General features: G+C 38.5%; 2 protein-coding genes across 3 annotated transcripts in view; both read right to left on the reverse strand.

Moving 5' to 3' along the window:
• Positions 1 to 19852: 19852 nt before the first annotated feature.
• On the reverse strand, positions 19853 to 185638 carry VAV3 (vav guanine nucleotide exchange factor 3). Of its 2 annotated transcripts, none has more exons than XM_054073128.1 (27): positions 185374 to 185638; positions 155528 to 155644; positions 126898 to 126956; positions 125487 to 125552; positions 122393 to 122501; positions 118240 to 118332; positions 118071 to 118139; positions 114748 to 114851; positions 112677 to 112776; positions 111251 to 111346; positions 109513 to 109581; positions 107032 to 107118; positions 106500 to 106585; positions 105984 to 106116; positions 105559 to 105668; positions 88475 to 88576; positions 85942 to 86039; positions 77617 to 77639; positions 74616 to 74661; positions 52170 to 52306; positions 46331 to 46396; positions 41877 to 41911; positions 40054 to 40170; positions 39278 to 39365; positions 34711 to 34840; positions 23973 to 24124; positions 19853 to 22379 (listed from the first exon to the last, which is right to left on the reverse strand). In XM_054073128.1, exons 1-27 carry the CDS (start codon positions 185575 to 185577, stop codon positions 22338 to 22340), a joined length of 2538 nt encoding a protein of 845 aa, XP_053929103.1. In that variant the 5' UTR covers positions 185578 to 185638; the 3' UTR covers positions 19853 to 22337. The 2 variants fall into 2 exon arrangements, with proteins under 2 accessions (XP_053929103.1, XP_009554123.2); XM_009555828.2 differs by having other exon boundaries at positions 85939 to 86039.
• A 50409-nt stretch (positions 185639 to 236047) lies between these two features.
• SLC25A24 (solute carrier family 25 member 24) overlaps positions 236048 to 256097 on the reverse strand; it is a 21978-nt gene continuing 1928 nt past the window's right edge. The window contains exons 2-10 of the mRNA XM_009555827.2: positions 246904 to 247030; positions 246280 to 246367; positions 245683 to 245794; positions 243130 to 243288; positions 242628 to 242780; positions 241355 to 241462; positions 239673 to 239840; positions 238422 to 238572; positions 236048 to 237745 (exon numbers count right to left, since the gene is read on the reverse strand). Coding sequence (XP_009554122.1) covers positions 237567 to 237745; positions 238422 to 238572; positions 239673 to 239840; positions 241355 to 241462; positions 242628 to 242780; positions 243130 to 243288; positions 245683 to 245794; positions 246280 to 246367; positions 246904 to 247030 — 1245 coding nt within the window. The 3' untranslated portion in view covers positions 236048 to 237566. The remainder of the gene's footprint in view (positions 237746 to 238421; positions 238573 to 239672; positions 239841 to 241354; positions 241463 to 242627; positions 242781 to 243129; positions 243289 to 245682; positions 245795 to 246279; positions 246368 to 246903; positions 247031 to 256097) is intronic.

The raw sequence follows: 256097 nt of genomic DNA on the forward strand, positions 1-256097 counted from the left end.
ACATCTTATGAACTGATGTCTCTGTCAACTCTCACCCTGTGCCTGTACTGTAGTTACCTACATTATTTAAAAGCAAGAAAGAAAGGGATGCTGATCTGTGAGCCTGTATAGTGCAGAGTGGCCTCTTCATCACCTCTCAGCCAGGGACTGCAGGGATCACCACCAGCAGCACTATTTGAAGTGCAGGGAGAGCAAACACACAGACAGAGGGCAGGTGAAAGGGGCAGTAATATGGGCAGTAGAAATAATGGTTATCAGCAGGTCAAGAGGTGAAACAGGTATACTTTTCAAAAACATCACAAGCATCATTGACTAATGTAGAAATTTTTTAGTTTTCCCCCTAATTAAAATATTTTAGCTGCACACCACTACTCCTGACAGCAGGTCAGGTTGCTGATTAATGAGTCCTGCCTGCTTAATGTTTCTTTGCTAAATTAGAAGAGCTGTGAAGCAAGTCTTACAAATATTCAAAAAAACTCCAAAAGGACTGCCCCTCCCCAGTACAATCTTGAAAACACATCTTGTTTCTAGTAGACCTTAGAACTTTCTAGGCTTCTTACAAGAATGCCAAGCAAGTGGAGGTTGAAGGGGGAGTGGTGTTTATAAAGCTTTCTTCGAACTCTGTGTTGTTTGCTTTTTCAGACTCATTATTCACAAACCTCCACTCCCAGCTGAAGTCACTGGGGCCATTGACTCCAAAGACAACGGGTCAAACTCATTCTCGCATTCAGTGCACAGAACTAAGCACTATGCAGGCTTTCTACCTAATTGTTTCTTAGCACAAAACGGTGAGGGCTGAGAGTTCTAAATCATTCTAAGGAATGTAAGTATCGACGTCTTTGGACTTTAGAAAGAACTGATTCTGGCTTCTTCAGATGCCTTTAAAAATCCAAGATTTAATCATGATTTTCATCATTATTTTTACAAATACCAATATAATATATACACATGCACAGACACACGGGCAATGCCCCGAGTGTTGCCCCTTGCTCAGTTTAGCCTGACATCTTGTGGCTGTCAGGCACATAACACTCTGTTTAACCAAACATGAGGATACCATCCAGGTGCACATAAGCATACTATTGCTTAGATAAATTGAACAAATTCAAAATAGTTCTTGTGCTGTGCAAGACAATTATTTCACTTAATTAGACGGGATGTGGTGTCAGCATCATGTTCGGATAAGACCAGCTGGCAGAGGATTGTAAAAGAAAACCACAGTCACAAATAATGCAGAGCTTTGGTGAACTGGATTATAGCAGATACTATTTTACTCAAAAGTACACACCTATCTAATTTGAAATAAGAGTTGCCAGGATACCTGCAGTTTTTCTTCTGATATTGCCATGTTAAATATTACTTCGATTTTTGTCACAGGAGCAAAACCACTCCTGTTGCAAGAGCAGAACATTAATGACTCTACATGGCAGAAGGATGTCTTCTCAGGCAGGAAGAGAAATGACTGATGAAAGGAATGGGTTTGCCTAGACACAGCACAGGTATATGTGAGGCAGAGGGGAGAGGAGAAACATCCATCCTGTGTAATGCAGCTGCTTTTTCTTTTCCTAAAAAAGGTGGTCTATTGATTCATTTTCAAGACAAAAAAAACCCTTGAATCTCAAGGTAAGAAAAAGAGTCTTTCTTTTAGAAAGGTTTTCTGCACTGTCTCAAGAGGTTTGACACTCACCTCCCGTTCTCCTTTTTGGCATAGAGAAGAACAATCAAGCAATAACTGAGAAAATAATGTGTGCAGTTTGATTAGTTTCCTCACCAGATGTTCCCATATATATTCACATCTCCCTAACTCTCTTTCTCCAGCCAAGAGTGTGCACAGCTGGTACTTCTGTAGCAAACACCAAAGCTATTTAACAGAGCTATTAGCAGGGGGTTTACATTATGGATCTCCCACCCTTCTCTGGACGCCCCCTCCTTTTCCCATTGAAGAAAAGGCATCATCATGCTCATTGTCTTCCCAGAGACAGAAAAGGTTGCTGGAAAAATTTTTACTTCTCTGTTACACACCTGCCATTTCACCTCTTCCAGCCTATGATTTCCATTTCACTTTCTTGCTGGCACCATAAGGCACTGTAGCCATTCACTGACCAGCTCCAGGGTTTCATTCTTTGTGAAGAAGAATTGAATGGCAAACAACTTTTAAAAGAATTGCAACAGATAAGAACTGTTGATTTCTTGTTAATTGAGTTTCTAGGACCATAGATTTCAAGAAATGGCAACTACAAAGTTGCATCTCATTAATGTAGACATTAATGTGACTGAATTAACCTCAATGATGGACATGAGTGTCCCAGATGAAAAGAACAGTCGTGAATTCAGGCAAACTCCCCCAGGGCAAGAACTGGAGGGAAAGCCAGGCCCCACCTTTCAAATGGACTCATTATGGTAAATTCTAAATTCCTAAATCAGGTCCTGTTCATTTAAAAAAAAAAAAATTACTTAATACTTTGGACTTTATTCTAATTGAATCATAGAAAGGTTTGGGTTGGAAGGGACCTTTGAAGGTCATCTCTGGTTGCAAGTGAGAAGTTTACTGTAAGGTGCAAAAAGAAAAAATTCACTACATTTTCTTATGGTATTAAGAGAGATATCATAAGCTTATATGCATCTACATTTCTAGGAACTCAATATCTGTGCAAATATTGCACAGTGAATTTGTCTTCACAACTTGTGTCTTGTTGCAGAAGACACCTGTGGGATTCTTTCATGAAGGATTTATATTTTCTTGGTGTGAATTAAAGGTAATCTGAGGTGGCAACATGCTGGTGGGACCATTGCAGTAACAGCTGGGAAAAAAGATCATTCCTGTGTACCCACAGTGCCGTCCATGGGGATTTTTTTGCCACTACGTTCTCAGTCTGTGTACCTGAGGACCAGACTTTTTTACGTGGATGATCACTTGGAAAATAATGTTAAAAGAGACTGAAGAGTTGTCTGCTCTCCTAAATGGACCCTTTAAATGTTTAGGTGCCAGGTTAGCTAGGTTACCTTAGATAGCTAAAAGCATAAATAAGGACCACTGCTTTTAGAAGGCAAGGGATTGTGGGAACTAATCAGTAACATGTACATGATTTGAGAAGGAACAGTCTGTACCTTGAAGTCCCTGTTAAGAGACAAGTAAGACTAGATGAGTCCTGAGAACAGGTTGTCAAAGGACAACAGGCCCTGGGCAGGTACTGTGGGGAGGTAGGAAGGTGCACGCTGATGAAGTAGTCAGAAGGGTCTGGGATATGTTTGCCTCAGGCAGCATAGGGAGATGCAGAAAAGAAGATAAGCAAACCCAACTTCCCACTCTGAAAGGTACAAGCCTATAAACAGAGGATCTCTTCAGAACAAATAGGGTAGTGGGCATCATATAAGTCTTCTGAAGGCTTAAAGGGAAGTTATAAGTACAACTTGCTCTTATAATTAGATGTAGCTGGTTTGGACTTGAAATATCACACACTCTCCTGTGGTGCCTGCTACTCCAATATAGAAGTCTTGCATAAAACCAGGCAGAAAATTAAAAGGACTCACAAAGCAAAGTAAAATGATCCATTGCTTTCCTTCTCCTTGTTGAATGAGGTAAAGAAGAGCAAAGTAGCACAGAATTAAAGGCAAATTACACGGCTAACAATGTCTGTATACTAATCATTGAAAGCAGAATTAACAAACACAGGCATCTGTAGTGTGTGAAATGCCATCTCCTGAACTTTGGCGAGTTCTGCTACTGACTTCAAATGCAACCAGAAAATGTATCAAGTCAAACTCTGTAAGAAAGTGGAGGCCCACCTGTGCATTAAGGAGTAAGGAACATTAAATACTTCAGTCTTAAAACAAACAAATAAATCTTTGCCATGAGAATTTTTCTCTTCATAGGGAAATAAAATACATTTGCATCATACCAACACAGTAGCTTATTCCCCTTCCTCATGCACAGCTGATGCAAACTCCTACTCTTCAGAGAAAACACGTGGGCCCGTTTTTTAGCTCTATTAGTGGAACCTGATTTTTAAAGCTCCAAAGATACAGATATGACATGAGACTCCCAAACACACCTGAATATTCTAAAATTTGGCCCTTGGGTCCACTGGCAATGAAACAAGATGCAGGATGCTTTATCGTATTCCAAAACATTCTTGAAAGGTAACAAGTGAAAGCAAACAGAAGAGCAGGGTAGCAGGATCTAGCAAAGCAAAGGATATCTTGCACAAGCTGAAACTGTACAAGAAAATATCATTCAGCCTCATCCTCCCAATAATCAGGAAACTTTGTCATCACAAATGTTTACAGAAGCTATATGGCAACTAAATGCCTCCCCCTCACACCTCCTTCACCAAGCTCATTTCAGCTTCAGTTATACAACATGAACAAAAAAAGACTTCAATGAACCCAGAAGGGAGCAGATGTTAATTATAGCAAAATGGTAGCAAAGCCAAACTGAGATTTGGATTAGTTTGGTTTTGTATGATTAGTTCAGCACTTCCAAATAGCATAAACTACAGGGTATGCAAATCCTGACCACCTGACAAAGATACATGTAGACTTGCTCATCCTGTGTAACTGAATGTCACCTACGTAGTTATTAGCAATTGCCCTTAAGCTAATGCATCATATGTCTTTTTGACAAGAGTAATGGCTAGGTTCTGACAAAGAAAAATTGCCATTTCAATTGAAAATGTTAAGATTTAACCAAAATCAAACATGAAATTATTAGTGAAAAATGTAGAAGAGATGACAAAAGTGTATAACTTCATTAGAATTATCAGTAGCTTGAATGACCTTAATTTAGTTCTAATAAGCATTCAATGCAGTACAAGACAGGAAGCAGATGGAAATGGTAGTTATAGAGCTTTGAGATTAGGGTGCCCTCAGAGTCCAAGAAGCTTCAATGCTAACCAGAGAACAGCAGTGCTCCTAGGGAGTTCCCGTTCCCACGAAATCTAGGGTCTAATGGCCTAATTCTTTGGTTTTAAACTGATTGTAAACTGTCAAGCTATTGACAACACTCAAGCTACACAGTACCAAAATGGCCATGTCCTCTAGGGTCAGCTACTGCACTCCTCCAGCACACACTTTCTGGGCAGTAATGAAGAGGACTGCACATTAAGTATTGCAAGTCTCTCCTTTAAAACTTCAGACTTTTGCAGTATGCCATTGTCTCACTTTCAGCAACTTAAATTAGGCTCTCTAAATATTCCAATCAATTACTTTTTGATTTACTGCCTTCCATGGCATTTTCCTCTTTCATCTATTGGTGCACTTGACTTTTATTTCCCATGGGGACATTGCATGCTAGAATTATATGTCATTCTTTTAAAATGCGTTTTTCCTTCCAGTACAAGTGTAGGCTGTACCCTGTAGGGTGCCCCTGAAATAATCTCTTCTCTCTTCCATCCTAGCAGAGATTTTACCTCTCCAGCTAGCAGTTTTTCCCACCACAGCAATGATTAGAATATTGATCAAATGCTTCTCCTGAATCCCATCTCTATAGGACTGCACTAAGCATAATAAGTGAACAGAGTTAAACATATTCCAGCATGCATTTATGACATAGTAGTGTCTGATTTCCTACATTCAAATGCTCTGGTTGTAGTCCTTGTCTCCCTCTGAGGAATAACGGATACAAAAAATGAGTGGACTTTGTGGGTGCATCTGTAGTTCTGGGCAATCCAGACTTTGGGGTTGTTCTTTTTATGCTGCCCACTAATCATTGCCAAAGAAGTTAAAAGATTCTTGTGCGAGCTGTGGGGCCAGTGGGTGATGGAAATATCATTATAGCAGCTCTTCACAACCCACCGACATTTCCATCACCTTCCTGATCAACTGTTATTAGTTTTGCAGTAGCTGGAAACTTTGACGTTTTTCTAAAAGTGGATTTTAAAATATCCCTTTGCATTCTACCCGGCCTTCAAAATACTCTGTCATTCATGCCCATTGTTTTGTCATTGTTACTCACATAAACAATTTTTCTTGCACACAGAGTCCTCACCCCATCCCTCACAAATATTATGCTTTTTGTCAGCAACAGAATTCTCAAATTCTCTAAATTAATCAATTTCCAACATTGTTACGGAGAGAGAGACTTTAAAAAAGAAAAACCTTTAGTGACAATAATCTGTTCGCTACAAGTATCTATTTCTTCCTAATATATAAACATTGCAGAATATATCCTTAAGTCTAAATGTGATGTTACTTGTTCTTAAAGAACCAGAAACTAATAAGGAAACCATGCCTACACTGTATTGATAATTCACAAGGCCAAAGAAAGAGACAGGGTGGGGATTTTCTGAAATTTTAATTAAATCTAAGAGAATCAATAAAAGCATTTGTTTAGTTCTAGAACCTGTTTTTAGGTGATAATATCTTCACGCTGCTGTTTGTTTAGTTATATTAGAAATTACACGATCTGCTTAGCTGCAAAAAGACTATTGATTTGTATGTGAAACCAGTCAAAACTCCTGGCTGTTTACAAGAGATTCACAGTTACCGCAAACAGTGTCTGTAAAAGTCATCCAACTCCAGTTTGATGTATCAGCACGCCTCAGAGGAAGCAAGCTAAACAAATCAACAGTTCATACAGCATATAGAAACCACAAAGCCTCTTTGTCAGGTAAGAAACTTTCCACATCTGACAATATACATAATGGAGAAGAACACCTGCTTTTCAGCAGCTCCTAAGAGGAAGATTAGGGAAGGGGAAATAGGACAAGAGAAAATAGAAGAAATTTGATAAAGATGATCACTTCCCATTCAGGCAGCTTTCTGCTACACTGTCCTTTCTGTATTCCTACTAGGAGCTCTTAGGTTCATGCAGAATTCTTAAAATATGTAAACACTTACCTAGGTAGTAGTGACTAACTACAAACCAGCGAGCACTCCCAGATCCAAGGCACTCCAGGGAGCAGCACTCACTGGTCAAAAGTTTTTTGCCACTGAAAGAACAATAATCTGCCCTTGACCGCTTCTGCCCGTACTAGAGGAAGGAAACATTGTCAATGCAAGTGGAATCTTTGTCACAGCCATTAACCTCAAGGGTTTACAACTTTTTCTTTGTGGGATTTAAACAGAGCGTCTTAGAATGTTTGTTGACTGTTTCTGCAATACCCGCAAATTACAACTTCCCAGCAATATTTATCATGTCTTTAAAAGTGAGCATAGCCTTGCCTGACCCTACAGTAACTGCAGGATCATAAAGAAATCCTGGTTCCATTTAAGTCAGCAAATTGCCTGAGCACCTGTAGATTTCAATTGTCAAGTTTCCTACTTCTGTTCACCTGGTTACTGCATAACATTTCTACAAAGAGACCAAATATCTCTTTAACACTTGTAACTGCATGTTTTTCATTTTAGTATATTTGGATCGAGGTATAAGCTTCATTGGAACCTCCTGACTTTTGTTACACGTGGGACAGTTGCTGACTATCAATATTTTATTATTTTGAAAGTAGATAGATGAAGGATTGCTTTTAAAAAAACCAAACAACTCATAACACTAACATGTTTAGTCAGGATGACATTAGTGTCTCAATCTCAAGAATTCAAGAAGAGAGAGACAGAGCAGTCTCTCTTCAGCTAACAGAGCATTGTTGCCCTTTGGGTAAATTGTAACTGAATCCAACAAATGCGGAAATATTTGGGTTTCTTCTGCATTTACTGTTGGAATCAGAAACCCCAGGCAAATAATATTAAACAGGGAGAAGGCAGACACAATTAATGCTTCTCAAACTTTTTTCATCAGATGCTTCATCTTAGAGAGTTTTGTCAAAAATATCAGGCATCCAAATTCCAAACAACTGTTCTCAAAGCATTTCCTTTAATGAGTGACAGAACTGGGCAAAAGCAATAGATCTTGATTTTTGGTCTACTTCATTTCTGACACTCTAAGATTACTGTAGCTTTCAGATTCAGGCTTAGGAATGTTTAGCTCCCACTGCAGTAATTGAAGTTGGGGCTTCTGTGCAACTTTGGGGTTATGTCTTTAACCTCAGTTTTCATGCATGTGATATAAGGATCCTGACGTGTTCCTCCCTGTGCACTGAAGTTCAGTTCGCTTGAGATGCAGCTGGAATATAATTTTCCAGATTGTTATTTTATGTGATTGCCAGAGACTTACTCTAAGACATGTCCTCAGGCACCATTGTTGCTAAAACTGATGCAGCTGAATAATTCTGAGGAGCACATATCTTGACTGATCCATATGGCTCCAGTTTTCACCACTCTATGTCCTTTTTGACAATGTAAGGTCTAGAATTACAACTGCACTTATCAGTTTTGGTCAGGCTTCTGCCTCTTCTGAAATTGTTGACTATATTCTACATTACCCGTGATCTGTGATTCAGGCATTTTTTTCATCTTAGAAGCTTAAAGAAAATATTATTCCAGTGCTGTGCTAGAAAGTGTGATAGTGAATTCTGATACTGAGAGTAACCAGGTACATTTAAAGGATATTTCAGTTTAGAGTTTTCCTACTTCATACAACAAGCTTTTTTGTTGCACGATCAAAACAGATCATTTAAGTAGAAGAACTGTCAAAATACTTCGAAATAATATAGACCCTCTGGAAAGTTCTATTACTCAACAGAACATTAAAATGAGAACTCAGCTCCCTTTTACAACAAACCTCTCCCCAGCTTTACAAGAAGCCAAACCCAGCATGTCCTATGAACTGTTATGTAAGAAAAGATGGATTTGACAGATAGTGAATAAGGAAATGGCTGGGTGGTCTCACTTGGAGAGTTGTGGTCAATGGTTCAATATCCAAGTGGAGACCAGAGAAGAGTGGCGTTCCTCATGGGTCGGTATTGTGACCAGTGTTGTTTAACACCTTTTTCGGAGATATGGACAGTGGGATTGAGGGCACCCTCAGCAAGTTTGCCAATGACACCAACCTGTGTGGCACAGTCAACATGCTGGAGGGAAAGGTTGCCATCCAGAGGGACCTTAACAGGCTTGAGAGGCAGACCTGTGCGAACCTCATGAAGTTCAACAGGGCCAAGTGGAAGGTCCTGTCCCTGGGCTGGGGCAATCCCAAGCACAAATACAGGGTGGACAAAGAATGGATTGAGAGCAGCCCTGAAGAGAACGACTTGGGGGTACTGATGGATGAGAAGCTCAATAGGAGCCAACAGTGTGTGTCGCAGACAAGAAAGCCAACCACATCCCAGGCTGCATCAAAAGAAGTGTGAGCAGCACCTTGAGGAAGGTGATTTTGCCCCTCTACTCTGCTCTCATAAGACCTCACCCAGAGTACTGTGTTCAGTTCTCAAATCCTCAGCACAGAAAGGACATGACACGGATCTATTAGAGTAAGTCCAGAGGAGGGCTACCTCCCCTAGGAGGCCAGGCTGAGAGAGTTGGGGTTGTTTAAACCGGAGAAAAGAAGGCTCTGAGAGACCTGAGGGCAGTTTCCAGTACTTAAAGAGGGCCTGCAGGAAAGCTGGAGAGGAGCTCTTTATCAAGGAGCTCAGCGATAGGATGGGGGACAATGGTTTTAAGCCGAAAAGAGAGTAGGTTTAGATTAGTTATTAGGAATAAACTATTTACTGCGAGGGTGGTGAGGCACTGGCACAGGTTGCCCAGAGAAATCGTGGATGTCCCATCCCTGGAGCTGTTCAAGGCCAGGTTGGATGAGGCTTTGAGCAACTTTTTCCAGTGAAAATGTCTCTGCCCATGGCAGGGGAGCTGGAACTAGATAATTTTTAAGGTCCCTTCTGACCCAAACCATTCTATGATTCTAAGAAAATACCACCATTGTGTAGGAGACATGGCGATTCTATGGAATATTAATATTTTTCCAAATAAATTAATAAAAAAAAGTAATATCTACAAGAAATGCTCACTTTCAAAAAAACACTAGAAATGTTGGTTGTACTTGATTGTCTGTTTTGAAACTGACTTTGCTACATCCTGTATTCCATAGGGTTTCTTATATTTTATGTATACACCCCATATTGTTACTGTGCTGAAAAGTGTTCCAAGCTGCTTTAATATGTATATTTCAACAAGTGGAAGTTAATGCTCTACTAAGCATTTTTCACACTGACTATGTGAACAGAAAACATTAAATGCTTCTTGCACTGCTAAATATAATAAGAAACCACTGCCCAAGGTACTCCCTGTGAAAACTAAACACAGGTTGGCAAAAGCCATCTCTGGGTATTGCTTCCTAAAACACGGATGAGGCATTGACTTAGGCATTCTTTTGTTCATGTCATTAGAGGAGAGGAAGAAAGGAAACAAAACAAGCATAAGAAGCCAGGGAAGAAATACACAGACAGAGAAGAAAGCCACAAATGAGATTAAAAGGGTGAAGTATTTTTAAATAAAGCATTCACCAGAAACCTCAATCTCTGGAAATAAAACTAATTTTTGGTCAGAAAAATAAAAAAAATTGTATACTTTTTGTAAGTATACTGCCTGTACCGATGAAATACATTCTTTCTTCCTGCCTCCCTTTCTCTTTTTGCATTCTTCTCCTAAAAGGAATAAAATTCCAAATACTGGCTAACCACACAGATCACAAAGAATACTCTGTATACACATCTGAATGTAATGCAATCTTAACATGCAGAGACAGCTATAACTTCAGCGTCTAGATAACATATTTTTTAGAATTTATTAAAAAAATAATGTACAACTAGAGCAAATCCTAACGTTTTGCCAACTCTTTGAAGCCAAGGTGGAGCCACACAAGGACCCATTATGATCAGCTCCAAAATATGCAGCCATCATGACAAGAGATTCAACCAACACATCAAAGCTCAGGCTGATGCGTAGTGAACTACGTACATGATCCAAACACCAGTCACTTTAACAGGTTCTGGATTTTGAACCCAGTTTCATTTTGTGACTGGAGACAGGCCAAATTCCAATGACACAGGGAAGAACAAACACTGTCACAACGCACGCCAGTTGTTCTCCAGGCACATTGTGTTAGGTCACAGGTTAATCATTGTCACTTCATGCAGCCACACATCACACGGTCTATTAATTATTACTTAATGTCACTACACTACTAAATGGTTTGATGAATTCTATTAGTAATTAGAACTGCTTATGCAGTGACATTCAAATAAAACTTTTCACAGCACATTCCTGATGAAGAGCCAGAATGAGAAAATATCTAGGTTTATTAGTCTTACTGACTAGATGCATTTTATTTGGACCACAGCTGTTTTCTGTGCTTATTGATTTATTCCACTGATAACTACGAAATACTCCTAACAGTCCAAAAATTGCCTCATGTAAGACAAACCATTGCATCTCTTTATGCACAATTAAAATGGAGAGAAAAGAAGCTGTGCCAAAAGCTAACATCGTTATTAGCTATTAATCTAGAAAAAGTCAAATAAGAAAAAGATGCATTCAGACAGTAAGTAGAATTAATCTTAGCACTAGTATTCAATCATTTGATATTAAAAAAGATTGCATCCAAGTTGATAGCTTGTTTTACCATATATTGATAGCTCTTTTACAGGAAAAAAATTAATATTATAGTACTATTGCAAATTCTGCATGAGAAATAAACAAACTAGTTTTGTTTTATGAAAATATAGTCTCTGATGATTTGAGGGAAGTATGCTTGAAGCAAAGTCATCCCTTTGTCAGAGCTTTCATTTCCCATCTGTTTGGAACTAAGTAGAAAGACATGGTACCTGAGCTGCCTTCCTCGTTAACCTTCCCCAAAATCAATGCATATTTAAAAGTTTTGATTTTGACAACACTGCATACATTGCAGCACCTGTATGTTCTATCAAAAAGAAACTTATAAACTGTAATAATGCTGTTTAGCTTATGCTTCCCACCATGAATCAGCTCTTAAGACTGTGGGTTTACACCATTTTTATACTACTGTGAGCTAAATATGAGCCAATTGCATCTTCTGAAGAAACGATTTCAACTTGTAAACAATCAAACTCTTTGCATATTTAGCAGCCTGCTGGCTCTGTGTTGGATGTTCACCTTATTATCTTTCTCACATCTCTTCCTCTCTACGCTAATATAACATTTCTGTGGAGTTCTGACGAACACCAGGGGTTGATTGAAGCCCTGCGCAGCTGAAAGGCAATTACAGAAAGGTAGTACAACAGAAGCTCCAAAACAACATGTATCTTGGGCATCTTTAACCATATATAAACTATCCCTGACACACATTTAGCTAACCATACCTTAAATACCCGTTGTTGGAAGAACCCACAATTTTTCCAGGCAATTTTGCATGTAGGTAGCTTGATATTCAGAAAACTTCCCTAAAGACTAAGTTGCCTTGCTCCAGTTCAAGCGTTCTTTTTTTTTTCTTTTTTTCTTTTTTTCTGGTACTATTTACACTGACTACAGAGAACAGTTCAGAGTCTCTCAAATTGCATAAATCCTTTCACTTATTTGGATTATTACCACCACTCCATTTAGCCTGTTCTATAATTTGGTTCAAAGGTCTCTAGTTTCTTCACACTTCTTTATTAGCCTTTTCAGGAATATTTTCAACAAAACTGTATGTTATACAAAATTTATAACCCAAAGCTGGACAAAGTACTTCAGCTGAAGCATTACCAGAAATGAAATGAATGATTACTTCACATTTCATAGATGTTCCAATTACTATACGCCAAGACAGCATTTACATTCTTCACAGTAAAAATCTTTTAACTTATGTTCTGTCCATTATTTGCTTTTACTTTCCTCCCTCAGTCCTTTAATACAGTACTGCTGCTTAGCCAGAATTTGCCCAGTCTTAACTGGTTTAGACAATTTTTTTTCACCTATAAAATATACTTTCATGGATATTCTTATTTAATTGCATCCTCTTTTCTAAATTATCAATTTATCATTATCTGGGTGAGCCAAAATCCTGTCCTTCAGCCCACTCACAGCCCATGCTTGCACAACAGTATCTGAAAATATTTTAAATATATTTTCTAGACAAGAAAAAGTAGATTTTGTCAATAATTTGTCTGCTTGGATAAGGTCACATTTGAAAAAGTCATCCTTGAGGGCAGTATAAAACTAAACTCCCTATAGACAGACCCTCAGGGATCTGCAAGCGAAGAATGTGCAAGTAGAGAATCATTGCTTTTGGAAGCTTGTTTTTTCTAAAGCCATAAAGCCCTTTGGGTTAGGAGGCAAAAGAAATAAAGTGATCAGAAATCTTCTGCATACTTACATGAGTGTTTACTAGCATGCCCCCAAAGATATCAAATAAGTTTTATACATCTGTTCTCACTGTAGAAAACTGAGGGGTTGTAATCGGACTCTGGTGACAGGAAAAATAAGTCTTCATTCCCATGTTTGGCAAGAATGCAGAAAAATGAGGTACATTCCCCCCCAAGTGTGACCAAAGTTGCAAAGACTGAAAAGCCATACCTGGATTTCATTTAGATGTCTGTGCTGGTGTGCTTCCCACCCCACCTGCAAACCCAACCTTTTCCCACAACTCTGATCACGCGATAACCACCAGCAGCAGTTATGATCTGGTCTGATGGCTGCATCTGGCTCAAGGTGGATTTTGGGGGACAGACACAATTGTCACTGAAACTCTGAAATCTTAGCTAAGTGATATAAAAAATTGACTGCACATGTATAATTTTTTAGGCATAAACCGTTGACCAAGTCTGAGGCTAAGTCTGGATCCAAGGGCACCTGTACTCCTCTCTGAAAAGTTTAGAAAGCAAAGGGGTCCCTTCTGAACCTCATGACTCAATAGGAGGGTCTCCTGACAGTTTTGTATGACCCTGTCCTCTACACAGTAAGTAATCCGGTGCACTTGGTCATCATAGCTTGTTAAACCACTGTTGCAATTACTACCAACTTTGTGAAATTGCTGTTTATATCAATAAACATATTGCTGCTTCTCTGTAACAAGCAAAGTGCACCACTAACGCTTCATCTGCAACAACTGCTGAGGCTTGATTTTCCACAACTTCCTATCTGGAAAAAGTCAGTGACATAATGATTCGGAGAGCAATCTGCCTTCTAATCTTCTAATTCCTGTTTTTACCTGATTCAAATGCATATGCTTGCACTGTTACAAAATTTTGGCAAAAATAAATCTCTCTTTATAAAATAAAATATGACTAGAATACCTGCTATTGTATTCTCTACTTGGAATTCTTCTTGGGAAATAGAGCGGTTGATATAATAGGTAATGGAAGTCCCACCCTGTCCTACCTTTAACAATAAAAATTAATATTACCAAAACAAAAATCAGGCATGATTGTTTTTATGATCTGCCTGTCTGCATTTTTATTCTCTCCATGTTAATATATTCCCAATGATTTATGTACTCATGGGATCGGGCACGCTGACTTTTACCACACCTCAGCTGAATGTTGTAATAGTCTGTGACAGGCTGGGGGAAGGGAGGGCATAGGAGAAAAAGCCTCCCTTTCAGCGTTCTTTCAGCCAAAACACTCAAATTAGATGACACCAAAAAGTCACATCCAAAACATAACAGAATACGCAGTTCCAGGAAATTTAGTCCTTCATCCATCACAAACTCAAGGCAGTCACAGTTTAATGAAGCTATATCCAGAGATACATCAAACTGAGAGAATCAAACTGGCCTACAAATTCCTCTTAAGCATTACCCTCTCTTACATTGAAACAAAAAGTTTTCTATACCATCCTTATATTCTTAGTCTACCGTGAACAGTAAGGAACCAAAGGAGAAAGAATTCTAAAGCTGCTGTGTTCACACTGTATTTAACCAACGGCTTTTCTCAGATATCAACTTTAAATGACACTTGGCAGGAAATGGAAAGAAATCAAACTCGGGATTCAGAAACACTAACTATCTGGGAGAAGAGGTAGAAAAAGTGTTTGTAGATCACTTGCTGACTTACTAGGGCGGAGACTCCTGGCCCATTCTACATTATTAATAGCTCACAAGCTACAGGGACATTGGCTGTTAAACTACCAGAGAAAAAAATGTTCCTCCAATTATACATATTTCCATTAGACTTATGTATGAGTAAGAATTATAATCCTAGGAACAATATTGCATCTCCTGGAGGAAACCTTTTAATTGCTTTGGGAAAAATTATAACTAATTCAAAACAGATTTATAGAGTTATCCAGTAGACTGGGACCAAGTCCACAAGTCCTTGATTCCTCTACCTCATTATCAAAGTTCTTCCATGCCGAAGCATTGGAAAATTTCTCTTTCTAATCCAATGCTATCAAAAGATAATTAATATTTTGGTCAATCATTTAGAAAAGTTATCACAAGCCAGGTTGTTTCTAACACATAAGACATGGTATCAACTTTTTACTTAACGTTTTCTGATCTTTATTTCTGTTCTTCCTAAAGCTACGTATTATGCTATTAATATAAAAAAACAGTTCTGAAAGAAGCAAACCAGCCTCATGCCCCAGGGCAAACAACCACCTCCGAATCTGCCATTTGTTTTAACTTTGAGTTTAATTAAGGTCAGATTGCAATGTTTTAAAATGAACTTACATGCTTTCTGAAAAGCACATGACCAGGTAAAAAACTGTAACCCAGAAAAAGTCACCAATAACTCCAAGATTTCAGGAAGCTTATTAAATAAAATCTAACTTTACAGTCATGCAAGCAGCAGAGATCCTTGTAATGAATGGGCAGAATGCACTCCAGCACATCAGGAATTATAAAACTAAATTAGAAACCCAAATCTCATTTGCTCTAAAAACAAACGACTCTTTGTTCTTGAAAAGGAAGTTGCTAAGATAATGCAATGAATCACCCTTCTCCAGTCAATTTCTGATGCTTAACCCTTTCTATATTTCTATTAGCTAATTATACATGCATCATACCCTTCAGCATTTTATGAAAAAGTGGATATCACTAACATCTCATCTTTATGAAGGCTATATTACTCAAAACTACCCTTCTTCCATATAGTGGGCATCTAGGCAAGAACTAAAATTCCACGGCACATTTCAAGAAAGGCTAAGGATTGTATTAACTTATCTTAGATGAACATATCCCAAGATTCAAAGCTGTACACCAGTGATGATTGTACCTGAATTTGATGAGAACAGATACTACTTTGGAGTACTGTGCATCACATAGACACATAAAGAGAAAAAAAGGTCAGGTCTCAAGTTTTAGCAGCTCATAAGGGTGAGAGAGAGGTGCTGTCTAGAAAAAAGTAGGGCTTCTTTATATAAAATACTCAGACTCAGACCCTGAGTACTGTGCATCACATAGACACAGAGCATCTCTGCTGGTCATTTTACTTTTATGCCAGCTATGCTGGCTCTGGTCAAGGTGACATTAACTTTCTTCATATCGGCTGTTACAGTGCTGTGTTTTAGCTCTGCAACAAGTACAGTGCTGACAACACACTGACATTTTAGCTGTTGCTGAACAGTGTTGCATAGCATTGCTTCTCCGCTTCTTACTCTGTGCTGTCACCTCCAGTGAATAGAAGTTGGGAGGAGACACAACCAGGTAGATCACCCAAACTAACCAAAGAGATGTCATATAATGTCATGCTCAGCAATAAAACAGAGAGGAGGGAGTGCTTCCTCTATGACTCAAATAGAATAAGACATGCTCTCAGAACAAAAGAACTTGAGTTTCCGATAAAATAGTAATGTAAGCCTCTCAGCAGCCCAGTTTATAGCAAAGAAATAAGAGTTAAGTTACTGTAGTGTCAATACAGTTGGTGAAACTGCATGACAGTGCTATTGTATAAATTATATCTACCATTGCAGCTCTTTTTCCAAAGTGTTTGCAATATTGATTGTGAAATAGAAACATCTTTGCACCAAACACCAAAGTTAGCTGAACAAAGCCTGGGTCTGAGGCTGAGTATTTTATATAAAGAAGCCCTACTTATTTTCTAGACAGCACCTCTCTCTCGCCCTTATGAGCTGCTAAAACTTGAGACTTGACCTTTTCTTCCCTTTATAGAGCATCTAGAGTTTGCCTGTGAGGCAGATGAGAAGGGTATCCTGGTTGGCATAATTTTCATTGTTCAAGTTAGATTGTTTTCAAGCTGAGATTTTCAAATAAGCTTCCAAGCCTTACAACCGAAAAAATTATTCAGAACACAGTCACAGATGGTTCTTATGCCCTAATTATGTGTTTTCTCAATTTCTCACCCATTCAAGGACACACATCTCTCACATATAAGGGGAAGGAGAAGGTCTGTGATTGTTATATTGTTAACAAGAGAATTAATTGAGAAACGTTTGCATCTTGCATTACATGGGACTCTTATCTATGTGATATGTTCATGAAAAATTATGTCTGCATAGATGTGTAAATGCCTCATTAAGTTTAATAATTATCCATTAGAAGGGCAGTTCCACAAGAAGATCTCTATTACTGAAAAACAGGAGACACAATGAAAAAACATTGCAATTGTATCACTACTGACCTTGCTGAATTATTTCACCTATCCAGAAATATTTTTATAAACATATTAATAATGAATGTCATATTGTAAAAATGCATGAATAGGTAACATCATTAAAAGGTTATCAAGTAGCCCGTGAAATCAGACACAAACTATATTTTCAGATTTGAGCTTAATTCAATCTGAATTTGTATGTTAATCCACATATGACAGAGGGAGAAAGCAGAAGTGGAAGAAAAAGGACATTGCTATGAAATATGATACATAATGAGTATGTACAGGCTGAGGTACTTAATGCCTTCTTCGCCTCAGTCTTTAATAGCAAAGAAAGTTGTTCCTTCTGTTTACAAATCCAAGAGTTAGAGGGGCAGATTGAGGCTTCCGTGATCCAAGAGGAGGCGGTTAGAGACTTGCTTGCCCAGCTAGACTCCCACAAGTCTATGGGGCCGGATGGGATCCACCCAAGAGTATTGAAGGAGCTGGCGGATGTCCTTTCCAAACCCCTATCCATCATCTTCCAGAGGTCCTGGCTGACTGGGGAAGTTCCACTAGACTGGAGGCTGGCTGATGTTGTGCCCATATATAAGAAGGGTTGTAGAGAGGATCCGGGGAACTACAGGCCTGTCAGTCTCACCTCAGTGCCAGGGAAAGTCATGGAACAGGTAATCTTGAGTGCTATCATGAAGCACATGCAAGAGAACCGGGTGATCAGGCCCAGTCAACATGGGTTTACAAAAGGCAGATCTTGCCAAACTAACCTGATCACCTTCTATGACAAAGTGACTCAACTACTGGATGAGGGAAAGGCTGTGGATGTAGTCTTCTTGGACTTCAGTAAAGCTTTTGACACAGTTTCTCACAGCATTCTGCTTCAGAAACTGTCAGCCTCTGGCCTGGACAGGCGCACACTCTCCTGGGTTGAAAACTGGTTGGATGGCCGGGCCCAGAGAGTGGTGGGCAATGGAGTTAACTCCAGCTGGAGGCCAGTCACAAGTGGAGTTCCTCAGGGCTCAGTACTGGGTCCAGCTCTGTTCAATGTCTTTATCAATGACCTGGATGAAGGCATTGAGTGCACCCTCAGCAAGTTTGCAGATGACACTAAGCTGGGAGGAAGTGTCGACCTGCTGGAGGGTAGGGAGGCTCTGCAAAGGGATCTGAACAGGCTGGACTGCTGGGCCGAGACCAATGGGATGAGGTTCAACAAGGCCAAATGCCGGGTCCTGCACTTGGGGCACAACAACCCTATGCAGCGCTACAGACTGGGGGAAGAATGGCTGGAGAGCTGCACGGAAGAGAAGGACCTGGGGGTGCTGGTTGACAGCCGACTGAACATGAGCCAGCAGTGTGCCCAGGTGGCCAAGAAGGCCAACGGCATCTTGGCCTGTATCAGAAATGGGGTCACCAGCAGGTCCAGGGAGGTTATTCTCCCTCTGTACTCAGCACTGGTGAGACCGCACCTTGAATACTGTGTTCAGTTCTGGACCCCTCACCACAAGAAGGATGTTGAGGCTCTGGAGCGTGTCCAGAGAAGAGCAACAAAGCTGGTGAGGGGGCTGGAGAACAAGTCTTACAAGGAGCGGCTGAGAGAGCTGGGGTTGTTTAGCCTAGAGAAGAGAAGGCTGAGGGGAGACCTTATTACTCTCTACAACTACCTGAAAGGAGGTTGTGGAGAGGAGGGAGCTGGCCTCTTCTTCCAAGTGACAGAGGACAGGACAAGGAATGGCCTGAAGCTCCGTCAGGGGAGGTTCAGGTTGGATATCAGAAAAAAATTCTTCACAGTAAGAGTCATTGGGTACTGGCAGAGGCTGCCCAGGGAGGTGGTCGAGTCACCTTCCCTGGAGGTGTTTAAGGAACAGGTGGATGAAGTGCTTAGGGACATGGTTTAGGGAGTGTTAGGAATGGTTGGACTCGATGATCCAATGGGTCCTTTCCAACCTTGTGATTCTGTGTGATTCTGTGATAATGATACACATGCCCCATCCCTGGAGGTGTTCGAGGCCAGGTTGGATGGGGCCTTGGGCAGCCTGGTCTAGTGGGAGGTGTCCCTGCCCGTGGCAGGGGGGCTGGGTCTGGAACTGGATGATCTTTAAGGTCCCTCCCAACCCAAACTATTCTATGATTCTATGGTTCCATAAAAAGAAACTTTTAAAGAACAACTTTTCAATCAAAAAACTACAAGTATCATCTTTGAAAGACAAAAATCAACAGTAGACTGATGCCACAATGTTATCTATAGCTAAAAAGCAGAACAAAAATCTCCATCACCTTCCTGGATGTGGCAGAAGGCAAATTATCCCAGCAATAAAAAGCTCTCAAGCAAAGCTATACTATCCCATTTACACAGAAAGATCGATTTTACAGCAAAACAAGGATTATACAAACCTGGGAAACGAAACGAGAACGTTACCAGCTCCTGCTCACAGTGGAAGGTGGTTAGACAAAGGAAGCAGAACACTCATACGAGCCAACCACGCATTTTGACACATTGTTAAACAAAAAATTAACTAGTTTATTATATTTAACATATTTACAAAATAGTACAAATTAAAGTACTGTAAATCCATTATTGCATGACAACAAAACGTCCATACAGGCAAAAGCAGCACTGAAAAAGACACTCTAGAATATTTAGGAAGTCTTTGGTACTCAAAATATAGTTAAAGATGCAGCATTAACTTAATCAATACAGGGCATTAAACACGGACAATGATGTGTAGATTTATACCACAAAAGTAAGTTAAGCTATGGCTTTTGTTCTCAAAGGCCGATTACTGGACTCAGCAGTTGCTTGAAAGCTTTATGGAAACTTTAGGATGAAGAGACTACTCAAAATTATTATAAAACCACGTTGTTGAAAAAGACTGATGTATTTCTCAACTTGTATGAATTAAACTGCCTCTTCTCAGAGCCATATGACAGCAAAGCACTAAACACTTCACAGGCCCAGAGCCTATTCCTCTACCCCTTGAGCAGGCAAAACTGTGAAAGAATCAGCTTTGTCTGCTTAAGGAATATAGGATCAAGCTCACAATAGACAATAAAACTGCATGGCAAAACATGACCAAAGAAGGTATATGCTAGTCTACACTGCTGTACACACCATTTACAAAGTAAGTTTTATGCATAATCTACATATATACAAATGCTCTCAACTGTTCCATCAAGTAATGTACTCAACACAATCACAGTTTACATAATTTTGAGGTAAATCCTTGAAAAGTTAGAACATCAGCAGTGTTTCATCTGCAAGGCTGAATCTCAAGCAAAGGATTCTAATTAGAAGATCCTCTCTTTCACCTGTCCACACAGCAGTGTACGCTACGTGTAGCAGAGAGGTAATATGGTTGCAGAGACCAAGGAGATTATTGAAAATCCTCTGTGCTGTTCTTGGCTCTTCCTGATGACCAGGAGGCGGCCACAAAGAAGCAAAGAACACTGGGCACAGCCAAAAAGAATCTGAAATACGTACTAGCAGATTCTGCTCTGTGGATAAACAGAGATATTATGTTGCTTGTAGAGTGGGTAAAACTACCATGTGAAATCGTGCAGTGTCTGTGCACACTAACAGCAAGATGCCTACGTGAAAAGAGGACAGAGAAAGGCAAAAGAGAGGATATGGGTAAGGATGGATTAACTTTCTTGATTGGTCAATGTTAGCCTAGAAACAAAAGGCATTTAAAATCTTTATTTTCTTAGAAGTTTTTAAGCCAGGTTAGACACTAAGTGTTTGAAACTACACACAAAGACATCACCACATTTATTTCAGCTTAAAACTACAGCACTTCTGACCTTCCATAAATATACTAAAACACCGCCTCACCAAGGGGTGGACATCACTTTAGAACGGCTGATGCTTCAAGCTAGCTAACCTACACACATTTTTCCCTGGGGATGTTCTCAACACTGCAACAGGCCACTTGCTCCCTGAACTGCCATTAACATCCCAGGGAACACAAGAGGAAAGGGCCCAAAGAAGTCTGCAAGTTCCTTCTGCATTACCTTATAAGAGGTATAAATGGCAACAGTAACTCCTGTTAACTAGGAAAAGACAGCCTACAGTTGAAAGCATCAAAGTTCATCCAAACCAATCAAGAGGTTAAGATAAAGAGTTTTGTTCTTCACAAATGACATCATCCTGCATTAGTATATTCTCCTACAGAACAGGTCTACAGTATTTATTTAATGTTAATGCTGAGAATTTCAAATCTCGTCATGTCTCAGTTGCACTTTTATGGTCAGCTGCTTAAATAAAAAAATCTTACACAAAAAGGCTTGGGATGACAAAGAAAGGATCCCACAATTCCACTTTAAGGACACCTTTTCAAGCAATATGACCTCACTACACCTTTTTTAAAATGTTGTTTTTAAATAAACTGTTAGAAGATTCAGGCAGGACCTCAAAGTAGTCAGTAAACTAATTATATATGCATGAATGCGACTCATGTTTACTACATTCATATTTCCTTCAGAATGTTTTTGTGAGTGTAAAACTGTTTGTAAGGTGATAAGTAAAGTAGTTTGATGTTTCAAGACAAGTCTACTGACTATATTTATGCCCACTGGAATGAGTGAACTCTGTTTTCTGCATGCAGTGATAAGGAATAATAAGCCTTCATCTCCTTGTACCATCACAGATGTTAGCTAGAAGAAAAGAGACTTATTAAATATTCAGCCATAGCTAGTATTCATGGTGTAGTACACGGTGAAATGAAAAGGAGAATAAAGAAATTTGTTTTTCAGAGATCTTCCGGGAAGGTGGGGGTTGGACTTTGTACCGTTCCCTAGTGACGGCAAACCAGCAGGTTGTTTCTTGCACAGCTCTGGGCAAGGTAATAATCTGTCAGCAGAAACTTCTGTATAAATCCCAACATTAAGACTGAAAGGTTCACAGAGACAAAAATGCTGCTGTTTAAATACTTAACAAGACCAATAACACTTTGAAGATATTCAATTTTTAAAATCCCTGAAACTGCAGGTCAGCAGAGGAAAGTTTTTAATTCATTCATCCTCTTCAACATAAGTTGATGGAAACCAGCCCACCTAAAAAGGGAAAAAGCAGAACAAAAAAATACATGAGATGCACAGTTGTTTTTTTTTTAAATGTTGAACTAGGCAAAACAAGGATGGATCTGTTTAGTAAATATAAGATTACAGAGATCTGCCACAGTTAGGGTAAGCACAGTAAGCAGAAATATAACTTGGATATATGATGATTTGCAGACTAAATCCACCCCTACCCCCTTTTCCCTCCCACATCCTGCCTTCAGTCAGGTCTAGGGAATTCTGTTGCAAAGGAAACAGGGACCCATTTGATTGCATTTGATTTAAATTCCATTGACACCAACAGGAGTTTTAAATAAAACAGAACTAGAAGGCAGAGTCCAGTGTTTTACAGTTCATAAGTTATAATTCTAGCTCCATTCTGAAATTAATGATGTGTCAAATAAGGACTACACTAGACATACAGGGAAGCAATGTCATATATTTTTTATTGTCTTATCTATTTGCTTCATGTTTTTCACTCAGACTTCTTTATATCGAAACCAATTTAACACTCAAAGACCTCAAAACCAAACATAGAGCATGACTGGAAGGAATAACTGCATAAATTTCATTGTAGACTACCTTGACAAAATATCTCCAGAGGTGAGCTTAAGATTGCAAGTCTAGGCTGTAAAAGTAATCAGAAAGAATAACAGGCCGTCCTTTGGGATGTGGGTAGCTGCATTCCAATGAGATGCTGTTTTCTTCACGTGTGAAATGTATATAGCATGACTGCTATCTTTTCTGATTCTCCATTTCTTCTTGTTTAATTGACCATTTCACTTCAAGGTCATAACTAGGCTCATGCACATAAAAAAAAAAATGTTCCCGGAATTGTATAAAGTAGTAAATCTGGATATTACTTCAAGTGGACTTGCAAATTCCATCTCCAGCTCCCAGTCAATCCACCTTTCTTCCACCTTGCATTTGTTAACCCTGCATCTCAACCCATCAGACACAGAAACAGCAGCCTCAAATACTTCTGACTAATCTGCACTACAGAGCAGTACGCTAAGATTGAAACAATATAGTCTTTAGAAGTCAAAACTGAAAATTCCACACAAGTCTGAGTGAAGCGTAAAGTGACTTTGTAAAATTCCCTGCTAAACATGCCACTTCATACAGGCCACATTTTACTCAAAGCAGCAGGCGCCTATAAAAAAAGGTGGGTTATTCCATTGCATTATAGCCTGGCAGAAAGGTATGGAAATCATTCTGTGTTAAGTCGCTAAGCGCACTTTCACAGCACCAGCGCCTGAGCTATTCACCCCAAATACGTATGTGCACATACACAGTTCAAGAAAGTTCAGCTATGGCTGTACTATCACTCCTGGATATTTTCCAATCACATAATCTTGCCTAAATATTCAGCCTGGCAGGTCACATTAAATAATCAATTAATTTAGATGCTGGGAAAGCTGCCTGGCAAGAGTTCTGCCTGGTTCCTATGAAACAGCAATAAAAACATGTTGTATCTTGTGTATTTAAATATACAAGGTTTACAATGTAGGAACACGCCTTATTTTTTCACAAAATCACTGTCAGTGAAGATAGAAATGACAAAGGAAAACAAAAAAACAACCACCTTACCCTTCCATTTACTTCACCTCTCCACCAGCCATTCGCACTCATCTTTGTATAAATTTTTACAACATCCCCTTTCAATAAGGAGAGTTCTCTCATGTCTCTTGCACAGAAGTCATACCTGGCTATGGCAATGCCTATCACCTTCGGGCTTAGCACTGTAATGAAACAGACGTTGATATTATTATGATTTGTTAACTGAAGGCGTAAAGAGCAGTACTATAAAATACTAAAAAAAAAGATTTCACAACAACATACACTGGCATTTATTTTCAACAAACACAAAAACATCTGCACTGTGCAGGTCTAGGATGTTTAATAATAGGTGAATGGCATAAAAGTCGAAGGGGTTTCGTGATTTTTAATAGTTTTTATTTACAGAAAACATCAAACTAGATGAACCATAAATAAAATATTCCCCAACCAAAACTGCTAAACACATTTGAAATTATAGTATTTTTGTGCTTCAAAACAAAACTTGCTGCCAGTTAAATACATCAACATATTTTACAGGTCACTAGTTTCTTTCTGAAAGAATTATTAGCGTTTACAGTTGATTTAACTTTAAACCTTTAATGAAGCAAAACAAGCAGAATAAGGTGCTGTTCTTCCAAGAACAACTTCCAAGTTAAATATTAATGCACTTAAAATTGGGAGCTAAAACTTGCATGAGCAGAAGTAAAGAGTTTCAACAGGAAATTTGTATGGACCATTTGTTGCAATCTGCATGAATACTGGCTGATGTACATCTACTCTTTTAAGAAGTTTATTCTGTAAATCATCAACTAATTTCTTCCACAAAACTTTTTATGAAGAAAAAAAATCCTTCCAAACTTTTTGCTAAGTTTCAGTGAAATTAATACTTAAAAATTTTAAGCTACATTAGTATGCAAGCATTTAGTCAATATAAACCCCAGTCATTTTAAGCTGTGAAATATTGTTTTTTTTAAATAATGTGGGAAAAAGCCTCATTTCAAAAACCAGCTGCTCTCTCCCAAATAATTTCGTAGGAAATTATATTTTTAACTCTAATATAGAATGTCCAAACTTGCCAAAGAAACCCTCAACTTTTCCGATGAGAGGAAAGTGGGGATGGCGCCTCAGAGATAAAGGCCTTTGACTAAAGGCCTTTTCTTCTCAGAACCCTTTCCGGCCTCTTAGAAATTCCTAATATTTTTTAGGAAATCCCATTAAGATTATCATTCTAGCAACCCTTTCAACAATGTAATGCTAAAAGTTCATAGCTAGTTACCTTTAATTTAAATCAGGAAGACAAAATACAGTAAGTGAATCAGAAATTCTTAACAGTTTCAGCTCCGCTCATATTTAAGATTTCTTCTGACCTCACTGGGGACATTTCATAGAAACGGAGGGTTTTGTGTAATAATATTAAATATATGAAAATATTATATATAAAATATTTTTAGCTTACAGGGAGAATACAAACAATTTATTTTCAAGGAACAAAAATAACTATGTTTAAAATTATTATTAGATATATCACAAAAACAGAATGCCTAAAAACCATTTTGGTAACAGATGGCAGATATCACATCATTAAAGTTTAGTCCAACATTTCAGACTTCTTCTGTAGAGTATGCTTATCGCATACTTGATACAGAACCTACAGAATGCCATATAAAAGGGAATCAGCAGCTCAATTGATTGCTTATACTTACAATATGAGGATGTTGTAAAAATCTAGGGGATATATTAAGTATATTAAAGTTCAAACATAGTATTTTCCCTTCTACGCAAGGCAGATGCTACTTGTTTAGATGCTAACACAAATGTTATGTCCTATACCTTATCAGGATTTCAGTAATCAGTTTTACATGGAAAGAGCACATTATGGGCAGCAATTGTTTTGGAGAAACAAAAGAAACAAGAAAGAGCAGTTATTAATTCTAAGGTCAGTAACCACTTATAGGCGTGTAGCAATATCACTGGCGGATCTGAGGAAGCATCACAGAATGGATGGAGTGATTCTGGGAAGCGGAGTATCATTTCAGATTGTAGAAAGGAGATAAGGTGTCAAGGAAGACTATTACACAAGGCAAAGATTAACAGGCCTGGGAAAACATGGAAGAAAGTAGCAAAGGAGAGAAGAAATGCATGCAAGTGTAATAAAGAGGGAAAATATTGAGGAAAATTAGGATAGAAAAAGAAAGAGGGGCAGACTTGGAGGAAAAGAAGACTTGTAACTCTTTTTCAAGCTGTGAAACCAGAGAGGAAAAGGAGAAAGAAGCAAGAGAAACCAAAACCATCTATCTCCAAAAATCTTGAAGCAGAAAGTGGTATAATTTAGATTAATTTAGAAACGAAAATCCACATTTTCAAATAAAAATGACGCTCCTTATAGAAAATGTAAAAAAAAGGAAGCCAGATGAGTGATGGAATACAGGAAAATGAGACTGCTAATTTTGGAAAAATATTAGACATATCTGGTCATACAATCACAAAAGCAACTTGAGTTGAGACTTATCAGCCCTGAGATCCCAATCAGAGCTGTCCCAGAATAAACGAAATTTGAGGGAAGATAATCAGCATGTAGAAAAGATGTCTGTACAGATGTCAGAGAGAAGAAAGACTGAGTGAAGAACAGAAAGAGAAGACCTATACGGAGAACGAGGAAGGAGAGAGCAAAGACTGATAAAAACAAAGTGCCCAACAGGAGAAGGTGAATGAGAAAGGGGGGTGGGGAGGGGGTGAGAAAAAAGAAAATAAACTATTGAGAAAGCAGTATTAAATAAACCTTGTGTACTAGGAGGGAGATACTCAGAGGATTAACAGGAAATAGACTTTGAAATCTGAGGGAGGTGAGTAAAACATAGACGGGTGAATGAGAAAAATACGCTTTTGCTTAACCTAGCCTTTCCTTCTGTATGCAGGAGGAGAAGAAAGGACAGGGCTCCAATTCACACTGCAGTATGTTGGAAAAGTTTTTCATTGACAGTGAGATGGATGTGTTGCAAATGAGTTTTAATACTAGTTTGGGCCAATGATGAAGGAACTAGGGTGCAAACAAAAGAGGCTCCTTGTGATCACAGCACGCTGGTCTAGCTCAGGTTTCTGCCTGTGCTTAAATTCCACAAGGGTCAATGTATCATTATAAAAGCTGTGAGTACTTGTTTCTCCCTCCTTGTGGTATGGCCTCCTCATTATTCTGCAGCTATATGCCCTAAGGGTTGCTCTTAGCTTCCATACTCCTTGAAGTAACGTACATTTACCTGCACTGTTTAACCAAACCTCAGTTCTATTACACCAGCACGGGCAGAATCTCCTGTAGTGCTCAGTAGCCAGCTTAACCCTTCTCCCATGTTACCAGCTTCCGTATCAGCAGAACTAAGCCAGCTCTGAAAATCCTTTTGAAACTCGTAATATCACTACATAAGTATTTGCTCATTTAAAGTAAGCAAATTCTTTGGCTACTTTTAAAAGAGATTGTTTTACTAAGAATGTATGAAGTAACGCAGCCTATATATCAGAACATGAAATCCCAGTCAAATAGGCAGATAAAATTTAAATTAAGAATTACTAACCAATATTTCCCTTTAATATTTTGCACTTGTTTAAAGAAATACTTTGCACAGCATATCCTGATATGCAAGGCATTGAATTCTCCCTTATTGTTACAGTTACTTAAGAATTTTCTGATAAAGTAGTTTTTCATAGGATAAAAGGGATATAATTATAATTTGTTGAAACCATCTATGGGAATATTTGGGAAAGTGTAATAGGCTTAAAGCAACCCTGAGTCTTGAATGCTGTTCTGTCCCTGTAGGCCATTTCACAACTTTGTGTTCATGGAACAGATACCAATTTAAGTAAGAATACACTTCAGGATAAACTACTGAGCAGCTGAATGAAAGAAGTCATCTTCTATCCTCACCCAAAAGGACAGAAGCTCTCAGTATTTACCTACATTAAAGGGCCAAAACTTAAGTCCTTCGTATTCTCCAATTCAAATGAGGTGAGCACTTCAGGCATTCCAGTTGAATGTGATGACCACAGGGTAAATGGCTATATCAGAATGGCTTTCTATTCACCTTTCCTGCAGATCGTGTCCCTTTATATTAATAAACATTAACTGAAAAAGTGCCTTAAAGCTTGGATTCTCAGCCAATGTTGTGACTACTGAAAGGAAGCAAAAGTATCTGCCTCCAAAAGATCCATGTATAAGTACACAGAAATGGAAGAAACACACTCCAAAACACCGAACAACTGAGGGATAAAAGACAGCAGTATAGGACACTGAGATTGAAATCCCTGGCATAAATCAAGGGAGGGCTCATCAGAGAGACTCTCAGCAGAAATAACAACATAAGCCATTCTTCAACCTAGCTGCCATCTACGTCCTTTTCCCCTCTAGAAACTACAGAAAGCCTTATGCTTTCTCAGAGCACTAAGCAATTTGGATGAACCCTGCAGGACAGGTGTAAAACATATTGCCTGCTCAGATCTCCTAGTCAGATCTTGATTATGATTACACTGGCACTCATGTATGCTAGACACCTCCCCTTCCCTCGTGCCAAAGCCAGCATCGCCCCTGACTGGCACAACCTAGGCCAAGCCCACTGCCCACTGCACACTGAGCTGTGTCAGTGTAACGTCAGTGAATGCTGTGCTCTCAACAGCAGCAGCTCCTTCCATGTGTCCCTTGAAGGCAGCTACTTTCCTACAAGCAAAATTCTTCTTGAATTGTCCAGTGGTGCAGTTCACCACTCACTGAAGAACAGGTCTCAGAGACCAGAGCAAGTTATAGCCATACTGATGCACTAATTAAGACTACTGCTACTAATACGACAAGCATTTTTGAGCAGTCTCTTAGTTTGCATTTATTAAAGCCAGAGATGGTTGAGTGAGAGTAAAGAAAACAATATTTAGAAAATAGATGGGTAAAATTAACTAACAATGTTAATGCAAAATTTAAAGAAAGCATTTTCTACAAAAAATCCTACTGTATTCTAAAGTGATGCTGCAGTACAGTTTGCTGCAGGGATGGGACGAATTTTTTATACAAGCAGTGCCATGTTCCGGTTAGTGCATTTGAGCAAATACAGTAAAATATAAATAGCTCGTAGATGTCAATTACACAGCAAATTAATGGTCAATTGATCATTGATTGGATCTGCCGCAACTACTGAGCTTTGCAATACCTAGTCAAACTGCTTCTTGGAATATACACTTGTTCATAAGTTAAAGACTTTGTTTGGTCTTTTTTTACATGTCAAGAATAACATGTAATAGCTCATTTCTTTGAGTCAGAGAAGAACTGAAGTATTACATTCGTCCCTTCCCTCATCTGCTGCACACAGAAACAATAGAAGCGAATTTAGAAGAAATATAAAAGCAGTAAAGCAGTACCTGACCAGAAAGGAGTGGAGGAAGGGGGAACAAAGCTGTAGTCTGGAGGAGTTACAAAAGAAAACCCACAGAACAAAGAAGGGGCTTAGAGAAAGAAAGAGAAAAAAGAGAAAAGCAAAAGAACATTGAAATATTGGCACAAGATTTAAATAATAGTTTTTTAACTAAATAATTCATTGATAATAAGGAAACTAAAGTTCCCTACTAAGGATGTCTGGAAGGAAATTGACCATAATAACTAGAAAATTTGGATCTATAATTTAATTTTTAACAATTGCAATTTTCAAAGACTAAAGCAGAAAGAAGACACCCATTCAGGGTTTCACAGAAGCAAATCAAAACTGCAGACTCTTGCAAATATTTTCAAATTTAATAGAAATTTTTTTTCTTTAATTTTGTGAGCCCCACTTCTCAACAGCCCAAAAGCAGGAATTCATCCATACATAAGAATTCCTCTTGAGCCCAGAAGACTAGTCGTGAGACTAATGCCTGAATTAGGAATACAGCCTAACTACCTGTTGAACTGGGGTCTCATAATATGCACGGGGGAAAAGTGTGCATTTTACCCTGATAATCATTAACATCCATAGGAACTCCACAGCTAAACTACATCCTCTATGGCCCAAACAGCATTGCTCATCTTCGCAGTTTTCCCTGACTTGAGAGAAAACCCTTGAGCAAGCAAATAAAAAGTGTAAGTTTGGCCTAGGAAGAACTAACACATCATCCTGTAACAGCTTCCTCAGCTGTTAGTCCCTATAACAGCTTCCTCAGGTGAAAGGTTAGAGGTGCACTTGCTCTATTGACAACAAACCTAGGGTCAACACATTTTTAAATATAAAATTAGAGGAAACAAACTAAATATGATTCAAATGGAACTACAGTTTATTGACATATTCTCACATTTCCCCCCTCTTCTGAAGAGGCAATGAAGATGTACATAGTGTACAAAAATCTAATAAAGTTAGGACCCTCTGCACCAGCTATTATTTGGAAGGAAAATTCATCTTCAACTGGATAAACTATAATGGAACCTCTAAATTATACCTAATAATATCTATAATTACTGACCAAGAACGTTCCTTAAAAATGTAGTGGGGTTACATTCATCACATACAGCTTCTTCCCTGAATTTATTCTTGTTACTACACATGACACAAAACCTTTTTGCTTCAAAATCATTATTTGCAGGAATGACAACAACTATTTTACATAAGAAATTAATCAAGAATCCACGGTGGAGGTAATGATACAGTTTCATGCACCTTACCTGGATGAGAATAGATACATCTGTGACAATGAAACTAAAAGCATAAATAAAACAAACAAGACTGATATTGTTTTGCTAAAATAAAAAAACCAGCAGAAACCGACAGCAGTTCGGGTTCTTATCGCAAAGCAATACAAAAGAAACATACTCCAGGGCCTCTTGCATACTAGAAACTCCCTTCCAATCCTTCACAGTGATGATCCTTTCCCCATCACTAATACTAAATAGATTATCTGAGAATGCATGAGGTAACCTTAAAAATGTCTTTATACTGGAGCCAGTAGCCCCAGGTGAGAGTCCTCTGTGGACATGTGTTTCACAAACCAAATGGGCAACTTGACTGAAGAAGTGTGCCCATTCTTAGAGACAACTGCCTTTATTTCTACAGAAGTACAATTAAGGTATGCAAAAGTAGCACACAAGAATAAAAGCAAGTCAGGTGCTAAATAGGGTGCGGCTGGTCCTTTCCTGTCCATACAGTATCTTAACTTTTCAAGTATTATTCTGCCCGATATAACTGGAGGTTCGGTTTTATGTGTGAAGTCTGGACAACTAAACCTATGTGTGCAATGAAATCCTACTAGGTATCTACAGATAACTTGTCTATTTTTAAACAACATTGATAAGGGGGTTGAAGTTGGCTTTTAAGGAATAAGGCTGGCTTCTTTTGTTTCCTTAAGGGTTAGGGTGACATTTTCTTTTACTTCATTAACAGACACTTTTACACAGTTAATGCATTAATAGTAGAATGATGTGATATAACCACCTAATGTACCTATACCTAATCTACAGGGGATGAAAGCAGGCACTATTTGGCTTTGTGGTTTAGGCTAAATTGATGTCTAAATTCTATAAGGCTTCAGATTTCTCAATATGATCGTGCTTTGCATCAGCGGATTGCAATAAAGCACCAAAACCTATTTTATAGAAGAATGTCAAGTTTTCTTCCATTTTTGCCTTTATTTCATTAAATGGTTGATCACTCCCCTAATCTAAAGTAACAATAAGTATTTTTCTGTGTAGGAAAACAAAATTTGATCATAGTGTTTCTAGAAAAGCCTTGGGCTGAAAAATTTTGAAGGGAGAACGTACCATTTCCCCAAAAATCTTCCTAATTAACTTGAATTTCTCTACTGAGTAAAGTAAATGTGTGACAGCTTGTACAACCACACTAAAAGCCTACAATAAATATCAGAACAGCGTGGGTGACTTCTGCAAGACCAGGGGACTAACATGTAAAGTTCTAAAGTTCAAAGTGGGAAGCTAAATTAACTGTCTCCATAAAATGAGGATTTTTGTTCTAAAAATCTAGTAGGCTGAAGGGAGAATCTGATTCCCTGCAAATTTAAGCAATTACAAGATGATTTATTATGATTCATACAAGAAATTACAAGTAAACTGAAATGGCACTTGATTTTCTTTCCTTCAATGGATAAATGAAAATGCGACAATTACACAAAAAGGAATATAATCCTTTCTCGCATTGTTCTAGAAAGCTAAGTTAATTTGTCATTCAATTACACAGCAGCTCAAACTCTTTGGCAACAGAAAATTATAAAATCTTGTCAAATTCTACAGTAGTTCAACTCGTATGTTTTAGAAATACTTTTCCCACTTATTCAGCCAATTATATATGCCAAAAAACAGCTGTTTTGAACAAGAAGCTGATGCCTTTTCAAAAGATGACCACCAGGCACAGTCATGTGAATAGTATACTGCAAAATCTTGAGTTGAAACTCAAAACCTTCTTAAAATCAGCATCAAAGTGCCGAAGTCCATTGCATTACTAATTTCAGCTGCAGGCTTGTTAAAAACCAGTGTTACACTAAGTAGATGCACAACTGAAAAAAGAGGAAAAGTGCCTCTCTCTCACAAGTTGACTGGTCTGGCCTCTTTTCAACAACTATTCTTGTTGCACTCGGCTTAAGTGGGAAGAGGTCAAAAACATAGCTCTGTGCCCTCACTGAGGGCTGCGAAGTGAACTCAGATGTCCAACACTGCCTCATAACTTATTTGCTTCCTCTAATAAAAAAAAATGCAGCTCAAAGTTTACCAACTTCTTTGTAAATTCAGCCTAGTAGAGCTCACACAGCCTAAATATATAGTTATTCTAACATAAACTAACAGCATAGCTTTAAAACTGAGCGATATGAGTCACAGGTGCACTGTTATTCAGGGAAATTTTCCTTATTAAAGAAACAAAAAAAAGACAAACGAAAGAAAAAAAAAAACAAAACACACACACTTATGGAGACATGTTAACACTTTAAAAGAAAATTGTCAAATCCACTAAATGAAAGTGTCATCCGGAGTCAATCTAGGTAGACTGGCGTAACTGTGGATACCAATTGTTTTATATATATTTTTTTTTTACATATCTATTTTTATATATGTATATATTTATGTATATGTATTTATATATACATATATATTAGTCCAAGAATTGACAGTAGTTTTGACCAGCTTGGCCTTTGACAAAACCTGCCAGTTCCGACCAGCACAGTTTGTAACGTTAAACGTCTGATATTTACTGTAGTAGACATACACTTTCCTAACCCCTTGCCTAAAACGAGAGCATCCCATGATCATTTCTCTTGGTCTTCCGTCTACTGCCTGAAAGATCTTGTTGAAGGAGATGTTTCCTACTGTATGTGGACTCAAGGCTATACCATAAGTCTTGCATCTTGCAAAGCACAGAATGATTGAACTAATGCTCTTGCAGAATAATAAGCTGGTCAACAGTACAGGTACATTCTAACTGGCCAAAGAAGGGAAAGAACAGATTGATTCTGCTCACAGTCAATAATAACCAAAACAAAGCAAGGCATACCCTCTCAACAATTAGAAGCCTTAATGCTGTGAGAAGGTAAGGGATGAGGAAAGCATGAGAGATGACAAGAGGAAGACAGAAGCAAAGGGAGATCACAAGCTTGAGGAGAAAGAACAGGACAGATAAATTCACCGAGAACAGAGATACCGCATAGCAGAGACACAACAGTTCTGGGAAACAGAACAGAAATTGAAGGAATAAAGAGGAATTGGGAGATAGAGACAGAATAAATGACATGCACAGACACACACTGGTTTCTTAAAATCATCTATCCTAAATTACCTTCACTTTCATTAGGAGAGGAAGAAAGTCTCTAAAGTTATAGAAATGTTATGGAACAGAGCAAGCAAGTAAACAAAAGCTGACAAACACAGCAAATGAAAGTAACACAGCCAGCTTCATTATTGCAAAGACTAGACTTGATTCTATGTTTTTTCACAGCAGTCTTTATAGTCTTAAAATCCCCATCAATTTTAATTTTCCTTTTATTATCTGTTACAGTACAAAGACACAGCCATAGTCTGCAGAACTGCAAATCTAATATTTGCTCTTTGACAGAAACGTTATATACTTTCCAGAGGCCAGCCATGTGGTAGCATTTAGCATTAACACTGAACTTGTACGTGTCCTAAAAATCATACTAACTTCCTCTTAAGTTGTAATAGGTTAAATAAAGGATACCACATGCATTGTAAGTCTTCTCAGTTTATTTCTTTCTAACTTCAAAACATTTTAACCACTTTTTACACTGTACAATAGATCACTAACTTTCAGAAGCTTAGAGGCCTGTAAGAAACATTTCAGGTTAAAAGGCAGGCATAAAAATAATTATGATACAGTAAAACTAATGGGGCTTTTTGAGAAATTTTTGTGGTATTACTGAGATGCTACTTCACATGGCTACACTACAAGACTGATTTATTTAAATCCCTTTCTAAGGATTAGAAATTGTCACAGATATTATTAACACTTGTAGTTGCATGCATGCAAATGTCTGGAGAAAAAAAAGGCAGGACGCAATTTAATTTCTCACCACCATGCCTAATAGATTTTTGAATATCAAGGAGATTTTAAGTTTGGCAGCAAGACAAACTTGCTAGACATGTTTATAAACCTGCTGGCAGATCTGAATCTGCTTAGCTTCAAAAAATCCTAGCTAAAAGAATTACCATATTAATTGGTTATATGTCAAAAATGGAAAACGAAGACGTGCAAAGTACCTTGTCCTTTAATACTTATATCACAGAAAAGAAAATACAACAATTTATCCTACTCACAGTTGCCACCTGCTCTGTTACTCCTTTGTCCCACTGAATTTTCAGATTCTTTGTATGGAAATTGAAGAGTAGTATCCAAACTTCGAAATCCTTCTTTGAGAGAGTGGTGCTTATAGTATTCTACGAGTTCCTTCCAGAAAGGAAAAATATTATGTCACCGGAAATTGAAATCACACCCTTTTCAAAATTCTGGTACAGTCAATGAGAGCTTTATCATACAAGTAACCACATTTTATATTACAGCGTCCCATAGTACGTGTTTATTTTTAAAAAATCAAGTAACCTAAGCATTGTCTGCTTTCACATTGCCACTCACCTGGTGTTTGGGTTTTGTTGGGGCTTGGGGGGGTGGGGGAGTTGGTTTTGGTTTGTTTGGTTTTTTAAGTAAAACATTACTGTCAGAGTCAATGCTTATTATTCCTTTCAGCAGGGCTGCATGTGTATTTGATTTTCTGAAGATGGTAGAAGGCAAGGCCAGCTGCTTATTAGCTATGTAATGGTCACTGTCTTTGTTCTCCCAGATTTCTTTTGCAATGATAAGCGATGACTATCCACAAATGCATTTGTAAGTATATAGATCCAAAATAAAGCATACGGCTTACCATATAAATCAACAGCAATCTAATGAGCAGATTCATAAACCATGTAAAACTTTCAAGGCTCTGACATTAAAATTTGTGACAGTTTTGGCGCTTGTTTTTTTATTTTGGGTTTTGGTTTTTGGTTTTTTTTTTTCCAGATAGTGAACAATGACTGAAAAATCCAGCATTTCACGTTGTCCATGAGCCCATGTACATATATATAAACATACATACGCACGCACATATATGTATGTACACAGAGACAAATTCTATATGCATGCACAGATTTTATGTACATAGACACACACATATATGAAAATACAAAAAATTGGCTCAAATAGTTTACAGAACCAGTCAGTTAAGTGACTATTGTTTTAATTCTAAAGGCAGCAGCAACACCCATCAAAATACTGACAGTTCATGTTATTCCTCTGCAATCTTCAACCTCTGACATTGTCTCTTACATTTTAATTAGCCTAATAATAACAATATCAACAGTTTGCACACAGAGCCTAGAATAAGATTAAAAGTGATCGGTATCGAGACCAGTGTTAACATCTTCGTCAGTGACGTGGACAGATACAGGATGGGCAGCAAATGGATTGAGAGTAGCCTTAAATAAAAAGGACCTGGGGACATCAGTTGATGAGAAGCTCAACATGAGCTGGCAACATGTGCTTGCAGACCAGAAAGCCAACCATACCCTGGGCTGCGTCAAAAGAGTGCAAATAGCATGTGGAGCGAGGTCATTCTGCCCCTCTGCTCTGCTCTTGCACCTGGAGTACTGTGTTCAGTTCTAGAGCCCCCAACATAAGAAGGGCTTGGACCTGTTCGAGCAAGTCCAGAGGAGGGCCACAAAGATAACCAGAGGGCTATGAAGACAGGCTGAAAGAGTTAGGCCTTGAGAAGAGAAGGCTCCAGGGAGACCTTATAGCAGCCTTCCAGCACCTACAGCAGGATCTACGAGGAAGCTGGAGAGGGATTTTTACAAAGACATATACTGATAGGACAAGGGGTAATGGCATTAAGCTGAAAGAGGGTAGATTTCAATTAGATGTAAGGAAGAAAATGTGTACACTGCGAGGGTGGTGAGGTAGTGGAACAGGTCGCCTAGAGAAGCTGTGGATGCTCCATCCCTGGAAGCATTCAAGGCCATGTTGGATGAGGCTTTGAGCAACCTCATCTAGTGGAAAGGGTCCCTGCCAATGCCAGTGGGGTTGGAACTGGATGACCTTTAAGCTCCCTTCCAACCCAAACAATTCCATGATTCTGAATTGAACTTTGCTCCCCACACTGTGAGCTGTTGCATGTCTCTGAAGCTGCTTTTAAGGCACAGTCCAAAGCTGAGTAAAATCTACACCTGCTTTTAATAGTTCATAATTACAGACCTGCCAGGCACTCCAAGTAAACAGAAAGGCCAGGAGAATAAGAACTGCTTGGGCTTTGTTGTTTGATACCAGCACAGCACACAAGCTACAACATCAGCAACAAAATAGTCTGTCACACGTCCTCACCGAGTACCCAGACATACGAATTACCAAAGCAACACAGAGGGTGACTTGTAAATAAGCATTATTAAAAAAGTAGGATTTCTGAATTTCTGAAACTACTGATATCTTTTTGCACCACACAGGTTTGTAAGAATTATGCTCTTTGGTAAAGACAGTAAGAAAAGCTACCGGACAGATTTTATTTACTGGCAAAATAAACTAAACAGTTTGAAACTGAGAAAAAAATGACATTAGATCACAAAGAGTCAGTTGCTTTTAAAAGCTTGGGTTTTAATACCACTCTTCCATGAAAACTGTCGACAAAGCTTTAAAACATTCAGTGCGCAAATCACAGCAGCAAGCTCACAAAAGGATAAGTAAGGTAAGCAAGCCCTGCCAGCGTGGATGGGACTCCTCAGAAGTCAATCACTTTACCATGATTCACATCAGCAGCAGAGCTGACCTTTCATCGCACCTTGGCCTGCTTTACACACTCAGCATATTTTAATTATTCTTGTGAAAGTTTTTCAAATGTACCATGAAAACTACATACAAGAGCTGCTCTACTTTTGTTACCTCCAAGGTGACACAGAACACTGTCATTTGCAGATTGTTACTTTAGGTTTCCATGGCTGCTGGCTTTGTGTTTTTTCTGCTCCCAGTTCTACTCAGACTAGTTTTGTTCCTCTCTGCTTCCACACACTTTTACTTTTTCTCTTGCAGCTACCCATAACAAAGCAGTTGTTCCACAGCGTACGCAAACAATACAGACACTACCACTTGCCTATTTAACTCTCAAGGGCAGATTTCCTAATACCTAGCCTAAAACTGAGTTCTGAAATTACTTTTTCCTAATTGAATGTTAGCAAGGCTAATTGGTAGCTATAGGACTTTATGCTAGAAATTTCTTTTGTCCTCTCAATTCTTTGATGCAAGGCATATTCAATTTCTTCCTTTTTTATGCAAGTTTGTGTCCTGTGCTTGTACCTCTGATAATTCAGCTCTATTTTGAAACCTGCATCAATGCATTAAAAGGCATCGTTGCCATAAGAAAATAACTGGAAGCGTGTGACTCCAGCTCCCATGCTTTGTCAAGATCCTAAGAGTGCTCATACACTCCCATCAGTTTGCATTGAATTGTTTTTAGTGTTTGCAGACTACATAACCACTTCCTTCACGCATCTGAGGAAGACCATAATTTCTGTTGCTACCAGTGATAAGACCTCAGGGTCCCAGCCCTAACACTGAACTCTTCACTGGTCTTTAAGTGTCAAATGAACATATTAAGAGTGTAGAAACAGCTTGGTGCATTCTTCATCAGGCGAAGCATAGATTTCTGCTTGATTTTTTAGCACTTGTAGGATGCTCTTGATTTACAGAATATCAGTGGTTAAATTAAAATAATTTCTAAGGCTTCCTGATTTTAAAATTTCTCTCCCTTCTCTTGTTTTGCATCATCCTTCATTTTTATTTATCTTTTCAGAGTACTTGCATATGCATGCTGGAAGACTGCAGCATAAGTTTTAATCCAATTGATTGCACTCAATATGATATATTGAACGAGCTTCCTTTAACAATGCATCAGAAAATGCTTAAGCAGTAAAATTTTACACATTCACTAAGGTAATTTATTCAGACACCTTGTATTTATGAGTCTTCTCTGAGTAAAATGACCTATCAAGAAATTCTTTCAAATTAAAGTTCAAAAAAAGGCATTTCTTCCTAGTATAAGATGACTCTGACATAACATTGAAAACTCACTGATCTGGACAGTTACAATACCAAACTCTCATTTCTGGGAATGAACTATGCCTACAGTTGGAGTGAAAGTTAATGAGAGTGCCTATGCTTTGTGTGTCATTACTGTAGTTTGCCAGTGAGTGCTACCACAGAGTGAAAGGTCAAAGGAGCCACACAATTGCTGTAATCTAGAGTAGTTGATACTGACTCAGGATGACTGTTATTCCAACCAGGATTTCTGAGCTCATAGCAGTTTAGATAGCCCCATTCTCTAGCTGCACTTCTTTGCTTGGTGCACCAGGACCCGGAAAACCAGCCTCTCCCAAGATTCCTTTGGGCTCTCTGACACATCTGCACCCTCTGAACATCAATAGGCATCATTATATTCAGCAGTGCATGTGTATGTGTGCTGGGCTGGGAAGGAATGTTCACCTAACTACTTTTAGGGGTCATTACTATATACAGAGAAATATTTCTAAAGACATCAAATTCTCCGTTCAAGATTCAACCCAACACCATAGTGGCCCGATGCATGGGATTCAGATCCCTCCTCTGCATCACTGTGAGTGACACAAGTCCAGTCCTAAATATAAATGTGTAGTTTTTACCACCACTCAGAGCATAAAACAAATGTAAGAAATCCTATTAGCAGATATGGAGACCATTCAAATCTCTCACTCTCACAGCCTTCTATAATTTCACTAACAAGAGCACTACATATAAAATAGCACAGTTAAAAACCTAATCAACGCTTACCATTAAATTTTTAAATTTTCTATTTTCTGCAATGTGGAAAAAGCCATCTCTTGTTAAAATCTTGATGTGTTTTACTTCGTTATTGTACCTGTAGGCAATGAATAACTTATTAATATAAATGTGGTTTTAATCAGACACAATCAATAACTACCTGAGGCCATAACCCAGTAACACCACACAAATAAATTCTTAAGACAAAAATTTATATCTGTGCCAAAACAAAGTTGGCATATAATTAACCAAATATATTTAGTGAAGTGCAGCTGAAGAGGTAATCTGTATTCAGAAAAAGAGTCGCAGCTAACAGCTCATTCTAATTGGGAATTCCCATACATTTCTTACTTGTATATTCATATTGATAAGCAACATGAAAGCAAAGATGACTCTCAATAATTTGCATCCACAGAACTTATGAACACACATTTTACTGAAATGTCTGAGATGCAAAAGGCTTCAAGTTCTCACTGAAGTCAATGAGACATTCATTTCAGAGAAGCAGATCACATTAACTCCAAACACTTGCTTACACTTACCCAATGTACTGGACCACCATTTTTGTAGGCTCATTTACTAAACCAGCACTGAAAAAACATTGTTACTTCCCTATGATAAGTCCTGGTATTTTTGTCAGCAATTTCAGTTTTCCTATATCGACTCCCTTAAAGGCTATGTATGTTCATATAAATTGAAACAGGTTTTTACTTATTTATTTTAAATATTATCTAGACATAAATGAGAACAGGAAAACTTTCTGTAGGTGATCTTACTCCACTTACTTAATACTAATTGCATATTCTCCTGACTCCTTGGTCCTGTGCCGTACCAGGTAAGTGCTATTTACTCTGTTAATAAGTTCACTCTCTGCTTGCAATCTTTCCATTGCTCCTGCAAACCTGTAACAGAGAACAATAAAAATTGCCTACGTTTTTTTCAAAGCTACAAAGGTCTATAAAATAAGCAATGCAGAGGCCCAACATTGTGCACAAGATGGGGTCTTGACAATACATCAGTTACAACCGACCACCAGATCTTTGAATGAAGACTAAAGCATGAAAAAATTCCACACTGTGTGTGTGTGTGTGTGTGTGTGTGTGTGTGTGTGTGTGACAGGACGTGGAATTGTGGAATTCTTGATTAGAAAAGTACTGTGCATATGTTGAACACAATATTAAAAAGTACTAAAGCCTGAGCATTTGCTGAATGATTACTGGACTGAAGAGCACATAAGCCCACACGTTTTCTTGCGTCATGTTGCAGATGAAACAATAAAACAGTGGTCCACAACCTTTGAACCTCCCTGAGTTCTAGTGGGTTTTACCTTAAGAGTGGAGAATGAGCCACGAGTATTATATTAGGTCAAAACCAGACCTATACAAAAATTTGGAATTTATACAAACACACTATTTCATTTGGTTTCAGGAATGTTCATAACCTCTAAAGGCTAAGGTGTAACAGGCAGACTGAACATCGACAAGCAAGAAGAAAATTTCAGCCTAATATGTCCGAGTTTGAAAGACCTGATGCTAACAGCTGAAAGCTAGGACAAATAAACCAGCAATTCTACAGCCTGACTGCATAAGCAGATTTGTGTCCTTGTTCTGCCTTGCTGGTTTGGGTGGGACTTCATGAGAGGCTGTCAGGAGACATTTGTTGGCAAAACTAGAGTTTAAACTGTTAATTGAGGAAAATTACCTAGAGTCCAGGGAAACTGTGCTTATTTTACCACTTTAGAAAGCAGTCTAGAAACAGTCAACATCACAGACCTCTACTAGGTAAAATTTCACACTAATACATCACTAACAATGAGATGGAAGCTTTAAATAAAAAAAGTTACTTTATGAAACAGACAAGGGAATATGCATTTTCAAGCCCATCACAAAATACATGCCTTCTTACAACAAGCTTCAGCCTAAAGTAATTTTCATGTAAGTATTACAAATCCATAGAAGATAAAGTCCGATTCCAATGATATGATTTCTTCTAACAAAATTATAAATAGAGTAAATGCTAGAATTTAATTTAAAATACTGATTTTAAATATTAAACATTCTATTTGGCTTGTTGTGAAAAATCAATATTTGTTTAGATCCAATTCTCATTTCACTCTTGGCAAACTAGAAGAAATCAAAACTCAAGTCTAAATGACAAAGCATAAAACCAGTAAAAGAACAAAAGTGATGTTTATTCTGTTCTCTCAGAATCACCATAGTCTTTTGTTAGTGTTGTTAAAAGGAAATGCAGAACTATTCATGAGACGAGATATATTTAACATTATTCCTTCTCTTTATTCACTTAATACATTAAATCTACTTGCACGTTTCATATTATACTCATCTCTTCTTATTCTATTTCAGACCTCTGGGACTAAGGCTGCACAACTACAGACTTGTAATCAAAATGTCAAAATCATTAAGCACTTTATTATATCAGAAAATGCTTTTAGGGAATGTATAGTGTTGCTTTCCGAAACCATTACACAATGCCTTCTTCAGAAGCCTAGAAAGGCTAAACCAATATAAATTAAATTATAATAAACCCACTTGTCTTTCTATGACTGCTTCTTTCAAAGAGATTCTTGTAAGACTAGACAGGGACTCACCACAGTTGTGAAGAGTAGTCTACTGGTTTAGGAACCTAGGACATAAAAAGAACGAAGATCAGGATTTTTTTTTCTAATCAGAACAAGTTAGATAGAATTGATCTAATTGTCAATATCCAGATTAAACAAGTTAAAAGAAATAGACGATCTAATTAGTCTTTAAGTCTATTTTCTTTTGAAGGAAGTTATAATAAAAGGCAAATATTCTATACCATTCTGCAAGTAGTACAGAATATTTTAACTTCTTGTTGCTGTGACAGATATTTTAATTAATAGCATTGTTAGAAGTTTTTCTGGCAGTGCCTACATTCAAATTTCATGCATAAAATAGCCTAACACTACATATTGTTGAAAAATAGCATTAAAATGTGCCACAAATTTAGAGTAACATGTACAAAATTGACTTGATATATAGCCTTAGAAAGACTGTCTACTAGGAAATATAGTGTATAATCTTCTGAGAAAGTTGAGGATAATCCATGGATTGGGTTGTATTGACATCATTCATTCCTTTCTGTTGGACTTGGACTTTAATAAGCATAGAATTTGATACTCGCGCTCAATTTAAAAAATAAGAAACAATCAATTTGCAAAATGGACGTCATATGTATACATAAACATACGCATAGCTGACATTTAAACATGTACAAGACGCACAGTATTCCAATTCCCATGAAAATCAGCATTCCATCCTGACCTTCTCCCACTGATGTAGGATACCTGGGTACTACCCTAACTCTTCTACAAAAATTCGTGAAACTTGCACAGTGCTGAAAAAGTTATTTTACTGGAAACTTAGCATACATCTTGCAGAATTATAACCTAACACCATACATTCTTAGATAAGCAAGTGATTTTTTTTCTTGTCTTTCAGTAAAACTGAAGAATCCTTTATTATTTTCTGGAATCTAATAGGGAGAAAAATTACAGTAACATTCTTCTCACTTTTTTTTTTTTTATTTCTGATATATGGAACGTCTTCCAACTGAGACTTCTAAAACCAGATCAACTCAGGAAGATATTATTACACAGGCCTACAAACTTAGATTAATTGAAACTTAAATCAATTACAATTCTTGGTATCAACCAAGATCTCCTATCAAGTCTCTAGACCTCGAAATAAACTCCAGCAGCAGTATTGCTGAGATAGTAACAGGCAGGTTTTGGATGGAAAAAAGCAGAATAGGAAGCTATGAAGCAATTACTGAACCAGGGTATTGTAAACTAGATGACAGCAGACAGTCCAAGTTAAGGGATTGTACAGAGGAAGACGAAGCGTATTATCTTGCAAACTCCTCTAAAAAACACAGTCACTGGAATGTAAAATTACAAAACTGTTGGAACAAATAAGAATTGGTACAATTTCAGTATTTTAAGGCTCACATCTTCATGCTAAGAAGCCTCAACACTAGGGTTATATGATGCACTCACTCCAAACACTTCACTTAAAACTCTGGCTAAGCGTATTTAGCTAATTTCAGGACACTTTTATTGAGTAAGTTTTCAAAAAACTTAAATTAGAATTAAATTAGTAAACATCCTAACACCTCTTTCTCCATAAAAGTAAATAAAACTGCTCAAGTTTCTGTGATAGAATAGGGTTTTGGCTAACTTTAAACTTACCTAACATGTAAATTCCATCCCTGCACTGTTAAGATTCATTTCCATGAACGAAAATTTGCAGAGTTCACAAAGTCCCACTTTCTACCTTTGACATAACGGTCACTCAAACATCACCATTTCCTTGAATGCTTCTCAACCCAAGATTTTTATGATAAAATTCTGAATGTTACAGGACAACCCAAAATTTACTTTTTTTCTCTAAATAACAAAGCACACACTACTGTGGAACACCTGGAAGTTCTCTGGGATAAAATCATGGTTGTATGTTCAGCTTGTACAATAGTAAATCTACTGAGGTGTCAAAACTATCACCTAGTCTAGTTCTTGAGAGCGAAAACCAAAATCTGCATTACTCCCAAATAGCACAGACAAAGGGCTCTAATGGTATTTGTTGTGCTGGCAGTACAGAAACCCCTTTGAAGCGCAGGGGGCCACGTTCCACCACCGGCAGCAGCAGCGGCATTCCATATCCCTGCAGCTACTGCTGGGGTTACTCGAGCAACTCTTCTAATGGTGAGACATGGGACAAAATTAACAGATTATGAATATGCTCAGAAAGAACTCTTCTGAGAAATGTTTTAGTGAAGCAACCAGATGAGACAGTTCAAGGCCAACAAGGCACTTAACAGAGTCTTTACATGCTGAGAGATATTTCAATAATACATTTCATTTACAGAAGAACTGCACCTTTAATGATTTGTATTATACCCCACAGGACTAATTAAATAGTATGCATTCTATTAGCAGCAGGAGAAAGATGAATAGTTAAAAAACCCCAAACGTTCTTGATTTGTCAAGTAGTACCACTATGTTGGATAGGATATAAAAATTCAAAATTCTGTCCTTTGGAGAAGTTAAACAGTAGATCAGTAGTTCTTTTCATTAATTTTGAATAGATAGATATACGTATAACAAGTGTTGTTCAGTGTCATGTAACACAGTAATATCAAGTGTTATTCCAGAAGCTCTCAGCTCACACTATGTATCCAATGCCTCTTCATAAATCAGAAAACTGGAAGAAAGCTAGGAAGAGCCACATATTACTTCTATGGTGCAGCAAATGTCTGCTGACATGCACTAAGTATCACAAAGACGAAAAAATTGTTTATAGGGACATCCGTGAAAGATCTGGAATATAGATATTCTGGACCTCAGCAGTTTTCCATTCAATATTCAGTCCTAAAGCCTTTTGATGTATGTATTTTATGCCGTTTCTGGGCATTTTTACATCGACTGGTTGTAAAGACTGTTAGACTTAATAATAACAGTAAAAGTTATGGCATGTTTAAAATCTGATTGATGTTTCATTATCTTTAACTGCATCATTTGTCATAATAAGATGTTTATATTTTATCCTTCAAAGTTAACAGTGGTGAAACATCAATTTATCTTTTTGTTCTGATCACGACACCAGTTGGTAACATTTCATGAATAATATTTATTCATTCTGCAAAACTGTATTATTTTCAACACTTGTCCAAATAGTATATTTCTAAATTTAGCAGAAAGCTTTATCACTAGACAGCAATCACCACAATGCCTCAGTAACATTTTTCCTAACTTTGGACACCCCGGTTCCTCTGCTTTGGAAGTATAGCGGTGGTTCCTAAAATATTGCTACCGTTGCTGTCAATGACACTGTACAACGACTGACTGGGTGGCTCCAAGAACTTAAGGCCAATATACAGCAGGCACTGCCCATGTCCAGGACAGTGACACCATAGCACAGGGAATCCACAGTTTTTACAAGAAGCAAGGATTGAAGAAAGCTAAGTTTACAGAATATTTTCATCTTTACTCCAGATTTCTTGTCTCACCCAGTCTAACATACTTTGCACCTATAAATATTCTGTGCATCCCTCTTCAAACAAAATTCTGAAAATACAGGGTACTAAAGATGTCTCCGCATCTACTGATGTATTTATATTCTGTAGGATCACATGTATATTTCTTTTAGAAACTAATGGATAACGTAAGCCTTAACAGCATACCAAAATGCAGCCACTAACAGCTGATTCTACCTATTTCAAACAATTTAAGTGGCATATCTTGATTGCAGTAAAGAAAGCAATTCTACTAGTAACTCAAACTGTTGTGAATCAAGTTAAAAGAACTTAAAGCTGCTTTAAAGCAAAGTAAGGAATATGATGCACCACTGGTTTTATGGATTTACATCAATTAATTTCAAGGGGACATACAGTAATCTGAAGCACGGTGCTATAGAGGGCAGAGAATGAAGGAACAAGTATACATTATATTAACGCATCATCATGTCTGTATACAATTGAGTGCATATTATTACATAATTTTCCATATTGTGATCCTGAACTTTTCTAGACTGAGAACAATCCTGCGTGAAATAAAGGCTGGTGAAAACCTATAGAGAGGAGAAAAATCTATTGAGTAGGTCTGAATTGAAAATTTTATATTAGTTTTACTCTTACATATCTTTACCCTCACTACCTATTGGTGTAATCCCTCTCTCTAAATCAAAGTGACTGAGAAATAGATCAGAACCATAGTATTCCCACCTTGCTGCTAGGGAAGGAAGAAAGTGCACTTTCACATAAAATGTGTTTATTCTGTACTCTGGAAACTCTAAATTTGGACAGTTCAATTTCTTAACATTCCCAGAAGTTAAATACGCTTCTCAAACATGTGTTCTTGACATGTCTTATTTACACTCAATAAACAAAGGCATCAGAATGCCATATTTTAAGCAATATTGAGCATGAAATAATGAGATTTTCATAAGGCATAATAAACGAAGTGATAGTATGAACAAGGCAGTTCTTCTGTAAGATGACAAACAATTAAACAACTGTACTTACACACGGGCTAGGCTTTACTGCATCACTTGGGAAGAATCCAAGCTCTCCTGTTGTTAGATTCCTGCCCTAGAAAAAACAACATTTTCCATTTTTGATACATAATGGGAATTAATAGTAAATAATAATAGATGCATGGGGCTTTAGGACAATAAGAGTATAACAAGTAGTCTGTAAAATAAAATGTTGTTTTAATAAAGTGTTACTCAGCATTTAGGGGGGAGCTTGTTTTTTTTTTTGTTGTTTTTCTTTTAAATTTATATAATTCAGTAATAATTATATCTGATACACCTGAGAGCTCTAACAGATGAGATGCAAGAAGGGAACTAATAGCTTGGGCTATGATTCCCAGTTCTGTCAATGTCTGCTAGTGTCCGATATCTTCATCAACATTAATTATCTCCCTTCAAGTTACATCCTCCTCAGTTGGCACCACTCTAGTGAAAGCTGCCGCACTGCAACATTACAGCTCCCAAAAGCAGTGCACCACCATGCAGCAGCAGTCGCAGCAGCTGAGAAATCATGCTAAGTCCAATGGGAACTTATGGCTAATATTGCATCAACAAATTAACACACAAAGTTCTACAGTTGTTTCCATGAGTGATGCAAGTAATTTCAAATAGGCTGGGCACAAGAATTCTAACAATTACAAATTAACTCCAATATATTCACAACATGTCATAGATGTGCACACTAAACTGAGAGACCAGCTGGAGAAATGCATCCAGGATGGTCTATATTGAGCCTTGAATAGCAACACAACTGCTACCCCAAAAGCTGTGGGACCACAAAGTTGCTCTGGGTTTCTAAGGGCCAAAAGGGACAGACACTGTCTTACCCTCTTAAAGTGCAAAAAGGGACATAATTTTAAATGTTCAACAGTGTTTCATAATATTTGTAGTGCTTCCTCCTGTCATAATTACAGTCGGGATATTTACACGATTATCTCTTACTATTTTTCCAGAAAAGCATTTGCACAACTCGAAATCGAGAATGAAAGCTAGATTTGATTTGCAGACATTTAAACGCTTCAGCTTCCACAGAACTATGGCAAACTGAGCTGTTCTATGACCTGAAGTAAAAATTGAAAAAATAAAGCCACATAACAGCCACTGAAGAAAATGCAGCATGTACAGAAAGACTAGACCATGGGACAAATACGATGTAGAGCTAGCATTTCACTGCCTTACCTGGCCTAGATACTGCTAGCAGTACACAGGGATGTGTATTACAGCTTTAAAAGCCAACAGAGCAGCCAAGATCACCAGATTAGCTGTGGTCTGTATTGGTTAAATCATCATCACAACAAAGACATCATAATGTACATACATTCAGAACAAGGAAGCTGAACTACAATCCATAGGACATGCTGTAATGCATATCTGCACTTTGATTTTAAGTATTCTGTAGGCAACCAGTCAATGGCACTTGTGGGGAAAAAAAAGAATAATTGGGAGGACACTGAACATTCATTGAAATGAACTGATGAGAAACTACATCATCAGTGAATAGGCCTATAGGAGATACACAGCATCAAGAAATACTCTCTGCTCAAGCAACAACCCTACAATTACCTCAGATGTTAGCATTTGTTGGAACATGCTGTTCTTTGCAGCTGTGGGACAGATGTGTCGCTTTGTTGGACTAGGAGAGGCTACAAGTAAAGTATGCATTCTATGGACAGTACACCACAACAGAGGTGAAAGCAAGAGTAAAGTCATCACAGCAACAGACTCCCTCATCACAAAACAGCCCCTAGTACCATGACCAGTACAAACCCTTGCCTTGGCATTTTAAGCAATCACATGAACATAACAAGCACTGAGACAACACAAGAAAGGCTGTGTCTTCTGAAGACAAGCTTCACCTCAGGTAACTACAGATGGCTTTGATAGTTAAATAAAAGCAGATCCTTAAACAGAACAGAACAGCATTTGACTGCTTACACACTGCTGAAGGAAATAGCTCACACTAAAATGCCCTGCCAATAACGAGGCTCATACAAATAATTTGATAATGTCCTCAGAAGCCCAGGTTCATAGAATCATAGAATCACCAGGTTGGAAAGGACTCACTGGATCATTGAGTCCAACCATTCCTAACACTCCCTTAAACCATGTCCCTAAGCACTTCATCCACCCATTCCTTAAACACCTCCAAGGAAGGTGACTCGACTCCCACCCTGGGCAGCCTCTGCCAGTGCCCGATGACTCTTTCTGTGATGAATTTTTTTCTGATATCCAGCCTGAACCTTCCCTGGCGGAGCTTCAGGCCATTCCCCCTTGTCCTGTCCTCAGTCACTTGGGAGAAGAGGCCAGCTCCCTCCTCTCCACAACCTCCTTTCAGGTAGTTGTAGAGAGTAATAAGGTCTCCCCTCAGCCTCCTCCAGGCTAAACAACCCCAGCTCTCTCAGCCGCTCCTCATAAGACTTGTTCTCCAGCCCCCTCACCAGCTTCATTGCTCTTTTCCTTTAGAAATCCAGGCTTGGTGTAACTTATACACAAAATCATGACCTGTTGTCAGATGATGATTTCGAACACTAGGATCTATCCATCAACTCATTAACAGCAAAATTATTATGCCACCATTCTGCACTTCTAATAATCAATTCTTTCTCCTTTATTTTTCTTGCTTCCTAGTTGCTTATTCTTTGATGCATAAGCACTTCCCTGCACTGCCTTATAATGGCTTATGGTCATTACAAAAGCAGAAGCAAAGGACTGGACTGAACTAGTTTTAAAATATATGTTATGTATATACTATTACATTGTATTTCTAAATTATCATATTAAAATATACATTACATGTATGTGCGTATATGTGTGCATCCATATAAGAGCCAATTAAACTCTTCAATTAATTTATTTCAATGACAGCCTCAGCAAGACTAGAAGCTGATTCACAACCCGTGTCATGAGGGAGACTTTCTGAAGCCACTTGACATATTTACTCTAAATTTCTGGACTGCTGCCTATTACTTGGCTATGCAATATGCATAACTTCATTGGATGTGCACAGAACTAGAACTCCAGGACAGCTAAAACTTATGAATTATGATGTCCTTAACCCATTTTCATTTGTTTACTGCAAAGTGCCATAAAGAAAGGAAGGAGACAAACAAAACATTACAAACCAAATAACAACTCTAAAAGAAAAAAAAGGGAGACTTTTCAAAAGGCACTTATACAGTGCTGCCTCCCCAGTATTTCAATTTTATGTCATAAGTATATTTACAACATACTTAATGCCTTTTGGCTGTTTACAGCAGGACCACTAACTACTGAAGCATTAGCATTGCATCTGTAATACCTATTACTTGATACAGGTTTAATCTGCATCAAAGAAAAGCTGGTTTTGAAAAAGGAACGAATCAGTGCAGGAAATATCTGTATTCTTTTGGCATACTTGAGAAACATGACTGCCTGAGGATGGCAGGTAATTGCAAAGCAAACCTGTAAAACTAGAATTACATTATATCTTATGGTAGGCATTGCGGCACCCCTCTAAGTCTACCCTCAGGTTAAGCAAGTACCAATTCACTCAAACCAAACTCAGAAAAGGAAAGAAATATTCACATCTATAATAAAAATCTGACTACTTCAAAGCTTCACTACTACAGCTGAAACAAGGAGTAGCGCTCTGGTTAAGGGGCCTGAAATTTCCATTTAAAACATGCAAGTTGTCTCCCTTGTCCCCCTCCCAAGCCTCTCCTCCTTTACTTATTTCATTCTGCAACTGATGTTAGCAGCGCACCAGCTAGGCAAGAGCATGGCTCTCCTAGTCTTGCACCGTGACTGAGTAAAGGAAAGTAGTCACGGAAAAGTGGATCTACGAGTATCCACATAAGACCATCCTCCTCTTTATATGTGGCTGGGCATTTACTGAGGAGAGTGAAATAACTTGTGTCAGTATCAACCCCCCTGTATTACACATTCTCTTTGAAGAGAGCTTAGATTTTGATGATACCAGCAAAGAGGCAGAAAGGAAACTCGTGGAATTCAGACATGCTTATCTTTGCCGCCTTATTGTCTCTATGATTGCTCAATTTGCTTCTCAGAGAAGTATTTACCATAAAAAAAACCAAAACCCATACTTCTCCTGTTTTCCAGATTGCATAACAGATAGATTCATACGTATACATGGCCTTGAATTATTACACAACTTGCCACATGCATTGCTATATGATCAAACATTAACTTGGCAGAATTTTCATGTCTATCAAAACATATCTGATTGCATTTAAGCTATACCTTAAGCAATGCCTAGGAACTTGTGTTATCTATTTGATGAACCATAAAGAATGAAAGAGATAATATATACTTCAACCAAACATATTTCTCTATTACACACACTTGAATTTCTAAACTGAGCAACGGTCAGCTTAAAAATCCATTGTAATATTAGTCTTGCTGGGCAGCCATAAATTAATCTAAAAACTTTCTCGAATAAAACTTACAGATTTTAAAACAAATGGTGCTCCACAGGTTTTATTCTTAATATGCATTTTGAAATGCAGATGTCATTACAAGACTTATGAAAATCTGTATTAAGCAGCATGTGACTAGACAGCTTGTGAGAAAAAAAAAAATTCCTGACTGGTACTATTGGAGATGGCAATTTCCATTAAGACTCAAATCTACTACACAGGCTTTTGGGGAAAAGCCTCATGCACTTTCCAGTTTCTGCTGGTTAAACACAGTGAGATTCTAGCTAAGTTCTTTAGCATGATAAGTACTAATAACATGTAAGACAAAGTCCAGTAGATTGAGTTGATGGATATATATGAAAATAGCAACAGAAACGGTCCCACAAGGTGTCAACATTCTGGCTTGTACTGAGTGTACTAGTCAGATAAATACCTTCTAACCAGACCCAAATCAACAGCACGTTTAATGCTTCTCTGGATCAGAACTCAAGACCTTGCAGAACCAAGGCCTGCATATAAAACTATATAGGCCCAAATCTGCCAACCAACTTTGGGAAAAAAAATACTTTTAGTGATGTGAAATATCTATGGTCTGCTAAATAACAGGTTGGGGGATGGGGGTTGTTATTTGGTTGGGTTTATGTTGGGATTTTCTTTTAGAGGTGAGGGAGGGGGAAGGTTAGAATTTTGTTACATATTTTTAATACATAAAGCAATTCTATCGTTTATGACTTCCCTCAGTTAAATGTTGCTCAGGACGATGGAGTGTCATAGAACAGAGTTCACTGATTCAGTCTTGAAGAGTGTGGAGAAGATTCAGTCCTAACTGAAGCCAGCAAAAAATCCTACAACCAGACTCATGTAATCAACCAAGGAGCTTTTATAATTATATTCATTAATTTATTACAGCCTCCAAGAAAAAAGAATCGTGAAGACAAGCACAGGAAGACACATTCCGGACAACAAAACACATTCCAGACAATGACAGATGCTTCTCAGCTGCTGTTCCAGTAATATACTGAAAGTTTTTCAGCAAAACTGAGTTTTGCTGATATAGCTCTTAGTTCTGCTATGTTAGCAAAGCAGTGACTGAAAATTCACAGAACTTCGGTTTTTACGTGCCAAACGTTTTCCTTAACTCCCATAATTTCTCTAGATGAATTCCTACCACTGTCATGTTCTTGAAGATTTCTTTACGGGATTTTTGCTCTAAGGCTGCAAGAATGAAACTTTTCACAATACAGGAACTACTGACACTTTAGGAGTAAAAATGTTTGCATGACACATTTGTTTTTGAGTAAAACACAAAGATATTCTCTTTCTTTTCGAAAGGAAAATGTTACGAGAGTAAAATATCCATAAGAACTTAATATCTGGGTGTAATGGAACATAATAATTTACCAAATGATGCAATACCTGCCAAAATAAGCTATGTGCATCTCCTCTAATTAGTTCAATAGTGTCCCCAATCTGGATATGCAATGGTGGACCATCTTGTGTTGCTGGCTGAGGTATTCCATTGTAATTTCGAATTACTTGCATTTTTGGTAAACCTGAACAAAGAAACAAAAAGAAACAAACAAAACATAACTCAATATATATTTTTAATTAATGACAATTTAAAAATCCTGAAGACCACAGAAGCAATCAATCAACAAACAGACACTCTGCTTTTCATTTAAAAAACAACCAAAACAATAAAGGCACTAAGGCAATACCTTAATACTATCCCGCATCCAACCTAATAGAAAAGGACTACTTTGAAAGAACATTTTCACCCTCCCTTCCTCCTGGGGTAAAGTTGAGTTCATGTCTACTGAGGCTCTTTCCTCTACACATGCACTTCTGGCTCACCATAAGGTTCAGATATTAAGCCTACCTTTGTAGTTCAAGGCAAAAGTTCTGAACTAGTATTAAAGACACCAATACGGGTAATTTCGTCAGCTTTAGATCAGTATTACCAAAAAGCCTACTGCTGATGTGTACATGCCCAGGAGCATAACCTTCTAGGCTTCTCGTAAGTCTTTTTCTTCTTTTCTTTTTCTTTTTTTTTTAATTTACAGCTTCTTACAATATTTTGGATGCATGTAGCAAAGCCTGGATCAATTTAAACTTTCGCTGTCAAGACAAGAACTCTAGCTGCATACTAGTTTTTCCACATCAATACTGGCTGCATCTAGACAGCTCTGATTTTGTTGAGCTTTTTTTTTTTTTTATAAAAGGGAGCAATTTGCTTCTTGAGACACAAACTATTTTCCCCAAAGATTAGTGTCTCTGCTTGTTCAAAGAACTAAGTTAATGTTTTTAACTGCAGTTCAACAGCCCACCACAAACATGTAACAAATGTGGGGCAGAGGGCAGGATTACAGCCCCAAGAGAAAACCCTGGGTACTGCAACCCCACGTTCTATAATAGCATCGTTAAAGAAACAGTTAAAGCATTACAGACACTCAGTCCATAAGAGCATGCTGTGATATTATGTCTACTTGAAATCAAGTGATGTACCCACCTACTCCGTAACATAGTAAGAACTCAAAAGCTTTTAGAAAAGCATTTTTTTTTCTACTGTATACTGCCAAAGAAAGCACCACTTTAACAGATCTATTTTTATTTACTGTCCCTGGATCTTTAAATAAAATTTTATCTAATAATTTCCCTCTTTTTAACTGTGCATGGAATGTTAAAAAAAATTCTGCAATTAAGTGGGCATATCCATTTATAATCTTAACCAGAAAGCTTTTGGTTAAGTTAGATTGTGTACGAATGTATATTAATAAACACAAATAAGAGAGAAAGCATGCAAAGTCAAGGTAGCTGGGCTGCCATATTTAATTAGTTCTTGCCAGAGTCATCATTAACCTAATTATGACAACAAAGGGTCTACAAAAGACCTACTTCTTTAGCAAGATCACTACTGCAAATTAGGTGGCAAGAAATACTAATATCCATTATGTCCTTTATAAAACATGAAAGAGATCACCTTCAATAATTGCTGTTCTCTGTATTTAAGAAAAAATACTATTCCAAAGTGCTGAGGAAATGTTAAGCAAAGCAATACCAGCTCTTAAGTTACTCAAAACAAGTGACACCATAACTTTCACTACTTCTTCAAGTTATCTGGCATACTTAAAAAGAGCACCTAAGTATTAGCAAGACATTATTCCTCTTAGGATAAACACTAGACTTTGCTTTATTTCACAACTGAAAGCTGTCGTGCTTTCAGTGCTGATTCAGCAACACTTGTTGCATCTATTGCATGGCAAACAGAAGCAATGCTTCGTACAAGTACCTACTCAAAGCTCACAAGTTTGTCCTAATGCAAGAGGACAAAAATTTTATCACAATATAAATGACAGCTCTACATACGTGATAAACTAGAAACACGCACTCAGAGACATGCATGGAAGTTGAAGCAAATACATAAAACATTACTCATATTATGAAACCTTGTATTAGGTGATTTAGTTTATCACATTTGTAGTGTGTACAATATACTTTAAACACTACCTTTGTATTGATTTCATCAGAGGATAATCAAGAAATATTCTCACGCACTTTTCAGTGCAAATCCTGGGTTTTTTTGAAGATACTATACTTCTGAAATTAATCATAGAATCACTAGATTGGAAAGGACCCACTGGATCATCGAGTCCAATCATTCCAGCAATCCCTAAACCATGCCCCTCAGCACTTCATCCACTCGTCCCTTAAACACCTCCAAGGAAGGTGACTCAACTACTTTCCTGGGTTAATAATCATAAATGTTTAATAATCATAAACATATGTAAAATTACTTCTTATTTCTATTTTACTGGTAATTACAGTTTTTGGCAACCCTGAAAAATCAGGCCGAGAGAAGTGGGGGGGGGGAATCATGCTTTGTCAACTAGCAGAATTATTCAAGAGGTAACACAGAATTAATCATGTTAAAACATATTATGCCTAGAATACTTGGTATAATTCAATATCCTTAATTCCATAAAATCCTACAACAATTTTTATTAGAGAATTCCCTTGTCAGATACAATGTTGAAAGATTTTATCTAACACCTCTTGACATCACTAGAAATAATCCTATTCATTTAAATAGGCTTTCAGGTTAGGGTCTTAGTCTTAACAGAGCTCATTATCTTGCTTCAGATCCCTTCTTAAAACTTCTTTGCCATAATGCCTAAAGAAACTAAGACAACTACAGCGCTGATGTGCTACAGCTGCTTTCTACTATGGTGACCAACAAATCTTATTTTTCTACTGTAGTTTTACTATCTATTTTTATCTAATTGTTTTCATTGGTCTACTCAGGAGTTCTTTGTGCTCGGCATTGTCTGTTACGAATACATACAGCACAATGTATTCACATAATCACCAGACCTGCATAAACCAGCATCTGGAGTAAAAGGGATATATGGTTATATTGTGATTTCATGAATTACTGCATTATTTTCATTCAGCCACTGTAGTAATGATACTGTGTGCTAGCTTCAAGGCCACTGATCAAAGATATGTATATAAACAAGCAAAATTATTTTCTGGTGCTAATTATTTAAGCACACATTAGATTTGACTCAGATTCTGAAAAGAACTTTGTACCTTGAAGTACAACAACTGAAGGTAAATTCATTTTCCAACAACAGAAGTGCGAGTCACAGTGAATATATTCATTCGATATCAGCAATAGCAGACATGCGTCAGACAGCCTGTCCTGATCAAAGATACAAAAGCAGCAAACATGCAAACTAACGTGCTTAACTCACCATATGAAAATATCAAAAAGACCTGTCCATGTTACATGATTTTAAACATTTTTTTTTAAAATTCACTTTTACATACACAACAGATTAAATGAAAACTCCAAATCAATCAGATAATAAAGGGGGGGAAACAAAGCACTTCTCACAGAATTGCCTTTACATCATCATCAAGCACAGAAGAGATAAACAGGGTAAAGAAAAGTTCATAAATTGCAGTAGAGAGTCAAAACGCTCCAAACAGAATACACAACTTTCTTTTCACCATATAATTAGAGATTTCTTAACAGTAGCTCAGGAAGAGTTTAGCAGATTAACATTGAGATGATGTACGTTTCATTGGACGAAATCCGGCCAGCCCTTCACCTCCTAACCTATACAAAGTACACTGGGGTGTGATGGATCAAACTCCATCCACTGTTATTATAGGAACCAGTTCACACAGTCTTTCAGATTTTTAGCAAACTTATCCTAAACCTAACCTGTTTGTTCCCACAATATATTTTAGAACTTTATTCTCTGAGCATTTATAATCTTCTACTTTGTAAATTAGTTCATGGTCAATTTATGGCCATCTAGAGGCAGCAGTACGAATAGCTCTTTTCCTTGCCTACATTTATGTTCATAATGTAGTTATATAGAGCAATAATACCCCTTTTAACCTTAATTTTGCTAGGCTAAACTAGTCAAGTCCTCTTGGCCTCCTCTATGACAGATCAGTTCCCCCGAGACAGTGCACTAACTGCACTACTGAAGTTCAGACAGACAACACCTAGAATATTTTCCTCGTCTACCTCGAAATTTCTTTCTTAACTGGCACATGGATTCATCACAAAAATACTCATTAGGAATCCTGAGTACTTGCTGTAATATAATAATATGTACAAGAAAAAACAATACGTTACAGAAACCTGTAATGTTTTAAGTGTGATTATGGACTATTGGTGACAGAAACATTACAGAGACATTATGCATTAATGACTAAAATGCGAAATATTATAAGCATTAGACACATTCACATTTAGACATAACTACAGTCCTGAGAGTATCAGATAACTGCAGGAAATTTCTGGAAACTTATCTGGGACAAAAATGCTATTCATTAATATGCTTAAAGCAGATAAAGCTCCAACACAAAGGACAATGTCAGAATTTCAACCATACTTTACCATAATTAATGGCAAAAGTCGCATTGGTCTCCACGAGGTCAGATTCCCACATGACAAAGCTTTTGTCAGGAAACTTCCTAATTTAAAGATGCAAAACCAGCCAAGTAGTTTCCAACTTTGAAATAAAAAAGCAAACCAACCCAGTCATTCCATCAATAAAAAACTGAAATTTACTTCACATGAAAACCAGGAAAATGCCTGTATTCCTAGAAAAGTCTTCACAGTCAAACTCTGGGACACAGGTTGAACACAAATTTATGTCTAAATCGTAACTTATGGGAAAAGCAGAAAGCACGCTAGAGTCAGGGTTTACAAAATCTCAACTTGGCTACATTACAGAAAAAGAAAACCTCTTATAAGCCATATCATGCAATTGAGTATTTAATCTCATGAGATTAAATTTTAGAATTATAAATCTACATTTTAGAATTAACATAGTTTGTAATAAATTAGAACACCCACTATATATGAAACAATAGGGACATATAAATTACTTGTATTCCTTACAGCAGCTCTGAATTTATGTATGTCACTGAATGACCCTCCGAGTTTCACGCAGAGATTCAAAAAAGTTATTTTTTGCTAACAACATGCATAATGCATGCCCTGTGAGGACCTCTATCTGTCAAAACTGATTCCAGCACCTGTTATTTCCAAACAACACAGAATGCGGTTTACACCTTGGGCAGGGATCATTTTAACATACAGATTAATGACAGGGTTCATTTTAAAACAGATTAATGAGAGAGTATAGGAATCTAGGGTTCAAAGGCGAATTTGTGGATATACTATTAGCACCAAGGCACAAACCAGCTTTGTCTATATTAAGCATCCATTCCTAGTTAATCTGAGTCTTGAAAGACTTTCTTTTTCTCCAGGTAAAATATACCCTTGTCATCAAATATTTATAAACTGATCCAAAAATCACTAATATAATGGAAGAAAGCCTCCTGGCTTCATGAAACTTTTGACTCTGAAACAGAATTTAAGGCTATCTAACAAAGCCACATCTTCATGTTTCCAGAACCTCCATGCAATGAGATTTGCCCTTCCCATAGGAAATGACATGAAATCTCACTACTTCTGTCCTTTCTTTCACCGAAAGAGTGCTTTGGGTGCCTGTCTGGACACCCTGAACTTGCTCAAAATCTTTTTGCTTTATATTTTTGTAGCTACAAAACTAGGGAATGCAGCTCTGCTATGCAACAGACTGACATTCAGCGATCGATGTGCCTTCCATAGCAAAGACTAGAAGAAAGACTCCATCTCAAATCTCAGAGTAGATGCACCTCCAGACATCTACACCCTCCAAACAGGAAATGAGAGTGAAGTAGCCCACAGCATTCTCTCACTGGATTAAATGCCTGAACAGTGGCCTGGTGTCATGAATCATTTCAACCGTACAAACTCAATACATGAAGGCAAAAGAGACTTAGCGTTTAAATAAAAGTGAAGAAATCCAAAATTAGTATTTATACCACAGTAAGTAAAAGTTAGATTGTGAAGGTTTCAGAACAAGAAGCATAAATGCAGACAATAAAGTAATTAAAAAATATGACAAAAAAGAGGAAAACATATGGGTCGATAAGGACAGCAGTGTGACGAGCAGGTGGACCCTGCAGTTACACCCACCATCTGAGTATCCATGACATAAAACATGGCAGCCTTGCCATCTTTTTTAGCAAGATGCTGCTCCAGTACCAGTATTATTAAAAGTTTACGGGAAGGTCTGTTTTGAGCTTTGACTATAGGACAACAAAGTCCTTTGGCACTGTCTGTATGTTCTTCAAATCACCTCTGCTAGGTTCAGTGCTTAAAATTCCGGTTCCTTATTATTTATTGTAAAATGAACAGCAAACTGGTTTCTTCTCTCTTGCATTTATCAGAAGAGCTGCATCAATAGCTTTGTATAGTTACCGTCAAAGGCAAAGCTTGTCTAGAAGAATGACTTAACTGGTGAGGAGACAGAAGAAAAGCAATAATACATCATCTACTACAAAAAACCACTTGCATTCAGTATTCAGGACTGTCTATCAATGGGATGAAAGAAAACAGGTTGGTTTATTCTTTCTGCTCTTAGGCCAAGTATTTATGACACAAATTACAGAATTCACGTAGATGAAACATGTCAGCACAGTCTTTTAAGTGCACTCTTCAGAGTGGCAATGATTTAAATAATTACTATTGGACAAAATTACTACAATGAATAACTACATAGACATACGTCAAAGAAGATATTTTAATTGAACTGTTAATTCTCCTAGTCATAAGTTGTAATTTTTGTACGTCATCATAATTAGAAGTTCTAATTTTAGTTATGGCTTATAAGCCTTACATTCAGTCAAGATGACTGAAATGCTGACAGTGCCTAAGAATCAGCTTGGAATATTTCATTTTTCGTCTTCTCTTTAGCTGTTTTGTCTTTGCGTACTGTTCAGTAAAGTCTCAGTATTTTTCATATGACTAACTACAACCCCCGAGTTTTCTCCTTGACTCAATTTTATGTCAAAAAAAAAATCAGAAGGCTAAGTATTAAAAGTTACTGTAAGCCTTACTCAACTAACTGTTTAAGATACCTTTATAGGCAGAGGCTAAGTAGATCAGCCCTGGCAGGGCTTTCTTCCATAAAAAGAGAACTCACAAGCACCAGGGGGTGCAAAAGTCTTCACTATACCATAATTCAGATAGTAAATTTGTAATGCACTCCAAAGCACATCTGATAAACATTCACCTTCCTCTTCCACTTCCACAAAACCACAAGATTTAAAGACTGTCATCCTACAGGACAAATACAACTACTGAAGAATTTATTTTTTTACAGCCCGAGCCCTACTTTCCATTCCTATCCTCCCTCAACTGTTCCGACCATTATACCGCCTTAAAAACCTTCTTGAAGCAGCATTCCAGGTTCCCTCCAGTCCTTTACTACCCGTCATATCTTCTATAATTATTCAGAGACCAAATTTTTCCACTATTTCTCTTTAATGCTGCAAATATAAGCTGTATTCTTGGCAGAGACCTCAGTAAAAATGGTCAACCATCAACTAAAATGAAGATGTGTGGGAGGAAAAATCTGTCTGCTGGCAGTCTGATCAACAACTTGTTATCAGAAACAGAAAAACACCACAATTCAAGAAGTCCTTTTGCTTCTTCGGGTTTTGTAGATCTGATCATTAGCAAAGAGCTCCCCAACTAGTAGCTGTACCTCCATTTTCCAAATAAGATCCACATAGAACTTGGAACTACATTGCAGACCATAGCAGAGAGTTCATTACAGGGAAAATGAACAAGTTACCTACGTTACTTAATTTACATGCTGCCTTTTTGAAATTGTGTAACTTCTGAAATATTTCTACACAGATTATTTTTTTACACTACAGCAGTTCGTTATGCTTAAAAAACAATACATAGACAGACATCTTCCCTTGCTCTGAACATCAGTATTTGACTCAGCTCAAATGTTTTTTTTCAGCAAAGATATTTGAGGAGAACTCTGTCTTTATCCTTAAGGACAATATAAGCAGCATTAATAAAATTACCAGCATGGGAACATGGACAATCACTGAGGTGGAGTAGCAGCTTAAAGTTTTCAGATCTTCCAAGTCAAGGCCAAACTAATTGCTCAACTTAGTGCTCCTACAAATACAGCTAGCATTTACTTTGATCACAAATAAGCAATTTGGCTAAGAAAATTCAGAATCCAAACTGTAGTTTCAAAATTGAATTATTTATTCAGAAAAATAATTCTAACAGAAGGCATTTTCTTACTTAACTCCAAAAATCAAGGACATTTGGCACATCGTGACATTCATTTTAAGGAATCTGGAAGCTTGCCTCTGTGCAAGAAAAAAACAGGCACTGCAGAAATGCTTCTTAACAGCCATGTTTTTAAAATTAAGAAGAGAAAGCCATATGGGCTGCCTTTTGGGAAAAGAATAAACCTGTCATTATTCAGATGACCGATGACCATTTGTCTGTCATGCCCTTAAGGTTGGTTCTGCTCACAACTCTCAAGAGATTCTCTTGCCAGGTTTAAACTTATTTTTTGTTTCTCAAAACAGAACAGAAGGAGAAGAAACTGTGAAGGTTTTGGGAAGTCAGGGGACAAAATGTTAGAACAGCTCAAAAGCAACCTGAAAATTAGTTAAGTACACAGCAGAAAGAATCTACTGACATACAAATGCCAAGTCATTCCTGTTTGCACAGCAAACATTTTTCAGGAGCCATCCTGGGCATTATTCAAACATTCAATCATCTCTTTAGATACATATATTTGGGTTTGTACATCTATATGTAACTGCAGCAACAAAGGATCCCATTTTCAGTAAGTCAAGTACTAAGTACTAGAAAGATCAAGTACCATGAGCTCCAGCTTCACTTGTCTTTTTTTTTTTTAATATTTTTTAAGCTTAAGACAGAAACGTTAGCATATTAATTTAGAAAACCTGGACATGCCCTAGATAGGTAACTGTGGATTGCAAATTCAAGAAAGGATGTTTAAAATAATGGAAATTTCACGTGCCATTTCAACATCATGTCTCATTATTTATACTCAAAACCAGGCACTTTGCATTCAAAGCTTTGATGTCTGCGGTTTGTCCTCTCTCAACCAAAGAGCACTCTCTTCAGGACTGTCCTGCAAGAAAGCAGAAGGGAGCTACAAAGTTCACTGACTGTAACAGTCACAGCCGCATACATTGTGTGAAAAATTAAAGTGAAAACTGTTTTTCTTTCACTGACAGAGCTTGTTTCCTTCTCACTCCAAAAAAAAAGTACTAAGGACAAGCTCTAACGCTTTGTGGAATTTTAACTTCAAATGCCTGTTCGGGCAACCAATCCTTATTTGCAGCGACACAAAAAGCTGTCTTTGTGAGAGTAAGGCATTTTGGAACTGTCTAGATTGTGAAGAAACTCAGCACTTTGAACAAGCATTAGAAATGGCCGAGTGCTAAATGTCTTATTATGTGAATAAACAACAAAGAACAATCAGGATTCAAAATTACAATTTTCATTCATTTTGGCAAATCAATGAAATCTCATCATTTCAACGTAATCATCTCTACCAGGAGAACTGAGGATATAAATTTCAGAAGTAACATTGCCTCAAAACTAAGAAGCTCCATTATTTTCTTTAAAATTGAGAAAACTAGAGTTTTGGCATATGAATTTAAAAGTGTGGTACGTGAGGTGTTGCTTTTTATAAAAGCACAAAGTATGAAAATTAACCAGTGTTAATCATCACATCTTTTAATGTGGTGCCATAGCCAGGCATGGCATTCTAAAATGTGTATTTGTTCAAACAAGTACCTGCCCTGAGGAGCTTAACAACTTACATTGGGCAGATACTATAGATGAGCTATAAAGGTGTGTTCAGACAATAGTAGATCATGTGCAGCAAAAGGCTCTGAAAAACAGCGACAAATCTTGGAAGACAGATAAAAAAAACCCATTATTCCACAGAAGTAATGACTTTGAGCTATATTTTTAATATTACATTCTGCCCGTTCAGGAATGATTCTGCAGCCAGCGGTAAGAGGAAAATTGCTTGAGAACAAGAGCCCTGTTTTGGAAATCAAATTTAGTACTGTGAAATATCATTAATCTTGTGCAAGACCTAGGCATTTCTCTGTTGTTGAACATGCACAGACTGAATAATTCTGAAAAAGAGCTTGGTCAACTATATATAAATAAAAAAACTTTGTCCCTTCTAGAAAATATAGTGCAGTAGGAATATCAGAGTCAAATCTCACCTGCAGTGTGCCTGACAGCAGCTCTACCTTTCAACAAGTCTATTCAGCAGAAATGGAATTAGTCATCCTGCTGACTACACTACACACTTCAGTGTACAGACATTATGCACTAAAATAATAATCATGGACAGCAAGATGGTATTTGTGCACAAAATAACCCATGAAAACACACAGCTATGCCATCTAGAATCTTTAACAAGTCTCAAACAAAACTTTAAAATGTGCATTTCTGAAAATACGCTCAAATTTCATTCATCAGGCATTGCAAAAATGAAAACGAATTTCTCTTTCATGCAATTCCTTTTGTGCTCAGTGTTGACTAACACCATCTGCCTCAAAGAGAAAAGACCCTACTCTCTAGAAATAAATTCTTGGGCAAGAGAGGAATTTTGAACTATTACATAACATCAAGGGGAAGTGGCTGATGTCTGACAAAGCAGGCAGGTTCCTGCACATGACAGAAAGATCTTGCCTGCACGCACCCTCTTCGTAATGCTACATAATCCTTCAGCTTTTTAACTTAAAAATTCTTGTGATCTTCCTCTTTGAGCAATTTTTCTTTTCTGTGGCCTCTACGGCGATTATGGTAGATACTTCTTTTACTTCACCTATCCGCAAAAAAATTTCAAGCCGACAGAGACCTTCTTGGCATGGAAGCATCTGTAGATGGACATTGCCAAGAATTATGTCATTATATTAAGCAATGAAAAAACACCATGGCTTTTGCTGCAAAAAAAGTACTTTCAAAAAGTATGCCTACTGATTTCTGGTTTGTAGAGGTTACAGTAAATCACTTCCTTCTGGGAGAAGAGAGCAAAACTTGCTTTCATTACAAAATATTTGTATCATAAAAATAAAAAAGGATGAGTGCATATTTCACTGTTACCACCATGCAGTTAAAATTGTTTATCCCTTAATAATATACACTTGTGATTTTGTTTTTATGCTGCATACTTTGCACAGCTGAAGCATTGGCAATCTATGAAAATAACTTCTAGGAAATCTAAAAGGCATAGTCTTTTGTGATACCTCCATATTTTCCATTAAATTGTAGTATTCCAAGCCTCATTCAGGCTGACCTATCTATACACAGACATTCAGACCCTATTTTAAATATCCACTGAGTATAAACAAGTATATATACATTTACATATTATCTGCTGTCACTGTCTCCATTTAGAAGTTATCCTTTCTTTTCTAGCAGGATTGGCGTATTAAAAATTATGTTCTACTCTGATGCACTAAATTTTCTGCAAACTCCCTCCTCGTTTTATCAAGGAAGAATATTTTCAATTTTTAGTACTTTTTTTAAAATTGTATAAATATTAAATAGCTTAAATTTTTATGTTTACATATAAGTAAGTCTTAAATTTGAAGATGGATCACACGAGGAATAAATAATAAGCAGTAAAAGAATATCGTTTTAAAGATTAAAATGAAAACATACAATAAAACCATCCATGATCACTCGATCTTTGTTGCAAAGTCAAGAGGTCAAAATATCACAGGAAATAAAGATGGGAATCAAGTCCAGTCCCATGTCAACATGCCAGTTCAGCTATAATAATCAGGCTCCATCTTAAAATCTTTCTGTTTCTTTCCCTCCCCAACAAGAAACTTCTCACAGACTCATCTTCCCAACAGTGAAGGTTCTCCTATTTTCTGTTTCTAGTCTGAATGTGGATTATATACTCCCGGAAAAGTAGATAATTTCTTAGGACACAAACCGTACCTGAAAGCAATAAAGGATATAGGTTGATGTTCCATCTAAACCAGGGTAAGCGTATTCTGTCACACCCCTACTAACTATAAAGCCTCAGCACTGAGCTGACTGAGCAATCCAATCCAAAGGAAAATCACTTATTCTCCCACTGCCACCATCACCTCCCATGACCAGCTTTCCATTATCCTGCCGAAGCGACTTAGCCCTTTGGCTGGATAATCATTAGATTCAAAAGAATGGGCAGTGAGGGAACACCTGGGAGGGAAAAAGCACTGCATCTTGTGACAGCAGCCTGCAGTTACATCAAAGAATCACCAGAGATCAAACCGACACCAGCAGAACACACAGAGTTGACACTTTTTCCTCAAAATACCGCCCTGACAAAGACTACCCTTAGTGCACTTAAATCCCAAAATCAGCTCTTCGACCTTAGTCGAGCATTTGACGTTTCTCAGATGCCTGAGCCACGTGCCGCACCACGTACAACTACAGGATTGAAATTAACACCACCAGAAATGAGCAAATAACAAAACTAGCACATGATCCACAAGAGCAGTCAGGGAGTTAAGCCTCCATCACTAGTCATGTACTCTTTTCCTTTCAAGCCCTTCTCCTTTATTTAGCCTCTCTTCTCTATACAACCAAGATAAAATGGGGGAGGGGGAAACTATACGGCAATGTGTAGGGTTTTAGAGCTGAAGAAAAGAACAAAACAAACTACATTTAGTAATTGTAGAAGATGTAATGACGTTAAGTGAATTTCACTGTAGTAAAATAATCACTGCGAGGTGGAAGAAGAGGGGCGAGATGGAATTCTGGAAGGAAAGCTGTGCTCAGTACATGCAGCTTTTGTTGTTGTATCATAGTTTGTGTGATTCGTTGCTGTCAAACCCAATTACTAAAAAAAATCCAAGAGCAGTACACATGCTGTTTTATCATCTGAACTAAAAGTTGTAGTGCTGCATGCTCTCTCCTCTCTTCACATCTCCTATTCCAAATGGGTTGGTTAAAGAATAACTTCTAAGGTTAGTGGAACTGAGGAACATTTTCAAGGCATCAGATAATGAAGTTACTATTTAATTCCCTGTTAACACACTAAAGCTTAAGAAATGCAAATTATGCAAAGTGCAAGACTGAACATGTCTTCTATTTATTTGCAGGTCAGCAGGAGCAGCGATGAGAGCTGAACTCAAGCACTTTCTCTAAATCCCTTATGGAGATAATCCCCTCCCCCCCGATAAACCACATCAAAGGGTTAAAACAACTATGTTGAATTAATTGATTCTACTGAAGAATTAACCAGATCATTTTTTATACTGCTGTCACTGGAAACACTAAACACTAAAGATAAAATATGAAATGGCCAAGTTGTTTATTTGTGATCTGCAAACTATTTCCTAAAATAGCCTCAGTACCATAGAAATAGGAGGTTAAGCGTGAAACTAATCTTTTAAAGCAACTCAGTCGTAATCAGTAGATGTCCCAACATGGAAACCTGATGTTCATACAAAGCAGACTGGCCAAGCCTACTAGAAAAAAACACAATCTGCAAATATACAGATAAATATAATGTGAAGACTGAAAATACTTTTTGAAGGAAAGCTGGGGATATTGTATTTTTGGATATTCTTTGCAACAGACAATGAATACAGGAATCAAGATAATATATTAATACAGATTAGTGAAATAATTTTAACAGGACCCACTATGAAGCTGTCTTCCAGTTTTCAAAATATGAGAGACAAAGTTCTCCCCAGATAGATAAGCAGCAAAAGGTTTGATATAATATTTTTTTTTCACACAGAAGATGGTTTCCAAAAGGGTCACCCAAAGGAGTCCATGCTTGGACTTAAATTGTTCAAAAAATTAAAAACCAGTATGGAATTGGAGTAAAAGTGAATTAAGTCTTGCAGAAGGTGCAAAATTATTTCTTTAAAAAGAACATTACTTGCAAAAAATTGAAGGAGGATTTCATGAACTGGAGTGCCTGTACAGTAGCGTTACAAATCACAGAATAACTTGGGCTGCAGGAAACTTTGGAGGTCGGTCATAATTTCTTGTAAGCTGTAACAACAAATGCAAAGTAACATACGCCTTGAAGATTCATGCATGATGACGGACAAAACCAGCTACCATCATACACATAACAGTTCTTGGGTAATTGCTAAGTATTCTTAAAAATCAGTTCTTTAAGATCATAAACTAATCCTGCCGTGTATAAGAAATTCCTCAGAGCAGACCACAGAACTAGAAAGAATAACCACTTTTTGAGCTGACTATCCTTCTTGCAGACAACGCAAACAGGATGGTCAGATGTACAGAAAAGCTTCTATATAGGAAGAATTAAGGAGGTAATGGCTCTTCAGGATAGAAGAGTGATGACTGGGGGACTATGACAAAGAGAACTTATGAATGGCATAGACACAGCGACTCGAGAAAAAGTATTACTTCTTCATTTATCATTCACTTTCTTGATTCAAAAAAAACAGGTGGTGTCAAATTAATAGGTAGTAGTTTTAAAACAAACAAAAAGGAGTACTTTATTCACACAATTAATTATAAAAGTAACAGTTACAGGATGTTGTGAATGCCAATATTTTAGATTGGTTCAAAAAGTGGTAATGAAAATATGTGGAAGAAAAATGAAGATCTAAGAAACAAAACCACAAGGTACTGGGGAAAGTATCACAATATCTTATCCCATATTCCATCCTTTTAATTGACTACCGTTGAAAAAAACGATTCTGGGCTAGCTTGGACTGCAGCCTAACTCAGCCTCATCGTTCTCTTCTCTAGGAAGCTTAAAGAGGTGAGAAGATTACAAATTCTCCTGAAAAGCAGCATCAGTTTTCTCAGGCTCTTGCCTCTGGCCCCTTCAACCAAGCCATAAAACCTTCCTCAGGCAGAAGGCAGAGGCAGCTTCTCTTCTGTGAATTTTCAGCAGTCTTTATTCTCCCATGGGATGGCTGCTTTCAGTTTTACAATGTTTCCCAAATTCTCTGTGTGAGAATTACTTTGAAGTAGTGATCAAATACTGATTTAGTTAAATGAGTGAGCCACAAAAAAAGAAATCATATGCTTTAGAGTACTGTTAAAATTCAGCAACTTTTGACTATTTTTAATCATTCATTGCCTTATTATCTTTGTTTTGCCTTCTGAGAATGAGAGTACCCTAAAGATTAAAATCAGATATGAAAATAGATTGGTAAATGCAATACTCCTTTTGAAGATGAATGAGAGATTTATAAGTCCCAATAAAATTTAGCGAAATACTATGCAATTCCCTTCTACTTGCCGTAGTAACTAAAGGCAACTTTGGACCGTATGACTTCTGTATGTGCATTTGTTTCCTTTTTTAAAAAAAAATAGGGCTGCACTATTTCTGTGAGTGTGTGAAACGCAAAACAGTGCAGGAGGTTTTTATTGATCATACTTCTATGCTCATTTTGTCCACTTTTATGTTAATCTTTTCCTTTCTGCCTACCCTTGTAGTCATCTGTAAACAATGACATTTCGCTTATAACAGTCCATGTTGACAGTGCTTATATGCAGAAATAGAAAAGAGATATTGTAAGAATTTTAACCTACTCCACCTTGAAAATTATGCTAATATTTCCTGACCATGTCTTAAATTCCATTATTTCTCTAACAGAAAAATAAAATTTTAGTTGCTCAAGACAGTCCCAAAAACACATCCAATAACACACAAGAGCCTAAATTACTTAACTACAAACTAATCTTGCAGTCCAACCAGACAAGAATGAAAGTGTTTGACAAAATAAATGTATTTCACCCTTTGGCATCTAGGTCTTCTGATGTTTAATTAAAAGAAAAGGCTAAAGGCTATGTTCTTCTCTGAATGTTAGCTCGCTGCCGAGATGCCAAAGGGACAGGCACCTTCAAAATACCTCTCCCCAACAGGAATGTAAAAATAATTTTAATTTAAAATGTAACAACCCAACTAAAAATCATTAAACTGCATTTGAAATGCTTCATTGGAAGACAATACTCTGCTTTGCCTTCCAGAAATGCATTAGTGGAAAATTTCTTGGTGCAAAACATTAGACATGTTCTTTCTTGTATCTCAACAAAGATGAATTCATTATTTCAGGAATCAACAATAGCTGAGCATATGACATTAGTGCTGTAGTCAAAAAAAAAAAAAAAAAAAAAAGGCAAAGATCCTGAAGGTATATGCATTTTAAATAAATGTGAGATAAATCAATTTGATCTCACACAAATTAGGTCACACAATTCAGCGTATCTCCGAATTCACTGTTGCTGAGGTCCTTTTAACTGTTCCTAAGAATGTGGTAACCAATAAAGAAATTCACTGACTCGTCTCAAACCCCAACAACATCCCAGCAACATGATGTAAAACATGTCTAAACATGTCTATCAATACTACAAGCTGGTCAGGCGGCAGCTGCAATCCAGGACCTTGAAGGCCTCCAGAACATTCAGGATTACACAGCACATCAGCAGGCAGTACTGCCTCTATCCTGTAAGGAGTCTTCCTTCTACAGCAAGCACTCTCCCTGCTAAACTAGTTCTTACCTGAGATTCCCCTGGTTCATACAGATTCCTAGAAGCATGCACTGTATACTTCTTATACACCTTAAAAAAAATTTAAGATGCTGCGCAGGGAAGTAAAAAGCATCCGTAACCAAATATCCACCCCCTCAAGTTATATATATGCGTGTGTGTATGTATTGTCTGTATAATCAAAGCTCTGCTTTGGTTCTGTAGCCTAATACATTGCCATGTACAGAAGTCTTTAGTTACTTAGAAAATCTAACTCTCCAAAAACATTACAAAACCATCTCTAGGGAAAACACACAATTGTATATACTTCGTAATGATCATTAATTATTAGACACACTAGATGCTTGAGTGCCTTCAACTCTTTAAGCTAGTAATGTCTTTTTTCCTTTAAGCCATATAGGGCACATTTGTTAAGCCGTGGGCTGCATTTCTATCTATAACAGAAAATTACAAAAAGTAAATCAAAAGGACATAAATACATGGGTCATTCTGGTTAATCTGCGTGCAGCAAGTTTCCAGGTCTCATGGACAGTTAAAAGATGTGATAGATGTTTTAGTGCTATGAATATTAGGTTATTCCACACCAGTAAGCAGTGAGAAAAACCTCAAACTTGTCAAATAACAACTCTCTTTACTGGAGAAACTTTTGTAAAACATTTCTCTTTCCTCCAGTATTCCTTCTGGCTTTCCCTCACGTAATTTATGGTCAGCTGCTCCTTCATGTACACATTCACTCTGACCAGCCATTAAACCCCATGGTTACGTTTAACACAAACAGTATCTAAAGCTGAAAAGAATGTCTCACGTATGGTCTAGTACTTCAGTCTGTGCCGTCACGTCAACTCCCCCAGAAGCTTTTCATAGATATTTAAAACAGAAAGAAATAAGCCCGTGGGGAGTCTAAGCAAGGTCCTGGGGAAGATGCAGAAACGAATGGCTTGTAGTGGTTTGCTCTAATCAGTCTGAAAGGAAAGACAAGAACTATTAAAAGGGAATTGCTATTCATTCCTACATGTTTATTGACAGGGAAAATAATAAAATAACACTGCAGAATGTCTCAGAAAAACACAAATTGATATATTTCTTGATTCTAGACACAAACTCCTTTAACTAAAGGAAAAAACCTTGTTCTAATCCATCTCAATGAAGATTGTCATAATAAGGTGATACTACTAGCAATATCAGTCAGCTCCTCACGTCTCATGAGAAAAGTAAATACTGGGGAGCTTTAATACTGTCAGTTTTGGGGTTTTTTTGTAGATCTCATTCTGTGGCTTAAAACCAAGATAAATTCTTTTTCTCGACAATAATATTGACAGTCACTTTTTAATAGGACACCAGAGGTACAGCCAGAATCACCATTGCTAAAATGGAGATATAAATTCCTGAATGCCAGTTTTTCAGCACTGGGCTTCATGTTGCAGAAGGTTATCTTTTCTTATCCATGAAATTGGGTATTTTCTATACTGAGCTGAACAAAGACAATAGTCAATCAGGACTCACAAGGATTTGGTTGGAGAGTACGTAAGACAAGAAAATGCTTAAAATTCACAATTAAAGAGAGGAGTTTTATACATAACAAGTACATGCTTGTCGAAGAATTGTCTGGAGGTTGGAATATTCCAGCAATTGCATTTGGGTCAGATTTTGCTTTTGGCTGGGCATATAGTTGGAGTGGCACTGAAATGGAAATCAGAGTTAGATTTACCTATCCCAGAGCACATCATGTCAGAATTTGTTGAAATATCTCACAATCTAATGTACCTCATTCTTAACTGAAAAGGAAATTTAAACTGCCAACATTACACTACCTCCAAATGTTTACTAGATGCAACCATTACCACAATACACAGATATCTGAACATTGTTTCACTGCTTCGTAATCAAACACATATAACAAAGACACGACCTAGTTAAGACTCCACAATCCAATTTCAACAAAATATGAGTTATTATGTGCTTCATTTTCCACTATGTCTAATTAAACAAACATATCTCCAATGCCATGCTTCTCCCTGCAAAGATGATTTTTTTTTAAAAAAAAAAAAAGCAAGTGTATATACTTTAGGCCACAAACCCAGTTATTTCCTTCAGATCATTTTCTTTATAATCTGTGTAAAATTAATACTAGAGGATTACATCACAAAGTAAATACAGACTAGACACAGGAATACAAATATTTGAACTTTGAACAGGTTGAAAAACAGCTTTCCATAAGCTATTGCATTGCACACATTACTTGTTAATATCATGTGTCCCCCCAAAAAACCCTAGTCGATATTTTACTTTCTTTGAAGGGAAAAGACATTTTGGGTTCTGTCCCTCAGTTAAGAACTAAGGTTGTCTAAGCTTTAATCCATGCTTATAAAGAAATTAGCTACTTAAGAAGTCAGAACACATCTTTTCACTGATCAGATTTTGAGTTTAATCTGCAATGAATCTTGAATGTAGGGCTTCCAGCATTCTATTTTTACCAAGTTTATCCTTCTGATATGAAATACACTTTCACACTTCTGGAGATTAAACTTCCAATGTTTATATTAGCAGAAGTGTTTAGGGTAAAGCTAGTTTTAAAAACACCAAGCTGTGAATCTATCATATTTAGACTCTTTATATCATTAAAAAAAAAAAAAAGATACCAAACATACACTGTATTATTCCAATAACAAAAATCATTTTTACTCTATTAAAATACATTAAAAATATTTCTATTAAAAACATAGGTTGGATTGCATTATCCTTCTCAAGGAAACACACAAAGCCTTAGTTTATGCTCACAAATACACACATGAATGGTCCTTTTGTCATGGAAGTCAATACTGCAAATCACATGCTTAAAATGAAACAAATGCATGAGCGTTTTCATTACATTCTTCACACAAGGAAAAAAATGTTACATAATTATCACTCCATATGCCCATTTCAGGCAAAGCTGACACCAATCTTCTCAAATGCAACTAAGCAGAAATATGTTGTTCTACAATACCAGGCAAACTCTAGACCAAATTTTGCCTGGCTGCATATGCATTTGCAGGTTCATTCTCTCAATAGATTTTATTATCTGCTGATTAGTCCAAAGAAGGTTTATCTAAAACCAATCTCCCATAAATATTAGTAGATGGAACAATTCAGGCAGCTATCTGAGGCTGGACCACAGGCTGAAGTTGTAGTGCACAGCATAAAGAAAGGAAAAAGTCATATTTCCTTTAGCTTTCCAACTTGTTCTTCATTTGTGCAGTTTCTGCACACAATTCTTGTAACCAATTTTCAAAGTAAAACAAATTAACATGAACAACCTATTGCTTTTAGGGTACTTCATCTAGACAGATTCCTCTGTCAATGAGCTTTACTAGCAGAAGAGAAATTTCAATCCAGTGTCTTCACATAGTTTTGTTTAGATCATCCTTCTGCTCACACAACTTCTCACCAGACTTAAATGATTTTTCATTCAGAGCTAAGCTGTGTCAGTACAACTTGAATTTGTCTCTAACAAGCATAAAAAAAAGCACTGACTATGCTGTGCCTCTAATATTCATTATTCTTTACTAAAATAGCCAAACACAGACAACAGAAAGACACAAGACAGAACACGATGTTGAAAAGTTTGTGCTAGTATTTTGTGCAAGTACTTGCTGGCAGCCCAAAATAATGGTATTTACTGCTGATATCAATCTTCATCAATATTTAGATACCTCAGGTGCCTGATTCACAGTAAATGCTTGCTTTCCTAAACCTTTTCAGCACTGTAACACGCAACACAGGTAGAGGCAGCAAATTAAACCTCCTAAAGACAAATCAGTCTGGGCAGCAAACATTATTTTTCCTTCTCTTTTTTTAAAAAAAAAGAAAAAAACAAAAACAAGATGGCACATTAAGATTTAAATGTTACCTCTGACTTTACCTCTCTCATCAAAACCAGCACCATGGTGCTAGGATTTCCAGAGATTTATATGCCAGTGTTCTTCAAAAGATCTTAGGATCAATGCCTGAAATAACTGGTCTCTGACAAGTGCTGCTCTCTGGACAGCATCTTCTGTCTCTCAAGGCAATACGTAATCTGATGAGCAATATTACACAGAATATGTAAAAGAGATGCCAAGAGTTTACCAAAGATATTCATGTCTTTAAAAAGTCTTCTTCACCGCATTACAGCAGGACTCAGAATACATATGCTGACAAAATGCAAATAAAAATAGCTCACTGCATTTGAAAACTGACAAAGTAAATGTACAGAGCACATTAGGATGCAATATTTAATTATTAAAGTAAAATTTATAATGTTAGAAGCAATCTCTGGTTCTGCATTTCTACTGGCTTTCAAAAAACATAATGAGTTGAAGAACTTTATTCAATAAGACTACACCAAAAGCTCAAATGGACGGAGGCCGGGAGCAGAACCATATTTTAGGCATTGGTTTCATGCCGCTTCTAAACATCTACTTAATTCAATTACTCTGGCGAATTGAATGGCAGTTCATCTTCAACAAAAACTAATTTTAAAATATCCTTGTATATAAAGATCACGTAAATAATTCATTCAGACTTCAACAGCAAGTGAAACCACCAGTATATTCAAAAATTTCTCAAAGCTTTATTGCTTAACCTTTTAGGACTCTACACTACACAGCTAAGTTTAAAAGATCTGGACCAATAAGGACTATTCTGCAAGCAGACACTACACTTCACTACATGTACCACTGAATGGGAAGAACTCAAACAGGCCCACTTGGAAGAACTCTCATCCTCTCCTGTATTATTTAATGGATGTGCTTGGTGTTTCCCTCTCTGACTGTATTAATTTTCAAAGTTACAGGGTGCTGATTTTTTTTCTTTTTTCTTTAACGACTTCAGTCAACATGCAGAACAATTGAGGTGTACCATGAAGCAACTTTTTTTGCTAGGGGGAACAAAGTGACGATACGTGTTCCAAAACACGTCAAATGTACCTGAGCAGGAAAGGTGTGGTGTGCTTGAGCTAGTTACAACATTTAGACTTTCAGAGCCAAGGCAGCTGCAATGCTAGTGGCACAACCAGCATTCCTACTTTTTGAAAAGTGCTTAGCTCTGCCAGACTGTAATGTGGTGCATAGAGTTGCCATCCTGTTTAATGTTTGACTCCAACTATTCTCGGGTGTCCACATCTAGAAATATTTAATAATCGACAGTATAGTTTTATTCCAAATAATATCTGCATAACAAATCTCCAGTAATTAAACTATACAAGAAACATAAAGGACAGAAATGTAATTACTATAAAAAATGACACTAAAAATATCACAGTTACACTGAAAACTGTTGAGTATTTTATACAGACACATAATGAGTCTCAAGAGAAAATGTTCACCCACTTGAGTACAGAGTCTATAAGCAAGCATTTAATTTTCCTAAGGGTTGCTGCTGCCATGATTCCACAAAAATGCCTACTATAAACTAACAGAAAGAATTAAATCACTTTGAAATTCTACATAATACTGCGATGGGTTTACGCCTTTTAGAAAAGCAACTTATGTTCAACACAGCTAAGCACTGAGCACCACTATAGTAAAATGCTTGAAAACATCCACAGCATTGCAAATCAGAATCTAAGCTTTATGAGCAACTGTCTGCTTTTCATCACTTAGTTATTTCTTTTAAAACTGCAGAGGACATTAGGGTGAGCCACGTTAACCCAAAGCCCAGAGGCTTTCTGTTTTTCAGACAGAACTGAAGCACTGCTTAAAAGACGGGGAGGGGGGGGAAGAAAGAGTGCAACCAGCTGGGCTTATCTTTGAAATAACAGAGAAATCGCTTCAGATCTTCTCTACTTTAGCAATAAAGAAAGTTCTCAGCATTGCATGCATTACAATAGCATTCATAATGCAACTGAATAGAGTGATACAGCTTTGTCACTCTTTTTATTTAACTATTAAAAAAGTCACGACACAAACCTGGGTCCACGTGCCTTGAGTTTCTTCTGATTCCATTCGTTCGTTTCTGTATAGCAAAAATACAAATCCAGGATATGAACAAACATGTTTTCATGTAGGAACATTTCAGTCCTTTCATTACCACAATCTACTAGGCAAAGCTGGTTTTCTTATTTCCCCCAACCGCCACAATTATCTTTATCTTGAAGAAAAATCATACTTTGAAAATATTCTTAGCAAGAAAGACAATTTTTTTCATAATCCAGTTTATTCTGACACTAGGTTCAAAAGGTTCTTAGTCTCTAGAAAGTTTGTTCATACATAAACATCTTTTGATACAAAGAAAAAAATCTGAGTTTCAACCATTTACGAATAGGACGCTGCAAAAATATGCAGTTAAGCATTATCTCCCCCAGTAAAATGTCCACAAACACAAAAGTATCAAAGCTGCTTATGTTCTACCTTTAATGAGGTAGAAACTTTCACTATTCCTGATTTGTACTTAAGTAGCTAGAATTTCGTATGGAATTCTTAATTTTCTTATTTTCTAGTCAAGTACGTAAATATACTTAGTAACCTGCCTCCTCTTTCTTTTAAATTTGGATGAACCAGAGCTGTGTGAAATCAGAAACTCTCTAACAAGACTGAGACTTTTTTTCTTTTTTTTTAACGTATTTTATACACAAAGATACTTAACGTACAACCCCAAAAAAATGTCACATTAAATACTGCATATCTGTGTACTACTGATCGGCTTTTGCAAACTTGTTTTAACTGGTAGCTTGCATGATGGTTCATGCATTTATTTATTTTTTTAATCAAACCAAGCAGAGAAAAGCATGTTGCATAACAATGGTGACAATTAGGTTGCTCTGATTGACTTGCAGTTGATATAAGCTGATGCAGGACACACACAAAGGCAAGCCAGAAAGCAGTAACCTGAGGCACAACCAAATTACTAAACCCCGTGAGGAAGCTGGCAAAATGAAAAGCTTCTTTTAAAACAGCTTTCAAACTCATGAGTCTTTGGACATACTCTCTTTGTATCCCACAACTCGAATTAAAGAAAGGATGCAAGTTCATCCTGCTGCAGTGGAAAGAAGAAAAATGTAAAACTGCTGCTACAACGAAGGAAATATTGAATCAGAACAAAAGGCTCAATTATACCCTAGTTATTTTTTTTTAAATGGAGGTTGTATTGCTAATAAGAATTGATGCAGAGTGGTGAGTAACCACAGATTTGCACAAGAGAGGGGAAGGAGCAAGAGGGGGAAAAGCAAGCATGAAGGAATAAACAGAAATGTTTAACTGAAATAAAAAACAAATACAATAACTTATGGCTACATAAGTCACATACACCAAGAGACCAGATAGGAAACAATTTTAAGGAAATAATTCTTCAGATGTATAAGAACATACTCAGTATCCTTAAATTTATTGCAGTGCCAGCACATTACTTATTACATTATTGGAATGAGATCTAAATCCATGTTTTCCAAAATAATAAATCCTCATCTATGCCCGTTTCCTTCTGCACAGAGAACTAAAGCAGGCACTTGAGCAAGAACCTTGGTAAAAATGAAAACAATACTCGATCAACTCAACAGTCAATAGCAAATCAATATCTTCAGAGAGCTATTTTTTCCCACTCACAAAAGGGATTTATAAATCAAGCTCGTGGGTGAGAAGCCGAGGAGCAGGAGAGATTAACTACAACCAATATATATCTTTTCTTCACCCATCGTGTTCCCCGCAGCTGGCCTTACTGTGCTGGGCAGCCTGGTCCACGCGGCGCAGGCAGTGATCTGCTCACAGCTGCCCAGCACTGCCCAGCAGCTGCGGCACTGCGGGACTCCTACGCAAACAGACCGTGCTGTAGTTTCCTTATTTCAGTGCCTTTACTTCCCAGGTATTTCTAGGCAGACACAAAAAGCTGGGAAGCACATGGCAGCAGGCACAGCTGAGGAAGCAGTGAAGAGAGTGGGCAGGCAGCCACGGGCTGTGGTAGCATGGTCTTCTCCTCATCCACAGCCAGGGACCTAGCTAGCGGATGCTGAGGCTCTCCTCACCCAGCATCCACCAATGTCAGGGGTCACAGCAACACTGAAACAGCTCAGAGAGCATGGAGGTGCTCAGCCCTGCGCACAATCCCCCCCTGCACCCGTCACGTCAGCGATAACATCCTTCCAACTCCATCACCCATGTTAGTGACAGCACCGAACACGTACACACTTACGGAGAGAAGTAACGTACACACTCGTACATTGTTCCTAACCAGTGTGCCATTTAAGCAGTTAAATTACCATAAACTTCTGATCTAAGATAGACACTACAAACTAGTATACTCTGTGACTAGAGTGCTGCCTCTCTTTTGTCATAACAGGCACACAAAACACAACTTCCATGCCAGAGGAAAGGCACCGGAGCTGGCAAGAAAACAACCCAGGGCAGCTTGCAGCTGGCTTGGGCTGACAGCAAGGTACACTGTGCACCACGGCACCTCTGTCAGGGCCCATTTTACCATTCTCTTCAGATTATATAAAATCCATAACTACTGGATACCTCTGCAACTAAAGTCTTTTTACATGGAGAGGCAAACATTGCCCTGCCAATCCTTCACTGCCCTGCAGCTTGTCGTGGCAGAGATTGGTACAAAATAGATTCCTTTTAGCTCTAGTGCCAGATCTGGTCAAGGAATAATAAGGATCTAAGCATCAGCTGTGAAGCAATGTGTTTTCACCTGTAACTTAAAAAACACATGTCCACCTTTTTCAATTCTCAGCATTAAGACATAGCAACTGAAAATTGACTCACACTTCGAACAGAATACATGTATAGTTAATTACGAATACTTTGTTACTTATACAACTTCTATTTTCCCCCACTCTAAAGAAATCCTTTGTTAATCACAGAAGAAAAACCTACTTGCTCCAACAGGACATGCACCATGTAAATAAGCAGCTCATGTCACCAACAAAACAAACATCATATGCAAAGCAACAAAGGAAAACAAAATCCTTACCTCATGCTTCAGGTTCCCGTGCTCTGAAACATAAGTAAAAATGGGCATTATTGGCAATTATAAATTGTACGCTTTTTCTATAGCAATTTCAGTGTGTGCTGTGTTGCATTACGGCAAAGCCTGCCGCCTGCTCCCACTGGCTGATACCTGCAGCCGCCCGGGGCCGCGCCAGGTGCTGTTGTGCAAAGCCAGGCGCGCTCCCCTCCCCAGTCCCTGCCCTGCTGGGCAGTGCCCAGCCAACGCTCCTGCTTGCCTCTCACGCTGTGCTGCCCAACACCTGCCCCGCGGGCTGACCCACTACACTTCTTTAACTGTTGAAACATTTTAAAAGTACTTCATAAATCGGAAATTCAAAAGTTTTAGTGCTTCACTGCAAGCCAAGGTTACACTTTGTTTTGTTTCTGTCTTTTCATAACGTGCCAATGTATATTGAGATAAGATGTATTTGAAGCCTTTAGCTTCAAATTTTCTATATTTTGCATGTTTAATTCCAAGTCAGCATTGCTTTAATACACCATCAATGTAGTCATTGATGTTTTATTTGCTTCTTTCGCTATGAATTTTCTTGCAATATTTAAAATTAGGAAAAAAACCCACACCGTCCTGTGGGAGATCAGGACAGCTGCATCAAAACAGTAATACTTCTGTACACATACGCCACCACACATTACAAAAGACACAAAAATGGACATTTTTTTACATTTTTCTTTTAATGTGTAATCCCATACCAGGCATTTGGGTATGCTCTAGATTTTCTCTGGTGCCTTATCAAAGCACACAGAGCTGTATTTACCTGTGTGCACTCTCCAGGACTGCACACACTGTCGAAGCAAAGCACAAACTGCCCATGCCCAGTCTGTACTTTATCACATCTGAAAACTTTCACTGTTATATGTTGCGAGCAGTAAGCCATACGCACAATAAATCAACTAAAAAACTTTAACTGCTAGTAGATTTAGTTCTGCTAAAAAAACAATTACAATAAAGTGTGGGGGAAAAAAAAATCTTTGGCTTTCTAGCATTTTATGCAAAGACGATAAGGCATGCCGAGACCAAGCACACCAGCCAAGAACTCGGGGCTGGGCCAGGGAGGCACAGCCTGTTTACCACTGGCAGAGCTCTCTTCTCACATACGCTTTCAGTCACCTCTCTTACACAGCGCGCCAAAGATGCATCATATGGTCATCCACAGAAAACCCTTTTATTATAACCATTCCAAAAGTACTGATTTACATTTGTAGAGTGAACAAAAAGAAGAAAAATAAGCCCACCCCAAGGGAGGAGATGCAGGAAGACTATTAAGGTTTTCTGAGGAGCCTGAGGGCATTAGCTACCTAAGTTGTGCTGACATTCGATGTAATTTTGGTATTTACTTTCGCAATTTGACACAACTTTCAGAATTTCTGCCAAAATCTGAATAAAATCCCTTTTTTAATGTTTCATCTCAGCATTAGAATTTACTTCAAATGAAGGGAAGTCATTTATGTAAGTACTTGCAGGGCAGGGAGCAAAACTTGAAATCCAGACTCAGCATTTCAGTTTGGCATGTGTGGGGTTTTTTTTCAAGATGACCTATATTTAGGTCTCCAGATCTATTATCAAGAAAACAAAATGGAAATGTCATTCTGTCCTCCAACAGGAAAGAATGAATCTAATTTTTAATGGTTGTTGTTGAAGATTATTTTTACCTCTAGCAAATATCCCAAACCCAACAGGATGAATTAGTTCCATTTGGTGATTGCAGCACCCCAACACTTTTCAAAATAAACAAGAAACATTGATAATCTTTCAATAATTGGATTAAAGAAATCACTATTCAGTAAGGTAATAAGTACTGCTGATAATTCACATAAAATAAATTTCATGAAAAGGGAAGTGAAAGAATTGGATCACAAAGAAAGCCACAAACTTTGCCAACACTGGCGGACTGAAATGCCATTTGTAACTTCACTATTAACATTTCAGGAACAGAAAAATATTTAGTACCTTTATATTCATATTGAAGCCAATTTAAAAAATCAAACTTCTTCTTGTATTGTTATTTCATTACAGTTTAATTATTCCAGTATTTCAGAATATTCTATATTATGTGAATTGCTTCCTCTGAGAGATCTTTTTTCCAAATGTTACACAAGTACAAGACCAAAAAAAAAACTTATTTCTATTTTTAAAAAAAAAAAATGTTTGAGGATATCCGCCAGCAGATATTTTACACATAACTATTATAATTCAAGTTCCTGCTTATCACCAACGTGCCAAGGAAATTATCAATGGAGTGAGGTTTCAATTCTGACAGCAAGCTACTTTTACTGCCATAGTTCAGCACAATTTTTACTTTTTTCGTTTATTCACCGAGGCCGTGATACCATTGGGTCACATTTTTATAGTCACATTTTACTACAAAAGCAAGAGAAGTAGCAGATGGCCTCGATAAGTGAGGAAGGACAGACTGGAAAATGGGAATAAGCTGCTTCTCAGGAATGCAACAGAGCAGCTGGATACACATGCTAACTAAATGAAGAGTAAATGAAAAGGGTATGTAGTAAGCTACTCACCTTCCTGTTTCAAAAGAAAATTCAAAATATTTAAAATGCGGGAGCTATGAAGTAAGCCACTCTGGAGCTGTGGGACTACCTGCTCCCTCTTCCAGTCATTTAGCCAGTTATTGCGTAATGAGAAAAAAGCAAATCACGACCTAGAATTATCACAGTGTAGGTTTCTGCACAAAATATCAAGCCCTCTAAGTGACTTTTGTTCAGGCCGAGCAAAGATGGTTAGTTAAACAATGTTGCTCAACCTTTGTTGCAGTTAAATAGAAAGTGAGGTAACTCCAATGAACATTTTGGGGTTTGAGCATTTACTTGTCAACGCTCTTGACATGGTAGGTTTGGAGGAGAGCCAGCAATTTTGCAACTATTGATCAAGCCAGCAAAAAGGTAAACAGTGAAGGCTGCTGGCTTCTTTTTCGATGTCAAAAACACATCCTTTTTGTGAATAATTTCTAATTTGCTGGAGCAAATTATGTAATCATAAATAGCATGGACTGTATTATTGGGCATGCAGATTACCATATGAATGCAACCCTAACCTTTATCCATTCATATGGTAACATTTTCTTTCAAGTTCATCACACAATTGAAGAAACTCCTTTTCCACCTAAGAAAATGTAATACTTTTTCAAATGGAATTCTCTGAAGGAGAAAGGAATCATTCATAGGTTAACTAAAGATTACTATAAAAAAGCCTAGTTAAACGTTTTTCTAATCCACTTATGCCCTGAAGAATGATGCTTCTAACATTCCCTGGGAACAGCGATATAAAAAAGATTTTGTGGGTTTGGCACCGGATTTAAATAATTCAGAACATTTTCAGATTGTAGATGAAACTACAAAAATGGTTCTAATTGAAATATTCAATAGTCTGTGGAACCAGTAAACATTTGCCTGAGAATACTTAATTCAACATAATTGAACGGACTTGGAAAAATTCCAGTCTGGCAATAGGAATGGATTGTTAATTTTGTCGTTTTAGACTAGGAAGCAGACTGGAGTTCTGCAGTACGTTTTGGGCAGACTGATACTGCAGAAATTGCAAGGGCCACAGAACCACCTGTACAACAAAAGTGGGAATAACAAGAGAAACAGCTTCTCCGTTTGTCTTCTAGAGGTGTGTCCTACTTATGCTTGCTTACCAAAGGTCCCACTCTTAGCCATTCCCAAATATAAACTCTTCCAACTAGTGGGAAAGTGCCACCAGGCAAGTAAAATTGCCCTGTGCCTCAAAATGAAACATATGGAATGCAGTTGAGAAGCCAGAGGAGGTAGAGAGGGAAGAGAGGACCTCCACATCAGCCACTGGCAAGAACAACACTACAAATGTTCCTAAAAAATAGCTCTGTCAGAGAAATACATGCATACATATTTTGTAATCCTTGTTTCTAAGGATTTTGTAAGGCCTTGTGTTTAAGACTGTGCAATCAGATTTGAAGGAGTTCTTCAGAACATTAGCAAAATAAATAGGGGACGTGGAGGATTTCAAGTCACAGTAAGACTAAGTGATAGGGCATAATAAACGAAAAAAGTACAAAATACATGAAAATGCAAAGGACTGCTGGAACACGTACAGGGCAGCATTTCAGGGTAAAAATAAGTTAAATAAATGGCAGAAATGAGAACAGAAGACTTCAACTAGCACTGCAACTTTAGGGCAAAAAGGGCTGGAACAATAACAAAAAGCCCCAATGGCTAAATGCAGACATTTTCTTCTATTTATTAATTCAACTGATTAACTATCTTTTTCTGCTGCAACTTATACAGTCTGTTGAACTGCTCCTCTTTGAAGCAAAACATCTGAAGAGCTGGCATATGTTTGTGTATAAGGCATAGCATGGTAAAAACGCAATCTATCTTCAGATTTTGTCTATGCTTTTCTCATAAGTGTATCATCTAAATCTGACACTTATTAAATTTGTCTTTCTAAAGGTTTCATCTGTCTTTGGATGTCTCTCTTGAATTTTCACGAACTGCAGCTTGGAATGAAACAAACAGATCTAATCCACTCAGGGAGGTTCTCAGCATCATTTCAGAGAGGCTAGCAAAAACATCTGCTCACTGTTCTAAAAAGAAAACAAAATCTTAAACTGTACAAAACCATAAAATGCTGAAGAAAATTCAAATGTATTTAAGAAACCCAATAGTGTGCTTTTACTACAGTATTTTGAATTCTAGTCTTGTCTTTTCAAACAAACCTCTAGAAACAGCTCTATAGAATGAGAATAAAAATTATCTGATGAACAGAAGTTCAGCTTATGAAGAGGTAATACAAAAATTAAGGCTACTCAGTTCAGAGAATATACTAATAAGTGGTCATGAGAAGTTACAAAATAATTTATTGTATAGAAGCAGTCAGTCAAGATTTCCATTGACTCTTCTCACAAAAACCCACAAAGTCGCACATTGAATTCAAAGGGTAAAAAGGTCAAACATAACAGGGACAAGGCATGCAGCCTACAAAAAAAAAAAAAACCCAACAAAAAACAAAACCCAAGCAAAGACTTTACAGAACTCACTGTTCCAAAACTTTCAAAACACAGATATTTCTATGAAATCTTAGAATGTTAAAAATAAAAATAATACTACAAATCTCAGAACATTACAAATATAATAAGAAAGTTTAACATAATTAAGACAGTAGCATCATTCCTGGCATTGTCTACCACACAGAGGACTGCTGTGAAGCACGTGAAATCAACCAATACCAGATTAAACAGACCACACACGTATCATGGGATATATATTTTTTTTCCATGTCAGTGGCTGTAACTAATACCATATGACTGGGGAATAATAATGTCCAGTTTCCTAGAAGGATGGTTGTGTTTCATGTCCATTATACCCTGAGAAAAAAGCTGTAATAGTCCCCTGGAAACAGAAGAAATACATAGCGATACAATAAATGTTCCAGGCATTTTGCTACTATTGAAGCATTGCAGCTATACTCCACAATTTCTTAACTAATAGCACTCTTAAGCCACCTTTGCTAATTTCCCACAGGAGCAGCAAATTACACCACTAGAAAAATTAAATTTATCATAAATTAATTTATCTAAAGACTTCAAAGGGAAGAGCTTCAAAATTAAAACTATGTTAGAAGTTCAGGCATGTACAGCAAACTTTTTCCACAAAACGCAATAAAAAAGTTGCATTTTACGTAATAACTTTCTGACCTGCGCTACTTTAATAACATTTCATAACTTAGCAGGGATGGCAGATAACTTATGAGAGACCATTTCTCACCAAAAGTGAAAATATAGGTCCAGAAATTCAGCCATACTCAAGTGCACAAAGCAATATTTAAAAGAATCTTAATTGTCCCATCCCTTTCTAGACATTAGAGGGGAAGTAGAATATGGTAGAGCTCTTTAAACCTCTCCTTACTCTGTGCACAGTACGATGGGCAGCACTGCTCAATCAACAGTTCTTTCTTTAAAAAGGCAAATAAAAGGCGAAAATGGAAAACAGCAGAGAAAAATCTCAAGATTTCCCTTCCTACTCATTGGCTGAGGTCTCTCATCAGGTGGAGAGAAATACATTTTCAGCAAAGTGGGTAAAACCATTTGTCCTTTACGTAGTCATTCATAGAACAAGGGGAAGCATGACAAGAACTGTTAATTTAGGAAGGGGTTTTTTTGCAGCTATGATCTACTCTCAGAGCAAACCACAGCCCAGCACCTCCCATCATTCTGCCTCATGAGCAGGTGGAAGACCAACAACTCTTCCAGCTTGTACTAGATCTACAGAGTTCTGGGAGCCTTTGCTTAGAATGAAAATAGACTGAAAAAAAGAAAATGAAGTTTGAAGAGAAGACAGAGAGCAGATGGATGTAAGCTAAACATGTAACACAAAAGAGTATCTTAACAATTCAGTTGCTTCCAACTTGACTAAAGATTCTGATTTACTAAAATCAGAAAAATTATTTAAAGTACAATCCAAAATAACATTCTGTTCTTTTGAATCTGTAAAATGATAATTTATTCTACTTACAAAGAAGCAGAAATGTAATTTTTTTCCCCCCTATTTTGTTTTCTCTAGCAAGTGCACAGCATTACTTAAGTATATATGCAGGAAAACTGTTTATTTTCTTTAGGATATCCGTAGTAGGTTCTGTGAAAAACTTGGGTTCCAAAAAGGATTTCAATTAAAAACACTGTGATTCCTTGCACAGCATTCAGATCTACAAAGGTTACTTTTAAGAAGTCCAGACTTGGAGGAGAGCACAGATGATCTCCAACACAGGAAAGCAACTGAGAAAAAGTTTGCTGACTGCAGCAGAAGTCAGTGCCTGCCATCCTAATGACTTCAAGAAAGAATGAAGCAGGCAATTAGCACAGTGAGCCAAAGCCCAAACAGAAGTCAAGAAGTAATGCAAACAGGGACCAAGATAGAAACAAGCTTACACACCTTTGAAAGGAACAAAAAAGCTAGAACTAAAATCTTGAAGAAGCAGCTTAGTGAAGAGCAGTGGATGAAGTCACAATGCAGTTCAAGCAGTAGGAGAGAGATTATCTCTGCAATAGCATTTTACAAAGATTATCAACAGTAATGTCAAAAAGAAAATAACCCGATGGAGGAGGTTGCGGTATCTTATGTGAGATATGTGAGACATGAGAAACTTCACAAGCTGTTATGAAGTAATTCTGAATAGAAATTAACAGGTTTTAGAGAAGCCAGAAGAACAATTAATTAGAAACTTCCACAACACATATAACTACACTCCAGAAATCATCATGTGTTCCAATGGCTTTTCTCTTTCAAATGTATTCAAAAAACAGTAATTTAAATGCATTAATGTGGAGGGAAAATTGGTGGGGTAGGCAGTGGTGTCTGTTTGTCAGTTATGTCCTATCCCCTCCTCCTCCCCCCTCCCGCCCTCATCAACATGAAATCATCTCTAGAAAGAAGAAAGAATAGTTAAGAATCTGGACAGAGAGAAGTGTCCAAAACGACACTACGATTATGCGACTAGCTGGCTGGAGCATAACAAATTCACTGTCACCAATCAAACAGGTACAGGGAAAGAAAGGGGTCAAATGATAACAGCTAACATTTGGCATTAGCAGTGGGAAATATAGAAGATGTTGGAGAGTGAATTACAGATACGCTACTGGCCAGAAAGGGAAAAGGTCATCTGAGGGAGACCAAATGGTAGCTGAAGTCAAAAGAGTCCTTAAGGTCCCAAAGAGCAGTGGAAGTACAAAGTGACAGTGCCCAGGGAAGAAACTCCCAAAGTACAGCAATTGATTAAAATAAGAAGAAAAAATGGTCCTTAGATGTGGGAAATAGAGGGCCATCAATCACCTTTTTTGTGAGTATTGCGAGTGGACAGAAACCATGGAAACCAAAGAGATGAAAGAGGAAGCTGAGACAACACAAACAAACAGCTTTAGGAGCTGAGAAGAAAAAACAAAACTTGACATAGACAAAAAAGGATAAGAACAAGGATGATAGATTATACGCCGTATAGCAGGTGTTACATATGAGCAGTCTACGATTAAAATGAGAGCAATTCCTTGTTGTATACAACATTGACGAAGAAATTGGGTTTGACCTATAACAGTTCTCTCTTGCTTTCGAACATTTCAATTTAGTAGCTATAAAAATCCCTATGAATTCTAAACGCAATTCTAATTGTGCTTATAAACGGTAGTTTCACAAGTATGCATGTTACAATAAACACAAATTAGAGCTAAATTAAACCTTAATTATATCTAGCAAGTTTTATGTCCTAATTAAAAATGGTATTCTAACAATAAAAATGACTTACCACCTGAATTAGCTCTGCCACAATTGTCTAATCTTCCTAAACATTCTTTGTGTGCTCCAGCTCCACACTTAGAACATAAATAGCCTTGATAAAATGTTCCCCTGTAAAATAAAATTAGGTAGTGATACATTAGAGGTGATAAATTCCATGCATAAAGGAAATAAGAGACATGGCAGGAGGTATTAAAAGTCATTTGCTGTTCTACAAAGTGACATCCTCAATGGCTCAAGAAAAAGTGACAATTGACAAGCAGCTCCTCTGCTTTTTGTCACTACTATCCATTTAAAAAAAAATCAAAACCAGATAGTTCTTCTGCACTACTAGCAGAGTGACAACCTCCACTTCAAGTTAGCCCAAAGCAACTTTGACACAGTACGCTTGAAATCGTACCATTATGTATCTATCCTGCTACAGATTCATCTCAATGAGAACTTGCCTAGACAACATGAAGAATAAGATTCATTTCAAGAGAGTTGCAAGTGTGGATATATATTTAAGCATCAAGGAGTTTGTAGGCTATACTGCAAAAAATATTCTTGACTTTAATTTGTTCATTTAAAAAAGAAAGAAAAAAAGATAGGTAGATAGATACCAGGGTACACTTTAGTTAATATTCAGAACTGCTAACCAAGAAGTAATTTTCCTTACTCTAAATGTTCTCCAGTTCCCTTCAATGAATTGGAATCTGAATTTGAGTCTGAGGAAACCGATGTATTTTCAGACTTGTGCCTGGCTTTCCTCTTAGGAACAATTCACTGACTGGCTAACATAAAACCAGGTTTTTATATGTACCTCTGAGAAATTATACAAGTTCTATCTACTGATGTATCTGCTTACTCTTCACACTAGACTTGTCCATCTCTAAGATTATCCTGACCAGTTTGGAGTGATTATGCATCCTAGTCTAATGTCACACCTTCAGCTTCAACAAAAATCAGGTATCTCATGGAACACAGGAGTAAACAATTTAAACAAGGAAATGTAGAGCAACTTCTATTTACTACCACAATTCCTAGACTGTTAGTGATGAAATACATTTTTAATTGAATTCAGAAGCTCAGCATTTTTAAATATCAGAAACCACAACCTGAAAGACAAATATTTAAGTAAAAAGTACAGAAATATTTTAATGCAGTCTTCCATTTATATTTTTTTCCATATTGGTAAAAGTATAGGACATAGCATTATCCTTCACCACAGATGCTTTTAAGACTAGGATTTTATCCCCATTTAAAGATTAGGCACTAAGGTTCAGATTTTTTTTCAGGTATTCACACAGTAACTTACGTTTGAAGCTTTAAATGACAATCCATTTTAAAAAGCAATTTAGGCCCTTTATGATGCTGAGTCATAAAGCAGACTTTCAATACAGTTTAGATATTCAGGGACATGTCTATCTACCACAAGGCAGCACTTGGGGATACCCAAGCCATCTTTGAGCAAATTGGCATGCCTATGCAAAACAATGCAGCACCACGCGGACTTCGTCCTGAACGCAAGACAGCCGTTTCTCAGCAACAGCAGTTAGTCCAGTAACAGAGACACAATGACTCAACCACATTGCTTCAGATTCAGAAATTAGCCCTGCCATCTCCAAATTCAGTACGTCTGCACCACTCTTCATAGTCACTTAGACCTTACTGCATTGAGGGGGAGGAATAATCTCAAGAAAAACAATCTGTGAAAATCCAGGTCAATTTAACCATTCAAGATAAAGGTTGCTAAAGGAAAAAATACACAACAGGGAAGAATATACCTGAGGTTATTTAATTCCACGTTCTGCGCTTAACAAAAGCGCTGCCCATAATTTAAAAAAAAAAAAAAAAAAAAAAAAGGTAGCTCCTGAAAGAGAACCTAAATAATGAGTGAGAAAACACAGATGTGCAAGCATGTGCACGTTTGCACGTTTCAGAGTGAAGAGGCAGAAAGCGTGGCATTTCTTAGCTTAAGTCAGTCTTACAAATCCTTGTTCATGACAGCATTAGTTGTCCGCTAGCATTTATCTACCTTTACAACATCTATCTTCAATTTGCCTACGTATCTCTGATTCACAAATGCTTGTTAATGCCTCACTGTTATTCTCTGTCTCACAAAGCAATCTCCCCATATCAAACATTTATGAGCAGCAGCAGCACCTGATTTTCTGACAAAAATATTCCATCTCTTCTTGTGACTGGTAGTCTACAGCAACAGGACCCGTGGAGTAGCCATGGTAGTCAAAACTGTACAAAAGGGTTGTCATTTACCCTTGGATAAGAATTCCTGCATTAAATAAAGTAATTCTTGTAAAAGAATCATGATAAAGCAGCCTTCTGATAAACAAGGAGCATCTCCAGGTTTCGAGCTTTTAACAGCACTACTGCTACTATTTGGAAATGTGATTATAAAAACTTGCTAATACAAACAGAAATACTGCATAGGATTTCACGGCTTGTCTGCCTTGGACAAGTAACCCAGCTAGCCATGTATTTCCACATACTCCTTTGACCCAGATATTTCACCGAGGGAAAAAAAACACAAACCTTAAAAATCTTACCTCAGAAGCATCTGACAGACTTTGCAAGATGTCACACGACTAAAGGTATGCATTTTGAACTCATGAAAGCTCGTATCCGCATAGTCTGGCCGTATGTTCGACCTAAAAAAAAATTGTGAAAACCTGCTTTAAACCTATGACATCTAGAACATAATTCAGTGTTCACACACCATGAAATGAAATCTGAATTATGATATTATGCAGATGTGATCCTTAAAACACCCCACAACTACGGTAACTGTCACAATAACTAGAAAAATAAACCAGATTATGTTTGCTTCAATGTATTTATGCTTGTTCAAGTAACTAGGATCATATTATGGACCTAAAGAACATTCACTTTTTCATTCTCAAATATTTTTTTATGTGACTGTTCAAGGGAGAGCAGCTCACAGAGAACCACCACATTTGAAAACATAAGCCAAATTGGGACAGTTAGGTCACACTTATGCAGCAATAGACTGGATAACACAAGTGACTTCAAAAGCAATTAGAGAACTGTTTACTGGGGTTTGACTAGTCTTTCTTAAATGAGTTGCCTAATGCCTACAGCTGTTGCTACACAAACTTAATTTGACAAATAAAATCAAAGACCACTATTCACACTGTTTAGATACAATACACTATTGGCAGACTTAATTCCAGAGATCAAATTTATGCCCAAAGCACTGGTCTATTATTGTACCTGTCTTCTGTTTATCCTTGCTGTCAATCCCTTTTAAAAGCAGGAGTATAATTTAAAAACAACCCATTCATCATTTTCTTGCACTGGTGACTGCTGCAGGTTTACTCAAATTTTACTAAAGTAACCCATTTGATTTTCTTATATCATCTATCTCATTTCCAGGATGGGGGGGGGGAGAACAGGAAATCACCTTTTTTTTTTAACAAAATAAATCCATAACATCTCCAGACTAGCTTAACATTGTCAAAAGCAGTCACACTGAAATGCTAGGTGCATAGTTTAATATTAAACTGGAATGTGTCAGACAAGGATACTATATATAGTAAGGATTAATGTATTTTTAAATATAATTTATATGGAAGTGCTTAGGATTCCATAAATTTCTGTTATTTTTCTAGTAAAAACATAGGAATGCATGATGCATAGGAATTAAAATAGGGAAAAAAAACTGCGGGTAAGAACATAAGAATCTACAACACTCAAAGGAAAGACCAGAAGATAAGATTTTCCGACACACAAGATTAAAGTCATACATTTAAATTGGAGATACTTATTAGATAAGTTTCATTTTTACATACTATTAAAACTTCTAGACAGAAACCATGCAAGCATCAATCCCTCCAGGACTGAATGAAAAAGCTTATGAAAAAAACATTAAAGAATCTGTTTAAGTACCTAGTGTCAGAAAGGTCAGCCTTCTAATCCACCTGCTGAAAATGAATGTGCTGAAAATGAAACTGTACTCAAAAAGCAAATGGGATTTTGCTTTTATATTTGAAAATAACCTTACACTCAGTACTGTTTTAACTAGCTCACTAGCGTCTGTCTTTGTGCTCTGACATGCAAGATGTCCATACCACAACTCTTGCTAACTAATACAGGCACGAATACTACCCATTCACAGCAGGAGGGTACAGGTATCGGGACAAAATTCATCTCAAAGAAGTAAAGAAATTTTTAAACCAGGAAAATAACATCTTATTTTGGGGCTGTTAACTCTGCAGAGCAAGGCCTGTATTTCACAGCATGTTTGCCAAAGGGCTGCTAAAACATCTTAGGCTGCACAGTGAAGTACAGACAATCCCAAAAACTCCCCAGAACAAGTTACACTCCCAAGAAAAGCTGCTTTTCACTCACCATTTGGTTCAGACCAGAGTAGCTTGCAAAACCATGCCAAAAGTATCAGCCTAAAGTGCAAAGACTTCAGATTTGAAAGCATACAAAATTCATCCTAACAACCTGACCATTTTTCATGATCAAATCAAAGGGAAACACTCATTTAATTAGAACAGGATCAATCTTCAAAACTAATAAGCATAGTGGATGAAAAGAAAAAAAAATTACAATCTCATACAGACAGTTGTTTAAGACAACCATATGACTGTATAACTTCCTTTCGTAGGTAAAAATTCTCTTCCATTCTTCTCTCAGGCTATCTTCCACAAAGATTGAAATACATGAACTACTGAAAACATACCTCCTATTAACAGAACAAAGATGATACACTGTGTTCATCCTTCTTAATATTAAAAGTAATATTTGAGTTTCTTTATATTTTATAAAGCCACTCTGTTTCATTTTACAGTCCTTAATAGAAAAAGTTATTCTCGAGAGGAAAAAAAGCACAGTGCTAAAATGGCACTGTGAATGAAACTGTTGCCTTACAAAAGAGCTGTCACAAGGCCCTCCACCTTCTTCCAACATAAGTTGCTTTATTTCACCTATGGGCTAAACTATCAGATGATAATGTCCTAAACAAGACAGAAGATTTATCTATATAAACAGGCTTACAACTTCAGCTCTCTACTGTATGCTAAAATTTGGATACATTTCTCCTACTTGTCAAGTAGAAGAATACAAAACTAAACACATATAAAACAATACATACTTTAGAATACAATGCAAACCCTGTCCGCTATTACCTACAGGAGGACCTAGCTTGTTTCCAAGTACTACTCAGTTCTTAAGGATCACAAAAATATAAAAAGTGAATCCCTCCATTTCTTTAAACTCCACCAGGTTTTAGTTTAGTGATTATAAGATCCTAAAGATTGCTTCAATAAATTCTCTATCTAAAAACTTGTCTGTTCCTCACCCCCTACACATCTTTCACACTCTCTATCAACCCATTACTATCTAACTTCATGTCTTTCCTTGTTGGCTAAGACCAAGCTACCACAAAGATCTCCTAAAATAGCTTTTTTTTAAAGACATAAGCCTGAATAGCTCTTTTAGGGACACACAGTAACTATCCATAAACCAAGAGAACCTTTTAAATTTTTCTAGCCCTTCCACCACTCAAATGATATCATTTTTCTCCCTTTGTTGACAAAAGCCTCATCACCCCAAAGAAAAAGCCTAAAAATCCCTAACAACAAAAGTTTAATGAATGAAAGGAGACTCCACTGGAGTACATCACCCATAGATTGAATGAATCTGGAAGGGACTAGAGCCGCAGCATATTACAGAGGATCCTGTGCAGAGAGAAAGGAATCAACAAGAGAAGAAAACCCAACCTGCCGCGTGCTACTCCTTTTTGCTCAGACTTAAAAGATGGTTCCAAGCAGTTGTCTCAAAATGAACAATGTCACTGAGAAAAGCAACATTCAAGTCTTCTTTTCTCTCTTTCTTTTTATTTCTAATTAGTCATCCTCATTGTCTCAGGTTTGAGGTCAAACCGGAATAGGAAAACATCATGTGTTTTATTGCAGTTTACAAATCAAGACAATATATTCTCAAATTTGAGAGTCCATCACATTTCAAAAAGATCAGGATTTTGCCTATTCTTATGTTATCTCACTACCTTTTCATGAATGAAGCCTATAAAAAAAAAATCACATTTATGTGAAATTTGTTTCCAGTCATCAATATTCTGATAAAGGCAGGAGAAGAGTGTAAAATAAGAAATCGTATGTTTACTCTGAAGACAGAAGTGCATAGTGGAGACCAATACAGAAAGATAACTAAAGATACAACAAAAAAAAAACCTAGAAAATGCTACAGAGAAAAAAAATGTGTATTATGTACTGTATACTTTAAGATAGAATAAGGAAAGTTTTATAGAAAAATATACATTGCATTGCTAGCAGGACAGGAAAACATTCCAGTACCTGATCAGTCACCCCGCATTATGGAAAGTTCAGTTCTATAGTTACCTTACACACCACATCAGACAAGTCTGAGATAATCTGAGATGATGCACTGTAGCAGTATGTATCAAGTAGCAAGTCTTTAAATGTAAAGTCTGAAACTTAATGAATCTAGGTGTTTGATATTTTAGTTTTCAATATATTGCTTTTCAACAAATAAAAAATAATGCAAAAATAACCCAACTTGACACCACATAGGACCTTCCAACAAGAGATTAAGCACAACTCATACGTGACTGTCCAAGCCTAAAGATCACATGAACCATAGGATATTTTTTTTTCCCAAAAAACCTTTCGCACTGAATAGCATACACTATTTTTTGAGGTTTTAAATATAGTGAATAAAGCTGATAACTTCAACAGAAAAAAGCAGTGACAGCATAGCATATAACTTTTCATAGTGATGTCCATCCATAAAGAAGCTCTCAGTTCCAGCATTCAAGTCATACACTGATACCCTGAGAACGCAAGACCGGTAAAGAGAACATCTCATTCTTCTCAAATCTTCTTTTGCTTTCTACTTCCCAACCTGTAGGCATGTTCCAAGACGCACAAAAAATGGAAAATTAGGTCAGTATTAATTTTAAGCTTCATACTTAGAACATTTTCTTCTTCAGAAGGAAGATTTTTTTCCTGGGGGGCGGAAAAGGAACCCACACATGATTGTTATAAAAATTCAAACATATTGAAGCAATTCATGGCTAGCATTAGGAATATCAATTTAAGGTTCCTTCCTTAAATTGGCTTCCTTCCCCATCACAGTGGAACAGTCACCAGCCAAGCCCACCACAGTCCGCAACCCTTCCACAACAACTTCTATTATGGGGTGACCCAGGCTCACCACAAATGAAGTGTTTTATCCGTTCTCTGCTGTTGAACAACCTTGATGTGTGGCCAGAGCTGGAAGTCTCTCATATACCAGGAATACTTAATCTGAGATAAATACTGTCAGAGAACATGTTCCTCATTTTACAGTAAAACTCTGTCTCTTATTTTAACAAGCAATACGGAGAGGCAACAGTAGTTTCCCCTCCTCTCTTCTACTTTTCCCCAGGCTGTTTTAACTCCTACACCCAAGCAAAGACAAATGTCAGGATACAGAAACAGTGAATCTGTAATTAGGAAAAAAATTCCAATTCTCTCCTCAATTCAACAGCAGAGTTCTTGTAAAGGACAACCACAAGCGCACTCTCCTGCATAGTGCTGGCTACCCACAACCAGATTTCCTGCAGCCATACAGCAGCATCCCTGGGCTGCCTCTGAGCCTTTTGAGTAAAGCTTTCTCTTTCTAAGTTACTTGCAGAATATTAGTCCCACTGGGACCAATTCAGTGCTACACCACCAACCCAGAGACCCGCAGATGCTCGTCTTGCTAGTCTCTATCATTTGGGCTCACAATTCTTGTCGGCATCAGCCATCAGAGCCACTGTTCAAGTATGACCATCTTCAGTCAATCCTGCACCTCTGAACAGATCTTTTGTCTGTAAAGATTGCTGAGTTCAGTGCAGAAAACAGTTATTCAGGTATCTTTCTCAATTGCCCTTGATATCAGCAGACTTTGGAGCTCTCCCTTTCTGCTGACCTTATGCGTATGAAATATTCCCCTTTTAAAAATACTTTTCCATATTTTCAGTGCTGCTTCTTTGTATTGACTCTTAAGTCTCTGAAGAGAAAACTGATCAGAGGCCAACTCTGTCTTCAGCCATGCACACAATGCAACACCTTTATAAATGGTGTCAGAAAATGTCAGATTATCAACACTGCCCCACAAGTTTTTGCAGTCAGAATTCATTCTAGTAATAATCTTCGACTAGATCAATGGCACAGCTGCCAACAAAGTAATGCTATAGATAGCTCAAAATTATCCTGTCAGACAAGACATCTAGGCACCCCTTCCTATGCCTACAGAATAAGAAATAAATTCTCTCTACTATCCTACCTCAGAATCACAGAATCACAGAATCACAAGGTTGGAAAGGACCCATTGGATCATCGAGTCCAACCATTCCTAACACTCCCTAAACCATGTCCCTCAGCACTTCATCCACCCGTTCCTTAAACACCTCCAGGGAAGGCGACTCGACCACCTCCCTGGGCAGCTGTTCCAGTACCCAATGACTCTTACTGTGAAGAATTTTTTTCTGATATCCAACCTGAACCTCCCCTGACGGAGCTTCAGGCCATTCCCTCTAGTCCTGTCCTCTGTCACTCAGGAGAAGAGGCCAGCTCCCTCCTCTCCACAACCTCCTTTCAGGTAGTTGTAGAGAGTAATAAGGTCTCCCCTCAGCCTCCTCTTCTCCAGGCTAAACAACCCCAGCTCTCTCAGCCGCTCCTCAGAATACCAAAATAATTGTGCATATGAATAAAATGGAACAGTTTAAGCTACAGTTTTCTAACATTCTAAAGTGACTGGGATAACAGTTCAAAAAAAAGTAATTCTTAACTCTCAAGACACAAAAATGTAGCAATCAAAACACTAATACTTAAAGCAATGAATCTTGGCAATCCTGACATGCAACACTAAGTTCTATATCTCACTTTACAAAACAGAGCTTTGATTATCTTGGGTCTGCAGTGTTTCTAAGATGCACAGTGCAATGAAAAGTGTACATCATCAATATCAAGTACCTTAGATGGGATTTGTTACTGTCATTTCCTTACTTCTTCAAAACTGATGGGAAAAGATTATATCAAAATACATGTCTGAACAGCATGTTTCACAACATGTTGTAGTAAACGAATTATAACTTCTTCAATGAGTAAGGCACAAATATGCTTTCTATTACTCTCAGTTTAAACTTCCTCTACACAGTTAACCTTACAAAATAAAACAGCAGGAAAACTACTGAACTTTCAGCCCCAAAGCTCGCTCTCTCTTATCTCTCTACCAAATATGTGATTACTACAGATGTGTCTCAAGAAGAAATAAAAGGCTAAGAGATAGCTTACTATAACTCTTTCCTCCTGTTTTCCCATGTTGAGAATTAGCATATTAAAATCCCAGTCATCACTTCCAGAAAAGCCATATTTATGAAGATATAAAAAATTTAAAAAAACTTATTTCACAAATTTTTAGCTTTCAGAGTACATCCTCCCTTGGATGCTTTGCCCCCGGATGCGTCAATGTTAGCCTTACGGACCTGAAGAACTATTGTCTTGAGTTTGTTTCGCATGGACATATTACTGAAAGCCTACTGGCTGCCAATAAATCTAACAAAAATACAATAAACTAATAAAATAAAGTATTAAATCAATTAGATTAATTAAACTCTTATAGCAAGTTTAAATTTTAAATAGGAAATTAATGAAATGCAAATAACACTGCCTGTACTGAAAAAAAAATACACAGAAGAGAAGAAGTAGTATTATAAAAATGTAAAGAGTAGAAGCAACTAGAAGCTGCTGTCTTTGCTCCTGGTTATCGGTGTCAATCTCATAGCAGCAAGAAGGTATCCAGCAGCAGAAAGCACTAGAAGTCTACCATCTTGTGGCTTCATATTCTGCAGGGAGTTAAAGGAAAGAGAGTTTGGAGCATAGCACAAAGAAAAATTCTCCTCTTTCTTTTAGTCTACACTTATTATTACCTTTCATTATACCAGTTAGAAACTGCGGTTTAAATAACCTGCCTGCAAGGTCCACTGCTGTCCTCCACTAGTGACCCATTCTTCTGTCTTGCTTTATTTTGAGTGCCATTTCTTTTAATTGCTTCCTTGGCAGCTTTCCAATACTAGCTTGACTGCAGCAATCAAGACCTGAAAAGATTCCCCTCCTCCCTGGATCAAGGCCACTGAGGTGTTGCTTATACTTATTACAAACATTTCAATTAGTGTTGAAAAATTGCTTGTCTGGACTAATTAATTAACAACTCCAATTCTCCTTCCCAGACTTCAAGTATTTTTAAACTAAATGTATTTTTAAACTAAATTTATTTTTCCTGGAACCGTAAGGAAAAATGTATAGGAAGGGGGGCAAAAAAATCCACATCCCCCCAAAAAAAAACCAAAACCGAATCAAATAAACAAAAAAACCAAATGAAAACAAAACACCACCACCAACGAGAACGGAAAAATGTTTGATATTGCTCGGATATGTGCTCACCGTTTTTCCACACCAAAAAATACATAAATGTTTAATTGCAGGGACTGCGGCAGGTACAGGAAAATAAAGAACAAATGCATCTTGCACAGGGACACTTTACAAATGAATCAAGAAAGCTCCTTTAAAAAGTGAATTAGCTGCAAAACAAGCATGTGCTGACCTAGACACCATTGAGTAAATAATTTCTTCTGTTAAATACAGAGAAAGCAAAGACACTGTAAACACTGACTGAATTGAGCCATTCTGCTCAAGGGACTGATGATAAACTCACCTCACAAGCATCATTTAAGCCCAGAGATGCTCCTTCACATTGTCATAGTTCAGTGGGACTGAACTATGGAACAGCATAGTGCCCAGATAAGCTTTTGATAGTGCCCTGGAACAGCATGAAATGTCCAGACAAGCTTTTGGGTTGGGAGCAGGCTGTCCAGTAGAGTCACGGGTTCTGCGTAACAGAGAGTTGCCCTTCCTTTGGGGTTGACAGTTTCCCTCTAAAATGGAAAAACATGCTAGGAAGTCCTAATGATACTTCATATTCTTGGTTTCAACTCATTTTTGCAGAAATGCTCTTTGGGTCAGGTTTTGAAGACCTTTTTCCCACATCAGTCTCTTCAAAAAAATCAATCATGTCACAAGAAATCACACAGGGTTCAATGGCATGTAGATGTTGGCTAAATATCCCATAATTTTAGAAGCACATTGTATTTGAAACTGAACAGACATTTCAGTTGATTAAAAAAAACTGATTAAAACTTGGCTTTAGAGAGTAGTTCATGTACGTACACCCACCTGTGAGCTCAGAGGCATAAAAACAATAAGCAGATGCATGAAGTATCATGTAAGGAGTCTGCAATGAATTGCAACTGGTTTAAGTATCAAAAAAAAAAAAATGAAATACTATGAGGAGCTCTGATAAACCACAATACCTTGAACTCTCCTCAACTCTCAACCCCAATTCGGCCTTTGCATTTTCGAGCTGTTATTATTCTACACCCCATGATATGCTTCTAAGAAGTTAAAATGTTTCATACAGAAACGTTCAGCATTATGGACAGCCTCAGCACGAACTGCTGAAGAATATTTGAAGTGTATGTGACATGAAATTTGATGCTGTATTCATGCAGTATAGTCTATAAAGGAAAAGGCACAGGTTAATACCTACAAACACTGAAAATTTTCATTCCAGTTTTACTTACAGTACTGCTATTTTACACCACGGCAGAAAATATATCAATAAATCTAGATCTGCCATAAGTATTTGTAAGTTATTAATTGTTAACAGAAATTATTTATGAAGACTTCCTAAGTTAAAATACCCATTTTGTGCCAAAGTGACTTCCTTTCAAAATTTTAAGCACCTTAGAAGTTAGGCCATGGCAACTGGTACTAAGCATCTCAGAAAGTTTTGGAAAATTTAACTAGGTGATAAAATAGAGCTGACATTTATCACATATTCAAATGTTTTAAGTAATAAAATGGGCAGAAGAATTTAAAAGACTGAAAACCATTTATGTTACTGTCAAAAAAGACAAAAAGCTTTCAGCCAAACCTTGTATTTGTCCCCAGAGATGTTCAACCTCATTCCCTGCTCTGATATGCAGCAGATTTCTCTTAGAACCCAGTTCCCCAAAACCAGCCTTACATTTGCACTATCCTTTCTTCCCATGCTAAACGCTTTGGCTCTGTGCAACTACTACCATTTCAACTGATCACTTCATACAACATGCTGACATCTAACAGAAAGGCATTTGTGTAATAAAATAGCAAAATAAGAGTGCAGAGACAAAAATACAAATAAATGATGCTTTTTAAACATTTACCAGGATTTATTACTTATTGCAAAAAGGTGAAGAGAGAAAATGGGATTCTTAAGGAGTATTCTCACTAGGCACGGGCAATGCCATTTCACAAAGCATAAATTTCAGCTTCTTTTCTACTCTATCTTCTCAGGAGCAATGCTGATTACTTACAGCTAATTCATTTTCTCTGTTCCAGCTAGGCTGTTATATTTCAGAATCATCTTTGAAGATGCTATTTACTGAATTAATCAATCAATCAATTCTCCATATGTTAATACTCAGACATTCTGGTTTGTCACATCAAAGAGTCTTCATCAAGAAGACATGTTATATAATTAAATTAACCATATCACAAGTAAATTGTGCTTTTGATCAAGAACGCACAACTTCTAAGGCTTTGCCAGGAAATTTGCTTATTTGATCATATGACGAGTGGCTTTTTTGAGATCAAGGAATTTATCTTGTTAACTTTTTGCAAACGTACTGCATTGTTTCAAACAAGATGATGGCTTTCATTTTTCCTTATCAGCCTACTTCCCTGAAAAGCATGGAAGATGGACTGCTTTGAGCTAATCTGTTCCCGTATAACATATTTAAACATCATCTGATAGGAACAAAGCTCTGCCACACATCAGTATTTGTATATAAAAAGTATCAATACTTTAATATTCACAGGCTGAGTCTTATTTGTGAATGTTCTAAGTATTACAAATCAAGATTTACCAAGTTGCTTGCCTTGATAAGCTTTAAATATTTTATCATACATTTACACTTAACTGAAGACAAATGTTTATGTTTTGAGGTAAACAGCATAAAATTATAGGATGTATATAGCCATATATTTGTAAATTACCAAACAAACACCTAAACATCCTAAAGAAAAAAGTAGCAAAGATTGCAGTGAGAAACTAGGACACCTGTTCACATAGCCAAAGTATCAGGACAAACCCATAATGCAGCATTCCATGTTTAAAGACTAAAAATACATTAACAACTTGCACAGGGAAAAAAAAAAAACAGTATTTAGATGGTAGTACTTTATTTTTATGATGTAGCGTCACTACAAATCTATTTCTCTGAATTATAAGAAACACTCACTAATTTCCATAGTAATATACCTGACATGTTGAAAGGTAAGTCATAAAAACATACGGACTAGGAAACCTTTGATTTTTGTGAAGTAGAAAGCATAATATTGAAGTATATTTATCATCCACAAGTGTTTACACAGTGTTTTCATAAATTCTATTTTGCTTTCACATTCTAAGCCGTCCTTACACTGCACTCTAAATCATATGCAGAATCTTCGCGCAGTTCTTGCTGTGCCTGGAATAATCTAAAGAAAGTGCATAACTATAAATATGTTGTGAATGCTTGCTTATAACCCTGAAAAACATTTGGTCAAAACCAACCGGAGTCATAGCAAAGAACAGGCAACCATTCTTCTTTGGCAGACATGGACTTGGCATTCATTCCTGCAGTGCTGAAATATTTATACTGATGGAGGAGCCCAGGCAGACATGTTTGTTTATTACTCTGGTAACCTATGTGAGCTTGGTATAAGTGAAATACCTTTGCACTGAAAAATGTAGCAGATACCTAAGGCTTTTGAAGTGCTCTGATAAGAAAGCTTTAATTTAATATGTCCGTGTTCAATATGTCAGAGCTCAAATATTCTCTTAGAAGAAGTGCATTAATAATGCATATGCATTATCTGAGGGAACAGATCTATTTGAGCTGAATCTGACCAATGTCATTAGTCACAGAGTGCAATCAAATTTGGAAATATGTATGGTAACAGGTAAAAGAACACTTTTCACCTAGTTTTTTTCTTGTACTAGTTTTCTTGGAACTCTATCTACAATTTATGTAGCTTGCCTAATCTAAAATGTTGCACGCACACCTATCAGACTTGAGAATCCATGAGTCTTGGCATTATTTCCTTACAATCAGATGATGTGTTCTGCATCCCTGGAGGTACAGGGTGTGAATTTATGTCTAACTGAAACAGTAATTTTTCAAAAACATATTAGACTGTACCTGAGCTACTGCATAAACTCTGTGGAGACCTAAAACTAAAACCACTATTTTTTTTTTGAGGGCTATATGGCTTTCACGTCTGAAAATCTCTTTTATTTGGATTCTTTTTAAAAAAATCATATTAATTAAGTCTGTGCAATTAACACATACCGTAATAACTATAATGACTATGTGTTTTTCACTGATTTTTCAGGCATTACTAATTAGACATTGCAATTTCACTGACAATGTCAAAACAGAAACTATAATCGCTACTTCTGAAGGTGAAAATTTAGCTAACTACAATAAGAGAAGGCCTGTTTCTCTGCCTGCATGATGTTTTCATGCACTTCTGCGTTTGTGAAAGAGAGATGTTGAGTAAAGCCTCATTAAAAGGCGTGTTACAACACAGTTGCGTAAGACTTTGCAATATTAGTTCTGTGCATCTTGAAATCCAGCAGTATTAAACCCAAGCTGACAAGGCCTTGAGCAACCTAAGGCCTGTAGGACACTGAAGCAGACAATCGCCACATACCCCTTCCAACCTAAATTCTTCTGTGATTACATTTTAAATTGCTTATCTGTGCAATAGGTTCCTATCTAGGAACATATGCTGAAGCCAAGTTTGCTGATGGCCATTTTTAGAGTGGATTACAAGACACGATTGAGAAACCAGAGAAAAACTTAATTAAATTAGCAAACTGGACATCATGATGACAAAATAAATTCAGCACAAACCAGCATAAGATACGGCATGCAATATTACACTAATGGATTCAGATATTAAGATAAGTCAGTGGGAAAATATTATATCTGGCCTTTCACAGAAAAGGCCTCTGCCATTGTGAAGATGACAACACACACCTGCTCCACGCTCTACTGTGACCAAGAAACTAACTACACACAAAGAAATAATTAGTGGATAGAAGCAAATGTTTAGTGTTAACATGAGACAGCTGTAGTAATAACCAACATATTTTCTTCCAGTATTTATTCTATCGTCTCATGATGAAATACGAGAATTAAATTCATCACAGCAGTGATGAGAAAAAGCAGTTGCCACATAATAAGAAATTTAGCCTTATAATTTAGTCAGCTAAATAGTTCCAAATTAATGTAACTGAGGTTTTATATATGCATACAATAGAGGCAGACAACTACAACTTTGAAGGAGTTTTTTCTTTTAATAAAGAACAGTTAACATAGTGTCATTGACACATGTATTACTCAAATATTTTTTAAAATAAGCACTTTTGAAATAAGGAAAGCATCTGTAGGAGAGCTTTCTACAGGAAAACAAAAATACACCAATCAGCGTTCCTACCTTTTAGTGTAAGCTGAATAACACAGAAGTACCAAATATTTTATGCAATATGCAGGTATATTATGAAACATTATACATTTGTTCTGATTCTTGTAGGTGTTTTTAATATGGTAGAAAAGAGAGTAGACAGGACATGCTACTAGGAAATCTAACAAAATGATGTCTCATACGCACAATCATTTTTTTGAGGTTTTTAATGGCTCAGATGCAGCAAATAAACCATGCACTTTATCATATGGCTGACAAACTTTCACTTAATACATGATGACTCTAAATTGGCTAAGCAATTTGGTGCAGTAATTTGGCTGTACACTTCTATTAATATTATCGTGGATATGGAATTACTTTGCATTTAAACCACGTTCTTTGACATGCTAGATTAAATTTAAACCTTCCACATCTAGTACAGTAAAGTCTTTGTAGTACTACCTTTTAAAAGGTGCTTATTTACCCATACAGCTACAGGCTCATCCATTAATACGAACAGAGTTCAAAGAACAAAATAGCAACTGCTCACTCCTGCTGTTAAACACCACATCTCTTCCGAAGCCACAAGTGGTTATGCTTCCCCTTTCGTGCTTGCAAAAGTTCCATGCAAATCAGTGAGGGAACAGGCACACCAAAGAAGAACTCAGCCATTTGTGATACAATGGCCCTCATGAAAACATCCTCCATTGGCCTCTATTTCCTAGCTTTGTGAAAACCTCTCAAATTCATCAGATTTACAAGTCCAACCAAAGATTCAGCTTCAAGAGCTTGACTGCAATGTTAAATGCGCTGTCCCAGTGTCTTACTTTTTATTGTCATCTAGAAAATCCAGTACTCCCAAATAACCAGCAATTTTTAAGGTTATACACAATAAACTTGACCCAGCCTCAGCTGTGAAGATTGCCATGAATAGGTCAATAGCATCAAATTCAGTGCAGCCATGCCACAGTATCATTGCTGCTGAGGATGCAGTGTATGAACATCAATAACTCTCATGAAAACCTTAAGAAAAATAAAAATTGAAGGGCTTCAGTATTATATAATTTCAAAATAAAGCAACAGCCTGAGGAAAACAGTAAATACATACTGTAGCAGCTGAACTGCCATATGAATAAAAATAATTTTTTCAGTTTCTTATGACCAGCAACCCATCATCCCCAGCCTTCCTCATAACAACTCACATGTACCACAGTAACAACGGAGCTGGCTGAGAGGTAGAGTATTTTCACAGGTTTGTGAAACTAATTATCTAACAAACGAAAAGGCAACACCGGAAATTGCACTGGGATTTCACCCTTCTTTCCTTGATTTTCCTTATCAAGTATGCCTAATGTGTTCCTGCCCTCCAAATCCAAACCAAGTCCAGCCAGTAAAGCAGCATCCTCCTCTATTTCATACTTTATCAATAACATAAGCCTCCCATATCTCATCTCAATCACACCAGCATCTCAACAGGAGGTGCCTTTTCAGCAATATAACCATACCATCATTGTTGTTCATACACTGGTGTAAACACCTAAGCTCCTAAAAAAAATAAAAATGAAAACATAAGGCCTAGCTAACAATAAAACTGTTCTAGTGGTTAGTTTTTAAAATAAAAATAATAAGAGACATTCTAATTTGTTCTCCTTTTATGTTCTTGGATTGACTTCATACAGAGCACAATCCAAAAGGCAACAAAACTGCACCGATATTTCTGTCTGGAACTCAGTAAACAAAATCATTTTTGATAATCAAAAAAAGAATTTAATTTACTCCTTCAGCTGTGCTGGTTTTGCAGTCTCAGTAAAAGTTTCAAGTAATGATAAGTATTTTGCTGATAGAAGCAGCAATTATAATTGAGTATGATGAATAATCACATCATTTCAATCATGGCTTTTTTTCAGAGTAGAATCACACTAGAACAGATAACCTACATGGTAGGCAAAGAGACTCCTGAAAACAACAAATCAAACCAACTGACGAATTGTTGAAACACTTGGCTTAGTTTATTCCCAATAAACTCTTGTGCCTCAGCATGCATTAGAACATAATTACTGCTACATAACCAAGGTATGTTTTGAGAGAACTGTTGAGGGAAATACGCTATGAAGTCGAACTCATGTGTTGTGGAGTTGGAGGAAAGGCATAAAAACTTCAGAAAGCATAGAAGCTCCCCATTGTTTTCAGTACTAGTGGTTATATACGTAAGGGAGCAAACGCATTTCCCCATGCAGATAATGCCACCCTATATCATGCTGCACCTCAGCCCTGAATGCCAGCAACCCTGCTGCTCGAGTTGCTGTGCCTCTGCATTACAACCTTTAACCACACAGGAAGAGGTTAAACTAGAGGTATGGGTTTACAAGAAGGACAAACATCCATGCAAGACAAGGCTGACACCACCACTCATTTTCAATAACCAACACCATCTGCCCAAGAGGAAAGAGCAGCACATTAACTTGTCAATCCTTCAGGTCCCGTTTGTTCTGCTCACAGAGGGCAATGGACAGCAGTAAACCACTGTTCCCTAAGGAATGCTCACGAGCTGCTCATGAGCACTGGCTGCTGCTTAATGCTGGGCAAGGATATGCAGCTGCACTTACGCAGCACACGCACAGCGGTGGGGTGAGGGAGTCCTGCAACAAACCATAAGAATGTTTGTGAAGAACGGAACAGACACTCCTGGGAAAAAAATAGCTCTCCTATTGCTTTCTTCTTAGCTCCTTTGGCTGACTTTGGTTTGATTTGGTTAGAGATTTTTATTTTCCACTGGGACAGGATGCCTGAAGAGCGATCAATACATGCAATGCTAAAGCTTCTCATACATGTTTTGTCTATGTTTAAGTAAATATCAATAATGACATTACAGGAATTGCAGCAGGAAGTGCACAGGGCGGGGGGGGGGGGGGGGCAGGAAGATGCTAACTGCTCCACTTTCTGCAAACATAGAAATAAATAGTTCTTCTCATCTCCCACTATGCCACCCAGAGATTTCTGCCAAAACACGTATCATTTCAATAAAAATCAGCAAGATGGGAACCCTAGTGAGCAGACCTTATAATAACTGTCCAGCCCATGCTCTTCTCCCTAATGTTTTCATTAAAAAAAAAAATCAGCACACACTTTTTCTAAACCTTAGTATAATATATAGTTGATAAACAAGTTCATAAGAGATTTTCACTCACATCAGCTCATAACAGCCTTTTTTCCCCAATTAACAAACCTTTAGGTTCACATCCAAAACAACTTTACTAATGCTTTCTCTCCATTTTCATGTATGTCACTCTTCCTCACACCTCTTTTTTTTTTTTCACCATAAAGCAAGCATCATCCTGTCATCCAATTCCGTCATTCATGTATTAAATTTAATCAGAATACCCAAGGCATCAATAATCACGTTTGTCTTTCTGACAAGAATCAGACATGGAAATAAAGCTCATGCTGCATAACAATAATGTAATCTGCAGTCTTGCATCAGAACAACTTACTTCTGAAGAACTCTAAAGCAACCTCCTTTTTCAGTTGAAAATATATAAAGGAAATCAGCCTCATGAAACTAAATTTAATAAGCCAGCCAACTTTATCCAAATACTAAACAACAAAATAATTAAAACCCACTGGGAAAGAGTCCAGGATCCCCTCCGAAACCATCAGCATCACCTTTCAAAAAATATATTTCATCTATTTCAATTAATCAAAATAAAAATGGGAAGGGAAAAAAAATGTCACTATTATGTTGGATATTTATTGCTAAGAAAATTAATATTTCCCCTTTGTTGCTTAAGATAGCATTACTAAAGCAGTTCTAGCAGCTAAGTTGGAAACTAATACATAGCCTACAGTGCCCTCTTTCTTTTCCAACAGAAATTTCAGGGAAATATTCTGTTCATTAAGATGTCACTCAGCTGTTTCTCAGCCAAATAAAATAGATAACTAGGCTGTATTAAAAAAACCTAAACGTGAATGCAGTTCAGCATAATTCAAGTGATCTCCTTACACTGGTGATGAAAGTGATTCCACCTTAATAAAAATATACTTACAGAGCCATCTGAAATTGTTCAAGCCATTTTTTCTTCAAGTCCTTAGTTTTGCAATAAACTTCTAAACCATTTTGACCTTGGATATGAATGAGGTAGAAGCCATAAGACCACTGCACAAAAAGATTGGCAATACAGAGGTCACTAGTTATGAAGGAATGAAAGAAAAAAATAAAGAAGCATTTATATTTTCCTTTATTCTCTTACATTGGGAACACCAGGACCTCATTATTGTGTTCACTTACAAATGACTTACTCAAACATTTTAATTACATCAAAATAAACAACTTGGGATCCTTAAATATTCACTGCAGCTTATACTTAAAACATAAAACTGTAAATAAATTGTATATACACTTTGAACTCCTGCAAAATGTTGCAAATTGCTGCTAAAAATACGCATTTTATATGAATCCACAAATATTTACCTTTTTATTTTCTTTATCAGTAGTGGGGTTATTTGTAATTTTGTATTTCTGAAGATCTATTATTTCCTTCATTTCATAATTATCACCTCTCCGCTTGCAGACAATTACAGCTAGATCAAACAAGAAGATATGCCTATGAAAATACAATATAAAGATGGTTAAAAACACTCCAGAAAGGTAACACCCAAATTCTTATTTTGCACACCTTTGCCTATGGCACTTAAAACTTTGAAGGTGAACAACTATACTACTGAATACCAAAACAAAAACCACTGAACGTACTTTTGCTAGAGACTTCCTACTTGCAAGGGACTTAAGTGATCTCAGATGATCACGTAATAGCTAACTTCCCATGAATCACTTTAAAAATTCACTTGGTAAACAGTGGATGATGGGCTCTGTGAATGCAGAGTGAAAAGGAAAACACTCTCAAGAATCATCAAGCTGACCTCAAATCTAAAAAGAGCGATATTTTACAGGCTTCTTAATAACAAACACCAGAATTCATGCCATCACCTGTCTTGCCTCGCACGTTTGTCTAGTGTTGTTATCCTTATTTCCCCATCACCTTGAGGTCTTCCATACTGTAAGAGGGAATGATTCTGGAAGAGAAGAAACATGTATGATTCAATACATGTGCCAAGATGGTGACACATTCAAATGTTAGACCACTCTACTCCTTTTACCCCAAAATAAGGACTTTTCAGGCCTGAGAACAACAGTTTTTCCTCACTATCATCTACACTGAAAGCAATAAATTCTCAATCCATTCCATTTTTCTCTTCAAATAGGAAAAACTTGCCCATTATAAAAATGCTTGAGTCACCAGACAAATACAAACCTTTAACTATGCAAAGACATTTAACTACAGCTCCCACAAAATTGCAGATTTCTGTATTTAAATATTCATGTCATTCTAAGCCAAAGCATACTTTTATATTATCAAGAGTAGTATAATCTCATATGAAATGGGGAAAAAATACATCTATCTATACATTTGATCAAAAGTGATTTAAAAACTGTATAAATGAAAAAAAAAATCGCATACCAGATTCTCTATTGATAGTTGAAACTGTCTAATTTCACGCAGCGTTTCATTATCTCTCTTGACTTCATTTACATATTGAGCCAAGTCCTAGAGCACCAACAGAAAAAGGAAGGAGAAAAAAAATTACCATAACAGATCACTTACATATATTATTTTGTCGAATTTATTTCTAATTTTGTCTTAGACTTATCTGCATAGATAGTCACTTAAAAAAAAATAAAATCTTTAATGTTCAAGTACTATCAATATGCATGCCTAAATACAGAAGGAAAAAGCCTCTGCATATGTTCAACCATATTTACAACTTTCTTCAACTTATCTATTGAAACACAAATTTAGTAGCAAAAAAAGAGATGTGTAAAAAACTGTAAAAAATGTGCTGATATTTTTTCTGATTTTTGTTTATGTCTTACTTTCAAGATTAAAAATGGAAACATAATTTACGCAGCATACTGTTAAGAAAGCAGTCAACAACATCCAATATCTGAGCATAAGACAGAAGGTAAATAGAACATGTAGTAGTAAATTATGGAAGGCAGTTCAAAAGCACCATGTAAGGTGTAAATATAGGGGCTTATTAGGAGATAAGTAGTTACTGCACAGGTAGTAGGAGCTTGCTCTTACTGTTGCATAGCAGAGAGAGGCTTTTAATGGGATATACAAACATAAGTTGCACACTTGAGATCATTGTTATCCCCTCTACCAGAATACATACTGTACACATTTTACTAAAGCCTTTAAAACTCTTGGAACATGTTTGAGTAACAACGACAATTTGCTTTTCTGCTTATGGTTAGAGATGAGGAGTGAGCAGGAGTGGTAACTGGTAAGGTGCAGAGAGCAGCAGCTGGAAAAGCCATTTTGATCTTCACAACTTGTTTTTAGAGTATCCCCTCAGTATGGTCACAAATTTGGAGGGTGGGAGAAAGATAGATCATCTTCCTAGGACATTTGTAATCAAAATCTAAGAATAGCTGCAATAATTAAGATAGTTTCACAAATGACTCTGCAGAGGATACATTCACACCAGTCTTTTTTTTAAAAGAGTTAGAGTAGAATTAAATAACCCTTATTTTCTTGATACTAAAAGAAATCTGACAGCATAATCCCTACTAGAAGTTGCCTTCTGGGGGGCAGTGACATTTGTTGGCAGCTTTTATAAAGACCAATGTTGTACATTTACTTCTACTACACTGGCAGGGACTGTTATAAGAGGATGCAGTAAATCAGGAGGGAAACACTGCTGCAGACTTAAAGAGGCATGCTCATACCCAGGTGCTTTTTTTGGCGGGGAGGGGAAGGGTGGTATGGGGGGACTTTTATTTGGCTGGTTACATCCTGCCAACCAGCACATAACTGCCACAGCCACTCTGGCAAAAAATGCCTTAACTGATCTTTTATTTTTAGTCCAACAGCTACCAAGAAAAGCAACAAAGCAAGCCATCAAACAGGAAAGCAAAAGGGGGACAGGTAGGGGATAAAAATAGAGGGTTATTTTCCTAGCCAGTTAGCAGCAGCCAGGATGCACGGCTTGCCACTAGATGGAAGCAACACTATGTCATCCCATTTCAGGCATCTCCAATGGAGATTATCATGGTGGCTCTCTCCACATTCACTACACAAAACCAGATGACAAAAAAAGGGAAACAAAAAATATCATTTGTGAGCTGGCTAGTTTTCCACGCATTCAAGGCAGACAGTAACATAATATGAGACAGCTGTGTGTCCCAAAACTAACTTAGTCTGACTTCAGCATCTTCTGCAGACCATACAGACTACATCAGGAGTTACAACCTATGTTGTGTTGACTTCACACTCCTTCTCCACAAATGATAGAAAAACATTCAAAATTCCAGCACATGAATGTCAACTGAAGCAGAACTGTGCTTCATTTCCGAGGCTGTGCAGAGGAACACACAATATGTTATCTTAAACATAAGGCACTACAGCTATTCTATAAAGCGTTTGTTTGTACCACTTGTGAGAGAATATAAAGTGACAGATAGTCTACCTCCAGAAAGACACTACTTTCATAGGTAAAGCCACAGAGATCATATTAAGATGAAAGAACAAGCCTTGTAAAGAAAGATTACAGTCTTAATTAGAATTGACTTGCATTGACAGAAATATTCCTGAATTTCAGAAGTGAGACCACAATTATTGAAACAGCTGTTTCTCATCTCATTATATGACAGCAAATAATGTAGAAGTAAACTGAAATAAGGAAGTTTCATTACATAAATCTTCCACTTCAGAACTATAGTGAATTTATTTCCCAAACTCGGGCAAAGCACTTAATTATATAGTTGCCTTGACATACTCAACAAAGCTCACAGTGACTTATGAAAACATGTTTGATCTGCTGAACATTATTTGTATTGTTTGTATTGATGAACATTATCTCCTCTAGGAAATATAGTCCTGAGCTACCATTTCAACTGCCCACAAAGACATAAATAGTTCACTGCCATGAATACTTACCTTCATTGCATCAAGTGCCAGTTTCAGATTTGCCTTCTCCATAGGATCAGTAGTGTGCTTTACCAGCTCCTGTGGACAGAGCAGTTAAAACCTTACACCCACTGTCTGTCACTTTACAAATTCAAGTTGTCATTGCCTGTACTCATCCCCTCCACTCCTCCAAAAAAAAAAAAAAAAAAAAGAAAGAAAGAAAGAAAGAAAAAAACAAAACAGAAAATACAATCCAAGAATTCACATTTTCATCCCCAAAGTTAGCAGCCTATAACTGAGCGGGGACTACTGCAAACAGATAACTGGCAAGTGCTTGAGAATGATTGCTGTATAGCCTAACGCTAAATTTAGCCGATAACAAACCATCATTAGAAGTTAGTTCGGTCTGTCTAGTACTTAGAAGTTGCCTATCACATCATTACTGTATGTGTATACTGAAAGCACAGGTAAACACTTCAGTTCATTTGCACATTACTATACACTACAGGATCCTGCGCACTTGTCTGCGGAGAGGGAGGTATGCCGGCAATAAAAATCTCAGCTAAACTGTGCAACTGCTTAAAAGAAGTCATTGTCTCATTACACCTAAGATAAAGCTGACTCAGAAGACATATTTAAAACAAAAGTAAATGTTTAAAGACTTTTTTTAGCCGCTTCCCATATGGAAAATAAAGGAGCATTTTTGGTTTTATGAGATGAAAAAGTAACCTCTTGGGGAAACAGGTTATTTCTTCTTTATAATTTGAGAAGAGAATTATACATTTCAGCTAACATAATAACCTGCTGAAACCATAGGAAATGGAGGAATAAGTATTTATACTTCACATTACAACAATTTAGTCAAATTTTCTTTCCAAGTATATAACGTATTTGTTTCTTGTGCAACGTGTACATATAGTGTCACACATTAGACCATAGTGACATATTGTACATCATCTTTTCATAATACACAGGTTGATTATAAAATCATGGCTCAGCTCTCACACTTTTTTTAAAAAGCAACTGTACCAGTCATTGTTTTCTCCAATTTTCCATTGATCAAATTACTGATGATGCACTTATATAAATATTTCAAAAAAATTAATACTACAAAATGTATGTTGCTCTGCAGAGTCAAAATTATGCTTCACATTCAAGTAGTAGATCTTTTTAAAATGACATTTTACAAGCATCAGCAGGGCTGACAATGTAATATAGTAATCTATTTCTTCGCAGCTGAACTAATGAGTCTCCTGGCACAGCTATCAAATTAAATTTATAAGACCTTCCACCCTTATCACAGGACTAACTGCAAAAGCTAACGCTTTGTGGGCTATAACAAGAAGCATTTCCAAATAAATATGGCTTTATTGTGATTTACAACAGCACAGAAGCATCTTAAAAGTATGCTGTAAATATGGTCCAGTTTCCTCTTTGGGAGATAATGGTTCACATTTCAAAATACGATGATTATAGTTTAGTCCTACTAACCATTTTCAACAAACCAAGAATGAAAGGTTCAGACACTGAGGAAACAACTGTGGTTTATTCTTTTTTCTCCCAGATATTCTTCAGCTCTGAGGAACGATCTCTGTAAGAAAATTCGCTCTTGACTGGATTTTATTTCGTAACAAATCAGCTTCGAATCTATGGAAACATCAATCACTTCCCTTTGATAAAGACCTTTAGCTCTCTCTTTTTACAAGCTACTGATTATAAACAATCACAGTTTTGCTCTCAGTCTCCTTAAGATTCAAAAATAAAATACCTGGAGTAGTAGGTGATATTTTAGCACTCTCTGCATTGGAACCACTAAAAGATCCCGTAATGTAAATTTCCCGTTATTGGCCCTCTTGGAACATTCCTAGTTCAAAGCAGAAGAAAGAATAAGGCAAAAGAGTTAGAAAACAGAAAATATTCAAGTGATTTATATGAAAATACAGTGATGGGCCAAGCACCTATATTAAGTATGAAATAAAGAACATCAACAAAATGAAGGAAAATAGCTGATACGGCAAGAAGAGCTAAGCAAAAAAAAAAATAAGTCAGGGTCTCAACACTTGTTCTTAGGTATTTCAACAGCACGAGTAAGAGAAGAATAAATATCAGAAAGACAACAGAAATCATGTGTTCCGTTGAACTAAAAAAAAAAGACATTGCCTATAAGTACAGCAAAGGCAGCAAATATTACATCTATCTTCAAAAAAATCAAAAGATAACGTGAGAAACTACAGGCCAGTCGGTCTCACATCAGCCCCTGCAAAAATAATGGAGCATATCCTCTTGGAAGCAATTTCTGGGCATATGAAGTTGGTGACTGAGAATATCCAGCATGGATTTATCACAGGTAAATCAATGCTTGACCTACTTGACTACTTTCCATGATGAAATGGCTAGATATGTGAATGGGTAGGGAGATTCTACCTTGATTTTTCCAGGGCCTTCAAGATCCTCTCCCACAGCGTCCTGATACACAGGTAGGGATATTATGCGCTCCAGATGAATAAACTACTAGGTGTATGAAAAGCTGGCTAAATAATGTGACATATGTATATATAAAAAAAAGCAGGAACTAATGTTTCCTACACTGCCTGAGGGACAGCTGCAGGTAGAGCTCCTCAGGGGTCAATCCAGGGACCCCTCCCATTTAATATTTTTAGCAGGAACCTCACATGAAGGGAACAAGGATAAAGCTAAAATCCTTCACCTGGTACACACCAACCAGGAACGCACTGACCCTGAGAGCTGACTTGCTAGGGCACGGCTCTGCTGGAAAGGACTCAGGGGTCATAGCAGACAGCAAGCCCAGGGCTTGTTCAGCCTTCAGGTCCCTCCCAACCTGAGTGATTCTGCAACTCTGTTCTCAGCTTCGATGTCCCAATAAGCAAAAACATACAGCTGATGATCACTTTCTGAACAAAGTCCTAAACCTACTGATGTCAGCGCAAAAACTCCTCTCGCTTCACTGCCAGTACGTGTACCACAGCAGCTCACATTCATTTCATCAAAACATCCAAAAAAAAAAAAAAACCAAAAAAAAAAAACAGGAAGAGACAAACATTCACATATCAGTTCAGCCAGGATTTTTATTATAAAGTTTTTTACTTGGAAGAAAGCAAGGCAAATTCATAAGAAACACATGTGTTTTACATATATATACACATACACACGTGTGTGTTAAAACATACTGATACCTCTAACTTCAATTTAACATCTTCTTTTGTCTTAGAGATGTTGTCTAAGCATGATATTGCTATCTCCACTTGACTGCAGTATTGTCCGTAAATAACCAATCTAAATCAAAGCAAGAGATAAAGAATAAAAGGATCATTTGCTTATTTAAGAACAATTCTTGATCATTTTTCACAAATACAGCATTAACAATCTTACTTTCAAGAGGAGCAGTGCCTGAATAAGCAAGGATAGGATTTAACCACAGATTTCAGTGGGCAGCATGAATGCAAGGAAGAATATTCAGGAGAACACTATTTTGAACTACCTTCAAAATGTTGTAAAATAATTGCAATTTTCTTTAATGTTCACATGTATATGTCCCAATAAAAATAGGACTCGGTAAAAAGCAGCTTAACTGCCATTTAACAGAACAGTCTGTAGTATTTACAACACTAGTTTTCCAGCATTGTAATGAATAAAATCTGCAACGCAGGTTTAACAGGATCAATTACAGCTGTACTTTAAAGAACTTGTAGGTTATCCACACTGATCCACCTCAAACAGTTTCTACCCGGTTATATCCTGGGAGTTCTCAGATTAAAATAATTGTGTATAAGAACTCAAGACATCCTCAATAGTTGTCAAGGGCATTAATGCTTCTTGAAGGAGCCCAGTTTTATGACAGGAGTTTCTTAACCCTGCTTGGAGTGCTCCTTTCTGCCAGTCCCATTGCAAAGAGTCCTGCTTCCTTTCACCTTTTCATATATTTCCTCGAGGTGATTCTTTATGTATGCTTCAAACCCAATTTTTCTGGGCTCCCATGACCATGGGGTCTCCAAAATTCCTTTTTCCCTTGCCTAATCTTTACCATCCATTTTCATTCTTTTTTCACACTTACAGTGATGATATCAATTTGACCCTTAACATTTCTTATTACTTTTAATCACCACATGGTTTAAGACACAGTCTACCTCCATCCGTTTCCTTTTTTGTATAATATAAACCTGAGGTTTCTTCTCAGTGTCCTTTGTTCCCCTTTTAGCATGCATCTCAGCACTACTTTTGAAGGATAAGCATTTTCCAAAACAACTTCTTGCCCCCTAATTCTTCCCTACAGCAGCAGAAAGTCTAACAGCCTGGGAAATAACTATGTCCTGCTCCAACATAAAAGCTGAGGCATAGGGTCTCTGAAAGCAAGACTGTTTATGGGCAGTCTGGAACACCCTCCTCCCTTAGAAAACAACTCTCTAACGTTTTCCACATGCAGCTGCCCAGTTTCTCACAAACCTGCTATTACTGTAACAATTCTCCTTCCCATCACCCTCAAGCAAACACAACTAGCTTCCGCAGGTCTTTCCCATTCCAGTTCCAGAAGGAACTCATTTTTAACCACAACCCAAGGCTTGTTTCAAGGCAGGTCAGCATTGTCGTCCACAATACAAGCACCACAGGCATGTAAGTTCATCTATACAGTCCAACAGCTGTTCAGTGCCGGCAGAAAAAAAGACCAATCTGAGAAGGTGGATAAAAAAAACTGGCAATTAGCCTACAGGGCATGGCATGCTGCCGCACCTCTCCTGTTATCAGCCAGGCTGTTTTTCACAGTTTGAAGGTAGAGAATGTTTGCTTTATTGTTACACCGTTGATTGCAAGGGGTAGACCATAGTCTCTTTGTCTCTTCATTTTTGCATCTGCTTTCATTTCTTTCAAGGGTGACTTCCTTGGTTTTCTTTAACCTGCAATAGCCTTAAATATGTATCCTTGTCTTATTTTGCTCTTTCTTCCCCTTTTTTAACCATCTGCCTGTTAAACAATACAGGTACATGCTATAAAATACCTGAGGTTATTTGCATTAAAAAAACGCTGTGCCTGTGTATGTAACTATATTAACAAGCTGTAAGAAGAGGGAGGATTCATATAGCAAGAGGTTATATTTTGACTCCCAGGCTCAGAACATCAAACTAGCTTAGTAAGTGTACTGACATTGAGTCCAACTCTGTTTCAGAAATATTCATCAAACAAAAGTACGGTAAAATACTTCACGAAATCGAGCATAGTTTATCATAATTAGTAAGAGTGCATAAATCTTACCTTTCCTTGTAGTTAATAAAAATTTGGTATAGGTTCTGATCATTTTTGTTAACAATGGAATCATTGATGTCCTGTGTTAGATTCCTGTGAATTTTCACCAAATCCTTAAAAACAGTAATGAGGAGGGGGAAAGGTTTTTAAAAACAGAATAGCTTAAAGCTTTGAATATAAAAATTTGTTAGATCCATGATTTTCAACAAATTGGATCATCTAACAATAGATGTTTGCCACATCTTCCATACAGTGCAACAAGAAAAACTAAACTCCAAGAACTACCCATTAGAAACTAATTTATTCTAGCTTGGAACGTGCACCGTTAATTCATCTTCATTTTATAAGGATAATTTTAAAATTAAGCAAGTCAAGTAAATGCGTTAGTGACAAGATAAAGTAATGATTCATGTTCCTGAGCTGTGAAAAATTAGTTTTGTACATTACATTGGTCAATTAGTGATGTTCTAATGATAAGTTAACTGCAATCATAATGACTTTGCCAATACAGCAGGCAACTAATAGCTGAGAGAGAGGCAAGAATATTGCAGAAAGATTTGCTCCCCGAGTACAGCAGCAGCTCACCTTACTTTTTCACTGTTATATAAAAATCTGTAAGCAACTACAGGAGATTACATCAGCCTTAATACTGTCTGTATGGATACTATCCAAGACCTCACAAGAAATCAAGTCAAAACAGGTTAAGAAGTTTTTAAATCAGGATAACTGACTGAAAGGTGGTTTAATGCAGTAAATAAATTATATGCTACAAAAATAACATGTAATACTGAATTGTGAACTAGGCAAAAACATTTCACTTCACTGTGACAAAAACTAAGAGTACACACGAGGTCAATCATCACATCACAGGTGAGGGAACAAAAACTTGAAACAGATCAAATTCAGTTGCTAGCAGTATGGCCATATCCGCAGAATCTTAAGTTGCAGCAGACAAAGATGATATTACAGAAACGCTTCCCAATTAATATATTACAGGACCATATTTTCTTAGGAGTGCACAAGTACTGAACTAAGCAACAACCCAAAAAAACAGGTTAATGCTAAGAGGACAAAATGTCTTTTTGAGCTTCAATCTCTAATTCAAAGTCCAGTTCTAAACTAAACTGATTTTAACATCATTAGAAGTTAATGAAAGTTCCAACACTTTTTTTTTTATTATTCAAGTATCTGTTACACATATTTCCATCTCTCTCTCCCCCTGTATGTTTGGATAAGTTTCAATTCAAATACATTCATAGTATACATAAATACATACAAATGCATCTATATATGTACATATATATAGACATATGAACACAGACATACAAATATGGGGCCATATGTACATTCTATAGGACAGAACTTTGAAGCATGAGCCCTAATGAAAGGCACTGTCTTTAGATTGGTGAGTAGTTTGGGGTGGTTGGGGAGTTTGTGGTTTTTTTAAATCAATAGATGATGTTTCCAGCAAGATTCTTTCAGAGTCTATATAAATAATATAGCACCACCCTAAAGCACTGATCTTTCACCACAACCCCTTAATAGAGGTAAATCCATCGTGTTCCAAGAACACTGCACTTGCTCTCCACATTGCAGTTTGCTGTAGAGCTCTGTGTAACAGCTATTTTTAGATTAAAACAAGCTTCCACTGCCCTCCAGCCTTCCTGCTGAGGAACTGCCAGAGACAAGGTCTGAGCAGACAAAGCATTCACACATATTTTTGGCTTAGGCAAGCCCTATTATTTCTTTTCATGGTTTTGGGTGCCTACAAAATGTTACAGGAGTCAGAAAAAGCACTATTTTGTAACGGCAGGGTAGTGAACCTCATGTGCGAACCTCATGAGGTTCAACAAGGCCAAGTGCAAGGTCCTACACCTGGGTTGGGGCAATCTCTGATTTCAATACAGGATGTGGGATGATGTGATTGAGAGCAGCCCTGCAGAGAAGGACTCGGGGGTGCTCATTGATGAGAAGCTTGATGTAAGCCGGCAATGTGCACTCGTAGCCCAAAGGCCAACTGTATCCTGGGCTGCATCAAAAGAAGCGTGGCCAGCATGTTGCTTCATGCTGGCCGGCTTTGGGTCTTTCAGGCACGTGAGTCAACACCCCCGGGCACACAGAACCTTAGGGAAGAGGTTACAATAACTTAGGTAAGGCACCTCAGGGTCTTATTTGCAATGAATAAGAAACATTAACATAGCACAGAAAATAAATTTGTTTTCAAAAGCAAAGGGATCTCCACAGGCAGCTGACATACTTCAAGAAGACAAGTAGGTTACTGATATCTGTGACAGTATTTTGAACTAATATTCAAAGGAAAGGGTCCATTGAGATTCACAGTGAAAACTTTAATAGTGGGACAAATATGGCACGGTGTCAGGTATCCGTACTAGTGTAATAATTGCCATAATTCAGCTTCTGTCAGGATGGTGCTGGAACAGCAGCTAACACATTCTTACAGAACAGGTTCTCATGCAAAAAAATATCACCCAACACCACCTCCTAAAGATCCTTGAGCCTGCAGGACATGCCAGAGATAGCTGAAACAGAAGAGAACTTTTACAGGCAATAAAGGTTTGATGAGGCACATGGGCCACACTATGGGGACCCTTTCTTCACACTATGCTTCATAAAAGAACATTACTTTGTCTATGTTGAGAGAGGCATCAGACCCTGCCTAACGTCTTCCTTTAAAGTCAGATAAAGAAATCTGCTAAATACTTACATCAACTAAAAATAAACTTCAATTGCCACACTGTTAAGATTAGGCCAAAAATAAATGGAACAAAGTAATAATCACAGAAACCTATAAGATTTCAGTCAAATAAAGAGGTCTCCTAGATACTTCACAGAGGATTTCCTTATCCTTTCCAGTGCCAGATTCTCAATACAAAACTGTGAGTTATCTTAACTGTAAAATGTGTTCAGTGATGACAGAGCCAGGGTAGATACAAGGATTTGCAGAGTAGCTATAGAAATCCTAATGAAAGCACCACTCAGCATACAGTGGTAGGCAACCTAACAGGTACAACTTTGTACCATCACAAAAATGCCAGCATATATTAAAAGATAAACCACCTTCTATAAATTATGGGTCAAAGATACTCCGCTTTACGACCACTCACTATCTGGCATGATAACACTATTTCTTTTAACCTGTTCTTTCATGAAAGAAAAAAAATAGTGTGCACATCTTTTTTTTATCCTTTATATCTACATAAAAGCATTTTCCACCATATTTCAAATAACCATTTTCTGCAGTAACATACTAGAAAAAAAATCATACTCAGCTCTGAAACTTATAGCTGTTCATTTAGTATGCAGTTACTTACAGGAATGTTGATGAAAACCATATCAAACTCTGATGCCGACAGAAACCTTTTCAACGGCACCATGAAAAACTGTAAGGACAAAAAAAGCACGTATGCATCAACTATGTCATTATATTCTCTAGACTATTATAAAAATAGGTAAGTAGCAATTCTATAAGCACTATCTTACTTTCTCTATTGATTCCAGAGTTTCGGTGTATTTCTCTTCAGTTTGCTTTATTTCAGCAAGACAACAGCTTCTGATGTCATTTTCAGTATATTTCTGTAATTACAATGGAGTCAAGTTTAAGACATTACAGGCACCCAATGGATAACAAATGTATTTATTTGTTTAGAATTAAGCAATCAGAATAACTGCTTCCTGAAATTTTCCAAGTACTGCAGTCTCTAAATATTATAGCAATAAAAAGAATATTTTAATGTTCAATTATCTGATGACTTCAGGAGTTTTACTAAAATTCAGCATCAAAGGAATATTGTGAAAAGATAATGTTTAGACATAAAACGCTGAACTCTCTACATGTATGTTGGAGGCTGAAATAAAAGGTCACTTCTCATTTACATCCAGACTGAGAAATCTTATTTGAAATACTGAGCATTTAATAATTCCATTAAACTTAATGGGATTAAACATGTAAGTAACTTTGCATTGCCATAAACATTGGATTCAGTCTAATCCCGGCACTTATTGATAGATTTTCCCTTTTAGTTCTCAAGAGAAATTTCTCTTCAGACACAGTATGAGTATGTCCTCAAACCAAAAAGTGCCATGATCTCTAAGTTCAGCTCTTGCATACGTATGTGTGTGTCTTCAATGAGACCCTGGGATTTTTCCATGCACACCACCAGACTCATAGGAAATTGAAGTAATTATCAGCACAGGACTCCACTAAAGGAAGCACTCTTACTGAAGATTAGAGTTACAGTGTTACAGCCTCAATAACTTGAAAATGTAACTTCAAACGAGTAAATACCTGGAAGAAGGTATGGAAGCACCCGTATCAAGCAAGACTTAAAACATCTGGAGACATATAGGTCACCTTGGAAACCTGATACAGTAACTGGATAGGATCTTACAATTAAAAGCAATAATCGATCCAAAATATTTCTCATAAAACAGTGGCTTAATAAGCAACAATACTGTCACATCCTTTCTGAAGCCTATTTAATCAGTTTGTAACATCCTTCCAAGGCATCCTTCAGCATATCCCTGACTGTATCCTACCTTTTTTCACCCAATATAGGGAATCCACATACTGCCCATAACACACTTGGTATTACCCATATACAGGTGAATCAGGACTAGAAATTTAGTATTAGAGTTCTTCACATTCAGAGAGACTTTCAGCTTTTGAACAAAAGACTAAACTCCTCCAGGAAAAGCAAAACTTCTAGCCTGAAATTTTAACAATTAGCTCTTAGTACGTCCAAGAGCTAGACCCCTTCCACTCCCTCTCTTCACTATCAGTCTAGCTGACACACCTGCTATCATACTACAGCAAAGAGCAAGGCACATTTAATCTGTCCATGAGCCACACAGAGTTCCTGCGATATATTGCTTGGCCACCTATGAAGAGCGGGAAATGTATACCTACCACCTAACTTAGATGCCAAGTTGCAAATCATACAAGGACAAAATTTTGTCACTATTTGCACTTTCATTCACTGTTTTGACTTATGTCCTTTACCGTTCTCTGTTTGTCTCCATGGGACTCCATAACACTTCCTGCACCAGGAACATGGCTCCTTACTCATCCTCCAGGTGCTGGAGAATCTCAGAAATTACTCTTTAAAATCCAATTCATGCAGTTATTAGTTTTCCCATTAAAGTGCCATCCTTATCAGCTGTACACAGAAGTAACTAATCTGAAAAAATACAGTTTGTCCTTATCAGTAGATATTTACTTTGTGAGCATCATTTGATGATCAGCTGCTTCTTAAAATCCATCCTTTATTCTTTGGCAGGGGGAAAGGGCACTGTTACACTTTACCATAGTTAAACTAATCTCAAAGTATTAGACTTTGACATTTTTCAGGCTTCCAGTTATTTTTAACCTTTACCTTTGTGTGTTCAATACTGTTTAAATTGCTTGCAGTATTTGCAACAATACAGAATTTGTTGATCCAATAGGACTTTATATCCATTAACAAAACGTGGGATTTTGCAGTTCACCAACTCTTGCACAAGCAATGCAAATAAAATCCCGGGATTCCACTTGGAACAATACACTTCATATTTCGCTCTCACCTAACCCAGACAAACCTTTCACATAGGCACTGTTGGCAGAAAGTAACAAGTTCCTTTTCTATCCATACCCAGGACTTCTAGAATTTAAGTGCAATAAACAAAACATGAGAGGAAATATGAAATAATGCACCAATATCATTCAAGTTTAAAATATTGCCTTGGAAGGTCAGCTAACACTAGAGAAAATTTAGCAGAATAGTTCACATGATAATGATGCTCTGTTAAGGATAAGAGAGATGCAAAGCGTTCTGGTTGCTACTGGAGACTCAGAAAAGTATTGGGTTCTTTTAAAAATCTGCTGGAAGACTGTCCTGTGCTAGTGTTTTATATGCAAGGAACTCTCACATAGGATTCAAGAACTGAACAAAATTGTCATGTTGGTATGCAGTGTATTTATAAATCTGAGAGGAAACTATCACAAAAGAGAAATAACTACCACATTCAAGAAATCCGTCACAGCAAAACAATTTTAATGTCTCCGTGAATTACAGACTGTGGAAAAAATACTTTGCTTTCAATTGTCATTTACTTTCTACAAGAAACAAATAACGTCTTCAATTTGAAGTACTCAGGCCAATTTGCAACTGAAATTAGAAGTTGAAAGTTCTGATTGCTATATTAATCATTTCTTAGAAACACAGATATGCAAGAGAGATATTTGCAACAGGAAAAGAAAGAATCAGAGAAAGTTTACACACCACCAACCGCCAGAGCTTACCAACTGCCAAAAAAAAAAAGCCACCCACACACTACCTAACACCCAAAACTTAACGTATTTTGAGTTTCAAAATAAAATAAAAGCTCAAAACAAGATCACAGTAAAGATTTCCTATGGTTCCAACACTTCTTTAAAACATTCTGCCTGCAAGTGAATGTGACTTCATTAAAACTAAAAACAGTGCTCTTTCAACTCAGTCTTGGGTTTCGTTCCCTGAGTAACCTAAACTTTAGGAGATATACAAAATTAAGCAAAATGTGAAAAACTAACATAACCTCCTGCTTATCTCATCCTGAATTTACATGCATTGCCTGCAAGATTTTGTATTAAGAGAAACACAAGCTTGAAAACAATATAGCTATTCTTAAAACAATAGAGATTAAAACAAGGCAGTAATTTTCCTAAAGGTAAGATAGTGTTAACTTTGGGAATCACCATGAAAGCAGAGAACGCAAATCACATTAGGTATCTCCTACACTTATATTGAAAGATATACAAGTGATGCAGCATGAACAAAAAAGGAACACAATATTTAGAATTTTCTGGTTCTTCATATTACTAAGAAGCCATTTGGAATATTAGAAGCTAGTTTCCAACTTAAGACAACGGGAAGCATAATACAGCTTCACGTCAATAAAGAGGGAGAAAACAACTGTCCTAAAGAACATATCCTGTCATGGCTTCAGATTAACATTTTACAGATCAGCACATCTATGAGAAAGAACAAAACAAGTATGTTAGGCCTTCTCCCAATTAATAAGTAAATTTTATTGCCTATGTTCAGATTTTTTCCAAGACAGTTTTGAAAACCAACCACGGTACCTTTATATGACAAAGTGAACAAGCTACTTATGCTGTTTTCAGTAAGACCAATCTAATGATCAACAAAAAAATTACATGGCTGAATAAGCTAGAATTTCATTGGTATGAAAGAATTATCAGTTGCCCTTGTTAGATAAATTGTCCAAATTATGGGTAAAAACAACAACGCTTCACTATATTATAACTTAGTTTTTGAAGTACAACACTTTGAAGTAAGCAGTTAATTTAACTGCTCTTAAAATAGCTGGTAAATCTTACTGTTCATAACTGAAATCTTAACGAATTAAGTAATTATTGTGTTTTATTTAAATATTACAGTTCTTTCACAATACTACCACAGTTAACATTCGACCCTCTGCCAAAACGCCTCCAGTCTAACATAAGAGAGAATGTACTGCACATGACAGTTCCAGATGCAACTGAGCATGAGTGAAGTTTCAGGAAAACTAGCTGTAAAGAGATAATTTCACAAATACTATATTTTAAAAATATAACTGCTATTATTTGACAATAGCTAGAAATCAGAAAACGTACAGGTTGCTGTGCTGCATCATCCTTCATTAGGTCTTCATAAACCTCCCCACCTTCATCTTCTCCATAGACACAGTCATACAATTCCTCATCTTCATCAACACCAGTTTCACTAAAAGGAAAAGACAATTTAAAAAAAAACTTTGCAGCACAGGCAAGCTACCATCAGCTCTGCAAGGGACCATTCCTCATAGGAGAAGATTTCTACAATAAACAAACAGATTAATTAATAGAACTATCTAATGAAGAGAACTCATTAAAGGAAATTAACTCCATTAATTTTCTTTCCTCAATGCATTTACAACACCATCATACAAAAGTAATGCAACAGTGAAGACTGCATGAATTTAGAACCACACAGGAACCAGGCATGGAAAGCAGATGTTAGGACAGTTTTGTCACAAGGTACTATACAGCTGCTCTCTTTTCTTCATTCCTTTTCCTACCACATCCCAGTGAAGAGGAGCTGCCTCTCTTCAGTCCCTTGCATCCCACTGCACCAGGATGCAAGACACAGGTACAGATATCCTTCCTACCTAAAGAAATCATTATCTGGGGTAAAACACATTAAAGACTGCCAAGCCAGCAGCTGAGAGTCTGTCCCTGCACATCAGCATTCTCCGTGTCAGTATCCTGATGGCAACCTTCAGCTACCCAAAAATGAAAAAAGCAACCTTTCAAATTGAAAATCAGGTAGTTCGACAAACTAGAGTATGCACAAGAAGTGTCCTGCTATTGCCCAGACCGCAGAAATACCTCAGCATAAAGTCAACACTCAATTCTACCCTTAGCTAATTTATCTTCATCTCCAGTATGGCTGGAGCTTTGCCTACTTCACACTAGGGATGTATCAAGACTATACCATCTCTTTCATGCACATTTCCTAAGGCATGTATACAAAAGAAGTCTAAAGGATATTTAAAATAGTCCAGTCGTAACAATACAGAGACTTGATCAGATACGCTGACAATTTTGAGATTTTTACTGTCAGAAAACAGCACTGAAATCCTTCAGAGTGAAAAACAAATTGAGGATTGGTCCACTAGAACTAGAAAGGACAACCATTTCTGTAAGTGGATTGTCAGCAGTCAAGAACAGAACATCAGAAGCTCAGTGGCAGAGACTAATGATTTCAAAGAAATCAAAATTAATGAGAACTGCCCCAAGACAGCTCCCACAGGAACAACTTCGAAATGCCAGACAAAATCACTGCATCTGTAGTCAGAACTATATACAGTAACCAAGTGAATATTTTACTTCTCATTAAATATGTTGTGGGTTTTGTTTGGCATTTCTAGGGGCATTGGGGTTTTTTTGTTTGTTTCTTTTCTTTTCTTTTTAAATTGGGGACATCAGGAGGATAAAGTAAGCAAGTGCTAGAAGCTTCAACAGATGGAATGACTAAAAAATATATGGTTGGGGGATTCAACAGAAGAAAGAAATTGCTCATATCTCTTCCTTTTCCAATAGATACCATGTCCCAGGAGAGCTAGAAAGCTCAGGTGTGCTCCACAATGATTCAATGATCCTTGCGGATCCCTTCCAACTCAGGACATTCTATGATTCTAGGTTAGTCTAACATTTCAGCTTGCATCACTGATAATTGTGTGCTGGCACTTCACATTAAACACTAGCGGCAGTGTCAGATGCAGCACAGACACACTCCATTTTACCCCCTATGCTCCAGGAAACAAAAGCTGGAGAAAAGTCAGAGTAATGATAAAAATATTTAACTACTACAGCTCTTTCTGACAGAAAGCCTTAAATTCATTCCCAATTCCTTAGACACCATTTAAACTCAGGGATAATTAGTTTTAGTCAAATAAGCTTACTAATTAAGAGAAACTAAAAAATGTGGGCCATTTACATCATTTACTAGCACTTTCGTTTCTTTTGAAAAGAGTACTTCTTTAATTGCTTCCTCCACAATTGAGACCACATGTTAATATCAAATTCCAATGAATAATACTTGTAATCTGATGCAAAAGAAGATCTACAAAACTTTTTTTTTCGTATGATTTGTTAACTTATTTTTAAAACAAACAACTGTCTCCTAGTATTTTCAAACAGTGCTTATGCACATTCAAGAGATGAGAATATCACCTCTAGCCCACCTGGGTCTCTGAGGAGCCTGCAACACCCACCTTTTGCGTGTTCAGCTACATAGATTGAAAAGCATCTACCTACGAGACAGACAGTCAGCTGCAGGAAACCAGGAGCAGCTTTGCGGGGAAGGTGACAAACTGACCAGTGCCAACCATGGTGGGATCTCCCTTCTTTATGGGCACTGAAGAAACAAATCCACGGTGTGAACAGCAGGTACTCCACCACATCTCAGCGACACACAACGTGGCCACAGCCAAGATAGAGTCAGGTGGGCACGAGTGAGCTGAGCACTGGTGAACTTTGAGCTTTGTGACAGTGAGCTCTGATCCTACCTCTTGTCCAACGTGGATCCTAATGGATCTTGAGAGATCCCAACCATAGGATACAGGAGTAGTTCTTCCCCACAATTTTTTTTTAATCTAATGTGTTTACCTCACCAGTCTGCAATAAAGCTGCGGTCTACCATTCAATACTCTACAGTACGTTCTTGTCTATCCTACTCGTACCTCAAAGCCAATGTGAAAAATTCTGTAAACAATCATTCTGAAAACATTTACCCACCATGGTAAATACATTCATACAAAGAATTTCAGTGACAATAGGGCAACAACCCACTTGAATTATGAACCTAACATGCATTTTCTTTGCAAGTGCAAGACAATGTCCTTGAGTCCCTTACAAATGATATTGTAAATCTACAACATTCTCATTGTATAAACAGGTAATTTAAAAAACATATCCATGACTGATTTTGCTACCTGTGCCCACTATGAACCATGCTGCCTTACATATACACATGTATTGCAATCGTTCCGCTAAGCTTTCTTAATTCCTTCTTCCTGATCAGAATAATGGCTAATGAAATCTTTTAAAATCAAGTAAATATCTTATTCTCACTAGAACTATGCAGTATGTAACATCATACAAATAATAAAATACAACTGAAAGCAAAAATCTTGCATTTAACTGTGTATTTAACTATATAACATACTCTATTAAATCAGGAAGACCTTTGTAGACATCTTCATCATCAACACTTTCTTCTGTAGGGAAGGGCCTATAGAAAGAAAAAAAAAAAGCATGAATTACACAATGCAGTAGTCTAGTTACAGAATGGCTTTTTGTTTGATTTCTAAAATTTTCACATAGATAACTGCACATTAATATGTTGCATGTTCCCCTGTCTCTGATGAACACTATACATGTATTTAGATTTCTATAAATGAATCAATACTTAATATAATAAAAAAACCTATTGCATGGAGTTGTTTACAAATCACCACTGTTAAAGATCATTGTCCGTTTTCTAACTGAGAATACTAACTGTTCTTTTCAGCACAGGACATGGACTGCAGGTTTAGGCTAGGGAATTCTGTCTATGTTTTAAAAACATCATCCATTCATATATAGGACTAGAATCAAAGCATTCAAATAGATGGAAAACACCAAAGCATGAAGCCTTTCGCCTTCTCCCACAGGTCACAATTATAGTTCATGACATTAGCTTTGGTTGGGATCTTCTGGTTCCTTACTGAAAATGAGATTTTTGCAAGCCTGGCAGTTTTGCCAATTTCTAGGAGTGACAAAGAAGAGAAAACTCATTCATCTTCACATAGCTCAGCACTGCATCAGCCTGACTTAACATGCATGTTATAATTACCACACAAGGTTTGTGACACTAACTGCTCAATTGTTTACCCTGTGTTTTTTCAGCATGAGAAGTAAAGGTAGTTCAGGCACTTCAGTGAACGTACCAGAGATAGAAGATACACTTTGGAGCTCCTCAGAGGTTGAGAGCCTTGGTTAACTGTCCACTAGGCAATCTAGTTTACAACCAGAGAAGTGCTTACTCAAGAATACTGGGAGCTGGGATGCCCCCGCATCATTTAATTTCCTTCTTCCCTACGTGCTGGCCTGTTCTCTTAAGTAAAACGAGGAGCATTTAAAGAGCTTGGAAAGAAAACAGCCCCAGACTGCTGAGCAGTTCACAACAAGAAGCTCCAGCTCAAAAATTCCTTTGACACAACTGTAGAGCAGCCCACACACAGTCAAGGTGCCATGGGAAAGAAGATGGGCATTTCCAGAGCACTTCTTTTAGATCTACTGTTACTTCCAGCTCCTAGAAAAAAAAAGAAAAGGCCTGGGATTTCTACTGAAATTTCCCCTGCCCAAGGCCTCAGCATTTACCTGAAATAGAACCTCAGAGGCCTGTGATGAATGCTTGGTTTCATGTATCATCCATTTCCAGATAAACCGGGACACAGATTTATTTTGCCTGATCACCCAACCTCCTGTTAAGTATTCTTTGTCTGCTTATACTGCCTGTGTATAATGCCTCTGCTTTTCCAAAGAGCATCATGCAAGTGGCATTATTCCCACGATTCACCGGGGCAACAACATACCTTATTCCTGTGCCTATTGCAATGGGAGTACGAGAAAGTTTTGAAAGCGTTTCTATCACCTGGAGAAGAAGGAAACAGCATGCTTAGTCATAGGACAGAAGCAATAAAACTTTATTTTCTCTATTTTTGAATGATCAGCAACATCATTTCATGTTGAATGATATAAACAGACAATGAATCTAGCTGCACCAAATACTGAAAGCATTGAACTTCTATGGATTTCCCATGAGTTGGTATTCAGTGTTATTGTACTGGGGGGTGTGATAGGAGCCCGAGTTGAGGAAAAGGGAAATCTTGTTTACCAACTGTTACACAAATAAATGCCAACTTAAATTGATTTAAAATTAGACCATGTGTCACAAATTGGACATTAAATTTGCAGTTGTACGTGAATACAATTGTAAACAAATTTTATCTTACAGATTGCCCTGAAGTTTTTCTAATGGAGCTCTAGAAATAAAATTCCCAATTATTCATTTGAGCTTTTCCACGCGCTGGACAGAAGAGGGAGCCAAACGCCAAATCAGCAGAAAGACAGCTTTTCAGGACTGGCTTGCAAAGGAAAAGTAACCTCTTAGCCAAACAAGAAAAGAAGCTGCACATTTCAGCCAGTATCGTTGTTTAATTAAGAAGATGGCAGCAGTCTGAAGATCTCATTCTAAGAAAATACGCCCTGTGAGTGATGCAGGTTATACTGTAAGAGACGAAGAATATCAGAGAGGGTAGAATACAAGTACACGTGGTTACACAACACAGAGTTATTTTGCTGTCAGGTGAAATAACACAAGACCAACTTGCACTCTGCCTAACATGTCCTCTCTGACACAAATATTTTCCTTTATTTTGAGCACTATCAGAATGGCAAGCCTTTTTTACTTAGGAGGAAAAAGAGCCAAAGTGATACCCTGTCCAAATTTCCATACTTCCTATGACAAGGTTTCCCAGAACTTCCCAGAAGTCCCAGGTTGGGTCTGTACAACTTAAAACCCATATTAAGCTGAAGTTAAATTTCAAAAGAAGGTTTTTATCGATAGTATCAAATAAAAATTTAGCATAGTAATTATATGTTCCACGGACACCTAAGAATAATCTCTACAATTAAAACTGTTTATTTTTGAAGTTCTAATTACAATACTAAACCGACCACAAAACACAGAGTTAAAAGCACACCTCTCATAGGAAGGACAATGACACGTTTACACAAGAGAATAACAAAGTAAAAACCACAGAGAATAATCACCAACTACAGAGCTTGAACTGAAGTTACCAAACCTTCAAAGTTAACCAAGTCTCATATGCAGATGAGCAAAATTCAGAATGAGCTAAGTTATACTACTCCTGTGAAAGGAACATTGCAGGTTTATTTAAGCCACTGTGAAAGTTAATGCCACAATAAACAGGTTTTGCCTTATGGAATAATAAAAACAAACAAATATGCTATGAACATAATGTCAAAGGTGCAGGTACATTTATTCACAATTTCCAAAACTTATTCTATTCTGTATTGCAGCTCTTCTGTTCATTGAGGAATTAAAGTTGATTAAAAACTATTTCACATTAGTCAAAAGGTCAAAAAGGAAAAAATACTCTTTCATAAAGTCTTGCTGTTGCAGAGGAGATTTGGTTTCTGTAGCAGACAAGAACCTGCCTCTGCATACCTGCGAGAATCCCAGGGCAGGACTGCAAGACCTGCTAAGCTGCTGCCACAGACAAGACATGATGCTAAGGTAACTGGAAATTCAACAGCAGGCAAAATTATCTGTCCTGACAGATGGCTGAACACTGATTAGCAAAATCAAAGTAAAAGAGGTTTAATGATTATCGAAACAGAGGGGGCAAGTCTGGTGAACTAAATATCCCTTTCCTGTTTCAACATGTTATTTCCCAGCACACAGAAAACCTTTTGCAAACTACTCCACCCACGCAAGCACTTTTCCTTAGATGGATTCTCACTTATCTAGTATAATCAAACCCTGCAGAAGTATTGCTTACTCTTTACAGCTAAGTAGGGTAAAAATGAAAAAGGTGGTACAAAAAATAAATCTTGAATTTTCAGAAGATAGCTAGCAAATGTTATTCCCCAACTGTCCAGCCAAATTACATTTTACAGCTATCAATATGAACAAAACCAAAAGCAAGACCTATAAATTAAGGGGAATAGAAAAACTTTTTCAGGAACTGATGTGAAACCTGCAGGGTGGGGGTAGGAACCCACACACAAAGCCAGAAGAGTGCTTAGGAGAACATGCACACATGGCAAAAGAGAGAGAAAGGAACTAGAGGACCAGAAAAAATAGCAGACTACAAGACAACTAGTAATTTTCACTGCTCTTAAAGGAGAAGTCTTGCAGTGCAGGACTGCTATAGGAAGCACATGAGCAGATTTCTGTCAAAAACTGAACACTGGATAATTCTCTAAGAAGAAAATGGTAATCATCACAACAGCTGTCAGCACCTCATTAAAGACACCCTGCTGTGGCCACACTGGCATCACAAAAGGGGAAAGGTAATGGGCAGAGATCACTATGATTCTATTTCAGAACAAAACAATTAAGAACTGAAGACCATTAACCACCCTACTGTCTATTTATCATTGAAATACATAACTGAAAACAGAAATAACTTCAATAAAATTAAAGGTAATGCTGCCCATTGACCACTCCAATTAAAGCACAGCTTAAAACAGCATTCTGGCAAGAAACAGAACAGTTTCTACTGAGAGGTCTTGTTCTTGCTGCTCTGGTTTCCTTAAAGAATTCTCAGAAAATGTCAGGAATACTTACACAAGCAATCTTATGTGAAACTACCACTTCTGGTCAACACATTATTTCAACATCCCATGCGTGTAAATGTAATTTGCTCTAACCTAAAGTAGGGCAAAGAAAGATTCTCCTTCTATATGCAATTTCTGTTGTTTGGTTCTGAGCCACTGCAGCAATTAAAGAGTCCATGGAGAAGGTCACAGTTATGTATGGACTGAGGTGCCACAAAAAAACCATCAAACTTAACCCAGCAAAGTGTCTGATTTTCAACAAACTGAGAAAGAAAGGCTTGCAAGTTTTTCAGAATGGTTCTAGTTTGAAGCACTATCCAGTTGATGAGAGCGAAGCTATAATGCAATTCTGAATTCCAAAATTACAGTGTACCATACACATGAAAGTCCATAACATTTAATTTAATGCTTTTCATGCACTTTTTTTGTCTTGCTCTCTTCCTTTCAGCAGAAATTTAACCCGTTTTACCCATTTAACCCTAAATGACTGTGCAATGCTGTTCCACAGAAAGGACTAAGACAGGCACTTCTGTACCTTTGAATGAAGTTAACATGGATTTTAGCTTAAGTACAAACGTAGCACTCTTTGTTTGTCCAGAACAAAAAGACTTCCATGGCTGGCACTGCCCTGCAGCAAACAACCATACAAAGGGCTGCAGGGCCTTTGTACACACACTATTACCAAGAACAGACACTGAAAACAAGATTCCAAGTAGTTATGTTCTGGCTAGTAGTAGTCAAGTGTAAAAAACCTAGAAATGTTTCTATTCCAAGACATCCTATATCAACTACATCACTTCACACTGGAAAGCTCAATAGCTCTACAACTCTCCTGCGGCCAGCCTGAAATCAGGAGACATTTGCAAGAGGCTTTCAGGCACAACAAGAAGCCCCACCTGCACCTGCCTCAACATTAGCTCCTTTGCACTGACTAGCGCTGTCAGACAGAGGTTAACCAGCTCTTTAGAAGTTACATCAAAGCCCCACTCCAAGAAGATGACAGCATCCAAGTTTGGGTTTCAGTATATAGCCAGTTTATGCAAAATATGACATGAAATTCAAATATACGGGCTTGCAAGAGGAGGCGCATCTCAGCCTGTGTGCCCGAGTGAGGCACTGCTCCTCATTCATGCTTTGGGCACAGCTGGCAAAAGCAACAGTTTCACACTACAGAAGGAGCAGATTTTTTTTTTTTTTTTGAGACTGGACTTCCCACTGTTTCACTTGACTTACTGTTGTAAATCAGCCTCTCTAGTTTACATAAGCACTTTCATATCCCTTGCTGAAACGTTATTTTGCAACTTCCTGCAGCCATTCAGCAAATCACATCAGATATTCCTATTCACACTTACAGCACTAGTACACTAGAGGGACTCTTATTTCTTTCCTCAGTGGCGTGTCCAAGTACAAAATATGCCTTATTATGTATTTTTGTGAGGTCTCTTCTTAATCTTCTTTATTAAAAACTAACATAAAAAATCATGCAGTTCAAGAACAGACAAAGTACATTTCAAAACTACTTTTCAACTTTTAGAAGAAACAACAGTAAATCATTTTGCAATTCCCTGTCTCCCTGAGCAGACATGTCCTTGCTAATGACAGATGCTGTCTGTATTAGGCCCATATATGTATTTCTGACATTCACTTAAACTGAAAACACAATGTGATCAACAAATGTTAATGGCAATAGTATCATAGTTTGTGCCAATAAAACCTAGAAAGTCTGACTTGTGGGTTAGATCTTCAAAGTGATTGTTTCCACGTACACACTTAGATCAGGACATTGTTCTAAGACAATAAAAGTCACCAAGAACTACATATGACATATGAAGTGTTTTTTCAAAATTCAGGCACCTAGATCAGTATTTGAGTGTTCAATTTTGTTGAAAACTTAGTTTTGCTCCCTCTGTTTAAGTGAATTTCTTTCGCAGACACACAGAAACAGATTAGCATAGCATAACGAGTTATTTGCTAATGAAAATCTATTCCTAATACCAATCTACTTTTTGACATGCTATTTTTTGATACACGCACATGAGTACTGAAAGGTAGAGAGTCTTGAAACATGTACGTGCACATTTTTCTTATCTGGTTATATACATACACTGCCCTGTGTTCTGGGCAGATTATGAAAAACAAAAAGCTAAAGCAAGTAGAAATCCAATGTTCCTAGAGGAAACAAAGACATATTCTGCATCACCAGGGTAAGTCTCTCATGAGGCCAACTCTTAAGTGTCCCACATCCAGAATACTTCAGAGCCAGAAGTGTTACTTATGCCCACATGCTGAGTGAGTTTTCATTAAGCTGTTTTCACTCATACATCAGATTGGAAAGAGAGGATGAAAAAAGGAAAGAAAAACAGAAATCATTATTTTGTGTCTCTGGCACTCAGATATAAAATTATATCCCCACACATAAAATAAATTCTCAAATGATTCACATTAAGAAACAAGGTTTATAATTTGCTACTCTGCAGTTATCCAGCCCCTGGACAACTCTGGATCAATACTTTATTAGGCACAGAAAAGGGGAGAGGCAGAAATACATCACAATATTTTACCATAATCCAGCATTAACTTTTGAACCAAAAGAGCTCTAAAAACTGTTAAATTTATAATTGCATTTAAATTGACTGATGTGAAAAAGGACATGTAGCCAGACAACTCCGGGGTGATCACACAGCTGCTAATCTAATGAGCGTATTATTCCAAGTAAAGGGTGTTGGTAAGTTAAATTGACCATTTTCTCCCCATCTGCCTTGTTCTGGTATCATAAGTGTTAGCACTCTGTGTTGGTTCATGTTAGTTTTAATCAAACCACAAGCCTCTAGGAAGGAAAAACGATAAGGGCTTTTCAAGAAAGGCAAAATTAATGAAAATTCATTAAAAGAGGTGAAAAACAAAAAAAAAGAGAGAGACTCTGATCAATATAAGAGCACCTTAAAGAGGCCCTTGAAAACAAAGAGCAAATTTCAAATACCAAGTATGCAAACATGCCTCTACTAAATGCAGCTACCCATACACTGAAGTGTTGAAGTCATACAAACACAAACATATGAAAGATAATTTAGGACCTTGGCACCCACACCACCATTTCCTTAAGATTGCAACAGCCTGCAGACCTCCATCAGGTAGAAATGCAATAGCCTGGTTTTGATTACACAAAGCTTCACATATAGTTGAATACTGATTTCAACTCATTCAAATAATGAAATCCAAGCTTGAAGCGTAGAGCACTGATAGCTACAACTCAAAGGAAAACCTTAAATTTACTTTCCACGAGGGTAATCACCAGCTGTGGGATGCTGCCTGTTTCCTCACCAACATCACTTTCAGCTACCCTGATTCTGGCATCCTTGTTGTCCATATCCGTTCTTCCATCTCCATTAAACTACATCCTCAGGAAATACACCTGAGAACTACTTCATCCTTTCTTTCCAATCAAGGCTCAGGACTGGCATAGAAGCAGTAAGGAAAACAGCCCAAATGTCCCAGGGAACCACCGCAGAGAAATTCACAACCCCAAGCCAAGGCTTTGTGACTGACAGGAGCCTGCCAGCAACTCTGAAAAAGAGTTTGAAACCAGGTGCCAAATGCTTTTATGCAGTGGGAGCAAGAGTAACCCTACTGCTGTAACAGCTGGTTTTGGCAGCCATGCACGTTTCCTCCGCACGCAGAGCCCCAGCTGTGAGAGGAGACCGCAGAGGTGCTGCCCTGCTGTTGGGGAGCCTGGCAGGCTCCAGGCATGCAAACCTCCACTCCTTCCCTCCTGAAAAAGACAAGGGACATCACTTGTGCATCACCCTTTAGGGAAGTCTCATCTTGAACCGTTTCCTCCAGTCTCCTCACAGTTCCTTCAGGCATAAAGTGGCAGGAAAGTCTTTCTCCAGACCGGAAAAAAAAAAAGAAATGGCCAAGAAAAAAAAAAAACCTTCCGGGTGTTGCCTCTTTCTGTTTGTAGATAAACTAGCCACAGAGATACATACTGCTGGGACTTCAAAAGCCCTGGGGAATCAACAACTATAAGAGTTTTCTCCACAGCCTCTAGGAAGGAGAGGTGAGGTGGAGAGAAGGGCAATTTGACACCAGGAAAGCAAGCAGAGACAGAACATAACTTTAAAAAACTGCTCTGGAAGACTAAAGAGGACAGATGACCTGAAGTACAAAATGACAGGTTAAGGCTGAGTGCATTTTCCCCTTTTAGTAAAAATAAAACATCTGACATTGCGTTAGAAACATCCAAAACTGAAGAGTTCTGTTTTTTTCTTTTCATGTCTCTAAATTATACCAAGCAACGCTTGGTGCCATGTCATATATTACAGATGTATCTATTCTCTGTAGGACAACAGTTAAAATAAAAGCATAAATGTAGTTTCCAGCAACAGCAAGGGGCGGGTTGGATCTCTCACTAGCCAAACCTCTCCTCCATTCCTCTCACGTAACCAACATCTTTAACATTTTATCCCTTTTATGGGGAGTGATACCTCTTGATCATGCAAACTGCTGAACTAGAATAGTGAGACTGGCAGATATGGCTCCCAAACATCACTTACACTAAATAAATACATAAAGAAAGAAAGAGAACGAGAGAGAGAGAGAAAGAGAAAGAAAGAAAGAGAGAGGCGCGCAATACTGAATGTTCTCCAGGAATTCATAAAACTCAATGCCATATTATTAGAGGTATAATCAGTGAGTCTTTAATAACCAGTATCCAATTACAGACACAAACGTAGACACATTAAACATAAGTTGCACTTAAAATCCCGTTTTTTCAAACTTTATATCAGTGACAAGGCTACAGTTGCTAGTCCAAAAGCACAAAACCTTCCTTAGACAGTTCTGCTCTTATAGAGAACTGAAAAAGTCCAAACCGCACAAGCAGCAGAGAATTTTTCTTTTAATAAGAATGGACATAAATCAATGCTGTGCTTTTCAAACTTACATTTCTGTTGCCACTGACCTGTAACAGACTTCAAAAGACTATTTTTATGTGTTTGAAAAGAACAAGCAGTTTCTCTAAACTGCAACCACCAGTTTCTACACTGTGTATAGATTTTGGGTGCTCTTGACCTTGGACATTTAAAATTAGCATAAAAATGTTTCAGAAGGAAACAAATGCTTTCTTATTTAGTATTGATTGTGTCTCAAATATCATTTCAGGTATGCATTCTAGAGCTTAAGTGACGTGGTTTCTCCATTCCCACTGTACTATTTCACTTTAATATTTAAACTGATTTCTTGACAATTTTTATATTAGCAGGAAGGATATTCTTGAGATTGTGCAATGGAGCTTTTCTTCCTCTCTTCGGCTAAAAGCAGAGGAAGATCTTTCTCCTCCTGCCTCGAGTGAACTAGTCACTACCATACTTCTCCCTTTTTGAATTTACTATAATCATAGACTATAAATTCAGCTAGAGCATAGCTTTCTTGCATTGTACCAAGCCACACTTGAACCATGAACTGAATTTACTCCAGTACACAATTACTGAAGATAAGGATGTTTACTAGGGGTAAACACAGACTGCATGTCCCCTTATTCTCTTTGAGGAAAAAAATTTCTCCTGTAGTGCAAAGGGAAGTGAGCTGTTCTCTTTGATGCAATTACCCTCCAACTTGCTCACAGTGGCTTACAGAAGCCCAAGGCTATCTTCAAGCCTCATGCTCTGGAAATCTCTCTTCCATACCAGATGAGACAGAGGGCTGGATCAATCCATAGGAAAAGTATCGCACTTACCTCCAACACTACAAAAAGGTACATAGCATGGCATAACTCACTTTTACTGTCTTCCACTCTTACTTTAAATATCATCAACTTTGATATAGGCTTAAAAAAAAAAAATTCATGCTTGAGAAGACATCATGCAATGGGAAGGGCAATAGTATCAGCTTCTACTATAGAAACCTAGTCAGAGCAGTGGTTTGGTTTTCTCCCTAATCATCATTTAGATTAAAAAAAAAAAAAAAGTACACTAAACTGTGAAAGAAAATACAAAGTGAGATTTACATCCTCATTTTATTCACACCAAATTCTTCTTGAGCTGGATTTTTATACCAGAAATTACAAAATGAACGAGAGACACTAACTTGCTAATTTTATTTTCTATTGCTTTATTATTCTCTTGCTTTGCTCCCCTTGAACATGTAGCAGCTTGCAGGTTGTATCATCTATGTATATATCTTTCCCCTCAGAAAGAATACTACACTTCCAAAATGCCACTGCAGAACTGCACAACTAAGGGAAAGCGTAATTCCTCTCTATTTTTTTAAGTAGTTGTGATACGTATGTACTTAATGGTGACAGTCTACAAAATATGACTTATGTGCTGGTCAGTGTCCAACTGACATCATTTGTTCCTTTGCATTGGCACTGATGCTGTCTTTATGTCACCTGTGACAAAATTAAGCCAATCAGACCTCAGAGAGCTTACCATCTAAAAGATCAGCTAGAAGACAGAAAACAACAGACAAACAAGATACTTAAGGGTATTTCATTTAAAATTACTTCTTTTTTGAATTTTCATTTTTATCTAAAACACACATCTATTTAGGTCAATGTTTATGTCAAACTTCGGTCCTCATTATTCATTACAAAAACACTAGGAATATACAAAAGTTCAATGAAACCCTTCACATGAACCAGGTTGGGCATCTCAGTCCAATACAGTGTGTCTAAACCGAACACAATATCAAGTATTACTTAGTCCCACTACAATTATTCTCAGCAGAGGCTTAACAGTGAACAAACACAAGATCAACTGCAGGCAAGCAGATGCATCGAGATAACACACCGCGAGTAATGCTGAAAACTACTCTCTGTCCTAAATAAGAATAAGCTGCCAGAAGCAGCCATTCTTCATGAAAGACAGGTTCCCACATCTTTTACAGTCAATGCACAGTCATTCTGGGGAGATAAAACTAGGAAAAAGAATATTGCAATCAACCAACCTTGTATAAACACTCTGGTTTTATCAAACATACAATATGAAAGATAAACCTTATGTGACACCGATATTCTGCTAGTAGTTTGCATAGGTATTATTGTTTCATTGAAAGGTAGTGTTTGCGGTAAAGAGAGTTAAATTTTAACAGGTCTACTGCCCTGAGGGAAAAGAAGAATTTCAAATATATAGACCTTTCTTCAGGTTAGTAATAATGATAAGCACAGATTGGGAGCAAATGTTTATAAGTCGTAGTCCATGTCCAGCAGCAACCTAAACACAGTTACACCTCTAATTTCTCCATTTCTCATATCAAACCTCAAATCTAAAACAGAGAACGTTTGAAATATAAAAGTTAATGCTAAAGGGAAGCAGCCTCAATACCAACATTTCAAAGAAGCTGTTAAGCATTAGTGCTGGTAGTTCTATCCCATGCTAACTGTAATGTTTCTTAAATCTCCCTTTGCACTTGTCAAGCACTAATTTTACTGCTCAGAGATATTTCCAAGACCACAAATTCCTTTGCTGTCCTCATACCAAAAATAGTAGCTTCAGAAATAAGACAGAAGCAAAAACAGTGAAATAAAGCAATGCTTAATTAAGTCAGATGTGTGAAATTTAGTCTTAGGACAGCAGTGAAGTCAGAGGGTTTGGAGAGATGGAGGTTTTGGGAAAGATGAGAGATATCAGCAGGAGAAAGATGTGAGAAAGGAAGTTGAAGAAGGGAGGGTGAAGCAATGGAGGAAGAGAATTCTTGTTCTAGGAAAGTGTCAGCTTCTGAAGGGGTTTGAGATGACAAAAACGTCCTCTCAAAAAATAGGAAACATGGTAAGAAAACTGAAACCAAAATGAAATAAAATATAAAACGAGAACAAGTCACAGTTCCCTTAATTGCAATTTGTTTCTGAAAAAAGATGTTGCATGTTTTCCACAAAAGGAACAAAAATATCAACATCTCAATCTTCTTTGCTAGCTATATTAATGTTGTTAGTTTGTTGCTGTAGCTGAGGTACCTACAGCACGCAGAGCAAACACAACATAGAATTTGAGAGTTATAGGGATCAGCTTAGTACAAGGTACTGACATAAGCATTTGGAGTTTGACATAACTTTTCAAAATTTCTAATTAAAGAAAAAATTGCAGAATCTTTTAGGTTGTAAAAAAGGTTGTATCTTGACTTAAGATAGCAAGTCAATAAATCTAACACTGCCAAGTGCACCACTAAACCATGTCCCACACGTGCCACATATACACATCTTTTAAACACCTACAGGGCAGGTGACTCAACCACCTCCCTGGGCAGCCTGTTCCGTGCTTCACTATTCTTTCAATAAAGAAATTTTTCCTACTATCCAATCCCAATCTCCTCTGGTGCAACTTAAGGCCTTTTCCTCTCATCCTATCACTTGTTACTTGGGAGAAGAGATCAACACACACCTCACTACAACTTCCTCTCAGGAAGCTGTAGACAGTCTCCCCTCCGCCTCCTCTTCTCCAGACTGAACAGACCCAGGTCCCTCAGCCACTCCTCACTGAACTGTGCTCCACCCTCTTCACCAGCTTCGTTGCCCTTCTCTGGACATGTTCCAGCACCTCAATGTGTTTCCTGTACTGAGGGGATTTAGCCTCCCAAGTAACATGGATCAATTTAAAGCCAGCATATGATCTGAATCACTCGCTCAACTGGACTCTCTTCTACCAGCTGAGCAGCTTTGATACTATGGTACCAAGTCACAACACTTCTTTGAGAATGCTGACCTGGCTTCAAACATGTTATCTAACATTATGAAACAAACTTGTAACTGAATTCTCCCGCACACCCAGAGGTCTGCATTTGTAAATACGCAAGAAAATGCAAGTGACTTTGATATCATACCTGCATGAATGACCAGTTTCAGGGCATCTGTCCAAATTGTTTTCCACGTATACACAAATAGAAGAACAAGATCCGATGTCGGTTAGTTTAGTTAAGTAGCTTCATCTACTAGCTACTATCTATTAATCAGTGAGGGGACTTTAAAATTTTATTCTAAAATAATCTCATCATTTAGCATAGAAAGCAACTCAACTTCTGCATGAGTTTACATTGTTTTTATTTGGCTATAGCAACACTTTCTCCCAAATGCTTGTGAAAACAGCTGCCTCTAAACTAGCACCTGGATTCATTTTCCTTTCCCATTTCTGAGAAACCACTCAGAAAATAACAGTTTCAATTTTCTCTCTCAACAGAGTAATACAATAAAGTATCTTTCACATCTCTCAGAAAAATATATCTAAAGAGAAAAAAGGTTATGCTTACTCTTATTCACTCTCCTAAATAAGACACCTTTTCTCCTAACCATTAAGCAGGAACATCCAGACTGCATTCCCAACTGGCTTACTTCCACATACTCAATCTACTTCAACAGCTGGAACTGTAGAGCTGTCTCTTAGCACCAAACCGTCTATAGTACTAGGCACAGGTGGCCAGACAAAAAAAAGAAACCAATGCATCAATATCCAAACTAGTTTCTACACAAACGAGTAAATATTATTAAGTGCTCTATTCATCCCTCTGAGCTAGGCAGAGATTTGAAACCTTACTACCCCTGAACAGTACCACGCACAAAATGGTGAGACTCTCCTCTACATCTGCTGCCCAGACACTTGCTGAAGGACAAGAGCATAAGAGCAGCAGAGAGAACAGCAGCCCTTGCTGGCAGGAGTTGCTGGCCACACCAGAATGCACTCACATCAGCAGCGCGAGTAAAAAAAACCAAAGTCTTCTTTCTATCATAACTTGAGGGGCTGAACAGTCAAGCTGTGGCCTTCTCTATGCAAAGAGCTAATTTTAAGTAATTTGAGGCACTGCAATGGCCTTGCATCCTGACTTTGCTCACAAAAGTTGGAACATCGCCAAATGTCTCAGATATTTTTATTTCCCCGCTTTATATGCCTTTTTTCCTTTAATGCCTCAAACAACTCACACTGCCAGCCCTACATTGAGCCTCTGCTTTTGCAAACACATACGTCAGAAATGCACCATAAAACCATGAACATAAAAGCATGCTCTGTAGAGCAGGTACACTTCCCTTGCCTTGTGCTGCATTCTCCGCTCAGCCCAGAGGTGTGCATTGACAGAATACTCTCTTGTTATTTCTATGCAGCATTCTCATAAGAAAGATGCTAATCAGCTTCTGTAATTCATAATCCAGGCTTCTAAAAAGTGTCATCACTCAGACACTTTTTATTGCCCTATTTTCCATGACATAAGCCTTGCCTTCTGTATTCAAACACCAGTAGCAGCTTTCAGAGTCACATTTGCACACACTGTTTTGATTAGAAATATAAAGCTAAACCCTCCTCTCAGATTCAGTGTTCTCTAGTTCAGTTTAAAATGAGGAATCAGTTTCTGCATTTTGGAATTTGATAAGTGAGCTCTGAGAAACTCAGGAAAACTAAATCTGGAATAAGTCCACGTTTCTGAGAGATCACAGCAGTTCATATATGCATACATCGATCAATACTTTAAATTAAGAGAGGGAAACACAGTTCTAAGAAAAACCTAAGGTCAGAGTTAAAGCATCCTTCTGAGTCATTCAAAATAAATGAAAATTTATTTTGTGGGTAGCAAATTTTAAGATTTTAAAATAATTTTATTCAACGATTTGGGTTAAAATTGTAAGTTCCTTCTTTGCAGCTTCAAGAGAACCCACCAAGAGTTCTGGTGGTTCTTTTTCAGTTTAGACAGAGGAAATAAAACTTTATCAGAACATCTGTGCCCAGAATTCTTTTTCGTTCTCAGAGGTTTGATGGTGCCAGACAACACTGAAGAGTGGTCTCACTGTGCTATTCAACATGTAAAACTATGCTCTGCATCAGATGCAAGAGGAAGAAAACAAAACCACACTTGAAAATTTTTTCACATGACCCAAGTGAGAGAAGACACCCTGATGTTCAAGCTCTATACAAATACATAAGAGGAAAAGAAGCTGAACTGCAGGATTTCCAATAGAGCTATAGTTCTCCTCTTGCAAGTAGTGAGTACTGATTTGGTAGGCAGAAAACTGAAGATGTATTTTTAATAAGCACAGGAATAACAGGACCAGCCTCTTGGCCAAAGCAAAACTGCAGAAACAAACCTGAAATGCAAAAATGGAAAAGGTCTAAGAAACAGTGTAGGGAGGGGGACACACACCAGACTGCAAAGCAAGTGATGAAAGAGGCAAAGGATGAAGGCAGCAAAGGAGACCAAAGAGTAACTAACCAGGGAAAATCATTTTAAACATTATGTGATGAGAACAGAGTTAAGTAGAAATGATCATTCAGCTTATGCTCTTCAGGTGTAACGCTAGAGCAAGGGTAAACACAGGCAAGCATCAAATACCAAGCATGGAGGAAGGAAACCAGCAGCTCTGGGGTTTCAGAGCCTGCAGCGAGGGGTCAGAGCAAGTCTGTTGCCTCTGCTCTCCCACTTCACCACCTTCCTGTACCTCAGCCCTCATCTCTCTTCCTTTTCACTTTACGAAAGACCGATAAAATATTTTTTCTATGGTTCCAAAACCAACTAATTTTAAGAAATCACAGCGAAGCCATAAACAGGGAAGTCTGAAAACATTTTATCCCATAATTCTGAACTACCATGGGGGAAACATATGCTTCTACTTGGAGTAATTACTGCTTTGTTAACTTGAAGTTTGTAATATAGTGTTTAGGGGACTGTTCAGGGCACAGGTATAACTCCTCAGTTCCACAGGGGAAACAGACACAAGGAAATACCTGAAAGCTCTACGATTTGAATAGAAATGTTCTCATGCCCTCCCATTTAACTCCACATTAAGCATCAGCATGCTTAGCGCTGCTTAACCAATGGTTAATCTAATTAATAAATCTTGCCTTTGTATGTATTAAAATCAGTCTAGTAGTGGCTCCTACAGATTCCAAATTTATGCCACCCACCAGTGCATGGCAAATCTCCATCAAAAAAAAAAAAAAAAACAAAAGGTAAATGTGAATTATTCTGTTAAAGTTCAAAATCAAAGTGCATGTTACACTTAAGTTCCTAGTATTTGAGGTCTTTCAGTACAATTTGGATATAATTATCTAATGCTTGCCAAATAGAAGAAAATTACTTTGTTTTGCCTGTGTTCTGAAAACAAGTGAATTCATATTCCATTTTACCTGTATAAGGAAAATGTCTGTAGAAAGTGAGACAGTATTGGTATTTTCATATATTTAAAAATCAGTTGCCTGGTCTAGAATCCACTTTTTCCATCACAAACCACATGCTAAAGTGTATAAATAATACTAATATAAATTAAAAAAAATATTATTCCTAATCTATAGCAAGCTTGTACTAATTTAGCCAGGAAAAACCTGTTTGTTTTCTAATAAAGTTATAATCATGCTTTAAACAAACTTTTTTTGCCACAATATATGCAACTGAGAAAAAACATCTTATATCCAGTCTACATCCAGACTCCAAGCTAGCATTTGAAAAAAAAGTAGACCTCACCACTTTGAAAACTCTGTGATGGCATTTCTAATCAGGTGGCTTAAGTTTTTTCATTAACTTCACCAAGCTAATACTTCCAGACTTGTAACAAAGCTTGCTTCCAACACCAATATATTTTTCCACAGATCATAGACTGTCTGTGTCCATCTACTATGCAGGGTACTTGGGTTGCTAAATCTTTCTTCTTAGCCATCTGAACTCCCCCTCAAATCAAAACAGGTTAAAACTCAGCTTCAAAACAAACTCAGAACAATGTCACTCAATAATACTTAGTATACCAGAATAAGTCGTAATAGGCTATCATATAAACAAGTGCTCAAACATCAAAAGGGGGGGAGGAGAGGGGTGCGTGCCATACTTTTCAAACAAACCAGTGGCAACCAAGAGATAAGATAAAATCATGAGAAATCACAGCAGACAATTAAGTATCTTAAATGCAAAAGAGAGTGGTCTCAATAGAAACACACACAGATGTTCCTGGCTGGCCATTGCCTATTCATTACCTATCCAAGCAGGAAAGCATTTAAAAGAAAACTTGTAGGTAAAAAAAAAAAAAAACCCCTCACTCCTTGTTCCATTGCTTTAGAAAGTACAGCTTCTGAAGGCACGAATATATTGTACGGGGCCATTACACGACATGCAAATCTCTTATCAGGACTTTGATAGCAATAATGTTTAGAGAAGTAAAGCCAGCTGCTAGGACAGTGGCTGCCACAAGCTTGGCATTGTTTCTTTTCTTAATGCCATGTTTTACTTGGCAAATCTTCATGGGTGACACATTCTGTAAGGTACTGGGTGAGGTCAGCTCGTAGTCATCTCCCCGAGACCAGAAGCAACGCCCAAGGTATATTCAAGTACACCAGTCAGAGGGCACACAGCTACTGCTATGCCTCTCAGACTGAGGAAGATTATTGCCTTTTTACCTAGCACTAGGGGAGGAAAAAGCCATATAATGTCATTGAGTCACTGTGAAATCAACACCATCTCTGCTCTGCATTTTAAACCGCACTGTGAGTTTGGGACAACAGCTCGCCCCACTGAAGGCTGAATGGGAAATTCTGGAAAACTCCCCACTAGTGACCTACATTCAATGTTTACTCCCTTGCAAGGGCACAGGCACTAAATCCTCCTTCAAGCCATTTAAATATTTTGGTAAAAACTGAATTATGTAGTGCACTGAATTACTTGGCAAGTATCAACGGGACACTGCAGGAACACACACCATGGCTGCACAATGCCACTGGTGTATTATTGCTCAGATCAGTTCTACTTTAGAAACACTTTAAACCTTTCAGCATCTTAAAAGTTACTTTGGGGGTAATGAAATATATTTATGAGAACTACCCCTCAACTGCTTTTCTTAAGTAATTCTGCCAAGTGTCCCTGACATGTTCACGCAACAAAATGGTTTTCAGTTAAAGACATATTCAGACCTATGCGCAACTCTAATTTGAGAATTTTATTAAGGTTAAAATTAGCATACAAAATATGCTCAGAATAGCACCTTCCAAAACTCCTAATAATATACTTTCATCAGCTTCCTCAGCATCACACAGCATCATACAGTGTACCTGTGCTGCTACTTCATATCAACAGCTCTTCATAGGCAGTTGAGACCTATACTGCCATAGTACAGTTTTGAACCATAACTGGGTGAAATACAAGAACTGATTTTACTTGTAGACATTAGCAGTAGCTGAAGTGTGTAATTTAATTTCACTTTTGTTAATCATTTTATTTGACAATATTTTTAATTTCTTCTGTAATATTACTTTCTACTTAGCAACTGTCATTATTTACAGCTGCTTTCAAACATCTCCCCAAATTTACCACCTAATACACTCATCATAAAATTTTACACTGAATAATTTAATTATTGAATGGTTATTTTGGAAATGAAAAACTCAGTTTTCAACCAACATTTCACCTTCAAAATCTCATTAAGAAAGCCACGAAAATGCAAACAATCTGCTTACTACAACTTCTCTAAGTAAATTTCATGTCATGCTTCACAGTTAAAAACATTAAAGATCCAAAACCTAAGCTCCAGAATTGCTGCTGTAACGTGTTTCTATGAAAAGAAAAAGCCATCTCTCTAAATACACTTCACATTTGCACAGAAAGATGCATTAATTTTCCCAATACAATAGCCTTCATGATCTGGATCACCTACAAATGATATAAGCTCTTTCGGTTTATAGATAACTATGTTGGAATACATTCATCTGACTTACCTTTCCATTACCCAACTATTTCAAGTATCCATCCTTTTCAAAGGTATGCAATAGCTATGCATCCAACACTTAGCCATAACGCAACCACTGTGTCAGAACGAAAAGCAGCAGAACACGATTCATGAATAGCAAACACCTCTCTAGCCCTGTCACCAACACATTAAGAACCCTCTAACACAATTTGTAAACATTTCTCATTAACTTATACTCATTTCCTTTTTATGAAATACTCAAACATCGCTTCCTGCTGCAAACCACTCACTGCAGGTTTCAGTTTCTATTGAAATCAGACAGAAGAAGCAGTGAATGAAATTACAACCAATCTAACTACCAGAGCATTCTTTGGGCCAATAAAACCCCAAAATTTTTATTATTCACAAGGAAACAAGCAGCAACCACTGTCTTGGAAAATACGTTATTATTTGGGACTTACTACTCCAGTATACTTCCGCTTTACATAGGAGAAATGCCAACCTTAAACAGCTGGTAGGTGGAGTCCCCACTGCCTGCACAAAGAGGAGGACTCTACAGACTGATTAGAAAAATCATACTCTGGCTTTCCACCAGCTTACTATGTAACATCTCCCAGGTTTGGCCTCAAACGTCATTAGCAGCTGGTCCTGGAGAGCGCTTACACTTGCTTGGCTGTCTCTTCACAGGAAATCCCAACACTGCATAAGAGACTGTTCAAGCCACTGCTTCCCCATCTTGCAATTTGTGCCTCTTGGGTAGAGTTCAAGAGTGGCCCAAATCTCTCTGGTAGAGGTTTAGCAGAGACACCCTTCAATAATGTTTTACATTCATGATATATATCCATGGAAGCTAGAAGACATCTTTCAGTAAAAGAATTAGCTATTCCAAACCATTCCAAGGAAAAGATAGGAGGGGGAAAAAAACCAAACTTGGTAATTACACTTTCTCTAACTTTTTTATATTGGAATGGAGCAAAGAAAGTCACCAACTTTATTATTTTAAAACTAGGCATGGATAATATATCAAGTTAATGGAATTGCTGTTGTCACCATGGATGCATACAACAAAAAGATATTTGGTTAGCGATGTAGGAACTGATAACTATTTCTAGTTGCTCACTTCTTAACATCCCTTTTGGGTTTTTGTTTCTGCCTCTTTGCCTACTAATCTTTGATTTTTAACAAGATGCAGTCAGCTAAGATTTGAAATGAGCTGCCATGAAACAATAAGAAAAGCAGATAATACTGCAAAAATGTGGTCTTGGTAATTCATAGCGTTGCTTGTGTCAGTCTCTTGCTCAGACTAAAGGCGCAGAGAAATGGCACTGCACATAAGGAAGAACAAAATTTATCAGTATCATAGTGATTAAGCCAAGTTTGTTGTAACCACAACTCTTCAAGGATGGACCAGTAAGAAACTGAATGTTTTCTTATTTAGACTGTACACAAAATCATTTCTCATTTTAAATGGGATGCCCAGTTCAGTGTTAGTTTTGAGCAAGCATCCTGTTGTATCTCAAATGTAACCTTATACAGTTTCTTTTCAGACTTCTTTTTTTTTTTACATGAAATATCTTTTCAGATTCTCTTCTATAGCCTTTATTAAAATCTCAAGTAGGCAAATAAAACTGAAATACATCAGGTAGGTTGGTTCAGACAGATCCAAAGCTAGAAAATACACAGTAGAAGAAAGAGGTAGAGACAAGTAAATCAGGAAGAAGCATAAAGGCCCAACAAACCTAAGTGCTAAACCACATATTAAAGAGTTGAATGAATACTTTTAGAGTAAATGCAGCATCAAACAAATCATGAAGATACTTTCCTTAATCCAAAGGAATGTGCTGGCATATGCATTTTTCAACAAGAACAGCAGACCACTTTTTGCACGCTAACTAAGCATGTTAATATGCACCAACACTAAAGCACCGTGTACATCCTACTGTCTCCTATTACCTAAAAATCTGGAGATATTGTACTATTTCAATACAGCAGACAAGCACACAGGCTGTCCTTGACCTGCTTATATTTAATAGTAATAGTGGCTTACTTCTTCAGATAGAAGAGTAGCCAAGTTTTCAAAACAATGCACCCAACCCTGTGAAAAGACTATATTTGAGTCCACATGGCTTAATTAAGCATTAGATTTGAATGACTGTAGAAGCTGACAGAATGTGTAGTCCAAATAATTCATGAAACTCTCTGTAGAAATATTAATATAAATTCTAAACAAAGAGGGTACAAAGCAAAGCCTTAACATTAATTGCACTAGTAAATCTTTTCTCATGGTCTAAAAAAGGATTTGCAGTCAACCATGCCAGAAAGTACTGTTAATGGAAAATTAGTATATAAATGAAGAATACAGATTTAGATCTGAAATGGAGAACACCTTAAAAACATACGCTGTTATAAAACAAGCCCTGAACTCAATACAAAGTCCAGCCTGAGACTGCCATGAGGTAAAAGTAGAGTAACATCCAGGTAGTGTGTGTAGCAATAAATATTAATGGTAAAATGTTAATTGTTGCCACAGACATTCATGTAATTTTGCTATGCACTTTAAAGCTCAGAAGTCTGTGGATAGGATCAAGTCTTCCCTACCACAGCTGTGGGAAATCAGTTAGGAAAATAGAACAAGTGACGAGACTGCGTTTACCCAATTCCTGGCTGGGGAAATAAAAGGCTGATGTGCAATGGATTGGTCTTCCCTGTAGCTGAGACCATGCAGTGACACCAAGTTCTTCCCTTCATCACTCCCAAAATATAAAATAGGATTAACAGGAACAAAACAGAAAAATAAGAGACCTCAATCAAGAAGTCTCCTTCATTACATGAGTTATTTTTCACTCAGAATCTAATGCCTACAAGCAGACGTGGAATATTAACAGAAAGCCTGTGTCCCCCACCTTGAAAGAGGCAGAGGATCATTGAGTAAACATTGTAAATCCTTTAACTCTACAACTGCTCCCTACTTCAATCTCTGACTTGAATATTTAATTTGCACCGTTGATGACAAAAATAGAAGGGCACTGGCCCAAAAATCAAGGACCAAGCTTTTAAGGTCAGTGGAAGAAACAATCTTGCATCTTAATAAGATGTGATATTCAAACACAATTTGCAACAAACTTTTTAGGATGATGTCAAGTCCATTTCAATATCAGAATGACCAACAGGCCCAGGTAACTGCAATAGCCAGATACTGCTTTTTTCTAGAGACATTATAATTTCATGTCTCTATCACGTGAATCTCAAGATCCCAGAGCAGATAGAGAGAAGAAGCAGAGAACCCAGTCAGCAAGAAGGAGAATCTAGGTCAAAGTGAGAGAGGGATTCCCATAGAAATTAACTATATTGCAAGCATGAGTGAGCACAGAAGAGACTATTATACTTCAACTTTTCCTTTTCCTTCCCCTCCTTCCACCTATCCGCTTTACTAACAGAAAACTGTCATGCTTTTCTTCTTTTGAAGCCTCCAGATTTTGTAACGAAAGGAGGAAATAAACTAACAAAGCCTCACATTTCCTACCTTTCTCAGAAGGTGAACAATTTCACTATCAAAGAAAAGATACTCAAAAAACCTCTTCAAAGTTCATAGGGATTTCATCTGCAAGTTACTCATTTATTGCCTCCTATTTTTATTTATAGTTTATATATTTATTACTTTTAACAACTTTTATAAATTCAGGAAGTTTGGGCGTAGCTGTCAGTTTCACCATCAACTTTTGGTTACTGAAATGCTTGTATTGCAAGTACTGCAGGGAATCAATTCCCTGTTTAAAAATAAGTTTAAAAACACTTTACTATACAAACATGTGAGAAGACATAAGTCTTAAGCCCTGTTAAACGTACTCAATCTCCAACCGCTATCAGGATCCAAAAGCTATGAGTTCAATGTCTTCAGGATACATGATTCAGATATATCTAATATCCATCTTAACAGAGAAACATGCTCAGAAAATCAGTTTTATTCTGTCATATTAGTAGTTTTCCATTAATGTTGCCTTCCCAAACCTGATCGCATATGCTGAAAAACTGAACAGAAGCCAACATTAGGGAAAGACTCAAAGTCTTCTACTTATAAAACATGCCAAGAGCTCCCTGGATGAGTACTTTTCATTAATGATCAAGAACCTGTGGTGTGTTCAACACTGTGATGTGATAAAAAATGAAGATTACTGTTACCATTTTCAACAACTGGAAGCAAACACTTGAAAAAGTTGACAAACTTTTAAGAAGTTCATAAAGACTCACTTGGAAAGACCAAAGAGGCAACGGTCCACTAGTATTCTGCCACAAGAACATTCAAGACCATAATTTATTTAGCCTGGAGAAGAGGAGGCTGATGGGAGACCTTATCACTGCCTACAACTACCTGACAGGAGGGTGTAGAGAGGTGCGTGTTGGCCTCTTCTCCCAAGCAGTGGGTGATAGGACGAGAGGGAATAGCCTCAAGCTGTGCCAGGGTAGGTTCAGATTGGACGTTAGGAAAAACTCTTTCACTGAAAGGCCACTAGCCCTAGCACAAGCACTAGCACAGGCTGCCCAGGGAGGTCATTGAGTCACCATCCCTGGAAGCATTTAAAAGATGGGTAAATAAAGTGCTGAGGGATATGATGATATTTGCGGATGACACCAAGTTGAGTGGTGTAGTTGCCACACCGGAAAGACTGGATGTCATCCAGAGGGAGTTGGACAGGCTGGAGAAGTGGGCCTCTGAAAAACCTCATGAGGTTCAACAAGGCCAAGTGTAAGGTCCTGCACCTGGGTCAGGGCAATCCCTGTTTTCAGTACACGATGGGGGATGATGTGCTTGAGACCAGCCCTGCAGAGAAGAAGTTGGGGGTTCTGGTCAACGAGAAGCTCAACATGAGCCAGCAACGTGCGCTCGCAGCCCAGAAGGCCAACCGTGTCATGCGCTGCATCAAAAGAAGTGTGGCCAGCAGGGTGAGGGAGGGGATTCTGCCCCTCTATTCCTCTCTTGTGAGACCTCATCTGGAATACTGTGTCCAGTTCTGGAATCCTCAACGTAAAAAGGATATGGAGCTGTTGGAATGGGTCCAGAGGAGGGCTACAAAGATGATCAGAGGGCTGCAGCACCTTCCCTACGAGGACAGGCTGAGAGAGTTGGGCTTGTTCAGCCTGGAGAAGAGAAGGCTCCGAGGAGATCTTATAGTGACCTTCCAGTACCTGAAGGGGCTACAGGAAAGCTGGAGAGGGGCTATTTGTAAAGGCTTATGGTATAGGACCAGGGGGAATGGGTATAAACTGGAGAGGGGCAGATTTAGGCTGGACATTAGGAAGAATTTCTTCACCGTGAGAGTGGTGAGGCACTGGCACAGGTTGCCCAGGGAGGTTGTGGCTGCCCCATCCTGGAGGTGTTCAAGGCTGGGGTGGATGGGGCTTTGAGCCCCCTGATCCAGTGGGAGGTGTTCCTGCCCATGGCAGGGGGGTTGGAACTAGATGATCTTTAAGGTCCCTTCCAACCCTAACTATACTATGATACTATGATTTAGTAGTGGGCAGTACGGTTGGGCTTGATGATCTCAAAAGTCTTTTCCAACCTAGTGAGTCTATGGTTCTATCATAATCATGAAATATTCAGGCCTAAACACATAAGCTCATTTAGAAGCTATAAGCTCCCGCTAATGGTTTAAGATTTATTGAAGTTACATGCCTAGCAATTTGTACAGGCTCTTTGGTGATGATCGCTGCAACAAATTATCACAGATTAGTACACTAAATTTATCTTGTGTTGTAATGGTTTCCATTGTCACACCATGGCAAACTATTTCTATAAATTTTCAAGGACTTCTCAAAAAGGTGCTTGATGAGCTATACCGTTATTCATCCCACTTGTTCACCCACCTCCTAACTTTACCCAAAACTACAGTTTATGTTCTTTGGGGCTGGAAGTCATTTTTTGTTATGATTTAAGGAATGCTTTCAAGGAGGGTACTAAGTGCTTGACTTTTGTGTAACTCTATACAAACAGAAATGACATCTAACAAATAAGGTCTTCCATACATGCCAAGCATTTCAGCAGTTTTGCAACAGGCTACTGTTTTCTTGCTCATTTTGTCCAAAGCATTTCCACAGGAAAAAAAAAAAAAAGCTGAAACCCGTCTGTATTTTCTGTTTCTTCATTCTCCCACTTTCACAAGTAAACCCTGAAGGAGTTCCAAGTGTTACTCATCCCAAACCAGTCCATCTCACTGAAACACTTGAAAAGTTGAAAAGTCAGAAATGCTACTTATAAAAGCATTGTACAACTGGTTTTTGACGCAAACCACTAAGCTTTGTCTTTTTAATTCTACCACTAAAAGATGTCAGAGAATAAGGATACAGAGCTCTGTTTCTAATGACAGCCTTGTTTTTACCAGTTCATTTCTTTCCCTCGATTTTAATATCTTTACAAGATTATGTCATAATGTCTTAGCATGTTCCTCAACATTCTGCAGTTTTAATATGACTTTATTAGTGAAAGTGCTCATATTTTGCTCTACTACCTTAACTCATTAAATTCACCAAATAAAACATGAAATAACTGAAGTTAATCTCAACTGCTTCAGCTTTACTGAAGATTTCCTAAACATTTTTTGTCCTCTCTCTTCCTGGAAGAGTATGAAACTTTTTATTGAAAAAAAAAAAAAAAACCTGTTGCTCTTTGTTGTGTTGATTTTGGTGCATGCATCATGCACATCTGCCTGATCTTCCTGGAATCCATTAAACCTGAGGGAATACTAGCACACCAAGGTCCTCAACTTCAGCATGACTTTCTGCTGCATCACAGCCCGGATTTCCTTTGCACCAAGACAGTGACTAAAACAATCACAAACAATACGACCTTACTATATGCACTCAGTATTTTCACAGCAGTTGCTTGTTTTTACATAAGTTAGCCTTTTAAGCATCACTGGAGAGTTAGCTACACTGGACATTATGTTATATTTTAAACAATTAGGTACTTGTTTGATCGGTAGCAGTTGATATTTGAAAGCTTTCTTGTTTTTTTTTAAAACCATGACTGAATATTGTTATGTTATTTCTAGAAATCCATTGCAGGATCCCTACAAGGGGGCCTGTCTATGGCTATGCTCATATTAGATCAGCTATATCATAAAAAACACTCTTTGCTCAGTTATACATTGCTTAGGATATTTAAAAGCAGAGTACAAAGGGTTTTATTTCTGACAATGTCTGCACACTACTTCCCCCCCACTGGACATCAAACACAGCTCTCCAAGTCCAGCGAGCATCTATCAAAATCAACAAGCACTGAACTAATCCTCAGATTCCCATTTCTGCAACACATTAGTTGCAAACTTCTTTCAGAGAAAGCATAGGGATAGCAACAACTTGTTGTGGAGTACGAAACATCAAAAAACGCTGGTTCAGGAACGTGCAGGGCTCACAGAGCTGAAAGAACAAGTATCAACATTATTTGTTGATTCTGGCACACAGGTAGAAAGGAAAAACCTGACAACCCTGCACTAGTGAAAAATGACTCTCCAGCATGGAATTCATAATGAAAACACTGTCTGGCACCCCATGTGCGTGGGAGGGCATTTCATGCTCCATCAGGAACTTAATGCAGCAACAAGGAAATTTACTGATAGAAAGGTGAGTGGAAATGGGCGAATACCGTAGAACTCAAGGAAAAACAAATTTTATGTAGTTTTAAAAATCTTGATTTAAGAACCTTCCTATTTCTGTGTAATGTAGCCTCTCTTGTATCAAGCAGTCAGTCTAAAAAATAAGAAAATCTGTGCTATTATGCTTGAAACAGAAGAAAACTTGTAACAACTGATACCAATGTTGATACCAAATGCATGCATTAAAAACATACTTGTAGGGTTACCCGCTTCCCTGTTTCTGTACTATTCTGAACTATCTACATGTTGCTGCTACAGCTTCACCTCTACTTTCCACCCATATCGCATACACTCTTTTTCTCTAATCCCTGAGAGATCAAAGAGCCTCTGCAATGTAGAGCACAAAGTTCAAGTCAGATTTTCATACGTTATGTCAAAGCATCTGAAAACAGCTCATTTACCCTTCGCTATTAAATGCAAACTTCACCATTACATCAAACGTTTTGTAACCAGTATTTCACAAGGCTGTTAAAAGTCTTATGCCTATATAGGCAGTGGGCAGCTGCTACTTCTACCATATTCTGGGGTTTGCTGCCATCTTCTTCAAAAAGTCGAAAAACATCAGTATATTTTTTTTAAAATTGACAGTTTCCATCTCCAAGTATCGCATCTCATTTTCCCTTCAATCTTATTTCCTTGAAGGTACATTGTTCATTTACAGTTGACACATTTTTCCTGTTCCCTCCACTAGCGTGCTTAAATAGGCATTGAAATCTGTCATATCAAGCAGGATATTCCATTGTAAGATGACAAATACAATAATTATTTCATTATAAATTCAACTGAAGTATTTAAAAGTACTGAATATATAAGGCTTATGGATTCACCTCAGGTACACTTTATTTACCTCTCACGACTAATAAATAGTTGTCAGCTTCTGACATCTCAAGACAATTTCCAGTGCATTTAAATGCGTCAAGAGTCTGTAGATACTGCATACACTCATTCCATCACTACCTATATAGGCAACAGTTTGGAAAACAGACTGTATCCAAACCATAGTATCCTTTTTGTTTGTGTAAGTAATCATTATAAGATCATTCACATTCATATTCAAGGAGAGCAGTTCAAAGAATTCTTTTAGAAATGGCAGAATGACTGGGTTGCAGTCAAAAACTGCAGCACTGTGTTTTTTGGCCTTTTGTACATATACAACTTCCACTCAAGAAGGCTGGTGATTTAGGACTATATTGGAGTTGTTATTGAAAGATAAAAAATAACAAAGGGGAAAGTTCAGAAGCAAAGAACAACTTGAAAAAGATAAGCTTTCTTATTTTCATTGTTGCTTCTAGCAATCAGACTTTCTAAAGTATTAGGTATATTATCAGATATGCAATTGAAATCCAATGCCATTTTACAGCTATAATCAGCTAACCGTACACACCTGACATTTAAAACCCATACAAATAATTCACCGTAAGGCTAGACATGCATTTTAATACAGCTATAATTTTCCCCTCTACTTTTAATAGCCTCAAGTTCACCAACTGCTTTAGGAAGCTGACTACCTGCTCGTTTGCAGAGGCTAGTAAAATATCTAAATACAGCCTATTGCAGCCTCCACTTGCGCGTGGTAAGCTTCCACACAAGTACGCAACAGAAACAGCTGAACAGCAGAGCCATCATGCACGTAAAAGCATGCCCAACGCAGCTATTGCAGGGATTGCACGGGCATGTTCCATTTAGCATCTCCACCTCTGCACAAGCAGCTGTTACCATGCAGACAGTTTGCTTCATTAAAGAATCCTACACAGCACTGTCTTTCAAATTCGTCACTACATTTTTACCTGGTAGCTTTTCAAGAAAGGTGACACAGCCAACACCAGAGAAAACACTGCTTGTCAGCACTATCACCTTCACTAAAACTGAAATACCAGTACCAGGAATAATCAGTCTTTGTGCTATACTGTCACAACAAGCACAGTAAAAAAAAAAAAAAAAAAAAAATCCATGTTTCTGCATCCAATTTTACTCTGGGAAGAAAAATAAATATCATGGATAGAATCTATTTTTTTATATTAATTATTCTACTCATATAAAATTCATTCTAAAATAAAACCTGTTAAAGTGACAATTAAAGAGTGCCAGAAACATATTTATTTTGTTAAATTCAGTCTTAATTTACAACTTGTTTACTATGTATTCAATGATGCAGGAATAATAATTTGTAATGCAGAATAATTCTTCAAAACTAGACTTTATTAAGAAAAAGGCTAGTTATATTTATGTAGCGTGAAATGTGAAACTCTGCAATGAATTAGAACATACAATAGCAAAAACATCCTGTGCATTAGGCATAGGTGTCAAATATTTGAAGCATACGCTAAGATACTTGGTTTATTTAATACCTTAAATAAGACAATGGCAGCACACCAAAAAAAAAAAAAAAAAACCAAAACCAGCAACTTTAATTCCTCCACTACTTGCAAAAATCAAAACAAAAATAAATCTCATGTTTAATAATCACTAAATTTGTAAAAAAGACCACAATTTAATAAAAGATTAAATATGATTTATGAGGCTAAAAGACAGTCAGCATAAATAGAGAACATGAGATTACTAGGTTTATCTAATTTTGTACTTAAAATCAGAAAAAAGATTCAGAGAAATAATTAGATATTTTGGTTAACAGTAGTCACTGAACCATTTCAAACACTCAGTCATACTGCAGCCCTGATTCACACTTGCACTCTTACATCAACTTTCTGTCTACTCATAAAAAAAGCAGCACCTAAAAATTATTTAGTGACAGTATCATCCTTTTTAAAAAGGAATAATGCTTGAAATATACTAAATTTGAATAAATAACTATTTATGGTGCTACTTTAGGTAATTTTTAGACCTTTTCCTGTGAAGTTAGGGTAATGATACCCTATGACTCAAAAGCAGAAACCGATGTTGAACTGAACGTATGCTGGCAACGACAGATCAAACAGATACGTAGGAGGTTGTGAACAATAAGCTGGAAAAAAATTCAGATATAGAATAACTGATCAGAGGCTTACAGAATATACTTCAGGCTGTGAATCTGGCATAGGCACATGAACCCACCACAGCTGCATCTGAGATTTACAGCAGGTAAAAAAAATAACAGATTTAAAACCTAGTTGTCAACAACAAAAAAAAAAAAAAAAACAAGGGTAGATACATGGGTGAATTTCAAGCACTTGAGATTGCTCAGTGACATATAGTCTTACAACATATAGGCCAAGGGTTTCCAATTCCACACTATTTATACCAAAAGCGATTTCACCAGAAAGCATTGGCTCATGGTTTGCCATCTTCACACATTTCATTTATCTCTAACTCAGCACCCTTCAATCTGTTTTTCAATTTATCTATGCCTTTCATACCTTCAGAACTCTCCTACCAGAGATTTTTCTCTACCCTTTATTAGCCCCTGCAATGTAAATCTAGTTCTCGTGCTTTCTTAATTCTTCCCCCTGTATTTTTACTAATGAATGTTCATGCATTTGTCAACTTCTACACATACCTACCATGGAAGCCTTCTCTACTCTAACATCAGCAGAACACAGGTGTTACTCAGAATTTAATTAAAAGGATCCTTACCTTCCCAAAATCTCTCACATCAAACAAATCAAATGCTTCAAAAAGTTCACTTTTCTTCATCCCAAATATTTCACAACATGCAGAAAGAAAAGTCCTTATGTTCTTCAAGCAGAGAAACTAGAAGAAAGAAAAAAAACACACTAAGCATCAAGTGTGTCAGTTAGCCACTTATGTGCTCACTTAGGTTACAACTACATTATAAAATTCACCAATACAATTACTTTTAAGTCAGCATTTCCACTATGCTGTGATCTTCCACTGCTGTCAATTCAGCCATAAAAGTTCCCTTCAGACTCAAAAGCGTTAACCAAATTCTGAGTAAATACTTTGTGAGCAGAAACTATTTTACATAAACAAAGAGAAACGACAATATACTACTACATACAAATTAGTCTAAATACAGACATACTTTCAGTTCTCTACTGACTGCATAGACCAAAATAAGTAAAATAACCTGAATAAAGTATATTAATATATGAGGAAGTAATTCTTCATGTACACATCAAGTGTCTTCAGCTGTTAAGATAAAAGTCAAGTTTGAATGTTTAATGAACACACATGCACTGTTTTAACACACTAAAGATATTACAAATGTTCTCCATCAAAAGCAGATGAAATTTGCAATTCAGAAGACATTTATCTAGTGGAGATGTAATATCCTTAAGCCACCTTGAATTCTGTACTGAATCAAAGGCTATTTCCCTCTAAGCTATCCACATGCATCAATGATCATCTGCTGGAAAGGATAATGCTTCTGCCACAATGTTCTGCTTATAAGGTTTTTAATGCATTTTCTTGGAGACCTCACCAGTACAAAAGCCAATAACTATGAATAGCCTCACAATAACTAAAGAGGGATAGCTGAAAGTGCAATATTTGTTCCTCATAATTATTAGCACCATAGATGCTAGTAGCTCCATAAAGATGCTTTAGTAGAGTCTTTCACTCTACAACGCAGTACAGTTCAAAAGCAAATAAAATATTTATAAGCAACAGTATTTCACATGACCCAGCACTGCGCTTTGAGTACGTATTTTAAAAGTACTGATACAACAACTCAGTATTAAAACTGAGTTCCTAGAGTATTCCATGTTATAGTGTAAATGATCTGCATTCTTATGAATCCACCAGGATGGATAAATGAACTGCTACAAAAATAGTATTTTTTACCATAATATATACTGTCTCTGCCATATCTTTCCTCAGCGTTAAGGATTAAATACCCAGACTGCTCAGTCAGACAAAATATGTCACTGCTTTACCTTCAGCATGAGAAAAAAAAATAATTTATTTATTTTTTTAATAATAAAAAAAAATTTAACAGGGATAATAATAATAATCTCCAATTTAACAGGGAGCCTGACTACGTCTTACATAAAATTAACCAGCCAGACACAGAAAGAGCAAAGTACCTGATAGATCAGATTTACAGCAAGGTAAATCAAATGTGAAAGCACCGATTCAACAACAGAACCTTCAAGAGTAGACAGCTCTAGAAAATGGTTGTGGACATCAAGGCAACAGCCAACAAGCCCATCACAAAGCATATCATAGAATCACAGAATGGTTTGAGTTGGAAGGGATCTTAAAGGTCATACAGTTCCAACTCCCCTGCCATGGGTAGGGACACCACCTATCAGATCAGGTTGCTCAAAGCCTCATCACAAAAGCAAATCCCACACAAGGTCCCAGGAAAGCACCAGTACATGACAACTGCCACACCAAGTGTAAGGGGCCTTAAATGTACCAGGTGGACCTGTAGCCTCCACTCTTCCGTCCACTCCAAACAGCCTCATCTGCACACACTCCCAGCTCACTTGGGGCAGCTGGTGCTGGGCTACATACTGGGCTGCTTGGTGACAACAATGCATCAATGCCAGACTGCTTTTATGCCTAGTGAAATTTGAAAAATGAGTAAATGAGTCTAGTTTGCTTAGTCAATACCACAAGGTTCCCTGGTTTTGCAAAGATTATAATTTTCAACTAAAAGTTACAAGGTTGGAAGGCTAAAACATGTAAAACATTTGTGCTTCTTTCACCATCATGCTCCCCAAAAGAATCAGAAGACGAGCTGGTTTGGGAGTCCACAGCTTTATAATCAAGATATATATACAAAGTGATTATTCTTTTCTGCTCTATTTTTCCTCCTTAGGTATTTATTATTTTTACTAAAAGCCATCAAGAGCCACTAGGTTCGTCCAATGCAGAATATTTCAACTTGAATACCAGTTTATTTTCTTACACTGAAGTTCTCACAACTACTGACAATTTTTTTTTCTTCACTGGAAAACTTAGCAGTCTTAAAACCAAAGTTTAGAGTAGTTAGTGCTGAAATCTGCTAGTGCAAAGAAAGCTTACAGCTGCATTAAGTTGTTTACCTCTAAAAAGAGCAAGAATTTCAAGAGAGAAGCTGTCATGGGCTGAAAATCTGGCCTAGATTCGCTTTTTAGTGTGTTGCGTTTAGCTTCTTAATATAGCTAAAAGAACCATTTAATGCATCAGCAGTTATGCACAAACAAAATGCCCTTTCCACTCTGCAAAATTTCCCCAATTATTCTTAACAGAACTCTCCTACAACAAAAGGTAACGTTGGCAGTAATTTTTTAACAAGATTTATTGTTTACTTCAAATTTGGAGGGAATTTTGTGACGTCAGCCTTTTGTGTTTAAATTATCATTGCTAGGAATTACATGCAAATAGATCAGAAAGCATACTACAAGAAATTGTTTCATTTCGCCAACATGTCCTAAATATTAAAGTGCCTAGACTATAAATAATAAAGAGCATTCCAAGGAACATAACAAAGAGGCCAAAGAAGAATCTAATGCCCCATCGCTCCCTCTTTTTTTAAAAATACTCACCAATTCCGTAAGTGGTAAGGTGCACTTAACATGTATCGTATGTTAAACAGACTTGACATAATTATAATCTAATATTAAATAACAATATGACAACACAGCAGTTATATCACATTTCTTGTAGGCTCTAGAAATGACAGACTAAGCATTTGTCCAATCGACTTGCACTTGAGATGAGACCACATCATCAGTGCCTGTGTGCCAAACGGTGCCTTTAGCACAACAGGCCTCCTAACAAAAATACCTAACCCCTCTGCTAGTTCAAAGACTGCTTAGTGAGCTGAGTTGGACATCTCATCATTCAGTAAACATCCATTTTCCCTTGTAAAACGAAGATGAAAGGTTTATTACTAAACTATTAAGCTAACCAGGATAAAACTGTGAGGCTACAAAACCAAAAATGTGTTTATATTTATATGCAGTCATTTTGCAATAAAATATGTAAGAAAAAAAATCTTTTCAAAGAACTCATTATATACTACTCATGTTTTGGAAAAGTTATTTGACTACATTACTCAGAAAACTTTCAGAATGTTTTCCAAAACTTTGCATTTAAATCCTCTAAAGAAACAATTTTCCTCAATAAAAACAAAGATTTTTATCACTGTGGTTATTGTATGAAGAAGTACAAATTAGTAAAAGAAACCTCCAAATTAAAAAAGGGGCATACACCTAAAATGTAGGAAGTTCCATAAAAGCCAACCCTCCTCGCTGGCAGTAAGGAAAAGGCACCATCAGTCTGCAAGCTTCTATTAGTAAATGCAGTCCTCGGGATATTTGGAAACCTACTATGTTATTGTGTTTCTTTTTCAAAGAAAAACATTACACTTTGGTACACCACAAGGGAGATCATTAAAGTCATTAAGAGAGGCTGGGCACCCAGTTCTCTTAAGAGATGCAAGGAGAGGCGAACATCTTGCACTTGGTCTAATTTCCAAAAGTACCCTCCATAAGAAATATTGTCTTTCAGTACAAGAACTGTTTTCATTAAAAGATAACATAACTTAAAAACAGTATCTTGAAAAAAATTAATGCTGCCTTTTTGCCTTTTGTTTTTTCCTTCCTATGTTTATACTTACATGGTTATGGTAGGAGACAAGGCTCCAGAATTTTTAATACACAGACCAGGAAAAATATTGCAGAAGGGTAATTGCAGAGTCTGAAAGTCATGAGTCTGAAAAAGTTTATACTATTGAAAAATACAACCTTCACCTGGCCCATCTCCAGGTATACCATGAGAAAAGAGCACGTCCAGCACCCAGACACAGATCACAAAATCACAAACCACAAAGGTTCAGGACCCAGAGAACAATTTTCAACATTAACACCTGTAGACTATCACGACATTCTGAAGCACCCTAATGTTTCACAGTGTATGTAGTTACGCTACTACAAACCAGCGATGTTGTCATGGTCAGGGCTGCTGAAATAGTACAACTCTTGTGATAAACCACTGTGTTTTTATAGAACAGATCAGAATTGTAGTGGCCTTTGGTCTGTTCTGTCCTGAATTTAATTTTGTAAGAGGCATTGGCACAATATCTATTGAAATGAAATTCAAGTTTGCAATAAAAAAAAATTCTATCTAAAAAAAGCAGGTATGGTTTATATCATTGGTCTGTATTTGTCCGAACTTAAAGTAGAACTGAGCAGAGAAGCCAAATTATTCTACGTTCCACAGAAAAAGCATGCTGCTTCGTTAACACAACATTTGCCACTTCACACACACACAAAAAAAAGAAGCATTAATTTGAGGCTTTTTTCACCACAGTACATGGTTATGTACGCTGACAGAAACGTATAGAAATGTTTTTACAAAGAGTACTGAACAGAAATCACTAATTAGACAGAAGAAGCACAAGCAAGACTACAGCTGCCCACAGGGAAGAGGCATTTCTCTAGCCATGTCTCTAATGAAGTGAAAGATGAAATACAAAAGAAAAAAGAAAATCAATTTCATATATCCTCTGTTCATCTCATCTTAGAGGTATTTCTCGGAAAACATATTTTAGCACTGAAGTAGTTCAATGGAATAGAGGTATGCTTCGTACAGACCATAATACTCAATATCTAGATGAAGCTTTTGTACTAAAAGCACTCCTAGGGGTATTCAGAGACCAGCACAAAGCTCTGAAGATCAAATTCTGCCATGAGACATTTATATGAAAATCCAACTTCACAATGCCAGTCAGGCAAGCAGAAACTGAAAGGCCAAGAAATGACAAGTATTTAGGAAAGACAGACTTCTGATCCACTTTCAACTTACTTTAAAAAATAAATACCAATAGTGGTAAAAACAGCTATTTGAATTTATTTCAACTTCCATCCCCTTTTTATTACGGTGATTTAGTCACAAGCAAGGAAGAAAGCTTGGGTAGCTGGCAGTTCCCTTTTAGTGGCATCTGTCTCAGCAGACATTCCTACAGCATTAAAGACACCAGGAACAAGGACGAAACAGAAGATATTGAAGCCTGAGCATCAGACACAGTCTAAAAACAGATGCTAGGCTGTAAAGGGCCATTAATATCAAAATCAATAACTGTCACTATGTCAGAGAAGGTGGAACTTCACCACGTAATTCACTTTTGCAGACATTGTATGCCTATCCCTTTGTCACCACATTTCCCAGGCTTTTCTTGCGTGTTGTGTTCATGGCCCCTCACAGAGTTCAGGAGGTTCCCAACAACTGCACACGAACAGAGGTCTGTCGCTTCTAGCCACCATCATGTAGAAGCTATGACAGAAGAGAAGGAACACAGAAAAAAACTCTGCTTAGCCAATTGTCCACCAAACCATCTATGCCTCTTGTGAAAAAAAAAATAAGGCATGTCAGTCAGAGAAAGTCCAGAAACTTTCCCCTCCCATTTCTCCTCTGAATACATCACTTTATAAACTACACAGCTGCAGCTATTGGCCTTTGCGTAGTCTTTAAACACCATTATAGAGATGCCCCTAAAATGGTGGGTGTTATGTAATAGCCAGCATGTTATGACAAAAAGAGTTGAGGAAAGGCCAGACATTCAAAACAATCATATAAAAGGGGAGCGATCAGATGAGCAAATTTGGCTTCAATCATGCACCTCAGAAGGCACAATCACTTTCTTTTTTTTTATTTGTGAGATACTGGTGTTGCAGGCAAGGAGGCACATACAAGCTTGTGAAGATGGTAGGTTTTTCTATCAGTCATTTATGGTTTTAGAAAGGCAGAATTAACCTGAATAGAGGGCAGAAGAATAGAACCAGAAACAGATCATTGTCTAACACTTAAATACTCTTCCTACACCTCAGCACTGCAAAACACAGGCTCCTGACCTCTCCTGTCCATTTCTGGCATGCTGAGGAAAACAGGTTAGCTGGGAATATCTCATTTTGATTTCCAATTCTGTTCCTCAGAATATAAACAAAAAGGAAAACAATGCACTTATACCTCTTCAGCAAGAGAAATGTGAAAAATGCCATAATGGCTTTAACTGGAAGGATTGCTTTCCTACATTCTGTCACCAAGACTGGTATGTGCAAGTTGTTTCAATGAAAGAAAGCAGCAAAACAGAAGAACCTGTGTCCTCAAAACTTCCTTCAAAGAAGCTGGTTTATGCCCTGAGGGTTGCATATTTTTCCTCTTCTCATTTGTTTTGGTATTTGCTGCAACAACGGTGTTGATAAGAGTAACACAAATACCGTACTAACACTGTTCGAATCCTATTAAGTCCAAATCTAAGAGAGAGATACAGGAACTCTTTACTGTGACCAAACAGCATCATTGCCTCTTTTAGCCATGAAGTGAAGATATTGTCACGATAGCGAAGTCACAGACAGTGGCAAGACCAAAATTGTACCTTGAACTTATATACATAAAAAAGCAACAGTAAATAAAAATACAGACACATGGGCTTCAGCAGCCCCTACATAACATGTGTGCACAAAAACCATCTCGCTTCCTCTAAATTCTTTCTGCCACATCCAATAAAGGAAGAAAATTTGGTGCTAAGAGATACACTCGTTAATTTATCAACAACTCCCTTCTCTAAGCCAGGCTAGATTGTTACCTGACATGTGCCATCTTTGAGAGACCAAAAGAAGTGTTATCAAAATAGGAGCACATTATATCCCTACTAGAAGACACTTTTTTTTTTTCATATCTGTATGTTTATTAACACCAGATTACTCGGTACAAGGCAGGGCCAATCACAGTACTGACAGAATTGTATATTCAGGGTTAAAAATTCAAGACAGAAATCATTCCTGGCTTCCTCACAGATTTCAGCATCCAAAGCAGATTAGATTAGTTCTGCTCTGCCAACAGGAGTAATTATTGCTATACGCAGTAAAAAAAAAAAAAAAAAAAATCGCTGTAAGGATTCTAGGCAAATGAAGTACAGACAGACTGATGAAGTCTTAATTCGACATCTATTAATGACTTTTCCTACATCAGCAAAAGGGAAAAGAGCAATACTAAGAATGGAAGAGTCAAGAATGGATGTTTTAACATTTCTATTGTTCCTGTGCTTCCCGCTTTTACTGTGAAGATCTTTAAATTCAGAGTCTTACTGAGGGCTGGCAATGCAAAAGGGCCATAAGGAATTTAAAGACCAAGTCAATGAGTTAGGATGAGTGCTCCCATTTTCAGTAAGCAAATGAAAGCTACAAGGCTGTCTCCAGAGATTATTTTGGTTTTAAGCGACACATCACCACAAGTAAGCATTATTCTTTTTCTTAGATTAAGCATATTAACTTGCAAATTATGATTAAAAAAATAACCTAATGCATAGAGGAAGAACATATCACTCACAGCAAAGGAATTCAGTTCTAGGTTCTGCATTTGGCCTCTTGTTCTGCAAACTATCTCCATCATTCAGATGATCAACATTTTTTAAGCTTTAAGCCGAACCAAACAAACCAAATATGAAATAACCTCCTAACCTTTGCTCTCCGAATGGTAACAAACCAGATACGCTAATAGATAAGCACACTGAGTTCCGGAAGACTCATTGTCAGTATTCTCAGCAGCTCACAGCCTCTCTCTTAGCTGTCTGTATAGTCACTTAAGACAAGAACCATTTTTGGGTATCAAAACATGCAAGATCGGTACCATTGCATAACTCTGAAGAATTTTGTTCAGAAAAGTGCTACTCAAAGAACAGCAACAGACATTCCCTAATTCAGAGAATTCCTTTATTTCAGACAATTAAAGGATAGCTACAGAGATCTGTAGTGTTATTAGCTTACTAGATGTGGGCATTCTTTGAAGGCCTACGCAACACATAGGATAGTGTATGAACTATAAAACATATATTAAATTCCTTTGAACCACTGCTAACAATATTAATATTTATAGCATGCTCTTTATTTGCTCAGTTAATGTAGTAATTAAAATATTCATAGAAAAGCTCATCTTAAAATTCCTAACTGACTACTATTCAATTGCATCTATTGCATTTTGGCTTGAGTATGAAGCTTTGTTTATGTACATTTGCTCTTCTCTGTGCTTCAAAGAAAGAAAATGGAAATTGAAACCTGAAAAAAAAAAGCTGAGGAAGCACAAAGGATGCTCAGCTTCCATTAGTTCTGATATGGGGTGAAGAGAGAGCAGGGGGAAAAAAGCTCAGGACTTGGCATGCATTCCTGATTCTCTCCTTGGCTATGCTGTCACTATAGCGTTTGTTAAGCAAATGAGGGCAAAGCAGAATTTAAATCTCTGAGTTCCTTAAGTCAGGTATTCCACAATGTATGGAACTGGCAACGTCTAGTCCATGGTCACCAAAACACATTCAGCCAACACCTTCCACGTTTCCCACCACGTGCCTCAGAATAGGAGTCAGTAGGCTGCCTGAAAAAGCAAGAACCCTTTTCTCCTTTACTTGATGAAAAATAGGAAGGCTTCAGGAAAGCACACAGTCACTATACAGATGGGAATTTTTAGACCACAGAGCCCCAGCTGCAGGAATTCCCCAAGTGTAATTGGTAAGAGGCATGGGTGGGAGGCTCAGGACAGCATCCTGTTGTGAAGGGCAATTTTTTGAGGAGCCCTTTGTTCCCCCAGCAGCAAGACTTAACAAGTGTATTCTACAGAATCTTGTCAAAAAGAACAGTAATTGAAACACAGTTTTAGGTATGCAAAGTGCACACAGAGGTTCCCGTGCTTCATTACCTTTTCAAATGACTACTACTATCTGTCTTAAATGCTAAAGCTGCATCACTAAAATTGTCTTTCTCTAAGGATCACAGTGTCTTACAAACAAATGCAAAAGGAAGGAAGATAAAGGGAATACAGAAAAGTCCTGAGGAAAACAGAAATAGGAGAAGACAGCAGCAAGAAAATTAGAGGACCACAGGAAAAGGAACAGGAAAGGGACAGACACAGTACAACATAGGTTAAAAAATCAAAATACACCAACAGAGAGAAAGATCCAGTGGGAAAGGCCATTCAGATAAAGAGGGACTTGACTCACTAATGATTAAACAGTGGGAAACATGACATAAAAGCCAAAAGCAACAAAATGATGTGTTAAAATTTTGGTGTTAAAATGCTTCAGGCAAAACTATTTATGAAACTGCCATTAAAAATAAGAGAGTGGCCACTGCGCTGCAAATTGTATTTAAAATTGTGACATGGAAAATGCTTCTGTAACAGGCAGAACTGTAGAGGACAGTGATTTTCTGCTAGGATGTATTGTCACTGATCCAACGCTGGATTCCTAATCACTCACATTTCAACTTAGCGGATGAAACATTAGCAGTTGTATGAAACTTCTAAAGACACAGAAACCTCAAAACGTATGCTTACCTAATTTATTTAAACTCATTTGGCACAGGGCAGCGAAAGAGGAAGAAAAAACTAAAAGCCTGCAGCCCAATGCATTTAAACAGCAAAATGAATGGAAAATCTCAAATTTAACAGAGAAAAAAAATCAGGCGCACACTCAAATCACCAAAAAGCTTACAGCTGCAGTAAAAGATTGCCACACTGGTGGTAAAGAGACCATCTAAAACATTTGTTTCATATTGTTAGCTTGGTGCGCTAAGATGCTGTTTCCATTGTATCTTAATATCTTTTATTCATGACTGTTGGTTTTTTACAACTCTCTAATGTTACAGTAATAAAACGAGAAGACATCTTACTTTGCCTATACCTGTGCAATGGAAATTAATCTTAGGGTGTAAGGAGCCCCATGAAAGTGTGGTAAAAGACTTTCATATAGGCTAAGGGTCCCTGCACAGAATTCACTGGAAGGATCCACACTTGAGTCCAATTCTACTGCAGAAAAACAATTCCTTTCGCTATTTTACTCCATCCCTAAAAATAAGCACCACTGAATTCCTCATCTGAACTTATCCTTATTTGTGAGTAAATTGTGGCCCTGGTGGCCTGGACACAGGCCCTGCAAGGCCAGACCTGGATCTCAACTATGTAATACCTTTAAAAAGGCTTACAGTGTGAATTTTTTAGGATCATTATTTAACTTAGCATGTGCTGGCTTGTTCTCTTCTAAGCACTTTGAAAGGTTTCAAAAGCTGTCAACGCTGAATTCTACACAGAAATTCAACACAACAGGAGCGGGAAAAACTTCACATGGTTAGTCAATGTCTATTAAAGGTGAAGTTAACCCAAATAACTACTATGCTCTTCAATTTCTCATTTGCATATCGTATAGGTCACATACTAGGGTCTAGGATTTCCAACAGGAAGAAACAACATTCTTATTATCATTCATTAGTGTTAACATAGATGATTCATTAAATATTTCAAATGTTTTCTTGAACTGCACATGAGTAGTCTTTTCCAAGCTCTTTTGATCATGGAATAAATTCCTAGCAAGTCCTTAAGGATGTAGTACAGCTCTCTACAAATTACCAAACATGAATACAGCTGTCCTCCAGTTACCTATTTTAAAAATCCACTGCTCTATTTTTGCTGATGCACCACTCCAGGTTTGCCGTTTATTAGGCCATGCTCTGTGACACGGACAGGGCTTTCCCATATATTCAAACAATCAAAAGATTGCAAGGCAAGTAACTAGAACTGCTAAGTCCAGAAGCCCTTAGCCAAACTGCAAACTAGTGGGAATAACCACAACTGAAAAACAAACTCCAACAGAAAATTTTCAGGGTTGGAAGTGAAAACACCAGTTACCAAGTATACTGACCAAAATTTTAACACCTTGTGACATCCTTTGAAGTGTTAACATATTGACCCAGCACCAAATGTCATCCCTCATGCACTGAGCACCACACAGTTCTGATCGGAAAGGCTAAGGAAGGAAGTCAAGTTCTTAACTGCTCAAACTTACCATACATTTGCACGGAGCTCCTTCTTACTTACCAGGCTGAGAAAGTTAGATGCTTCTGCAATCTTTGTTACCACATATATTGCATCTGAGCACTTCCCAGTAATAATGATCAATCTATACAAAGCAAATTCAGACTTTACTGGTCCTGGACTCTAGAGCAATAGTAAGGAGAGCAATGGGTACCTGATACATCATCTTATTCTGCTCAGTAGTGAAACAAAATGACCCAGGCTAGGGTGCTGCACAAAACTCACCTTCACTCACTGAGCAAGCACCACGTGTTCCACCTGCATTTCTGCTCCGCGAGAATGCTGAGGATTGTCTCCAGACCCAAGCCTGTACCACGGGTCAGACCAAGCGCTGAACTCTTCTAACAGCCAAATAAATCAAACCATGTGGAAAATGAAACAGTTCAACCCTTATAACTTATAACCCTTAGCAAGGTTTTTTTGTGTCACTCTGTAGGAGAGGCTTTCTGCCCCATTGCTTTGTATTAAAAACAATGAAGAAGAGAATGGCCCTAAAATCTATATTGTTCTCCATCATGACAGTGAGGAAAGGAAGTCATATAAGTTTATAACTACATAAACTACAGTAAACAGGTAGAAAAAGCAGCAGCTACCTTTACGTGCCTTTGCACAGTTAATGTAAAAATGATTTGCTATGTTTTTTTTAAACATATGTATTAAGGCAATCTCACCTCTGAAATGCCTTAAACTACAAACTTTCAGCACATATGTAAAGAGAAATTCTAAATATGATTAAAATTAGGGAATAATGATTGCACTGCATTATAAATAAATTGGTATTACCGTATAAGTCATCTAGTTACATTAGTCACATAGTAATAAAGCTTTATTTATATCCAATTATAAACCTGCAGAAAATCCACTCCCCTTCGCAACACATGAAAAACCTGTGTGGAGCAGGAGTGGGGAGAACAGGTCTTCTATCTTTTCTGTCATTCAGCCATTGCACTGATAGGGGAAAGGCAGGACACCATTGGCACTTTGACCATCATGGCCTGCGTGGCTCTACCAACCTTCCCCATAGCTTCCCAGAGGCCCTGATGGGCTAGGAAGGGCCAGGGATGGCCACTGGGGTCAGCCAGCACCCACTGCAGTGAAGGGAGGAAAGGGACCTCCACCACAGCTGCTCACCTCCACCACAGCTGCTCACCTCCACCACAGCTGCTCACCTCCACCTGCCACTGGAAGCCTATGGCCACTCGCTACCCACTCTGCCAAATCTCTCCGACCACATACTGTTGAGCCCATAAGGACCCATACAACGCAGACCAGCTGAACACTAGCCAAAATAAAGATAAAAGATTGTAACGAGTTCAAAATCCTCCAGTGCCCCAGCAGACCTCATGCTTCAGAGGTTTATGCAACAACTAAGCAGGCAACAAAATTGGCCAGGATGAGACAAGCAATCCCAAACATCCACAAACCATAACCTTCCAAAACACCTCATTGAGGGAAACCACAGACCCATTCGTTCCCCCTCATCGCAGGAAACTTCAACCCGGACACTCACACAAGTTCAAGAGACTTTGCTGCCAGGGTCACCTACACCTTTGGAAACTTTGCAGATCACACCAGGAGAACGGAAAGCCTAAGGCGACACAACTCCACAAATGTTTAATGTTTCCAGATAACACAGACCGGGTGAAGCAGTAACAGAAGTTGACAGGTATCATACTACAGTTTGTTTTGTCAATGAGATTTAAATACACAACTCCACACAGATCATGTTTTTAACCAGCACAAGCCTAACCTCCGAGAACATGTTCTCAGACAGACAATGTCACCCCAGGACCTGTAGGATTCGGACTATGTACTGAAACGTAGATATTTCAAGTAAAATACACACATTTATTTCAACCTACAGTGAAGAAAATGTTTAACACCATTTATTCCACAGATAATTAGAATGTTCTAAAACTCTGATATTTTATCTTATACATGAAAGCAAGTCATTCTAAGTAAAGGCGTATTTGGATGATTTATAAGACTGATTTCTATTTGGTCCAATCATTTTGGTAATGCTGTATTACCTCAAATCAAAGTTAAAAACACTTCTAGTATTAATGACACAGCTTTTTGGAAATACTTAAAAGCTACTGCATAGGCCATAGACAATTTGAAGCCTTGGTGCTATTAAAAAAAAAACCCTCACACAACAGACTTTCTACCTCAGTTTTGTGAAGAAGGATCACCACTTCCTTGCTTTTATTATGCTACCTACCACTTCCATTGGATACCCTTCAGTTTTCACAATGGAAAGGACAGCAAATAATTTTCTTTTTCCTCAGGCCTTTCATATTTTATCCCTTTACTGCCTCTTTGAAAGCTGAAAAATCATACCTTTGAAAACTTCTACTGCACCTTTTGTATGTTATTACATCCTTTTTAATACAGGAGACCACAACTACATAATACAGGAGCACTGTGGCTCATGCAGTAGACTGCAATGGCATAATGAGCCATAAAGCGTTATAACATAATGAATGTTTGGAACAGAAAACAAGCCCCTGCAAACGTACTTTGCAAAAAACCATGGATGCTACATCCTCCACTTATGTCTACCAGAATGAATTACTGTTCTGAAGAATCTGGTCTGGATGACGATGAGATATTTAAACAGATGAAACAGTGGTTTCATCCACAACCGCAATTCCTGTGATGAAGAGGATATAAAAACATTAATAACTCTCAACTTCCAAAAATTCTCCGAGTGAAAAGTCAGTTAAAACACAACTCTAAAAATGTCAAGACTAATGTCCACAACTGTTTTCCACACGAAGTCACTCTGATATCCAGCTAGCGTTAGGCAAACTGCATCCCATTTCTTCAGTGACATATAGCCTTCCTAAATAAGGAATTCAATCTGAAATAATGAGATAATGCAAGTTTTAAAACTAATTCTACCATCAGCAACACTAATTTACAACATCAACTTAAAACCAAGTAACTCCTTATGAAGCTGCAGTAGGTTTTCTTCCTTAAGAAGGCTGACAAACAAGGAAAGGTAAACCCGACATAAAACGTTTTAGCTGTAGGTCATTATAGGTCCTTGCTGTCTAAAAAGCTGCATTCACTCACTCCCGCTGTCTGCCAAAATGAAATGCATCATTGAAGGCAGCCCAAATTTATGTGGGAGATGTGTCAAAAATCATATAAACACTTACTTCCACTAGTATGAATTAACAGCTGTGATCAACTCAGTAGAGGCAAATGAGAGAATGTCGCCTCTATATGTGGCCCACATGATGTCTCGATTGAATCATATTGATACCTTGCCTCAAATTAACATTTAAAGTTCACCAATAAGTGGTCCAAAACTTTCTTTCAAAGGATGTTAATTTGGCATCTCACAGACTGAAACATAACCACGAGTGTGTTCTCATAAGAAGGACGGATATTTATGAAAAGAAGAGAAAAAAAATTAAAATTAGAATCCTAGAGCACAGATCAGTATTTATTACATGGCATAAAACAATCAAATGACAAATAAACCAAATACGGAGAAAGCTCTGGAACAGAGTATAATTTAGAATTATCTGGAGTCTGTTTTCTCTATTTGCTACAGTACTATCAGCATTTTTAAATGGAGTACGTGGGCACCAGTGAGAAATCTGCATTACTGAACCATAATAAACATTGAGTCTTTAAGATACTAATATCACATTTTCCTTGAATTCAATTAATAAAATTACTCTCGAGTCACCATAATTTCAAACAGCTCATTATAACTAACATGAAGGCAGGTTCAGTAAAGAACCCAACATCACTGTTAAAAGATCTGGTCCTCAGTCTTGAACAGGTTAAGTCCATGGGAGATCACAGAAGACCACACATGAAAGCTGCCTTTTCAAGAGAGCAACATGGAGCCCAAGATGTGAAGCAAGCTCAACACTTGTCTGCAGCCTCCAGTGTGCCATGTCAAATCCCACAATAATTAAATACCGTAGCAGTGCAAAAAGCAACCAGCATACTGGCAAAATGCTTTACTGTTATTGTATATTGGCAGTTCCTGCAATATAGACTATAAAATCGAGGGGTGCTGGTGAAGCCCAGGAGCAGCTGTTGAGAGCAGGTAGAACAACATGTCCTGCATGAGAGAGCTCCACTAGATATATTCTCTTGCTACGCAGTCCCTTTGGAAGAACTACAGAATACTCTATCAAAATAATAATTCCAGTTATAAAAGTACAACGTGCTTTGTGTTCTGTCACGTTATTCCAGGTATCTGCAGATGAACTGTGGTAAGGATCATTTTAAAGCAGCTTAAAAAATTCATCTCGATCTTTAAACCATGGACTTTCAGCTGAATGAATTCAGAAAAACACTGCATGTATATTGGTGACCCATGAAAAGCAAGTTTCCTGAAACACTATTAAAAAAACCTGTACAAGATATTCCCCATCCCTAAAGACAGGTTGTACAAATGGTTACCATTAGTTTCATGCTCATGTTTTCATGTCTCTTAAATTTACAAATAATATATACATCAGTGCTGGAAATGTTCTACCACAGAGGAGAGCCGAGAACCACTAATGTAGGGAGTGCTCACACAATGTTTTACTGGTCTTCTGAACTTAGTGAAAAGGGCTGGATCCTAGCTGTTCTATTCAGAAAATTAATCTTATTAAAATCATAAGGTGATCAAATGCATAGACTAAATTCATTAAATAGCAACAGCATATGCTAGTAGCATGCAGAATTTGACTTGCTTTTATAAATACAGCCCTATCATTTTAAATATAATTTCATCAACAAAATGAATTTTAAAGTGGCATGCAAAAATCACAGCAAGACACTGGCTATTTGCAAAAATCTACATAAAAATCAACAGTCACTTGCCATGGCTAAAAAAATTTCCACATGAGCAGTAACCTACTACTGGTTTTGGCATTGATGCATACATAAAGAAAAACACAGCAACATAATGCAGGGAGAGCAAATTCATCTGCCTGCCTGCAAGCTGCAGGCAAATATTTTTTCCAAATTATTATACAAAAGAACACATACAAAAGCAATACAAACAGCTCCTATAACATACATTCAGATCTCTGAACAGGCATCAGCTTACTAAATTGCCTAACAGAATATCACTTCGACACAAATGATTGCTTAGGAGGTTTTCAATGCAAGCATCGGAGCTAAGCTGCAAGAGTGTCTAGAAAACCTACGTTTTGCCTAGGAAGCCTAGTTTTATGTTTGATTTTGTATAGTATTATTTTGTTCTACAAACTCTTCAGCTAAATACAATTAAATCTAAATAAAATACAGTACGATCCTAGACCATTTACTGTCTTCCAAAAGGCACAATAGCTTGGTGAGACAACAAAGCACACGGAGATTAGAAAGAATAACAAAATCAATATATATGCAATTTATAACTGGGAATTTATAACAACAAACAGATTTTCCTCTGCCTCGCTGGAGATGGTTCTTAGCACAAGAGAAGTAATAAGAATGATTTTCAGACAAGAGGACACAATAATACCACAAGGCTGATTCTTGCCTTTAAGTTAGATAAGCAGAACAGCAGCATGGAGACCCTGTAGCAAAAGACAAACTAGTTCAATTTGTTGAAAGAAAATAATATTGTGTGAACAACTAGACTGAAAAATCATTCAGCAACATTTGTTTGAACGGATCAGAATAAGTGAAGTCATGTGAAACAAGGGCAAGGGAGTAAATAAGCAAAACAATTAGAACAGACCCTTGCAACTAGTTTTGCGGCTATATTATTCAGGAAATATTTGTATTACAATCCCATTTGCTTTTTCCAGAAACTAGCATGTCTCCTTTTGTGATAATAATATGCCACTTCTCGATATGTGTTCCTTAAAAAAGGTCAGAAGTCAATACTCAGGAGGGATCTAAAGTATACAGCCTAATTATTTAACTTTTGTACTGCTCATTTGAAACCACGAGAGCAGATACATGGGTATTTTCTACACCAAGGATTGGAAACTCACAAGTCTGTGACTCACTCTTCCCCAGCTGAGAACAGCTGTGCCACACACACAACTGACCAAACTGACTGATCCTCTGAACGTGACTCGCGGGTCTACCAAAACCTGCGTCGAGATCTCTACCAGGCAGAGGCCACCCCATCAGGAGGTGAGCATCTCCATATGGATTATTTGCAAACCCCCCCATGACCAATCTGCTCAAGCCTTCCCACCTGCCCACCTACCTCAGGTCAGAAAGGGGGCAGCAGTCTAGCTTGTGGAGACAGAAGTTATCCAAACATCTACTGAAGCCCATTTAATGTACCCACTGCCAGCAATAAGCAACGCAAACTAAAGGTCATAGAAGCCTGTTCTCTGTAATGCATGAAGAAAATTACCCTGTAAGGATAGCAGGGGGACCAATAAACTGCCCACCTTTAACCTTATCTTTTTTTTACTATGTCCACCCTGTCCACTTCACAGTTAAGACATCAAGCTTCTCTACATGGAATTTATTAAGTTAAACAGGCAAAAGCATCGATGCAACTAGAAAACTAGGCAAAAGCCACCTCCTACCCAGCAGCATACTTCAGTTCTGTGAGGGCATGTGAGGAAAATGATCCAGAAGTTATGGAGGATCCAACACCAAAGTAAAACCAAAAAATCACTGGCCTGGATTAAGCTCTCATCAGTATCTCATCATGAAATAAATAATTAAAAGCTGCCCTAGTACTTTGAATAATAGGAAACCATGAAATCAGCCAGTGCAGCAGGATGAATGCCACAATAATAATTCTTCAAATACATGTTTCTTCATTAAACCAGGAACTGCATGAAAAAAATTAATATAGTCCCATGAGAGTTTTAAAAAAAGAACTCTCAACATTGAACTGTTTCACTATGGGAGAAATTATACGAACAAACCAACACAAGTTGTTTGTTTACAGGACAGCTATTGAACCTGCTGAGCTTTCACAGACTTTGGTGGAGTAACCAGCTGGGCATCGCCTCCTTCTCTGCCTGCAACACCTATGAATTATACCAGGCCTATAAAGATGGTGACCATCCACAGGAAGCAATCAAGCAAGCAAAACTCCAGAAACCTGAAGAAACAAACTATAGTCTGAACAAATAAAAGAAAAATTAGTTTTTAAGTAATCTCTGATAAAGTTACTCTTAATTTCCACCTAACCTGATTTATAGTTGCCATTAGCCATCACTATAATCGCTCAAAGACACCATCCTGTTGCAAAAGCTTTTATCTCACAACAGAGATACTTACTTGCAGTGGTTGTTTCACCTTGAGCATAAATAGTCCTCTCACCTCCAGCCTGAGAAGCAGAAATAAAGTTATCACGTCTATCAGCCCCTGAAGAGTGAGTGGACTCACTGGAGAGAAAAAGAAACCGCGGAGACTGGTGCCCAACAAGAGAGAGCTCGCTGGCTAGCAGGGCTGGCTATTTCTGCCTCGCAAGCACCATCGATAATCAATCTGAGAAGTGGTTAAAAATAACTACCATTCTCATCCCTACCTGCTCCCTCAAGACACAATCCCAGAAGAATTTTATTCAAGCACTGCCACAGCGGCACAAACCTCCAAAGGTTGGTGGGAAGGGCAGGAATCAAGTGATGCTGCCTTTGAAAGGAACAAGTTTCCAACATCGGTAGCTGATTGACCCTGCAGACTTCCAGCACTAGCTTCCATCCTCGTTGCTGCCCACTAGAGTGGTCTGCCCTGACACCTGTAGCAAGCAGCAAAACAATTTTAGGGATACGCTCATATATGTTGAAAATCTCTGACTGCAGGACAAAGATAGAAATCTTTTTAAAAAATGGATAAAAGCAAAGCAATCACCATTTACAAAAAGTGGTCACTGAAAGCAGCTTAAAACAGCACAAAGCGCGATTGCTCTTCAAGCACTGTCTGGTGCCTTGAAAACCTCGTGGTCACTGTTCCTAAAAGCATTCCTTCCACTCAAGCTTTCCTGCACAGCACTCTCATCTATGCAGGAAGCATCTTCCAGAGGCGACGCACTCACACCCATGTAGGAAACACATGTCAGAGGATCTACAGAGGGATGAGGCCAACAGGAACAGTGAAGACAAATGAGCAGGGAAAACAGCTGAAAGGAAGAAAGAGCATCAGGAAAGAAGTGAAAGAGGAAACAGATGCATTAGAAGGAGAATAAAGTATCAGAGGGAGGGGGAAGGCAAACGCAGAAGGTGAAAGTAATACAGCCCAGACTGAAAGGAGAGAGTACCAGCACAGAACAAGCCACAGAACTGAGATAAATCAAAATGAGGGAGAAATGGAGACAGACAGAAAAAAAGACGACAGAAAAAAAGACGACAGAAAAAAAGACGACAGAAAAAAAGACGACAGAAAAAAAGACGACAGAAAAAAAGACGACAGAAAAAAAGACGACAGAAAAAAAGACGACAGAAAAAAAGACGACAGAAAAAAAGACGACAGAAAAAAAGACGACAGAAAAAAAGACGACAGAAAAAAAGACGACAGAAAAAAAGACAGACCAGCCCTGTCAGAGCAATACCTCTTACTAATCATAGAGCACACCAGATTTCCAGCCATGATAGATAAGATCAAGCCACCTGAGACAAGGTAGAAAAATGTGAGAAACGGGGAAAATGGTAAAGAGGTTGTCACTAGCACAGCTGATGGAAAAATGAAACATCCTACAGAAATCCTAACATTTCAAAATCTGCTGCTCCTTCAAATCAAGTTGAAAGGCATTTTAAGTTCATTAAATTTTAACATGACTTTATTGAAACACTGTATTTTGAGGTCAAACTCTAATGATATTCAGCACAAAAAAGGAATAGCTAAATACTACTGCATTTCATTTCCAAACAGTTTAAAGAATATCTCCCAAGAATGCCATTCCTGCAAATTCTTGTGAGGGCTAATTTTCCTATAGAACTGCCCCACCACAAATTTTACAAATATCAGATGAAATGAAAAAGATACAACACTCGGGAGTCATATTTCCAAACATAAACTGTTTCACAAAGTATACGATATTTGTGGGCCTGCATGTTGAGCCACAACTTTGAAAACAGATTTTAAGCCTTAAAGAGGCATTCCGTAAGTCTCTTCTCCCATAGGATGGAAATGGCAATGGAGTTCTAAGCGAGAAAGACCAAGTTCTTAACATGACAGCCACTGTCAGGAGACTTACGCAGACAAACTCCACCAAAACACCAGTTCTGCCCCAAAGGAATACATCTCAGCCTTTGTCCACTGCTATTCAGAGGCCAAATGAATTCACAGCTACTGTTATACTACTGATGGAAATTAGCCTATACTACTGATGGAAGGAACTTGCCATTTCTTAAAAACTAAAAATAAAAACCTCCAGGAATGCTGTGCCATTGTAACTGGGAATCCCACAAGCAACTGGAATAGATTTTTTTAAATTATTATTTCATATTAAGTGTTTTTTACATTGGAGAATCATTCACATTACAGTTATTATCACTAGAGCTTTGTGCTCTTGAAATAATATGATGTGCAGTGGGGCTTACAAGCTACAAAAAACTAAATTCTCAGAAAAGAGAGTGGAGGTAGTTTAAATTAAGCAGATTCCCCAGGGATTCATGAATCAGAGCAATTATAGCTGGAAAGACACACAAATTTGAAACATGTTCCAGTCTGCTGCTCAGGAGCTTCTCATGAAGAGCATCCTCCCCAGTTCCCAGCATGGCTCTGCCGTTCCTACACCCTCACCCTCTCCCATCACCATGTCTGCATTCACATGCAAATCGTAGGGGTCCTAGTCAACAAAGGCTTTCATTTCAGCTAATCAATTTACCAGGGTCTTCCACAGGAAAGGAAATCCATAGGACTCTTATACAACTGTAGAGGCATTCCAATAGGATTACTGGAGTCATTTCCATAACGCTTCATAAAACCCGTAACAGCAAAGAGACGGTAGCTACAAACTTTTTCTAAGGCACAGTCCTTCTAACCAACGCCATCACTCAAAGGCATCACTGAGAACAACAAACGTGGAGTTAAACTTCAGCTTTTAGAAAGACTGGCATCTGTTCAGCACACTTTACAGTGAAATCGGTGGCCTCAGCACAATCCCCAGAGAAGATGGATCACCATATTCAGTGCAGCCAGCCACAACTGCAAACTGAGTGAACACAGACCTTGAATAACTTTCCCATGACTACTTGTAGTGATTCACGTCCAGACACAGTGGTGGGTAAATTCACGCTGCCCTCTTTGTGAAGGATAAAAAGAAAATGGGAACATAACAGGGACAGGCAGAACTCAAAATGAAATGGCTAGGGTGAACCTCATTTAGGACTTACAGCTTCCGTAAAATCTCAGTAAATTTGCACACCTGTTACAGACCGCTTAAGGTTTTAACATATTCTCCACTTTTAAAAATGCTCTAGGAATTCCCTAAAGCCCAACAGTCCTAAAAGCACACATTCACATCCCAAATGAGCCCTTTGGAGAAGGCTCAAACACTATTACTTCATACCAAGCATCCCAAAATCTAAGCAAAAAAAAAAAAAAAAGAAAGTGGGAAGGTGGGAAGTCCAAGTCCAGCAGGAACAGTATTAAAGCAATTACTAATTCAGACAAGTACATGATACAGCCCCTGAAATCCTGCATCACTCTGTGCACAGGCATGGAGTTTAAACCACTAAGAGAAAGTGAAACTTGAAATTTTTTGTTTCCTCACACAACTTGGTACAATTCAGCAAAAACTGGTACTGCTCTGAAATGCAAAACCTGAGCCGCAAAGTACCAGAAGAGATTTTCAAAATATCTGCCTAAATACAATTTAGGTTTCTAAAGCTACAAGGTTTCTAAAAGTACAAGTGGATTTATACAAATTTCTAAAGTACCACTATATCCCACAATTTGTGGCTAAGGTTTCATGTTCTGGATATACAAATATCCTATTAACAGTCCTTCAGTGTTTCATGTTACCAAGACATTCACTACCATCTTCTAATACAGGATGAAAGGAAAGGTCATCGAGTGATGTTTTTCTAGAATATTTGTTCTCACTTGACAATGGGTTGAACTGGAGACAATAGCATTCACTGATCTTTGAGGGAACATCTTACTCCTAAATTTAAAAATTAAAAAAATGACTACAAATACGTCAGTTCAGATTGCATTTTATGTATCACAAGTCTCAGTGAACAGCTGGCATTACACAATGCCTTAAGTTTTAAACTTGGGTTGACAAAGCAAAATAAGAGGAAAGAAAAGGTAGGTCCAGGTGATGCTAAGTAAATTGGAAAGTGCAGAAGGAAAAATAATAGCTGATTTGACAAGGTAAACAGCAATTCGCACATATCTGTGAAACAGATTTTTTTAAATACTGAAAAAACACAGTGTAAGGTAGCACAAAATATTGCTATGGAGTATAATGGAATAATATCGAAGTACTGCAACACTGCTTTGGAGCAATAAAAAGAAGAATAAAAATAAATGGGTTTTGATGGGAGTTTTTTTGTTTGCTTTTTAAAGACTTACAGATATAGTTTTAGTATTGGGGGGAGAAACTTCAAGAACTGACACCTATATATCAAGTAAAACAAAGAAGATTAAACATCAGTGACCAAATAAAACAATACATCTTCCTCTGTACTCAGATACTCCCACATAACACAGGGCACAAGCCAGGCCTTTCCTCGCTGCGACAGGCAGTGACACATGTGGGTTTGGACAAGAGGTCCACTCTTCTCCAGCACACAACTGGCATATGGAGCGGAGCACACTCCTGAAGGTTTCCTTTGCAACCACAGGCACTTCTATTCCCATCTGGGTCAGCTGCTGGTCAGGAAGCCAACATCACTTCAGCAGAAAATGATCTCTTTCCCTGCCTGCCTCTATTTAACCAATATCAGACTGTGTTATGAAAGTCCTTCCTGCCCATGCCTCTCACCAGCCTGCTGGCTGACACTCTCAGTTAACCTTTCTCCCCAACTCCCACACCAGTCAAGCCCAGGCTCAGCTATGCCAGGGGCAGGAGCTGCCAGATCCCCACTGGTATGGCCACAACGGGCACACCACCACGCTCCTTTCAGGGTCCCCCCCAACCTCACTCCTTGCCCACCAGCAGCTGTCTTGCCTCTCACCTTGCAGCCCTTTCCCTCCTTACCCTTTGTATTTCCTTCTTTACACCTACGATTTAAGCTTTACACCTACAATTTAATCAACTCTTCTGACCTTCAAAGGAGAGGGGGAGGGAAAGGATGTGGGTAAGAAATCCAAGATCCTGTATCTTGCCAGTGCACAAATTATATCGGCGCATTGTACTAACCCATCCCAACGTACAGTGCTGCAGCCTGGGGAAAAACCTCCTGGACCTCACAGCCCTAACGCAGTACACTATAACTGAGACCTGAATGTCATCATTAAATGATAATGCCATTATCATGAAAGAATAACACAGCAGACTGGTTTGCTGTATTAATCTTGGGATAAGGATAATTTTCTTGTCCCCTCTCAAAATCCCAAGTGTCTTGCTTGCTGACACCCCCTTCAATCCAGCTTCCCAACCTTTCCTGACCATTCTCTCTAGTTTGTACTTGGTTTTTTTTGATTGTTTCCTCCTACTTCTTATACATTCTTCTTATATATCCTTCGCTTTCCCCTTCAGCCCTTCTGATTTATTAGTTTCTCTTCATAAGCAGTCCTTCAACTTGCCACTGTCACAGGTCTCCCACCTTTGTCAGACAAGGCTCAGAAAATAACTTGGCTTCTCCCACGCGACACAGCAGCATGCCCTACACAGACATTCATTTAAGTTATCCACTGCTGGCAAACACTATAGCCTCTGTGAAAACCAGCATGAAGATTTTTTTCCTGTTAATGCATTAGACAGCTTCCAGCACAGCAGAATTTTGTACAGGAAAGAACATTTAAGACAATTCTTCACATGATGTGTATGCTGCATTTAACAGCTGTATGACAAATACAGCATATAAAAAATAAGCTTTACAGTACAGTACAACTGCAGTTTTCCCTCTCTCCCCCAAAAAAGAATCAATGTGAATCAAAAAAAAAATTACATCAGTTGTCAAATATTATTTTCTCCATCTTCCTAAGGCAAGAAGAATTACCTAGAAAAACCGGGTCACTACTTTTTTGTCACTTGCTTTTCTTAGCACAAAGCATGGAGGTCATATTAAGGTTTTGCTTTGAGCAAATATTTAAAATATTTTACTAAGTCCAACAAGCATAAGAAATGCATACGGATACATAACATACATATGGATAAGTATATCTTTTAATAATACATCTTATGGATCTATCTTATGGCCAATGCGAGCTTTCATTTAGATGAATCATGGAAATAAAGTTAAATACGGTACAGACATTTTGTAGATCAAAGTATCAGCAAGTAAGCAAAGAAACTGAAAAAACCCCGAAGTTCAAAAACTATTTTTAAAACAATTATATTGAATATACACAGTTTGAAATAATTCAAAAATATTAGGGTGGGGTTTTTGTAAGACATCTCTCTTCCCTACATAGTGAGAAAAATTGAACCAGTTCCCCAACTCTTGTTCAAGCCCAGAAAGTTTTGCAGTTTCAGAAAAACTGTATTCATTTAAATTTATCTTTGTGATACTTCCTTAGCTCAATAACCTAGCAGCTAACGTACATCAAACAGACGTTATATTCTCTTAGAGATCTCTCTGCCCAAGGAAAACAGATTACTGACTCCTGGCAGGAACCACAAGCCCTACTTCAAATCCCTTTTATTTTCTTACTTCGCTCATCTGGTCCCTCCTAAGATCCCAAACCTAAATCACATCCTCACGCACAGAGGTCAGCATATCCACTCACATCCCGTTCTTTCTCTTTTACATAACATGCAGAGCCAAGAGATCATTCCCATTTTCTTCCTTGCAGAGCCACGTGGCACACAAAGTTTGATACCCTGGCATCTGGCATGATCTCCTAGACTACACTTGGAAGGGAAAGAAAAGTGGCCTGGCTGCGGGAAGGCAGGTGTGGGGAAAAGCACAGTGGATCATACCCACCTGCGGGAGGCTTGCAGAGGCAGGATATACACTCACCCAGTTACAGGCAGGAGATTGTGGTTATCATTTGGGGGAATGAGGAAGCTCCAAGCCAAGGACAGGATCAGAGGAAACAGAGACTGAGAGGTATGTCTCTCAGCACACCCACATCCCGAGGCTACCCAATACCACTGTAACCAAGAAAAATAAACTTCTGCTCAAAGGCTCAGTTGCCACACCAAAAGATAATGTGGATGACAAAGATAATGAACTTCCTCTGGACTAGATGGGCACACCAAAAAAAGTAACTCCCTAAAATTAGAAAACATTTGAACTTTTAATACAAAGTGAGGGATAGCTTGTTTATTTTCTTTAGAATAATAGGAAATAGTTATTTTTCATATTTAATCTATGTCAACATCCCCTTTAGTAAACTCCCATGCCAGTATTACATTAAATGCAGTTTTCCTGTTTAGCAATCTCTCACAAGTTAACTAAATGCCTTGCAAAAACCATTTCAAAACTAGTTTGCAAAGTATTAAAGATTAAACATAAGCATTAAACAGATGACATCTTCTGCAAATCCAGCGTAATCCATTGGTTTAGGTTTTATATTTCTGGTATAAATTATTTAAGTTCTTGTGCGATTAAGATTAAACATTAGGATCAGTACTCTCTGTTAAGGATCACTTCTATTTTCATTGGTTTCACCAGTCTACATTAGTCAAGAGGCAGCATCTGAGGAAAGCAAATTGCTACAACGAACAGCTCCCATGGAAGATACAGACATACACACAGTGAGAGCTGCAGTGCTTCATCCTCCATCTCACCGCCGCCAGGCACCAACCCTACACTTCAGGGGAAACCCTGCAACATAACAGCACATCCATCTCATATCTGCAATTCATTTAGCATATTCTCCTCTTCCAGCTCAGTTCCCAGTAGCTGCAAGGTTTAGCACTTCTTCACATGATGCCTGAAATAAGACCACATCAACAGCAACTCTCAAGTCAGAATCAGGCAGACTCCCTTGCATTAAAAGCCAAAAGACAATATGTGATCCATTGTCCAAATTTCCTTTCCTGGTGGTACATGCACTGGTCAAAAACAAAAACTATTGTTGCTAACTCATGGGAGTTCAGACAGCAAAGTGGATTCGGGCTTTGTCACGAGAGCTCTTAATAGAGCCAACACTCTCCTGCTCTGTTCAGTCATTGTGAAAAAAATCCAGACATGGATGTCCCTGAACACAAGAGTTGTGAATCTCATACAAAGCCCATATGTAATTTTTCACAGGAAAGCTAGCATTGAGACATGCCAGCTTCTCAGACAGGAGCCAGGCAGCATCCAGCTCTCAAAGCAGACATGGAAGATTCACTGACACTGCTCATCCTTCATATATGCAAGGTTTATATTTTCATATCTGAGGCTTACTTTCTGGAAAGCGTAACTGACTGAATTGGCTTCTGCTCTTCAAAGGGCAACTTCCACTAACAAAGTGTAAATATTATCATAAACATACAGAAATGCAGATGAAAAGAGCCAGCATTCAAATGGCTTCTAAACCCAATGTTTTGTAATCTAAAACCACTGAGACATTTCATTGTCATCTCCAAAATGGCAGCTGAATCCATGGATTTCAAATGCATAGAACGGCCCACGCACAAGAACAGCTGTGACCAAGGGGCATGGCTGGTGGTGGGACAAAGGCATGCCCATGAAAGAGATCATACCCACTGTCACTTGGTCAAGCACATGTTTGTGTTGCAATGCTGAGCATCACCAGTTTCTACTCCTGCCCCCAGAGCAGGCAGCAGTCGAGTGCTTACAAAGCAAAGCAGCAGTGCTCCTGTTTCACTGAGCAAGGCTCCAACAAAAAGCGGCACCTGAAGCAGCAGCATCAGACACAACCTCTCTACACTTCGCTTCTAAAGAGTTACCAAGGTCTACTGCACAAAGCTGACAAGCATCACTGATGTCTTTTCTGCCACAAATAAATAACGAAACGTAATGAAATAGAAGAGACTTGACTCATATCAGGCCTGACATCTACTCCCAGGTCTGCCCGAGGCACCATCTCTCACTTTCCTGTTCTTTGGCGCTGCTGCACTTATAACTAGCCCCTAAGACATGAAAACTGGGTTCGCAGAGAAAGGCCTCACAAATGTCAACAGCAGTTATAGACAAAGCTAAAATAAGACACACTGCTTTCCACAAAGCCCGGTCATGAAGCCTTCATCCACCCTTCTCATTCTGTTTTTACTGCTCAAAAACTGTATGGTAAGAATCCCCTGAGCCACTCTACGATTACACAGAGGAAAACGTTATCAGATACAGGAGCTGCAGCTCGATTCTAAAAGATGACAGACAGGGGCCACACGAGGTTCACCCGGTTCAGCAAAGTGGTACAGACACAGCAGCACATTCAAGCGGACTGCGCAGTCGGTGGCCAAGACTATGTCTGTCCTTACGCCAACTCCGCTCCGGCAACCCATGCCTCCAACGTCTATAAATCACTACCCCACGAGGAACAGGAGAGTTATCTAGTATTTCTACAAGACCCCAAGAGCCTATGGGCAGCAAATGTATTAGTTTACAGACAGATATTATTCTGACAAAATTCCCAATTTAGGGCTGAACTCCAAGTAGATCTCACCAAATTAATAATCTTCAAGTCTTTGAGACTTCAGCATAAGCTATTGCTATGTGTTCTTTCAGTGTCAGCAACAAACTACAAGCAACTTGCAGAATTTCAGCCTATTTGTTAATTAAAACCTAATTTTTCATGAAAACTTCTCAAATTATTTCTAAGCGATCCTTTCCAGCTGAGAAAATCTACTCAAAAAGAGTTTCATTATACCCCACAGAACCTCACTAAGATGGCCAAATCTTGACCTTGCGGAAGGCAAAGGTAACATTCCCAAGACATTGAATGCTGCATATAGTTATCCATTATAGTTATCCAGCAACACGTTCCCCTATTCCAAGGGTGAAATCAGCACAGGGCATACCCACACCACTACAGAGAGTCGCCTGCAGCACCGTGGAGCCCAGGTTCCACAGGCGTACAGCAGACACACATGCAAGGAGGGACTTTCATATCTGTGAAACAATTCCAGTAACTACATTACACATATACAAAGCTCAAGTTCACCATATGCATTATAAATAATGCAAGATCTAAAATTATAATCTATAGTTCAAACGCACTTAAAGAAATGAATTTTCATCTTGATTCCCAAACCTGCTCCAAGAAAGAAGACAGATCATATTGATACTTATTTTTAGTAGACAGAAGATCACTATGGCTTTAATTCATAAAAATTATAATTAGGTAAATACTGGTCCAGACAAGCAACATTAATCTCTAATTGAAGTGGGTTCAACAAGTAAGCTATCCAGAAAATACTGGGTAATATCATGAAGACATCTTTCCAGTTCATTAAAAATAAGAGTCTGTTTCCATACTTTGTATCCATTCTAAGCAGGGCAAGAAATCACTTCCAAGAGTTTATACGCAAAGTATTTGTAATTCTGCAAACTAAACTGAAAAAGGGTTAGTTTAGAAGCAATCATTCTAACTATAATGAAAACATAAACAGTTTACCAAGTCCTGAAACTCTCAAAGTTTCAACAGTGCAGAGAGAGAACTTAACTGAATTTCTTCCATTCGGAGAAGCTCACCCTCTGGATCTCTTAGATTAAGTATTGCCTCTGCATGTGTAACTCAAGCAGACACTGAAGCTCTCAAGCAAGGGACAGCCTTTACACCAGTCACACCTCGTACAAGGATCTGAGTTTTTATCCTAACCAGCTGAAATACACCCAATACTTCATTCTCTTTTTGCACTGCGGGCTTACAGAAAATGTCCCCTTGGTAGTAAAACATACCCGCTAAAAAAGGAATTAAAAAGAAAGAAAATAAATAGCTTTGTGAGCAAACACAAAGAATATTCCTCCCATAACCATCATTCACCGCTGCTGCTTTTTGCCAGTGTCCTAAACGTGAATGGCAATTTTTATTCCCAGAAACTACACTAGAATCATAACACAGAGACGTTACAATGTACCCACTTCTCAATGTTTTAAAGCACACGAAAGGCTCCGAAGTTCGCTTTCCGGCCACACCTGCTCGGCTGCCACCGTCCCTGTGAAGGCAAAAGTGAGCCAACAGGGAGCCTCTTCCCATCGAATTATTAACGTAACCTCATCTCGAGATCCGAGCGGCACAACCACAAAGAGTCCCACCTAAAAAAAGGCATCTCAAAGGCGACGAATTTAGAATTACACTCGGGTTATTACTTAGCCAAAACATCAGCTGAAAGACTTAAAATTTAAAAGGGTCTGAAAGAAAGAAAAGATACTACGACACGAGCAAGCAGCTACGGGGAAGGCGACTTCCCAGCGCTAATCCCTCTTAAGCCACAGACGCCGGCGGACACGGACACCGCTCCCCGCCCCAGCAGCCCCCTCCTATTTTCTTTCTTTTTAACTCCTTTTTTTAGCAGCTCTGTTTTCCTCCCCTTCGCTCTCCCTCCCCTTTCGCTCCTAGAAAAGCTGGAAGCAAGGGGTCAGCTGGCCCTGCCGGCTGCCCCCCGCGGAAGAGGAGCGCCCGCAGGACGTTTCGCTGCTGTCCCCTCCCGGGCACGGCGAGCGGGGACCGAGCCCGGGGCTGACCCGCACCCCGCAGAGAGGGCTCCGCGGCCGCACCTGGGACATCTGCGGGCGCAGGTTGATCTCCTTGAGGTTGATGGAGTGGCTGCGCAGGTTGTTGAGGAGCTGGCAGAGGAGGACGCCGTCGCGCAGCGTCTGCGCCAGGTCGAAGACCTGAGCAGTGTCCCAGGTCACCCGGTGGTTGGGCGGCAGCACCTTGCAGCTAATCAGCCACTGCCCGCACTGCTTCCAAGGCTCCATCCCTGCCGCTCCGCCGCGATGCCGCGGCCGACGCTGCCGATCCTGCTGCTGCCGCCGCCGCTGCGCCCCCGCCCCGCCCCGGGAGGCGGGACCCGCCCGCCCCACCGCCCACGGGCAGCCCCGGCGGGGCCGGGCGGTGGTGAGCCGGGGCGGTCGTACCTGGTGGTTATCGTAACATAGTTGGGGTTGGAAAGGACCTTAAAGCCCATCCAGTTCCAACCGCCTGTCATGGGCAGGAACACCTCCCACTGGATCAGGGGGCTCCAAGCTCCATCCAGCCTGGCCTCCAGGGATGGGGCAGCCACAGCTCCCTGGGCAACCTGAGCCAGTGCCTCACCGCTCTCATGGTGGAGAAATTCTTCCTTATGTCTAGCCTAAATCTGCCCCTCTCCAGTTTATACCCGTTCCCCCTCGTCCTATCACCACAAGCCTTTGTAAATGGTCCCCCCTGAGCTTTCTTGTAGCCCCTTCAGGTACTGGAAGGTCGATATAAGTAAGATCTCTTTGGAGCCTTCTCTTCTCCAGGCTGAACAAGCCCAACTCTTTCAGCCTGTCCTCATATGGGAGGTTCTCCAGCCCTCTGATCATCTTTGTAGCCTCCTCTGCATCCGTACCAACAGTTCCATATCCTTCTTACATTGAGGATTCCAAACCCAGACACAATCCTCCAGGTGAGGTCTCACCAGAGGAACAGAGGGGCAGAATCCCCTCCCTCACCCTGCTGGCCACGCTTCTTTTTGTGCAGCGCAGGATACGGTTGGCCTTCTGGGCTGCAAGCGCACATTGCTGGTTCATGTTCTCTGTTGCCAAACACCCGCACAGGGCTCAGAACCACAGCAGCAAGCTGCCAAGGGTCAGGCACCATAGAATAGTTTGGGTTGTGTGAGAATTAATTGATAAGTTTGGCTGCACCTGGTTTGTATGTTTAATTATCTCGTCGTGTAAATCTGTCTCGTAAGATGTAGCTGGTTTAAGTCAAGAGGTAACCGTAGGGCTGTGAGAATTTATTAATATGCTTAGTTGTCTTGTAAGATGCAGCTGTTGTAGGTCAAGAGAGAACCTGAAGGGAGTCTCCAGACGTGGTTGGATGATCTAAAAAAAGAATGAACATTCTCTGCGGATTTACGTGGTTCTTTGTCTAAAACTAATATATCTACACCCACTGCTTTTGTAAGATGTTATGCCTTTTTTAGAAGGGCATCCAATTCAGCACTGAATTGTAAAATAAAAATATTATTGTCTTTGCTTCGAAGACTTTGTCCTTTACAATATTTTACCGGTGAATGAGTGTTCCTCACAGTTGGAAGTGACCTTAAAGTTCATCCAGTTCCAACCCTCCTGCCACAGGCAGGAACACCTCCCACAGCCCAGGCTGCCCAAGGCCCCATCCAACCTGGCCTTGAACACCTCCAGTGATGGGGCAGCCACAGCTTCCCTGGGCAACCTGTGCCAGTGCCTCACCACCCTCGTCATAAACAATTTTCTCCTAATATCTAGTCTAAATCTTCCCCCCTCCAATCTAAAGCCATTCCCTCCTGTGCTATCACTACACACCCTCGTAAAAATCACAGCATAGCATTGTTTTCCCCTCTGCTCTCTGCTCTTCCCTGAAGTGTTTTGCACTGACTTGAATTTTATTTGAACTTTAAATAATGCCCAAAAGAAAAAAAATACCAACCAAAAAAATGTATTTGCTTCCAACATGCAGTCAGGCAACTTCAAATTACACAAACACCAGAGTTCACAATGTCCTCCATGTCTAAAAAGCTGTTATTTTCTCTGAATTTCTAAGGCAGTGCTGGAAACCTAGTTTCTCAGAAAAAAAATGCAAAAAAACAGCTAAAGATTACAAAAACTGGGGTTTCCCACTATTAAACTTTTTTTTTTTTTTAAGCTAGAGAATACTTTTTGAGTACTATTAATGTGCAATTTAGGGATGAAGAAACACAGTTCAGGGTAAGAAAGCTTTCAAACAGCCAAACGCTAACATGACTGTGCAAGATATCTCTGGTTTTCACATGCCCTCTGTAAAAGGACTGGCACTTGCTGCTTTCTGAGCTCCAAATAGTCCCACAAATGCTTTTCAATAATTTCTGAAAGAATTAATACAGAAATGCCGGAAATTTAAACTGAGGCCTAGCAAATGATTTGCATGTTTCACGAAGCTGAAAATGCTGCTTCACTTTTTTTTTTCCATAGATGTGATACGTCTGCTATTCCAGGCATTTTCCTAAGCAGACGGTGGCATTATCTTCGGATCATGCATGGAGGGCTGCAGGATGTGCCACGGGACAGCTCACCACCTCCTGTGCGTTCACTCAAAAAAGAAAAATACGCCCTCCAAAAATAAGTAGGATCCAGCTCCATCCTCTGTAACACCTGTGCCACCATCCAGCAGATGATGGGATGAGATAGGTGTGACTTACCACCCAGTTAGAGGCACAAGTGTTGCTCAAGGTTGCTCAAAGTCTGGGAACAGCCTTTGGTTTCCCTCCTAAAGATGCAAGCACCCGTCTTGCTTTCCAGACATCCACCTGCTTAGCTGGGCTCACAAACAAAAGGGGCTTCCAGGTTTGACTGAGTGCAGAGGGAGCTCACAAAGGTGCTCTGTACAGGCCTACATTTTAGCAGAATGCAAACTCCAATTAGCAGTAAGTGGGTTTGCATGAATAAAAAGAGGGATCCTGATTTCAAAGGACTGGTGGCAGTGCAGCTGAGCCTAAACTCTTCAAAATAACTCTTACCTGGAAGAGCACGGCTTCTGGTTGAGTTGCCTCAGCCATGCTTCCTTCCCTGCTCGCAGCACATCCCTCCTGCTCTGTGCCAACACAGGCAGCTGCAGCCCATGCAGCTTCCATTTCTCAGGAGAGATCTGAATTTTCTCTTTAACCACCTCATGGCAAACACTAAGTCACCAGTAACAGATGCCTCTGTCTACTCAAGGCAACGGTTTATTGCTTTATGCCTGAACAAATGGAGGAGAGGGATGTTTGCCACATACACGTGCTATCAAAGAATCTGAGTGCCTACAGCCAGGCAAAATTAGAGAGAATTTAATTCCTAGTTTTAATCAAAAAGGACTGAAATTATCAGTCTGCACTGTTATCATTTGGATATCATCATCCATCAAAATGAGCGTCAGAGCAGTTTGATCAAGGATACAATAAAACACTGTCACATAAGAACATTTTTTTCATCTGTGACAAGTTGAATCTGAAGTGATAAGCAAGTAAGAATTCAGTTGTGCCCACAAGCTGCCCTCTCTCAGACTGACAACAAACATAACACTAAAGCAAATGCAGAAGGCAGAAAAGAAGAAACAGGCAGAAGAAATAGAAAAACATCTGCACTACAATATCCGCATCACCACTTCAGGTGCCTCCAGCTGGGATCAGTAGCACAACACTCTGAAAGCAACATAAAGTGTTGGGATGCCTTTGCAGAGATACGGAGAAGTGAGTACTGTTCTGATTCATAAACAGTAAAGAACCCACTTCAGACTAGTTGCTCAAATTGATCAAATCTTTTTGCATGGTTTAATAAGAGCAATCCAACGCTCCTTAATCCAAACTTCACATCCAATGAATATACATGCTTTAAAGGTAGTGGTTGGAATTCTAAATATCTTTAAAACTTACACTGCATTTTTCAATTGCTTGTAAGTTATAAGCTGTTATCATGCCATATAAGGACTGAAATTTATTCAAAATAAGTGGGTTTGTTCCTCTGTATCTTGTGTGATTGACTGAGTGACGTCCCTCCAAAAGGAAGAGAATCTATATATCCACATAAATTCCAGAAAATCAGCTCTCTACAAAGGAGTTTATGTGGATATATGGATTCTCTTCCTTTTGGAGGAACATCACTCAGCCAGGAGGGAAGAGGCAAACAAATTCATAGCTGAAATTCCTGGTTGGTACATCTTTGCTAGAGCAGAAGGTTCACTGGTACTAAGGTTCAGGAATATCCATGCATTCAATCTCCTCTCTTGCAGTACTCTTAATAGCCTTCTTCAGCTTCCTGCATTGTCCACAGTCATTTATTGGAAGGGGTCCAATTTTTCTCTTAATCCTAAATTTGTTTGTGTTCAAGATCTAGTTTTACATTGACTTATTTTTTGCTGTTAATATATCTGAAAAACAGAAAACCCTCTAGTTTAAACATCAGGTACTTTAAATGAACCAGCTGCTGAAGACATATGGTAAGTCTGAGCTATTTCCATCCTATTCTCCTCAGACTCCAAAAACTGCTTATAGATCTGTCTGGTTGGAGGATCCTCTGGATTCGAAGAGGAGTCAGTTCAAAAGTCTCCTCAGTCCACCTCCTCCACTGACATTCATGAACCTGACAGCTAGATCTCAGTTTAGATTGCTCAAAAGGTTCAATGTATGTCACATATGTTTTTTCCTTGATGCATCAGTAAGCAATTCACTGAAGCCGTTTTATCTTCAGATTCTATAAAGAAACAAGTACCATTTCAAACAGACATTCACATTTCCAAAACACTGCAAAGCAGCAACATAAACTCGAAAAAAGAAATCTCTATTAAAAGAACAGCAAGTCTGAGGAGAATTATACGCCAAAAGACGCCCCAAAAATAGCTTTTGCATGGTTTTTCTCTCCTTCCAGGAGACAACTGTCTCCTTACTGGAGACATCATCATAAATTTGTTTCCTTTACTCTTACTCTGTGCTGCATGCTACGAAAGTGGCAAATTTCCAACTCTTTTCTTGTTGCTTTATTACTAGAAATAAACTCAGCTCATTTTATAAAGGCACATTTACAAGCTTTCTGAAAAAAATATTTCCCACCATCAACACACTTACTGTGTTTAAATTACTTACGTTGGGGAAAAATAAATTAAAAAAAGTAACAATATAGCCCTCACCACAGATGCTGACACATCGCCTGTTTTTCAATTACTGTTATGGATATAATAGTACCATGAGCCCTAAGCACAGACCCCCTTTTTACAAGATGCTGAATAAGGATAACAATACAGTAGATCTCTTCCCAAAGAGCATCGCTCCTCCCTCCCTTTTCCTACTTATCCTCTTGTACACCAATGGGTTCATCAGTTCTGGCACTTAGAGTTTTCCTGCCTTCTGACAAAAGCATTTGAGTGAGTATTGTAATGCTACAGGGAGAAAACAGTGCAAGTCAAGTAAAGAGATTGCCCTCATGCGTTAGTACGAAAGGCCCATGTGTTGGCTGAGCCAGCTCTGAGCTCATGCTCAGCATGTCTCAATTAGACCCACTTAATTACACCAGTAAGAAAATTTAGTTACATACAGGCTGCAAGCAAGTGGGAACATGCTGTCTTGTGTCTCAGCATTTGTATCTTCCTTCTGTTTGGAAATGCATTGGGCTACTGTGGCTCCTGGCCAGAAGCGTCCTTCGAGCCACTTTCTTTACAGCTGGATGGGACTAACAGGAAGGTGGCTGGAGTCCAGCATTTCTTAAGTAGCCTGCTTATCTTGCAGTAAAAGTAAATGAAGTTAAGATTGCTGACCAGACCTCTTCAGTAATTTCTATCTGCCACTGAAAACAAGTTTTGATGTGGATCAGGATCTCCCAGATGGATCTGGCTGTAGCCTATAGCTATAACCTCCAGTTTCAGAATTCAGAAACTTTGTGGCAGAAGGTAAAAAAGCAGTGCTACTTTAAATCAATGGCAAATTAATTATTTGGTAGTGTTATCCTGAAAAATCTTAAACTCCAAATCAAACAGACTTTTAAAAAATAAACATGCTAAAATAACAATCCTACCTGAATTTCAGCAAAGCACTGTATTTTACTTAAAAAAACTATTTCAAGTTTTCATAGAAGGAATCATAGACAAGTGACCTGAAAAATAAAGCAATGAAAATGAAAGAAATATTATAAAAGCTAAAATAATAATCTGGGAGGATGCATGGAACTGAGTGGAACAGGAATTTGCATTGAATTTACTTTTCAACAGAGACTTGAAAGATGCAGACAGAAAACATGATATATAAATCTATATAGATAACTATAAACCAAGAGGAATTCTAAATGCTAACACACTAAAAGAACACCAAAACACTGATTTTAGTATAAAATTGCCTGAATATATGAAACGCATTTGAATGTTCGAGAAGCCTGTTCAGTGATGCGGCAAGGGAAGATCCATTTAAACCAGTCAATGTCAAAATAAGACATTAAAGCAGTCAAAGGGACTGCCTAGCTCTAACAACCACCTAGCAAATAATCATCTGAAGCTAATGGTTTCAACTCTTGCCTCCTCTGCCAGAAATCTCCTTTCCATTGAAGTCAACAGAAACTTGTCCCCTTTTACTGGGTGCAGAATCTCATGCTGAATTACTAAAATAGGATATTTGCTTTATAGAAGCTCCAGTTTTAGTTTTCCAACAATCATTCATACAAAAGGAGTAAGGTGATGATGTGCCGGCTGTCTATGCTGAACAAAAGGAAAGCAAGACTTGGACATCCAGCCTCTCAGCTCTTGCCAGTGGGCAGCCACGGCATTTATGGTAAGGAAAACATTTAAGGCTAGAAAATAGCAAGGAAATTGTCATGTACTACCTTAGATATTTTAACCAAAATTTCAAAAAGGCTGGTTCCTTAAGATTTCAGGCAACTTGAAACAGTAAATAAAATCATAACCTTAACTTTGTCGTGCCTTAGTAGGTCCTGTTCAATTTTCTTTGACACCTCTAAGCCTCTCCCCCAGTTCATCTCCTTTCTTATCTTCCATAGGTTGTTTTGAACAGTCTGATGATGTTTTTTAATGCAAAACCAGATTAGATGACAGGATTACAGGGTAGTTAAAACTTTCATCTTCGCTCAAGACAGAAGAAAATGAGATGCTGACAAAAATAGCTTTTGTGGTCCCAGCTGACAAGAGAGTGATATTTTTATGAAAAGTTAAGGTGTTCAAGTGCAGATAAGTGAGATATGAATGGAGAAAGCGAGAAATTGGCACAAGTAAATCCTAACACAGGGAAAAGCTGGTTTTATGCTCTCATAGTCTATTCAGGACCCAGAACGAAGAATCCAGAAAAAATTTCCTGCATTGTTGGGAGAAGGGATCAATCACTGAAAGTATGACACTTGCAGGAAACACTGTGCTGGATGAGGTCTGATTAAATGGGAAAAAACCCCTTCACATTAAATTAAAAATATCCACTCCACCTAAAGTTTGGAAAAAGTAGTGCCATGCATGAAATATCTACTCAAACAGTAAACCAATATCTGAAATAACATTTATAACTCTACTATAAACATTGAAATAAAATATTTCTTTCAAAACTAATAATATTAGGCAATTAATTTCTTCATATCCTAAAGGCAAAATTTACTATCTGACCCTTGTCTCATCCCGTGTTAATGCTATAATAACTAGGGCAGTCATATATAATATCTGAGACACTGTTCCAGGTTTCCATTTATGATGTTAGATCTGCATTTACATGTTAATCTAAGCTTGGTAAATAAAAGTTTCCTTTTTATGCTTACAAGTCAAAAATATTAGTGACTTTTAATAACATTCAGATCTATTTTTAGAGAAGTCGAGTGACAAAATATTTCTAAACACTTCAGCAGGCAGTGCAGCTTCATCCATGTTATCCATACTTGTCTCTCCTCAAGAACAAAGAATATAAATATTTCAGAACATCCTGCTACCTACTTTTTTTTAAGTTTTCATAAGTGAGTGTGCTTGGGTATTGCTTATCTAATCAGGCTGAGCCAACACTAGCCCACAGATCAGCAGAGACTGAAGAGCTGGTGGCTCTTTATTAGTCCATTGGGATTGGATTTGCAGCAGCAGGGACAATAGCACTAGATTAGGGCCCTAAAGTAAAAGCGGCCATGAACCCTGATCTTCAATGCAGAAAAATGAGCCATCACAAGCAAAGGACATGAATTTTCAGAACTCTCCCTGAATGTTGTGCATTTCCATTTCTGCAGACTCAGTTTTAGTGTGATATTCCACTCCCCCAGCTGCCAAGAACATTTCATTTATTATGAAAGAAATTTGAGCTCACCCCAGCCCTTTAACTTTAATGCCTAGAATCCCCACTTCAGTTGAAGTCAGTGGTATTTGTGGCTGCCAGAAACCTGGGTTATAAAGATGTGTATCCAAATTAGAGACCCAAATAAAACAATGACTTGCAGTGTCTTAAGTCATACCACAGGTCATTAACAGGCAAGACTGTGACAGATAGAAATGGTCTTCTATCTCAAAACAACAAGTCTGATACCAAAAATTCCCCAATACTGCTTAAGAAATATTACTCGAGATAAAACTATCAGTGTGAAATCATGATTTAGTAACTACAAGATTTAGATTCAGATCTACCATCTCGATTAATGTCAGAAACAAAATACGCTGTTCTCCCTGTAAGTGGTGGGCATCTGCCAATTTAAGGGATTTGAGATTTACCCATCCCCTGAAAGTAATAAGTGCCACACAAGAGTGATACCATGATGACCTTCCTTAGCTGTCCCTCTGGCATAGCAGTGTAAAGCTGACTTCCTAATATCTGAATAAAGAAAAAGAGCCACACAAAGAAGTTTCTCAGTGGTTCATTTAAAGGTATGTTACACCTTAAAAGACAATAAAACTGCTAAGATAACATTTATGAAGAAGACAGAAGTTGCTTTAGTAACAAGGCGCATTTACAGCTTAGGTTTATGTTCAGGTAAGGTCAGAGTGGTCTGTGTGGCAAACCCAAGTTGTAAAACTTTTTGTCCCTCCCTCCTTTTTTCTTAGAACACTATACTAGGACTAAAATAGGCTGCATAAAGTGCAACAGCTACCTCCAGCTTATCTATAAACTTCTGTTGTACTCTGTGGGCCACCATCACACCTGCTGGAGCGTGAGGGATTGCCAGAGAAGAGCTCATTGAAGCAAACAAAACTGGCTTCTGGCATCCAACAGTAAAAAAGCAATCCTTTCTGATAGAGTGCAGGTTATGTTGAAGGCACAGGCATAATATCAGCACAACTTTCCTTGAAAAGCTTGCCAAGATCATATGAACTTCAGTCCTGTAAGATTACTGTACGCCAAAGATGTGACCACTCAAAGACAGAAGCATACGGAACTATCTGCTAAAGAACTAAATTAGTAGACAAAACTGAGAAAAACTGCACTAAGAACCACTTAACCTTCCTCCCACTTTTGTTCTTCCATGTTTCCTGCAACCCAACCTTCTTTTATCACTGTAACTTGTACACAAGGTTCAGCCAAAGAAAGCTGAAATTAAAACACCTGTGTAGCACTTCCCTTCTCCTGGATAGAAGACCACTTCACAGAACAGCCTGAAAATGCAAATACCCTAGGCACAATTTGAATTGCAAGAAATGCTGATATCGAAAGGCTTGCTATCCATATTAAACTGATGCAAAGTATTTTTAGAAGACTGAAAGCATGCCAGTAAGCAACAGAAAGACACAAGGATGACTACCACAAATTGCTTGCCAGTAAAGCCACTCTGTCAGCATCTAATGCTACAGTCACAAATATCTCCCCTTGCTCCAAGGAGGAGTTATTCCTATCAATTCCTTTCTCCAGCAGCTGCGGTCGTATTGCCTCCTTCATTGGATTTACAAGTAGGACATACAGATGAACGCAGGTTGAATTATAGGGATTGTTTCCTTGGCTTTTTCTTCCCTTTTTCCCAGGGAGGTACCGAAGAGCAAAGGAAGCAGCGGGCAGAGGTCTGGCAGCAGAGAAGCTGTGCTGGAACGCAGGAGGGCCTCAGAGCAGAAGCCAAGTCTGAGCAGGCAGGAGCCCTGAGCACCAGGGTGACGCCGAGCAGCCCCGAGGCACGCAGCACGGCCGGAGGGCAGGCGAGGCAAACCCTCAGCCAGCGCCAAAAGGCAGCCTTTGGTCTGCTGGGAGACTGCTGGTGGCCGGGCGGCCCGGGCGGAGCTCAGCTGCCCGGGAAGCCCTGGCAGCCACTGTCACTCCACCATACCATAACCGCAGAACCAAACCTCAGGCAGCCTTCGCGTGGGCGTACGGAGCGGCCTGCTGTGTGCCTGAGGGAGCGCGAATTGGGCTAAACCTGTCTGAAGGCTGTTCTTTGAGTGTTTAGTGCCGCACAAAATGGTAAAATACTGTTGACAAAAGCCAGGCATGCATAGATAGAGGGGGAGGCTTCGCTGGTCTCCCCCGGAGTGGTTTGTTGTGCTAATCAAGGTGATTGGCGAGTCTTCACAAATTTGTCTGCCCTGCTGGTTTATCGACATCATTTTCATATGGAAATAAAGAGGGGTTGTTGGTTTTTTTCTTCAAATACTTTTTGTGCTATAAATGCAATGATACAAGGATCAGCACTGATCCAGTGCTGTTCAGAACGGTGGGTCCTACACTGGTAGTCGGTGCCTTTAACCTTACAGCTGCCTCAGGGGACAACAGGGGCTGCAAGCACCCAGGAGCTGCTGTTCGCAGGTGGTGCGTATGCAAAGAGTCTGCATGCATCTGAAAAGATAGAAGCAGGGTCTTTTAAGCACCTGGGTGGTGACATGTGCTGTGTTTTAGCACAGCTGATAAGGTGCTATTCAGCTGCTGCTAAGCGGCTAAACGCCTTGCATGGCAATTTCTGATTATAGATGCCAGCCTGCAGCTCAGACACCCAGCTGGCTGTGCAAGGGGGAGAGAGAACTGACCAATTCACTGATCTGAGAAGAAAGGATACAAAACAAATGGACGTGTACAATGATGTGGTTAGTTATTTTCCTCTGCAATAAAAAATAAAATAAATATTGTCAATAGTATGACCAGCCTACTACCATTTTCTCCAAAATTAGAGGGTGGAAATTGTTGAGTTGTATAGATCTAAGTGAACAAACTCCCTCTGTGGATAGGAACAATGTTGGAAATGTTTGGCATGGTCTTTCACCCCTTCTTTAAAATATCTTCTGTACCACTCTGGGGTCAAAGCTCTGCAGCAAAGTCCGTAGCCGCTTGCCCGTGTGCCCACATCCACCACAGCCGCACAGGGCTCACTGCCTGCTCTCTGCCTGCTCTGAGTCACCAGCCAGCCAGCACAAGCCTGTAGGGAGAGATTTTTGCAGATGACAGCCTTCAGTTGGGCAGCACTATATTTTGAAGATGGTCTTGTACTTGTCTTGGTGCCATGCTGCAAGATGGTACTCTGAATGATGAAGGATTTGCTGACTGCTGGGCCATATTGGCCTTTGAGACATCACATTTCTCAACAGGGAACACTCAAAAAATGCAGGATGGGAGAGGTTGTTAGACCTCTGTCACTATACAAGAAGCCTAAATTTCTGTTTAATTTGCAATTATCTAGACATTTAAAGTATTTATTGGCATATAAGAGGTGTCTGTTTAAATTGATGTTGGCATTTCAGTGCCCATTAAAGCAAATGTCTGAATTTTCTTCCCATTTTCAGGATAAGCTGCTCATGGAGTTTAGCATAAATCTCAGTTCCCCTTCAACAACCTCACCCAGCCAGCACGTGTGATTTTTTGTAAGGATTTGGTTTGGTTTGGTTTTTCCTGGAAGAGGGGGTGAAAAGCTTGGGTGGGGAAAGAACACACAGAAAAACTCATTTAAGTGACATCTTCAAAACCAGGCAGTTTGGTGGCTGGCTGCTGAGCTGTGTAATTGCACTATGTTCGGGACCCACTGCTAATGATTCCTCTCTACGCGATAAGGGCAATTCTAGATATGGAGATAAATTAATCCCTCATGAAAAGTGCTAATTTCAATAGAGTTATACTGGTTATGAATTTGAGTCACCATGTCCTTTTAAAATGAGCCTACTGGGATTAGCTATGGGAATGCTGTTAAGCTCAGATAGAACATTTAGTAAGATCAAGGCCACTGCTGGATCACAATTACAACTGAGAAAAACACATGTACTAATCAGCTGCCAATCAAACATATGAAAATGAATAGCAATTATAAGTATTAGCTGTTTGTATCAACATGCTAAGACTTGGATCTCAGATACTTTAAACAATCTGGAATCTCAGCATAATGATTACTCTAAAAGGGGAAAAAAACCTCATGTTGATAACAGTTGTTATAAGACAGTAAGGTTTTAAGCAGAGAATAAAAGGTGTCAGTCTGAGGCAAAACATCAGTCTCCCTGCTGTTGAATGAGAAACTCCCCACTACAGCCATTGTAAATATGTGAATGAATAATCTCCATTCAATAAAGTGTCTTATATATGAGCTTGTCACCTCTTATAATCAGTTTTTTTTTTTCCCATGGCTGATTTCTGTTGTACTCTCTTCACCTCCTGATCCCTTTCCACAGCCTAATCAAGCAGAGCTTCCAGTGAAAGCAATCAAGGAAGTTTGATTTAGCAGCGCAGCCTTAATTAGAGAAATCTTGACTCCACTGAAGTCGGTTGGAGCCCTGACATTGACTTTAGCCATGCAGACATGCTGTATTCACCATATCCAGAGTGCCCCCTTTTAATTGGATTGTATCCTTCTGTTGGTTTATACTAAGACAAATAGCCATTTTCTTAGAAAGAATTCTATTTTTAGGTATTGGAATACATTAATGGGAAATGTTCAAATACGCCTGCAGTAAAATATATATTATACAACCAGCTCTAATTTGAGGGATCTTATTCTAACATTTTGATTCTCTTACCATACCAGCTGCCATGAAATACTGCTGTTATGTTCCTGCATGCATTTCTTAACAGAAGGAGGATCTGGAAACCCTAAGAAACACAGAAAAAAGAAGAAAGTGAAACAAAATGGGCTTTCCAAAATATGAGGAGGAAAAGAAGGTGGTCAGAGACAGGCACAAGAAATTATCACAAACTAAAAGACACTGATGTGGAAGAAGTGGTGGGGCAGGTCATGAAATGACACGTGGACCAGGGCATGTGAACCAGCAGGTCAACACCTGGCTGCAGTGTAGGGGGCAAGCAGAGCACAGCAGAGTACCAGAGAGCAATGGAAAGGTTTGCTGCGCTACCTCTGATGGGAAAGCTGCTATTTCATACTTTCTCTTAATGGATGCACTTACCTATGCCATTTGTCACAAAGTATTGAGTCCTGACCAACCCCAGTACTAACTGAAACTCGGAGCAGTTGTCAAATTCTCTGCCAGGGCTTGCATCCCAGTCAACTACAGCCCTTGGGATCTTGGAGAATCAAGCTGTTTTCTGAGGAAAGACAATATTGACAATGGGTGAGGACTGAGTGGTTGAGAACTGTTCACGTTTCTTTACCGTATCTGAGGTCACAACTAAAGGGAGTTTAATGCTAAGTTATTGAGTTTCTTTTAATCGAGTTACTATTCCTTTTCATCACCAGTGAAGAATGGCTGTGGTAGCCAGAGGGAATGCATCATTTACAGTGTCAGATCAATGTGAAAATGGAAGTGAAGGCGACAGCCTTTATCATTCATTTCTTGTGACTTTGCTGGACTAGGTGAACTTAGCAGTGTCGCCCAGCATATGACATTAACCTCATGCTCTTGCTACCTTAAAGGTTTGTAACCAGAGAAATAGAAATTAAATTCACTTGTGTTCATGCAGGGTGGGCAGATGGAAACCAAACCTCTCTCTCCTCTTTCTGTCACCTCTCAGCTACCAGGGGAGACTCCAAAGTCCTGGGGCACAGGACAGCAGCCACAGGAAAGCAGCTCCTTTGCTTGAGCTCACCAGAAGAGCCCCACAGAGCCCTGATTTATGGCAATAAACACTGATGGGTGAAATGAAGCTTCCATGTTCCCTCCTACATTCACCTTAGCTTCTGCAACTAATGACAAAAATGATTTCACATCAGTGGGTATTTCATTCAGACCATGCATGCAAATGCCTTTCACCACAGCAGAAATGTAACATGGAAATACTGAATTAAACACTGAATTTTTAGTATGGCTGTTGGACTAGTGTACAATTCTTTCTATTAGCTGCTGTGAGCCTGATCCTACCTGAAATTAAATCTTAAATCTTCTCTCAGAGATCGCATGATAGCAGATTTCTCACAGCATAATACTCACAGCTTGCCTTCAAATGTGTGCTGCATAGATAGCTTAGGGAAAGGAAACAAACTCAAAGTCGCACTGGTCAATTATTCGATCATGCTACTCAGTGTTTACCAAATTCCATCAAAAAAAAAAGGTTTCTTGATGCCCTACAATCATGGAGAATTCTTTCCAGAGAAATCCTGAAGCTGACAGACCACATTCCCTTGCAAGGCACAGCCAGATGCACAAAAGGCATCTGAAACAAGCGACAGTGAGCAATGCTGGCCCAAAGCACGTAGCAGTATCAGTCACAGGAAAATACTGGGGTATTCTGGTAGATCTACTGCCTTCAACTTTCTAAAAGGGAAAAGCATCTGATATAATGTTGCCACAAGTTTACAAAAGTGAGACCTGTTATTAGAAGTCTTTTTAAGGGCAAGGGTTTCCTTGGCAGTGTATCTGGTGCACCTCGCCTGGAGGCTCCTACACCATTCCCGAGATGGGCCTGGCCACCCAGTCCCTACACCCTTGTAGGATGGATATGAGGTCAAGGCAAATGTTGCTTAGGACCAAGCCTCAGGGGCAGAAATTACACCAGGAATTAACGTGGACCCCACGTGCTGCACTTCAGATGCGAGTCTGCAAAAATCTTGGCTTTCATCATGTGAACTCACAGCAAGGCTTTGGCTTTACAGAATTGCCACAGGAAAGAGTTTGCTAATGAAACACAGTTCATGTTGAAAATAAAGAAAAGATCATTTGAATCCTTGCAGTGATCACATTTATGTCTAAGAACAGTATTAGTATGAGGTTCTACCTAATTCACATTAGTGAAGTACATCAACGCTCAGTGATCAGTGATCTCGGCAGTATTGACCTTGAGTCCTAAACACAATGGATGACAACAACCAGGGACTTATTTAAAAATGAAATAGCAAAGACCATTCTATGACTTCTCAAAAAACAAAAGGCAAAGAAACCTCTGGAAATGGCTGTGGAGGAGGAAGCCTTTATGGTGCCATGCATGTGTACTCCATTCAAGTAAAATGCCATTTGTATAATCAGAAACTGAAATAATTATTCTAACCAAAAGTAAATAAATGAAAATTGAAAGTATTTAAATGCAAGGCCAGGCGATGAGCTCAGAGATAAGGGTTTGTCCATTATGTGTTTGGGCACAGGTAGACTTTACTGGTGTGCGACAACATCCTTCCTCAGATGAATTTGCAGGAGAGGCAGGGATGCTTTTTTCAACACACAAGCCAACTGCATCTTTGACACATGATCTGCTCAGAGCATCAGTGATGACCCGTTTCCAACCCTTGCTCATTGCGTGTATTTGGTATACTCCTGCCAAGTGTTAGATTGGGTATGAAACAGGGATTGCTTTCTCTTTTCTTGGTGTTATCTTCAGCTCTGAAAACCTATCAATTCGGTAGGAACAACAATAACAAACTCAGGTAATAATGTGCAATGAAATGTTGCAGAAAACAACAACAACAACAACAAACTTCAAATTAAATTTTCAGCTGCAGTGCTAGGGACTGCTCAAGGAGACTATGGTTAATATTTGCCCTTTCTCCATGTTGACCCTGCATAGTTTTAAAGTGCTGTTCAAAAAGACAAGCATGGGAAAGGTTGTCTGTTCTGATTTGCCAAAGTTAGTTAGTGTTTCAATGCAAGAGCTACAATTTGTTAGGATAATTTAATTCCTGCCCTGTCTGACCCTAAAAGCTCATCTCTCTGTGTACCACTGGACACCTTGCAGGCTGCTGATACGGAACAGGTGTGTACAGCCTCCACAGGAGCAGGGACAGCTACACAAAACACACATTGGCAAAGAATCAGCTTCTTTGATAAGGGAGAACTCAAAACAGTAGGGATAAGAGGTTCTTGTTTTGAATTTAGGGAGGTAATTATTTTTACTGTCATTGTGAGCGGTTTCAGATATTTAAATGAATCTATTAATGAAGATAAAGGAAGTGCTTCTTGGGAGATAACAGCTCTCACTGTGTTAATTATCATCAGAAACTGTAGGAATAAGGGGTGGCAGGTCTGACTACAAAGGAAATGAGGGTTACGTTTGTATATTTTCCACAGAGAAATAACATAGGAGCCTTCAGTGAACAGAGAAGAGAAGCATGATGCTCCTTTGTAAGACATTGGGATGATTTTTCTAACTAAAATTCTTCCCAGACCCGGTATATAATAGCAGATGAGCATATAAATGCACAATTTACCATTTTGCCCTACACTGTTTTCCTTTTACTGACTCACACCTGATCATGTTTACTAACAGACATTATACTTTCAATCTCTCTACATGGTGAAGAAGTGATAACTTAGGAATATGTTTATTAAGCAATGTGAAACATCTGCTTCTGTCTTTCAACATATGCTTTACCTACTTGCATGAGACACAAATATATATTTACTTCACAGTTACACCCACCGAGCTATTACAACTGTCAGTGCAATTATGATATAAGCTGTAACACAAGGTTAGAGCAGTTTCCTTAGCCACCAAGGTATTCAGCATGTGCAAACTCCTGTATTTTTCATGCCTACAGACAGTGTTTATATGCCTCTCTGTCTCATCCAGCAGATCCCTGGACAGCAATTTTCTTTCTACCTCAAAGAAATTCTACAGTTATTAAAAAAGAGTTAGTCCTCCCAAACCTGGAAATCCTGTTTATTTATAACACACTATAAAGGACATAATGCTTTTCACAAGCTGCTCTTCTCCCTTTACTAATGTGCTGGCAAACGTGAAGATCATATGTGAGTGCTTAACTGCATGGGCAGCAGCGATCCTGCTCTGTACAGTGACATTAGCAAAACTCTCTTAAACATTATTACTAGACTTTGAGCTCTGAGGACTACTTCTACTGAACTGTTCAGTTACTGCACATAGGTTTTACCCTTTTTATGGCTGAACAGCCTTGCAGAGATCTGCTTTAATCACTGACATGCATGGAAGCTTAATATTACTAATATCCGCCCAATACGAGACAGTGCATGGAAGGAAGGAGAAAATTAGCTATCTGAATTATTTTCATCAATCATCACATTACTTTCCAGAGCAATGATATAGTGTCATGGTGCTATAGCATAGTAACAATTCTGCTTCAGATACCTCCTTTGATTCCAAACGTTTAGTTCCACTGTGGATGCCAGTACAGAAATTCGGACCTGGTATTACATGTAATAGAGATGTCCACCACAGAAATGTCAGTCACACATCATTCACACATGTTAAAATCACCGTTTGAGCATAAGGCTGGTGCAGCCCCTGCCCTTGCCCAGGGTGTGAGGCTGGCGCCCAGCGCTGCTCCATGCAGTGCACCGTAGGACAAGATGACAACACAGCTCTGCTAATGAACAGTTTGGCACCGCTACGCCTCTTCTTATGCCTCCAGCACCCATCTCCCAGGAGGGTTAACTGCAAGCAAGGGCAGCACTGCACCTCTGCATAAGCTCCCGTTACCTTAAAGGCACTTAAATTGCTGTCCTGCTCCTGGTGCAGTTCTAATGAGTGGTTGTGCAGCAATACCCGCCTGTGGTCTAGCTGTACTCCTGACTTTGGAAAACAAAAATAAACACAACACCTTCCCATTTTTTCCTACATAGCTCTGACAAATTAGAGAGCTAGGGTTAAAGGGTCTCTAAAGTTTGACACTCAGTAAACAAAAGCAACTAAGTAAAGCAAATAAAAAAGACAATCTAAAAGCACATATACTAATGACTTCTTACAGTAAAGAAACCTTTTGTTTACCTTCATGAAATAACATGAATTTAAATTGTTTGGACAAGTGACCATCTTCTAATAGACAGATTGTGTATTTAGGACTTAAAATAGATTGAAAATTAAAATTATGCTAAAATCATTGGGGAATGCAAATCCTTGTTTAATTGACACTGCATGAGATGCCAGGAATAATTAATAAGGCTAAATTTAACTGCTTTGGCAGTATTTCTCATTCTAATGCAGGTTGTTTTGGCCAAAGCCCAGGCAGTTTAAGGCAAGCCCATCTTTCCATGGCTGCCAGGGAGGACCAGAACTGGAGGAGAGGTGAGCTGGGTTTCTCTCTTTGGAAGATCTGTAACCATTTTGTGTACAAGAGCAATGAAAACCAACTCCTCTGCTAAAAGGTGCTGTTTCAGGCTGCAACCTCCTTTCAGTCCAGCGGCAAACCGGTGAAACTACATGAAACCAAACAGGCAGGTTTACCCTTCTCTGTTGTGCTTTGGTGTGTGAGCTCTTGTTGAACTCATGTGTTCAGCTCAGGAAGGAAAACCCAGACACTGGGCAAGCAAGCGTTGGAGGGTAAGTGGTGCTACACTGCTTTGGTGCAAGGGAACTTGGCTTTGTGGGATGCAAAGAGGCGAGTGACTTTTTTAGCCCAGCCCAAAGGTCCGTCTTGCTTAATTTCCTGTCTCTTGCAGCTGCGCTGGGGAAAGAGCAGAAGAAACCTGTACGAACTTGTTATCCCCTAATTTCATTTTAACACCCTCCTCCCAATGCATTTCCTGTGAGAAGTTCAGGTATCCAGAAAAGTATTGCTGTATTTTAAGAATTTAAAAATAAATTGCTGGAAAGGCACTGAGATCCAGGCAATCTAACCGAACGCCTTCTGCTAGTAAAAATAGCTGTCCTTACCAAAATCTGCCTGAGATGCCACCTTCAGCTCTTGAGACGTGATTAATGCACTAGGAATGTGTTTGAAAGCAAATTAGGCTTCCAGCAGGACATAAGCAAGGCAATCCAGGTGGCTCAGCAGCAGCTTCAGAATGGCAGCACTGCAGAACCACCTCAGCTTCAGCAGGAACTCAGAGGAGAACACAAACCTGCCAGTAATGGCACCAGGACTTAACCTGGGTGTTAGACCATCGACTTACTTTGTGTTCTGCAACAGGAAAAGATGGCTCCAAATCTCATCCCTGTTAGGTGGCAACTGCCAGCCCTGTCCCATGCACTACCTTAGCTTCTTTTTTTCCTGACATGTGATTGAAGAGAGATAAAAAGAGCTTAAGAAAGACCCATAGAAGCCAATGGAGTGGCAGTTGATGAACCATTGCATTCACATTATTTACCATGGTGTTTGTCTGCAGGAGAGTTAGACAGATTTATTATTGTTGTTTTACCACCAGAAATAGTGCAAAGCTCATATTTGAATGATGTATTCAACTGTTCTTCAAGGTACAATGAAGGAAAGAACTACTTGTAGAAAGACTGTCTTGCACAGAGTAAGAAAACTGATATTTTGATCCACAGTGGAGAAGGAAAAGGCTGCGGCCATTAAGCTAGTCATCAGAGCATCTGGGGAGAACCATAACATAACAAGAGTTTTACGTTATTCTAGCATGCCATTTAAGAAACATTTTTAAATCCAGAACAAACCATCTCTATTCAGAGAGATTTTTTTTTTTTTGTGGTTAATATGAAACTGGAAATTCAAGACATATGTTAATTCCTAGACTGCATGACATGGGAGTAATTTGGTTCTCTGTGTCCCAGTTCCTCACCTGTAAAACAAAGCTGAAAATATTACCTTTATTTTTTCCAAAGGCACTGCCTTTTCGATTATCATCTTACAGAGCAGGTATTACATCTTAGTTTGTATTAGGTATAGCATTCAGAATAAAGGTGCTATAATCTCACATGGGTAAGCCTATACTAATAAATTAAATTTATATGGTAAGATTTTTTAATTTGAACCTAATTCCATGTCTTGTCATGTCTTATTTGGGATGTACTGACTTTAAGGAAAGGTAATAATAGCATCATACCTATGTTTCGTGCATCATAATAATAACTCTTGGAATAAAAACTTAGCAAAAATACTAACTGTGAAAGTGAAAGAGAACAAGAGCTGAAATATGACTGTAAACTTTGCACTGACGTTAGCAACAGCTTCAGCTGACCTGTGCAAGCTTTAATTTGCAGAGCTGAGCCTCGGACTTTAAGGTGCTCCATCAGTGACTGCTACTGCCATTTATCTCCTCACTTGGCATCTTGCTGTCATGTCCTCGCCTGCTTCTTGCCTCTCACATCTCCACCACCTTTCATACCCAGTGTGCTGTAAGACCACTGATGGAGCAAAAACTGGAGGATTACCTGAGGGGGTGAAGCAGGGGTCCGTGGGAGGGAAGGGGAGCAGCTCTGCACACCCCTTGCAGAAGCATTGCTTTGCAGCCTGCCTCCCCTTAAGGAGCACAAGCTCTCACGGGGGCTTACTCTTCTCCACTCCACATCCTCCTTCCAGTGTGGACATAGTGGAGGAAGATGTCTGACACTTTGGAACTGCTGCTTTTAAACCCTATAGCCTTCAAAACCTTAGTCTTCCATGCCTGAGAACTGAGTGGTCAGCTTGAAAATCTGGGGTTTCCACACACTCGTGTGTTACTTTGCGTCTTTCAAGTCAATATCCCACCAAATCACCATGATCTCTCAAGGCTGTGCTGCTCAGCTTGCAGCAACCATTCTCAGCTCCACAGGCAGCTCCACACATCTGCCGGAGCACTGAGCATCACTCCTGCTCCAGCACAGCCTCTGTCCATCACCCGCTGAGCCCCATGGAGCCTCTGCCTGCGAACCACCCTGCTCCACACCAAACAGCTGCTGTAGTTCCCTCCAGGGCCAGTTCATTTTCCAGACCAGTTCCTGCCCAGGCGGAGTTCCCTTCCTGGGTCCAGTTCCCCTCCAGGGTCACGCTCTACTGCAACCCATGCTCTCTTCAGGCACAATTGTATTCTTCAGGCAAACACAGGGAATATCTGTGCTGCCACAGCCCACCACCTCATCCCATCACTCCAGACTGCCTTCTGGTCATTCTTCCCCAAAAATTAAATGCCTGCCTCCTCTCCAGCAGGTTTTGCTGAATGACCTTGGCTGTAATGGTTGCCTATGGCATCCTGTGCCTGGCATCTCAAGATGTTAAATTCCTGATCAGCACTTTCTTGGGACAAACCTACTTCTACCTTCAAATTAATTTCTCCATTCAGAGCCCCAAACTGGATCTTAAACTCAAATTTCATATGTATGCAAAATAGGCTAATCAGCTAATTTATAAGAGGAACTGTAGAGGCCTGGATGGTTGGCAGTACATGCCAAAATATAATTCAGACAAACACTGCCTGCCTATGATGATAAAGGACAATGTGCAAACACATCCTAAACATATTGCAGTGCAATCTATCTCCATACAGCCCCATGAGTCATGCTGCGCTGAAAAATACTTTATAAACGCTAGTAATGGCAGGCAATCATTTTAATTAGATATGGCCTAATTAAAAAAGAATGGAGGCTTTTATAGTTCATGCCTCCCCAGTGTGCACTAGGGATCCTCTCTGTTTGGCAAACAGGGAAAATGTACTATTCAATAATAAGCATAATGTTATCAACAGAGCTTTAATGCAGGATTTAATGCATATGCCCTGGCTCACCAAGCTGAATGTTAACTGGTCAGTATGCAGCCTAGATGGAGCAAGGTCACTGGCATTTCACATCTCTAAATGAAGTCTCAAAATACCTCAAAACAATAAACTATACATAAGGAATTGACTAAACCTCCAGGGTGTTCATTAAGCTCTGCGTGGGTGTTGGGCATATTCATTCAGACACAGTAAAAAAATGGCCTTAAGCTGCAAAGCAACACCTCAGGTTGATCAGCTTCTCTGCAGGCATCGAGTAAAGAGGAGCGAGAAGCAGGGGTGTCGGTGCCCTCCTGCCAGCCTGTGCCTGCTCACAGCCCACCCTCCCACTCCTCTGCCACCCTCCCCGAAGTGGAGGAGGCATTCCTGGCTGCCAAGTGTTGCCATATCAGCCCCCAGCTCTTGCCCCTCCACTGCCAAGCCAAGAATGGCCACAGAAACTAGAAATCCAGTGCTCCCATGACTCGGGCACTGGTAGTGTGGGTCCCTCTCTCATTTTCACATGCTGTTGTGTAATGCTTCCACTCTGCTGGAGGAGGAAGCAAAAATACCACAAGAAAAAGCACTTCCTGCAGTATTTCTGAACTAGTCAAACCCAGGAAATAATGACAATTACAGTGATGCACAAGCTATCGAGTTTCTTGAGTTTACTTTGCATTTCTGTTATTTCCTGTGCTTTTCACAGGAATATTCAAAGCCGTAAATAAGCTAAACCTGAATATATGATCACAATAGCATAAAAATAGTAAAAGCTTCTCTTCTCCTTGTGCATATTTAAAATAACAGAGAACAATAACCTTTAGTGAGTGATGGCCATGCATCGTGCTTGACACAGCACCTAAGCCAGACTGCTCAGCCGGCAACCCCCCACATCCCAGCAACGCTACTAATCGAAGCACAACCATCACTCCTGCTTAAGGGATCCCAGTGATCCTGTCTCACAAAACAGCCCAGCAAGCCAAAGATCTGCAGTGTCTTCCTAAGAAATAGCTGCTTTGGTACAACTGAAAGACCTCCATGGATTGAAATCACCCTCCACGTTATCCATTTGTATGTTAGGGTGCTGAAGGCTCCCCAGGGCTGGTGTGAGCAGCCAGGGCTGGGTGTGGGTAGGGCTGCAACTGGGCTGGGGTCGGATGGGGCTGCCCAACTCTGGCATCATTATTTCTGCTGAGAGCAAGTGCTGCTTGCAGCAGTCCTGTATTGATTTGTCTCATGCAAGGTCACCTTAGAAGATGATTTACATTAAGAAAATCAATTTTTTAAAAAGTCATTGCTGGCAGCAGCGCTTGATTTCTAAATTCAGAGCACAATCAGGCACGTGTCTGAGTTCAAAGACTTATGCAGTTCTTACTAAAAACAGCAGGAAATCTTCTGCCTGTTCCATAGCTTTACGCTGGAAACATGCACAATAGATTTTCTATCACTATCTCGCTATCATAAAGACTTAGAAGACTTAGAAGCAAAAGGCTGTTTTCTTATAATTTTTGGCTTATTCCAGCCCTCCCTAAAGTTGTTAGCAGTGACTCCTTTGGCTTGAAAAGGAAAAAGGATTTTGAAATGGAGTTCTTTCCAACTATGTCACCCAAATTTCATCATTTCCTTCCTTAGTGAAACACATACATTCACCTACTTTTTAATAACAGTCAATCAGATGATACTTAGTCATCACTTAGCTCAAGGCTCTGCACAAATGTCCTGTAATGTGCACAGTAACTCATCAGTGTAATGTTGGGAACAGGGTCCTGCCATCGAAGTGCTTTCATGTTTTTTTCCTGATGGATGCCTAGATGCTGTACACACGTAAGTGTTGCACATTACTCCCTACAGAGGTCCCAAAAACCTTTAACCATGCCCTTTTCAGTTCTGAGGATCGCTCTTTGATCTCTTTGAGGACCTCCCCAGTTAGCAGAGTCACAGAGGCGAATCCTTGTGCCACCCATGGCAGTGAGCTGGCCCAACTTGTTCCCACCGACAGGCAGGGTGCAAACACCAACCGAAACACAGATGTTGTAGAAAGAGGCAAAACTGGAAGAGAGCTCAGCAGGGCAGAGCCCCCAGCTCACTCCAGCCTGTCTGCCGCTGTATTAGACAACCAAGGCAAGCTTCCAAGGAGGGTGTAGACAATGGGATGATGGTTTGATGTGGATTTTTTCCTCTTGTATAGTGGAGCAGTGTGGAGAATGACTGACGGGCATGGGAAAAATAATGAGAGTAGAGCTGTGAGCAGAAGAGCGAGGTAGGAGCTGATGTCTGTAAACCCAATACTCAGCATACTCCTAAAGCTCCTGCAGGAACTGATTCACAGAGATTTTTCTCAAACTCTGTTCTGGAAAGCTGTCTTCTGAGACAGAGCCCATCAGCCAAAGCCATAGTTATACCAGCTTCCTGCATGCTTTCATCCCCTTGGAAACAGACAGGGCGCTCCTTATAAAATTGAACCAGATTTCCATTGGGTGACAAACCTGTCTCCATTCAGCTGATGAGACTGGACTATAAATGTTGTGGCTTACTGTTTGGGATGTAGAGCAAAATGCTTATTCCACACTACAGCTGCCCCTGCTGCACAGAGTCGCTAGTTCACCTTCAGCCTTTATGAAAGATGAAGCTTCCACTGGGGCATGATGTAGTGCACCCTGGGCTTCAAGGCTTTACTGATCAAGCCTTGCATGTGACCTGGGGGTAGCTGTGCAATTTTGGAATCTGCCCAGGAGAAGAGACAGCATGATAGAATTCTGAGGTGTTTATACACCAATGCAAGTAGTAGGCAAGTATATAGAAAAAAATTATGAAAGACGAAATAGACCTGTGAAGGACATTCCTTTCCTGGGTCATCAGTTGGTCAGGCTGCTCTGCCTCACAGATGGCTGCAAGACGTTCTGTGCTGGGGACCTGCAGCCTTTTCACATATTTTACTACAGGAGTACCGGAGCAGTGCAGCAATCGTGCAAACACAGCCCAGTTCCGACAGCAAAGGGTCTACACATCCCAGCTATGCACCCACTCTTGAGCTGGGTAAGGCTAAGCTTGCCACGTTACATGACTGTTCCTCCAAGACTTTATCTGCCGTCAGTCCATCTCCTTAGAGAACCATGAATCACCAGCCCCTTCCCTCCCTGCTCTTTCACCTCACCCCACCTCTCCAGAGAGTCATATAAATCCTGGCCATGTCCAGGGGGCTCCTTCTGCTCCAGTTTGCCAAACTACCCCTCTGTTTGTGGACAGAGGACAACATGGCCTCCTGTTATAAAGGGAACAACAGTTGAAAGAGCAACAACTTGCCAGTTGGCACAACATCTCTGCCCGAGCATGGGTGCTTTCGAAGGGTGAATTATCATCCTGAAAAATACTTAAAATTCTTAAAATAATTTAAAATTTATTTGCACCTCAAAAAGTTGCTTTAATAATACATTGGTCTATGATAAATGGTAAGGTTTTGAAGTCTTCACTGAAGTACATGTTTTTGTCCATAAAAATGTAATTATATGGTTTTCATAGTTGTTTATCCTTATTTCAGTCCACTATGACTATCTGTCAGGATGCTGTCAGCGCTCTGAAGTGCTGACGGCACACAATGCCTGCTATAGCTACATCCACACACTTACAAAACGCATGCGTCAAGTGCTGCACACTTCCTGGTGTCAGCACCATTTGTGTGACACATGACAGACAAACAGATGGATTTGGGCTTTCCTGCTGATTGTTTTTTCCAGAGAATGGAGGCATCTGTTCCCAAATCTGTTAAGTGAAACATGGATAAAGTGTTAAAATTACTGACAAAAACCTAAGGTGTTATTGCAAACCCACAGTACCTCACCTTTGAAATTACCCAAGGATAATATAACAAATGGTTCTCCAATTCTATAGTAATTGGGAAGAATCACTGAGATGCTGCTACCAATGCATTTGGGCCCGGGACAATTATTAGAGCTCCTCAATCTGGGCTACTTAGAGATGTTTAACTAGGCTGAGTATTACAGTACTTTGTACTGAAACCAGTGAGATGGGCTATGTACACGCCGGCTGAAGGAGAGGTGGCCAATGTGGAATCCCAACACTTGCAAGAATAATCAGACAAGCATGTCTCCGCTCTCATTTGGTGTCACAGTAAGTTTGATAGCTGCTTGCCAGGGTTATTCAGTGTCTTAAGAGCCTCCCCACTGAGGAGCTTCCCCATTATATAAGTCTCCTTTGACTCAGAAGGGCCTTCAGCTTTGAATTTTGTATTAACCAGTTCTGACTGACCAAAGATGTGTTATAGTAGTTTTCTGGAGCCATTAGTGTCCAGGTATTTTCATCTTATATTTTCAAACATCTCTAAGCAGACTGCTACAGTAGGACACTCAGGATCTCCTGTCTCCCTGACCAGATGACATGAATTCAATTACATGCTCCAGACAATTTTTCGTAAGGTATTTTCTTTACATCCCTATCCTGTGCATTTTCTGTCCTTATGTGTAGGACAATGCCCTGTACTAACTTCGTGTTTTGCTTTTTCCTTCACGCATGTAATTGCTTAATTTTAAAATGTATGCAGGCACCAGGTCCAATTTTGCTTCTGATTGAAAATAGGAATATCGAATCTTATGAATTATCCTGTTTTAAAGCGAGAGGAGAATTAGATAATTATATGCTGGGATGGTGGGGAGGAATGAGATACGTCCATGTATTAAAATAAAAATGCAGGATAGTGTTTCCCTCTCTGGTTTAAGTTTGATGAATTTAGCCTTTCTGTTCTTGTCATACATCAATATTCTAGAGAAGTCTGTTGTATTTTATGTTCAACTGGATTATTTCATGTAAACATGGTTTTGTTCTACCTAGGAGAAGAGAAGTGGATCCTGACACCAAATTCAAACCTGAATTTACGAGTGCTGCCATTCAAAAGCAAGAACCAAGTAGGGGTAGCAGGATATAATGTTATGAGAACATCAGAACAATTCAAGATAAAACTGTATGCAGCTCCAGGAAAGGAAAGGAGCACCTCTCTACAGTCATCAAAAGAAGATCTTCAGCCCCTTCTGCCTCTTGTTAAGGCGTTTCAGGCTCTTCTGCCTCTTATAATGCTGTTGTAAAAAATCATTCTGATGGAAAATATTTATGTCCATGATTTGAAATGCTGCAGATATGTGAACACTACAAAAAGAAGTTATTTAACCAGTGTTTAGCAGAATCAGATAAGATAGAATGAATTTTCCCAGTCATGTAGGTTTCACAGAGATAAGTAAATCACCCAAACCCAAAATTACACTAGGAAATGCCCTGCTATGACTAGGAAAATATATCCCTATATGGCAGGAGTACAGACCCACTGAACTTTCCCTGAATGGCCAGCGGCAGCTCATGGATGCTGAACCACCCACAGATTGTGACAAGTTGCTGCCAGTTCCAGAAGCCACACTACTAAAAGAGGTCTGTGATTTTCATTGCAGGGCCCAAGAGATTACCTCCAAAAAAGAAATCAGCAGTTCCTCTATGATAAAGGTCTATTTGCCTGAAGTAAATGGGCATGCTGGTATAAAGGAAAAATAGGTCAGTTATCACAGATATTTTATGCAGCTACTTTCTATGATAAATAAAGATTTCTGGTGGGGCAATCTCAATTCCTGTATGGTACATCATATATTCCTACTTATTCATTTACTTTCTAAGATAAAAGACCCGAGTGACTACATTGGATTTGATATAATATTAATTAATGCATAACACTCCAATGTTGAATTTAGCCATGGTATAACCACATGATAATCATAAATTCTGCAAGCAAGAATATTCTTTCTAGAGGTTGTAAGAAAGCATGGGATCAAAGTTTTAAATGTATGAACCCACAGGACAAATTAAAAGGAAAAAGAGAAAAGAATCCAATATATATATTAATAAACTGAGAAACCTCAAAATTGTATTTTTTCTACTGTTTAGAAGATCCATAAGTAAAGGCTGGTGAGGAGCTGGAAGAGCTGTGGACAGCGAATGCTTTATCCACACTGAACACAGTTTCCCTTCCTTCTTAGCAGCTGGCTGGGAGGAACTAAACTTAGCAGGCCTGAGGTGTAGGAAACCAGATAGCATGGTGTTTGGCTGGATAGGAAATACAGGGCTCAATGTGTTTGAGGCTAAGATTAAGCCCTGACTTCCTTTGGGTCTATTTTAAACGGTGGCAAATGATGGCATGCTTTCTTACATCAAAATGACAGATGATCAAAGGTCGAACATGATCTGTATGTCAAGCATTTGTACAAGGACCTTTCTTTGAGGGACTGGGCAGGAAGTGTTTTAATGTGGTGTCTCATACTTCCTCTCACCTGTGTTTGTTCAAAACATACCAGTAACTGGGGAAAGCTGGATGACTGGCTGTAGATAATCGGCTGAATAGCTTGTGCAAGGAGAGCAGTTGGGTTTGGACAGCGTGAAAGAAAGATTACCACAGCCCCAGCCCTTGCTCATGTGAGGAAAACAGTAAGGGAGTACTCGTCATGCTCACGCTTTCAGGTGCTACAGCTGGGAAACAAAGGGAAAACATGTTGAGGGCACCTTCACACAGTCCCCTTTCCAGTGGCAGTCAGGGATCAAAGCAGAAAAAGTGAAAAATGTTTTGCAAACTCTGCACAATTGCCATTTTAAATACAGTTTTGCCACCTGCCAATGACAAATAGAATGCAAGACTGCCTGCATCTTGCAGATCACAGTTTGCACGCTGGCTAAAGTTACTAATAGTATGTATCACCCAGAACTGGTGCCGGCACAGCCAAAGGAGGGCCTTACCTTCATGCAAGACTGAAAAAACACAACAAGAAAAGGACAGTCTTTGTCCCGGAAAGCAAGGGGGCACCTAAACACCACAGTCATGCCACCTATCATAAGGCTTACTTCCCTCTGTCACATACCTAGAAATGTGCAAGACAAAAGCCTGTGTTTAAAAACTCCTTTTAATCAATTTTTTTGTCTTGCCGCAGGCAGTGCTGCAACAGTCCACAGCTCTTCACCTCCGGCTCTGACTTGGAGCGCCCAGGCAGCTCTGTAGCTGCCTCTGCCAAATGCTTGTCCTACTTAGCTAAGATGAAGCTTACTAAGAAAGATAACTAGGATCACTTTGTTCCTCTGAAAATCCACAACCCCCAATTTATTAGTTATAGAAAGAGTTTTATTAAGCTGAGAATAAAGCAGTCTGTTCAGCCCATAATTTCTGAGGATCCTGGTGACAGCACCTGCTCTCTTGAAAAATGATGTGATTTATAAGTGCAGCTGTGCGAACTCTTAAAAAGAAGCATAAAGCCTGCCTCCATTGAGATTTGTCACTGGCTTAATAGAGCAGAGAGAGTTTTTACATATAGAGTATTCAACATGTATTTGAATCAGAAAAACATTTTCTGATGTTAGGAGAGCATTCTGTAAAAAGCCATTGTGTTTTCTCTACATGCTGTTCTGCCTCTGGCAGCACAGACCATTTCACTTGCTATCAGGATGCCACCGGGAGTCTTGGGAATGGTGACCTGAAGCGCGATGTTAAAACGCACACTGCAGTCTCAACGGTGAGAGGTGAAAATCCTTTTAAACTCCTTTGGGTTTTACAGGGGAATACAGGTACCATTTCCATGTGATCTTTCTAGGCTTTGATTTCTGAGTGTTTCTTTCTATAAGCAACATTGAACTACAGTCAGCTCTGATGGTGAGTGGGACCCCATGGAGACGATGGTGGGTACATCATGCTACAGACAGGCTGTATGTCTCAGTCCTCCTGTGGATAGCAGGAGAAAGCCATGTAGCCTTCCTCCCACTCGTCTGGCTCTTGACAGGTATCTCCAAGCTTCTACAACACAAACAGGGAAAGGAGGGTAAAGGTTGCTTGCCAGACACCATGTATAATAAAAGCCATTTGGTACAAGCAGTAAATGGGGTTTTTAATTTCTCTGAACAAAAAAGGCTCATCTCAAGGCAACCATTAGGGCAAAAAAAAAGATGGGAATAATCCCTCATAGAAGCATATAATAAACTTAGAACTGGACTAAGAGCTAAAATGTAAAGACCATTGATATGTACATGTACAGACCTTTAGTCCACCTTTTTGGACTAAAGGCTGAACTACCAAGAAGTTAAGCTTAATGCAAAGTCCAAAGCATTTTCATTCAATACAAAGTATTATTATTATCAGAAGAGCAGGAAAAAATATCCAAGATGTCATTTTCTGTTAAAGTAAATATGTTGTTCAACAATTTTTAAGTTTTGGATTTCATAAAATCTATCTTCTAGTGGGGTCCCCGACATAAGGATATGGACCTGTTTGAGCAAATCCAAGGGAGGGCCACCAAGAAGATCAGAGGGATGGAGAACTTCTGTGAAGATAGGCTGAGAGAATTGAGGTTGTTATGCCTGGAGAAGAGAAGGCTCCAGGGAGACCTTATAGCAGCCTTCTAGGACCTGAAAAGGGACTACAGGAAAGGTGAGCGGGACTTTTTACAGACGCATGCGGTGATAGGACAAGACAGAATGGCTTTAAACTGAGAGAGGGTAGATTTAAATTAGAGATAAGGAAGAAATTATACACTGTGAGGGTGTTGAGGCACAGGAACTGGCTGCCCAGAGAAGTTGTGGACGCCCCCTCCCTGGAAGTGTTCAAGGCCAGGTTGGATGAAAGTATGAGCAGCCTCATCTACTGGAAAGTGCCCCTACCCATGTCAGGGGGTTGGTTCTAGATGATATTCAAGGTCCCTTCCAAGCCAAACCATTCTATGATTCTGTATGCTGTTTTTTTACAACAAAGTAGCCATTTTCAAAACAAAAACATGATTTTGGGGGGTTGAATTTTCAGTGTTTTTGGAACAGAAAGTTCTGGCTAGAATCATAAAATTATTTGGACTGGAAAAGATCTTTAAGATCATCGAGTCCAAGCACAGACCTCACACTGCCAAATGCACCACTAAACCATGATCCGTATGTGCCACATCTACTCATCTAAACACCTACAAGGATGGTGACTCAACCACTTCCCTGGGCAGCCCGTTCCAATGCTTGACAGCCCTTTCAGTGAAGAAATTTTTACTAATATCCAGTCTAAATTTCCCCTGGTGCAACTTGAGGATGTTTTGTCTTGTCCTGTCACTTGTTACTTGGGGAGAAGAGACCAACATTCACCTCCCTACAATTGCCTTTCAAGTAGTTGTAGAAGATGATAAGGTCTCCCTCTCAGCCTCCTTTTCTCCAGACTAAACAACCTCAGTTCCCTCAACTGCTCCTCATAAGGCTTGTGCTCCAGACCCTTCATCAGCTTCATTGTCTTTCTGTGCATGTGCTCCAGGACTTCAGTGTCTTTCTAGTAGTGAGGGGCCCAAAACTGAACACAGTATTTAAAGTGAAGCCTCACCAGTGCCAAGCACAAGGGGAAAGTGTTTAGTGTTTAGAAAACACTAAAGCATTTTCCAAGTACCTCAACACTGTCTTGTGTTTCTGGCTGAAAGCTTTTGCTAAATTCAAGATAAAATTACTTATGCTTCCAGTCTCTGTAACTTATCTTCTGGCAGCTCTAGTGGGCAATTAACAGGCACAAAACAGGGATAATATCTGAACAAAATGTTGAGCTCAGTTCTAGTCCATTCCTCTCACGGATGTCAAAACGACAAGGAGGAGGAATCGGGATAAAGGTAGGCAGTGGTGACCAGGATAAGCTAACACAGAAGGACATGAGAATCTTCCTCCTGGCTCCTCCAAAATATGCAGTGTAGAGAACACAGAGAAGGACATCTCAGGGCAGAAAGGATGATAGTTGAGCCATCCCAGCATTTTTGCAGCTGCTGAAGTGGATCCCGTAGCACAATCTCATGCTCTACCTGACAGTGTGGCCAAAACTATTGCCAAGGCCTTTCATCTGTGGCCCTCCTTCTGGTGAAAGGATGGAAATTATTCTTCCAGCAAATGAGGCTGACAAGGTGGAAACCGAGCATTAAATTATATATCAACTAAAAATGGCATTCTTCATGTTCAGTGACATAAATATTTTTTAGTAGTTAGACCACATTTTTGTTTGTAGGCTTTGTCTAAAATGTAAAAACATAAAAACTTACCCAGAGCCTTCTGGAGTCATTTAAGGTGTGATCTCCTTGCAGGACGCAGAAGCTTCCAGGACAGCACAGGAGCTTGTTAAAGGAAAAATAATTTTCACTGCTTAACATAATTTAAGCATTTAAAATATTGACTATATTTATAGTAAATATAAGACAGAATTCCTATGGTTTCAGAAATGTTCCTTGAAAACTGTGAGTGTGAGCAACAGAATTGTCTGCATGGCAAGATTTGCCATTTTAAGGCATTCCAGCTTTTGATTCAGCATGGAGTGAGATAGCTGTACAAATAATTAACATTATTCTGTAAAAGCAATGGCCAAGCATTACATATGTTTTAATCAGGCCTGGGGAGAAGGCTCAGGATTTTTCTTCTAAACAATTCAATTCTAAATATAGGACTGTCATGGGTTTACTGGGGGGAGTACAAGGGAGTTGTTGCCTCCCTCCTGGTATGCTCAGATGTTTTGTGTGATGGGACGCAGGAAGGTCTGCAGCACTGGGAAGCAGCCATCCTTCAGTATGATAGTTCTGACCACAGATGTGATGAACTATGTATCTGAAAAGGTACTAAAACTATCAGAAAGGCCACACAGGATAACTGCGAAGGCTTTAAGTCACGCTGAGCCAGTGTGGCTGGAAGGATAAGCACAAGCACTTAAAGCACAGGAGTTCTCTTGCCAGCTCTGCCACTAAATCCATGCAAATCATTTAATCTTCCTATTTGGTTCTCCATTTGCTAAAAGGGGAATGTTAATATTTATTTACCTTCCAACTCACAGGCATGTTGTGAGGATTAATTAGTTAATAACTGTTAAGTGCTCTGAAGATACGAGTGACTCTGCAAAATACTAAGTATTATTAACTAGCATTAGGCTACTGATGCAGATAGGAGTGGCAATTTTCATTAGCTGTATCAAAGCAGAGGCCAGGATTCAGCCCTGAGATGCGAGCTAGCTAGTGAAAAATTAACCAGGTTATAAGAAAGATTAAAAGAATAAAGTAAATTTATTTCCACTGGAACATAAGGGAAAAAACCCAAACAAACCAGCTGTGCCATTCCTGACCTAGCAAAACCACAGCTCTATTCATAACTCAAGACCACATTCTGAAAGCTGTTGCCTTGCACCTTGATTAGTCATTTCCACCAACGCACAAAGTGTTACAGTTTTGAGTTGGTGGCAATTTCCACTCCTACATCTTGCTCTGCACCTGTGATAATGATGGCATGCAATTTAAAGCAAGCAAGACTCAAGTGCAGCACACATGCACTATGTATTACAATTTTGCAATGCACTTGCTTGGCCTTAATTTCTATGGAATTTCTGTGAGAAATACGGCCAGTTACAGTACATCTTTAGGAGAAGGATATTTCTGCATTCAGGTAGGTCTCCTGATAGAAAGGAAGGCATGATACAGGTGACAAGCCTGAGGTTTACAAGGCCCAGCTGCATGGGAACACCATGCACCCCCGCCTTACGCTGCTGTTATAATTCTAGCAAAGATAGGTGGTAAAGAGGCAGCCCAGAAAGTTGAGACAGCAACTAAAATAACTTCGGAAGATGCTTCCTTGGAGCAGCTGTCCACATAGCTCTGCTGAGGGAGCCAGGTGCAGCCCTGAGAGCCATCAGTAGCTTACACCTGTGGACCTAAATCATTTGTTCCGCATATTAAAAGACCAGGAATTCCCCAATTTCAAATGCAATCAAGTCTTTTGTTGATACTTGCAAATAATTTGCAATTCACATACATAGCAATATCTGTTTCTATCTTAGTATCTGTATGATTCTCAGTATTGCTGCTCTAGGTACACAAGGCACCATTTTCTCAACTCTGTTTTCACTTCTCTGCCTGGAGCTGGAAAACTTAGTTTGGGTTCTTTCTTTTTTTAATTACCTCAGTGGTGGCACAGGTGGGTAAACACACCATGATTTCGGGAGGAAAAGAGGAAAATGCTCTATAGGCCTCCATTTTAGTAGCTCTTCATACAGCTGTTCTGCTCCTGGCCAAAATTTTTAACTTCTACCATCTTACAACATCATTGAGCAAAATAAAGATTAAAATAAGCCTTATGGGACAGAGAAACACAGAAGTGGAAAAAGCTGAGGAGAGAGAAGGATTCCAGTTAGCTTCAAAATTTTGCAAAACTCTTTTTCTTTCGAGTGACATATAAATACCTTAATCCTTAATGTTGTGCGTGTCTGTTGGCAGACACAGGACTCCCTGTGAGGCAAAGATGACCTAAGGTACCCCACAAACTCCTTTAGACTGAAGATGCAGGCTCTCAGGCAGATGGATGATTAAGGAGGCAGCAGCCTCAGCTGCACTCGTTTGACCCAGTTGTGGTGAAGGAGGCAATTCCTCCACTCTCACTTCCAGATTATAAAGCTCAGAAGCACAAGGAGATTCCCAGAGGTACAGGTTTGTCGCTAGCACAAAAAGTCTCATTTTTTTCTCTGCATTACAATGCACTAAGCTCTTTAGGGATCCCTGCCCTGTGCTCGGAGTCCCCCAGGTACTCTCCTCCTGGGGAGGCAGGAGAGATGCCTTTGTGAAGCCATTTCCCCAACAAGGCTTTTGTCAGAAGAGAGGAGGCTGCTGCAATTAAAATAAGTTGGGAGAAAAGTTCTGCTCAGGCCAGTGAAAGCACCTTAAGCCTGGTGTTCCAAGGCCTTGGACGCTATTGCAGCAGGGTGGGAATTAGGTGCACTGAGATATTGTTGTAAAACTTAAACACAGCTTCAATGACTGCATTTCAACAGAAGAAACTTGAGGCTGAATTTCACACTTTAGCATAAGACTGCTGTTAAGAATGCTTGAGATTTTAACAGTCTTCTGATAATCAAGCTCTGCTTTCAGATACTTGTAACATGACTAAATATTAATGACTTGAAGTTAGGTTTTATGTAACTCAGTGCTGACTTTAGACCAATCCATTTATCTTGACAATATGTGTGGTTTTTTTCCTTGCAAACTACAATAGCAAAATCTATTTTTCATGTTAAAAATATATCCAATGTGATATACCTCTTCCTGCATGTTATTAGATAAGCTGTAGCATTAGCTCAAGATATCTATATGACTGCAAATACCAATGCACTTTATAAATTTATCTATAAACCACTTATGACACTGGAAATGTTAAAAACATTTAAGCAAGGCCAACTACATACTCAAAATCTCTCGCTCCCTGGACAATACCGCTGCTTAACAATTTTTCACATGGGTTTTACTTTTGCTGATGAAATTACTGGCTATCATTTGACATAGCGTTGGACTAGAAATGTAATAAATCTGAAATGCTAATGTACTTTCCTCTGTGTGTGATTCCCACCAATCGATACACATCATCCACAGTTACTTTTATCTCAAGCCAAGACTAGCAAGAGCAAAACAGTCTTCTATTGACTTTAGAGATTAGTCCATTAAATTTCATGTTTTTTCAACCTCCAAAGCCGAAGGATTTTGTTTTGTGATATTTACTGCACCCAGCTTCCATACATGAGGAGCATTGTCGGGGCTGGGAACCTTCTCGGAGGCAAGGATGCCCACTACTTGCCGGCTGCCTGACAACAAGGGAAATTGCTTTTTATTTTTTAAACTTATAGTGGAGGGCAAGCTTAGTCAGTGCAGAAGCTTCTGCAGACCCTCCGGGAAAGAAGAGGAAAAACACTTCATGCCCTTTGCCAAGACATTTTAGATGCAAATTGGGGCAACAACAAACCTGAACCAAGCAACTAAAGCCCTCAATGGCCAGCCATGCAAACAAGGAAAACAACATTTCAGCAACGCATTTTTTTAAACACCCCATAGAAAAGCAAGTAAATGCACACGCTTCCAAATAATATCGCTTCTTATCATACATGAACCAGAGATGCTCTTGTTTAAAGGACAAAAAAAACATAGGCTCTTGGAACACAATTTCCAGTGCTTGAAAACCTGCTAACTCACTGATGCATCTTCTAGATTTTGCAGGAAAGGCACAGGCTCAGCTTCACAGCATAAAGGAGCAAATCCAGCACACTTTAAATTATTTCGAGCAGATTTGGCAGAACTTTTTGCAGTTCAAAAGAAGCTGCTGCAGCATCCGTAGAAGGTCTGTAATTGTTCACAGCATACTGGGCACCGAGAGGCCATGGACACCATACAAAGTCAACTCAAGCATCCCATAACTCTTGCTGACACTGTAACAGCTCCCAAGGCCAAAAGACAAACACCATGATTCCTATTCGTGTTGCTCATAGTCTAAACTAGGATAGTTTCACTCTGAGGGCAAAGGCATTTTTCAACTTTCTTGCATAGCTGATTTTACTTGTAAAAGTTAAAATTAAACAACTGACCTGAACCGATTGAAAACATCATCTTTTCTCAAGAGAAAAACAGCGTTAGATCATCCACCACAGCTACCATCCAAAGTAATGTCAAAGTGCTGTTGTATCCAGGGCAGCAGAAAACAATCCAGCAGAATTCGAGTCACTAGACAAAGAATTTCCACAGTAGACTGCTGAATCTCCAGCCTACCAGTACCCGTACGGAAAGTTTGTTGTTTGGTGTGTGAGCCCCATGCAATGTCTTGCCTTTATAACTCTGAGGAATGGAGGGGTCAATGAGGAATGAGGGTACTGATACACCTAATGAATTAAATGCTGAGAATTGTAATGTTGTCCCATAAACAGTGGCCTGCCTTGCATTTAATTACTACACGGTATTAAGTGTATGTGATACTGTGAAGAAAGTAGGATTAAGAACTGTTACTGAGACAGTATTAAAAGTTTAGTCAGGAAATCCTCACCCAAATTCATTTTCTCTTGGATTCCTTAGGACTTTGTGCTTAGACTACACACATCTTTCTTAACATTTTCTGAGTTTTGCTGACTCTACTGGCACAGAATACAGTCTTGGGTTCATTGGAAATCAGTTTAATTGTGTAGCAGCTAAACACTCAGAAAATGAGACAGAAGTTAATCTGCAATGCTACAGTTACAGCTGCTTGCAGCAGGGTCACTAGATAAATACAAATGTTGTTATAACGGTTGTATTCTACTTTTTATGTACAGAGATCATTAATGAATAACACTGAATCATGTTAATAATACTTGAAAACAAATTAACTGGTTGATTTTTTTAATTACTGAAGTAATATTTCTCAGTTGTTCTGGTTGGCAGCTCTGCAATGCGTTAGTTAAGAGAGGCTTGGTAGCTTTGTTGGAGCTATTGTCCAGATGTCCAAATATTTATATCATTATATAAATTATAAATTTAAAATCAAAGTGTTTGCTAATGACGTAGTATAAATTAATAAATATAGTGATTCTTTTTTTAGCTAGACTTCAAATAAAATGTTATGGAAATGAAAAAGACATTAAAACATTGAAAATCCACATCAACACGCTGCGTTTATCACAGAACAGTTCACTGCAAATTAACTGAGTACTAATCTTTTAATACTGCAGCTGATCCTTGGTCAACCTGTCACCAGAGTAAATTGCCATTCCCAGCTGTGCCACACTGTAAGAGGATAAAGAACAGAGTGGCCCTTAGGAACAACCTATTTCAAGAATATCTGCTCAGTCTTTTACAGTTAATCAGAGCAACCGTAAGAGAAGGAAAGCCATCAGAATGGAATGTACGTGAACATGAATCCAATCTGGTACTGCTGTAAGGTAGAGATTTTTTGTGTGTGTGTGGCAGGACACTGAAAACTCAGTAAGAAGAGGCTGAAGAATTGAGAAATTAATTCAGCTCAATAATTCATTTCAATGAGACTCAGGGATTTAATACTCAAAAAATGTGGTCCTAAGTATAATGCTTAGGAGAGTCTCTCTTCTCTCATTGCAATAAAGCCACAGAGGAGCCTGGGGAGAGTTATGTGCCTAAGTGTTTCAGAGAAGACTTCTTGGACTTCCAAATCAGAAATTACAGTGCCAACCAGAGTGTGACGTACATCTGGGAATCCAAATGTCTCTGGCTCATATCGGCTGCTACATCAGCTAAATTTCCACCGAACCAAGTTGTGCTCAGCACTTTTTCATACTCATTGGGTTTTTATTCCGCAAATTAATTTTCTCTTTCAGTTTCTCCAACTTTCATTTTCATGTGCACATCCTCTACCTTATGTTTTCTTCAAAATGCACAGATGACTGCTCCTAAGTGTCAGCTGAACAAAAATCCTCTCTACACTCACAGAAATTCTTGTCTAAAAAAAAAAAAAAAAAGGCTGTCAGCATTATTAAGCTTTTAAAGGCAGAAATAGATATTTACTGTTGGCACAACACCTAAAGCTATGGGATCTGCAACCTAATTAAGGCCTTTGATCAGTGTTGCAATATTAATGTTATATTGGGTTTTGGGGTGTATGCAAAAGAAACGTGTTCATGCTGATTGACAGATGAGTAAATGCCACTTCCTTTTATCATTCCCATCATATTCCAAGATGACAATATAGAATAATTGCTTACATGGTGTTTTTATTTATGCTGTTGGTTGCTGCTAGAATTACCATCACTACAGACTGAAAGGAGAGTGGGGGAAGAGAAGGTGGCTTGACAGATGACTACTGAAAATCGGGAAGTGATGTTAACCATGGAAAAAATGAGTGTGTTTGAGAACTGCTGATAAAACAGATAGCTGAACATAGTGATACTTTCCACAACTTACGTCAGAGCTAGGTTTAAAAGCTGGAACTAAAGAACATTTCTTCTTACTAGTCTTACAAGCTCTTTCTTTGCCCATGTACTCTGCTCAAGAGTGCCTGGTATGACATGGAGCAAAGGGCTTCACACCTCAAGATAGATAGGCGTTACATAGGGTTTTGTTGTTTTTTCCTTTAAACTCACCAGCCCCTTCAACGGCTACCCTCCCTCCAAAAATGATAGCTTCATCTCTGGCCTTCTTCCTTCCTCCTTTATGGGGAATATTTGGCCAACCCTCAGGAAGAATCCAGCTTGAGAGCAGCTGAAATTACAAAATAATTACAGCAAGAGCCTTGCAGCCAGCCCTCCGTGTAAAAATCTTCCATCTTTCTGCTGATAATGTCAGAATCACTGGTACACCCCCTCCCAAACCACACAAAGGACTTCCCTTTTGTGCTGATGCTCCTCTGTGTGCAGGAGGAAGGATGGTCTTGTGGTGCACACAGACTTCGCTGTCAGCATGTGTGGCTTCTATTCCTGGTGGTCACCAACTTCTCTTGTGACTTTGGGAAAGTTACCTAACTTCTCCATCCACCAAAATGTCCATTTGCTATACAAGATGACAACATAATTCAATTTTGCCCCTTAATGTAAATACCATTGGAAAAGTGAATGGCTTTGGATAGATGGGAAGTAGCGTAAGAACTCAAAATGTTATTATTTTCACGGTGTTGTTATTTTATGTCATTTTAGTTCTCCTCACCCAGCAAAGTTTTCATCACAGGTGTAGTGCCTTTATCTCTGAATATCATCTATTATGTCAAGACACAAGAGATAACTATTTAAATATACCAATTTTCCATCACTTGAGGGAGGGATGTGGCAAACACAACCAAAGGAAGCACGTCTCAAACTCAGTCTTGCTGGACCTTCAAAGCTAAGGTAATTTTCAGCAAGAAAGATAGCAATGTAATCATGTTTCTTGTAAACCCCTCCAGGCAAGTGCTATCAGGTAAACAGTCCACATCAAACAATTACTGAAAGTTTTCATTGTCAGGCTTATTTATTTCTAACAGATCTATCTGCAGATATCAGCAACACTGTGCTGTGTAATTGGTGTCTGGCTGTGATGCAGGTTATGTGGCTCAAACGAAGGAACAGCTATGTTGGTATACATATCTTTATTCCCAATTCCCAGTGATAACATGGGCTTTGACAGAAAGTCAACCGATATGCAGGACCTTTATGATGGTGACTGGAAATACAACACACACACATTATAAAATGTTTTCTGCAGGTTAGAAACAATTGTTCTTAGAAGTTGGAATTCCACAGACTTGACAAAGAAGCCTCAGGGAGACTTAAACTGATAGTCTTCAAACACCATGTATTTGATATAAAGCTGAGGGCAGCTGCTATGTAAACCAGGAGTAAATAAATTTCGTCAATCTTTACATTAAAGAAAAAAATGTTGCTTTAATAACCAGGCAATCTTGAACTGTAACTTGCAACTGTTTACATCCTAAATCAACAGAAGAAACTACAGGTGGCTCACCTGAACCTGGAGACAGAAATAAACTAAGTCTGAAACACACAAGTTTTTAAAAGAAATAATGTATTAGGGAAATAATTACTTCTCCTTACGTTAGGCCTTTTCTCTTCAACTCTGATGCTGCCAAGCTTAAGGGCTGCTATAGCAATGCAAGAAGTGACATCATTCCAGAGAATTGCAGAGGTTTTTTTTTCATCAGAAGTACTGTATTGATCACCATTATCTATGACTTGCTATCCAGTTTCAAAAATAGTTCATATTAAATTAAGCTATTGAGCCCTGGATTACAGGTTTCTCTTCACATTTTCATTTCTCAGATCAAAGCAAGGTGGAATTGGCATCTAAAACATTCTGCTGCCTTGCATTATCCCAAATTTTCTACCAAAATTATTCCAGATATGTTGCAGAAATAGTAATTTTAGTTTTGTTTGTGGAGCTACTGTGCAAAGCTTTTGCTCCTACAAGCCCAGCATTATCTGGAAGTCCCACGTGTCCTGCTAGCGTGCCATAATCTGGGTGAGCAGACTGGGTAATAAGTTTTCTGGGTAACAAGTTTTGTGATCCATACCACAGCCACAAAATATGAATGCAGTCAGGGTAAATCTGCAAATACAAACAAGCTACTCAGGTCTGCTTCTCTCAGTTTGTAATACAGCTACAACATTACTTTGTTATTTACTATTTCCTAAGTAACAGAAGATCTGTGCAGTTTTGTATTTTCCTTTTATACTATGACAGGAAAGGCAAGTTGAGCTGCTATGGTGTTTGACTGAAAACACAAACTATGTAAAAACGAAGTTCTTCCTTACCCAAAGTGGTACTAACAGCATTGCTTTCAAGCTAATCCTTCTTTCTAGTGAAAACTTGTTTTGTTCAACATTTGACCATTTTCCTGCAGCATCTATGCCAAAAGAGTCACCTCTGTGCAGACAAATTACGGAAGCTGTTAATGGGATCCGTCTGCTGGTTTCCACTGTCTGAGTTCCCAGAAGGTCCAAGAGCAAGTACAGAGACTAAAAGAGAAAACTAGCTTTCAGACATTATTTCAATGCAATAATACAAGCTATTGTTACTAATGAAGGAGAAGAGTTGTTTTCATTACACAATTTGAGATGTCATCTTGGCCTCCCGTTTTCTGGAGGTCAACTTCAAAATCAGAACCAAAAGCAATTAATCTCTTTTTTTCCCCCCACATGCACTAAATTTCTATTCATTGACACTTGTTTTCCTCAGATCCCTGTTCCAGAACATCACATATACTGTGTAGAGCATGAACACGCAAAGCTGCTGCATTTATCACTCCCACCCAGTCTGTAGGCTTGTTAGTAGTGTCCTGAGGGAAACACTTTGTTCTAATTCTTCATTATCCCTTTTTATCATTTGAGAAATTTCCCAGTAAAAGTCATCGAGTCCTACTCATTAAATGAAGTATCAGAGAAGGTATTTGAAGTGTGATCAAAAGAGAGTTCAAGCTCCTCTTCTTTACCTCACCACTACAGCTAATAAAACCTTACAAATCAGAAACCAGAAACTCAATTGCTGTGAGCAGATATGGACAAAAAATTCCCCTACTTTACATTCAGGTGAGCAGAACTAAAAGCGAAAGGTTCCCCCTATTCCAAAGGTACAGCGTAGTCGTGGTCATACTGCAAAGGAGGAGAAATGTGATTCAGCCAGACACTCGTAAGGAGTGTGACTGAATAATTTGATGTAAGAAGTACGTTTGAATACTGTCTGAGAACATCCTGATTTTTTGCTTGAAGTTCTCAATAACGAAGAATTGCATTAATTAACACCTGAGGGAATATTCATGCATTTCTCATACACAAAAATAATCTGAATACAGAAATGACTCAGTCTGGGTAGAGAGGTCTGTAAAGAAAGGACTTCTCAGCCCCTGAACTTGTCCCCAGAGAAAGCACACCCTAGGCACGGGGGAAAAGGAGTTTCAGCCGGCTTAGGTTAAGCTCTTTCATAAGGCCAGTGCCTATTAAAGGCCCCAGTCCCTACTGGGGTGCTGGACACATTCCACATCAGTGCTTGAAATCTTTTCCTGAGGTCCCTAGTAAGTTGTAAATCAAAATTCCCTTTTCCTCTAGAAAGGGAAAACCTCTGAGGTGTTCTTAGAAAACCAGACATTAGAAACGAACAGGAAAGAAGCAGTCGAAAGACAAATATCGAAATGTCTCTATGTACACAGATACAAGAGAAAGGCTAATACAGTCTCTCAGATTCGATATCTGCTGGCAGGTGTTAATTTTCTATTTCTCAAAATGAGAGACAGAATTTTTAAAGGAGACTGCCTACAAAACCATAAAGAAAACAAGCAAAGATCTTACTGAATACACCCCAAATGTTTACATCTCCCCTTTATGTCTCCATTGCAGGTTTTACGTTTTTCTACTAGGAGTTTAAGACCCTAAATTTGTATTACTTATATTTAGGTACTGATACACCACTACAAACTGAGATTCAACAACACAAGCTATGAGTTTAATCTGGAATACTGTTAATTCCATGCTTTGTCAATTTGAGACAATTTAATGAAGTATTTACCACAGATTTAAACTCTTGAAACCTCTCTGAATCATGCTTATGTCTCAATTCTATACTCTGATAGCAAAGCATCAAAATGCGCAGTTCCTTAGAAAAGTGCACGCTCTGGCAGACCAACAGCTTTAGAAGTGTGACAAAAAGTAAAAATCCCTTACAAACTGTTTCTTATATTTTGTATTGGATTGACCATTGTGTACATACAATACTCGCCAGCCCCTGCTGTTAAGTACCAAATACAAGCAGAACACATCAATCCCACATGAGCACCTTCACATTCACCTCTAGAAACCTGGAGAGAGGCCAGCTGCCTAGTGCAGCAGCCCACAAAGGGGGATAAACAAGCTACTTATGCTGTATCTCTTCCTCAACCCTCTAGGCAGGTTCATGAGCTTCAGCCTAGAGAAAACAGGGATAACGGTGAGGAAGCAGCTCAGGTTCTAGCCCTGTTCCCATGCTGAGGCTCTGGGACAGCACTCCTGTAGATACTTTGGAGCGTGGAGGAATATTTTTCACGACATTGTCTCTCTAAGGCAGCACTTGAATAGATTTCATACAAGTAGTTGAAAGCCATCAAGACACTGAGAATTTCAAAATTGAAACTTATGTAGAAAGAACATGAGAAGTAACTTTCTCCTTCCAGAAAGCATGGGGTAAAGCCCTCACCTGTGTGAGGCAATGAGCACCACTGAAAGGCTTTTCTTGAGTTTTGGTCATTTTTTAAGCAAGGAAAGCCCATGCTCAACAGTTGCATTTCAAGTTTTGTTTATATTGTTTGTAGGTAAAAACGAAGTTCTTCCTTACCCGAACTGGTACTGATGGAATTGCTTTCAAGCTAATTGTTCTCTCTAGTGAAAATTAGTTTTGTTCCACATTTGACCATTTTCCTGCAGCATCAATTCCTGTGTTTATATTTCAAGTATTACTAGGATATACTTGAAAGTTAAACAAAAAGCCTGTAATTACAAGTCTCAAATAGTTCCACAGAGCAACAGCTCATGGGGATAGAGATGCCTAGAGCATTGGCTTCTTACCATGCAGCTTTCATGGCAAACTCCAGCCCTAATATCTTTAAATGGAGCAAACCACATGAAAGTTAGCTTCTCGCATCTGGGAAACTTCCAGAACTTTTGGGATTTTAGATGCTGCTTGACTTATTCCTTATGACACGATGCGAAATTAAGGGAGAGGAACACATAGAACTATTATAAAATAATTTACATAGATTTTTAACATTATCACTTAACTAGCAACAATGAAATATCAAATTCACTGAAACTTTCTCATGAGGAGTTACTGTGATCAGCCATAAAGAGAAGATTTCAGCCTGGAATGCTTATTTGAGCCTTTACATTTGCCTACACTCTTCACTTAGGCACTAATGCCTTAGCTGAGGCATGCCAGGTGCACAAACTCCAGCAGAAAACAAAGAGAATCAAGATTCCGGCGATGAAATATGGTCTCCTGCTGACTTGTGAAGGACAAGCAAAAATCCCTTTGTCTACAGTTATTTCAGCCCTGAGTGAACTACAGCAGCAAAGGACTGTCTGTAATACATTGCAATAGATTTGATTTATTCTATTTTTAAGTAGTGTTTCAAGCAATAGGAATCCCTTGGGGAGATTTCTGCACCATCAGGAAAATTTTTCTGACCTTAAGCCTCAGATTTCATTTGCTCACTTCAATCCTATCTTCCCCAACTCCTCAGCCCCACCTCCATCCCTTGTTCACTTCCCACCTTGGCAGCACAACCTTTTGTGCCCTCCAAGCTCAGCGGCCATAGACCACTGCAACAGCTGCTGCAAAGCCAGGCACTTGGTGACTCAAAGATCACACCCCCAACATTTACAGTTAGCATCCTCCTGAAATTGTTTTTAATCCTTTCCTCAAGTCCTTTCCGCTTTCCTTGCTTCCCACCGGCAGCAGGATCGGGATGAGCAGGGCAGCTCCCAGAGCCACGCTGGCAGAGGTGGGGATGTAGACGGCTCCTGTGCCTCTGCCCTCGCCGGCTTTTGCCGCCTGTTTTTGGTTCGGTTTGTGTTATTATACACAAACCGAGCCAAAAGCAGGCAGCAAAACCCAAGGAGTGGCTGCCACTCCACCTATGGAAAAGCCTATGGAACCAAAATATTATCATATGTATCACAGAGTGCAACAAGACCTCTGGTGTTCTCCAAGGGCAGAGTGTACACAAGGCAGAAGTTAAGTAACCAAAATGTTCTACATTTTTAGGCTCTGTAGTTTTGTGTTTCTCTTTTCATTTAAAAGCAAAATCTACTGCTGCAGCTCAGTGGGGTCTCAGTGTTCTACGAGACAGAGAGATGTGATATTTGTAACTCGCAGTATTAGAGATTGCTATAGAAGGGAGAAACACTGCTGCCGAGCAAAAATCACGCTAGGAGAAATGGTTAAAACCAATAACCAAGCAGGAGGCCAAATTCCTTTTCAGATATGAAAGACTATCTTTACAATTAATATTCATTTATCCCAGCAGGTAACTTTGTCAATCAACTTTTTTTTTAGACTGACTGCTTTCCTGCTTCCATCAGGTTTCTTTCCACATTACAGAATTACCTTAAGCACCGAACTAAGAGAAAATCCCTGCAGATAACGATTGTGTAACTTTAACAAATGGTGTTACCGGCCAAGGCCTTAATTTTTCATGAGAATATGTTTATCATAGCACAACCCAGGAGACACACTGAACCGTCACAGCATGATGGCAGCCCCGGAGAGCCTAACAGCAACTCAGCAGAGCAGTACAAGGACCACAGATGTTGTAAAGGACATACCCAAGATCAGAAACAGAACTGAGATGAAAATATCTGCCAGTCTCCTGTCTACAAGATCACACTGCTTCCCTCCAAAATATCACACTGTGGAAATGATGAGTGCCATTAAATTCCAGCCCAGGAAAAGCCTCACAGCAAGGTATGGACATTAAGAACAAGTCTGCAGGAATGAGTGAGAATACTGAATAAATCTCCTTTATCCCTTTTTCCTCTAAGACAAAGAAAGCACAGCAGAAGCAAACAAAAACCAGATATTCCTTAAGGGACTAGTGAGCAATATTTGATGTCTAAGCCAAAATAACTTCAAGGGGATGGCAGTGTCGTGACTGATTCAGAAGTGCTCCTACTCCAGCTTCAATTCCCTGTAGAGAAATGTAACACCGTGCTTGCATCTTTCTCTCTGCTGCACAGAAACCAATCTTCTGCCAAACTCTGGCTGACTGGTAAAAGCAAAATTAAATATTTATGCTTCAGATGGATCAGATGTATGCACTGTCACTCATTCATTAGCAGAGACTTTAATGAGGATGGATTACAATCAGAGGGCCCATTATTGCCACCACCCCAGAGGCAGGCAGCTTTGTGTGAGCAAGTCAAGGGGTTGTAGGGAACCCAGGAGTTTTCCACCCACATAGCACCACCTTTTCCTAACCCATAAAGAATAACATCATCTTGTTCATAACAGAATTTTATAACCTTCCTTATCACCACCAAAATTTGCAATTCTATCTCATTCATTCTTCCTTAGTGAAACCTTTGCAAAATCTGTCCAGCTCTGGAGAAATAAGCAGCTATAAACATGGGAAAGAAATCCTAAAAGGTAGCTCTTCCCTATATGCTGCAAGCAACCTTTGAGCTGGCAGTAGAAACCTTTACAGCTGAGATCCATCCAAAATGCGAATTGTGGGCTTTAGTGTTTACAGGACAAAATTTACAGGACACTTTTTATAAACCTCTGTTTTCAGAAGGACTGAGACAGTAATCTGTACCACTAAGATTACTAAGAAATCCTGTTTGCAAACTAGGTCCTGTTAAACCATCCCTGGGGTAACCCAGCCTCCAAACTTTGCCTCCTCATTCAATTATTGCCAGGACTGCATTATCTGGAATGTTTGCTTAGCATTTTTGCACAGGATGACCAGAAGAAGCGTAAGAGAGAGAGTTTCACCAGGTTGCTACGGTGTCTATGTGGCCTGTGATTATCTGAGGCAGTCACTAAAGATGCGCTAAAAGTGATGACCTTAAAATCCATGAAGCTAACCACTGCTATCCTGGCAAGTGCCCAGCCAAGGCCATGCAAACAGCAGTAAAAGAAGGCTCCACACAATGACTGGAACGGCTAGAAGAGGCAGACACTGTTTTATCTACATGACAAGCCAGTTAGAGCTAAGGAATTTTTCTTAAGTAGGGAAAGCAAAACGGAGTTGGTGGATAAGGAGCATGGAGTTGTGTCAAACACCCAGTTAGGCTGTAGGGTAAACAGAAGGGCATTTGTTAAGAAGTCCAAAGATGGAAATGAACAGAGCAGTGCTGGAGCAAGCTGGACCATGGTTCAGACTGGCTTAGCTCAAAGTGCACAGCAACTGCATCCACAAAACAACAGTGGCTGCACCATGATGTAGTGGAGAAATCCGTAACATTTAGTGAACAACCATGAAGAACATTCTACCTGCACACAGTTAGATGGTATTTTAACATTGTGAAATGCAAATGTGGCTCTCAGTGCAGACCTTGATACCAAGATTATAAGCAAATACTGAAATACAGAATAGGATTTTCATGCCGCAGAAATAATCAGGTAAGTCTCACACCAACCTTATTTTAGTAATATGCCAGTAGGAATGGTTAAAGAACCTTCATCCCCCATGCCAGTAGATCCTACTGAGAGACTAAGAGATGTTGACAGCCAAAAGTCATTTTATGAAAGCAAAAATAAAATAACATTATAGGAACAATCTTCTCTGTCAAATGATTTTCATTGAAGTAAAAATAGCCATGTCAATCCATGCACAATACAGATTCTTTCAACACCTAACCCAAAGCAGAGATGATGATTCTTGCTGTTTGTAATCCACACCTGAGCACATTGCTCCCACACAATGCTCCCACATATTGCCTTAGTTCACACTACTACAATCACCACTAATAATATGGCTCAGACGGGTCTATCCTGCACCATTATAAACTGTTTTCCTTTGCTGTAGAGGTAACTCCCAAGAACGAACTCAAGTGTTCGGCCTATAAAATTCTCCCTTATAAGACAGTATTACAACATGACAGTAGATGGCACTGCTCGAATTCAATCTGAATCTGTGCATTTCCTTCAAACAGCCAAAGCAGAAGGGCTGTTCAGGCTCACAGGGAGAGACTGGTTCATGACAGACACAAGTTAGTAGCAATTAAAATACATATGGCATTTGCTTTAGAGAGAGAGCACTTCCATAGCAGTGCTTCAGCAAGAGTTAAACAATGGGTCAAATATGTTAGCAAAAGGCTTAGTTTAAGACAGCAGGAGAACCCATTCAAAAGTTCATCTACCATACTCCCACCTTTCAAATTCATGGGTTTTGCCCACACATACTTCAATGGGATGCACTTCTTGTTGTACCAAATCTAACCTTCAAATATTCAGAGGGAATTACAAGATGACGATACATTCTGCCACATACCAACAAGCGCGGCTGGCTCAGAAGTTTGAAACGACACAGTAAAGAATAGAAGTCAACTCAACGTGGGCCTCCAAAGGCTGATTTGGTCATCAGGCAAGCTACCACCCAGCCTCACATGGGCAGTGCAGCAGCACCCGTTATTCTTCTACTGAAGGGAAGCTGCCCAGTGAGTGTCAGTACAGAGTTCACTGTGGCATTCACACTAGCAGGTGTGCCAGACAGCCTGGGCTGCCGCCGCCGCTGCATCAGGAATATCCTGCCAGGAAACCCACCACAGTCAAGAAGGAAAGACACACATTGGCAGCCCTATTTTAAATTCCAACCTTATTTCTGCAGTGTCTTCTAGTGTTAATGCTAATGAGCAGCAGTCATGCCCCACGTAGATCTTGAAGGAAAAACAAAAAAAGGTTTTTCTTTCTCCCCTGGGTCTCCTACGTATAGGCCTATGCATAGAAAGAATCATTTGATCAAGAAACTCCCTAGAAAAGCTCAGAGCTGTTAGGGATCAATTCAGATGTGGATGCACAGTTCCTGAACCTCTTATTAACTTACCAATAACAGTACATGACTTGCATCCTCTTGATGCTTCATTTTCTTTAACTAAAGAGGCAATAGGAAGCTGTATGGCAATATTTCACATGATCTCCAGGCCCCATCTTTGCATGTATTTTGAAAAATATTAAACACTTTGCAAAATATAAGATATAGAGGAAAAGTGAAAAAGTTTTCTGGACTGTAGAAGTTGTCAAGTTTCAGACTAAGCTTTTTAAGGCAAGGGACAAAAGTAGTCAGCAACCTACAAATTTGTCACTATTAATTTAAGAACCCAGAATGCATTATGGATACACACTATTTCAACAGATTATGAAAATACATTGGTGGAATACACTAAAAACTAAAGGAAAAAGCTTGAAGAAATGGTTGAGATATTTGCTTGGCATTCTATTTCCCTTGGCCAACATACAACAAACTTCAAAATGATAGTAAGAATATTTTTATAAGGGAGAGAAGTATGCTGTCCTGAACAGACTGACTGTCCATGTGTTATTTTAACATAAGCTGCACGTAGTTGTAAGCAGTTAGAAATAAAGGTACTACATGCATTGCCGATCTGAGCTGTTTCAAAAGCTAATCATCATACATGCTGCTTGTGTAGTAAGATTTGTTCTGATGTGTAGGAGTTATCAGGAGCAGTCTTTGACAAAAAGACTACAGAATTCAGTTTCCCAACAGGCTAACTTGAAAGCAATATTTTGAATACCTGTGCTATATTCTGTAGCAGTTTAGATTTTCTTTTTGGAGGGCATGGAGGAATCACTTAACTGAGACATCTTCAAGAGTACAGCTTACCACTCGATGACTGCGAGAAATTATTTACAGCCCGACCTTTCCAACTGCAGAGAAATTTGAGTTAAAAGCATCCTTGCCTCAAACAGAATTGAATGTTAGATTGTTTATTTAGTCAGGAATCAGACGTCAAGCATTTACCTCTTCTGTTATTTAAGATGAAACTTCTAAATCTTATACTACAAGAACTGTATTAGCAGGAATCAGAGACAAGAAAAGCCTCCCTAATTTGTTTACAGTTGTTTTTAAAATTGGAAAGATTGGTGTGAAACTCTCAAAAGGAGATGTCAAAGCTGGCTACTGACCATACTTTAGCAGAGTAGCCATGCTACACATGCAGAGTAAATTAAGTCAGTTACCTTGAAAAGATTTTGTATTCATCCTTCGACTAATAGCAAGATTAACATCAAAACAAAATAAATATTAAGGATACAAGCAAGTATGTTTGTCCTGATTTCTGTCACAGAGCATACACAGAAGCAAATAACGGTTTAAACTGTTCAATGAACAAGCGAAAATATTACACCTCACGTGATCTTCCATTAAGCAATAGGACAGCCAGAGTTTTAAATAGGATGACAATCAACTAATCTCAAACTAGGTTTTCAAACATCAGTGTAATAGCAAAGTGCAGGCTAGTCTCAAACTTACTTTTAGATAATTACCTTAATTTTTTACATTGAGTGTTATGCATTTAGTGGAATGAAAAAGTGGCACCTATTTACAAGGCCATGAAAAAAACATCAGGACACTCCAACCAGATAAGGAAAAAAACACATTTATTAGAAACTGGTAGTTTTATAGAGCTAAAAAGGTAAACATACATTTAAGAGAAAAAGAATACACGATTGAACACAGTCATCATAAAGGCACATAATGAAAAATCAAATTAAAAAGAGTCCCCCCATCTTTCAACATTTGAAAACATCATTACTGTAATTTTCAATACTCATGATGGCACTTGCACACAATAAACAAAACAGAGCAAGTCTAGAAGACAGACACTGCTAAAGTCATCTCCACATCACACACACACATTTGCTCATTGGTTGCAGTCAAAGAAAATGATTGAATTGATCTCATAAACTCCACAAAGATACAAGAATGCTGACAAAACTAATAAACATTGATCAGAAAGGCCGTGTACATATGGCTGATTTGGATAGAATGACTTTTTGTCTTTTAAAAAAGTGCGAAGTCTAAGGTTTCCCTTACGGGAAGGCCAAAAGACACAACTACAGCTGCCTTTGTCTGAAATCCGATAAACCAATATTTTATAATACAACTTTTATGGAGCTCTTATATATCAGTTTATGGAAAATAAACACCAGCCGTGGAAGCACTGAACACAGATTTACATGTGACTGCTGTTCAAAAAATATGGCCCAAACAGTCTTCTGCATGTGGAACAAGGGAGTTTCAGGCAGTTACTCATGCCTGCTTGCTTATTCGTTGTTTGGTTTGGGGTTTTTTTATTAAAAAAAAAAAACAGAAGTAAAAAAAGAGAACCTTAACAACCTTACAGGAACAAAGTTCTTCATTCAGTAATCCAATTTCAAGAAGTGGTCTAATATGCTTTTAGAAGGTCAAGACAAGTATAAAGATAATCCTGAACGTACAAAGATTAAGACAACACACATTGTGGAAAGCAGAAAAAGAGTAAAACTTAGTTCCACAATAATTGTTCCTCTATTTCAGTGTTTGGGTCTGAAGGCGGCTGAAATGCAGCACACACACACACACACACACACACAAAAAAAAAAAAAAGAAGTCACTTTGGAAGTATCTGTACACAGAAATACCGACTTTCTACATTGAGGAAGTGCTGCTTTATTTTTTGAGAAGCTGTTTCTCAAGCACTAGCAAGTTCTGTGTGCGTTCTTTGCTTGCTTCATTAACATCAGTCTAATGGGCACCTGAGATCAGCAGTCTCATTTGGTCACTTGGACAAAATGCTGCTGTATTTTACTGTCGGAACTTCACAGAGGCAGCCAGCATGCACAGAAGACTGTGAGGCAAGAGGCTTTCTCTTGCATGACAAACAAGCAGCTAGCGGCCTGTAGCCCTCTGAGTAAAGGGAAGATTGGAGAGTCCAAAATGAGAAGCATTTCTCTCCCTCAAGGCAGCTATGATGAGCTCTGCTATTGGCTGTATTACAATCGCTGTCAGCTTAATACTGGATCCTCTACCCAGTTTTTAAACAGTAACTTGCACTTGAATGGAATGGATCCAGTACCCAATTTTTTTCTGTTCCTGTGTATCGCAATCCTATAAAATGTGCAGCTGTAACCCAAAGCAAATGCAATGAAAAGTAGGCCCAGTGATGCAAGTTATGAAAATCACTGATTCTATTACAAAATACTATGTAAATCCATCTGAGGTATTCCGATACCATGGAACAGCAGTTTCTCAGGCTCTTATTCTTTACATTAAAAAAAAAGGTTAGCCTGAAGACAAAGGTGATGGGATACATTTTAATGTGCTACGCTACACTTGTCTGTATCAAAGATCCTATTTTTCACAATTTTAAGTCTTCAAAAATAAGAAGTGCTTACTTCTAGGCGTGCAAAAGTTGCCTGTGAGAGTTGCTTGAGTATAGGCAGCATGACAAGACAAAAAGTCACTTTCATATATTCAGTATCAAGGCAGTATAAACTTCTACCTTTGGTTTGATCCAAGCCAAATACACATTTAGAGAAGACAGATACAAAAAAACTCAATGAGTAAAATATGCACAATTTATATAAAACACTATTGATTTAAAGATAGTTTCTTGATTTTTTTTTTAAACTCAGTGACATTTTAAAGTGCAATATAGGTATCTGTTTAGAAATGGTGAACTAGAATTTAAGAAAGTTTCCTCCCACTTCAGGGCAAAAGTAGAAATTACGGCATCTCTCCACAAAGATCTGCCTCTAACTGTGAGAGCAGGTATTTGAGAAATCATTTTTGTTCTGGTGTTTCCAACATTAGAAGCATCTCATCTTTTTCCTTCATTTCATGCTATTCCCAAATTCTGCTTCATTTTTTCATATACAACATAGCTGATGCTGACAGCTGGAAGCACTTTCATAAAATTAGGGGCTATGCCCCTATAAAGTCCTCTGAGTCCCTCTGTAGCAATAATTCTTTGAAAGAGACCAACCATGTTTAGCTGTGGAGCTCCTTCCACCGAGGCTAGAACAAAAAGATCATGTGTTACCCAAGTGTGTTAGCAATATTAAAATTCTTAAGCAAGTATTAAACACCTGGGTGGTGAGCCTTCTATCACTTCTAGGGCCACTGAAGAAGCTTGAGTAGTCACAAAGAGATGTCTCTAATCCCAGACATTTAAGACACATCCACGTGTCTAAATATCACTGAAAAGCATTATCTACCTACATTCCTTTGGAAATCTAGGCTCCTATCCCTAATCTGTACACAAAACTATCAAGCAAAATTCTCAGCTATGAAACTGTCTTTATGAAGTGTCCTGCAAAGCAAACGTGGCTGTCTGCCTTCACAGGATGAGGCAAGTCCTTTTCACTTTACCTCTCATATTCAGACAACATTCTAACTTTTAGTAAAGAGCTCCCAGACTGTGACAGGAGCTCTGTGTCTGATAGTCTTGTATGGAACGTGGCTCTCGACACACCTAGAGCACAAGTGCTTGAAATGTTACATTTAAATGTAAGTATGATGAATGACGTTGGGGTAATAGGAGAAGGGGCCAATGTTAAGAAGATTTTCCAGACAAGTCTTTGGTTTTCCAAGCTAGCTTTTTTTTTTATTCCCATATCTCTGCCATAGCTATCCTAAATGATAGGATTTTGATGTGACCACACAGAAACATTTTCAGTACAACAGGACTCACCTTGCGCCTGCATGCGTGTTCTGATAAGAGCAAGAGGGTAACTGGCCAACTGCCCACATGTGCTGGAAATGGTACCACATCCCAACAATACAAAAACACCTGGGTTAGCAGAGCTTGATGCATAGTGTTCTAGCCATGTAGTCTTTAAGAGCTGCCAAGATATAAAATTAAATATTAAGACGAGATCTGCAGTTAATAAAGTAATAAAATACATCTTTATTAATAAGAAATCTTATGGTCTCAATCCTGAAAAGCACCAATCTCACTACACCAGTCCTGAATGCTTATGTTAAAGTGCAAAGGTGCCTTAGCACACAGGTAAGGATTTTAATCACATTAGAGCAGTTAGCGCTTAGAAGAGAAATCCTTAAAAGATCCAGCAGCAGCAACAGTGCCCATGTTCTAGGCCCATTAATACTCTGCGGGGAGCAGGAGGGGAACACAACCTGGCACCCCACAGGGTGCAACAAAAGCACAAAGCTGTCACATCAACCCATGCAGAAGAAAGGTTGCAAACTGTAGAAAAGAATTTCCATACTGCTTTGAAAACATTTGCTGCTGACTACTGCAATGTCACAAAAAGATTTGTCTAGACTAGAAAAAAATTAGTCCGTGCATCTGAGTTACTTAACACACTTCGAAGCAAAACCCAGCATCTAAGGTTGAAAAACATTTCGGTTGTTGCTGATCAGTGCAAGAGATGCCAGTTCCTCTTGAAAGGAAAGAGAACAGTGTTTCTAAATCCTTACCACAGCTATAAGCCACAAAGAATTCTGGTAACATGCACAGATACACAAGGAATTCAGGTTATTATGATCCAATTACAAATCAGAGTAAATTGTAAAATAATGTTTTAAGTATCATAAATGCAGGATAGGTAAAATAATATGAATATCTTAACAGCTTTTTAAGGCCCAAATTTGCTACAGAACGTGTATGTTCCAGTCCAACAGGGTCATTCAAGTATGCAGCATACTGTATGCCGAGGTCTATATAATCCTGCCTTATGTATAGATTTTATTTGGCACTGTCACAGGTAAGGGCCTGTCAGCATAGACACTCCTTCAGGTGAGGCGAAGAACAACATTAAGGTCTAGTAAGATTAGTGGAAATGCTCATCTATTTTCAATTGAAGTCAACTGTATACTACAAACATAATACAAACCTAATGATACAGGTATTTTAAAGACAATTTACCTTTTCTGTAAATTAACTAATGAAAGGTACATGAATTCAGTGATCAAAACTCACCTCATAAACAGCAAGGTCAATGCCAGCATAAGGAATTATACCCAAAATATTAGGAATATAGCCTTTGTAGAAGGCCTTTACACCTTCTCTTTTTAAGATCTTCTTAGCACAGTCAAACATCCCGGAATATTGCCCTGTTTTACCCACAGCCAATCTGGTCTTTAAAACCTAAAGTGGAAAAAACAGCAGCCTTAATTACATCCTTATTTATTAATCTATCTTATAGACACAGACAAGCACAGTTGTCTCTCTGCTCGGGACTGCTTTGCATTGTGGTACTTCACATCTCCTTGTGACAACTCCTGTTGAGGCTTTGTTAGCAGTAGGATTCTTCAGGTTTCATCATTAGTGCATAGTAGCACAGGTACTACCACGCACTAGCTTACAAATTATTAGCCTTTTTAAATTGCATATTAGCTTTCTTTTCTTGATTAGAACAGACAGATTTTTGATCAACTTGAAGGTAATAGTGTGGGCAGTATTTAACAGAAGCATTAGCCAAAGAAAAGTGAGAGCATCAACATGCTAGCAGATCACACTTTTGATCTAGGAACAGCAAAGTGTATTAAGAAAATAATCTTTCAAAAAGCACGACCCTTTAAGAGGCAGTTAAGGGATATAAAGACTGCCCCTCAAAACTGAAACCCAGCATCTGATTCATAATGCAGAAAAGTCTACACAGCATCTTAGGACAAAGATATTTTAAAAAGTATCCAAAAGAAGCCACAGAGGAAATTTCCTGAGCAAGAATTGGGTCTCCTCTAGAACCTCATAAGACTGCAGCTTCCGCAAGACTTCCTGGCACTTTGCTTTTCTCTTTTATTTAGAAACAATCTAAAACACACTTCTAGGACAGTATTATCACTTTGTTAGGAAGATCAGAGCATCTTATTGCAGAACAGTTCACCTGTCTCCATTGATCAGCATAATCCAGTTGATCTGGGGAGCATTTCAGTTATTCTATAACTTAACCCCTCTCTGTACTGCAGCTAGCTGAGATTCAGCGGCTCTAACAGTAAAGATGTTATTTAAAAAGAGATCATCATCACTGTCAGCAATGAAAATAGCCAAGTTCTATCCCTACTGACACCCCTCCCTAAGGAAAAGGTTATATTTTCCATTATTTCCAAATCTTGATGCTGGTATTGGTTTAAAGCCAGAGCTAACATATACTCCAGTTATTGGCACAAGATAAACTTTCTAGGGAAGTAGAAATAAAGGAAGTGCATCCTACTTCTATTTTAAAAAAAGAAGGATGTGAATTCCTGCTCTAGAGCAGTTAACATATTAACACCAGTTAAATTACAGCATACGTAGTACCACACACGAACATGTCCTACAGAGGAAAGAACAGTTTATACACACAGCCACAACTGTAGCTGTTATGTTCTCCTTCCACATTGGTCTCCTCATCAGACCCAGCTGCCAATCATAATGCAACAGAACCTCATCAGCTCTGCGACAGACAAGACCAATCCTTGTTTTACACACAGTGGGAAAGATTTACACTTGATAAAGAAAATAGCTTGAACAGGTACTTAATTTTATATGTGTTCTTGGATATTTTTTCCCCCAAACTAGTTCTTATCAATTAGAACACAGTATATTCTAAAACGTCTAATACTGAAATGAACCAGGTACCCGGTGGAGTCTCCAACAGAAGCAAATTCTCTGTTACTTACCTCCATGGGATAAATAGAAGTCTGTGCTGTTGCTCCAGCCAAAGAACCAGATACAAATCTTTCCACGGTGCCTAACTTTCCATCTTCCTTAGCAAGTATCTTCTTATACTGTACAGTTAAAACACGTAAAATAAACATGTACTTTTTAGGAGCAGCAAGAGTTACTACAAGAGACAGGACTACAGCACAAAATGTCTTTTCATGCTGTACTTACTTTTTCATATATTTACAGTTACATTTACTAACCCAACAAATACAGCACTAAACTCATTACAGTTCTGTGGATGAAGACTCTCAAGAGTACAATAAATATTCCAGCCTGCAAGAGCCCTTTTCATAAAATACCTCAGCCATCCACAGTACTGTCGAGTATTCTGCAAACATCAACACAAGGGTACCCAAACTGTGACTCCCAGATAACAAAGAGGAACCCAACTCCCTTGCAGATCCAATTCTCAAATCTAAGAATGAAAGATCAACTACTACATTCTCAGAGATACTCAGCTGCACATACTGTTTCATTCAAGACAGAGACACTATCATACAATAATGTGGCATCAGCTCCCACAACCCAGAACATGAGTAAGGAATAATGTGCTCAAAGTTGCTTTACAGCATGAAAATCTGCTGTTCAGTTTTGCAACATCACCAAGTTTACCTGACTTTTTTGTTGCTTTTATTTCACAGTTGTACAGAGATGTACAGTATGTTCATCTAGTCCTACCTGAAGCACTAGCAAGCCCTACAGAGGAAAATTAAAGATCATTTAACTACACTAGAATTGGAGTTCATTTTCCAGAAGAGGATTAGGCCTTAACATGGTGCTTAAAGCTGATTCCGAGGTAAATATAACTCTGACATCTAGGGTGAGGGCATCTAACACAGCACCATGATATTTGATTTAAAAAGAATCTTTATAGTATTCACATACATAGGTTCAGCTAGCATAATGCACTAAGTTTTTGGTTATTATCACTTTAAAGCAGCAAACAAGATATTAATGCAGCACTCTATATAAAACTATGCAGACTGGAGGACAGTTTAACATGTATGACAGATTTAGCTTATTTACACTGCTCATAATTCAATAGCAAAATCTGCCTAACACCAACTATTCTAATAACAGAACAAACAGAAGTCACTCTAAATTACTGTGACAAAATCCCCAACCACAATAAGAGCTCCTTTATAATAACACAGTGCAAATAAGAAACAGTGAGAGTGATATAGTGTCCTATTTACCATTATTTTCATTCCTGATTTATCATCCTACCTGTTCGTAAGCCCAAAACTTAATGGCCGTTTCAGGAGCTATTTTTACAACATTTACACCATTTCCCCTCCACAGAGATCGGGCACCACCTTCTTTCAACATCTGCTTAAAACCACTGGCTATATTCATTTTGTTTGATTTTGAACCATGAACCTAAAAAAAACCACAAAGTCACAGTAAAGAACACTGCTCTAATCAGACTGTAAAACTCATCACTTAAGTACTGAAGTGCTTAAACACATCCGCTAGCATAAAAACATCCACTACTGAAAAAACAAACTCTTACTTTAGTGGCACAAGTAGTACAATATTTTGTTTACATTTCTGCCAATATGGGTATGCAAAAGACAATTTTTATGAACACAAAATATTGAAATTCTCAAAACATAACCAGACCTCCAGAATTCAGATATTGTACTTGGCCATCAGTTTTCCATAAAAGCTCTCTAAAAACTGAAGTGATACACTGAAAACTAAAAAAGTTCTTGACCATCACACCTACCTGCATCATCACTTTAAGGCGATCTAATGGTGCTGTACCTGTTCGAGAGACAGCACCAGCCACTCCTCCAGCCAACAGCTGTTTCCACCACTGTCCAGTCTTTTTCTCTTCCTCCGTGAACTCATCTGGAACAGTCAAACTATCGCCTATATCCAACACCTATTAGAATCCAAAGCAAAGATGTGCAAGTAACTATCTCATTCCATCATTCTAATTTTATCAACAGTTCTATTTCCAAATTAACCTAACACCTGAGAATATGTAAATAAAAAGCTAGTTAAAAATACATATACCCGCAATTTGCATTCTATAATTAACTTGCTATGGTTTGCTATTGCTATTCAATGAATAGTAACTTCAACAGACATTGAGCAATAACACCACAGACCCACCATTTCAAAGACTGCACCATCATCATTAAAAATCATGACAAATTTCCTCCTTGAGTGTGGCCCAAATAAAGACATTCTGTCATGATCAGCAGACCTTTACAGTCAGCACTAAAGCTCAAACGCTTATATGTTGCAGCTAACCTTTCACCGGACAGCCTTCTGGGATTAGTCTGGTAATCTCCTAAGGATGCTAACAAGAGATTTCTCTCTCACGATAATTTATTCACACATATGTGAGATTTCCTCTCCTCCTCACACCACACCAACATTTTGAAGTAACATTTTTATAGCTGATACATCAGAATATTTTATTTCTGTTAACTGCCGTGTATTATCTAACAAAATGACAAGTTTTAGTAATGCTTTATACATTTTCTTATCATCAGTTACACTTAAAGACAAACAGATTACTTTTTTCAGCTACAGAAGTTTGAAATGTCACTAAGGTGCAAGTTTGTATTTCCTTTCAATTTGATCAAAGAACAACATTACTATAGGCTTTAGTAACAAAGCTGTCCAAAACATAAGACTATGGAATTTCACATATCACCTAAAAACAATCTCTGCTCTTCATGTAATTCATAACCATGTTACATGAGAAAAAATACATCACAGATAATGCAAAGCCAGTATTATGCATAAGTTAAACCTAAAAAGATGCAAGAATGTTTTCATAACTGATTTGTACTGACCAGAAACCATGTTAAACAATGAACTTAAATTTTAACTATTGTTGATTTTAATTGTAGACACTAAGTCCCTAATTTATGCTGCTTTCCATATCTGTTAAGTAGACAGAATACCATCTAGGGCATTTGGAACACAAGAACTGCAGGATGCAGATTCCAGATATAGGCACTGAACAAACAGGATAAGCACCAACTATTCTGGATATTGAAACAGAAGAGATTAACTGAAAAACCCTCTCATCTTTCTGACATTCGTCGTTTCCAAGCAAGGTGTCATCAGTTGCTCAACTACATGGAATCACCAAAAGATTAATCGAGAACTCTCAAAATACAAATTCAATCGTCTTGGAGATATTACGCATTTCTGCCAGGGCTTAAACCTTGTGTCTACCAAACCCTAAACATAACTAAGAAATAAAATCTAAATTTGAGGGTGTCTGTTACAGAAAGGCCACAGCTACCAACTCATAATAATTCTATGACAAATCAGCTATCTGCTTGGCAGAGTCTGACAGCAATTAAAATTTTACAATAAAAACAGAATTGGAAGAGCTGTCAATGCCAGGCGGGTGTGCAAGTCTCACATCTGCTCTTATCTGAAACACCAGCTGTGTTGCTGTATAGCTGGATTTTGCTCGCTGTGATAACTGGGTCATCAGCTGACTGCCACAGTGGAAGAGCACAAGAAACTTCTAAAATTGTTTCTCGGGGGTAACTAATGACATGCCATAATAAAAAAAACACAGATCTTACATTTATTCATAGAAATAAGAAGCATTTCATTAAATCAAAGGTTTTTTTCCACTAAGTAAGCTGGGACCAGGACTATTAGATCTAATAGCAGTGCTTCAAGTGTTTCCTTCAGCACTAACTCCCTTCTGGCAAGCATTTCTGAATTGAAGTTGTACAATGTGAAACACTCAAAGCATTCAGATCTTTCAAACTGTTTTTTATTATGGAAATGCTGACTAATCCCTGAAGACATAAATGGTCTCACTATAGTCAAAGAAATCTGTCTTTACCTAACTTTATGGATCACTTCAATAAGCTACAGGATGGATATTTAGCAAACAGGATTACTATTGGTTTACTTAGCTTATTATTTGCTCTTATAAGTCAGTCACTGAGGTGGCAAGGGCTCCATTCAATACCAACTTAAATTTGTCAGCACAGTGGACAGCCTATTGCTGTATATTCTACCATCCTTATATGGTAAGAAAAGGATTCCTTCCTAGGAATTACTGATAATTATTGGCAAAGTTTAGATTAAGTTCTTAATCTAAAAGAAACTCACATGACACTATCCTGCTTGTAAATGGGAGAGCATGAAGTGAGAAGAAAAACCAAACCATCTTAAAGACAAGTATGCTTGAAATATAAACAACTGTAAAGCTGTTACACTTAATAATGCAAATTAACCAATCAGAGGTGAATGTAAGAGCTGCACTAAGTTAAAACAAAGTTGAACTTACAGTGGAATGTTTCCAATATCGAATTATTTCCTCAATGTCTGTAGCTGGGTTAAACATAAAATGATCTCTCCACTCATTCCAGTCTACTGTCATTGTCCCATCAGCATCAATACTGAAAAGAAATTGAACAAAGCTGTGTAACAATATATTAGCACGGACGGGGTTTTGTTCTGTTGCTCTCTTTTAGGGGACCTTTGTTTTTTTTTTAAATATTGGCCATCACATGAGTGACAACCAACTGTGAATTCCATATGGAGACTTCAAGGATGAATCTGCCACAGCGTTACAATACTACGCTTTTCTTATCCAAGTGCATCTGGCATATTCCATTTAAAAACATACTATAACGATTCATTCTATCAAGAACATTTACAGGGAAACGAGGTAACATTCTCCTCCCAGAGCCAGATGCTCAAATAGTGACTAGACGTGCTACCACCTAAGAACAGATGGAATATCTGAGAATCCCTATAAAAGCAAAGGTACAAACACATTTTTAAGTCATAATTCCATTCATCCTGTTCTCTAGATTATAAAAATACAATCAGTAACAATACAAAGAAGTTTAAAATACTTCAAGAAATAAAAATTCCTGACCTCTGCAGGATCTTTTCTGCCTGTTTTTCTGAAATGTTTATACCCAATATCTTGAGGGACTGGACAACTTCTGATGCTTCAATTTTACCTTGAAACATTAAAAGAAAGATGATACACATTTAAAACATGGAGGTTAATACACTCAGCACCTTGGAGCTCACCGAGTTCCATGTAACACCTACAAAATAGCAAAGAGAATTTAAAATCAATTTAAACATAGTTGATGCATTTTGCTGTTTACTACAAGGACTGAAGGAAGGTAAGTACATTAAAATCGTGCAACAAAATGAGAAGCAATCATTCAGTGAGTTACAAATTTAATAGATATGTAGAAACTTCCTTATAGTTTCTCCAATGTAGAAACTTTCTTATAGTTTCTCCATCTGGGGAACAAAGAGCCCCAGATCAACGGATCTAGAAGATAATAAAAAGAAAATAAAAAAACCTGTAACAATTTACTATTTCAATCTATAGTCAACTATGATTATGATCTTGCTATGGAAAAGAAGTAGGGGTTCCGTGTTTACAATTTTGTCTCCAGTTCAGACAAAGAACATAAATTAAGGTAACTTTTTAGGCACACTTTCTTCAAAAAATATTTAAACAAAATAAATCAAGGCATACCATCATTGTTTTTGTCCAGGCTCTTAAACGCCAGCTTCATCTTTTTCTCATGATCTTTAAGATACTGCATAAATTCTTCAAAATCTAGCTGTCCGTCCTGGTTAATATCTCCAGCTTTAAAAATTTTCTGAGGAGAGAAAGAACAACATTTGACTTTTCCATGTTACAACAGGTCACAAAGAAAAACAGCAGGGCACAGCTCTGGCTTTAAGAAAAGCATCCCATTGGTCGCTTTGGGAGTCAAATCAGGAACACACCTAAACATACACTTCAGAGCTATCATTTTGCTTTCAGAATTTACCATTCAGTATTTTCATGAACAGAGAAAACACTTGGCAGCAAAGACAGATTTAAGAAAGCACTATTAATTATTTACATAACTTTACCATTCAAAGATTTTAAAGTTTCTTACCAGCACTCGCAAGTTACATCTACAGGTATCAAATAATTTTGTGGAGGAGGAGGTGGGGGACAGGACAATATCATGAAAGAGAACAGTTTTAAGTCTGTGACTCTCCTAGTTATACATGAAATTTGTCAATATGTCAGTAAAAGAATGCAGTCTAAACTATCCTCTTTAATCCAGTCTACTAATTATGAATTATAAAAATACAAATAGCAATTAACTATTTAACTGCTGACCAAAAAGAGAGAAAGGTCTTGCCTGAGTAGCACTTCCATTCCCCAGCGGTTGAAAAGGCAGGGCTTTCTGCTTCAAACTGAAGCCTGGGCAAGGATATCAAATAAATCAAGAGTCTTGGAACAAACAGAAGCACAGTTATCTTCTATTTTTCCCTGTGCTTCCTACTATCTGCAGGACCAATCGCCTACACATAAAATTACCTACGAGTTGAATGCATGGTTTACACCTGCCAGCACTGCAGGAAACAAGTCTGACATACACACTAGGCATACGCTTCTCCATCGACAAAGGGCCTGAACACCTCACCAACTTTGTGCCTGAAAACATCCTTGTTAAAAAAGGGAAATTACAGCAGTGCCTCCAAGCATGAGCCTGTAATTGCTGAGGCTTGTCGTCACAAGTACAGCCCCAAGGAGAGAGAAGCCCAGTTCAACCAGATCTGCGGGATTTATTAGGTTGGGCTTATGCCCCAGCAAGGACCGCTCCTCACACACAGAGGGCTGCGGGGAGCAGCGGGGTGAGGAGAGGTGAGGCTCACAGCAAACTGGCACAACTTCCACAGCGCTGCCGGTCTCTGGCAGGATGAACAGGAAGCGGGTAGGGAAACCCACCCCAAAACCAGGTGCTAGTAAACAAGATTTAAGGGGAAATTATGCCTCATCTTTTCATCTAGGCATCGATCCCTGTGGTTTCCTCAATGTGTGAAATCCTACAGAGGCAGCACGCTGTACAAGACAGGCAATCAACCTGACAGCACGATCTCTTTGTTAATTTGCAGTAGGTTCCGGAGCACTTTAGGCTACAGAAAGTACATGCCAAAATTCTTTCAAACATCTTTTATTTTGCAGGCTACCTTGTGCAACTGTAGTTTCTGAATAAAGTAACTCTCAAGAAGATTTGCATGGCTGTTCTAATCTGCAAAAATCTTTAATCATTTTGTTTAATCCACTATAATTCGTAGAAGAGCTCAAAAGACCAAAGTCCAACAAGTTCTAGCCTACAGAAACTAAACATAAAGAAGCTGAAACTTCTGGTGTATTTGTTGCAGGTGTCTGGGAAGAAAAAATGAAGACATCTGAATACACTCATATTGCCTCCTTTGTCTTTCCTATCCCTTTACTAGGAGAAATCTAATGTTTAATCTAAAAAAAACCCCAAATTCGTAACATTATCATAGATTTCCCAGTAGAAGGGAGGAAGATGTGTTACTCCATGGTGAAATTAGCAGCAAATTAACTACCTCCCATAATATAGCAAGTTATGCACAATAAAATCAACTCAAGTTACCACATACTCAGACAGGTGCTTAGTATTAGTTTAGAAAAACAGTGTTCTCAGGATACTCATAAGTCCAGCTATATTTTCATTTTTATGAATAACCTGTCAACAAAAATCTTCTCACCAATTCCATTCCATGCCCTTGCCAACACGGTTAAAGTTGTTCAGCATTTCCACTACAAAACCAATATTTTATGTTTACTGAAATATATGGATGCATTCCTGACCATAACTTTCTAAGATGAAATTAAGAAGACCTAACAGATTAATCATTAAAAAAAACCCAAACAAATAAAAACCCCAACCCAGTACCCATCATTAAAAATTACTCCTGTGAGAAAAACAGTGTCCCCCTCAAAGACATTGCCTTCTCAACCCATCTTGTACTCCACATATGGCACCTCATACTGCAGGATCCCAGAGCCTCAAGCTCCTGAGAAAAGGTAATTTATGTGGCAGTCATGCACACATATGCTTTGAGTGAACTCTAATCAATGCAAATTCTTATTATTCCCTACTGCTACCTGAACTACACAAACAAAAAAAAAATGGTAGAACAAGGAAACTGTTGTTCTGGCTCACAGGTAAGACAAAACTTTAACTAAATTCCAATTACAAAATCTCCACTGCCGAGGATGGTGTAAGCCAAAGAAAACAGAAATTCTTAGGAGGTTTAGAGAGCTGGCAATTGGCGTGTGAAGGGGGCCACCTTTCATTTCATCTGCCAAATGAGTGGATTTTATATTGCAACACCTAGAAAAGGATAAGCACAAACACACTCTGCATTCCCTACTTCTGTTTCTACAGTTATTTTCCAGACTACAAGCCAGTCTCAGCCACTCCCAGTGCAGCAGAACAGAAGTGACAGGGAACATAAATGTATGCTTTTCCTCAGCAGACACACGCATTTTTCTCACATTACAAATCTAAAAGTTCATACAAACAAAGCCTCTTGCTGTCTGTGAAATGCACTAATTATGTAGGTGGTAAAGTTTCAGATTAAAACCAGTAATTTGCAAGATTATGGAACAAACTGGAATGCTGAAAGGAGCTTGTCTTCCACTTAGAGGAAGTGGAATCCCTCGTTGGGGGTTACATACTGCATGGGCATAGCCAGCAGGAAGACATTTGATTCCGGGGCACACTACCTCCCAGATAGAAACTGCCCATTCAAGGTATCCAATAGTAATACAAGTTGGGGTGAACCTCTGGAAGCCATCAAGCACAATCCTGGCTCAAAACACATCTTATTAGATATAATTAGATCAGGTTGTGCAGGACCACATCCAACTGAGTCTTGGACATCTCCACAGATGGAGATTCCACAGCCTCCTCAGGCAACCTGTTCCAACATTCAATGACCCTCACTTCAGTTCAACTCGGAACCCACCTCTGCCATTTCTCGGTTTACATAGTACCAGATTTTGCACAGTTACAACCACTTGTCACTGTGCCACTTCCTGGTTCACCAACTTTTCTGATGGAGAACTGGATACATTTTAAAATAGTCATGCTTACAACAATAGAGCAGGAACCAAACTAGATGCCAGTCCTCGCTTGGAAGTCCTGGGAAACAATGTTCAGTGTGCCTGCCACAGAAAACCTGCTATTTCTCGTTACAGACCTACTGTGGGATCGCCTCACCTTTATGCAGGCCCAGTCCCAAGAGGAAAATGATTTATTATCAAGGCATGCCATTTTTTTTCTCATTGTCTAAAAACTTTCAATAGTGATAAGCCAGTAGATAAAATGAAATGTTGACCATGTAAAGAATTGCTAACTGCAGACAGATAGACAGTTCAGACATAGCTCAGTGGTGGAGTTGGCAGGTTAGACTCAATGATCTAAAAGCTCTTTTCCAACCTTAACAATTCTATGATTCTATGATTTTAATGCTACAGTCCTTCACACATACTGACTACAATGCTCCTGCGCTGACCTGTTTGGTCATGACACTGCCACCTTTTTCTTTTCACTACTTTTGTTTTCAATTCTGCTACTTTTTTTCTTTTTCTGCTGTACAATTCGTTAATACAGCTGCTTTCGAAGACCTGCATAGCAAGGCAATACTAATGTGAAAGCCACGAGCACACTGAAACACTGAAGAACTTTATTTTTAAATTTCTGAACTATAGAAAGCATCTTGCAGTGTTGAATTCCTGTTCCTGCAGAAGGTCTCTGTATTTGGTGTGGAAGCCTAAGCCGGCAGGTCTGTTGGAAAAAAAAAATCAGCAAAATTACAGACAGGGTTTATATACACTTAAAAATCCTGGCGTCCTATAAGTGTTCTGACAGATCATTACTCTGTGCCAAAGTTATGAGCTTTAACACGTTCATAATTACAATGTAAAGAGAGCAAATGCAAGACAGTAGAAATCTTAATGTTTTTATGTAGACTTTTCTTTTAGATTCAGAGTTTAATTTTTATACCACTTAGAATCACTATTTGTGTACTACGCGTATTCTGGTTACAAAACTGAACTGTACATGAAAGGCAGGGATGCTCAGTACAAATGATTACCAGTTATCCATTACCTTGTTATTTCACTTAATTAATACAATGTAAAGAATAACTAGGGAAGTGATCCACCAAGTAGCTACTGGGTGTTTCTGGCTTCCTATCATGCTCTTTACAAGGCACAAGTCAAAAAACAATAATTAGACACATAACTGGTGCAACTAGCTATTCATTGTTCTGTAATCCATGAACAGAGCTCTAAAGGGGACAGCTACAAATACGGCACAGAAAAAACATCAGCACAGAGCAGGAACATGTCTTTGGACATCCAGAAATTTCACATTTTCCTTTAAAACTAGAGGTATTGCACGTAAAATCAACCACAGCATTCCCTTCTCACCTTTTCCTATTCCTTCCTCCTTCACCTCCAAAGTAGCTAGTGCCAGTTACTTCGTACAGCTTCATATTCTACGATTATAAGTTATTAGACTGTAATCTTATTGGAAGCCAAATTCAGTCACAGTTCAAATACATGCAAATCCTCTCTCTCTACTGGAGACCTGTACCCTACAATACTAAAAACTCATGTTGTCCTTTTCCTATCTGTATCTGCCAAGACTACAGAAATTTATTACATATAATGATAACCCCAAAATTAGTAGTAAAAATCATTATAGTTGGTCTTGTCAAATTGCATCCGTTGGGAGACAATTCCAACACAAAAGGAAAGAGCCCAAGGATGTGTTCATACAGCATTAAACCCCAGTGAGTCCACATAACACAGTAATGAACTAGAGTCTCATTTGACCTTCTGAAATCCAACACAACACTGCATTTTGAGCAAAACACTAATTTGCACTGCCTTCAAAGACCTCTCAGTTTGTTCAAATATTATAGTCATATACATTCACTTCCTTCACAAAGGATACCGCAAATATATGAACAGTATCCCTGTCACAGACAGACATTAACACAGTCCCCACTCCAGAGCACCCTTGGCAGTAGCAGAGATGCTGCTATCAGCTGCAGAGCTTCCCCTTCCTGTTCTGAGTGACACTCTTCCTGGCAACAGGAAAGCACTAGCAGCCTCTTCTCACTTTAAAATGTGCCTAAAAAGGAAGAGATTCAAGTCATGAGTACGCTATCCAGTATACTTGTAGAAGCTGCTCCCTTGGGACCTGGATAAACTCTCTCAACTCATAATTATGAATTAGATTCCAAGAATCTGAAACAGCACAAATGGGAGATGCAAACTATCCCTTGTACCTTCATTCATCATTCCTTGCAAGTTACACTGGTATTTTTAACTTTGAACATACTTGGTAACTGACTTTTTCCACTAAATGAGACTACCCAGTTACAGAGGCATCCCCACCCTACAGTCATCTTACAAGATAGGCCAGTTTACCTTGCTTGTTTACCTAGGACACACTGCTGTCTCAAGACAGGGATTCAGCAAACCATTTCAACATGCAGTTAAAAGATCTTTCAGGGTTGGGGGTTCATATATTTGGTCCCTGGCATTCTTGCACTTTGCAGCAACAAGAGGAATAACTAATCATTCACTGTGCCCTGTCGCTGTTCAGGAAATATCCTGTCAAGTTAGTATTAAAAAAATTTGGTTTATCTCCTTGGATGTTTAGAGTCTTATGGCAACAAACATATCCATTTTGCTTTTATGTATGGAGACATGGAGATTATATATAACATGTATTAGCTAAAAGCTTCAGTTGTACACGTGGAAATGAAACAAAGACAACTTCGGTTACAACTGAAGTCAGATATATTACTGAGGATGCCTGTGATATTTGACAAGTAAGGTCCCACTATCAGACATAACTGTAACACCTTATTATGACCTGAAAAGCAAAGTTTAAAGGATCTAAGTAGTTCCAGTTTTCCACAATTACACGATGTGACGTCTGTTTTGGTAAAAACTTAAAGATGCCTCAATCTATAGTACCAGCTTTTAGCGTATTTTTAAGGTGAAAGAGAGCTTCTTCATTTCCCATAAAGAATGAGACACAGACATGAAAGTGCTGAAGCTTATAAGACTGTGAATCTGCATACCATGTATGATAATAATTTCAAAGCACAAATATCATGATCTAAAATACCCATGTTTTGTCCAAGAAGTTGCTGAAGTTGTTCTGTGTTTCTAGCCAAGCTACAAATGAAGCTTCAGTTAACTTGGTCTATTAGCCTTCTAATTTTATTATGTAAGGGAAATTGCCAAAATCAAGAAAAGTGCAAAAATATTAATAAAACAGTATAGAAATCTTCAAGGACATATTTAGCTCAGTTACTAAACAAGTATGTGCTTTCTGGACGAAGAACAGCTAAGGTAAGTTTCAAGCTCTGAAGCACTACCTAGATGCAGTTTGTAGAAGCCAGAGAAAAGCACAGGACACAATGCACACCTAGCCCTGTTCTCACCCACCTCTCGCACCGAGACACGGCTTTGTAACACAGCACAGGGCCTGCCTCACTTGACGGAATTCTGGATTTTTCTTGGTTTAAATGCAGCAACACAATCCAAGGGTTCTAAGTATTTTTAGACTTTGTAGGACTAAAATTGTCATAAACACAGTCAGCTACTCTAAACAGACCATATTCTGAGAATATGGCCCCCCTAATGCAGCTGAGAATTCAGCCTCTTAGGGCCCTGTTTCCATCACACTGAGGCGCCTCATCACACCGTATCTTCAGCTTAATGTAGCCAAAGACATATGTCGAAACTTGACAGAGTTAGTCCAAATAAGATCATTATACTGTTTCCAGAAAGTATTCATTTCAATAACATCTTTCTACTCCTAGCTCCAGGACTCAATATATAAATACCACCCAAATTTGAATGTGTGGCTGCTCCCACTTCAAACCAAAGCTTGAAATACAGGGTTTGCCTCCTACAGATTTACTGTAAGGATTGATTGCAACAGAAGGAAAGGGTGAACAAAAATAGTTCTTCATAAAACCACTCACACCATTTATGGTACTCCTGCCTAAGAGAGACACGGCACTTTGAAGACATAGGGTGAGATCATTAGAGATCTGATCCCAGCATCTATTTTGCGTCCCTACTGGACAACTCTGCTAATCAAAGTGGCTGTACAACAACTGCTAACGTTGCCTGTAGAGCACCATTTGATACCGTCACCACACTGAATTCCTTCTTCATAGGTGTTAACATATTATGTCAGGAATCTTGTAAGGTTTTGTGAAGTTACCCATTCCTGGCGGGTAATATACTACAATATAAAACAGGAGTCATCCTGGCAGCCTCTAAGCAGCACACATTTCGGATTTTCCAGTGGTTTACTTTTGTCTGTCAGATACTAACAGGAGGCAGGTCAAGTAGAACACAATGTTAGGAGCTTCTGTCACGTTGGGCTTTGAAGTCTTGCTATGGAGAAAAAATATTCTTCCTTACAGGGACATGCAACCTACCTCCAAAGCTTGCCACCCGGCTTCACATAATTCTCTTATCTATAATATCACTTCACCTAATAAAGTGTCTCATCATACATTAAACATTAATAAAACTGCCAAGATAACTGATGAAAGATGAAATAAAAAGAGCATAGAGTAGTCTATTACTCAAACGGATAGAAGCTTTTTAAAGATATGCATATTCCTTCTAGAGGGGAATTACATGTCAAGGGAAAAGAAGAAATAAATACTAGTAGCACAAGTGCTAATTGATACCGTGAAGATGATGCCTTAGGATGAACCAACTCACTTGTGCAGTTAAACAGTAATCAGGAAGCAGCTTGTGCTCCCAGAAGTACAGTGACCAACACTCCTGCACACATGGATTTCACCCCATGCAGGGAAGCCAGCCCTGCAAGAGTATTTTTGGAAACCTATCACAGACCTGCAACTAGAATGTAACAACAGTGCAAGGGCTCAGACCCAGACCCAGCCAGGAGGCAACAAAGCCGGCTCTGCTTGGGACATGCCAAGGTCTGCCCATCTCACAGTGCCACTCTGGTGGCAGGGCTGAGCAGTTCAGTAGCTAACACTTTGCTATAATCTGCAGTATTTCCATATGTCATTTCCTTATTCATTAGTTATAAGTAATTATAACATTACTTTACCCTCTCCAAACATGAATATGATGATTTAATATCTGACTTCATTAATAAAGTAGCTTTTTACCAAGTATTAAAAAGATCTTTTACTGAATTCAACATTACTTTAGAGCTTCAAGTGAAGTAAGGCGGAGAAGGCAGCTTGGAGCTGCAAGTTCAGGAAGCGGATTTACTATGTCAGACAGGAAAGAAGCTGGAGGCAAGTCTTACTGAGGCTCTTTTACGACAAGAAGTCTAGTTATTAAGGAAACCAGACCAGTTTCTAGTTCTTAAACTGTGTCCACCACTAAGTTTAAAATACTGAGCATACAGAAGTTTCAGTACACTCCAACTCGAAAGCCCTGCTGGATACCTTTCCCTTAAGTATATAAGACAAATAATGAAACATACCAAGAAGAGGTAAAATAAAGAACAAATAATGATACCATGGGAAAGAACTGGCAGTGTCCAACTATCAGTATAAGGCTACTGAAATTGAATTATCGACCTAATATACCTCTTAACACTGCAATCAAAATTAAAGTTCACTTTCCTGAACCTCCCTCAGAAAGCATGCAACAGTTATTACAGGCAGGGCAGTGGAATGCCATCTAACCATTCTTTATACTGAAACAAAGAACAGGACTGTTACAGTAATCACTCCAGCACAGATCTTGACTGTACCTGTTCAGCCTAACCAAATCTGTGCGTGCCTTTTCAGCACAAACTTGCCTTACCACACAAA

Source organism: Cuculus canorus, chromosome 8, assembly GCF_017976375.1.
Source record: "Cuculus canorus isolate bCucCan1 chromosome 8, bCucCan1.pri, whole genome shotgun sequence".
Classification (NCBI taxonomy): domain Eukaryota; kingdom Metazoa; phylum Chordata; class Aves; order Cuculiformes; family Cuculidae; genus Cuculus; species Cuculus canorus.

Bases quoted from the DNA above. Each gene is read 5' to 3' on its own strand.
- VAV3 (XM_009555828.2), bottom strand. From the start codon at position 185,577: ATGGAGCCTTGGAAGCAGTGCGGGCAGTGGCTGATTAGCTGCAAGGTG. The intron at 109,582-111,250 runs GTATTTTATTTT...CTCTGTCCACAG, and splicing joins AATATCACCTACTACTCCAG to GAGCTGGTAAAGCACACTAC. The intron at 106,586-107,031 runs GTATGCGATTTT...CTTCTCTTCCAG, and splicing joins AACTATCAATAGAGAATCTG to AATCATTCCCTCTTACAGTA.